This window comes from Canis lupus, chromosome 4 (genome assembly GCF_011100685.1).
Source record: "Canis lupus familiaris isolate Mischka breed German Shepherd chromosome 4, alternate assembly UU_Cfam_GSD_1.0, whole genome shotgun sequence".
Classification (NCBI taxonomy): domain Eukaryota; kingdom Metazoa; phylum Chordata; class Mammalia; order Carnivora; family Canidae; genus Canis; species Canis lupus.
Genome location: NC_049225.1, coordinates 58,543,334 through 58,763,573, shown reverse-complemented (window position 1 = coordinate 58,763,573; position 220,240 = coordinate 58,543,334). Strand labels below are relative to the sequence as shown.

Genomic DNA, 220,240 nt, shown 5'->3' with positions numbered 1-220,240 from the left:
TGCTTTGCCAGCCTCTGGAGGACTCTGAGCTTCCCACTTCACAACCATGTGTGATACCATTCCCTAAGGAAGTTCTTCCCACGCCTCTTCAAGAGGTTGCTTTTACTTCAGATCTTGGCTTAAACTTTACCTCTGGACAAGTTTTCCACAACCCCCTATTGCTCTTTTCCTAATTCATAATGATACTTTTTTTTCTTATTTATTTTCCATATCTACTGCTAGGTCATAAAACTCTATCAAGGTAGGGATCATGCTTGTGTTATTCAACTTGTCTCCTTAGCACCTAGCATTGGTGCCTGGTCCAGAGTAGGTACTGAGCTGACACTTGTTCAGTAAGTGAGTGAACAAATGAATGAGTGATTGAGACCCTGGTTTCTCGGTAAATGGACTCATCTTCTAGAAAGCAGACTTTGAGTCACTGCATGCTGCCTAGCATCCCCTGGTGTTCAGGGTCATGAACCATCTCAGACTCGCCTAGGGCTTCCTTAGTCTGACCACTTTCTGCTTACATTTACCTTCTAGTTTCTGGGTCCTGGATACCATAGCCACTGAAGCTGGAGGGTCTCCACCACCCATGTCCTACACCCTGGTCCCAGCTTGCCTTGCAACTATGCTTTTTCTGTTTATCCAAGTCCATGATTAACAGAACCAATAGCGTTGAATAAAGATGTTCACAGAGTACCCCAAATCACAATCACATCAAAGTGTGATATCAAAATGTGTTTCTTATAAATGATTGCCAGGGGCAGCCCTGGTGGCTCAGCGGTTTAGCACCACCTTCAGCCCAGAGCCTGATCCTGGAGACCCGGGATTGAGTCCCATGTTGGGCTCCCTGCATGGAGCCTGCTTCTCCCTCTGCTTGTGACTCTGCCTCTCTCTCTCTCTCTCTCTCTCTCTCTCTCTCTATATATATATATATATATATATATATATATATATATTTAATAAATTTTTTAAAATCTTTAAAAAATAAATAAATGATTGCCAGTAAAGATTTTACCACAGCATGACATCCATGAATTGAGAGTGATTTATTTCACACTGTGAAAGCAGTATTCAGTAGCTTCATCATTTAATCTTTTGAATTCCAATGACTACAGAATAGTGGGCGGTGGGGTGAGGGGAGGAAGAAGAGCTGGCAAAAACAATATAGCTCTGCTATCCCCTGACTGCCAGGAGAAATGACTCCAAACTCTAACCACCAAGAATCAGTTAATCTACACTCAGAGTAACTAGCAGTTATTCTTTTTCCTGGGGGAACTAGAAACTGACTGCATTTATATAACATGTTTGCCCAGAGTCTTCAGCCTGTTATGAATCACTGTGTACCTTTGGGCAAGTTGTTCCCTGTATTGAAAGTTCATTTTCTCGATTTGTACTTTTAGAGGGCTGGGTTCTAGAAGCTCCTGGCTCTGACCCTGTAAAAATCCATCTGGACTCATGTGCAAGTCTTGAGTTTTGGTTATTTTTCCATTGCTGTCTTCCTTTTAGGATTAAAGAAAATTCTCCAGTTAAGCACAGGAAATGTCCATTTTTTTATATATTAATTTGCTCCTAGAAGCTTCTTTGATAGTCAACATTGCACAGTCATTTCTTTAGGGCAGTGTTTCTCAAACTTTCATGTGCATCAGAACTATCTGGAGGTCTTGTTAAAAATAGATTGCTGGGTCCTATCCCCAGAGTTTCTGATTCAGTAGGTCTGGGGTGGGACCAAAAAATTTGCATTTCTAACAAGTTCCCAAGTGACACTGATGCAGCAGCTGGATTGGGGACCAACATTGAGAACTGCTTTAGGACGTCCAAAATTGTTGATATTAATTAGATGTGTTTCCAGAGAGACAGATATCAACATTGGGCCAGAAGCTCTCTGAAACCTTACTGGAATTCACCATCCTACCCCATTCCAGGCAAGAAAAGAACAAGGTACCTCCCCTAGAGGGCATGGTCCCAGAGCCAGGTACAGGGGCTGGCTGCTAGTGCTGCATCAACATATCCAGATAGTTCATAAAGGGCTCATTAAGTCTAAGGGAGAGAGTGCAGGAAATGGGTCTCTGCTGGGTTCAGAAGTATATAATAGGAAGAAAGCAAGGCAGGCCTTTCTTTAGCACAAGGCTGAATGGAAAGATAAATGGTAGATGTATGGCAGAAATGATGGGCACCAACACCCACTCATGCTCACTCTGCCCTCTCATTTTCCCTGAAGGGTTCCAAAAATCATTTACAACTCACTAAACATTTAATGAGTGGCTACCTGAGTGTTTGCAGCTGTGCAAGGCAGTAGGGTACATGTTACTGAATAAGAGACACAAGGCCCATCCTCCTGGAGCTGTTGGCCAAGTGAATTAATGGTCACATGTACTCACTGAACGCATGGGGACATTCAGGCCCAGAGGGGGCAGGGCACTTGTCCAAAGTCACACAGCGAGCTGGGACAACATCAAGACCTGACTTCAGGTGTCCTGGCTCTCACCACAGTGATTTTCCTTTTATACCTGCTTCCTTGAGAGCACACAAATTGCTGGTCTTTGTGCTAGTGGTGAATATCATCATGCATGCTACCTCTAGGTACAACGATTTTTGCCAGGAGTACAGAGGCTCATACTCCTGTGGGCTCATCAGAATTTCAAGGAAATATAACAAGGAATGTGACTTCTTTTCCATTTAATTAAAAAATACAGCAGTGATGAGTGCCAATTATAAAAAGGTTAAATGGCACTGAAGTATATAAAGAAAAAAGGAACATACCTATTCATAGCCTTCCCTGCCTCATCCCAATTTAATTTTCCTCCTTACTCCTTTCCTCAAAAATAGCTACTTTTAAAAGCGTGTGGTGTTCTCAAATCCATACCTTTTCTATGTATTTGTAAATATTATATATAATAATTTATAAATATATGTATAAATAGGTATTTTAAAGTGAGTTTAAAAAAGCATACTTAATATTATTTTTTAAATTGTGAGTGGAAAGTGAAAAATGGAACTACTTTTGTGATGGAAACTGCAGAGAGGAAAAACTGAGTAAGTTCTTGGCTAGTGGGGCATGATTGAGTGGCCTTGTTCTGGGATGCATATAAAGAAAGGTGGCAGGACACTGAGCAAAACATGGCAGTGGAACTAAAGCAAAAGAAGTCTTGTTCATGAGGAGGTTTGAAGGCTCTCACCTGTGACAGAAGTGGTGGGCCCAGTTACCAGGACACCCATGCAGTGCATGGCCACAAGGCCTATCACTAGCTGACTGAGAGGACCTAGCTGGAAATGAGGATGTGGACAGAAGGAAGAAAGTTGAGTAGGTATGATAGGATGAAAACACAGGACAAAAATGGATATTTATTTATTTATTTATTTATTTATTTAGTATGAGTGAGTGGGGAGAAGCAGAGGGAGAAGGAAAGAAACAATCCCTAAGCAGGGCTTGGAGCCTGATGTGGGGCTTGATCTCATGATCCTGAGATCATAACCTGAGTCAAAGTCAAGAGTTGAACCCTTGACTGAGCCAAAAATGGCTTTGTCAACAGAATGGGAATACAAGCCATTTGGAGAAAATATTTGCAAAAGACATAACAGGAAAAGGACTGTTGCCTTCATTAAAACTCAACAATAGGGATGCCTGGGTGGCTCAGCAGTTGAGCATCTACCTTCAGCTCAGGGAGTGATCCTGCAGTTCCGGCATTGGGTCCTGCATCAGGCTCCCTGCATGAGGCCTGCTTCTCCCTCTGCCTATGTCTCTGCCTCTCTCTGTGTCTCTCATGAATAAATAAATAAAATCTTTAAAAAAACCCACCTCAACAATGAAAAAAAGAACAACCCAACTAAAAAGTGGGCAAAAGACCAGAATAGACATCTCAACAAGGAAGATATACAGCGGCCAAATAAGCATATGAAAGATGCTCCACATCCTATATCATTAGGGAACTGCAAATTAAAACAACATGGAGATACCACTACACACCTGTTAGAATGGTCAAAAGCCAGAACACTGACATCAAGTGTCAGCAAGGATGTGGAGCAATAGGAACTCTCACTCATTGGTGGTGGGAGTGCAGCTACCTTGGAATACAATTTGGCAGTTCCTCACAAAACTAACCATATTCTTAATATATGATTCAGAAAAAAAAATATGATTCAACAATTGTTTCTTGGTATTTATTCAAATGAGTTGCATGTAAACTTATGTCGACACAAAGATCTAAACATGCATCCTTATAGCAGCTTTATTCATAATTGCCAAAATTTGGAAGCAATGATGATGTCCTCTAGTAGGTGAATAGATAAACTGTGGTACAGCCAGACAGTGGAACATTATTCTGCACTGTTAAGAAATAAGCTATCCGGGCACCTGGATGGCTTAGTTGGTTGAACATCTTGCTAGTTTCGGCTTAGGTCATGATCTCAGGATCCTGGAATCAATTGAGACTGAGTCGGGCTCCCCACTTTGTGGGGAGTCTGCTTGGAATTCTCTCCCTCTGCCCCTCCCCCTGCTCATGCACTCTTCCTCTAAAAAATTAAAAAATAAATATTTAAAAGCAATGAGCTATTAAACCATAAAAGACATGTGAGAAACTTAAATGCATATTACTAATTGAAATAAGCCAACATGAGAAGGTTACTTAATGTATGAGTCCAACTATATGACATTCTGGAAAAGGCAAAACTATGGAAACAATAAAAATATCAGTGTTTGCCAGAGGTGAGGGGAGGGAGGGTCAAGTAGAGCACTGAGGATTTCTAAGACAGTGATATTATTCTGTAGGATAACACAATAGTGGACGCCTGTCATACATCTGTTCAAACCCATAGAATATACAACACCAAGAGTGAACCCTAATGTAAACTATGGATTTGGGGTGGAAATGATGTATCAGTGTGGATTCGTCAATTGTAACACATGGTAACTCTGGTGGGGGACGCTGATAGTGGAGAAACTGAGAATGTGGTATGGCAGGGGGTATATGGGAACTCTGTACTTTCTGCTCAACACTACTATGAACTTAAAACCACTCTAAAAAAATAAAGCCAATAAAACAAAATAAAACAAAGCAAAAATCCTGAATATTTAAGAAATGTATACAGAGGGATTATGAATTCTGAAGTTTGATTATTATTGATACAAGTATATAAGTAGTCAGTCTCATGTGGACAGACAGTAAGACACTACAGAGAGTAGACCAGAGCTGGAGCAGTTAAATGGTCATGAGGAAAGGACGAATAGGATAAAAAAAGGGACCCTAACTCCTTCTGTCATGGGCTCCATCAGAACACTGGAGACTCATAGGATACTAAATAGCTATATATATATTTGTGCTTCTGATAACTTCAAATAGAATTATGCTAACCATTATTTTTTTAAAAAAGCAGGGAGGTGTGACTGGGATTTGTAACCCACCCCATCCTGTGTAGCTTGTGGGCCAATGGAATAGGCCCCCTGTTGGGAACTCAGTGCCTGGTCTCCAACTTTGCACTGCTTCTGGTTTCCTAAGGCAGATGAGGAGACGCTGGTGGGAGCATGAGGTGACCTAGCTCCTACATCACTCTTCAGGTATAAGCAGAAGTGAATTTGATGTGCAGTGAGTCTCCTGGATCCATTGTTCATTCTTGTTTCCTTGGCACAGATGCTAACTCTGGATCTAATTGTATTCAGGGTTCCAGGACAGGAGACCTGACCTTAACTTGGGGTGTTCTGGGGACAAGTGATAAAGAACATTTCCTCTGCCTTCCTCATGATCTCATAAAATGGGTCAAGTTGTGACAGAAAACCCATGGGATGACAGCATCAGACTCAGACCTGCCCTACACAGGATCTGAGGGAGAAATCCCAGGTGTAAGGGCTACTTACATGATGCTTAATATCCAGTACCTCATGTAACCTGCTCAACACCTCTAAAAGAAATAGGATTTATTCTCACCATTGCACCTATGAGTCAGAGATGGGAGAGCTTGCCCAAGGTCACACAGCTATCATGGGAATGGCAGAGCCAGGATGGGAATGAGTGAGTGCATTTTTCTGTGGTCTTACCACAGGTAACCTCGGAGGTCATCTAGCTCAGCGATCTCCTTCCTCACATAAAATTATTGAATTGTTCCTACTATGGACAGTGCTCAATATACTTCTAGAAACAAACCTCAGGCAGACCAGTGCCTTAAAGGACAGATGATGTTTATCTTCTTAAAAAACCTTTGGCACTAACACAACCTTCTTTAAAGCTCTTTTTAAGATTCAACCACATTTATTCCCCTAAAAATCTTCCCTCACTTCCAATTTAAGAGATTGATAAAGAGGATGGCTCTGTGTGCCCAGTAATAGGCTTGGGAGGATTCAGAGGTAAATGAGGCCTGGTCATGGTCCTCAGGGTGTTTACGGTCTGGGCAGCTAGTCAGACTCATGCTAGAATCAGCTAACATTTTCAGCAATTACTACCTGTCAGGCATTGTGTTAAGTGCTTTGCATGGCTCAACTTAATTGGTTCTTTACAATAATCATCTGAAGTAGAAACTATTATTACCCCCATTTAACAGATCAGAAAATTGAGGCTAAGATAGGTTTAGAAACTTGTACCAGGTTACACAGCTAGTAAGTGGCAGAGCTGGGATTTGGAGTCTGTTCCCACTAACTCCAAAACCAGTGCTTATTTCCACAATGCTCTAATGACCCAGGTCGATGTCAAACCTAGGATTCTTTGATTCTGTTGGCAAAGTCTGGTCTGTCTTCTTCAGTGTCCTCACTGGCAATACCATTTCTCCAAGAAATAGTTTAGATGCTACCTCTAATACAAGCCTTCTCTGCTTTCACTATCTGGAAAGAATACACTTCTCTTCTGAACCCTTATAGAACACTGACTTCATTCATGTCATTCTCTCTAGGATTTCAGCTATGTGTGTGCATATCTTCCTCCATGAACTCTGAGAGCCTTGGAGGCAGGGATATAATGGTGTCTTGTGTTCATTGTTGTAACCCCATGATGCCTGGGTCCTCAATAATGTTGAATGAAAGGATCCCTAGAAAGTTATGCTTATAATTAGAGTATTATCTTCAAGGCACATTATCTTTGCTCCAATATAACTTCCCTACATCTCTCTTTGCCTGTCAGAAATGGAGAAGAGCCCAGATTTTGCTCTTTGAGATACTGAAAAGAAGGAAAGAATTCCCACAAAAGTCTTAAGGTACAATATCCTAGACCCAGGAGCTCCCATTGGGGAGGAAAGGACACTTACAAGATCCCATTGGCTTCCTCCAGATAACAAGAGCCCTGATGGGAGAGTTGCTGAGCCTTGCCTGGGAGCCCCTGGAGTATTCCTTGGACTGCACCACTCAGGGACTGGCTGCTAGTGGAAGTGCTTTAGGGAGATGAATACTTCACTCTTCAGCTCCAAACACTGAGTGGGTGTGGGGTTAGGAGCCTCCATGACTTTGGCAGAAGCAAAATAGCTTTTCCTTGTAGGAGCCACAATGCCCTGCTCTTGGTTGCTTGAGCCTTAGCACTTCAGGAACTTAAATACAACTCCATCTCCCTGGCCTGGAATGATACAGGTTTTGCTCCTTAGGAAGAACAAAAGATCAAAAGCATGAACGGGTGGATAAATGCACTTCTCCTCCACTCATGCAGAGACTCCTCATAATTGCTCTGTGAGTCTGTTCTTTTTCTTCTTCCTTCCTGCCACCAATACTGGTTGATTACTCATGTGCCAGGCACTTTGCTGGATGCTGAGAACCCCTGGTTCCAGGCAGTGTGGTGCCTGCTTTCCATGAGCTTAATTGGACATCATGAATATTTATCAGTGTTTCTCATAAATAAGCAAAAAATTTCAACTGTAGTCAGTGCTCTGAAGACTTAAGTGTAATAAAAGCAGATATTCTTGAAAGGGGTCAACAAAGGTTTTCCTAAGCAAGAGGGAAGTCCCTGCGCGGCAATGTTCTTTTCACCTCTTTGTTCTAACCAAAATACGGCTCTACTGAGTTACCACTTCCTCTGCAGGGCACTGCTTCCAAATAGTTTGCCTTCCATCCTGTCGTAGACACCCACGCCCCTATCGTTCCCTAGACTTTGTCATCACCAAAGATTGCACCACCTTCAAAATCTCTACTGCAAGTGTCCTGTTCTCTGGATGGCTTACAAATTCCTCTCGGTCCATCTTATATCCACTAGTTTGCAGACTGTACCAGATCTTTAACATCGGTCTCCAGTCTACCGGTGCTACTCTGCTACCTATCTGCACTCGTCCCCTCATATCCTCACTCCCATTTTTACCCAGTGATTGGACAGTCATTGCTGTTACTCCTGCTACACACTCACATCCATCTTGTCCCCTCTCCTTGTATTGCATCTAACTTTCAAAAACACAATACATCTAACACCGGTTAGAAGCACCTTTGCCTCTACTTTGAGACTACACTCAAGCAGTTGAATGTGGTGAGAGAAAAATACACAGATTTGCCAGCTGGTCACATCTTAACTTTATGAACACAAACCTCAGGTGGGTCGTAGCACTGCTGGGCAGATCTCTAACTTGTCTTATTCATGTTGCTGTCCCATTCTTCAGGGGGACTCTTTCCTATCTTTTCTCTTGATTCAAACCACCGTCACTCTCAGCTGTTGACATTGTTCTTTGTTCAATCAAAAGAGAACTTCTTTATCCTCTGGCCATTAAATCTATCCATTGATCTGTGCCTGAATCCATATACCAGGGTTTTCTTCCATGAAACCAGGAGAGCCGTCCTCATCTGTCTTAAGTTACTTTACCTCAAACACTGATCTCATCCCTTGTCCTTTACTTACTCAAGAGGTTTTCTCTTGCCATGATCCTTCCTTCTCTCTTGGAACATTGAAATCCCCCTTCCTATTGCATTATTTCAATGAACATATACATATAATAAAGTATCTTTTCTCTCATCTCTCTGTTCTCTTTCATAGCAAAACTCCTTGAAAAAGTTATCTCTGCTCTCTTCAATTCTCCTTTTCCATTCTCCTGAATCTACTGTGGCAGACTTTGATCCTTATTACTTCACTGAAATCATTCTTGTCAAGGGTAACAATGCCTCCTGTGCCAAAATCCAATGACTTGACCTTATTTCTCTTCTTGTCTTTATAAGAGTAGAAATTTCAACCCTCTTTACCATTGATTTAAGTAGAAATTTCACTCAAGTTGGAATTTCAGTCCTCTTTACACTTATCTGTCTGGTGGATAAATGCTAAGGTATCACCCCTCTTGATATGCTATTTTGGGCTCTTGTATATCCCCTCCTCTTGATTGTGGGTGAGACCTGTGCTTACTTCTGACAACAGAATGTGGCCAAGGTGATTGGAATGTCACTTTCATGATTACATTATGTCATATCCAATTTTCTCTTAGAGGACTCTCTCTAGAGGCCTAAAGTCTAGCTGCATTTGGGGAAGTGGCAATTCTAGAAGGCCCACATGGCTGGTTGCCGAGGGCCAATAAGAAGCTGATGGCCAGTGAGAGGCTGGGGCATTCAGTCTTATAATAGCAAGTAAATTAAATGTGCCAACAACCTGAGTGAGCTTGGAGGAAGACTCTTTTCCACTTCTGCCTCCAGATGAGAATGCAGCCCAGCTAACACCTGCCTGCAGCCTTATGATCCTTGTAACCGGAGGACCCAGTTAAGCCTCCTGCATGAACACCTGACTCACAGAAACCCTGAGATACAATAAATGTGTGTTATTTTAAGCCACTAAGCTTGTGGTAATTTATTACACAGCAATAGAAAACTACTATAACCACTCATTTTTTATATATGGTTGTTGCAATATTGTTTTCCATAATGGCATTTTATATTGGATTTTTCAAAAACTCATACAATTTGTTTGCATATTAAACAGGTACCACTCTGTGCCTTCATATGGCAAATGATAACCATGGAACCCCAGGGTCTAAGTGAGGGATCATTGGAGAACCTAGAAGTTCTCACACTTGCTACCAAGTGTAACCTTGAAGAAATACCTTTGTCTCTCTGGGGCTGTTTTCCCATGTATAAAATGAATGCGTTGCAGCAGACTATCTCAAAGAAACTCTGAGATGTGATATATGATGATTCTGTGCCTGACCTAGCACCTACCCAGTTATCTTTGGAAGGAGGAAGACAGCTGAAACAGGGTAAAGGATTCACAGAGCTGGAAGAGTTAGGAGATGAACTTCCTTCCCCTATTCACTTCAGAACGAATTCAGAAGCTGAAGCCCAGACTGAGAGAGACTTGCTAGTCAATGGCAGAGCTGGCCTCAGCTTTTTCCTTTGGGTTCCTACGTCAGTGCTTTTTCAATGGCAACAGGAGGCCCTTCTCTCTTCTAAGCTCTCCCAGGCCCTTTGTTAGCATTGTGAGGTAAACCCAAGGTCTGCCAGCCCTACACATGGGGCTTTAGGGTTTGCTCCAGATCTGTTAAAGCTCCTGGGTCCAATCCTGGGAATATTCCTCGTCCAACAGTGCTTTCTCCTGCCTTGTTTCAGGAAGGCCTACCAGTTGGCTCTGTCTTGTGCCAAGGAAGCTGTTGGCTGAATAAAAGGTTAGGGGAGGGCCTGTGGGTGAGGTGGGACCTAAGCAGGTTTCAGGTAAGGGTGGGGGTTACAGCTTTGGAGAACCTGAGCCCAATAATCTCTTGAAGGCTTCCTCCAATATAATCCTACTTTAAAAATTAATACTAAAAGTAAACTATACATGCCCAGGGTTAAACTATTAATTTTTTAACCAAAGGATATATAATAAAAGAAACCTAGAGTCTCTTTATCTAACCCTCTCCATGCAGAGTCCCTCTTTCTGGGGCTAAACTTTTTAAAATCAGGTTTATTCCAGTTCTTTAGTTTTCCATCTCTCTATATAGTATACTTCAAAGATATTTTTCAACTTATCAGTATGATATTAGATAAAAATTTATACTCGTTTCAGTTTTTCTTACCTGTGTAACTTAAAGTTATATAAGCACAAAGGTAAATTTGTTATAAATTATAGATATTTGTATTGGTTTCCTTTTGCTGTTGGAACAAATTACCACAAACACGGTGGATTAAAACAACACAAATTTGTTCTCATACAGTTCTGGAGGTCAGAAGTCCTAAAATCAAGATCTCAGCAAGGCTGTATTCTTTCTGGAGGCTCTAGGAAGAATCTGCTTCCACGTTTTCCCAGTTTCTGGAGGCCTTCCACATTCCTTTGACATGTAGCTCCTTCCTCCATCTCCAAAGCCAATGAAATAGCTCTCTCTTCTCTGACCTTCCTGTAAGAATCATTGTGATTACATTAGATCCACCCTGACAACCCAAGACAATCTCCTTACCTCAAGATCCTTAATTTAATCACATCTGCAAAATCCTTCTTGCTATCTAAGGTAATGTATTCTCAGGTTGTGGAGATTAGGAGCATGGACCTGTCTGGGGGCCATTACTCTGCCTACTATACCATACATCCCAATTTTCCTGGAATAGTCCCACTATATGCCTATTGTCCTGATGCAAAAGTTAATACAGCCCCTTTCATTCTCAAAAATGTCTCCATTTCAAATGACATCAATACCCTACTTATCCAGTGTTTCCCAATCTTTCATTTTATATCATAACATATGTATAAAATGATAGCATTTTATAGATCTTCAGGATAAAGGAACAAGCCTGCTATGGCACCTTGGGACTTGCCTGGCTGCTTCAGAAGGCAGGAGTATCAATACCTCAGCACCCCTTTAACTCATTTATGGTACCCCATTGGCCATAACACACTATTGGAAAAGTCTTCCTTACGTTAAAACAACATGTTTAAAGTCTGTTCTTGTGATGCCTTCCTGTGTGAGCAGCATTTGGTTCCAATGAGTATAGCTGTGTCTCACACACGTGATTGATGCTCCTGTCAGTGTAATCCTGCTGGTTAATTCAGGTTGTCAGACTGATGTACCCCTTGCCGTCTTTTCACATATGCCTCCCAGTTCTGTGTCTGCAGAATTTGCTGTCTATCACACGCTCTCCTAGACATCAGAGTGTTGGCATTGGTCGTGGCACAGCAGTTCTACTGGATTCACAAGAGGGGCTCTAAAGAGCTTGTGCAATTTTTCTCTGGGACTCCAGAGTGCAAAATCTTTCAGCCTTATGATATTTTTCTTCTTTAAACATACTTTGCTTACCACAGAAATATTAGTGGTAAACATCTTATTATCATTACTGCCTTTCAGATCATTAAAAAAAAAAAAAAAAAAAAACAGTAACTGGGCCAAGAGGCACATTACAGTGTGTTGATCTGGCACCAGCACTTTTCCTATGTACTTGAGCTGGTATTTGTTCCTTAGCAGGGTCTTGCTTTAATTGCTGCTTTTCATTTCCACTCTGTTCCTAATTTACTTTACAGGATGCACTCTCCTTAGTCATCAGCATGTCACGCCATGATGGTGTCTGGCCTTTGTTATAGGAATTTTATCTCTTCTAATATCCATACCCAAATTAAGGATGTTAAAATAGATTTTCAGCATTTGTGCCACTTAACGAATCCTTGAATTATAGTTTTATAGCTTATAGAAGATTTTAAATTACACTGATGATGAATGCTTGTACTACAGCTAATAGTTACTCATACCACCCACAGAAATTCTATGTCACCAGTGGTGTTTCTCACTGGATTCTCACAGAAGTGGCTGGATACTTTGTGAAAGGTCAAACTTGGGTGGGATTCTAATGTCTTAAATTCTGCATATGAAGTGGAACTTTACTAATATTTTTATATCACACTATCTTAAATTCATGTAATTCAGATATGTATACAGACTGTGTTGCGTGTATATGCACCCTGTTTTTTTTCTTAACAAAATGTGATCATCCTCTATAATTTTTTACCCTTGTGTGAGGTAGGGGCCAAGGGCTTGGAAGCTGAAGCGAAGAGACACATGATGTGTGTGTGTGTGTGTGTGTGTGTGTGTGTGTGACTCTAGGTACATCTCTCCTTTCTGGACCTTATTTTCTCCACCAAAGGAAGAGAGATTGGACTCACTGATCCTTAGAGGCCTGCTCTTGTCATTGTCTTCCTGGTCTAGTAAAAGGCAGCTCTACCCTCCTGGGGCTCAAGCCAAAGTATTTGTCTCCCCTCTCTCATACTCCATTTCCTATCCATCGAAATTTGACATTTCCAATCTACCATAAAGATATTTTCAGAAATTGACCACTTCTCACCACCTTCACTGTGGTCATTCTTATTCTTGTCAAATGATCATAATCTTATTCTGGATTATAGCAACTGTCTCCTGACTTGTCTCCCCTTCCTGCCTTTGCCTATATCAACCCAACAGACATGGCGTGCTTTTATTATTTTATTTTATTATTTTATCTTTTTAAAATTGGAGTTCAATTTGCCAACATATAGCATATCACCCAGTGCTCATCTCAGATAAAGGGCTAGTATCCAAGATCTATAAAGAACTTATTAAACTCAACAGCAAAGAAACAAACAATCCAATCATGAAATGGGCAAAAGACACGAACAGAAATTTCACAGAGGAAGACACAGAAATGGCCAACAAGCACATGAGAAAATGCTCTGCATCACTTGCCATCAGGGAAATACAAATCAAAACCACAATGAGATACTACCTCACACCAGTGAGAATGGTGGAAACTAACAAGACAGGAAACAACAAATGTTGGAGAGGATATGGAGAAAGGGGAACCCTCCTGCACTGTTGGTGGGAATGTGAACTGGTGCAGCCACTCTGGAAAACTGTGTGGAGGTTCCTCAAAGACTTAAAAATAGATCTGCCCTATGACCCAGCAATTGCACTGCTGGGGTTTACTCCCAAAGATATAGCATCCTTTTAAACCCAAGTCAGATCACAGCATTCCTCTGCTCAAACTCCTCCAGTTTCTTCCTAGCCCCCTCAGAGTAAAAGCCAAAGTCCTTAATATAGCTCACAGAGATCTACATAGTTTTCACCCATTTTTTCTTGCTCTGACCTAATTTACTTCTTTTCCTATAGCTCACTCTGCTACACCCACACTGACCTCCCTATATTTAATTCCAGTATTGTTAATGTACATTGGTATATTAGTCTCAGGTGTACAGTATAGTGATTCAACACTTTCATACATGACTCAGTGCTCATCATGATAAGTGTACTCTTAATCCCCTTCACCTATTTCACACATCCCCTCACCTACCTCCCTCTGGTAACTATCAGTTTTCTGTAATTAAGAGTCTGTTTCTTGTTTGTCTCTTTTTCTCTTTGTTCACTTGTTTTATTTCTTAAATTGCACATATGAGGGGAATCATACGGTATCTGTCTTTTTCTGACTTATTTCACTTAGCATTATATCCTCTAGATCCATCCATATTGCTGCAGTTGGAAGTATTTCATTATTTCTCATGGCTGAGTAATATCCATCATATATGTGTGTGCACGCATGTGTGTGTGTGTGTGTATATATATATATCACATCTTTTTAATCCATTCATCTATCAATGGACATTTAGCTTACTTCTACAGTTTCACTATTGGATTATGTTGCATATATCTTTTCAAATTAGTGTTTTTGTATTCTTTGGGTAAATACCCAGTAGTGCAATTAGGGGGGCATATGGTAATTATTTTGTTTTATTTTATTTTATTTTATTTTATTTATTTTATTTTTATTTTATTATTTTTATTGGAGTTTGATTTGCCAACATACAGTAAAATACCCAGTGCACATCCCATCAAGCGCCCCCCTCAGTGCCCATCACCATCACCCCCACCCCCCGCCCACCTCTCTTTCTACCACTCCTTGTTTGTTTCCCAGAGATAGGAGTCTCTCATGTTCTATCTCCTTTTCTGATATTTCCCACTCATTTTTTTCTCCTTTCCTCTTTCTTCCCTTTCACTATTTTTTATATTCCCCAAATTAATGAGACCATATAATGTTTGTCCTTCTCCGATTGACTTGGCATATGGTAACTCTATTTTTAATTTTTGAGGAGCCTTTCCACAGTGGATGCACCAGTTTGCATGCCCACCAACAGCGCATGAAGGTTCCCCTTTCTCCACATCTTTGCCAACAGTTGTTGTTTCTTGTTTTTTATTTTAGCCATTCTGACAGGTGGTAGGTGGTAGGTGATATCTCATTGTGGTTTTGATCTGCATTTCCCTGATGATGAGTGATGCTGAGCATCTTTTCATGTGTCTGTTAGCCATCTGTATGTCTTGTTTGGAGATATGTCTGTTCATGTTTTCTGCCCATTTTTTAAAATTTATTTTTTATTATTGGTGTTCAATTTACTAACATACAGAATAACCCTCAGTGCCCGTCACCCATTCACTCCCACCCCCCGCCCTCCTCCCCTTCTACCACCCCTAGTTCGTTTCCCAGAGTTAGCAGTCTTTACGTTCTGTCTCTCTTTCTGATATTTCTGCCCATTTTTTAATTGGATTTTTTAAATGGTGTTAAGTTGGTAAGTTCTTTATGTATTTCAGATACTAACCCCTTATCGAACATATCATTTGCAAATATCTTCTCCCATTTAGTAGGTCTTTTAGTTTTGTTGATTGTTTCCTTTGCTTTTTTAAAAAAATTTTTTGGTTTCTTTTTTTGTTGTTGTTTCCTTTGTTTTAAAGAAGATATTTTATTTTGATGTAGTCCCAACAGGAGATTATTGCTTCTATCTCTCTTGCCTCAGGAGACATAACTAGAAAAATATTGCTACAGTTGATCTCAGAGAAATTACTGCCTGTGCTCTCTTCTAGGATTTTTATGCTTTCAAGTCTCACATTTAGGTCTTTAATCCAGTTTGTGTATGGTGTAAGAAAGTGGGTCCATTTTCATTCTTTTGCTTGTAGCTATCCAGTTTTCCCAACACCATTTGTTGAAGAGACTCTTTTTCGCACTGGATATTCTTGCCTCCTTTGTCATAGATTAGTTGACCATAAAATTGTGGGTTTATTTCTGGGCTCTTTATTCTGTTCCATTGACCATAAAATTGTGGGATTATTTCTGGGCTCTTTATTCTGTGTCTATTTTTGTGCCAGTACCAACAGTCTTGATTAATACAGATTTGTAGTTTATCTTGAAAACTGGGATTGTCATACCTCCAGTTTTGCTCTTCCTTTTTAAGATTATTTTAGCTATTTGGGGTCTTTTGTTATTCCATACAAATTTTAGGATTATTTGCTCTCGTTCTGTGAAAAATGCTGTTGGTATTTTGATAGGAACAAATAACGATATTTGTTTTCCCAATCCATGAGCATGGAATGCTTTTCCATTTCTTTGTGTCATCTTCAATTTCTTTCACCAATGTTTTATAGTAGAGGCCTTTCATCTCCTTGGTTAAGTTTATTCCTAGGTATTTTATTCATTTTGGTGCAATCATAAATGGGATTATTTTCTTAATTTCTCTTTTTGCTTCTTCATTATTACTGTATAAAAATGCAACAGATTTCTGTATATTGATTTTGTGTCCTGTGACTTTACTGAATTCATTTATTAGCTCTAGTAGTTTTTTGGTGGAGTCTTTAAGGTTGGCTATATATAGTATTATACACACTGGCCTCCTTTTAATTTTTCAAATAGGCTAGGCACATTCCCTCCTGGGCCCTAGCACATGCTATTCCCTTGGCCCAGAATGCTCTTCTCAAAGAAATCCAAGGACTTGTTTCCTCACCTACATTAAGACTTTGTTTAGATACCACCTCTCAGTGGTATCTTCCCTATTTAAAGAGACTGCAATCCCTCCTCTCAGTCCCTAGACTCTGTTTCTTACTCTCCTGATTTTTCTCCCTAACAGTACACCTGCTGACATGATATGTATATTACTTATTTATTTGTGTTGTCTATCTCCCCGCACTAAAATGCAAGCTTCATAAGGGCAGGGATTTCTGTTTATTTTGTTCACTGTTCTATTCACAGTGCCTGGCACATAGGTAATAAATATTTAATAACGAAAAAGAACAAATTTCCTTATCCTTATCTTCTTACTCTTCCATTTGATTCTTAATTTCCGTCATTATATTTTTAACTTCCAAGAGTTGTTTTTTCCCTCAGAATTTTTTTTAAAAGCAATATTTTTTGCTGTGGTTCTTATGTCATGATTGTAACATCTTATCTCTCTGAGGGTATTTGTTTGTGTGCTTGTTTTTTGCATAGTCTCCTCCAAAGTACTTCATGGGTTTGTGCATTTGATATTTCTTTTATCTTAGAGACTTTCTCCAGATGTCTGGTAGTCTCATTAACATTTTGAAATTAATCTTTAGGGATACAATTTATTTATAATCAAGTTAATATATTTTCATTGTCCAGGTAATGGCTTTTGACAAATGTTTAAATCCACATAACGAGCATCCCAATCAATATATAGAATATTAGCATCATTCCAAAAAGCTCTCTGTGTCCCTTTACAGCCAATCCTCACCCCACACATCCCAAACAGCCATTGTTCAGCTTTCTGTCACAAGAATCAATTTTGCTCATTCTATAAATTTATACAAATCAAATCATATAGTATGCAGTTTTCTGTGTCTGGCTTCTTCCATTTAGCGTAATGAGATTCATCCACATTTTTGCATATATCAATAATTCCTTCCTGCTCTATATGCCACAGTTTATCAATTCACCTATTGATAAATGTGTGGGTTGTTAATTATTTACCTTTATTGAGCTCTCTGCTGTGAAAATCTGAATACAAGTTGGTGTGGACAACAGCCTGGAGGAAGGTGAGGAAAGCCAAGAAGCCTAGGTCACAAAGTTTAAGGAGGCACTCACCCTTGTGTTCATGTAAGTGCCAACTCTGCACCTGTACAACCCTGAAAGTGAGTGCCTCTTTAAATTTCCCACTTGCTGCACTTTTCTTGCCTTATCCTAGTCCAGGCCCTGGTGTGGATAAACATTTTGATTTTTCCTGGGTAAATATCTAGGAGTGGAGTTGCTGGATCACAGGAGAGCTATGTGTTTAGCTTCATAAAAAAAACTGTCATACAGTTTTCCAAAGTGGTTGCATCATTGTACACTTTCCCAGCAGTTGATGAGACTTCAGTTGCTCTGCATTCTCACCAACAAGTATATGTCCAGTCTTTTCTGTTCTATTGCCACAGACCAATTGTTTCTTCTAAATATGGCTCATCTCTGTGATTCTTGTTGTTATCCTCATCTTCTTGGCTTCCCTAATCCAAACCAGATTCAGGAGGGCTTTTGTTGAGTCTTGCTGAACTGTTTCCAAGTCCATTGTTGCAAATAAAAGAAATCTAGCCATGCAGCTCTAAGGGAGCTCTTCATCTTCAAGAAGAGTGTTTTCACCAATGCATTTCCGAGATTCTGAGATCTGTCCCCACTTGGGTCCCTTTACTTCTCTTGGAGTTTATTTTCCATTCTCCTTTATAGCTTCTGTCTGATTGCAGCTGCTTTTTGTTAGCCTTCACACGTATTTTGGTACCTGTGGATTCTATCTTCTACCGTTGTTGAAGATAGAGTTTTCAAAGTTTTTCCTTTTTGCTTTTGCATAGTTTTCTAGGAGTAAAGAATCAAAATGTTTATTTATACATCCATACTGAACAGGAAATTTTTTTTATTTATAAATTTATTTTTATTGGTGTTTAATTTGCCAACATATAGAATAACACCCAGTGTTCATTCCATCAAGTGCCCCCCTCAGTGCCCGTCACCCAGTCACCCCCACCCCCCCACCCACCTCCCCTTCCACCACCCCTGGTTCGTTTCCCAGAGTTAGGAGTCTCTCATGTTCTGTCTCCCTTTCTGATATTTCCCACTCATTTTTCTCCTTTCCCCTTTATTCCCTTTCACTATTTTTTATATTCCCCAAATGAATGAGACCATATAATGTTGGTCCTTCTCCTGGGATCCCTGGGTGGCAGAGCGGTTTGGCGCCTGCCTTTGGCCCAGGGCACGATCCTGGAGACCCAGGATCGAATCCCACATCGGGGTCCCGGTGCATAGAGCCTGCTTCTCCCTCTGCCTATGTCTCTGCCTCTCTCTCTCTCTCTCTCTGACTATCATAAAAAAAAAAGTTTGTCCTTCTCCTATTGACTTATTTCACTCAGCATAACACCTCCAGTTCCATCCACATCGAAGCAAATGGTGGGTATTTGTCGTTTCTAATGGCTGAGTAATATTCCATTGTATACATAGACCACATCTTTTTTATCCATTCATCTTTCGATGGACACGGAGGCTCCTTCCACAGTTTGGCTATTGTGGACATTGCTGCTAGAAACATCGAGGTGCAGATGTCCCAGTGTTTCATTGCATCTGTATCTTTGGGGTAAATCCCCAGCAGTGCAATTGCTGGTCGTAGGGCAGGTGTATTTTTAACTCTTTGAGGAACCTCCACACAGTTTTCCAGAGTGGCTGCACCAGTTCACATTCCCACCAACAGTGTAAGAGGGTTCCCCTTTCTCCACATCCTCTCCAACATTTGTGGTTTCCTGCCTTGTTAATTTTCCCCATTCTCACTGGTGTGAGGTGGTATCTCATTGTGGTTTTGATTTGTATTTCCCTGATGGCAAGTGATGCGGAGCATTTTCTCATGTGCTTGTTGACCATGTCTAGGTCTTCCTCTGTGAGATTTCTGTTCATGTCTTTTGCCCGTTTCATGATTGGGTTGTTTGTTTCTTTGCTGTTGAGTTTCAAAAATTCTTTATAGATCTTGGAAACTAGCCCTTTATCTGATACGTCATTTGCAAATATCTTCTCCCATTCTGTAGGTTGTCTTTGAGTTTTGTTGACTGTATCCTTTGCTGTGCAAAAGCTTCTTATCTTGATAAAGTCCCAATAGTTCATTTTTGCTTTTGTTTCTCTTGCCTTCATGGATGTATCTTGCAAGAAGTTACTGTGGCCAAGTTCAAAAAAGGTGTTGCCTGTGTTCTTCTCTAGGATTTTGATGGAATCTTGTCTCACAGATCTTTCATCCATTTTGAGTTTATCTTTGTGTATGGTGCAAGAGAGTGGTCTATTTCATTCTTCTGCATGTGGATGTCCAATTTTCCCAGCACCATTTATTGAAGAGACTGTCTTTTTTTCCAGTGGATAGTCTTTCCTCCTTTGTTGAATATTAGTTGACCATAAAGTTGAGGGTCCACTTGTGGATTCTCTATTCTGTTCCACTGATCTATGTGTCTGTTTTTGTGCCAGTACCACACTGTCTTGATGACCACAGCTTTGTAGTACAACCTGAAATCTGGCATTGTGATGCCCCCAGCTATGGTTTTCTTTTTTAAAATTCCCCTGGCTATTCGGGGTCTTTTCTGATTCCACACAAATCTTAAAATAATTTGTTTCAACTCTCTGAAGAAAGTCCGTTGTATTTTGATAGGGATTGCATTAAACGTGCAAATTGCCCTGGGTAACATTGACATTTTCACTATATTAATTCTTCCAATCCATGAGCATGGAATATTTTTCCATCTCTTTGTCTCTTCCTCAATTTCTTTCAGAAGTGTTCTGTAGTTTTTAGGGTATAGATGCTTTACCTCTTTGGTTAGGTTTATTCCTAGGTATCTTATGCTTTTGGGTGCAATTGTAAATGGGATTGACTCCTTAATTTCTCTTTCTTCAGTCTCATTGTTAGTGTATAGAAATGCCACTGATTTCTGGGCATTGATTTTGTATCCTGTCACACTGCCAAATTGCTGTATGAAGAACAGGAAATCTTAATTTGTATTCCTGAGTAAACTGTGGAAGCAGAGGTGGAGATTTGTATAGTTGGAAGGATATGTAATTGTGTTAATTCTAATTAGGACTTCATAATGATAAGGTTGATGGAATCCTAACAATATCTGAAAATGATGCGACCTTTTTTCAAGGTTGTCTCTAGTAAGAGTATGGTGGCCAGGTATAAAAAAGAATTCTTATTATAATCAATGTATCTCAGCAGCAGACTGGTGAAGGCAAATTCTCACTTCATCAGTAATTCCAACAGGGAGCTCTGTGATTCTCATAAGATCTGGCTTTCTTGAGTAAGACTTTAGAAATTGCCATAGAATCAATGAAATTCAAGGCCTGGGGGTGACATGGGCTCAGAAGCATTCCAAGCATAGTTCTGGCACTGAGCATTCAATGAACTGGTGCGTTCTTCCAGGGATGAGATGAACCTACTGCCCTTCCTATTCTAAACTAGCATGAACCTGCATTCTTTTCTCTTTCCCTGGTGAAATGAACCAACTGGGGTATATTTTTAAAGAGAACATGCATGTTTTATCTTTACAGAACATATAAAGATTTTATTTTTTTTAAAGACTGCATTTTCTTATTTATTTTTTATTTATTTATTTATTTATTTATTTATTTATTTATTTATTTATTTATGATAGTCACACACAGAGAGAGAGAGAGAAGCAGAGACATAGGCAGAGGGAGAAGCAGGCTCCATGCAGGACTCGATCCGGTGACCCCAGGATCACACCCTGGGCCAAAGGCAGGTGCTAAACCGCTGCACCACCCAGGGATCCCATATAAAGATTTCAAATATAAAGTAGTGTGTGTTTAGGAAATAATTTAGACAGTATAGACAGTGAAGAGTAAAAAGTCTTAAGCAAAACACTAAGTACTGTTATTCATAATTCTAGATTTTATTTTTTTAAAAATTTTAAAAGATTTATTTACTTATTTATGAGAGAGAGAGAGAGAGGCAGAGACACAGGAGGAGGGAGAAGCAGGCTCCATGCTGGGATCCTGAGATGAGACGCGATCCCAGGACTCAGGATCACGCCCTGGGCCGAAGGCAGGCGCTAAGCCCCTGAGCCACCCAGGGATCCTCATAATTCTAGATTTTAACACCACAAATCTATGTATGTCTCTCTGTATAAATATTTCTATAAATACATAATATAGGGTATGGAGAACGATACTCAGATGCTAGTAGCTATAATTCTTTGAAGAAAAGAGTGAATTTGGGAGAAGGGAAATTTTCACTGCTTATATACTTATATATTGTCTAACATTTCTAGTAATAAAAATACATTCATGTATCATATAATTTTTACCATTTTAACAGGTTTATGGAAGTATACTTGATATACAGTAAGCTATGCATATTTTTTAAAATTTATTTTTAAACTGCACGTATTGAACGTGTATAATTTGATAATGTAAAATCTATGTTTACTCGTGAAACTATTTGTCACCTGGAAAGTTTCCTTAGGCCCCTCTATAATCTCTCCCCTTCTGACCTCCCCACCCACTCCCAGGCAACCGCTGATATGCTTCCCGTCACTGAAGATGACCTAGCACCTTCTAGAATATGAAATAAATGGACAATTTTTTCTGATGTCTTTTACTCAGCACAATTATCTTAAGATTTATCCGTTTTGTAGCTATATTAATAGTTTATTCTTTTTGCATGTGTGAGTAGTTACGTAATTTTTATTTATTTTTTAGTTACATAATTTTTAAAGGAAAAATTCAAGGAGAAGGAAGCAAGAGAAGATAACACACCTCAAACATACTGAAATGTCGCCACCCATTTTAAAATGTCACTTAAATTTTTAAATATATATATATTTAAATATTTTATTTATTTATTCATGAGAGACCCAGAGAGAAAGAGAGAGAGAGAGAGGCAGAGACACAGGCAGAGGGAGCAGCAGGCTCCATGCAGGACTCGATCCGGTGACCCCAGGATCACACCCTGGGCCAAAGGCAGGTGCTAAACTGCTGAGCCACCCAGGGATCCCCCAATTTTTAAATATATTGAAAAGATAATGTTGCCCGCCTTACATCACACTCTCCCATTTCCAGGAGCAACCACAAATGAATTTGTGTAAGTTTCGAAAAAAATCTGACTAGGTGATTTTTTTTTTTTAAAGATGTATTTTTTAAAATGATACAAGCAGCATGTGCTCCTGGACTCGTGTTAGGGAAAACACCGCGTGTGCCGCGGCAGCCCACGACCCAGGGGGCGGAGCTCCAGGGACCGGCGGCCGGGCTCCGGGACCCACGCCCCGCCCAGTGGCCCCCGCGCCCCCGGGCCCCCCTCGGCCCTGCCTGCAGTGGCGGCAACCGGTCGCCGGGTGGTGCTGCGGCGCCGGGCTCCGGAGCGTCGTGCCGCCCCGGGAGCTGCCCCGCGCGGGGACACGTGACTCGGGTCTCCGGCTGGGGCGCCCGCGTCACGTGACGCGGCCCGGAAGCGGCGGGCCCCGGCGGCCGAGGGGGATGGCTGGGGCTCCGCGCTGAGGCGAGGACGGGGGCTGCGCCGAGGCGGGAGCCGGAGCCCGAGCCGCCGCGGAGCCCGCGCCGCAGCGCAGCCCGAGCGGTGAGTCCGCGCGGCGGCGGGCGGGGGCTGCGGCGGGGCTGCTCCTGCGGGACCCGGCTCGCCTTCCTTTGGGGGCGCCGCGGGCGCTCGGGGCTCAGGCACCCGCCGGCCCGGGTGCGGGTGCGGGTGCGGGTGCGGGTGCGGGTCCCGGTGGGCTCGGCGTCCCGCGGCAGCCGCCGCAAGGTGCCGGCGCCCCTCCCCGAGGAGGCGCTGGAGGCGCGGTGCCCCGTGAGCGCCCGTCGCCGCCCACAGGGGGGGACCCCGAGGCACCCGCCGGGAGAGGGGCGCAGTCGCCTCGGGCAGGTCGCCGGCCCGCGCGGGAGCCCTGCGGGGACTTGCTGTGGTGGGTCTGGGGGCCACAGACCCCCGGGCCGGGGCCCTGGGACGTCGCCTGGTGCATCCCCCGCTGGGGACCTCGAGGCGCGGCGGGCGGCGGGCGGCGGGCGGGGGGGGCTGCCCAGGGCGCCCTGCCACCCCAGCGCACGCCTCCCCAAGCTCCAGCAGCCGCTTGCTTTTCAGCACCCTCCTGCCTCCTGCCGAGAACGGGACACGTGAAAAGACACCCCTTTCCGTCCCCGTCTCTTCGGGCGCTCCCGTTCTTAGCCCTGCATTCTCCATCTCCCGGTTGGCTTGGCCCTGGGTGTGGTTCCCCGTTTCAGTGTGCACGATTTTTTTTTTTTCCTGCAGCCTCATCGTTTTGCTTCTGACTGTCCTGCAATTTTGTGTAAATCACACCGAAATAGGAAATAAGAATTGGAGTCTGCTCCTGGGAGGCTAGGTGGCTCCCAGCTGGGTTTTGTGGAGAGCCCTGGCATTAACTTGAAGAATGCAAAGCCCTGGGCTGGCGGGCTGGCTGGCTTCATTCATTCATTCATTCATTCATTCATTCATTCATTCATTCATTCTGTAGCTGGTCTCCTTTGGGAGAATGATGGGTATTTGGATGCAGTCGTCTGAAGCTTGTTGAAATGAGATAGCGGCATGGCGTAATGGAAAGAACCGAGATTGGGGAATGAGGAGATTTTTTGTTCTGGCTCTGACACTTGGCTTTGCAACCTTAGGTGATTCCCATCCTGCAGTGGGTTCAGGTTTCCCAGCCTGCAGAACCACGGACTTGAATCCCCAAGGACCTCGTCCACGCTGACCTTCTGTGCACCTCGCTCTGTTTGTCTTCTAATCTGAGTGGGTTTTCCCCTGTGTGCATTGCTGTCGCCTTGCAACAAGGGTTAGTCCAGTTGTCCAGAAGCAGTCTCCCTGCTTCACTTATTGCTAGGTTGCTACGAAATCCTCCTCTGTCTTCTTATCTCTGTGGAAGCCCAAGCTAAACAAGGACGGCTGAAAATGATTTTGACGGTCTCTAATTTCTTTAAGCATGCTCAAGGCCCTCTGTGACTCCAGTCCAGAGCGTAGTCCACAGGAATTAACTTGCGCATGTAGAGTATGTTTTCTTTAGAGACGCTTTTGTAGTCAAGAAGTAAAGGGGACACAAAAGACTTGGTCTTTTGCTCTGGTCTGAGACCTCGAGGTGGAGGCTGTATGAAGAAGAGGCTGTTATGATGACAGTATTAAGTCTCTCATCCTTTGTTTTCTGAATGTGCCATTTATAGCGTCCTGCTGTTAGATCCTTATTTTCCCTTTAGACCATGTAGTTATTCGTTCAGCCTCATCTCTTTGGCAGCTTGAGGTGCTCAGAGCTATCTTTGTCTCTTTTAGAGGCAGATTCCATTTCTTCTGCAGTATTGCAGAGACTACAACTAGGACCAATGGATGCAAGTGCCCAGAGGGAAGTGGTTTTTGGGTGACCATGAGAACTCTCAAAGAACAAGAGCTCTTTCATGTTGCAGCACAGAGCGTGGATGTCCCTGTCACTGGAGATCATGGTCACTGGGCAGTTACTTTTGGGAATGTTATAGATGATTATATTATTTGTTGGGTAGAGCTTTGGACTACATAAGCTTGACTACATAAGTTTGAAATTTTCTTCCAACTCAAGGAGTTCTGTGGAATCCTAGGACTGGACTTGTTAGCATGTAGACTGTGAAGTACGGTGGGTGGAATAGATGAGATGTCCACTTTTTGTGAATGCTTTATTCTCCCCCTTGTCCCATACTACCTTCTCTTGTGTGAAGTACTCATTTGTTTGCTTGTTTTTTAATTCCTCCTTGCCTCCCCAGGGAGTGTCTTAATTCTTCAAATGCTTGCTGTCTCTTCCAAGGTCAGATGCTAAAGAGTCATTGCACTGTTAATGATACATTTCTTCTTTACACTCTGACCTGAAAGCAAGATCCTAGAAATGGGCTGAGTAAATGGACTTTGGTTTATACTTGGCTGGCAGCTCTGATGGTCCCTTCTAGATGTGTGTGGCTGACCGACCACTAACACCTGGGCTAGCTTTTCTCTTTGTCCCGTAGAGGAAACTCACACTGAGTCTTTTTACCTCAACCCAGGCCTTGGAGGAGTCCTGAGCCTCCCTCCTTAAGCCAAACCTTACTGGGTCTAGGTACACAAAGCTAGCTCTGTTTTGTAGGTATGGGGTCTCGTGGATGGGACATTGTAAATGTGACAAAATAGAAACCACATGATGTTGCATTTGGTGCTGTCCCTTTTATCCCCCAGACATTTCTCTTGGAAGCCTTGACACCCAGGGCCAGGTCTCAATGACCCTCTCTAGTAGGAAATACTCCTCTGTGCTTCCCTATTCCGTGAAGCTGGGAATCTGTGTGTCCGAGGTACTGCGATGCTTAAGGCACATAGCCACCATTTCCAAGGTAGGGACCTGGTGCAACTCTCCAGAGTGATAGAGAACTGCAGAACTGCAAGTTTGCATTGTCAACTTTCTGACTTCCTGCTCTGAATTTCTCTGTGGTGAACTCATGTACTCTCTGTTATGCACAGTTCCCCCTGCACATCTAATCCTGCTCCAGTTTTGTTCCAAGCAGACTGCAGGGAGGATAATTTATGGTATGATAGAAACATGGACTGAGAATCTGGTATGTTGTATTCTAATCCCATGTCTTAACCAGCTGGGGCCTTGGTTTTCTCACCTTTGAATAAGAGGCTGCGGCTTTATCTTCTGGAAGTCTTGCCTGGTCCTAACATTTAGTGGTTTTTATGATTATGGATAAAAAGTAAGTGTATTTGTCTCATCAGCTCCTGCTATGCAGAGCCTGCTGAGGTCAGCAACTGCTTTGCGGCTGCCCTCTCACCAGATTCTTTTAGGCAGGAGTCAAATTATGGAATGTACTTATGTGGTAGTTTAAATGGAGTTTTATCTGATGCCCTTTACAAACAAATCATGTAGGGTACGCCTGAGTGGCTCAGTGGTTGAGCGTCTGCCTTCGGCTCAGGGTGTGATCCTGGAGTCCTGGGATCGAGTGCCTCATTGGGCTCCCTGCATGGAGCCTGCTTCTCCCTCTGCCTGTGTCTCTGCCTCTCTCTCTCTCTCTCTGTGTCTCTCATGAATAAATAAATAAAATCTTAACAGAAAAAAATCATGTGGAAGTTAGAAATGCTCATTTCCCTCCTTGTAGACCACATATAGCTACACAGTCTGTGTCCTTGTTCATGACTTTGGAATTTCAGCAACAGAAAAGAGAAAATGCATTTAGAGAATTCACTGTTTCTCTGGGTTCCAAAGTCTAACCCAATATAATTGTTTCAGAATAATGGGCGGCACTTATAGTCTGCAAATATCACCAATCCACGAACTCTAGTAGGAGATGAGGCCTGGGGTGTACCTATCATAAGGTCATGTATTTTTTTTTCTAGTGCTTTATATAAATCCACCTGTAATCAAGATCATTTAGGAAGCTGGTTAAAAATAAAGTGCTCAGGTTGAATCAGACTGGGCTGAGAAATCTGTTTGGTTTTTTAAAGCGGTTTTATTGAGATATAATTCACATGGCATGACACACAGTTCAACTCTTTAAAGTATACAGTTCATTGGCTTTTAGTATATTCACAGACCTGTGCAACTATCACCACAATCAATTTTAGAACATTTTCATCACCCTAAAAGAAACTGTTCCTTCGGTGTCACTTGCTGATTCCTCTTAACTCCCTACCCCAGACCCTCGGCAATTTCTAATCTGTTTTTTGTTCTACTCTTTCATTTGAACAAAATGGTATACTATATGGTGCTCTGGGACTGACTTTTTTTCAATTAGAATAATGTCTTCAGTGTTCACCCCGCATTGTCACATGTATCAGTATTTAATTGCTTTTTATTGCTAAATAATATTGTATCGATATACCACATATCATTTATGTATTCATCAGGTTTATTTCCACATTTTGACTATTAATGATGTTGTTGTGAACATCTGTGTACAAGTTTTCCTGTGGATATACATTTTCATTTCAGGATATACCTCAGAATAGAATTGTTGGGTTATTTGGTAACTGTATTTTGAGAAATTGCAAGACTGTTGTCCAAAGTGACTGCACCATTTTACATTCTTACCAACTGTGTTAGAGGGTTCTAATTTCTCCATAGCTTCATCAGTATTTATTAATTATCTGTCTTAGATTTTAGCCATCTTGGTGAGTATGAAGTGGTTTTTGATTTGCGTTTACCTAATGGCTAATGATATTGAGTATCTTTCCATGTGATTATTGGCCATTTTTACATCTTTGGCAAAATAGCTGTTCAAATGCTTTCCCTATTTCTTTTTTTTTAAATAATAAATTTATTTTTTATTGGTGTTCAATTTGCCAACATACAGAATAACACCCAGTGCTCATCCCATCAAGTGCCCCCCTCAGTGCCCGTCACCCATTCACCCCCACCCCCCGCCCTCCTCGCCTTCTACCACCCCTAGTTCGTTTCCCAGAGTTACGAGTCTTCACTTTCTGTCTCCCTTTCCCTATTTCTTAACTGGATTTTCTTTTTATTATTGAGTTGTAATAGTTCCTTTTTTTTTTTTTTTGTAATAGTTCTTTATATTTTCTGGATATAAATCATCAGATAAATGATTTGAAGAAATGTTCTCTCATTGTGTGGGCTGCTTTTCACTTTCTTGATGGTGTCCTTTGGACCTCAAATGTCCTTTGAGGACATTTTTTATTTTATTTATTTTATTTTTTATTTTATTTTTTTTTAAGATTTTATTTATTTATTCATGAGAGAGAGAGAGAGAGAGAGAGAGGCAGAGACATAGGCAGAGGGAGAAGCAGGCTCCGTGCAAGGAGCCCAATGTGGGACTCAGTCCTGGGACTCCGGGATCACACCCTGGGCCAAAGGCAGACGCTCAGCCACTGAGCCACTGAGCCACCTGGGCGTCCCGACATTTTTAATTTCAATAATGTCTAATTTACCTGTTTTCTCTTTTTTTGCTTGTGCTTTTTCTGTCATATGTAATAATCCATTACCTAGTATGAGGTCATGAAAATTTATGCTTATGTTTTCTTCTAAGGATTTTATAGTTTAATTCCTGTGTTTAGGTCTTTGATCCATATTGAGTTAATTTTTGCCTATGGTGTGAGGTAGAGTTCAGCTTCGTTCTTTGTGAGTATCCGGTAGTCCCAGCATAATTTATTGAAAAGATGATTCTTTCCCCATTGAATTATCTTGGCACCCTTTTGAAAATTCAGTTGACCATAGATGTGAGGATTTATTTCTGGACTCTCAGTTCTATTTCATTAATCTATATGTCTTTCCTTAAGCCAGTACCATATTGTCTTGATTACTGTACCTTTGTACTAAATTTTGAAATTGGGAAGTCCTCCAACTTTGTTCTTTTCCAAAATTGTTTTGGCCAATCTGAGCCTCTGAATTTCCACAGGAATTTTACAATCAGCTTGTCAATTTTTGCAAAAAGGCAACTGGGGTTTTGATAGACATTCCACTGAATGTGTAGATTAGTTTGGGGGAATTTTGCCATCTTAAAAACACTGAATCTTCTAATCCATGAACATTGGAATGTTTTTTCAATTTTTTAGGCCTTTAATTTCTTTCAACAATATTTTGTGTTTTCATGTACATTACACATGCTTGGTTTAAATTTATTCCTAAGAAATATTCTTTTTGATGCTATTGCAAATGGAACTGTTTTCTCAATTTTCAGATTATTCAACTGTTTTTTTTTTTTTTTTTTTGTATACTGATGTTGTATCTTACAACTCTGCTGAATTTACTAATTCTCCTAGTTTTTAGGGCATAATATTTTTTATGTGTTTACAAATCACACTTAAAAGTATTGTTTAGTTTTTGGTGAGAAAGCAAAATAAGACTTTAGTACTGCCTCTCTCTCCCTTCATTCCTTTTTCCTCCCCTAACCTTCTCATATACCCCAAAAGATATATATATCGATGGATATATAAATAAATGGATTCTCCTTCTCTTGTTGGAATTGGCCTTGATAATTGTACTGAATTTGGAATAGAAACCGATCAGTAAACTCTTAGATGGTTATTTTGAGAACATATGTATTTTCAAAAGTAAATATGAAGCTGATAGATTAAAGATGCTGTTTTTATTTTGCTGGAAATTAAAGAAACGTAAAATAAAACAAGTACAAAGAGCCACCTCTGTTTAAAAGAACAAAAATTAAAATGATAAAAGCCAACATTGGCACAGTTATGAAGAGACAGTTACATCCATATATTGCTAGTGACACTGTAGGTTAGTTCAACCATTTGTATATCAGGAACCATAAAAATGAGCTTATTCACCAAAAATATGTCTCAAAAATTAAAAACTATTTGTATAAATTCTTTTTAGCTGGGATATAAGAGATTTTTTAAAAGGCATAATCCTCATATCCAACTATTGGGAGCTAGAGAAGCAGATTATTATGTCATTATAATATAATGGCATATATATAATATAATTATTATATATATAATATAATAATTGATATAATGGTCCATCCAAACAATGGACCATTATATTGCAACTAATCATTATTATGTGTACTCTACAGATCAAAAGAAGAGTAGATATGAAATAAGTGGGAAAAACCTTAAAATAACGAGAATATTGGTAACTAAAAAATAACTTATGTAAGAAAAAAAGTTGTTAAGGTTATATAAATAGCTGATATTTTAGTGCAATTGTGGTTGAATCCATACTTGAAGAAAAAAGTATTTTCCCACCAAACATGTAGACATTTCTTACTGTGTAGTAGTTAACCCTTTTGGGTCTAAATATTTAACGAAAATTTTGAGTTTGTGTTGATGGGCCACACATAATGTATAAACTCTCTTCTTTGTCTCCAAGAACCTGAAGGACAAGCTTGTCCTGAATTTTCACATATCATACCCCTCATGTTAACAGTTAGCAGGTGCTATTAAAATCTCCCACGGGGGAGGAACCACAATTGCACAAGAGATTTGGAAACCAGGTTTTATCAAAGGGAGCCCAGGGGCAGGGTGGCCTTGGAGGCCAGTACTCAATGGGGGCAGCTAGGGAACAAGAGGAGAGAGACTTAGTGGTCACAGAGCCATAGCAGGAGCTCCAGGAGGGACTGCACCCACTATAGTACTTAGATTCCTACTTCACAGCTCTGAGAAGGACCTCTGCTCGGACTTTCCCAGGGACTGAACACGTTCCCTCCCAGAGCAGTCTGTTCCATTGGACAACTCCTTTTGTTAAAGGTCCTTCCTTATGTCTAGCCAAACACCTGCCTCCCTCTACTTCCCCCCCGCACCCCCCCACACTGATCCTTTTTCTGACTCATCTTCGCCATTCCCCAGGACAAGGGGAATATCCATAGGATATTTATTTATTTTAAGATTTTATTTATTTATGAGAGACACAGAGAGGCAGAGACATAGGCAGAGGAAGAAGGCTCCCTGCAGGGAGCCTGATGTGGGACTCAATCCCAGGACCCCAGAATCCTGACCTGAGCCGAAGGCAGACATCCAGCCTGAACCCAGGCACCCCTAGGACAGCTTTTAAAAGTTTTAAAAGCAGTTTGTACACCTGCCAAGTTGCCAGTTTTCTCCAGGTTGAGCCTTCTCAGTGCTTCTAGTCATCCCTTCTCAGGCTGGTGCTGAGCCCTGGCTCTACCACTGTTTATTGTTCCCTTAACAGTATACCGCCTGGAACAGAATACAGGGCATGGCAAAAACAAATGGTGCTGTCATCTACCTGTGGTTCTCTCATCCTCATGCAACCTAGAATTAGCTTATTTGGCATCTATTATTAAATCATTGACTTCTGTTCAGCTTATCATCAGCTAAAGCCTATAAGTAGTGTTATTTTTTTTTTCAACATGCATGCAGTTGCCAAGCCACATCTGCCACATCCTGCAGTTGTTTCTCAGACATTAGAGCTATAGATTTTAGCTTCTATTTGAGCAGTTTCTTAGTAATATTCTGCTGGAGGGGTAGCTTCAGTTTTCATATACAACATAAAGAAGTCTCTCTACAGTATTTGAAATAAATTGAGCATCTGGGCCAGGTAAGCGATTGAGTGATTTCTTGGTTGTTGAGGAGGGATAGAGGAGTTTGCTGGTCCCTGTATCCTGTCCCTTCTCCCTCAGAAATATGCACGATTCACCTGGAAGACTCTATTCCTCAGACACTTTGGTATGTTGGAAAAGACTAGAAATTAGTTGTTTGCATAGATAATTACATTAGTTGATCCTGGAATATTTGAGCTAGAGAGATGTTGAGAGGTCTTTCAGTCATTGTCCCTTACCCCTTTCTGCACTTTTTCGATAAAGAGAATTGTTCCAAGTTACTAAGGAAACTGGTGGTAGAAGCAGTCTCAGAACCCAGGGCTTCTGACATACGTAGACACTGACCTTTTAGCTCAGTGTGGATAGCAGCTTTCAACTGCTCATAGTAAGATAATTTATAGATTTTTCCCGTGGCCCTCTTATGAGTTTAATTACCGCAGAGCTAGATGACTGCTTTGAATCCCTCTAGCATGTGAGTAAATGATGTCCTCTTTGATATTTAACAAAATCCCTATGGTGGTGAATCTGGGCAGGATCCTCTCTGGGACTTTACTAGCTTTCTGGAAGCACTTTCCCTGTGGGATTATGTAGGTCCTCTCTTCATTACAGTCAGTGAGGGAAAATGAGATCCCTTGGATCACATTTAGGGGCAGAGTAGGGCCAGTTTCCAAAGAGTCCTCTGGGACTTGACCTGTGGGAAAAGTCCCACAGAGCGATCCTCTGGCAGCTAGTGGGGGGTTGGGCAGGATGATGTGTTGTGATGAGCGATGGAGATCTTGTCTCTCACCAGGTATCTGAGACAGTGCATCGGACTCACTGCAGGCTTCAGCTGCATGCTGGGGGAGAGCCTGCTTATAGCAGGCAGGTATGCCAGTCTGTCAAGTGCCAGGAGGATTTTTATTTGTAATTTTTAAGGTACATGTACTTTTCTTCCCTCACGTGGTTGCCAGTTCTTGGAGGGCAGGACGTTGACTCTCTTCCATTATAATATTCCCTCATTGCAAGTGGCGGTACCTTCAGGTAGAGGTTTCCAGGTCTGGCAGGGCAGCAGGATATATGTTTACTGCTTTGCTGCTACCTGCCTGTAGCAGAGCAGGTTCCTTCATCGTTTTGGGGGTTGATTCTTCATCTGTAAAATGATCAGTTTGGAGTGACCTCTGAGGACTCTTTTAGCAATAGTGTCTAGGGTTCTGGGGGCTTACAGAATTCCCAAAATGTATGCTTATTGTGTGGCTGAGAAGTTGTTGTTCTTCTCTTTTCTGTAGTAACATTATTGAAAAAGTCCACCCTAGAGAAAATACCCTCACCATCCTTCCCCAGCACGCGACAGAAAAGGTTTCCTCTTTCATTATCTTTACGGAATTGGCAAATCCGTAAAAATAAAAAAGAAGGGTTGTAGAGGGGAGGTATTGAAATGAGGGCCAGTGGTGAGCCCTCTCATGCTCCTGCTCTTCCTCTGAGCTGCTTACAATTCTGACTTATTGCAAGGTAAGAGTCCTGGGGTCAGGGGCTGAGAGTCCCTGGTGACCTCCAAACAGTACAGGATGGAGGCAGAGGTCATGGTGGAGAGAGAGAGGAATTCATCTGTGGCTCTGGAACCTGGTGGGGGAATCTGCACAGAATTGGATGATTTGGAGGGGATTTTTTGAATGCAACAAGGTCTTTTTTCTCTTGCATGCAGAAGAAATATAAGATTCTGTGAGGACTATTCAGGTTCCCATCCTCTGAGACCTTACTCCTGGGGAAGATGATATAGATACAATATAACTGTTGTTCAAGGTTCAAAGAAATTAGCTCAGAGACAGAGTGGTTACTCCCAACTTAAGGAGCAGGAAAGGCTTCCGGGAAGCACCTGTCTGCATCTTCCCCCAATCGTCCCACGCAGTGCCTCACCTTTGCTCTGTCCAGGTGTGCCGTGACAAATTTAGAAATTTATGAGTGGGGCACTGAGAAGGTTGGGAGACAGAAGCCAAGTGAGCCCAGCCCGCCCATGTGTACTTTGCACTTTTCCCATTTCCCTTGGTATCAGGCACTGTCACTGTACTTAATTCATAGTGCAGCTGTCCCTGAGCTGCTGTAACAATGGCTGCTTCTGCCCCAGAGCCCACTACAGGCTTGGAGCTAAAGGCCCCAGCCACTGGGAGTCTTAGCACTGACCCTGTCCCCCCAGCTACCATGTCTACGCAGAGACTTCGGAATGAGGACTACCATGACTACAGCTCCACAGACGTGAGCCCTGAGGAGAGCCCATCTGAAGGCCTAAACAACTTCTCTTCCCCCGGCTCCTACCAGCGGTTTGGGGAAAGCAACAGCACAACGTAAGTAGCTATTTCTTCTTCTCTCCTGGGTGGGATTCATGTACTTAAGCTCTGTATTAGTAACATAGTCTCCCTTAGAGGTATTTTTGCTCCCCTGTTTTATCAATTCCCCATTTTACAGATGGAAGGAAGACTGGGTGAATAACAGCTCTGAGATTTGAGCTCCTTGCTGTCTGCTCTCCCTCCCATTTGTTTTATATTCTTTGCTCCTTTCAGCTGTGTTGGTCCCAGGAAGGCTGGTGCTGAACATAAGAGAAACTCCTAGAGAGAACATTCTCTTAACTCAGAACCATGGGTCATCTGTGCTAGAACCTCAAATACCTCTAGGCTCAATTGGAAGCTTCATTTGCTGAGTCTCACTTAGACTTCTGTCCCCATCAGTTAATAGCCAGTTCATTTGGCAGAAGAAGTGGTAAGATGGAGGAAGGAATAATTTCTCTTGCACTTAAAAAATTCAAGAGGTTAAGGGGCACCTGGGGGCTCAATCTGTAAAGCATCTGGCTCTTGATTTCAGCTTCAGGTCATGATCTCTGGCTGTGAGATCAAGCCTCATGTTGGGCTCCTTACTGGGTGTGCTTAAGATTCTCTCTTTACCTCTCCCTCCCCACTCTCTCTCCCCTCTTCTTCTCAAAAAAATAAAAATAAAATAAAATTCAAGAGGCTGAGTGGAGGGATTCTGCCTTACAACTCCTAGGCAAGGTTAAGTCTTCTCTCTGGAAACTGAATCCCAGGACTCATCTGGGTGGTTTGGCCCTCTCCGGGCCTTAGTTTCCCCAAATGTAAGAGAAAATTGAGGAGTCCTCTGTGAAAACTGTGTTCACTCACTTGAATTAGAAGATTCAGAGGAGAGTTTTCTACCCTACTGAGTTTTCTGACTCAGTCCTGAATATCAGCAGACTTCTATATTTTCTCTAGATCCCAGCATTCCATCTATTTTTTTTTTTTTTTGGCCCTTCTGTTTATTCCCCAAGCTTAGCTATTATCCTTTCTATGTTTCCTTGTGGGTTGGGTGTGACTTAACGAGGGATCCTTCCTGTGCTAGATTTACGCTGTCCTGTGTGACTGCCCAAGCTAACTACTGAAGATTCTCTTGGAGGTCATTCCTGGTAAAGCTCCCCCTGGCTGCATCTCTCCTGGGGCAGGGCATAGAACTAGGATAGAACCAGAGGATATGGTCTGTCCACATTACCACTAGCTGACTTCTGCTCCTCAAGATTCGGTCTCTTTAGCTTATTTCTCATGTGGCATGCTTTTGTAGATTTCTCCATTTGCTTGGCTGAGGGGAAAGATTGCACAGAGAACAACTGGCAGCAGTGAGGACCATTTCTCCCCTGTTTTCCTTAACCTGTCTACCCAGTTGACTTCCCCCCAGGCAGAAGGAACTCCAGATGCAGCCAATGGCACCTGATAGCTTTCCTTTCAGAAGTCATACTCATTGTGAAATACTTCTTCCGAGCCTCTCTCTGTATAGTTTCCCTTCCAGTTTTTGCTCCTACTTGTTCTCAGGCATCAGCTTGTCTGTGCAATCCTTGTAACATGGGGTCTAGATTTTCATTTTTAAAGGGACTTTTCTGAAGTTCAAAACCAACCACTAGCAACTTCACACAAGTTTTGTGTATATTAAAAGTAATGTGTGCCTGCTAGCTATTCTAATTATCTCTTTTTTCCACATTGGGTTATAACTAGTAGTCAACTCAAAATGATTTCTCCTTGCTTGTTAGAAATTGAGAAAATTGGGAGATACCTTCATTGGGCTTGTATTGGGATATTTTCCAGGGTGTACTTTGTTGTGAGGGCCCATCCTGCTCTGATATTGTGATATATGGGACCAGGAAAGCCCATCTGTAAATGATGTCAATTACCACAAGTGACCTAGAGAAAAATACTTCGTTGGACCTGGAGAATTGGTTTAGTACTTTACTGGAGCCTGGATCCACATAAGCATTTATGTATAGAAAATATGCAGATGTGATTAAGGTGTAAACTGATTCAGGTGACTTTGTTAGCTCACATGAATCTCTAATATATCAGAGTGTTAGAGACAAGTTTTTGAGCTGGATTCCTTGTCTACTGTGCCTTGCCCTACCCTGTTATCTAGTTTACCAAGGACCAAAGAACGCTGAACAAAGTATAAGGAACAAAATGCAAGGAATAAAGTACATACATGCATGTAACTGGCTCTTCTAATGGTTAAGGGTCAGTAAAAATCCCTAGTTGGGTGTGCAAATTGAAACCCTAGACATTTCCATAATGCTGTTTTAGTGAAGTTATTTCCTAACATTTGATATTGTCAAGCTATTGACTGCTTTGACAACAGCCTTGTTTTATTCTATTGAGCAAGTTTGTCTTCTTGTTGCCCTGTTGAGTCACATTGTACCAGCTGTTGATTGAGCTTTGGTACTTTTTCCCAGGCTGTCAGGCTAAGAAACCAGTTCACTGAAAGTGGCTTTCTCTACGTTATCTAGGGCAGCCGTTTGCAAAATGTGGTTTTCAGACCCTTAGGGGTTCCCAGGACCATTTCAGGAAGTCTGTGAAATTGAAACTATTTTCATAATAATACTAAGATGTTATTTGTCTTTTCATGGTGTTGACGTTTACACTGATGGTTCAGCAGCATGGTGGGTAAAATTGCTGGTACATTAGCATAAATAAAGGCAGTGCCACCAACGTATGCTAATCATCGTATTTTTTGCTGCCGCACATGTACAAAGAATAAGTCAGTTTCACTTAAGTAGGCCCTTGATGAAGCAAATTATTCATTTTATTACTTAACCTTTCAGTACAGGTTTTAAAATAACCTGCATGACAAAATGGGACGTACACATGAAATAGTTCTACTGCATACCTAAGTATATGATGCTTGTCTTAAGGACAAGACCTTGAGTGATTATTGAAATTGTGAGCCCAACTGCTTTTATTTTTCGTAGAATACTCTTTTTGCTAGGAAGAACTAACAAATTGTAGGTAATTCAGACCTGAGTATTTGGCGGTACCAAGTACTTAATTTCTTGAAAATGAGAGGAATGAGACCATCACCTCAAGAAAAACAATTAATAGTATTTGTTGCCCATAATAAAATTTGAGCTTTCAAGCAAAACTAGAAAAAAACTAGTATCTAACACTGTGAGCTTGACAGCTTCCCTCTACTTAAAGACTTCTGATAAGGTCAGTGATATTAATAAATATGATTTTTTTCAGACATTGTATAATGAAATGTGCCAGCATTTCAAAGATCTGCATAACTCAGGGAATAAGTATCTTCCAAATGGCCAGTGTGATATTAGAAAAGTGTGCATGAGTAAAAGATCCATTTGAAGAGCAAGATTACCAGTAGATTTTAATGTTATAGGATATTGAAAAGTTCAGATTCCACATTACAACTTCTAAGAAACAACCACATGTCAAATTCGGTATAGTATCGAAGGAAAATTACCACAATTATCTAGAGAGACTATTTAAACACATTCCAACTGCATGTCTGTATGAGGACAGATTTCCTTTATGTACTTCAACCAAAACAACATATCACAACAGATTGAATGCGAAGTAGATAATCCATCTATCAAGACATTAAAGAGGTTTGCATAAAAAGTAAATTAATGCCAGTTTTTATTTTGGAATATAGAATTACTTTTCATTAAAAATCCATTATTTTAAAAAATAATAACAATTTAAGGGGCACCTGGATGGCTCAGTTGGCTTGGGTTGTGATCCTAGGGTCCTGGGATCAAGCCCGCTATCTGGCTCCCTGCTCAGCGGGGTGCCTACTTCTCCCTCTCCTTCTGATTACCCCCCACCCCCATTTGTGCTTTATTGAGTGTTCTTTCTCGCTCTCTCTCTCAAAGAAATGGATAAAACCTTCAAAAAATAACAATTTTTTAAAAAATATTTATTTATTTATTTATTTATTTATTTATTTATTTATTTATTTATTTATTTATGATAGAGAGAGAGAGAGAGAGAGAGAGAGAGAGGCAGAGACACAGGAGGAGGGAAAAGCAGGCTCCATGCCAGGAGCCCGACGTGGGACTCGATCCCAGGACTCCAGGATCATGCCCTGGGCCAAAGGCAGGCGCCAAACCGCTGCGCCACCCAGGGATCTGTTATTTTAGGGATCCCTGGGTGGCGCAGCGGTTTGGCGCCTGCCTTTGGCCCTGGGCGCGATCCTGGAGACCCGGGATCGAATCCCACGTCGGGCTCCCGGTGCATGGAGCCTGCTTCTCCCTCTGCCTGTGTCTCTGCCTCTCTCTCTCTCTCTGTGTGTGTGTGACTATCATAAAAAAAAAAATGTTATTTTACATGTAATTTTACTGTTTTAGTTAATAAAATGTTTTTAATTTCTCAATTTGAATTTGTAATATATATCACCAGACATAATCCATATAAACAAAAACTATTTAGTATCCTCAATAATTTTTAAGTGTATAAAGGACTCTCAAGACCAGAAAGTGTAAGAACTACTGATTGAGAACATAATCAGAGCTACAGAGATTTGCAAGATTCCCTTCCTATACCCCTCCTAAGACTCTGCAGTCCATGGAGTTGAGTCTGTGATACTCTATGGTTCTGGGTGATCCAAGCTTGGAGCCATTGATTAGAAAGAATAATGTTGGCCAGTTGCCTAGAATCCTGAAGTCACGTTGGAAGGTATGCTGTCCTGTCCAGTCCCCTCCCTCTACAGCTGAGACAAAGGTCCAGACAAGGGAAGGGAATTGTCCTATGGAGTTACTAGTAAAGCAAGGGCTAAAAGGGACCTGATCTACAAAACCCAGCCCAGAGGCATTTGGGGGAAGCCTTTGGTGGGCAGGTGGGTTTGCTACAATGCTTACCTTTGCCTTGAGTGGATTAAACATTTGCTAAGATAGACATTTGATTGGCCTGTCATCCTGCCCGTTAATCTCTTGGTCACTGGCCATTGATAATGAAGGAGTCACCTCTGTACCCTTGTGGTCCTTAGGCTGTTTCCTCCTTAGGGTAGTGCAGGAGAGCACTCAGCCTCTTCTCATCTAGATTCAAAGATATTTTCTGGATCTTTACTGAAAAGCTTTGGGACAGGGACTACTGGGTGGTTCAGCAGTTGAGCATCTGCCTTCGGCAGCTCAGGGCATGATCCTGGAGTGTGGGGATCAAGTCCCATGTTGGGCTCCCTGTGAGGAGCCTGCTTTCCCTCTGAACTATGTATCTGCTTCTCTCTCTCTGTCTCTCATGAATAAATAAATCTTAAAAAAAAAAAAAAAAAAGGAAAGAAAAGAAAAGCTTCAGGACAGCAGAAGGGTCAAGAGGTTTTCTTCCTGGAGGTAGAAGGAGAAAGGTCACCAGAGGTAAAATTTCATTACAGAGAGTATAGATAGGTCCCAGTTATTGTGGTCCTTACAAGTTAACACGTAGTATTTGCTTTCAGTTTCTACTGAATTGCAGATTCGGAGAAATACATGGAAGCATCATTTAGGAGGGATTTAGGGTATTTGTGCAGGAGAATTTCCAGACAGTGCCAGGGGCCAAATCTTGAGTGAGTCTGTGGCTGGAGGCAGAATGATGCTATATTTGACCTGTTTTGTATCCTGGAGGTAAGAGGATAGAAAATGCAGCAGATGAGGGCACTTCTCTGTGGTCTGTCCTTTGAGGAGTTCTCATTGTCTACAGGATGCTCACCTTCATCCCCACCCACATGGCCACCAAACTGACATACTCCTCTCTGTTGGCGCCCCAGGTCTCTCTCTCTGGGCTTGTGTACACAGGACTTTCTTCCCCCTGGGCACACCTGCAAGCTCTGCCTGTCCTGGTGGGTTTGGCTCAGGTCTCCCCTCTGCAAACCCCCACTTTGCCTTCCCCTGCCTGAGCACTCTTCCCAGGCACTTAATAAGGCATCTTTCTACCTGGGTGGCATTAATGTATCTGCTTTATTTTCAGTGAGTCATTAATTTCTAGAAACCAAAGTCCATATCTGATTCATACTTATTTCTACCACTGTATTAACACAGTGTTTTACACATAACATAGTATTTGCTGAGTGAAAAAATGAATGAGGATGCCCAAGAGGCTTTATAATTACAGCTTGAAGTGGGTAGTCTGTATAACAGGTGAGGGGAAAATCTATCCTCAAGGCAACAGATTAAACTAGGTGACAGACATTTGAAGAGGGCTTCTCTAATCCTAGGACTCTGGCATTTGACCTTTTTTCTAGCCCAAAGTATCCCAGTGACTGACCAATTGTGAGACCATATTCCTTTTACTCTTTTACTTTGCATAAAATTTTCTGTTAGAGTTCTGGGCTTTTTTATTTCGCTCATCTTTCTCTCCTATCAGTGTCTGTCCTTCCTGCTTGTCATCCTCTGTTGCAATTTTGGATCTGGGTCTTTACAGTGGACAGCTCTGGTGAAACCCAGGCCAGAGCTACTAGGAGAGGACAGAGTGCCACAGGGAGTGGAGCTTATAGCACAGAGGCCAGGAGAGGACTCAAGGGTCAGTCTGCCTGGATTTGAATCCTGGCTGAACTCTTTCTTAGGTGTGTGACCTTGAGCAAGTATCTTCCTCCTCCATGAAATAAAGTTAATACATATCTCCTGGGGGCTATTGTGGAAGTTGAGTGAGGTAACATATGAAAGCACCTAGCACAGTGCTACATGATTAATAAATGTTAGCTGCCATTATTGTTAACATGCTCTTGTCTACTTTCTTCCCACTTCAGATGGTTCCAGACTTTGATTCACCTGTTAAAAGGCAACCTTGGCACAGGACTCCTGGGGCTGCCTCTGGCAGTCAAAAATGCAGGCATCTTGGTAAGGGTCTGCATTGGTGAAGAGAAGTATCATGACAAATTTTAGGAGATGGTGTGTGTGTGTGTGTGTTTTAATTTACTTCATTTACAACATTTAAAAATGGAAAGCTTTTTAATTCAGCCGAGAAAGAGTAAAATTCAAGTGTTCATGCACTTAAACATATTTATTGAGGGCCTTCTGTGTGCTGGATGTTATTCTAGGCTCTGAATATTAACAGTGAATAAAAAAGAGAAAGATTCTTCGTGGAGCTTACTCTGTGGTGAGGAGGATATATTTAAAATGTTTCAGGGATTTTCTATCAATATTAACTAATGAATTCATAACAGAAGCCTGTTCGTTTTCTACATAGTCCTTCCATGCCTCACCCATAGGAGGCCAACTCTGAGAATTTTACTTTCTCTTTTTATGATTCATCCCCTATAGACTATAATCTAAAGCCATTTGGTTTCTCTTTGAGTTGGAGATAGCTCATAGATATGGATTGCTCTTACCTGAGGGCTATTTATCCTGAACTGGTATTACCCTGATGAGAACTTTCCCCTTCCCTCTACCTCTTGACCTCTCTCTTCTTCCCAGACCACAGGAGCCTTCTGTTCTGCTGATTTATAACTGTCTTGGAATAGCCTTGTGTCATTCTTCTTCATGAGGTTAACTCTTTTGAAGGCATGCTAAGGTTCAGATGGTGCTTTCTCACCGAACTAATCTCTACTGGGATCACATTTTTCTCTGTAATGCTGTGCCAGAAGTTCTGTCACTGGAAGGTGCCTTAGTAGAGTTTTGATCATTTGCAAATCCAATCTCTGTTGGGCTCACTCCTAATTCAATCTACTTCTCTCTCTCTCTTATCTGCAACACCTGTCTCCAGATGGGTCCCCTCAGCCTGCTGGTGATAGGCATCGTAGCTGTGCACTGTATGAGTATCCTGGTGAGATGTGCGCACCACTTCTGCCGCAGGTGAGAGCCCTCTGAGCTGCCAAATTGTCCTTTTGGGTTCTTTTACCAGCAGTGAAAGAGAAGACTTAAGCAGACCACTCTAAATTCTTTGTGCTAACTGAAGATGACTGCTAATTATTGCAGTACTCCTTTTCCCTGGTTAGTTTTGTTCTTTTTTAGTTTGTTGCCATCTGTCATATTTCCTTATGTGCAGTGGCCAAAGACCACATTCTACTTTTGTGTGCTTTGTAGTATTTACCCCCACTGAAATGATTCTACTAAATGGTTGTTGCTTATAAGAAAGTAACTGGCCTGTCGACTTAACATTTCTGATCCTTGAAAGCATTAGATACAGGACTCAGTGGTTTCACCAGGGTGACAAGTAGAGAATTGGCCCAGGTATCGGTGAACTATGTTTGTTCTGTCACTTTTTGTTGAATTCATACACTCTTCCCTTCCTCTTTCTCTCCCGTCTTAGACTGAACAAGCCCTTTGTGGACTATGGGGACACAGTGATGTATGGACTGGAATCCAGCCCCAGCTCCTGGCTCCGGAACCACGCACACTGGGGAAGGTAACCAGTTTCTTTCTTTCTTTCTTTCTTTCTTTCTTTCTTTCTTTCTTTCTTTCTTTCTTTCTTTCTTTCTTTTCTTTTCTTTTCTTTTCTTTTCTTTTCTTTTCTTTTCTTTTCTTTTCTTTTCTTTTCTTTTCTTTTCTTTTCTTTTCTTTTCTTTTCTTTCTTTTCTTTTCTTTTCTTTTCTTTTTTTTGTAACCAGTTTCTTCTGTTGTTGCTGCTGTGAACTCCCAGAGTGGAGGCCTTCAGACAGAGTGGGGAAATGTGACATGTAGTGTGAGCAGTGGAAAGAGCACTGAGTCTGTGGATTTGGCTTCTACCTCAGCTCTGCCAGCAGTCATTTTGGCTGTGTGACCCCTTTCTTTCTGGTCCTTGGTTTCCTCATTGCTTTGGCAGTCCATGACCAGTGATTATTTTTTATTTCACTCATTTGTTTAGTAAAGATATTTAAGCACTTTCTTATACGTGGTACAGAACAATTCTAGGTATTGGGAAGGGGGATCCCCCTGGGGTAAATTATGTGGTCCTGACCCTCTAGGGACTTATAGTCTCTGTAAGGAAAAGGGTGTGTGGGAAGCTCGAGATCAAGAGGACAAGAGATCAGGAATAGTCTATCCCAGTAGAGAGCATCGAAGTGCATCTTAGGAGCTCAGACAGGGAGGAGATTTAAGGACTGTTGCCTGTGCCAGATGAGAAGTCCACATGATAGGTGCTTTAAGGGCGGGGCACTGGGTAGGAGAAGGAAGGCCTCAAGGAAGGGGTGAGCTGAGCTAGAACAAATGGTTTAATGGGGAAAGAAAGAGGTGAGGGTGTTTGGAAATTTGTCCTTATGGTAACTTTTCAAATGCCTACAGGGAAATACTCTAATTTTTGTTTCCTGTTTGAGGACATGATATGTTTAAAGATAAAGAATTGATATCAGAGACCGAATCCTTTTCTATTCTTTTTTTTTTTTTTTTAAAGATTTATTTATTTGAGAGAAAGAGAGTGAGCTGGTGCACATGGGGTGGGGGTGGGGCAGAGGGAGAAAGAGAGAGAGAGAAAGGATCCCAGGCAGGCTCCCCATTGATCACAGAGTCCGACCAGGGGGCTCTATCTATCTCATGACCCTGAGATCATGGCCCAAGCTGAAATCAAGAGTTGGATACTAACCAACTGAGCCACCCAGGCTCCTCTCTATTCTTTTTAAATTGAACTACATTAAAACTCTGTTCTCCAGGAAAACCCCTTCTCGTAGTCATCGGAGTTTTTTATAATTCCACACAAAGTCAGCTTCCTCCTGTGATGCAGGTTTATTTTGTGATTTTTTTCAGCAGGATCATTTTCTGTGACTGGGAGAAGCCATAGTGCCAAGTGGCCAACATTGATTAGCAGGTTGATTGGTTGGCTGGTTGGTTGTTGATTGATCCTTTCTTCCCTTCTTCCCTCCTTTCCATCTTTTCTCCTCTCCTGTCTTTCCCTGTTTTTCTCTTTCTCTTTCTCCCCAATCCCTCTTCTCTCTCTCTATCCCTCCTCCCTTATTCCCTTACTTTCTATCTTTAATGAGGTTATTGTGTGTTTATGGTAAAAAAGAATTTTTTTTTTAGCAAGATAGGCATTTATAAAGTGAAAATTAAAAGTACATACTGGTCATAGTTGCATGGGTATACTTCTGGAATATTCTGTGTGTATACAAATGTACACATGTTCTTAACCTTTTTTAATATAAATTGACCATACTGTGCATACTGTTTGGAAATTTGTTTTTTTGTATTAGAGATCCTAGACATATCTCTATCAGTACATGTAGGTTTAACATATTCTTCCCTGCTGTATACTACTCCATTTAAGAATGGTCTGTCATTTCATTTTCCTTTTGATGACCTTTTAGGTTGTCACCAGTGGTTGTTGTAACTGCTTCCACCAGCAGTCTATTCTGGTACATCTATTCCTGTGTATTTATGTGAGAGTAGGTTGATTCTCAGATCCAGGTTGATTCTCATATCCAGAGACTATGAAGAAGTCCACTTCCTTGGCTTTATGCTGAGGGCTCCCTGTAGCTTTAGAACATACAGTATGAGATGGCATAGGCAGGCCATGGGGAGAGGGAGGCCAAGGGGCTGGTCTGTGGTCCTGGTGTGTGTGCTTCGTTCTGGCCATTCTGATCTCAGGATTGCCTGACCCCATGCAGCATTCTTGACATAGGAAGGGAACCTCAGTCACCACACAGATATGACCTTCTTCACCTTCCTCCAAAGCTCCAGACTGGTGGCACCTAGTACAGTTTCTCCTTTCATCAAGGCACATTAATTCTTGTCACCTGCTAGGAAGGGTCTGTGATGACCTGGGAAAAAGAAGTACCGTTCAAACACCTATCTGTCTGGGAATCTTGCTTTTTATCCTTCTGATCATTGTACTCTCTCTTCCCTTCCCCATCTGCAGGCACATTGTGGACTTCTTCCTGATTGTCACTCAGCTGGGATTCTGCTGTGTCTATTTTGTCTTTTTGGCTGACAACTTTAAACAGGTAGGGCCCCAGTTAAGAGAGAGAGAGAGAGAGAGAGAATGGCAAGAAATGAGTGGACTTTGAGTTTAGGATTCCTTCTAAGCCTGTTTTGGTCAACAAAAGAATTAAGATTTTAACATTTTACATAGAAAAGTGTGTTTTATTTAATTTCATCTAAAGACCTAGGGCATTACGAAACTTCAAGATATCTTGTCCATTCTCCTGTCTTAAGGTAAGATATGATCAAACCCAGCTGAGACAGTTGGGTTGCTGATAATTATGAAGATCTTGGAAAGTGGTTCCTACTACAGCTTCTATATGGCCTTGTTCACATACTGAGTCTTCAGTTAGGAAACCCTTTTGGTGGGAGGTCCACTGGCCTTTGTTATTTGAGAGGCCTTTCCTGTTGCATTTCTTCTCTTCCTTTTAGGTGATAGAAGCGGCCAATGGGACCACCAACAACTGCCATAACAATGAGACGGTGATTCTGACGCCCACCATGGACTCGAGACTCTACATGCTCTCCTTCCTGCCCTTCCTGGTGCTGCTTGTTTTTGTCCGGAACCTCCGAGCCCTGTCCATCTTCTCTCTGCTGGCCAACATCACCATGCTAGTTAGCCTGGTTATGCTCTACCAGTTCATTGTCCAGGTAAGAAGAGCCAAGGCTCTCCCTCTGCCTATTATATAATCAAAGCAGCAAACAAGTAAGTGGAACATAAATAGGGATATGTTATTTACGTGTGGTATATTTAGATTAGGGGTTCTCAGCTTTGGCACTAGTGACATTTTGGGTCAGGTCACTTTTTGTCATGGGGGGCTGTCCTGTGCATCATGGGACGTTTAGCAGCATCCCTGATCTTTACACACCAAGTGCCAGTAGCAGCCATTCCCCAAGTTATGACAACCGAAAATGTCCCCAGACATTGAAGAATATGCTGGGAATGGGGTTGGTATGCGTGTGTGTGCAAAATCACCCCCATTGAGATCACTAAATCTAAAACATCTAAACTGGTTTAGATTTCATGTTAATACATGAATCATTGTATAATGGGAAAATAGAAAAATATTAAGATAAAAATAAAAATCAAGTTCTCTAACTTAATATTTAGATAAAATAATTATTTACCAGTCCAGTTATATATTTATTTGTCAAAATTATAAACTCAGTTATTGTACCTCCCCTTGCATAGCCCATGTGGCCAGGCGTGTAGAATAGTACAAGAGAGGACATCTATTTGTCGTTGGGTAGAAGACCAGGCTGAGAAAAGTGTGCCCTCAAACACTGTAGCTCTTTATGGATAAGACAGTGCATTTTGCCAAGACTTGAGAAAAGGAAAAGTGAAAGCCAGTGAATAGAAGCATAACTTTAAAAAAAAAGGTATTTAAATTTAATTCCCCCAAGAACTCATCAGTACATACTCATTAAAATGCAGGCAACACAAGTGTTGAAAACCACATGTCTACCTTGAGTCTTTTTTTCTCAGGGATTCACTCTATGTGATTGATTTTGTCTAGGTCCTATGAATATATCTACACACTATATTAGTATGTAGAGAAATACATAAAACAAAAGTATGTTTTGTCTTGTGTTTAACATAATTTTTAAAATTATTAAATGTAGTATTCATCTACCTTGCTTTTTTTCCCTCAACAGAGCCTCAGGGAGCTTTCCCTATTTATACACACGGTTTTACCTCCTTTTTCATTGCTACATAGCATTTCAGAGAATAGATGTGCCATAGTTCATTGGACCAGTCCCCAGTTAGTGGACCATCACGTTGCTTATAGTTTTTAGTGTTATTTTAGTATTATGACAGTGAATATTCTCAGGCCTTCCTTTCTGTAGACATGTATAAATACTCCTCCAAGGTATTTATTTATTAGACATGTAGTTGCTAAAGAGTTTGCACTTTTGAATTTTTATATTACCATGTTGCTTTTTCCTGAAGCCATTTACCAATTTCATATAGACTCCCATAGTGCATATGTAGCCAACACTAGATGTATCAATCTTTTTAATTTTGGTCAGCCTGACAGATGAACATTGACTCATTTTCACACAGTCTGCTGAACAGTGACCCGGTCAATCACTGATATGGTTTCTAGGAAAACAGTGCGTTGTAAAATAACATTTCCTGAACTGAGGATATGACATAATGAATTTAGATTAACACTGTACTCAGTGAGCATTTACTGATTTTTCCCTGTCTTAAGAAGTCAAATGAGTGGCAGATATTGACTCTTCTTCTACAGAACTAGTATTTACAAACAGAATAAATTGCTATCCCTGTCCTGTTCTTTTTTATGGGAATGGAAGGCGGGCCTTTGAACGCATGATTGACCATTTCTAGAGAGTTTCCTTCTCTACCTCTGGCAAATTAAGTTAAACTAAGGAGGGCAAATAAATGCATGATTTAACTTTGTAATTAGAGATCTCAATCAGTGCTTAGGACACACTGCAGTGGACATTAAAATGAGCTAGGTCACCTCACACAGATGTGTACACATGCTACATTTAGTTTTAAAGCACTGTGGATCATTGGACAATAGTGGCTGCCATGAACTGAAGCCTGGGATGGGAATGTGGGTTCCAACAGTGTCTCAGACCCAGGTGAAGGCAGTGCTCATTCAGGGCATTGTCTGTGGATCATGCAACCTGCACTTGCAGATGAGGCACCCTGCTGATTTCTTGAGAGTGAGTATGAGCCTGCCTCTGGACTCAGTCAGGAGCTGCCTGTGTGATCACACAGTGCTCTCTGCTCTGGGGGCAGCTTGGGAGAACAGTGGTTTGGCTGTGCGTTGAGCAGCTTCATTTTGAAGTGATACATAGGTGAAGATGCTCCCTTCGGGTCACTTTTGTTGCTGATGCTATTTTAACTACTATCTCATTTTGGCATCTTCTCCCACTGTCCGGTGTTTCTGAATTTTTTTTCCCAGTCCTGAGCATGTGTGTAACTGGTGCTCTTGCTCGTCATGCATGTGCCATCCCGGGAAGCTGACTCAGGTCTTCCACCTGTTCAGGTTTCCCCATATCTTCATCACCTGGACTGACAGATGGCATAGTTCTGAGCAGAGTGCTTCACCCAGAGGGGGCTCCCAATAATTGTATTTATCACTGCATTTCCTTAATTCTGAGATGCAATTTTTTCACAGTTACAGTGTTTCCAAAATTGGAGTATATCTTGCAATTTTTATGTACATTTAACAGCATTTTCTCAAAAAGTTGTTATCACTAAAATTAATAGTATCATAGAATTGAGGAGACAATATTGTTGATAATGAGCTGATGGGATCCCTGGGTGGCTTAGCAGTTTAGTGCCTGCCTTTGGCCCAGAGCATGATCCTGGAGTCCCGGAATAAAGTCCCGCATCAGGCTCCCTGCATGGAGCCTGCTTCTCCCTCTGCCTATGTCTCTGCTTCTCTCTATGTCTCTCGTGAATAAATAAATAAAATCTTTTAAAAAAAGATAATAAGCTGATTTTAATATGTATGTTTCTTTGCACATTAAACTTTTTTCATTTAATGGGTTGGGCTCTAAGTTAGTAGGAATCATTAAGTATGTAGAATTACAGATTCCTTTTGTTTTTCTCATTCACCTTAGTATTCCCAGACATGTATTCTGAAATTCTCTCTCTGATAACTCAGCCAGATCTGATGTATGAACCTGAGCAATAGTCATCCACTAACCAACAGATCGCTCCTGTTTCCAGAACTTAGGTTGCACTGTGACTCAAGAATAATTACAGGCCAATTTCACTCTTTGTCTCATTGCAGAGCAAAAATATTTATTAGTCTGTCTTCATTCCAAATACTGAAATACTTCTTATAAAGAGATCTTTATTAGCAGGGGTTCAGGGGAAAAAAGTATTTTAAAAATTATTTCTATTTTAGGGAGACTATGGTATAACAAAGCAATTGCTTTGAAAACTTTCAAAGAGAAGCCTGTTACAGAGGTTAATATTAGATCTCTTTTCGTTCACTGATATGATTCTGTTATACTGTTAGAGCATGCCCCATATTTATCTAAATGCCTCTACAGTTAAATTAGTTTTAAAACATTGTAAAGGCAGTTTTAAAATCAATTCTTATTTTAATGTAAGCAATGCATGAGCGTGGTTGAAAAAACCACTTCTGAATGGACAGAAGCTTCAGTCCCACACTGAGTCCTGTCCCTTCCATGCTATCCATTATGGGGGCTATTGTTCAGTGGTGAGCCATGGAGGATTCTGTGTCTGCACCTCCTTGCTTGTTTGTACATCTTTACATTGTATCCGCAGTTAACAATTGCCATGATTTTTGTTTGCCTCTATTTTTAAATGCTTTTTTTTGCTGTTCTGTTCCTAAATGTTCCAGGACTTCTGTTAATGTGTTTATAAATAAAACGTTTCAAGTGTCCAAACTCATTTCACAAGAAAAGAAAGAAAGAAAGAAGAAAGAAAGAAAGAAAGAAAGAAAAAAAAGAACTCTCTTAAAAATCTTCCAACTTTTCTTCCAGCTTTATCTGTGTGGAGTATTTATGTAGTTGTGTTATAGTGAATATGTAAATTTAAAAAGTTGATGTTTTCACTATTATTTCATAAGTAATTTTTCATGTGCTGCTTAGCTATCTCAATTTTTACTTTTAAAATAGTGCATAATATTCTGTGGTATGGCTGATGTGCAGTAAGCTAAACCTGTTTCACTTGTTTGGGAATATTTAGGTTGTTTTTAGTTACTATTAAATAACTTTGTTCTATTTCTTTTTATATCTTTTTTTTTTTTTTTTTTTTTATTTATGACAGATACAGAGAGAGAGAGAGGCAGAGACACAGCAGAGGGAGAAGCAGGCTCCATGCACCGGGAGCCCGATGTGGGATTCGATCCCGGGACTCCAGGATCACGCCCTGGGCCAAAGGCAGGCGCCAAACCGCTGCGCCACCCAGGGATCCCTCTTTTTATATCTTGATTTTTTTTCCTACTTAGGTTAAATTTCTGGGGATGAGCTTACCTAATGAAAGAATGTGACTTTTTTATGCAAAATGCAGTATTTGAGTTTTTTGTAGTACAAAAAGGGCTATATAGTCTTTCCCTGAAGCAGGTAGGGTTTTCTCAGCCTGAAGGGGAAAAAAATAGAAAAGCTAAATGTCCTCAAATCATCTGTCAGGTATCAGACTCTCTTCCTTCAGAAGATCTTGGATTTAGGAAAAGATACGACCTCTCCAATGTTGGAGTTTAAATCTCGAATCTCTGTATAACATTTACTTTGTTTTCTCTTTCAGAATATCCCAGACCCCAGCCACCTTCCCTTGGTGGCATCCTGGAAGACCTATCCTCTGTTCTTTGGCACAGCCATTTTTGCATTTGAAGGCATTGGGATGGTAAGAGTTTCACTGTGATCATCTGTTGTCCTTGGTGTCCTTGAGGTCTGCTTTATGGAAGGCTGAGGAAATGCTATTAGAAAATATCTTCTGAAACTTATTGGCCAGCTAATGGACAGCATTTCAGGGATCTCACGGGAGTTTCCCAGCTCTAGCTTGTGAAAATAAATTGAATGTGATTTGGGAATGTTTACATTCAACCCCCTCTGTTACACATTCATTGTTTGCTTCTGAGAGGTAAACTTAATGATTAGTAGTTGCTAGGATTAAATATGTGTGAATTGCTTCACCTAGTCCCTGACACATAGTGTGCATTAAATAATTTTTTATTTTTAGTAATAATAGTATTGACTTATTATTAAATCAATAAACACACAAATCATCTCTCTGCCTTGGAACACTGGAGTGTTGTATTTTTGTATGTGTAGATAACCTTCACCTTCACTCCTGGCTTAGCTTCCCCCATCATTACTGTGATTTCACCCAATTCTTCCCTTTAAGGAGAGGAATCTGCCACTCAGTTGTACCTAATTTGATTTTTACTTATATTTTTCATAATAAAAGTCTGGAGTTATTCTTTGAAAAAAATTATTAGTACTGCTGGCCAAGAGCGTAGGGAAAGGGAAGACACTTCCTTTCATGGATTATCTTTTTATCCCCTTTTGCTTTGTCTATCACTTTATACACTTCTGAGAATACCTAGAAGCTGGACAGATTTTTTTTGTGAAAATACTTAGAAATTGGCCCAGTGGTATTGAGGAATGGGTTAGGGCTCTAACCTCACAGGGGAGGCTCTCTAAGGGATCAGTGTGTAAGCTGTTGACCTGAGGTTCTGCACCTTTCCCTTTGCTCTTTCTTGGGGCTGCTCAGTGCGCGGGAAGAGTGTCTCTCCTTGACTCACAAACAAAAATGTTTCCCTGCTGTTGGGGCCGCAGCATGAAATGGCTCATATTGCAGCAGCGAGAAAGGCTGCAAGTATGTGGGGCTGGAAAGAAAAGATTGAGTTAAATGTGGGAAGCTGCCTGGAGACCCTGGGTTCTTGAGTAACATTGTACTGAATTTATCACTTTTCCTCAACAGTGCAATGCAGGAGATGCTCTTTGCTTCATTTCAATAGCCCAGGTTTGGCTGTGGACTCATTCTCTAATCATTATCTGTTACTTCAAGATTTCTCTGTGCTTTCTATTTTTACAAGGGAGGGAACACTGCTGTTCTAACACTTAGTGTGGACTTGAGGGCTGTTGAGTGCATCCAGGCGAAGGGCCCCTGCTCATTGTCATTGTACTTCCTCTGTGTTTGTGCCACTGGCCCAGGCCTGGCAGACATGGAGGAGATGGGCTGCTTGCCCCCTGGCTCTCTAGACTCTCCATAAAAGGTAATGGAAGGAAAGCATAGAAGCTGTTTCTAGTTGGATGCGGATCAACAAGCTTGAGCCCCCTGAGCTGGTGGGGGAGGGGGTGCGGTGCTTAGGCCCTGGCAGGAAATAGGGAGCCATGGCATCCCTCACAGCTCTGGACCTGTAGCAGGCCCGTGGCATCTGCCAGGGTATGTCTGGCACAGACCCACTCTGCCTCATGGCTGCAGGTATTCAAGGAAAAGGAGTGTCATGACAAGATCAGAGATGGTTTGCTCATTATGGGATGGCTAGACATTGCTCTGCATTGCTTTTCCTTGTCAGCCGTGCCAAATGTAGTTGATAACAGATTGTGCAGCTTATCAACAATACCTTCCATTTTCCCTGTTCCTTAAATGAACCAGTCTTCAAAAGGGCCTTTGCTTTGCTTTGGAATGTCCCCTCCTGTGAGGGAGAGGGTGGCAAGATCAGTGGTTTGGAATAGGAATCTGGAAAGTGGGTTTTATTGTACTTTTGCCAACTTGAATCTCCCTATGGTCTACCTCGTGACGCCCCTAGCACTTCTATTTCTCTAACTCAGAGATTTAACATGTCATTGCTGGCACCTGCTCTTTTGGAGGTAATGAAACAGTTTCTGGAAACTAGAGTGGCAGTTTTCCCTGACCTACATTTTGTATTCTTTGAGCCGGTTAGCAGAGCTGTGATCTCAGACAAGGTCTGTTCCCCTTTGATGCAGCTGCCATGTGGCTGTGCCTGGAGCAGAGAGCACCCCCAGCCCATGGGGATCCTGGAGCAGGAGGCAGAGCTCTGGCCTGCCTTCTCCTTTCAGGATTTCTCTGCTTCCACGGCAGGCTCTTGTGTCTTCTTCAGCTCTAAGGAAATAACCTGCCTTTGTTTATTTGTCTAGTAAAAGATAGATGTGCTTTTGGGGAAATCCTGGGGATAAAGCAGTTACTTTTTCTGAAAATATTACAATTTATTTTGGCCATTAATGATGCTTTTTCCTGTGTTTTCTCTTTTCTCTTGCTATTCTCCTAGGTTCTGCCCCTTGAAAACAAAATGAAGGATCCCCAGAAATTTCCGCTCATCCTATACATGGGAATGACCATCATCACTGCCCTCTACATCAGTCTGGGGTGTCTGGGGTACCTGCAATTTGGAGCTAATATCCAAGGGAGCATAACCCTCAACCTGCCCAATTGCTGGTATGTGGGGGAGGATGGAAGCCAGGGAGCGCTGGATGTTTGGGGGTTTTTTTTACATTAATGGGTGAGAATGTGGATTTTCCTCCTTCTTATCCCTTAAATCAGCTCACTTCACTTTAGCCTACTGCTGCAAGCCTGACCCCTGCCCTAGGCCAGCACCATCCTTCCTTGGCCACCTACTGAGCCTTTTGACTCATACACCTACCTCAGTCTTACTTCTCCAGACCTGTTCTCCCATGACTTGTACGAGCCATCTCAGACTCAAGTCAGTCGTCCATTCCCTTGTTGAGAGTCCTGAGGGGCTTCCCTTTGCTCCTCTGATAAAGGCAAAACCTCTAAGGTGCCTGTTAGTCCCACTTCGGCTCTAGCCCTTCCTGTACCTCATTCCTACTCGGCTAGGAAAACTTAGTCTAGGAGTCACTCTTTTTGAGAAACTTTCTCTGCTGTCTCACCCACAACTTCCCTTCTAGGTTAGATGCCCCTTCCCTCTGCTCTTGTGGGACCCCATTCGGACCCTAGCCTAATTCTTATTTCATAGTGCTGTAATTGTCCATTTACCCAAAGTGTGATCTCTCTATATGGTGTGCTCTGGGAGGGCAGGGCTCCATTGCACCCCAGCACCCGGCACCATGTCTGGCACATGTTCATCACCCAGGGGATGACTTTTGAATGAAAAGGAGGACTAAATGCAGGAACTGTGAGCATCTTAGGAATGAGGTGTTCTCAGGGAGCACCTGATACATAGAGGATAGAGGCGGTCTGCCATCTCCAGCCCTGGCCTTGGGCATGTCACAGTTGCTCACTGCCTCAGCTCCCACTTCTGGGAACCAGGAGTAGTCATTTCTTCCTGCCAGGATTGTCAGGAAAACCAAATGCTATGCATGAGAAAGCACTTTGTAATACTATCCTGGTGTGATCAGAAGGAGGACCCTGCCCTGAGCTTTCTTCTTTGTTTGGAGGAGGAAGTCCTGTGGAGGTGTATACCAAATGGATTGATTGATCAGGTGGCTGAAATGCCATTCTACCCTGGAAATCTGAGCCTTGAAGGGCCAAGTATCCCATCGGTTCCCCTTAAACATTCCAAAAAGACAGGGAGAGAGGAGGGCGAATCAGCGAAGTTCCCAGCTTCTTCTGTGCCTCTCCCGTAGCAGTCATTGGCCTGATGTGCAAGCCCCTGGCTGAAGGCTTGTGGAGAGCCCTTCTGTATCTCACCTTGCTTAGATCGTGGTTACTGTATTGCAGGGCAACACTGAGATACACTGAAATGCTAACTAAAAAGGTACCTGTCAGGGGCGCCTGGGTAGCTCAGTTGGTTAAATATTTGCCTTTGTCTCATGTCATGATCTCAGGATCCTGGGATTAAGCCCTGCATCAGGCTCCCTGCTCAACGGGAACTCTGCTTCTCCCTCTTCCTCTGCTTCTCCCTCTTCCTCTGCCCCTCCCCTCCACTTGTGTGTGTCCTCTCTCTCTGTCTCTGTCTCTGTCTCTCTCTCTCTCTGTGTCCTCTCTCTCTGTCTCTGTGTGTGTCTCTCTCTCTCACACACACACACAAACACCCACACATTCTCTTTCTAAATAAATAAATAAATAAATAAATAAATAAATAAATAAATAAATAAGACCTTTAAAAAAAAATAAAAGGTAGCTGTCACAGGGTGTGTCTGAAAGCAACTGTTCTGTTTTGAAGATTAGAATTTCATTGTGGAGGGCAGCTGAGCAGACACTGAGAAGCTTGTTGAGTGCCCTGGGGATCAGTAGGACCTTTTGGGCTGGCCTAGTTGACCTGTCTGTGCATGTTTTCAGAGCTCCAATCAGTGAGGCATTGTGCAAGGACAGGTGGAGAAAATGGAGAAAAGCACTGATTCAGCAGTGCCGTCAAGTGTTTAGCACAAGACCCCCTAACCAGCACAAGGTCTGGGGGGGTCTGGGCACAAGGTCTGTGGGGTGGCCAGCCAAGTGGTAGCCTTGCAATGGGCTATTGTTTTCAGAAAGTCTTTCTCTTTCTCCCTGATGCCTGCTTTTAAATTTCTGAATGTTCTTATCCTTTCAAGAGCCAGGTGGTACCTTGGCATAACTAAAGATAAATATATCAGCAGGAACAGAAGCAGCCCATGTAATCCAAAGCCATAGATAAGCACCTGTCTTCTTTCCTCTGACACTCCAATCCCAGCTACTCTAATCTTTCCATCTCCATTTGGGTGCAATTTATTTAGCCATCCCTGCAGGTGACTATACTGCTTCCAGACTGCCCAGCACTCCAGAAGGCTTTGGTGTTTTACTGAGTTTAATTATAGAGCCACCAGCTGATTTTTCCAAAGCGGTTTTATTATCTGTTCTTGGAGCAAGTAAGACCTTTTGTCAAACTCAGTCTCTCCCAGGGTGTTCTCCTGTTTATAGCATAAGAGCATCTTCTAGGTATTAAGTTCAACCACAAAGAAATTCAGTGCACATCATATACAATATAATTACCACTTTTAAATAGATTTCCAACAAGATGGGAGAGGTCCATGTATCTTGCCGTAATGCATGAGGGTCTTGTTTGAATTAGAACATCGGTAAGAGACAGGGTAGCCTTCCCTTTAATGATTGTGTCAGTTCCGTGAGTACTTAGGGATGAGACTTGTTTTATACTCTGCACAGTCCCAGGCATGAGATAAGATAGAGTTAGTGGATGGTGACTTAATGGTCTCCCTGAGAAGCCACATATGAAACACTGGTAGAGAGATGGCCACAGTGGGGTGGAAAGAGGGGTTTTGCTCCTGCTTCTTGCCTGTGTGGTCACTATCTGATTCTAAGGAACACTGAATTGGAGGGGAAGAATATAAGAAGGCCTGTTACATCTTAGTTGTTTTAATTTTCAAAAGAATATATGTCCTGGGCAAAGATTCCAGATGTTCAAGGTGTATATAGAATATGTTTGTTTCCATTTCCCTCTCCCAAGTCTCCAACGTTACAGTTTCCCATTTCAGAGGCAATCACATTTCTTGTATTTCCCTTTTGGAAATGTTTAGATGTAAGAATGCCATCTTGTACGTGTGTGTGAAGGGGAGTGTTTTTTCCTTTTTTCTTTTTTGGGACAATTTGTAGCACACTGTAGGCACTATTCCACTTCATGGGCTTCTCACTTAATAGTGTATCCCAGAGCTAGTTCCCTATCAGCACCTGTAGTTCTCCCTCATACTTTTGAACAGCTGTGTGGGACACCATTGATTTATTTAACTAGTTCCTCACTGATTAACATTTAAACTATTTTCAGTCTTTCATACTTAAAATATGCTGCGGTGACATTTTGAATGTAAATTTTTTGTGCACACCTGCAAGTATATCTGCAGGATAAATCCCTAGACATGAAGCTGCTCGGTCCAAGGGACACATGTGTTTGTGACTTGGAGAGATATGGCCACATCACAGTGAGACCCTTAGCCCTCTCACTGCTCATGCACGTGGAAGCAGAGCAGGCTTTTGACCCTGTCTTGTCTCTCTCTTCAGGCTGTACCAGTCAGTCAAGCTGCTGTACTCCATCGGCATCTTCTTCACGTACGCCCTCCAGTTCTATGTCCCAGCTGAGATTATCATCCCCTTCTTCGTGTCCCGTGTGCCCGAGCACTGGGAGCTGGTGGTAGACCTGTTCGTGCGCACCGTGCTGGTCTGCCTGACGTGTGAGTAGAAGACAAGATGATTGCTTTGTTTGTTTCTTTTCCCAAAGGGCACCCAGTCCCCAGGGCTTTCTTGAGAGCCTGTTGGAGTGAAACAGTTGTCATGTGTGAGCAGAAAACTTGGCCTGCAGTCTCAGATGCAGAGTTGAAGCCTGGCCAGGTGGTGAAGTGAATTGATTATATATGTGCTCTCAGGAACATGGAAATGAGAAAAGTAGTTTATTTGTAGAGATGGCATAAAATGTTACGGTGATGGGCATAATTCATAGTAAAGATGTAAAATTTCTATCCCATGTCCTTGGGATAATATAAGGTAAGAGTCTAAAGAGAGCCATTTAACTCCTATGCATATGAGTGCGAGTTACTTTGATAGCGGGTGCATGCTTATTTGTGTTTTCACAGTGTGAAATTTTCCAGTGTGACAATCTATTCCTTAGATTTCATTTTGAGCCTACATGATACTATACTAGACCTTTACTAAATGCATTTCTTAGAAAATCTGTATGGATTAATCTAGATGTTTGATTTTTTACTTTGTCTTTTATTCCTCCTCCCTGACCACATCCCCAGGAGTGTGAGTTAGGAGACAAGATGTAGTAATATTTGCTGTTGGTTGAAACAAGTATAAATTTTAAAATAAAAATAAATTTTTCTTTTCATCTTTTCTTTGGTAGCTTCTGTGAGTTGATAGAGAACCCCTAAATAAATTGGTCTATAATATCTAATTTAAATTTCTAGAAGATTTGCAACTTCTTTCCAGATCGAACTCCTTGAATCTAGCTTCACTTTCTAGCTATGTTTGAATTTTTATTTAATTTTTTTAATTGTACTGTTTTGGGAAAAGAAATGTCCTGGTTTTATTATATTGAGACTTCCCTGGTAGCTTCTTAAATTATCCAGTCCAAGCCTCTGTCTTTGGAGTAAAGATAGGTCTATATAATTTTTAAATTGAACCAGAATGGAGTCTTTTAGAGATGAATGATGTGAAAGTTGTCTAGCATTTGGTCATAGTCTGGAAAATCAGAAATGACTTGTGAGTTGACTGATAGGAAGAGAAGGGAAGTAGAGGTTAGACATGGGGAATCAACTAGTGCCTATTCCAGGATGGACCTCCTCAGGGAGTAACCTAGTGCCTATCCCAGAGTAAACCTCTTCAACGGGACAGACTAGTACCTATCTCAAAATAGTCTTCTCAGTAGAAGTGAAATCACTTACCTCAGAATGGACTTCCTCAAGGGAACAGACTAATGGTCCTTTTCCAAAAATAGCCTAGTGCTTTTCCCAGAATAGACCTCCTCAGGGAACTGCTTAGTGCCTATCTCAGAATGGACCTCTTCAAGGGGATAGACTGGTGGCTATACTAGATAGGACCCTCTTAAGGGAACTGAATAGTGCCTACCCCAGAATACATCTCTTCAAAGAACAAACTGGTGCCCATCCCAGAATGAACTTCCTTGAGAGAATACCTGTCCTAGAAGAGATTTCTTCAAGCTACCTGCAGTTCTCTTTCTCATTGTTCTTCAAAGTTGTGGGTTAAAGCTCAGTGTCATGGATCTTTGTGTAGAAGGGACATCCTAGAGCTAAGGAACCGAATGCCGTCTCAGGACCTTTGGATTTAATGTTGGGCAGCATTCTATCTGTTTATTATAGGATAGGCTTGGATAGGACCCAGGCAGAGGGTGGACTGCTTGAATTTGCTGACTCCAACAAATTGATGGCAACCAAGAATCTCACTTCTTACATGTAGCCTTTAGACCTTCTGGCCCTATCTAGTCCAGCCTATAGAAGAAGCCCACTTAGCTGCTAATCCAGTGCCTGGAGCTATCTATAGGCCACTGCTACCCCAGAGCAACTGAGAAGGAAAGAATATAATGTATCTTACTTTTCCAGTAATTTGCCTTAATATGTGCTGAGGTACTCTGGATTTTGCTCCTATCTTCTGCCTCCAACTCTCGATGCTTTGACTCAGATGTATATGTTTCTTTGTGGATGGATCATCTCTAAGTGTGGAAGAAACAGCTTTCATGTGTATAGTGTTTATGATAGCTTTCATTGCTCTCATTCTGGAATCCAAAGGGCACTGAAAGAAAGGGTGGGGATAGTTCAGATAATTGGCTTTTTTCACAGTGGTTCCTCTAGAAAAGGTAGGTCTGTCTAGGTAACATATGCTCTAACTGCTTAGATACCAATTTCTTCCTGCCTGAAGAGCTGGGACAGCGATGCTGGGCCTGATTTCTCTCCTGGCCCCATTTTCTTCTCAAGCCTGGCTTAGCCTCCGGTAGCATATGTCTTGCTTCCTGCCAAGTTTCTTTCCACTGTGCCCCACAGGAGCCAGCAGTCTCTGATTCACAGACCTCATGCTATCCTTAGATGTCTCTTGATTTTTGTTTTGCTTCTCCTGACTCTGTCTGAGGGTTTCATCTCTCTTATAGAGCATGATGCTCAAAGGATATAAGCTGTTTTTGATCTTTAAACACACTCAGTTATTTTCCCCTTCTGTGATCTATTGTGACTTAGCATTGCATGGTCAGCCTGTTAAATGATGCAGCCTCTTCATCTCTGAGCACTCGGGCTTCTCTTACCTTCCCCGGAGACTTTGAAGTGATTGTGGGATTGAGTAGAGGCATTTCACTGTAGCACCAACTTAAATGTATTTATGTGAGTTCATTTTGTTTTTATTTTTTTCTGTACTTTCAGATCTTTTTTACCTAAGGTTAATTGGCATATGATTTTAGAACTTTGCTAGAACTGATTGTTTTCAATTATACCCATAAATTTTAACAGCAGTTTGTTTTATTGCTATTTATGGTGTATTCTTGTCCTTTTCCCCAACTTTTCCTCCCCTTCCTCACTCTCCACTCCCAACGGGGAGCAGAGGAATTTGGTCCAGACTCATTTTTTCTTTCCATTTGTAATTCACCTTTCTCACCACTCTCCCCCATTCCCCAAAGACTGCTGTCTACTTTTTGGTGCTTAATTTAGACTGTTGGAGAAGAGAGGTAGGGGGAATACATGTGTTAGGGAATGGTGCTCATTTTGTTGTGATTGCATATGGAATGGTATTTATTTCCAGGCCATATGTTTGCATTGCAGACTTAGCAGGTCACCTGTGTGCACAGTCTGTGTAGGAGGAGAGGCTAGAAGAGGCTGGCTCCAGAGGGAGCACAGAGGTATAGAAAAAGTAGTTTTTTGGAGGTTCACGAGGCATTCCACCTGTCCTTCAGTGGTTTGTACTAACTCTCTGTGGCATTTGCCACATGAAGCATCTTACTTTGCTGAAGTAAACATTTCTAAAATGTATTGTTGAAGATGGAAAACCATAAAACCGTATTAAAAAGGTCTGTTTGGACTGGAATACACAGCTGTAGAACATTCCAAGCAGCCAGACCCTATCGAACATAAAGCTTCCAGGTCCAAACAGAGTGGCTCCTCAGCACCTTTTGGCCTTTCACACTTCTCTATCCTGCAGCTACAGAGACATGCTGGGTATCTGATTGTTAAGGTTTCTCTCAAGTCTGTGATTCTGTGATTCTGCACATCTGCTTTGAGCCTGATTTTAAATTTCTACCAAAATATTGCTCAAAAAAAAAGTTAATGTAAAAACATTTTAAGAGTGTCTAGATCTGGGGTTACTTGAAGAAATTCTGAATATCCCACGGACTTAACAAAGTGACTTTTTTTTTGCATTTTATCTTTGGTGTTAATCATCATGGGTGCATTTTTAAAATAGTTGTCATCATAGTATGCATAGAACTTTGTCTTTTGCTTTATATTTTATATCATGAATATGCATATCCTTCATAAATATTTTCATGATAACATGATATTCCAGTATATTGGTATGTCATACCTACTAAACTCTCTTTTAGTGTTGGACATGTAGGTGGTTTTCCTTGGTTTTGTGCTTTTTAATTTATACTCCCATTACATATATTGTGTTCAAGACTGTTATTAATTTTAAAGGTAGATTTCTAGGCGTTTTAGAGTAACATAGGTAGGCTTCACCAGCATCAATCATGATGAAATAGCAAAAAGAGCTTCCGGACACAGGGCTATTGGTGTCCAACATATTTCTGGAAGTGTGTGTTTGTTCTCTTAAGTGCTTTTTCTTCTGGCGCATCAATCAGCTTTTCTGTTGCTGGTTTAAAGCCACAGGCTCTAGAATCCCAGTCAGTTCCTTCTCTGAACGTTGCCTTGTGTTGCTTCAGCAGTTTAAAGATCCTATTTTTAGTATCCCTTAACCCAAAGGGAAGATGTTTTGTAATACCATTGGAGCCCTCTTGACTAATCACGTGGGCTAGTAGGGTTGTCCTCAGCCCCCATTGCTGTGCATGCCACAGCCAGGCTGCTGCAGAAGGCAGTGGACTTGCCAGTGAGGAGCGTGCTGTCCTCCTCTTTCTATGGGCTGTTCTTGTTGGGAAGCAGGGAGAGAGTAAGGGCAGGATATTCCTGGTTGGCTGCTTCCTGAGGTCTCTTTCTTCTTGAGTTTCTTTTTCTAGAGGGCTCTAACTCAGAGTAAAGACACCATGCTAGAAGAGGGTTTGTTTGCTCCCACATTTTTCCTAAATATCTGATTCCCATCTTTGGAATTAGCTAAAACTAGTTTGCTACATTTTGTGTAGGGGCAAAACAGGTACCCCTGCTATTGAGCCCTTGGGCTATTTGGGCTAATTTGGTTGGGTCTTTTTGTCTTCCTCTTCCGGCAGCATATTAGTGGGAGGCTTACAATTCTTGCCTTCTCCCCTCACCCCTCATTATCTTTCTCCAGTGTCAAGCTTCATTTGAGGTTCAGTTGTGGTGTCTGGTCCTGCCAGAACAGGAAGAGGGCCTTCCCTTTGCAGCCCCATGATCCTGACTTTAAGAGAAATGTTTTGCCACTTTTAAAAATCTCTATTAAAGATATTTTTGTTAAGCAAGCTTATCTTGTATATTCTTTGTAGTAAAAATAAGAACAAATTTTTAGATTGCTTTTAAAATGTCATGATGAAGTGGAACATCTCTGTCCAATCTGAGAAAAGATTGCAATCACACAAGCTTCTGTTGCTGTTTCCTCTTAATTCTTATCAGAGAGTTGAGCACATCTGATCTCACTTAAGTCGTATCATTAAGTACCATATGTCCTTCAGGTTAATGTGAGGGAGGGAGGGGGGGATGGCAGACTCAATGCTGGGAGGGCCAGACAGGTCATCCGATGTCTCTCTCCTCGGGCTCATTGTCTCTGAGAAATGCCTCCCTTCTCTTGAGTGGGCTGGAGCATCCATGGAGACCAGGGGCTGGCACTGGAAGAAAAACTCATACTCCCTGTAATGGCACAAAACCAGGCAGGCTGGAGGCTGTGTTTTTGGCACGACCATGTGTTCTAGGAGAGGAACCCCATTGCTTTGCTGTGCCACCATTAAGCTGTACATGGTACTTCCCAGTTGACAGTGAGCTGAGGGACATCTCCCAGAACACATTGCTAAGTGACTTAACCTGCATTGTATAGTTCCTTAGTGTTTCAGAGCTGAGTGAGACTTCAGTGACCATGCAGTGTTAATATAGTTGCCTGACCTCATGGGTGACTGAGCTGAGGCTCTGCATGGTGAGCTTATTTGTGCTAGGACTGGTGATTGTATTAGCTTACATTTATGAAGCATTTATTGTGCACTCAGTGCTCTAAGTTCTTTATGTGAATGGTTTCATGTGACCGTCGCTATTCAGTGGCAGGTTAAGTAGCTGGTTGGCTAGTGATGGAGCTGGTATTAGAGCTCAGGTTCTGAGTCCATAACCTACACTCTTTACCATGTTCCTGTACCAGCTTCTCTCAGGGCTCAGTTCTGATTGCTGCCCCAGTGCTGTTGCCAGCTACTCACTTGTATTGGAACTAAGGGAGCCATCACTGAGGTTGACATTAGGCAGATGTAGACCCAGACCTCAGAGAGGGCAGGTGTCCTTTTCTGGGTCACACAGCAGATCAACTCTTATTGAGCATTTGGTTGTCCACGATGAGAATGCCATTGTGTCATCAGCCTACAATTTATTTTCAACTTTCCTCCAGATTCAACCCCGAAGATCTGAGGGGCATCACCAACTGTATTTAGAAACAGCTAAGGGCTGAAACAGACTATTTTTAACTTGGAGGGCAAATTAAAAGCCTACATTTTTTGTGGACTCTCTGAAGGCCTCAGAACAGTGAAGGTGTTAGTGGATAATTGTCATTATGGCCGGACACTAGAATGGGGAAAGAGGAAGGGATTGCCTGCCGCAGGGCTGTAAAACCATGGCAGAGGCAGATCTGAGACCCAATATCCTTGTATTCCCTTTTGTCATCAGGCTTCAAAACCCTTGTCTTACTTCTTTACAAAGCTGAGAGAGGTCAGGGCTGATTGTATACCAATTCTCTGCTAAACTATTGCAACGTTTTCCTACAAAAGTTAACCCAGGGGGGCACCTGGGTGGCTCAGTGCTTGAGTGTCTGCCTTTGGCTCGGGGTGTGATCCTGGGATCTGGGATCGAGTCCCACATTGGGCTCCCTGCATGGAGCCTGCTTCTCTCTCTGCCTGTCTCTGCTTCTCTCTGTGTGTGTCTCTCATGAATAAAAAATAAAATCTTAAAAAAAAAAAGTTAACCCAGCATCTGACTCTGCAGTTCTTGACAGACAGGATCTTTCTGCTGATGAGCCAGCTCCTCTGTTCTCCCTCCTACAGGTATCATTCTGCATTTTTAATTGTCCGCTCTGTGATGTGACTGTACCAGGGACTTGAGGTCCTGGAGTCTAGTCTCAACTCTGTCACTTTCTATAATTTAACCTCTTTGGGGACAATAGTAATAATGTTGCCAAGTTATATTCCCATAGACCCAAGGCAGATTCAGCCCATGATTGGCTGCCTCACAGTGCTGTCTACCAGACACTAAAGGTTCTGCCTTCATGGGAGTGTTCTGGATCTGTGCTGTGCAGGACGGTAGCCTTTAGGCACCGGTGACTGTTAAATCCTTGAAATGTGGCCAGTGTGAATGAGGAACTGAATTCATTTAAGTTGATACATTTTCAGGGTAAATGTGAGACAAGGAGGCATGACCCTTCTCTGCCCTGGTGAGTCTTGGTCCCATGTGCCTCTCCTCTTATTGCAACGGAGTGCTATTCCAGCTCAAAAGCAAGCGCTTCTCATAAAACCTGGCTTCTAAATGCAACCCAGCCCTTGTGCTCAGAGAAGCAGTGATCAATGCGGACAGTCCATCAGAGGAGGAGAATTGACCTGAGGATAAAACTGGCTGCCTTAGACTGAGATGTTCTGGCAATCTCACCACTGTGGTGCCTTCCTCAGAACGACTTGGCTAAATTGCTCTATGAAATGAGGTTGGAGCAAAGGAACTGAAGCCCCCATATAAGATGTAACTGGTGGGAATCAGCAAGGTCAGGATGTGCTAAGGATCTCCAGTTGGAGCCTGCGGGGGGGGAAGACAATTCATCAAAATACATTTGATTACTACTGAGTTATTAGTGCACTTTTCTTGGGCAACAGTATATATACTAGCAATGATTATATGAGCTATATTATGAGCCTGTTGTATGTCAGGCCTTTTGTTAAGTGCCTGGGTCAGCTCATTTCATCATCATGATATCTCTGTGACACAGGAGCCATTTGTATCCTCATCTTGCCAACAAGAAAACCGGTGAACAGAAAGCAGCTATATAACTTCCCCCAGTGTCACTCAGAGAGAGCCAGGATTTAAACACAAGAGCCTAATTCCAGAGCCCATAATCCTCCATAAACTTGTGAAACATTGGCCTTCACTCCTCACCCCCAGTGGAAGGCTGAGTCAGATGGGAACAGCGGAATCAGTGGCCACCAAAGTAAGGGCAGTTAGTGAAGCCTCCTTCTCTTAGTTGGACAGCGAGGCAGTCATGGCTATACTGTGGAAGCTAGGCTTCCTAATGCAGCCTACCATTCTTCTCCATCATTTCCACTTCCCTCATGTACACCTGCAGCTAAGTTTCAGGTGTGGGAGCCACTAGCTTGTCCTGGCGTAGGCATGCAGTCATTGTGTGGGGCCTGGCTTCTCAGGTCAGCCTATACACTGAATTGCTTCTCCCTGCCCTGTGGGGAAATGCTCTGTGAAATGGGGTTATAGTGATACCATTCAGAAGGACAGCTTCCCCCCCCTCCCATTTTGGTATTTGTCCATTAAGTAGAAATGTTAGTGTTGGAGGTACCCTCAGTGGTACAAAAATGACCACTCAAGTCCACCTCCCTTTCTGCTCTAGCCTATCTCCTCTGGTGGGGACCAGACTATCCTGGAATGTAATTTAGTTCCTTTGCTCCAGAAAGATAGAAGTCATGTTCTGTGGCAGGAAAAGCCAAAAGCCAGGTGATTTGGGTTCTAGTCTAGTTCTGCCAACCTTGCAGTGAGACCCAGGTTGTTCCATACCTATAGGCATTTGTTTTTTCATCTGTGGAATGAGAGATTGGACTGGATAATGTCTGGGTTTCTACAGAGCTCTCCATTCTAGAGGAAGAACATTTGCTAAATTTGCTCAGCAGTGAGGAGGTCTCTTCCAGCTCTGGGTAGTCTTGAACAGGTGTGTCCTCTTCTCCTACAGGCGTCTTGGCCATCCTCATCCCCCGCCTGGACCTGGTCATCTCTCTGGTGGGGTCTGTGAGCAGCAGCGCCCTGGCCCTCATCATCCCGCCCCTCCTGGAGATCACCACGTACTACTCGGAGGGCATGAGCCCCCTCACCATCGCCAAGGACGCCCTGATCAGCATCCTGGGCTTCGTGGGCTTTGTGGTGGGGACATATGAAGCCCTCTACGAGCTGATCCAGCCAAGCAATGCTCCCATCTTCATCAACTCCACCAGTGCCTTTGTATAGCAATCTGGGTGCATTCCCTGCAGCTACCCACCCCACCTCTGTGTGTTCCCCAGAACCTGGCCCCAGAGCCTCGGGTAGGGTTCAGGCTCTGGGGGAAGGCAGGGTTGCTGTCGGGGAACCCCTCTAGCTGACACCTAGGTACCCTGGGCCAGGTGGGGCTGAGGGCAGAGGAGAGGATGGGTAGCAGATATGCAGAAGTCCCTCTTAGTGGCAATGCCATCCCTGTGCATTTGTACTTATTTAACCCAGAACTTTTCAACTGTTTTCCTTTATGATGTCTCTTCCCTTACTCACCCCCCCCTTCTGACCCACCTCATTTGATTTATTCCTGTTGCACAGCTCACTTTATTTAAAAATCTTAGCATCCCCCACCTCATGTTTTCTCTTTTCCAGGCCCAGGCCTGGATTAAATGAGTGGGAACCACCCTCTCTTTATAAGGCTAGGCCTCTCTCTTTGTCATACCTCTCCCAAATATTTTACCTCAGTATCCTCCTAGCTATCCAAGTATTCAGGAGGTGCCTGGACCTACCTAGTAGTTTAAAACCAGCCCCCAAAGCTGGAGCTTTTAATCTTTTACTCTCTCTGGCTTGTGACCCTCAGCAACACCTTCTCTGAATTCCTTGTGTGGGTCACGATGTTATATTCTTAGTTGCTTTAGCTTCTGAAAGATATCAAGTGCTGCCTAAATTGAAAATATTTATATTTTATTTAAAATTAGCTTCTGTTTTTAGACTCTGTCTCTAGATCTGGGGTTATTATGAATTGTTCCTTCCTTAGTAAACTTTTACTAGGCTTCTCCTGCGGAAAAGAAACTTGCTCCAGGAAATGTGTGCTTTGGTACTCAGCACTCTTGGCTGAGTACCCCAAAGGTTTTAATCAGGATCATCTAAATGTGTACCTCTGTGGGGAGGCATGGACTTTGCCTCCCATCGACCAGCCTGATTTCATATTGAGAAGATATGAAGGACTCAGGATATGTTTGCCGGCGCACTAGGCCAAGGAAAAAATGGCCACGTGGGATGTGCTTCTGTCCACAGGAGGCTTACAAGATGGGTGCTTTGTGCACTTGGGCCTGTTTTTCAGCCTCAGCCCCTGACAGGCACATGGCACAGTAGCGTTCAGTCTCCAGTATGTTGGGGAGACACCCACACTTTGCCGTGCATGAGAAGATGAGGCCAGTGTGCACAGAGAGTGCGAAATTAAGTTCATAGAATTAAGAAGCAGCTGGTCTGATACTATGTGTGGTGCTTGGTCGTTTACAATCAACGAGGGACAGGGAGAAGCAGTGCCCTGCCCCAAGCTGCCTCCATGACCTAGACTTCTAAAGGGAACCACTCAGTAGGGACTTTGGTCCCTTGTGTTCTAAACACTAATTATGACCCCGTCCCTCCCCTGCATGCCTCCCTGAGTGTCAGAAATAGTCTCAGTGATGGCTCACCTCAAGGTCAGCCTTGAGATTTGGGAACAGACTGCAGAGAAAGCAGAGAAAGGTGAATTGCCTTGTTTGAGCTGTCTCTTCTTGCCTCTTAGTGTGAGAACTATTCAGAAGGGCATTCATGAACTCTCCATCCCCTGAGCTGTGTGCGTGTGTGTGTGGTGAGGTGTGTGTGTGTGTGTTCATGCATGTGGACAAGGTCATCCTCCATTGCTGTTACCAGCCTCTTGCTTACTTGGAGATGCAGTTCACCTCGAAAGTTGGAGAGCAGCATGCGTCATCAGGGCTCATGTTTTTTGTGTGTTTCACCAAAGCTCGTAAGGGCTGTGATCCCCTGACCCAGCCCTACTTTTCTCTTCTGCTCCAAAGCCAAATTGTCATTACAGTGACTCCCAACCTACTAATAATTTATTAACTAAGGGACATGTGATCAGTTGTGACTTGGACTCCCTGAGGAGAACGATACTTTTCACCACCCTTTCTGTAGTTGCCAATAGGGGCTTATAGGACCAAGACTCCAGCTGGAGGTGGCAACGGCGTGCCCCATGAAGTCTCAGGCCTAGAAGTTACCAGATTGGGTTCAAGGGTTGTTCTCTTCTGTTTGGAAGCCCCAGGATCTAGCCGTCTTTCCACGGCAGTCCTTAGAGTTGTTTTCAGTGAGAAGGCGTGTGCCAGAGGAAAGGGATCAGATGTGTGTCCTCCCCACATTTTCTGTGGTGGAAGTGTCTGTGACTCAGGAAGCTGCGAGAGGCCGTCCTGTCCAGGTGAATAGTAAGACTGGACCTGAGGACTGGGTGGTGCATAACTATGGTCCTCTGGCCCCAGGTCTTTAGCAAAATGTAGCCTCATTGCTTCAGGGTCCCTAGCCTGGGAAATGAGGTGAGAGGAGAGATGGCGCTAGCTTCGGGGTTTTTGGAAGCTAATTTGACACAGCCTTCTCCCTGTTTGGTCTTTTCCCTGTGCTCTTGCTGCTTCAGAAGACCCAGGCCGAGGGGGTGAGGGCATCCTGTGAGTGGGCCTTTCTCAGTGTGCAGTTGCTAGCACTTAGGTGTCAAGTAAAGGGTCAGCCAGAAGACGGAAGTGAGAGGAAGCCCTTTCTCTTCTCCTGGAAGCAGCCCTCTGGGCCAGCTCAGGGAAGCTTACTCTTCTGCCCACGAGGCTTCTTCAGTTGGAGAGCCTTCCCTGGTTTCTTCCCATTGCCCCTCAGGAACCAGCTGCCCAGCTTCTCCCTGTGTCCTGCTCTGGTCCCTGGCAAAAAAGGCCCAGCATAAGCAGAAGTCTGATCAAGGAGCAACAGAGCAAGGCTCTCTGGAGTGTGAGGCTGCATCTGCAGGGCCAAAGGCAAACTGTGGGATTTTCTGGCCCCATAACTGTTAGGCGCTGTGTCTGTTCCCCAGCCTCCCCAGTGCAGCCTCAGATTTCCATTAGCCTAGAGGTAGCTTCTCAGAGCCCCTCGTTCCTTCCTGCATATGCTGCTGTCAAGAGGTTTCCCACTCTGTTGGGAAGAGTCGGAATGCAGGTATTCGTTGGGAAGAATGTGATCTGGTGTCTTCTATTTAATTTTTCTAGCCATTGTCAACATTTACAAGTGTCATTATTTATATTGTGCTGCTGTCCACCTGGCTAGGAGCCCTTCACCTGCACAAACGCAGGCCAGCCGTATGTGAATGTGTGTCGTGTCTTAGCTCAGAACCTGCAGCTCATGCCATCCCTCTCTTCCCCTCACCTCTCCAGCCAAATTCATTGGCTGGTGCTCACTACTTACTCTACCCCCATGAAAGGTACAATTTGCAGTTTTTTCAGTTGTCTTAAAGTGATGATCCCAGAAAGGGATCTTAGGGAAATCTGTCCCCCTGCCCTGTTCTCTGGCTTCCTTTTTTCTTCTCAAATGTCTCCCTTCCTGAATTATAGAATATCATCTCTGTTTGACACTACATATTCACCTCATGTTTTCTGGAAGTGCAAAATCTCACTTTATCTCTGTTTACAGCTCTCTCTACTCACTACTCACAGCAGAGGAGTCCACATCAGTGGGTTTTATTTCATAGCCAGTCAGATGTTAAGGCAGACCCCGGCATTGGCCCTGGTCGGAACACAAAGCCACTTCCTTCCAGCAGAGACACAAAGTCCAAGTGGCACAACGTGATTAGGGAGTCGGCTCCAAAGTCTGCCTTAGAATTAAATTTTCCAAAGTACATTACAAATCTCCAAGACCATTAGGGGAAAAGGAGAGGGTGTAGTTTGTGCTTGCAATCATGATCAATACTTTTAGATAATTTAATTAGTCCCGCTGTTCGCAAGGCTGTTTGCTCTGACAGCATCAGCTTGTGATATTTCTTCCCTGTTCTTTGTACCACTGGGCCATTTTCAGGCCAGGGGATGTAAGTGGTGCTGATATGTGGTTACTGGAAGGAGGAGTGGGGGATGAGGGTGGAGGGTGCCTGTTTTAAGCCATGTTCTTTTGTTTCAATCAAGGTGATGCTGGGGAAGTTGTTTTGTTTTAGTGAACAATAAAATTATGTGACTCTCTTGTAAACCACGTCAATGAATGTGTGAATAAAATGAATATGAGAAACTACCATCCCCAGGTCTTGGTAACCAGACAGTGCCGTGTATATTATACTGTGTATGTGCCTACATGGATGTCTATTTCTCGCATGGTATGTGTAGAGATGTAGATCATGCAGGAGCTCATAGAAGAATTTTTGTGTTCTGCACATGTATCATGTGTTAAACTTTTCCTTTATCAATAAACGAGTTTTATTTTTTATTTTTGAGAGGTTGCAGTCTGCATCTTTGTTTTTGCCTTTTTAAAAAAATATCACTCAGATGTCTTTACTAGATCTGACTAGGTCAAAATGTTTGTAGTTTATGTCACAGAGATGATCCGGGGGAGTAGTCCAAATAAAAGAACCACTTATGGAATTGAGAGTTCCCAAGAAAGGGGCCAGGTAGTTGTTTTTCTGTTAGACAATTCAGCCCTTCCTTAGCTTACTCCTGCTTTTCCTAAAAACTTGATTAGGAACTCTCAACCCTGTCTGTGTATGTCAGATGATTGTACTTGACAGGTATGATGGTTAGTTTCCTGTATTAACATGGCTGGGCTGTAATATCGAATAATCCAGCTATTCAATCAAACACTATTCTAAGTGTTGCTCTGAAGGTATTTTGTGGATGTGGTTGATGTCTATAATCAGTTGCCTTAGTCCTCAAAATGTGGGTGGGCCTCATCCAATCATTTGAAGGGCCTTAAGAGGAAAACTGACATTTCAATGAGAAAGAAGAAATTCTGCCTCAAGACTGCAGCATCAGCTCCTGTACAAGAGTTGCCAGCCTACCCTGTAAGTCTTGGATTTGCCAACCCTGACTATCATATAGGCCAATTCCTTGAAGTCCTACCCCTTCCACGCATGTATATATGTTTGAAGCAGGGAAATTGACTTTAGAGCAGTGGAAGAGATAACTCTCATCCTCTGTTGTCACATTAAGAGGGAAAACAAGACTATGTTAGCTGCCTCTAAGATGATCTGAAAACCAGTCTTGGGTGGCTACTGAATTATACCCACTCAACAGCAGAGCCCTCGAGGCACACTTCTGAAGTATAGCACTTTACAGAGAGGAAGACAGGGAATGCTTTATGACTGCTTTTGATTATCAATATTTATTTCTGGAATTGTGGGGTCAGAGGGATTCAGTGACTGTTCCAAGTCATCAACCAGTAAGTGGCAGAATTAGGATGCACAGGCAAGCCTTGTTATTCCAGGACACAAGCACTTCCCAAAGGCACTGGCTGCCGCCTCCTCTCTGTTACAGCCTCAGGAGGGAGGTCCTCCTTTAGGAATTATTGTGAGGGTTAGAGAGAATGTTCTAAACCGCCGGGGCATGAGAGCTTATAAAGCACTTTCTGAATTATTAGCCGAATTGAAGAAAACCAAGACTCCAAAGCAGTTTTACCTGCTGTGTGGTTTTGCATTTATTCACTATAATCATGTTTTGCTCACTTCCTTTGTGGAGAGCATTCGAAACTTTTTAGATTGTTTGCCTCTTCACATTTTTGTTCCGCTCATGTTCACACTTAATGGCTATAATCTCCCCTTCCGGGTAACAAGGGCCCTCAATGTAAACCCACTGAACTGCTGGAGGCATAAATTGAGTGACAGTGAACTGAATTGGGACCCTAAACTTGGGGCTCTTTGCTAAGTAGGTTCGCTTCCTTAGACTCTGCCTATAGCAGACATACGCAAGAAACTGCGTATCTTTAACTGGTGCACTCTACTAGATCCTTGGTCATTGGTCTCCCCCACCCCATTTGGGGGTAAAAATTTGAGTATAATCTACAGGTAATAAAATTCACCTGTTTCAAAGTATACAGTTTGATGAATTTTGACAAATGCATTTGACTACCATTTCAATCAAGATATGGAATGTTTGTTTTACCCTAAAAAGTTCCTCTGTGCTCCTTTGCAGTCAATCCCATCCCCATTACACTTGGCCCTTGACAACAACTGATCTGATTTTTCTGTCTCTAGTTTTGCCTTTTCTAGAATGTCACATAAATGCAGCCATTAATTATATAGGCCTTTATATCTGGCTTCTTTCCGTTTAGCATAATCCTTTCTATATTCATCTGTATCGTGCCTTGTTATCAGTAGTTTCTTTCCTTTTATTGCTGAATAATATTCCATTGTATGGATGAACCATGATTTGTTTATTCATTTGTAAATTGTGGATATTTGGGTTGCTTCTGGGTTTTGGCTAGGATGAATAAAGCTGCTATAAATATTCATGTACAGACCTTTATGTAGACATATGTTTTCATTTCTCTTGGTAAATACCTAGAAGTGAAATTGTGGGTTTGTATGGTAAGTGTATATTAACTTGATAAGAAATTGGAAAATTGTTTTCCCAGAGTGACTCCGCTATTTTCTGTTCTGACCAACAATTTATAAAAGCTCCAGTTGCTCCATCCATATCCTCACCAATACTTGATATTATGGTCTTTTAAATTTTAGCCAGCTTAATGGGTATAGGGTAATACCTCTTTGTGGTTTTAATTTGCATTTGCCTAATGCTTAGTGTTGTCCTGCACCTTTTCCTGGCTTACTTGCCATTGGACAGTCTTCTTTAGTGCTATATTTTAAAAGTTAGTCTTAGAAATTTTAAAACTTTCTGCTTTGAAGTAATTATGGATTCAGGTGCAAGGAAATGTATGGGGAGGTCCAGTGCACCCTTCTTCCAGGCTCCCCCAATGTTAACATCTTATATAACTATAGTACATGACCAAAACCAGGAAACTGATGTTGGCACAATATATATAGAACTCTTTTGGATTTCTTCAGTCACATATGCACTCATTTGTATGTGCACATGTGTATGTGTGTGTATGTGTGTGTGTGGCTGTAAACAATTTTATCATATTTATAGCTTCCACTAACACAGTCAAGATGCTTATCTGTGCCATCACCACAAGACTCCTTCATGCTGTCTGTATAGGGACATACCTCCTGCGCTCTTACTACATCCTCAACCCTGGGCAACCACTAATCTGTTCTTCATCTCTATCATTATGTTACTTCACAAACGTCATATAAATTGAATTACACAATATGTACCCTTTTGAAGTTGGCTGCTTTCCACTCAGTATAATTTCGTTGGTGATCATTCAAATTGTTGCCTGTTTTAATAGTTTGTCTTTTTTTATTGCAAAGTCATATTCCATGGTGTGGATGTACCACAGTTGATTTAACCATTGTTAAACTGCATCGTTTCCAGGTCTGGCTATTACAGATAAAGCTGCTATGAATATTCATTTACATACAAGTTCCCGCATGAAAATAAGTTTTTATTTCTGTGGAATATATATCCAAGAGTGAAATCGCTGACTTGTATGTAAGCCCATTTTTAGTTTTAAAAGGAATTTGCAAAGCATTTTCCAGAGTGGCTGTACCATTTTACATTTTACCAGCAATGTGTGAGTGACCCAGTTTCTATCAGCATTTGGTGTTTTCATTATTTTTTATTTTAGCTATTTATCAGATCTTGTAAATGTTTTTTTGGATGTACACCTAAAATATTTAATTTTCTTTGGAGCAATTTTAAATGGTAATGTGTTTTTAATTTCAATTTCCATGTGTTCATTGGTAGTCTATAGAAATGCAATTGATTTTTGCATGTTAATCTTGTGTTCTGCAACCTATCTATACTCAGTAGTTCTGTGAGTTTTTGTCAAGGTTACTTGGAATGTTCTGTGTATATAGTCATGTTGTTTGCATATATAAATAGTTGTATTTCCTTTTTTTCCCAGTCTATGTACTTTTTTTTTTCTTATTGCAATGGCTAGAACTTCTAGCACTGTGTTAAAAAAAAAAAGAGTTGGTGAGAGTGAACATTCTAGCCTTGTCTCTCATCTTATAGAGAGAACATTCAGTCTTTCACTACTAAGTATGATATAAGCTTTAAGATTTTTATGGAAGTTCCCCTCTATTTCCGTGCTGAGAGATTTTTTTAAAAAAATATTTTATTTATTCATGAGAGAGAGAGGCAGAGACATAGGCAGAGGGAGAAGCAGGCTCCCCATGGGGAGCCTGATGCAAGACTCAATCCCAGGGCCCCAGGATCATGCCCTGAACCGAAGGCAGACACTCTACCACTGAGCCATCCATCCTTGAGAGATTTTTTTTTAAATCACAAATAAGTGAATTTTGTCAAATTTTTTCTCCATCAATTGATATGATCTATGGCTTTTCTTTTTTCACTTATTGATATGGCGGATTAAGTTGACTTTTCAATATTGAACTGGTCTTGCTTATCTGGATTAAATCCTACTTAGTCATGGCATATTATTATTTTTATACATTGTTGGATTATCTACTGTTTTGTATTCACCCTGGTACTTAATCTGATAAATGTAGACTCCAGAATGGTGCCTCTTTGTAAATAAGCAAAACCACATGCCATAACTGCTATTATTGGCATAAGTATACTTCTCCCTGGGAATGTGACCTGGTGCAGCCACTCTGGAAAACTGTGTGGAGGTTCCTCAAAGAGTTAAAAATAGATCTGCCCTACGACCCAGCAATTGCACTGCTGGGGATTTACCCCAAAGATACAGATGCAATGAAATGCCGGGACACCTGCACCCCGATGTTTCTAGCAGCAATGTCCACAATAGCCAAACTGTGGAAGGAGCCTCGGTGTCCATCGAAAGATGAATGGATAAAGAAGATGTGGTCTAGGTATACAATGGAATATTCCTCAGCCATTAGAAATGACAAATACCCACCATTTGCTTCAACGTGGATGGAACTGGAGGGTATTATGCTGAGTGAAATAAGTCAATCGGAGAAGGACAAACATTATATGGTCTCATGCATTTGTGGAATATAAAAAATAGTGAAAGGGAATAAAGGGGAAAGGAGAAAAAATGAGTGGGAAATATCAGAAAGGGAGACAGAACATGAGAGACTCCTAACTCTGGGAAACGAACTAGGGGTGGTGGAAGAGGAGGTGGGTGGGGAGTGGGGGTGACTGGGTGATGGGCACTGAGGGGGACACTTGATGGGATGAGCGCTGGGTGTTATTCTATATGTTGGCAAATTGAACACCAATAAAAAAATTAAAAAAGAATCTGGGTTAGAGTCCAGACTTCTCTGTTCAGAAGACAAAAAAAAAAAAAAAAGTATACTTCTCCCTTAGCCCAGGTTCCCAGCTGCTATAGTACTGCATAAAGCCCACATATGTTTCCTTAGAACAGTTTCTCAACTTCGGTATTATGTACTTTTGGGGGTGAATAATTCTTTGCTGTGGAGAATGCCCTGTGCACTGTAGGATGTTTAGCAACATCCCTGGCCTCTAGCCACTAAATGCCAGTTGTAGCAATCAAAAGTGTCTCCAGACATTGCCAGAGGTACCCTTGTGTGGGGGGCTAGGTGGGGGGAATCACCCTCTCTCCTATTGAGAACTACAGCCATAATACATTTAGCTCCTCCTTATCCCTAGCTGGAGTGATGGGTTTTTTTTTTTTATCTTGGCCATTGAACAAGGAAGGGTAAGTGTATGGTTATGGATACTACAAAACGATCTGCCTTTTTAATAGTAGTGATAAAATATATAACAACTTTTGAGCCTTTACTATGCCACTATGCTAAACATGTTACCTATATTATCTCTTCTAGTACTCAATGTTCAGTGAGGGAAGATGCTGGTAATATCCCCACTTTGCAGACTGAGGCGTAAACGGCTCAATAACTTAACCAAGATCATACATTTCCTAAGTGGTGGAGCAGGTCTGTCTGACTCCAAACTTCATACTGCCCCTGAGATCTGCCTCTCTGCCACTAACTCCATCACTCACACCCCTCAGTGGACATAGAACATTTCCAGGCCCTAGTCTGAATGCCTAAGGCACCCCCCCCATTCCAACCCCAACATATTGGGACTACCCACCACTGCCCAAATACTTTAAACCCCTAGGCCTTGACTCTGAGCTTTTCCCTTAGCCTGCCTGGCCCTTCCCTCTGTGCTAAACTGAAAGCTCAATTTTAACATCCAGCTCAGATGGCTGCTCGTTAGAACCTTCCCTGGCTATGTCAGTCATAATTTAATGGCTCCTTTCTCAAGAGCAATAACATCTCTTCTCCAGTTAGCCTCATCTTCTGCTTATGCTAGAGATCTGTGACTACTTGGCCACTCCCTAGATCATGAGCTATTGGAGGCATTGTTCGGATCAGACTTGATCTCCCAGTACCTGGCTGTGGGACTAATATTGTATCTGGAATTAGCTGATTACTAAATTCAGCGTGATTTCCTTTAGTAGAGCATGATGTCTATCCTCTAAGGAGTTGACTCACTGCATTTACTTTTTGTTTTCTATCAGTCTAACCAAGCACTTTCCTTGGTTTCACCCTATAGATTTGTTGAGGGATCTTGAGAAAATTCTAAAGGCTTGTCCTTTCCCAGCGGGGTCCTTGAGAAAGTTTTTGCTCTTTACTTGGTGAGACCTTCTGTGCCTCTCCTCAAGACAGAGCTATCAGAAGACCTTTAGAGGTCTTCTAAAGTATGTCTTTAGACACTGAAGTATGGGTTGTTGTCCAGCATCTGGGCCCAGATGCCCTCATAGGCTGGCATTTACCCATTCACCATGGGATTTCAGGATGGACCACCTGTTCTATACAAAACTAGCCACTGGCCTTGGGCAAATCACTCCATATCTCAAAACTTTATATACTTCATTTTTCTCAACTCTTATCTTTCAGAATCTCCATAATCTTCAGTCCAAAAGAGAATGTTCTTCCTCCCCAAGGCCTTGGGCTCTGCTTTTCTTCACCTGGGATGCTCATTTTGAGGTTCTAGCCATGGCCTAAGTCTTCCCCCCAAGACCTCACATGTCCCCTCCAGAGCATTGCTCCAGTTTTTGGAAGATACATTGGCCTTCTCTGTTAGGCCCTGATAAACCCCATGTGATGGTGCAGCTGTGCTGGCCCGGCCTCCCTCCATGGCCCTCCAAGTGAGCAGGCTTACAGCTCCTTTACCATTGTCTGGTGAATTCCAGTTGCCCTTCCATGCTGGAAATAGTTGTGAGCCCTCAATCCCACCCCTCCCGGTGCCCTCTAGCAATGCTCAAGGTTGCCGTGGTGCTCTTCAGGTCCAGCCTCAGAACTAGGCACAGGATCACAGGACTGGTTTGGGATTGAGAGCCCCAGGATTGCGCTGACTCCACCTCCCAGGATCCGGACCCTCTGGCTGTTAATACAACTTAGAATTATGGTGACACTCTTGGCCCATGAACTCATTAGACTAAGCCCTGTCAGTCCTCCTTGCTGCTGACCCTCCATCCCCTGATGTCTTGTGTCTGCAGTTTGTCTCATGAACCCAAATGTAAGGCAAAACTGGGAGTCAGACTGCCTTGGGATTAAATCCCGGCCCTGCCACCTGTGAACTGGGTGACCTCACTTTAAATCACTAATTTAAGTTACAAGCCACTTAATTTATGTATGTCTCTGTCCCTCTGTCCCTCTGTCCCGGTACTTACCTTGCTGGGTTTTGTGAGGATTAAATGAGGCAAAATCTGTCCAGTGCTTGCCCCGCACCTGTCATACGGCAAGTGCCCCAGTGAGTGGTGGTAGCAAAGATGATTTTGGTCAGCTGTAAAGACACCCAGCCGGGAAGTCAAGAAACATGCGTCTCTGCCTTTCTTGGCCACTGTTACGCTGTGTAAGACTCAGGACGTTTGGAACCAGAGCCCCAGGGACTTGAGACTGAAGAATTTCCCTGAAAACCTTGGGATCGCCTACCGCTCAGTAGGCTGAGTCTTGATCCCAGAGCGCCCTCTGGTGGTTGGTACATGAAGGTGCAGGCTCGGGAAGACAAAGGAAAGGAGGGGCCTGTTGTGGGGGGTGGGGGAAGGTGGGCTGGGTGGAGACAGGCAACCCCATCCAGGAAAAGGAGAGCAAGTTGTGTTGTAGGGAGATAACCAAGCTGGGTGCAGGCCTGAATGTGGGTCTCATCTTCTCCCCTGTGGGCCTTGGGATGAGGAACAGCAGGAATGAAGATGCACTACATCAGCATCTTCCACAGTTGATTTAGCAGACCCTGGACAGTCATTTTAAAAATCTGAATGTTGGGATGCCCGGTGGCTCAGCGGTTGATTGTCTGCCTTTGGCTCAGGGTGTGATACTGGAGTCCCGGGATTGAGTCCCGCATTGGGCTCCCCGCAGGGAGCCTGCTTCTCTCTCTGTGTCTCTCATGAATAAATTTTTTTTTTAAAAAAATCTGAATGTTTATATGTTTTCATGTGTTCTAGGAAAAAACAGTAACTTTCAAATCCTTTAGTTTGTGGATATGTCATTTTAAGGTGAATAAAAATATTTTTTAAAAAAATTGGAATGCACTAAAAATTGTAAAGTGAATAATGATACAGGTGGTATTAGGCAAAAATCATAAAAGTGGCAAGCAAAAAAACAGAAATCTGGGCAACACTGGACTATCCTGCACAGTTCTGATAAGCTAACCTTATCTACATACTATCTGGTATTTTTTTTTTAATTTTTTTTCTTAATTTATGATAGTCACAGAGAGAGAGAGAGAGAGAGGCAGAGACATAGGCAGAGGGAGAAGCAGGCTCCATGCACCGGGAGCCCGATGTGGGATTCGATCTGTGGTCTCCAGGATTGCGCCCTGGGCCAAAGGCAGGCGCTAAACCGCTGCGCCACCAGGGGATCCCCTATCTGGTATTATTCTCTAGTACAATGGTCACCATTTGTTGTTTATTGTTCTAAAAAAAAAAAAAACAGAAAGCCAATTCATACCTGCCTGAGGCCACATTGGTGTGTGGCGGAGGGGGTTTGGAACCCAGCCTGTCAGGCTCCGGTGCCACGATGTACTCTGGTGCCCCCCATGGATGTGCCTTCTCTGCCCACCTCTACTGGGAACTCAGCAGCAGGGCCTGGGCTTGCCAGTCTTGGTGTCACCTGCAAGCTCGTGTCACAGTTGCCCAGTGACATGCATATCCAGCTGGGCTGTGAAGTGAGCCCGTGGAGCCTCAGGCGTAGGCTGGCTCCGGACCCCAGGAGGGCTGGCTTCCTAAGACCTGTGCTATAAAGCTCACTCTCCCCTACCAGTGTCATGTGGTGCAGGGGGTGCTGGTGCAAGTCCTGAAGTCTTGCCCCAGGCCATTTATTTACTCACTTGCTGATTAGTGGACTTGCCCCTGATTGTGGGCAGTTGTGTTGAATTAGAGATGTTTTTCCCTGAAAGTCCTGGGCCTCGCCCCCAGAGATTCTGATTTTGTATATCTGACGTTGGGGCTATATTTTAGCCATTTTGCTAGGTTTGGGAATCACAGTGCTTGATGACCTCAAGGGGGGATCCCTTCTAGTCCTCATATTCCATGAACCTCAGCTTGGAGGGGCCCAGAGACCCTCAGGCCCTTCCCCTGACCCAAACTTAAACAGGATCAAGGACACTCCTGCGCCCAGGCGTGCCGCGCCCCCCCCCCCCCCCCCCCACTAGCTGAGCAGATCAGCAGCCCCACCACCGGAGCATCCAGGCCCCTGCAGACTGAGAGCTCTGTAGTTACTGCGGGAGCTGAATCCAGGGGCTCCAGAGCTGGCTGCTGCCACTGTGGTTGTTCCTCCTGGGGCCTCACGGGGTAAACAACCCCCACTGAGCCTCATGGTGGCCTCACCGGATAAACAGGATAAACATCACTCACTGAGCCCTGAATGGGGGGGGGGGGTTGAGCAGCTGCCCCAAGTGCTAACACCTGAAAATCAGTACACAGGCCCCTCCCCCAGAAGACTAGACTAGCTAGACTGACAGGGGAAAAAACAAATTATTGACCAACGTCAAACAGGTAAGTGACAGATAAAATAACCGTAAAAAAGACACTTTATTATTAAAAAAACAACAACCAGTGATCAATGAAACCATGCATCCTGCCACTCACACACAGTCACACACACAGCTGTGAGCCACTCGCACGAATACGCCCTCACCCACACAGCTCCCTCTCGCCATAAGCAGCAACCCTGTGGGTGAGAGTCTCTATTGCTCTTCCTTTTGACTTTTGTCTCCAGAAGCAACACGAATGAAAAGTCAATGGACCAGAGAAAGGGATTGGTAGAGGAAGGGAGTGGCAAGGCCCACCAGAATCCTCTGGTCCCTGCCACTGTTGGCTACATATACTCTACACGTGTACACACATACTATACATGAGGTGCCCACATGTGCAGACACGTGCCCACATTGACCCTCCATGCATAGGGTTGAGTCACTGCAGGTAACACTTAGATTGGCAGGCATCTGAGATGGAGGGGCAGGAAAAGGCAGAGTGTCCAGCCTGGACACTTATGTCCAGCTCCACGCCTCTACCCTGCCCTGATGCCCTGAATGGGGAGTTCTTAGTTCCTTATGTCTAGGGAAGAAAAATCCCTTTGGGGCAACTCATCCAGGCAGCAAGATTGAAAAGTGCCTAAGAATTTTAAAAACAAAGAATTACGTCCTGCCTGCCTTTGGACCAAAGTGCTTGAGAAACTTGGGGTGAAGAACCCAGAGTTCCATGAGGTCTGCATTCTTTAACAAAGAAGGTTCAGGGCTGCATGAATCTTGGCAGGCCCTGGCTCGTGGAAAGTCATATGACTTAAAGAGGTGGAGCCAGTTCCTTGGACTCTGGATTCGTGGAGTGAGGCCTCAGGAGACTGAGGTCAAGTGGTGCTCCTCAGAAGCCCTTGTCGCCTTCATTCACATCGTGCCCCATGCCTAGCACAGTGCCTCACACAGAGCAGATGCTGCATTTACGTATGAATGAGGCAGGATGCACAGGTGCATTGCTCACCTCTCAGCCCCAAGAGGATACCTGTGGCCCTCCAGGGTCAGGTGACCCTGGACCTTGTCTCTGTAGCTGATGTAGTGATTGCCTGTCAGGGGTAGACCTGCCTCTGCCTCTGCCTCTGCCTCTGGAATGGATCTGTGGGCGGGTGTAAGAATGCTCCCTGACAGCTGCCTCCCTGGGGACAGAGAGAGGATAATCAGTGAGACAGACTGCCTCTTGCTGGTCCCAGGAATCAGTTTGTCCTGGTTTTCCACGGTTAACTGCTCTGTACATCCCCATTCTGCTGGAGGCCCTAGTGCTGTTTTTGGAGCTCTACCCTCAACTTCCCTCCATCCTCAGGGACTACCTGGGGGTCTGTAAGAGCACGTTTCAAGATATGGCAGCCTGGACTGGGTATGAGGGCTTCCTTCCCACTTTTCCAGCCATGCTCAACTCACTCCTGGAAGACAGGAGGAAGGTGCCAAGTCCTTGCCCTCCTACCTGCCTTCCTCTGAGGACAGCTAGAACATAACCTCCTCACAGCTCCCATAATCACTCTCCACCATGTCAGAGCCCTCATAGTTGGGGGGAGCCTGGGGCTGGCCCCGCCCTGTGGGATGCCCAGCCCCAACCTCACAGTCAGCGTAAGAGGGTCCAGCTCGGCTGAGGCGCATACTCACCCCTTTGTAGCCCCCCTCTGCCAGGCAGGGCCCTCCCCCTCCCTGCTGGAACTGTGAGTGGTAGTAGCTGATGGCTGTGTACTCATTGAGACAGGGGGCCAGCAGGTGTTCCCGGGGACTGGGGGGCCGTGGGGGCATCAGATCTTCCAGGTTCTGGTTGCTATAACGGGGTGGGAGGGGTGCCCGCTTGTTTTCCAGCTCCAGTGGAAAGGGAAAGCCCCCATAGAGGCCACTTGGGTCCGGCATCACAGGTTGGATCTGGTGCTGGTGAGGCGATGGCGGCAGAGGGCCAGGGGTCATTTCAGTGTGGGGGTATTCCCAGCATTCCTTCCTGGAGTAAGTTGGGGGCCAGATCGTAGCTCCACCGGGGCACACTGAAAATGACAAGATAGAGACAAATGAGCTCCGAGTTTCCCTGGTGAAGGTTTCAGCAGGCCTTATCACTGCTATACATAATTCTGCATGTGGTACAAATGGGCAAAAGACTGGGTGGGTATGTGGCCATCTGTATGAGTTGTCTGTGGCAGCTTAGATTGATATCTAGAATTCAACAGGGCCAACGTCAAGGCCAGGGGTTTAACCCAAAGCCAGCTCAAATAGCACATCTGTACCAATGATCCAAGAGTCAGTGAATAAGGAAGAGTATGGATGACTCCATGCAACCCACTCGCCACTGCTAGAGACAGCAACTCCATCCCAACTCCTACCAATGACTTATGTCTCCTCAATTGAAGGAAACAGACACACATTTTGGACTGGGGGGGTGAGGGGTGATGGCATCTGTCACAGAGGGTGACTGCATGAGATGTGGCTTGGAAGATCAGAGACCAGGCATCCTTGGTCTTCGCCCTGTCCCTGCTACTGAATAGTTGCGTGAGTTAGAACAAGTTACTGTGTCTTTATGGGCCCTGATTACCCTATCAGCAAAAAGTTTATGAAAATACCTTTAAACTATTGGTGGATAAGCCAGAAAATATAAAGTGCTTTACAAATTCACCTCCTTTTTAGCCAAAGATGAGAGTGAGGTGAAGATCCCCCCTCTAGGTCAGTCAGGTCTAGCCCAGGGGGTGCCACACCTCCAGATTGGGTGATCAGAAGCTTAGACTACTACTCTTGCCTTTCCCAGAAAACCACAAAGGAACAGAAGCCCCACTTTCACCCCAGGTATCCCATTTACACCTAGCCAGGGTCTACAGGTTTCTGCCATTGATGTCAATCCTATGGAGTGAGTTGGAATTTAGAGGAGGAGTTCATGGTGCAGTGGTGCAATGAGCCACAGATTCTGAGTCCAGAGACGTGGCATCTGGTCCAGCCTACTAGTGCCCTGTGACCTTGAGCACATCCCTTCATATTCCATCCCAAGGGACTGGGCTGGATGGCGGCCTCACATAATGGAGTGTTTAGGTCTATCACCCTATTCTGTCAATTCCAGAGGCTGAGGGCCTCTGGCTATACTGACCCATCTCTTCACCCGACCATGTCCTCTTAATGATGGACTCATTGTCGGAGTGAGAAGGGGCCGCAGCTGGCGGGAGTCTGGGAGGCACACTGCAGACCACTGGCCGTTGCTTAGAGCTGGGTCCGAAAGTGACAAGTTCATTTGGAACCGAGGTCTTGCTGGGCTCCAGTTGGTTCAGGTTGGTGCAGGAGCTGGTGGTCAGCGGGTTGAGCTCGATGGCAGGCATAGTTTGGGTGTCCACACCAACACTCCTGGCCAGGAGGTCTGGGTCCTCCATGGCCACGGGCTTGTGGGACTTGCAACGGCGGCAGTAGAAGAGAAGCCCAGTGGTGCTTAAAATGATAAACAGTAGGGCCACTATGATGATCAGAATCTCCTGCTGCCCCCAGTCCCCCCTTGTGATCTCAGGGGTGACTAGACAGTGTCCTTCTGAGCAGCCCCTTGCTTCCATTTCACACCTGCAGAGACAGAGAAGGAGTCAGGGGGTTGAGTCGCTGTACTTCCCTTTCCATGTCCCCTCTCACAAAAATTTATGGACCCCTGCACTCAAGCCTACCTTCTCAGTTTTCAACCAAAAAAAAAGAACAAAAAGGCAGCAGATGATAACAATCACACATATCAACATCAGAGCCTTCCATCTTCCACCAGTAAGGTGTGGGAGTCAGTTACAACTTCATTCATGACCATTTGGAATCTAGGCTCTGGGCACATCTGTTATTTTTGATTCATAAGATTCAGGCATTGGCTATCCACTCCACCAGTGAGGTGAGGTTTCCAACCCCATGTATCAGCCCATTTGAGCCAGCTGTCCTCAGCAGTAATGCCAGAGTCCCTGCTGCAAGTCAGCAGCACCCAGCCATGGCAGCTGGACACCACCAGTGTTACCCACTGTTCTTCAGGAGGTCACAGAACCCAATGTGGTCCTGCACAGACCTTCCATTGGACAACCGTTCAGAGAGAGCACTTGGAATTGTCACCGTCAGCTTGGCATTCCATGGTGTAAGGCTCCTAGGAGGCTTCCGTGGCCAGTTTCATCTACTTTTGAGGGCTATTGGGAAAGGCTCCCCGCAGCCTGTTTGAGTCTCAGTGTCTACAATTTCACCACCAACACTTTGTCCTTTTGGGTTAGACATTGTCATTCCCAAGTTCCTCTTTTAAAATGCAAACACTACCACTTTCAGCCAGGACGTGTCCTGCCAGCACACCTACTGCAGAGTGAGGTGTGCGGTGGGGCCGGAATGCCAGGTGCTGAGGGAACGGACTTGGGTCATAAACACATGAGGGGATTTGGACAAGCCATTTCCTTCTCTAAGGGCTTCGTTTCCCCATCTGTAAGGTGAGTGAGTGGACTGTATCATTGGCTGTCTTATGCACAAGCTGACAGGAAGGGGAATCCCTTGGGAGCTTGTTATAGATAGAATCCCAGGTCTCATTCTTTGGAGATTCTGATATCGCTGGTCCAGAAATCTATTTTTCACAAGTATCCCTGATGATTTTTTAAAAGCTCCCAAACTGGAGGGTTATGAAAGCAGATAATCACCAAGCCTCTAGACCTCTGGGATTCTAGGGATCTAAGGATGCTTGCAGTCCCCCAGGCCAGCACACTATGGAGCACAGGTAGCTTGCAGCGGGGTTTGAGACCTACAGCAGTGTTTGTACCTGAAGGAGTCATTGTTCCCTGGCCACTTTCTGGGAAGTCACAGTCCAGAACCAGAGAATAAGAACTTCAGCCATTTTCAGACTTCAGCAAAAATCAGAAGTGCCTGAGGAGCTGATGAGAAGTGCAGATTCCCGGGCCCCAGCCTAATGAGTCTGACTCAGTAGGTTTAGAACAAGGCTTGGGAAATGTTCATAAGAACCCTCCTTCCCTGAGTGTTCTGGCGTAGGTGGCTGGAGGGAGAAGCCTCGGCACATGGGAAAAGCCAGATAGCCAGGTCGCTGGAGCACTCAGCTCCTGGTCTCCCATTGGCTTCTCTGGAGAGCAGAGTGCAGAGGTCATTTCCGAACAGTGCCCACCCAGGGTGAGGAGCCAATGGCAGGTGGCCCCTCTGCACTTACCTGTCTCCCATATAAGGGTGAGGGCAGTTACAGGAGGCACCTTCAGGAGATGAGATGCAAGTGCCACCTTCCAGGCAGGGCATGGACGTGCAGTTCTCTCTTCTTTGTTCACAGTGCCTTCCCGAAAACTGGGGGGGACACTTGCAGACATAGCCTGGGAGGGAGGGAAGAGCTTCAGGCAGCTGCAGGCTGAGAGGCCCTCTGGGACAGAGGGGAGGCCTCAGCATGTCTGCAGATCCGAGCGTCCATGTCTAGTTATTGAGAACCTCCTTCTGTCACAAGCACCCTGCAGAGCACTGCTGCCGGGCTGGATGGGAAGACGTGATCCCTGCCCTCAAATATATAGTCTACAGAGAACAGGCATCTACAGAATAGTAATGGAGCTCTACTTCATCATCCTACACGACACTTGTTTAGTGCTAGTCACCGTGCCAAGAATCTGCATGTATCGGCCCATTTGAGCCTCATGACCACTCTGCAATTGATTAATGTCATCCTCATTAGGGGACACATAGAAGTTGATGGCAGGTGAGGAGATGAGGCACAGAGAATGCATGACATTTGCTCAAGATTACCCAGCAAGGAAATGGCAAATATAGGATTCAAACCTATTGAACCACTTGTATATAGTATCAGTATATTACTAATTATCATAAAACAACAGAGCTTAGCAAGCCAAGGGAGAGTGGGGGTTGCAGGGCCAGGGAGGTGGGAGGGGCCGAAGCATCACTCTGAGCCAAATGCAGGAATTAGGAAACAGGACTCTATCTTAACAGCAAGGGGAAGCCACTTCAAGGTTTCCAAGCAGGAAAGTGACACTCTGAGATCTGCTTTGTATAAAGGTCACTCTGGTGCCCTGCTGGCAGGCGCAGGTGAAGGGAGAGAAAAGAGAACAGGGAGGCGGCCGGCCCGAGGGTGAGAGACGATAGCCACTTGGTAGTGCAGACAGACAGACGTGACGGGCCCCTTAGATATTTTGGAAATGACAATACTATTATCCAAGCCAAAATGAGAAAATGGGATCATGCCAAGTGTTGACAGAGATCTAGGATCCTCCCTCACTGCTGGTGGAAGTGCAGGCTGCTGTGGCCATGCTGAAGAGCAACATGGCCCTGAATGTAAATTTAAAATAATTATTTACATTCTCTGGGTATGTGAATTCCATCCCCGGCATGGTGTGTATGTGTGTGTGTGTGCGTGTGTGTGTATGTGTATGTGTGTGTGTGTAGGAAGTTCTCTTACAGTTCACAAGATACATATGAGGATATTCACACAGCATTGTTGATGGAGGTGGGATGTTAAAAAGATTGGGAGGTGGGATCGTTGAAAGATTTCCAGGGTGTTTGGTGCCAACTGAGTAGAGAGGGAAGACGGGACTGCACACCCATCGGTGTACCGAGCCACAATAAAAGCAACGACTATGAATCGTGGCTATGTGGACGGAAAAGTGTAAAAACTTATATGGCACCTATGTAATTAGAAATTCAAGCCTGTGTAAAGTCAGTAGTATACATTTTGCAAGAACTCATTTAAAAACTTTAAGTGTTTGCCTATGGGTTTGGGGAAGAGGGACGGCAGCTGAGTATAGATTAAAGGGGAATAAAAGAGAAGAACTTGGCACAGCCCAGGGATAACACTGAGGTGTGTGATGACCTCAGCCTGCAGCACCAGAGGTCCCTGATCATGCCTGTCCTCCATCCAAACAAGTAGAAAGTCAGTCCTGGTTGAGCGAGAGCAAAGCCTGCTGGCTTCCCTTAGTGTAAACCTAGTCCATCCCAATCCGTTACTCACGAGACAGTAGGGGGAAGAGAGAGACACTTGGATTTGGGGGGGGCTTTCCCTTGAGATCTGCACCCCAAATGCACCTTAACACTTAACAGCCATGTGCCCTTGGGCAAGTTCCTTCCCCGATCTGGGTTTCCTTACACAGCCCAGCAGTTGCCTGTGCTGTAAAATGGAGCCATCCATGGCTTTCTTCAACCCCTCTCTCCCTCATGGGGCTGTGCTGGAGGAATATACTTTGTAAACTCTTCAGTGATATGTGATCGCTAGTTCAACGGGCTGGGGTCATCTGAGGCGCCTCCTGGGATAAGCCGTGGAGCCATTTCCAGCACCTTACCTGCCCCTCGGGTCTGCGAGCACTTGCCGCCGTTGAGGCATGGGTTTTGGCTGCAGTCCTCACTGTGCCAGCAGCACTGGGTCAGGGCCTGCCTCTCTAGCAAGCCTGATGCCCTCTTGCCGTGGACCAGCAGCTGCAGCGCCTCTCCGTTGATCATGACCGCATCCAGGCAGCCTTCAAAACCCTGGGACACAACCGGGGAAGAATGCAGGAGAACAAGGCCACCCAGAAAGAGGTCTCCTTCAGGCCTGAGACCCTGGCAGTTCTCTGGGAGCGCAAGGGAGGTATTGCCTGAGCCGTCAACCAACAGGCGAATGGAAGTGCCTGTCTCCGCCACCACAATGGAGTGCCACTCTTGGTCATTCACGTGGAGCCAGGAGGATAGATTTCCATGGAAACCACCTGGGCAATGGTATTCCAGCTGTAGGACTCCGTTGACCAGCTGCAAAGAAAACCCAGATGGCCATGAGCAAAGCCAAGAAGTCCTTGTAAAAAGCACTGCTAACAGGCTGAGGGTGCAAAGAATGTTGGTTATATTTTTATGGATGAGAGAGGCAGTATTTGGTGATTTTCAAGGCTGTTTTAAACATTGTCTTTGTAGAGTATGAAAGCCCTCAATGCCTATCTATGGTCTCATTTGGTCCTTACCACACTCCATGGAATGGTCTGGAGGGATGCCATCTGCGTTTCACAGATGAGGAAACCGAGACCCAGAGAAGCCTTGCTGACCGAGACTATGTCTTTTGGATTCTTCTACAAAGCCTCTCCTATGTTCTGCACTCCTCAAAGTTGGCCCTCAAGAACCAAACAGAAAACCTCCCTCACTCCTGTTCTCTTATTCAACAGTTCTGCGGTTCTCAAAGTGGGTCTTCAAGACTTTTCCAGAGGACCCACAAGGGGACACCATTTTTACACAATAATCCTAAAAAATTATTTGCCTTTTCTACTCTCATTCTGTCACAAATATACAGTGATTTCCAGACATGTGCTATCAAAACAGATGAATGCAGATGTAAAAATGAAAATCCAGCTATCTACTATAAAGCTATACATAAGAGGGATTTGCAAAAATGTAAAACGGTGCCACTCTTCTTTTTTCCTAATTTTGGACAATGTAATTATTGTTCACAATCATATGATATTTATGTTAACATATAATAGGTTTCTTGCTATTTTTAAATAAATTAATAAAGATTTTAACATTTCTCAGTTTTAATTTCTTTTTTTTTTTAAGATTTTATGTATTTATTCATGAGAGACAGAGAGAGAGAGGGGGGCAGAGACATAGGCAGAGGGAGAAGCAGGCTCCTTGCAGGGAGCCTGATGTGGGACTCCATCCCCAGACCCCGGATCACGCCCTGAGCCAAAGGTAGATGCTCATCCGCTGAACCACCCAGGCATCCCATCTCAGTTTTAATTTCTAATACTGGAAAAATTCATAGCTCTAACCCACAAAAACAAAACTTCCCTAGATTTTCAATTATTTTTAAGAGTCCTGAAATCTTAAAAAGTCCTGAAAACCAAGAAGTCTGAGAACCGCTGGCTTATATCTTTTTAGTTTCCCTCACCCTAAGTGGTGCCTGATTATGGCGCCATCTTCCTTGGTTTACTCTCCCAGATGACTATTTTCACAACTTTTCTCTCTTCAGACCCTTGATGCTCCCCTCCCCATCCTTGCTCTCAGCAATCAAATGGGAACTTGCAGGCACTCTGACCATCACATCTATCGACCTTGGTGGAAGCCAGTCTCTCCATTCAGGTACTAGGTCCCACCCTGGTGCCTCAAGGATGAATTTCCATTGACTCTCCTTTTTCTTCCCTATATCTTTGTTCATTCTCTACTGTACATTCCAGTCATCACACAAATATGCTTTTATTGCTCTAATCTTTAAAAAAATTGTCTTGAACCCACTTCTCCCCCTAGATAAGACCTTCTTCCTTTGCTGTCTCTTTGCAGCAAAATTATACACACACACACACACACACACACACACACACCATGATACTGAAACCACTGGTGTCAGAGTATTCAGTAACCTCTGTGTTGCCAAATCCATGAGTAATATCACTACCCATCTCACTTGACCTCTCAGCAGTATGTTATCAGCTGGTCACTCCTTCCTTCATGATGCATGTTCTTCATTCAGTTTCCTGGATACAATACTCTCGGTTTTCCTCCAACATCACTGGTTGCACATTTTCAGTCTCCTTTGTTGGATCCTTCTCTTTCCCCAGACATCTCAATTTGGAGTGTCATAAGGATGAATCCTTGGTCTACTCTTTTTTCAATCTACATCCTTTGGTGATCTCATCCAGTTTCACAGCTTTCAATACTAAGTATTTGCTGAAGGCTCCCAGATCTTCATCTCTATCCCAGACCTTTCCTACAGACACTAGACTTGTTTATCCAGCTCCACTTGGAAGTCTAATAGGCATCTCATACTTACATCTCCAAAACTGAAATTCTGATCATCCCTCAAATTCAGATCATCCCTCTGCTCTACCCATATCCTTCCCCGGCTCTGTTGGCAACAACTCCATTCCAATTATTCAGGCCCACATATTACTCCTTGCTTTCTCTCCCAGCCCTCATTCATTAGGAAATCCTGTTGGTTTTACTTTCAAAAGTCTCTCCAAAATCTGAACTCTTCTTCCCAGTTCACTGTCATTACCCTGATCTGGACCACTACTCTCACTTGAATTATTGCAATAGCCTCTTGGCTGGATCTCTCTGCTTTTATCCTTGTTTCTCTAAAGTTGTTTATCAACACAGGAGCCATATGACCTTTTTGAATATGTCACATCATGTCAATTCTCTGCTCAGACCTTCTCATGCCTTCCATTTTGCTCAGAATAAAAGCCAAAGTCCTTCAATGGCCTATGAGAACTTGAGGCCTATGATCTCAACTCCTACTACTATTCTCTCCCTTACTTTTTTTACTCAAGCCATATACACATCTGAACTGTTCCTTGAACATGCTAAGCATTCTTCTACCAAAATGTTTTTGCATTGTTATTCCCTCTCCCTAGAATGCTGTTCCTCCAGATGTCTACCTAGCTAATTCCCTTATCCCCTTCATATTATGGTGCAATTACCAACTCAGTGAAGACTTCCCTGGTTATCTTACTTAAAATTGCAAGTCCCTACAGTGCTGATACCCCTTAACTTTTTAAAGTTAAGATTCATTCATTCATTCATTCATTCATTCATTCATTCATTCATGAGAGACACGGAGAGAGAGAGGCAAAGACATAGGCAGAGGGAGAACCAGGCTCTCCTTGGGAAGCCTGCTGTGGGACTCGATCCCAGGACCCCAGGATTACACCCTGAACCAAAGGCAGATGCTCAACCACTGAGCCACCCAGGTGCCCTGCCCCTTAACCTTTTTTTAAGCCAAAGCATACCACATTTGGACAAACTATAATTTTCTGAGTTATTATGTTTATGTTTATTGTCAGTCTTCCCCTTGTAGGGGTGAAAGCTCTAAGAGACCATTAGAAAGGAAATTCATTTTTATTCCATGTGATCCCATATAACTTAATGCTGGGGTTTGTATTCTTGAGCACCCCAGTGGTAGCCAGCCTCCCACTCATCTTGGAAAATGCTGGTCTGTTACTCAGCAAAAGTGATAAAACAACAACAGCACACCATGGCTAAGTGGCCTCCCATTTCTCCATCTTCAGAAGCTCTCTCTCCTCCCACAGAGCAGTCCAACCTCTGGTTGTTTTTTGGATATATATTTCCATTTGAGGGGGGCTTTGGACATCACAACTGGAAAGTCTTGTGTCTTAACCCAATAGTCACACCAGCATCCCTGAAAACTATGCAGGGTTTTCTTTGCCAGAAACTGGACTTCTTGGCTGTTCCTGAGGTTGTCCCTACCTCCCTAGCCTGGCACACCCACATGAAATCTCTCAGGCTGGCAGTGCCTTACCTTCAGGGAGACATACACTGTCTCATTGCTGAACAGGAGAATAGCCTGTGATTGGAGTGTTTTCAGGCGGAAATGGATGTGCCAGTTCTGTGCCTCTGGAAGATTGTACCGCCCAAAGCTTTGTCCACTGAATCTTGTGGCAGTACCTGTAGAAGCAACCGGAGATGTCAGCTCCACATGAAGAGGTCTCCACAGAATCTTCAAACCAACTTTGTCTCATTCGACCCTTGGGTCATATTGCTCACATTTTATAGATGAAGAAGTGAGGCTTCTTGGGGGTCAGGGGGAGGTACCTGGCCAGGGTCACTGCAGCTAGACAGAGGCCATGACCCTGCACACCTTCTTTTGGCCCCAGAGCCCCTTGCCTTGGGTCCTAGCTTGAGTCTGGAACTACAAGCTCAAACCATTAAGAAAGCAAGAATCAAGCCAGAAATGTACCCAATTAAACATGTAAAAATCAAAATTTCTATCCTCCATAGTTTCTGTGTTATTTCTGATATCACTGGGGGAAGAAGGAGGAAGAATGGAGAGGATTCTGTATATATGTGTGATTTCAGGACTACCATAAAGGTCATTTGCCTCAAGATCTCCCTTTCATTATTAGGAGTGTAACTGTTTGAGAAGATGTAACCAGATAAAATACTGCTGAGAGGTTGAGAGTCACTGTAACCAAAGAAGGGGGGTAAACTTCTATGAAGTCCTGTATGTGCACCACCCTGTAGCAATTGCTAGCGCATAGTTGCAGAGACAGGAGTCTCCTCTTAAACTTGACTTTCTCCAGTTTATTTGACCATGGGACCCTCTTATGTGGACCACCTCTTCAAAGTTCTCAGAAATGGCATTCTGTAGACCCACTTTGAGAAATGCTGTGTTATATATATCAAACAGTACCCTCCCCAGAAGTGAGTCCAGTTGTTAAATCCCTAAAACTTCAGTGTGAATAAGCTCATCAGTGGACAGGCAAGGAGAAGAGTTGTATAGGCCTCAGATGTCCCAGATTGTTGAAGAGAGGGAGCAAAAGCCATGAGGAAAAGAAAGAACCATGAAGCCTGAGGCACATGGGATTTCAAGATCCTGAGTCTGTCATCCCTTAGGTCTAAAACTCTCTGCTGCTAGCAATTCTATTGTAGTAGGTCATTAATAGATGGGATATTGAAGATGATCTAGATTATCTAGGAATTCCCAGACTTGGCTAAATATCAGGATCAGCTAGAGAGTTTTATTTATTTTTTTAATAATAAATTTATTTTTTTATTGGTGTTCAATTTGCCAACATACAGAATAACACCCAGTGCTCATCTAATACAGAATGCCAGACTCTACCCTCAGAGATTATGACTCAGTAGTTCTGGAAGCACACATGGATCTGTATTTTTAAAATCTCCCCACAATGGGTGTGGTGACTGGAAGAGAGACCAAAGGGGGCTTCTGAGAAGCTAGTCATGTTGTGATCCTTGTATCAGTGCCAGTTACATGGGTGTATTTGGCTTGTGAAAAATAGTTGAGCTGTACACTATGGGACATGGACCCTTCTGTATGCTGTATTTCACCAAAATGTTAATTGCCTGAGACGCTGGTTAAAAATGACAATTCCAAGGAGAGAGAGAGAGAGAGAGAGAGAAACCAAGAAACAGACTCTTAACTATAGGGAATAAACTAATGGTTTACCAGAGGGGAGTGGATGGGGTTGGGTGAACCAGGTGAAGAGATTAAGAGTACACTTATGACAAACACTGAATAATGTACAGAATTGTTAATCACCATATTGTACACCTAAAACTAATACAACACTGTATGTTAACTATACTGGAATTAAAATAAAAACTTAATAAAAGATGCCAATTCTAGGCCTCACACAAGACTTTCTAAATAATACACTCTGGAAATGACACCCAGGAGCACATCTCTTTAAAACCACATTCCCCAGTGGAATATCATTCAGCCATCAGAAGAGAAAAATACCAACATGGATGGAACTGGGGGGTATTATGTTGAGTAAAATAAGTCAAACAGAGAAGGACAATCATCATATGGTTTCACTCATACATGGAATATAAGAAATAGTGAGAGGGATATTAAGGGAAAGGAGGGGAACTGAGTGGGAAAATTAGAGAGGGAGACAAACCATGAGAGACTCCTAGCTCTGGGAAACAAAGGGTTGTGGAAGGAGAAGTGGGTAGAGAGATGGGGTGACTGGGTGGTGGACACTGAGGGGGGCACTTAATGAGGTGAGCACTGACTGTTACACTATATGTTGGAAAATTGAATTTAAATTTAGAAAATGTAAAAAAACAAAACAAAAAACAAACCACACTCCCCAGATGATTATACATAAGCATGAATTTTAGAACCTCTGGTGTCTGGTGCCAGGTGACCAAGAGAGAACCTTTGGCTATCACAGTTCCCCTTGCAGGTAACTCTGGAGCAAGAGACACAGAAGGGAAGCACACTTGACCTCCCAGTCCCCCACCTCCCCACCTCCACCCCATACACACACACACACACACACCCCAAGAGTAGCATACCCAGCTTCAATACAGTGGGACCTGGAGAAAGTCCACAAATCTTTAGAGTAAGAATTTCCCCAATGCAAACAGGGGGAACCCATAAAGGGCAGGCCAGACCAGGCAGGGGGTGATGGTGACCTGGAAGCAACATCATTTTCCTTTTGCCAATACTCCTGAGCTGGTCCAGAGCATGGATTCTTGATGCCAGGGGTGCTGGGGTGAGTCTTATCTGAAAACTGACTTTCTGTAGAGCGCGGTGAAGAGCTCAGGCTTTGAGTGGGACACATGGGTATTTAAATAACCAGCCCTTCAGTGGAGGCTGTGTGGTTTCAAGTAAACCAATACAGTCCCCATCCCTCAGTTTCAACTGTAGTTTGAACTAATGACCCTGCTATGTAGGGTGTTGGTGACAGTCAGTTTAGGTAACATCTACACAGTGCCTGGCACATAGCAGAGTCCTTCTAGCAACAACTGCTACCACATGAATAACAACCATCATCGACAGGGTGCTTATGGGCCAGAAAAAGGCTAAGTGCTTTTATATCCATTAAGTAATTTACTTTCCAAACCCACTCCAGAAGGCAGGTGATAATATTTTCATTATTTTCTAGATGAGAAACAACAGCTCAGAAAACTTATTAGCCCACCCAAGATTACACAGCTAGTAAGAGATGGAGCTGGAGTTAAAACCTGAGCTGCCTAATTTAAGTCTTGAGGTTAATAGCCACCAGGCTGTAGTAATAATGGTAATATTATTAGTGACTCATCTTAGTGACCACTTTCTCTGTATCAGGCACTTTTCTAAGCAAGCCCTTGATGTTTAATACTCATTTAATCTCTATAATAGCACAAAGGCAGGGAGAAGCTAAATAATTTTCCTAAGGTCAGTCGGCTAGCGAGCGGCAGAGCTGGGATTTAAACCCAGGCAGTCTATGGGACGCCTGGGTGGCTCAGCAGTTGAGAGTCTGCCTTTGGCTCAGGGTATGATCCTGGAGTCCCGGGATTGAGTCTCACATTGGGCTCCCTGCATGGAGCCTGCTTCCTCCCCTGCCTGTGTCTCTGCCTCTTTCTCTCTGTGTGTCTCTCATTCATGAGTAAATAAATAAAATCTTTAAAAATAAAAAAATTTAAAAACCCAGGCAGTCTGATGCCTGTGCTTTCAGCCATCATGGTAACTGCCTCTTGTATCCTCTTTTTTTTTTTTTTTTTTTTTTTGAGAGAGAGAGAGAGAATGAGAACACAAGCAAGGGGGGAGGGGTTGAAGGAGAAGCAGACTCCCTGCTGAGCAGGGAGCCCAGTGCGGGACTTGATCCCAGGACCCTGAGATCATGACCAGAGCTGAAGGCAGACGTTTAACCAACTGAGCTAGCCAGGTGCCCTGTCTCTTGTGGCCTTACTGTTATTTTCAAAACACTGCAAAAGGGTCAAGAATAGGATGTCATCCCATGACTAGATTTTGGGAGGACACTACCTATTCCATGGTGGCCTGTGGCCTTTTGCCTCGCTAAAACCCCCCTCTAACTGCCCCACAGGGCTTCCCTGGGATCTCTATTTCTAGAGTCAGTCTGGCTGAGCCCTACAGTACTGATTGTCCTGGGGAAGCCTGTTCCTCACCATTGCAGGAGCAGCTCCTCTCCAGGCGGTGCCGCGGGGTCAGGATACTGAGCCTGGCTGTGCTGTATGTGGGCCCCACCCTGGGGTCCAGGTGCACCGTCGCTTGGCACATTTGATTCTGGCAGCTGGGGCCCTGGCAGGGCACCACCGGCATGGCTGACCTCATCTGAATTCCCACCGAGTGCTCCATCTCCTTGGCTGAGTGAGAGATGATGGATGCCAATTCCTGGAGCTTGTAGAAGGTTCCAGAATGTCCCTCAAAGACCAGGAGCACATCCACCCCAGCTGTGGCCTCTGCAGGCTGAAGGCTGGCCAGGTGGATATTAGCTCTTTTAATGTCCAGTTTGTTGCTGAGGAACCTCTGCAGGTTCCTCCAGTGGTCACTCACCAGCTCCTCTGGGGTAAGCTGGTGGAAGCCCATCCACATGGCCTGTTGCAAAGCCTCCTGCCCCACATGCCACACATGGACGTGGACCCCAGCAGTGGCGGCAAAGGTCCCATCACTGACTGTGACGTTGAATGCATAGCGGCCACGAGGCAGGCCCTGGGCTGCAATAATCTTGCCATCAGGTGCACCCACTGAGAAGTGCCTGGTCAGGGTCTCCTCTCCTGCCAGGCTGTAGGTCAGTGTGTCCTGTGGGTCTCGGTCTGTGGCATGGATTTTGCCCACCATGCCACCCTGGAACTCCTCCTCCCCAATAGTGATGAAGATCTCCAGTGGGAGGGTGGAGGGTGGATAGTGGCTCTGCTCTGTCACATGGACTCTGACAGACGTTGAAGACGAGAGGGGAGGGATGCCGCTGTCTGACACCTGTGGGCAAAACAAGCACTGCCATTACTATAGGACTGTAGCTCTCTGTCGCTCAGACAAGGCTGGGCCTCCTTGGGCAGCCATGTCTCTGTGTTTGAGGGCAGACTCAACATAATTATCACAATAAAAAAAGAGAACAATAACTGCAAAACACAGAAGGTTTTGTGGAGGGAGTTATATCCCATACCACACAGTAAGACTTAACTCCATTTGCTCATCTGACAGCTCTCTGAGCCTCTTCCTAAATCTCTCCAGCCACTCACACTTATGCCTTCTTCTTCTCCAGTGTCCCTCATTCTATCTCTTTCCTTAGGTGAGTCATCAAATGTCTCTTCAAAATTCCTGTACACATCCTTCATGACTCCTGCCAGCCTAAGAAGGTTCTCTTTGGAATCTCCCCTTACTATGTGATTGGGGTCAGGGTGGGCATTTCTTCCTCAGACCAGTCAACAAATACTGAGTACTTTCAATAGGCCAAGCCCTCTGCTGTGATCAGGAGAAAAGAGACCATAAATATGTTATTAACTAAACAAGAGAATGTCAGACATAGATAAAGTTCTGTGAAGGAGATAAATGGAGCATGGGACAGAAGTCTGAAGAGTGAAAGGGACCTAACTCAGATCAGGTGGGAGGGGAGTTGTCTCGAGGAGTTGACATTTGAATTGAGTCCTAAGGGATGAGAAGAGGTAAGGAGAGGAGGTGCTAAAGGGAACAGCAAGTGTCAAGCCTTGGAGTGGAAAGAATGTGGTGAGCTCTATCAAGCAAGAAAGGGCCATAGCTGCTGGAGCCAGTGGGCTGGGCCAAGGGCCAGAGGAGGGTGCGAAGGAGGCCGCCTGGTCACTGATAGGCTGAGGAGCACAAGGTCGGGTTTTATGTCAGAGCCATGAAAAGACATTGAAGGTTTTAACAAGGCTGTGCTATGACCTCAGTGAAGCAAAAAGAATGTAAATAAAAAATGCCTTTTCCTTTGATATTTCGCCAAGCATCCCTGCAACTTTCTGTCCAGATTAGCAAGGACAAAGTTTCCTTTAGTGACGTTATCACTTTCACAGCTGTCACCAGGGGTCTGCACAACTTTCCCGACAGTAGAGTTGTTCATATGCATTCCAGGGGTTTGGGTAGGTGAGCAAGTCATGAAACTACACCTAGTGCTGGGATTTGTGCATAGCACAGATGACATATTACTAATAGCAGCAACAGTAATTAGTACTTCTGCTAAGTTTAATATACAGCTGCCATCAACTGAGCACAGACTATTTGCCAGTCACTTGTACCACTTCTGATGCATGATATCAGATATCGCAGCAACCCTAACCTTAACATTTCTCATGAGATAGATACGACGAAGTCTCCCATCTTAAAAAAGCCATCACTGAGGCTCGAAGAGGTCAAGTAACTAACCAAAGGTCAGAGCAGAATCTCAACTCCTACTTGTGTCCATAGCCTGTTCCTTTGCTGGCCTCTAGTGCAAGGGCAAGAGATGGCGATGCCGGTAGTTACTGAGAGATTGTCTGGGTCAGGATACAGAGTTCATCACTTCCTAGGCAATCATGTCCATGACTTTGGCTTTGAGAAAGAACCCTCTACGTTAGCCTACACCTGTCCTCTGAGCTGTCCTCTGAGCTACAGACTCCCATTCCCTGCTACCCACTGGACACCTCCACTTAAACATCTCACCTAAGGCAACTAAAAGGTGACATGTGCAAAACAGAGTGCTCATTTTACCCCGTAAACCTGTCCTTCACCCACCTCACCGTCCTTCCAGCCTCAGCAATGGGCACATCTCCCAGTCTTCACTAGAGTCTGGAACCTGTGAGTCACCCCTGATTCTTCTCTCTCTCCCCATATCCAATCTATCACCAAAACCGGTTTATTTCTAGAAGAGCTTGTCCCTAGTCTGTCCACTTCTCGCATCTTCGTTATCAGCCCAAGGTTTCTGCACTGCTAGCTCCAGCTGGGATTGGAATGAATACTAAATGTATTACCAAGACTTATAATTAGGATGGCTGTATTTGTTGGTTTGCCCAGATCAGTCTTAATTTTCACAAATTGATCCTGTTGTGTCTCAGTGATCACCAATTAACTATTTTTAGTGCTTCTCTCCCTCTCAGGAGCATCACAGTTTGGACCTCAAGTAGAATGGTCACCTGAGCTATGAGGCCTCCATGATCCATTCCACCCATCTCTTCAGCTTTATTCCCATTAGGATCATAATGCTGACCACGTTGGCCCCATCTCAGGCCACTTTAAGCTCTTTCCCCACTCGAGGTGTTGGCTTATCTTGTTCCTGCCTGTGGCACTCTCCTGCCCATTCTCATGTGGCTGGCTCCCCAGGTCCCAGCTCAAATGTCCTTCCTTATGAGGGCAGCTACCCTCTGAATATGTCTCCCCTGTGCCTTATGAGCCTTTCATCTCTTTATTTCTTCATCTGTTAATTGTTTATCTCCATGACTCAAATCAAAAGCCCATGGGGATAGGGATCACCCTTTCTTTCCCCCCTGCTATATATTACCAGCAGCAAGCATAGGCCCTGGCACAGGATGGGTGCTCAATATTTGTTGAAAGACTTAGCAAATCACTGACTAGCTAGATGGATGAATGGATGTATAGCATCCTGAGCCCAGAGAAGTTTGCAGAATAACAGGGTCCACTAGGACTTGAGATTTAGGAAAGGGATCTTGAGGGAATGAAATGAAGAAGAAACGTTTCACTACCACCTTGACCACTTTCTTTTGGCTATTCTCACACTATCCTTTGCAATACCACCATAACCCCCTAAATATGTATGTATCTTCTCAAATTTGGACCCCACAACAGTTTCTGTGAGGTTCAGAGAGCTGTCCTAGCCAAACTCAAGGAGTTAGAGCCAAGGTGAGTGAGGGTATTGCTCTGCTTGGGAGCAGTGTGGGAATTCAGAGCTAAAGCTCTAGGCTCAGAGTATTTGGTCTGAAAACAACCCACCTCTGCCACTTATTGGTAGTAGTATTTTAAGACAGTCCCTCAACCTCTTTGTGCCTCAATTACTACATCTATAAAGTGGGGGTGGTAACTGTACCCACCCTAAAACCTGTTGTGGGGGGGTTAATGCAATAAGGCATGTGAAGTACAGCCCAGGGCCCAGCACCTAGTAAGAGCTCCATACATTTTCCTCTAATTATAGAAGCACTAGTAGTGCTTTTGGCAGCACATTAATGTCCCCATGGTCACCACCAGTGGCCCAACACAGCTCTCACCTTGATCTGAAGCTGATACCATTCTTGGACTCTCCTGCTCAGGCCCATAGTGGTTACTAACCATCCATCAGGGGTCACTCGGAAGGCAGAGCCATCATTCCCTTCGGTGATTAGGAATGAGTAGGGGGGACCATTCTCTGGTGAGTCCGGGTCACTCAGGATCAGCTGCAGGACTTTGCTGCCAATGGGTGAGTTCTCCTGAGGCAGAGAGTGCCAGGAAATCAAAGAGCAAAATGAGTTCCAGTCCTTTCTTTAGTATCTTTCTGGATCCTCTCATCTGGGATGAATCCTCAGCACTCCGACTGCTCTCTCAGGCCATGTCTGGACTTTGAGCTATCATTCATTCATTCATTCATTCATTCATTCATTCTGCCAGCCTGTAAATTGGTTATTGGCTTTGCTAATCTAGACCAGGAGCTTTCTGAGGGCAGTCTCAGTCTTAGAAACAGAGAACAAAAAGGCAGGAAGTGTATTTAGAGTCCCTTTATCCTATAAAAGGTGACTTGCCCAAGGTCACATAGCTGATGATCCGTGTATATAAATTAGTTAATGCCTGGGATCCAAGCGGAAATTTGTGATTCATAGGGTCAAATGAACACCTATAAATGGTTTCCTGTGTAGAAGACCAATGGAATATCCAGCTCAATGAGAAAATTTAAAAATGAGTAGGAATTCAACTAAGAAAAATGGATTCCCTGGGTATTGTTCCAGTCTCTGTTCTATAACATGGGAATTCAGTATCTATAACACAGTGGTTGTTAACAGTCTTTTTGCAACAAAATCCTATCTACAAACAGAATCTTATGAAGAGAAACTAATGGTTGCCTATCCAACAGACATTCCTTCCTCCCTTTCTTACAAAAGCTGACTTTTGTTCAAGTGTGGGTGCCAATATCCTCAGAAAAGATATGCCCTTATTAAGAAGAGATGAACTGGGGCACCTGGGTAGCTCAGGTCAGTTAAGTGTCTGACTCTTTTTTTTTAAGATTTTATTTATTTATTCATGAGAGACACATAGAGAGAGAGGCAGAGACACAGGCAGAGGGAGAAGCAGGCTCCATATAGGGAGTCCAATGTGGGACTCAATCCCGGGACTCCAGGATCACTCCCTGGGCCGAAGGCAGGAGCTAAACCGCTGAGCCACTCAGGGATCCCCAAATGTCTGACTCTTGATTTCAGCTCAGGTCATGATCTCAGGGTCATGAGATTGAGTCCCATATCAGACTCTGTGTACTGGGTATGTAGCCTGCTTAGGATTCTCTCTCTTCCTCTGCCCGTCCCCACTCGTGCTCCCTCTCTCTAAGAGAGAGAGAGAGAGAGAGAGAGAGAGAGACTATGTATGCTTGGTCTAAATCAGTTATAAAATCTGATTTCCTGTGCCAGTTTTTGGTTTAATGGTGATCATGCAATCTGATTCTGATCACTGGAGAAGTCAACCAGGTGAGGGTTCTGAGTTTTCTTCTTTGATGAAAACAGATCCTGGGATGGGGTGGGGTGGGGTGGAGTCTTTGTTTGTTTGCCTTTGAAGATGGTTAGATAATGATATGATGCTGGAGCTGCAGCAGCCGTTTTGTAACCATGAGAAAGATGAGGGAATTTCAAAGAAGCTAGCCCAAAGCTGTGGTGCTGTTTTTCTGCTAAAATAACCAATTCTGTAATAGAACTTCCCACCATCATACCTTTTTATAGGAAATAATAACACCTTATTATTTAATGACATTTAATCAGGTAATCTGTTATTGGCAATCAAAGCATCCTAACTAATGGTCATACAAACAAGTAAAAGTGGAGTGACTCTAGCTGATACATAGCAGGACCCAGATTCCACCTTCCTGTCCTCTTCCTCACCTCCCTCACCTCTTATTGTCACAGTTCCCATTGAATCCCTAGGCCTCTTCAAATCCCATTTGTAAACCATTGGTACGGTGGAAATAGCTTGGGGATCTGGAAAACTATCTAGGTTTAAATCCCAAGTCTGCCACATTCTAGCTATGGTACATTTTTGCACTTCCATTTTAAAAAATCTGTAAATAGGGCAGAGTAGGCCCTTTATCCATAGGGATATGTTCTAAGACCCCCAGTGGATGCCTGAAACCATGGATAGTATCACACCATATATACTGTTTTTTCTTTTTTTAAGATCTTTTTTTTTTTTTTAGCATTCCAGCTGTTGTCTCTTTTTTTTTTTAAATTATTTTTTATTGGTGTTCAATTTGCCAACATATAGAATAACACTCAGTGCTCATCCCGTCAAGTGCCCACCTCAGTGCCATTTTTAAGATCTTATTTATTTATTCATGAGAGACACACAGAGAGAGGCAGAGTCATAGGCAGAGGGAGAAGCAGGCTCCCTGCAGGGAGCCTGATACAGGACTCAATCCCAGGACCCTAGGATCATGACCTGAGCCAAAGGCAGACACTCAGCCGCTGAGCCACCCAGGTGCCCCTGATTATTTTTAATTCCATAGTTCATAGTCCCCTTTAGCAGGCTGTGTTGCTGTTAGGGATATCAGTGGCAAGGTCATGGCCACTGTTTGGGTGGACTGATACCAATGGTGAGCACCCTCTACCAGGAGGGAAACAAAAGGAGAAAGGCTTCAGGATGTCTTTGGAAGCTCAAGCGTACCTGGACAGAGGTGCTGTAGTTGAGTTGGAAGAATCTTGGTGGGTTATCATTGACATCAACCACTTGGATAGCGATGACTGTGTCTTCATGCAGTGGGGGCCGCCCACTGTCTGTGGCTCGGAGCCTCAGGGAATAGCTAGAAGTCTGTAGCAAGATGCCAGTGGAGAGTTAGCAACAAGACCCCTCAGTTCTGTGACTCATTGCTAATGTTTTCAAAAAAATAAGGTTGGAGACACTCCCCTATTACCCACTTATACTATTTTAGGGTCCAGGTTTTGGAGTCAGAAAGAAATAGATTTGATTCCCAGTTCTACCATTTATTAGCTATGAGAACTTGGGAAGGTGACTAAACATCTGTGAGGCTATCAGGACCCACCCCCTAGGATTATTTTAAGGACCAAATGGCATAATATATATAAAGAATTTATCAAAGTTCCTGGCACAGAGCAGATAATTAATGATAACTTGTTATAATGATCTTGCCTTTGAAGATGGTTAGATAAGGATATGATTCCTGGTCAATAGTAAGAACCTAGCCTGAGCTCCTGTAGTGAAGGTTAAGGGTCAATTTAGTCCCTCTCCTGCCTCTGGCCTCACAAGCCATAGAGACCACACAGAAAAAACAAGGGTGGAACACTGAGGACAAGCCTGGAGAAGTCAGCATGGGGTGTGGACCTCAGTTTATCCCCTGGACCTGCATTAAGGCCATATCTATAGCTCTGATAAACTCAGATTGGGCCCCTCCCACATGACTCACCTGTTCCCAATCCAGGGCCTTGGCCACCTGTAGCTCCCCCTTCTTGGGGTGGACGGTGAAATGCCCAAGCTGATTCCCTCCTACCAGGCTATAGGTGATGGCACTATTTGCAGGTCCATCTTCGTCAGTCGCTGACACCTGCAGCAATGAGAGAGTAGTTGTGAATGGAGGGCAAGAGGAACCAGAAAGGAACTTTTGCCCCTGGGAGAGTAAGGGAACAGATATGTCCTCACTCCAATGACAGCCATTGGCTGGCAGTCCCTGGACCACAGTCATCCCTATAAAGGAATCTCTTCATTTTATAGCCTACTATAGATTTCAGCATGCCATGTTTCATTCATTTACTCATTCACTCATACTGACCGGCTGCTGGGTCCTGAGCTAGGAAGTGAGGGGTGTGCCAAAATGAATATGCCCACAGGAAGTTTAATGTTTAACTTTATGGGTAATTCTAATTTGGGGGAAAGTATGATCATCTTTATGAGAGGACAGAGAACACAGTGATAAATTCTACCTGGGGAGATTAGCAAAGCATTCCTGGGTTCCAGAAGGATAAGGAGGGCTCCTGGGAGTAGAGCCAGCATTCCAGGCACGAGCCCAGAATGTGTGAAAATGCAGAGGCTGTTTAGGGAAAGACACATCTTCCTGTGTGGTTGGAGCATAGGATGCATATCAGAGAGTGGGAGGAGATAAGACCAGAAGGCAGAATAAAGAGGGGTCATAGAGGACCTTGACTTTGGTTTCATTCTATGTAGTAGGGAGCAATTACATGTTTAGATGCAAAGAGGTGCTATTTGGTGCCTCTCTCCCTACACACACACCAATACTCCTTGTCATACACAGTGACCAGGCCTTTCCCAGGCCTTGGAGCCTCTGGCAGTCCTCTCGGATCTCTCCTGTGCCCCATTCTAACAATACCCAATCTAGACCTTATCAAACATGGCTCTGAGACCCTCTGTCGTGAGTAACAGTTTGGCCAAGTAGCTGCAAGTCAGAGTTAAGTCCCTAGTGTATAAATTGATAAACTAACCCATGGTCATAGACATCTGGGAGAGGGGGAGATAAAAGCCCACCCAAGTCCATGCCCCCTAAAAGGCAAAGTTGCAGATCCTTACTGTGAGCACGACGTCACCCACGATGGCGTTCTCTAAGACCCTTGTGCTGTACAGATCCTGGGGGAATCTGGGTCGGTGTTCATTGATATCAGTGATGTTGACCACAATTGTGGTCATGTCACTGAGAGAAGAAGAGCCTTTCCTGCTGCATTCTATCGATAGGAAGAACTTGGGGCTTGTCTCAAAGTCCAGGCTCTTGTTGACATACAGGATCCCTGAAGAAACAAGAGATGATGGAAGCAATGAAGCATTTGGGATTGCAAAGGTATAGAGCTGAAGAGTCTTGAGCCAAACCCCAGAAGAGGCAGCTCAATAGGGTTGAGAAAGACAGATCTTCTCCATCATCTCCTCTGTCTTGTCCATGATCTCTTCCATTTTATCCTCCGCTATCTCCATCATCTCCAACATGTCCTCCATCTCCTCCTTCATCTCCTTCTTCATCTCTTCCATCATCACCTCCTTCCTCTCTTCTATCATCTGCTCCATCACCTCCTCCTTCATTCCATCATCTCTTCCTTCCTCTCCTCCATCATCTCCTATCATCTCATCCTTCATTTCTTACATCACCTTCTCTGTTTTCTATTTCTCCATTACCTTCCTCTCCCCTCCTCCTCCATCTCTCATTTTCCTTATTGTCATTCTCAACAGCAGTGTTTCCTTCATTTACTTCTATAATATTTCATTGAAATCTCATTTAAATCTGTAATATCAAATCTTTCTCATATAAATCTATAATAATTCTGTAGAGTAGGAATAACTGTGGTTCCTATTTTCTAAGTGAGTCAACTGATGCTCTCATCAGTAAATGACCTGCTTAAGTTCACCCAGCTAGTAAGTGACAGAACTTAGATTATAAGGAGTTTTATACTACCCAAAATTGTTCAATGAACTGCTAAGGCACAGATTTATTTTTCTGAAAATTGGAAAAGAATAAGGACTTATTGTGTTGTTCCTGCATAGTTATATGGTGGAAAGCTCTTCTTTATAAAAGAATTCCAATTAGTAAATTAATAAGGAATGATAAAATTAGGAGATCGTCATTATGCTGTGCCTAATGAAATAATGTATCTAAGAAATAATCATCTAAGGTTGCTAAAACCATTAGAAGAACAGCTGATGAAGAACTCTATGGGGATTTGGCTCTAGGTTGGGTCAGGCTGACAACACACAAGCCCATTGTCCATCTTAACCTCAGAAAAAAATCCGATCAGTTATATATACCTCCTGACAAAGTGCAAAGTACAGCCCAACATCATCTATGAAGCACTGTTGCTATGAGATTAAGCTTGAACCTGATCATGGTCTTTAATCTAAATGTCATTTATGAGAAATATAGGGGCTAGAGAGATATATGACATCAAAAAAATACAGTCAGTAATCAATCCAAAATAGAAAAAATTCTGCCCAACATATGACTCAAGTTTCCTTAGTTAGATGGTAGATGAAATAAAGAGGGAGAGGAAAATGTTAGAGATTAAAAGAGACTTAAAACACTGCCTGTCGACCAAATGCAGTATGTGTGCATGGGGGTGGTGGTGAAGGGCAAATGTCAAATCAGACCAGGACACTGACAATTACTGAAGCTGGGTGATGGGAACGTGGGGTTCATTACACTGTTCTCTCTACATTTTTATATGTTTAAAGTCTCCACAGTACAACCATTAAAAAATACTGCTCAGTGATAAGACAGCTGCATTAGAAGGTAGAAAATACTATTGCAAGGGTGCTATGGGGAGGAATCTGACCTGAGCAGGCTCTGAGGCCCTTTCATGAGATTCTGTGAGTCTGACTCAGGCTCTTCTGAAGGAAAGAAGAGACCGTTTCCTACTTCTCTTCATGAGACTGAGGGGAGAGGCAGGGGTACCAGGATATTTGGGGAGGGTTGTGGGAGGGAAGCAGGTAGCCATACCCTGGGAAGCTTATGCCCCAGATTCCAGCAAGTGCCTTGTCAGCCGAGGGCAGAGAGTGGTCTCATCCTCCAGAGGCTGGGCCTGAGCTGGGACCATGAAGCTACAAACTGTGGGAGGAGAGCGGGTTGCCAAGCATCCTGGGTGGGGGCGTGAAGGAATAAAGGGTGTCCCCACATAAGCTGGCCCCGGGGCAGAAGAGGGGCTTGGGACCTGGAAAGATGAAGAGTAAAGAAAGAACCAAAAGAGTTTTGCCCTATATGTGAAGAAGTCAGTGGTCCCCAAGACCCTGGGTGTGCAGGTGCATGTTGAGGGGGGGTAGCCTCAGGTGCTGGCTCACCTGTGCGGGCATCCAAACGGAATCTCCCCTGCTCGTTCCCACTGACCACACGGTAGCCAGTCTTCTCGGCCCCGGGACGAGTGAGGGTGGCTAGCCGCAGCACCTCTGTGCCAAGCTGGGCGTCCTCGGGCACCTGTACACTGTGCTCAGTGTTCAGGAACACGGGCAGATAGTCATCGAGGCCTACCACTGAGATGGTGACTGTGCCCAGAGTGGACAGTGGTATCGGAGTTCCCAGGTCAGAGGCACGGACAGTGAGCTCCAGTGCTTCCTGTGGCCTGATCTGTAGTGGCTTCTCTAGCCGAATCACACCTGTGGTGGCCTCAATGGAAAAATGACCTTCAGCAGAGTCCGTCAGCGAGTAAACCACCTGGGCATTGGCACCTGTTGGAGAGACCAAGAGCATGATTCATACTGAAAGACCCTTCTCTGGCCCCACCGGCAGTGAATTTTCTAACCACAGGAGAGACTAGGGTGGAGGGTCCCCATAGAAGCTAACATACTCAGGTTAAAAGTGAGAATCTTTCAGTGGGAGATTCTTCACTGGGGGTTCAAGGCCTCATAGAAAGGTTCCTGGGGGTGGAGTATCTGCAGATCTATACAATTATCTGAAATTGCTTATGTGGGAATTAGAGTCCAATGCCAGCTTACAAAGTGAAAAATCTATAGTGAGTCCCTTGGTTGTGATAGAACAATTCTATATTTTGATTGTGGTGGTGGTTACATGAAATTCTATATGGGATAATATTGAATGGAACTAGACACATAAAGACATGCTCACACGCACACATTCAAATGTGCATATTACAACTGGTGAAAAAAAAAAACTGGTGAAGTTTGAATAAGGTTAATAGTCCAGTTACCAGTAATGTCCCAGTACCAATTTCCTGCTATAGCTAAAATGCCACCAATGGGAAAAGTTGGGTGAAGGGTGCAGGGGCCTCTCAGTATGATTTTTGCAACTTCCTATGAATCTACAATTATGTCAAAATAAAAAGTTAAGGAAACACACATACCCATGGAAAGTCCTTAGCAAATCAAAACGTGGTGTTTCCTCAGGTTTGGCTCAAATTCTATGATTTTGGTTGTGTACTAGATAAAGCCGTAGGGGCCATTGTGTATGGTTGTGTACTAAATAAAGCAGTAGGGGCCATTGTGTATGAAGAACACCAATACTGAATGCTCAGCCCTAAGATCCTTACCCAGTGGGAGGAGTACACACCCTGAGCCTGAGGTTCTCACATCTCACACACACCCTTTTGGTGGAATAGTGGCAGAAACTGCCTATTAGAATAGTTGAACTTACATAAGTTAAGGACACATACCATGCAATTTCCCCATATATACATTTTTCTGGAAAGACCATATTCTTTCTAAAGAGAGGAAGCTTCTGGTCAGGTCACATTTGGAATATCTGATGGAGTATTTAGATTAGAATAATAACAGTTTTAAAGGGCTAATGGTAAACTGGGTACAAAGCTACAGGATGTGTCCTAGAAAGAAGGCGTGATCAGAAGCATGTAATTGAAGAAACTAGGTCTCCTCCACCCAGAAAGGAAAGCTTAGGGCTGGAGCAGATAATCATCACCTCCCAGTCTTGGAAGGGTGTCGTGGGTGGAAGTGGGTGGAAGTCTAGGAGACCTGTTGTGACTACAGAGGACAAGGCCAGGACTGATGGGTGCCAGCTCAAAATAGGTAGCACTTGATAATTATCTAAGGTACCACAGAAGGTCAGTAGGGTAGCTGCTAGGAAGTAGGGAGGTACCATGAGAAAGTAGGTGATTGGTTGCCTAGGAAGTAGGGAGCTTCCTGTCCCTGGAAGTGTGCAAGTACTAGCTAGTGAGCACAGCAGGACCTTGTAGCCATTAGATGCCTTTGCTCTATTTGCCCTCTCTTAAACCCTTACATTTCTCCAAAATCTCCCATCTCCTTCAATGCCAAGCTAAAACTCAAGAAAATTGGACATATGTACTGTATATATATATAAAGCACACAATGCTTCATGATGGCAGAAGTTATAATTGGTACAATATGGAACAAATATCATGCACAAATCTAATTTGCCCTGTAAATTCTAAAGAGAATTAACTCCAGTGCAAATAATGTCATTAAAATAAAAATGTAAAATACTGAAAATGATTCCGCCTTATTGTATAGAAAATTGAGCACAAAATGTAATAGCTTGGTAGAATTCGTGCCAAAAACTCCTTTCTTTTGGCAAATTTATTGGACTTGAATAGTTCCAATTAGCGTACTTCAGATTAGATGGTTGTATTTAAAATGTCCTTGAGCGTAAATGGCAGAATTGAAAGGGCTCCAGGTCTGAGAGCCTGTGAGAAACAAGGAGGCTGAAAGGCCCTGTACCGGCCTCAAAACATTACCCAAATCTTTTGTCATCTAGCACTTAGGTATGCGGTTTGTGGGCAAACACTTTCCTCTTGTAAGTGTTTGTAGACTCAGCAAGGAGGCAGAGTCCTTGCTGCATCTCAGAGCAACACACGAAGAGCCAAACCCTCAGCCCCAGTGACCCTGTGAGCAAGTCGCCCATCCTTCTCCTCCTCACCTTGGTCAGGATCCCGGGCCAATACCACAGCCACGGGGGTCTTAACCGTGGTGTTGTCGAAGACAGCCACAGCACAGTGGCTGGGGAAGAAATGGGGGGCGTTGTCATTCACATCCTCCACATGGAGGGTCACATCTGCCTGGCACGATTGGCCACCTCCATCCGTCGCTTTGGCAACAAGGCTGTATGTATCCTTCTTCTCTCGGTCTAGAGCTGTTAGGGTGGTCAGCTCCCCTGGCCAGAGAAATGACAGCAGGTGAGATTTCCCTAGGGGACATTACTCCAGAACTTGCCTTCTAGATATCCATGCGAGACAACCACAGGCACACAGGGTTTTGTCACTCTGTGACAGAAAGGGGTCAGAGAAAACAGGTCAGTCCTGCCTATATACAGTTAGGAAAGAAGGTGAATCCCACACCTACCTCCTCCCTAATCCTCCCAAATGCACTCCACAGCCATGTCACCAGTTTAAGATCCTCACCACAAGCTACAAAGAGGCACAATGTTTTTAAAGGGCAAGGACGCAATTTCTAACAACACATAAAATGTGTTTATCTTCTGGTCCAACATTACACATCTGGGAATATAGCCTATGGAATAATCAGACCAAGTGTAAAAATGCATAAATAAAGATATTTTCTGCAGTATTGTTCATAATAGCAGCATACTGAAAATACCCTGTATGTCTTTCAAAAAGGGGCTGTTTGAATATATCATGATTTAACCATACGGTAAAATTTCTGCACAACCCAAAAGGAATTATGATGGAGTTTTATGTAATGCCTTGTTATTACCTCCAAGGTGTTGCTATGTGGAAAAAAAAAAAAAGCAAGTCACAAAATAGTACTCTAGAGTACTTATCTTTGGGGAGGGGCTGGTTATTATATAGACTTTCCAATTTCTGCATAATACATGCCTACAGTGTTTGAATTTTTTAACAATAAGCATGTATTATTTCCATACTTAGAAAAACCACCCAGTTCTTTTTTTTTTTTTTTTAAGACCCCACCAATCATCCTGCAGCTGAACAAACAGCAACAGAGAGAGATTAGGTAACCTACCGGGGGTGACTCAGCATGCCCATGCTAGAATGAGAAAGGACAATGTTGTCTCCTATCTATCCAGACAGCTTCCTGGGACATCACTCTCACCTGCCACCTCCCTGCTCAGGAATCTCCAAGCCATCCTTTGAGCTACTGGTTCCAAGCCAAGTGTCAGCAGCTGGCCCTCTGAGGCCTAGGCCTTCTGTGCTGCCTGTCCCCACGCCCAGCAGCAGGACAGGGATCTCACTATGGGGCTGTTCTTCCAAAGGAAGCAGACCTCATCCTGTCTTCTCCACCAGACTCTCGCAGCCCAACCTCTCCCAGGCATTGGGTGGTCTACCCTGCAGGGCTGTCTGCTTCCACCTCTGTGCTTTGTCCTCTAATAATAATGACAATGGCAACCACATCTACTGAACTCTTATTATGTGCCAGACCTGAGCTAGACTTCTATATACTTCATCTCTTAGGATTTTTACAATGATACATTGAGGTCTGCAGTATACGCATCTTGAAATCATGCCCTTGACCATGAAGCTTATCTGCCTGAATCCTCTAGTGGCTCTAAAGGAGAGATTTGTACCCCCCACCCTCACTCTTTGTCCTCTCTCCTCCCCTTTGTACACCAGTTTCTGGCCTTCCATCAGGACCTCAGATGTATGTGCTCTTTCCTAAAACAAAACCGTTGTATAAATTCTTCTGCCTTGAATGTCCATCCCTATTACTCCCTTTACTCCCATGCCGCCCTCCCTGCTCCTGTCAAACCTCCTCTTAGCATCCTGCATTTTTTTTTCTTAACTCAGCACATTTCAAACCACTGATTCAATGATTGCCTTTCCCACAAGACCAGATCTTATCTGTCTCTTGATTATGTCCCCACCACCTAGTGCAGTGCTTGGCACATGGTGCCAATATATTTGCTGAGTGGATGTATGTATGTATGTATGTATGGATGGATGGATAGATAAATAAATTCCTGTTTCTTCTCCAAGGAATCTAACATGGTACTGGGCACTGGTATTCATTAAATAAGTTCTTGGCTTGATCCTGTAGCTCAGGAAACCCACCTGTATGAGGATCCAGCTTAAATTCATCTGCCCCAGGTCCATGCAGAGAATATGTGATCTGAGCATTGGTATCAGAGTCCAAGTCTGTTGCAGACACTTTCAAAATAAAGTGTCCTGGAGATGTATCTTCACTGACTTTGCCAGTATAGAGAAGCTGTAAATGGAAGACAAAGAAGAGAGAGACTGTGGGAGATACACCTAGATTGAGAGAAAGGTAGAGTGACAGAGAGGGAGAGAAAAACAGAGAGAGATAGAGAGCAAGATGGGGAGAGGAAAAGAGAGAAGCAGGGCAGGGGTGGAACAGAGAGAATAAGTTGAAACATGCAAGGAAATGGAGATTAAAAGCAAGGAGTAGGATGACAAGAGGACAAATCAGAAAAGAGAATGAATGAGAGAGAAGCTCCACATTGAAAACCCACACTCATAGCTAGAAGGACCTGCTGCCCCCTACTCCACAGGGGCCCTTTCAGGCTTCTGGATGAGGTTGATGAGATGGGTGTGATATGAGGTATTCTGGAAGGTGTCAGGTCAAGCTACTCACTCCAGGCCAGGCATCCTGGTCTCTGTGGTGAGGTCATGCTGTCAGGCTCACTCCCTGCCCACACCCCAAGACAGACTCTTGGGTATGAGTCAGGTCTGGACCCAATGACCCCCTGGGTCTGCCCCATCCTCCCTCCATTGCGGGCACCTTCATAGCAGGGGTTGTGGCAGAGGGGAGAGGCTGGAGCATCCTGGAAGCCCAATGTTCCTATAGCTGCTATCCCTGAGCATAGTCTTCAAGCAAACTAGTACCCCCCACTGCAGGGTGTGGGTGAGCATGAACCTCTGTATGTGCTCTGGATGGAGGCTTTGAGCCTGGGTGGGCTGTAGAGTTGGGTCCCCAGACCTCTTCTCCCTGGTTCTAGTAATGGTGTTGATCACCCCTGGGAAGGCCAGGTTGGGGGGGGGGGGTTGATCCTGGTCTCTTCCAGCATGGGGAGGATGCAGGCTGGTTGTTAGGATGGCTAAGGGGAATACGAAAGAGGAAGAAAGTATGGCCACCATCCCCCCAAAAAAGGCTGCCCTTCTGAGACCACCAAAAAGGTGATAGTCTTGGATCCTGCAAAGACATTTTCCATGCATCCTGATAATGTAGGTTCTCTTTTTCTACTATGATTTTATGTGGTTGGAATGTAGAAGACAAAGGAAGAAAAGGGGATGGGAAAATGCATTGTTTTATGTTACAGGGTATGTGATGCATATATGTGTGCAAACAAAGTGTATATATGCAAATGCACATGTAAGTATGTTTGTGTGAGTTTTATATGTATATTTTCTTGTATGGATGGGCATACAGATGGATGAATGTTGTGGGTATTAGGTATATGCTTATGAATCTCTGTGTGTGTGTGTATATATATGTGTGTGTGTGTGTGTGTGTGTGTGTATTTGCATGTATATATAGAGTTGATTATCCTTTGTGTATGTGTATGTGAATAAGTATGTGGGAGTTTGCATTTATGCATGTATACTGAATGGCTGGATTTTATGTAAATTTAAATTATTTTAATTAAAAATGTTATAAAGGTAAAATGTTAACATTTTAACTTTATCTGAAAACTTTAAGGTAATGCAAATCCCAAAAGTTAAAAATTATTTACTGTATTTAAAAAAATATGTTTAAATGCAAAGCTACAGGACAATGATTGTTCATTTATGTCCTCTAAGAACACAGTTCCATCCCCAACACACACACATACACACACACACACACCACCACCACCACCACCACCACCACCACCACCACTTCAACATTTGTTTTCACAGGAAATTTAAGGTTGAGTTAAATGAAGTCCTCAGCAAAAATGTAACACAGGGAAGTCCGCATGTTTGTGTATACATATAACCTCGGGAGAGCATCTGTGGTGCTCTGTATTACCCATGTAGATGTGGAGTTATGTATATATATGGGCATGGTAGCAGTGCAGGGTGTCTCTAGGGGCTATTCTCTTTGGACATATTTGATAATGAGCCATGCTAACAAACCGAGTGGTGGAGGGGTTTTCCCACTGGGCACAGCAGACTGGAGAATGAAGTTACTTTACTTCTGGATATATTTTTCAGAGAAGTAGACTTTTAAAGGCAGTGTAAGGAGAGAAGTATGGACCAACGGTTTTAAAGAGCTTGGTGATATCCCTATGCCAGGGGTAGAAGGGAGGAATTACCTAGCATGTACCCTGCCTAAGGCACTAGTCTGAGGCTAGCTGGGGAGAAGCAAGGGTTGGTCAGTGATGCCCAGCTTCAGAGATAGTTCCCCCAAGCTCTTCTCCTTCCTCTTGGCCTTCACTCAAGCTTCTTTGCCTCCAATGCCACCTCACCCTCACAAGGCTCTCACCTGTGAGCACTGTGGGCTGTTATCATTGATGTCCAAGACGAAGATCTCCACAAGGACCGAAGCCTGGAACTTGCCATCAGAAGCTGTGATTCTGAGCAAGTACTTGGCCATGTGCTCACGGTCCAGGGTCTTCCTTGAGAAAATCCTCCACTCATCTCCCACTTGGCTGATGCCAAACTGGCCCAAAGGGTCTCCCTCTAAAGAGATGAAACAGAGCTTCCAGAAGCCAAGGAATAGGAATGAACCAGGCTTTGTACCATAGGTGGCTTCCCACATGACATTTTTTTTAGGACTGCTGGGAAAGACAAAAATTTCCTCCCTTAACTAAGGACCCACAGTTGTATATTGAGTTATTTGGTGTTATGAAGATTCTTCTGACTTCAACCTATTAAATGGAATTATCACTGTGAGAAGCACCACTCTAGAATATGTAGCTGAGGAGCAGGTTTCTTTTTCTTTTTTTCCTTCTTTTTTTTTTTTTTTTTTTTTTTTTGTGTGTGTGTGTGCTTTGAAAGGCACTGGGGGAAGTTAAGGAAGCACATTTCAATTTTAAACAAGACCTTCTGGTATCTGGTTTATCTGTTCAACAGTAGAGAGGTGGGAAGTGACCGAAAACACTAAGCTCCCTGAGGTTTTTTGTTTTTTGGGTTGTTTTTTTTCTAATTTTTATTTATTTATGATAGTCACACACACAAAGAGAGAGAGAGAGAGAGAGAGAGAGAGAGAGGCAGAGACACAGGCAGAGGGAGAAGTAGGCTCCATGCACCGGGAGCCTGACATGGGATTCGATCCCGGGTCTCCAGGATCGCGCCCTGGGCCAAAGGCAGACGCCAAACTGCTGCGCCACCCAGGGATCCTTTTGGGGTTTTTTGTTGTTGTTGTTTTGTTTTTTAAATAAATGACAACACAGACTACATGGAGGTTTCCATAGATCACTAGGTTTGCTTCTGAGTCATTTTTTCCTTGACACCAAGTACTGATAGAGGAGATGGATTTATGAGATTCCAAGATTCCAGAGTTCCAAGACTCAACTATTCTAGGAGTTGATGATCTATTGACATTTATTCTATCATTCGGAGATATTAAGTCTTTAGTGTTTTTCAGTCTGATATTATAGGATGATAAGATTCTATTTCCCTACATCTCCATATTTCAAACAGCTCTGATACAGGATCTGTCTCTATAGGAATTTATGAATTTTGGTTGTAACTTCAGGTTCATTAACTTTCTCCCAGACAGCTGTGAGAGCAGAAGGAACCATGTCTATGGGGATGAGATGACATGGCATCCAGGAGAGAGGAAAAGGGACATTGAGAAGAAAAGAAGCTCTTTTTTTTTGGCCCCTGGCTAGCTGGTTCAGCCACTGGACAGAGATTGGGGTAATTTAGGTTTTCAATAGGTATCCACTGAGGAAAGCAGCTCGTAGGGTGGGGTTTTAATCCCAGACCTGACTCAAACTTGGAGTGTAACCTTGGTTGAGTTTCTGCCCCTATCTGGGCTTTGGTTTTCCTGTGTGTGAATGAGGGGGTTGAACTGGAATCAGAGCTATGGAAGTGTTTTCACTCTAACACGTATGTTCTGTGATTGACTTAGGAGTGTTTCTAGTATCTTGCTCTGGGCAGAATAGACTCTACAGGGGCAGTCATCTGACAGAGTTTCCAGGGATTATACCATTATTGATGTCTTCCCCATCCTCTAGAAGCTAACTGAGAGCAGTTACAGTATCTCTCTTTTATTCTATTCCACCTAAAATAATAAGAAATTCTCTCTACAAAACACCTGCCAATTTATAGGAAACTCTCAAGAGCTTTTTCAAGTTAGATATTACTGGCATCCTTGTAAGGTGAATGAGAACAGGCATGCCACATTCATAGATGAAACAACTGAGATCCTGGAAGGTTAATTGATTTACCCAAGGTCACATTGCTAATAAGTGGCAGAGCCAGGACTGAAACCCATGTCTTAGGGTACCTCTTAATAGACTTTTTTTATAGTACCCCAGTTCCTCCATACCAAGACACATATCCTTACCTGTGATATAGCAGGTGACCTGTCTGTTCTGCTCAGTGATATCAGCATCCAAGGTTTTAAGAGTGGCCACAACTTCACCAGGTTCACTGTTCTCAACCACAGATCCTCTGTAGTCTTCAGAAGCAAATTGGGGAGCATTGTCATTCTCATCTGTAATGGAGACTTCAACCATAACCTGAGAAGATAGCTGGATAGTCCTTCCATGGTCATAGGCCACCACATAAAAGCGGTAGGTCTGGTGGGTCTCACAGTCAAGTTCCTGAAGTGTGGTGATCCAGCCAGTCTCACTGTCAATGGCAAAGAGCTCGTGGATATTGCTACCAGGGTCCACTGGCAGCCTGTAGCTCACCTGGCCATCATTCCCAGTGTCCTGGTCATTGGCAGTCACTTGAATGACTGAGGTCCCCACTGGCATGTTCTCAGTGAGAACAGCCTTATAGGGATCAGCCTCAAATATAGGCCTATTGTCATTGACATCCTTCACTTGGATATTGACAGAGACCAAGGAAACCAAGTGAGTATCATTATGGGGACAATGTGCCATTAAATCAATCTGGTACCATTTGGTGGACTCATAGTCCATGGCCTTTCTCACCTTTAGAACTCCTGTGTTTCGGTCCAAGGAGAAGACACCATCTTTGTTGCTCTCTGGTGTGGTGCCCTGCACTAGGCTATAGATGACTGGATCTTGAGCAGCCACTGCTTTAACAGAACCAATTTCAGACCCTTCTGGAAGATCTTCAGATGCAGAGAAAGTATACAGAGGTTCAGAAAATTGGGGCAAGGATACTTCATTAGGAACGACCTGAAGTCGTAACAGCACCAGAGAGTTCCAGTGAGGAGGACCCCCATCTTGGGCTTTGATTTTTAAGTCAAAGGCCCGATTTTCCAATCCCACCAAGCTCTCCTTCACCTTGACAACACCAGTAATTGGGTTGACTTCAATGACCTCTTCATCCAAGTCCTCCATTGAGTCCACTGAGTAGGTGACATCTGCATTCTGCCCCTCATCTGCATCATAGGCCAACACCTGGATAACTGGGGAATCTTTACTGACATTGGATTGAATGGATACTGTGTATTCAGATGCTTTAAATTGTGGAGGGTTGTCATTTTCATCTGTCAGGATTATCTTCACAGTGCAGAAAGCCACTCTTCCTCCTCCATCCTGAGCCATGACTTTAATAGCAATAACTCTTTCTGTTGAATTTTCCCGATCCAGTTTCTGCAGAGTAGTGATCTGGCCATTGGGGTTTATGGAGAACTTCTCACCTGCCAGCTTATTGATGATGGTATAATCTACAGTGCCATAGGGACCACTATCTTTGTCGATGGCTAGCAACTCAATCACCTTCGTTCCCACCTTTGCATTCTCTGCTAATTCTGCCTCATAAATGTGCTGCTGGAATTCTGGGCTGTACTTGTTGGCATTTGTAGTGTTGATATACACTGGCACAGTTGCTCGGAAGACCCCATCAGAAGCACCTACCCTCAAATTGTAAGAAGAGTCCAGGTGCTTTTTGCAAAGGTTGAACATAGAAATTATTCCTGATGAACTGTTAATGGAGAAGTGCCTGTCCTGATTGCCAGAAAGAATCAGGTACTCCAGACGGGAGGTGTCCCTGCTGTCAGGGTCTAGAGCTTGGACTTTAAGAACCAGATGTCCACAGGTTGCCAGCTCACTGACATTGGCTTCATACTGAGGTTGCCTGAACTCTGGGGGATTATCATTTATGTCAGAGACATTAACAACCACAAGGGTTTCACCAGTGAGTGGGGGGTCTCCTCTATCCATGGCCCTGACCTTCACATGAAAGTGTTGTTGAGTTTCATAATCCAGCTCTTGAACTGTGGACATCTCCCCTGTGCTCCCATTGATCTGGAAAAATTTGGAAATATCTGAGCCATCCTCTACGATCTCATAGGAGACATCACGGTTTTGCCCTGAATCCTGGTCAGAAGCCAACAGTTGGATCACAGGGGTCTGGGCAGGCAAGCCTTCTGAGACTGAAGTAGTGTAGACCAATTGAGAGAAAGTGGGAGGATTATCATTGATGTCTTCGACCAGGACTTCCACTGTGGCTTCAGAAAATGACCCCAGAGCTGTGTCTGTGGCTCTGACCGTGAATACATGTTTGGTCTTAGACTCATAGTCCAAAGGGCCTGTTACTGTTAGAACACCAGTCTTAAAGTCAGTGGTGAACAGCATCAAGGGCTCTTCCTCCACAATGTTGTAAATGAGTCGGAGTCCCTCTGGACTTCGAGCCTGGGTGTGGAGAATGGGGGTATAGAGTGTGATATTTTCAGGCACTCTCACTTTGTAGTAAGGACTCTGAAATAGTGGGTTGGATTTATTTCTTACAGTGACAAGTACCTCTTCCTCAGTCTGGAGGGATGGGGTTCCTCCATCCCGAGCAAAGACTTTGAGGTGATACTTATTTAAAGCTTGATAATCAAAGGGTTTCTTCAGTGATATGTCCCCAAGATAGGGGTCAATTCGAAAATATGTGTAATCTTCTGCAAATGCATATGTGATAGCACCATTTACTCCCAAGTCCTGGTCAGTGGCAGATACCTGAAAGAGGACATCCCCTGGCTCTGTGCCATCTTGGATAATTGTGTAATAGGGCAGATGCTTAAATTGAGGGTGGTTGTCATTGACATCCTCAACAGAGACTCTGACCAGAGCCTGAGCCACCCGCTGAGGGGTCCGATTGTCCCTCAGTTCCACTGCCACCTCATAAGTATCCTGTTTTTCTCTGTCAAACACCACACCTTTTGTCTGCAACACACCTGCTGACTTGACCATATGAAACATATCTGTGCCATTCAACAGGAAGTAGGAAAGAGTGTCGTTCAGATGATTGCCCTGGGCGCCAAGGATCACCAGTGCCTTTCTGTCTTGTAAATTCTCCTTCACTGTTGCTCTGTAGACAATCTTATCAAATTGTAAGCTTGTGTTAAGGGCTTGTGTCAAAGAAATTTTTACCAGTGCAGTATCGTGATACAGGCCATCAGAAGCCTTGATGGTGAGCTCCCGAGAGACTCCCAGGAAAGCAGGATTCAACACAGATATACGACCTGTGACGGGATGGATGGCCACAGCTTCATCAGCATTGCCAGTTTTGATGCTATAATTGACTTCTGAGTCCTCATCACTGGCCCGCACGATGAGGAGCTCCATACCCCAATGAATGGGCTTCGCTATTGCTACTTCATATACCTGGTCAGAGAATCTGGGAGGAGAATCATTTACATCTCTGACATTGATGATGACCTGGACTGGCCTGGATGCAAATAAGATAGGGTTTCCTTGGTCATGGACATAGACACTGAATTGGAAAGAGGGCATGTTCTCATAATCCATTTCTGATATGATGATTAGGGTTCCCATACTGGGATCAATTTTGAAAAACTTCAAAGCTTCTGATTCCAAAATTTCATAGACCAACAAGGAATTAGCTTCTTCGTCACTGTCAGAGGCACGAATCACAAGGGGGTTGTTGTTTTCATCCATTATCATGCTGTACAATGGAGCTGCTTCACTAACTTGACCCACAAAAATGGACTTTAAGAACATGGGGGCATTGTCATTTTCATCAATGATGTAAACAAGAGCCATGACATCAGTAAATGCACCTGCCATATTGCTGCCTCGGATTTTCAGTTGGTAAGATGAAATTTTCTCATGGTCCAGTTTCTTCTGGGTGGAAATGAGTCCAGAATATGAGTTCATGGAGAATACACCATCCTTGTTTCCCTCTCTTAACTCATAGGTAACTTCTGAGGAGCTTGTAGCTGACACAAGGAGGATTGGGGAACCAACAGGGATTGATTCAGGGATTTCTACAAAGTACTCAGCTTTGGAAAAGATGGGGGCACTGCTATCTGAGGGGTAGACATTAATGATCACTGTAGCCAGGTCATGCCTCTGTGGGGAGCCTTGATCTTCTGCCTTGACTGTCAGACTATACCGGGCGTGATTTGCCTGGTCAAGTTTCTGGGCCAGAGTGATGATGCCTAGCAAGGTATCGATGTTGAAGAAACCCTCGCTGTTCCCTGAAACAAAAGACAAGACAAACTGAAGTTTGCCGCACGGCAAGAGAGACTAACTTGGCTTTATAGATCAGTAAAGGGGCTATTACACAAAACTTGGACAGGACAAAATCTACATGTTATGCTACTCTGGATTTAGTTATGATATAGTATATAGGGAAGATACCTACTTTATAAAATACCTTATGTGATGCATATGGTAGCTACTCCATAAATGGCAGCTTCAATGATTACTCAGTTTTGGGGTCACAAACTAAGCTACAAATCAAAGCTATAGGGGCACCTGGGTGGCTCAGTGGTTGAGCATCTGCTTTTGGCTCAGGTTCTGATCCCAGGGTCCTGGGATCGAGTCTTGCATCATGTGCCCCACAAGGAACCTGCTTCTCCTTCCGCTTGTGTCTCTGCCTCTCTCTCTGTGTGTCTCATGAATAAATAAGTAAAATCTTTCAAAAAACCCCCCAAAAAACCAAAGGTATAGAAGGTCTTGAAAGAAAGGAAACATATACTTTTCAGGAAAAGCACACTCCACTCTATTTCAGTGGTGGCTTTTATAGGTGAGTTTAAAACACTGCATTATCTGCTCCCCCATATAGTCTATGGTGGGAAGGTCCTTGGGTCCTTGTCAGGCTTGGGGGTTGAGTGGCACAGAGTTAAGTGGGGAGGAACTGGATAGAACACACAGACCCAGAGGCTCCTGGTCAAATGCCCTTTCTACCACACTTGGATTTCCTAAACTTAAGACAGTCTCACATTGCCTTTGCAATTTTTTCAATATCCAGCCTCTACCTTTACTATTTTGTACCATTATTTAATGGCTATTTTCCTTTAAATTGGTTCATTTTCTTAAACTTAAAATATTTTAACAGGCAACTTTTGTATTGCTATTTTTTAAAAAAGAAAATCATAAAAAAAGAAAAAATCATTATTGCTTGTCATAAAATCAGAGGTTACCATAGAAACAAGTCAGTGGGAAAAAATATCTTATTAAATTCTGGATAAAATCTATTACTTGCTAAAGGATGTGAGCCTGAGACCTATCCTTCCTTTTCCTACAGTAAAAACAGAGTAGCAAGGATTAGAGAAGAATTATAGAGATTCTATAATTTCCTAGTACCTGGGAAAAGTTTTGTCCTTGACTAATCAGGAAGCCCAAATGAGAATCAAGGGAGAGTACTTTCTCCACATCTGATTGCCTATTTTTTTCTAGGCCTTTTAAAATTTAATATTTATTTTGATAAATGCACAATAATATTTCAAATTTAAGTTTTGAGGAAAGTTATGGTTATACAACATTATATGATTCACAAAATATAATGTTGAAAATTAGTTCTATTTCCCTAAAAATGTAGTTTCTCAAAGTTATCAGTTTTTAAAGTCTGACCTCATTTAAACAGCAACAGTTTCTTCCTTCCTTCCTTCTTCCCTTCCTTCTCTCTCTCTTTCTTTTTATAGGAAGAACAGATAACATGAGATCTACCTCTTAACAAATGTTTAAGGTTATAGCACAGTATTGTTAACTAAAAGCACAATGTCATACAGCAGATCTCTAGAATTTCATCTTGCATAACTGACATTTCCCCCCACCCAGTTTTATTGAGATATAATTGACATATAATGCTGTGTTAGTTTAAGGTGTACTACAAATGATTTGATGTACATACATACATATTGCAAAATGATTGCCAAAATAAGTTTAGCTAACATCATCTCACATAGGCACAATTTTTTTCTTATGATGAGATGACTACCTATTTAATGCTCTTAGTAACACCTGAGTAATTTTGCTCACCAGCAAGGGTACAGGTCTTCCACTCAGGAAAGTATTGCTCTTTACTATTCTTATTCTGCTTATCATTCAGGTGCATATTTTATTATTTCAATGCAAACAAATAGCTAGGCTTCATCACAGAACATTCCATCTGATTCCCTCCATTTATGGAAGCTATTGTCCAGTTGACTAGTGAGATGAATTCCTAATTTGCCCTTGTGATACAAACCCTAAGTTCCATCAAAGAATACAGTTTCAGTAGGTAGACTGTAATTTAAAAGGAGTTCTAGGGGATCCCTGGGTGGCGCAGCGGTTTGGCGCCTGCCTTTGGCCCAGGGCGTGATCCTGGAGACCCGGGATCGAATCCCACATCAGGCTCCCGGTGCATGGAGCCTGCTTCTCCCTCTGCCTGTGTCTCTGCCTCTCTCTCTCTCTCTGTGACTATCATAAATAAAAAAAAATAAAAAATAAAAAATAAAAAATAAAAAAATAAAAGGAGTTCTATTAAAAGTAGCCAAGTAAACTACCTACGGGTAATTATAATTTAGATTATACTGCTGAGAAAAAAATTAGGGCACAAAATTGTATATTCATTTCAATCTCACTAAGGCAAAAATGCACCAAAACGATAGGAAGGAAATATACACAATTATTTTGTCTGTACTGAAAACTATGGCTGAGTGCTATTTTCTTCCTTATGTATTCCTGCTTCTCCCATATTTTAGAAAATGAGCGTGTGGTACTTCTATAATCAGAAGAATATTTTAAAACGAATCTTAACTTATCTGTAAGATAAAATTAGTACCTCCATCAGTGGGGTTGTCAATGAGATGAAATGATATAAAAGATGTGACTATGCTCCATAAATCACAAAAATAAGCAATTAATGGGTTAGAATTTGTATTATTTTTCTTTAGTGATGCATAGATTTCTGCCACATGGCAAGGTATAACAACTTCTGTTTCTTAAAAAAATGTAAAAGCTCTGATTTCTGGAAAGTTTATAAGCAATAAATGAACATTCTGCTCTATGAGAGCAAAGTCATCTTCACTTTGTCCCTCCACAACATCTAGCACTATGGAGTATTAATTTTATTAAAGATAATAATAATTATTAAATATCATTAATTATGGATTAGCAAACATTAAAATTATTAATAATTAGCTAGATACTAGGTATTATAATTTTTGTTTCTTTAATTATGTGTAATTAACACTTATCAATGATAGCAATAAACCCCTAGCATTCATATAATATTTTACAGTTTACAAGATATACTAACATACATTTTCTCTTTTAATTTTTATAAAAGGCTTTCTGGCACAAAGAATGTTGTTCCCATTTATGAGAGGAGGAAAACCATATAATAGATATAAAGTCACAATACAACTTTAACAGAAAATGTTACTCCTAAATGTAATTCCTAAAACTGTCCCATACATCTTATAAAGTATTTATAGGTGGGATCCCTGGGTGGCACAGCGGTTTGGCACCTGCCTTTGGCCCAGGGCGTGATCCTGGAGACCCGGGATCAAATCCCACATCAGGCTCCCGGTGCATGGAGCCTGCTTCTCCCTCTGCCTATGTCTCTGCCTCTCTCTCTCTCTCTCTCTCTGTGACTATCATAAAATAAAATAAAATAAAGTATTTATAGGTCCCTTCTATTGTAAAGGCAAAGGGAATTGCCTTTTAAAATGTTATGTGGACTTCATAAACATCCTTCACATATACGATTGTTGGTGAATTTATATAGTATGTACATAAATTCTCCCATTACTAAATAGGCCCTTAGTTATTATTCTTACCATCTTTGGAAGTGTGTTAAGCAATTATAAGCTCAAAGAATACTCTACAAATGATATTTGCCAAAATTTAGAAAGCCTGGCATTTGACTTGCAGTGGTTTTTCTTATTGCCATAAACTCTTTCCTCATAGTTTGGACTCATTGTCAGGCCTCTCACCTTTGAGGAGGGAGTAGTGGATCTCAGCATTGGCTCCCCGGTCAGCATCCATGGCTCGGACCTGGAGCAGCTCTGTGCCAGAGGCTGTGGTGTCAGGAACACTTGCCTCATAGTGGAGCTGGGTGAAGCGAGGTGAGTGGAGGTTTCCATCCTCCACGTGAATGGACACCCACACGAAGTTCCTCTTGATGGGCATCTCCTGGTCTCGGACCTATGGGCCCAAAGGGATAATGCCATGAACAGAGAAAGGACTGCAAGAAGGCAGGGTCAAATTAAGGTCAATGAGATAGAATGCCAGTGAAAAATATACCTATTTGTAACTCTCTGTATTCCTTTAAATTTTGCTCTCATTTATACTCTTTTTTAAAATAAATTTATAAATTAGTGATTATTAGGCTTGACCATTTTCATGGAAAATCCCGCTTTAGGAGGAAGGCAGAGATAAGCACAGAAACAGTATTTTCCAAGTTAGGTCTCAGAAAATATTAGTTCTTCAAGATTTTAACATGTTAGACAGGAAAAAAAATTCTCTGGTCAACTAAATTTAAGAGGCATGAGTTAAATGAAGTTAAAGTTTTCTTTGCTGTAGGATTTTACAGAGCCTTTAATGTATATTAATGTGCCCAAAGGATGATGAACTGACACATAAAATGCTGCACCTTGGGTCAGGAAGGCTAGCTTTGATTCTGGTTCCTTCATAAAGAACTGCATGATAGTGAGCCTCTGTGGGCCTCAGGTATGAGAGTAGTGAGTCAGGTCAGGGTTGGGACTGAGTGAGACACATTAGGCATGCAGGGCATAGACTGAAGGAGGCTCACTCTCAGGGTCATAAAAGTGCGGGAACCAAACCCTGAAAGTGAATCCTTCTTCAATTCTGTGCCCTGCACACCTCATTCCCTCACCATGGTGCTAGCTCCAGGGCGAATAGTCTCTGGTTCTTCCCAGCTCTGACACTGTGTCAGTCCATGTTGTGGCCATGCAGTCATGGAGCAGGGAGAGAACTGTTGAGGGGTATTAGAGTGAGCTCAGAGAAAGCCAGGGTGGCAGGAGCTTCTTTGGCAGCTATCCCCTATTCTTTATTCTCAAGCACCCCTTAAGCCTGCCTCTGTCAGGCTGTGAAATGTCACATCTCGTGTCATGGATCATCATGAGCATCAGCACACCTGGCTCATCAGGGGAAAGAGAACCTTCAGCATTGCTCCATATGTGTCCACCCCCACACATCCACATGCAAGTGCATCCTTCCCTGATTTCTCAGTTTACTCACCATGACTGTCAGTGTGTGCTGGGAGGGGCCTAAACCCAGGTCCAACTTCCCCACAGTTACCAGGACCCCACTGCTTGGGTCCAGCTGGAAGAGGCTGGCACTTCCCGGGTCTTGGCTGCCATGTATGGTGTAGATGAGGCCCTTGCCCTTGTCTGGATCCGTGGCCTGGACTTGGAGGAGCTCAACGCCTGGCAGTGTATCCTGAGGAACTCTGACTTCATAATGAGCCTCCAGAAACTGGGGGCGATGGTGGTTAACATTGGCAATCATGATGATGTAGACCTAGGGAGGAGAATGAGAGAGAAGGTAGACTGTAAGCTCCAGGGGGTCAGTGACCTTGTCTGTCTGGTTCTTCACCATATCATTTGTGCCTAGCACAGTGCCTGGCACACAGCTATCACTCAGTAAATATTTGTTGAATGAAAGACAGGATTTCAAAATCCCTAGGCTTTGAAATCACATGCAGTGTAGTGGTTTTCAAAAACAAAATTCTGGTTAAAAGGGCCTTTTCTTCAAGTGAAATTTTTTGTGAAATTCCAACATATGAAACAGATAAAACTCTGGCTGAAACTAGGGTAGAAATCTAGGGCCCCACTTACCATCATTCCTCATAGCCATGGTAGCCCCTATGGAACTCTGTCTTTAAATGAAAACTGCTCATCTAGACAAAGTCCTTCATTACCAGAGATCCACAATGGGAACAAGAATTGCCCCAAGACCATAGAAGGCATATCAGGTAAGACTGGAAGACAAAATTTTGGTTCCAAATTCAGTGCCCTCTGAGATACACCACATCCACTGAAAACCTTCTGTAGCTTTATCCCAACCAAGGAGGCCTCCCATCCCATCTTGGCTCAGGAGTCCCTGGGGAGACCTCTAACCTGAGTGGCAATGGTGTGTGACCCATCGGTCACCTCCACAGTCAAGTTATAGCTCGACCTCCTCCTTGTGTCAAGAGGCTTGGCGATAACAATGCTGCCTGTGGTCTTCTCAATATCGAAGTCCATGTCCTTGTCGCCACCTGGAGTGGGAACAGGGGGGAAAGCACACATGGCCTCAATGATGAAGGCAGCAGTAGTGCAACGGGATTTGGCTAGCAGATTTAGAGGAGGTGATAGTAGATCCTGTCAAGTTATTGTCAAATTTTTAAAGATCTAAATGATAGTACAGAGAAAGGTAATGTTTAAGGACTGAAGAGTGCCAGAGGAAGTCCAGTGTCTGCCATAGAACGTGTTCTGCTACCAGGACTGAAACATGCATGAATAATGGAGCTCTATATTGTGGCTTTTCAGATAGTTTACATAGTCTAAAGGAGCCTATATGTAGGGAAAAAATGAAAATAACTCCGTTCACCAGGAGGGAATTGATTTCATAAACTATACAAATCTAAATATGGAATTAATATGCAGCTATTTAAATGCCTACTAAATAGAAATCTGTTTAGTGGCATAGAAATATGTTCACATTATATTTTAAAAGGTTATAAAACAATACTTTAATATAACCCTAAGTGTGTGTGTGTGTGTGTGTGTTAAGAAAAACAACTAAATGAAAATACATCAACATTTTAGCAGTGGATTATCTTCTGACTGGTGGAAGTTCGGGTGATTTTAATTTTCTTCTCTGCATTTCTTAGTGTTTCCTAAATGATCTACAGAATACATGTGTTAATTTTGTACAAAAGAAAAAAAATCCAAACAAAAAGAATGGTGAATCAGAATTGAAAGTAGATCCAGGAGTCAAAAAGCTTGGGACAGGTGTACATCCAATCTCTGAACCAGGGTGGGAATCTCTATAATAGGACTCTATGGTTCATGTGGTACTTAAACTCTCAGAGGTTCTTGGAATTCCTGGCTGGGTTTCAGAGGATCTACAAATCCTTATATTTGTGTGCAAACGTTGGTGTGTCCACATGCACATCTTTCGGGGAAGAGGGCCTGAGTGTTCATTAGAGTCCCAAACGGTTCATCAGATTACCAAAAGGGTCTGAGATTCCCTCTTCCCAGATATTTTAATAAAATCTTCATTTAGAGACAGTAAGGAATTTCAGAGAAGACCAAAAGAGCTTGGTCTCTATATAGAGACCTATAAAGAGAATGGACACTTTCCCCGATTGTGAGGATGGAACCTGGGATTAGAATATCAAGCATGGCCCCAGAGTACAGTGGTCTTCAAGCTCATGGTGAATGATGGCAGCTTGACATGGATCTCACACTGAGGCAGTAGAGGAAACACAAAATTTGTACTGTCTCCTGAGTCTTCCAAGCACTTGGAGTAACTGTGGCTCTGCCCATCTCTGCCTGGGAGCTACCAGTGAGACCATGGAGGTTCTCCCTGAGATCATAGCTGGTGTGGAAGGCCAGTTTGGCAGAAGTGGTGGTTCTACTCACCCACTGCCCCAGAGAATAAGGGGAGAGACAGTCACTAATCATAGACAAAAGAGGGGCTGCCAGGGAGCATGACCTGAATGAGAATGCTCAGAGGACTGTGCTATGTGGACCAGGGCTGGTTTATAAGGATGGAGGGGCTGGCCCTCCTAGAGCTCTCACCAGAGATGTTGAACCAGAAGAGCCCGGGTCGGCCCTCAACACTGATGACGCCCACCATGTGGTTCACAGGGTCTGTCTCCATGACTGTAAAGCTGTAGTGGGGCTCGTCAAAGGCCAGTGGTATGGATGAGGACCGGGGCTGGGGGATCCACTCGATGTGTAGCCGGACACTGGCTGAGAGTGGTGGCTGACCACTGTCTGTTGCTTTGATCTGAAAAGAAGCCAAACCTGAAATGGAGGCTGTGTCTGTAGGATTGGGGCCAAGAAATAAGAAGACCCAGGTGGTCAGTGAAGAGACAGAGTACCCTGTGACTAGTGGAGCTGGACTTTTATCTACTTATCCCTTCATTCAACACACAGTTGAAGGCTCACTGTAAACAGGCACCGTGCTAGTTGCTGCTGGCACAGTGGTGAGCAAAACAACCTGTGCTCAAGAACTTCAAGCGTAGCAAAAAAATTATCAGAGCCTTAAGGTGTGGTTCTTGAGATGGACTGTACATAATGGGCCATAAACATAAACTAAATAGAATTTATGGAGCTTTCACTAGTATCCCACCCTGCTCTAAGAGCAATATATGCAATATCTAATTTAATTCTCATGACAGCCCTGAGAGAGGTACCATTGTATCTCCCTTCTGCAGGAGGAAATGCATTCAGCATGCTGAATTCAGCTCCCTGGGATCATCTGCCTGGCCAGCAAGTAGCCGGGATTGGATTCGGGCTGTCAGACATGAGAGTCCACATCTTAGCCACATGTTATATAGGCTTCCTACAAGGAAAATGTTCTTATTTTCATTTTACAGATGGTAAAACAAAGGCTCAAAGAGGTTCAGTGACTTGTCCAAAGCCACGCAGGTATAAAATGGCAGAGCTAGGGTTGGAATGCAGGCTTACCTCCAAAGTCTATGCTACTCTCACCAAAATCCTTACCTCTAAGACTAGAGCAGATTTCCCAGGTGAGGACCTTATTGCCTTCAAAGAGAAAGGCCAAGAATTCTGATGCTTTCGCTGATGTCAGGGCTCCCATTTCTCTCAGAAAAAGCCAGAGAAGGGAGTACCACCTCCACCATGCCTGATGGCTGTTTCCCTTCTCCTGTATCCTCAAAGAAAATCACTAACCAGTTATGACTCTCCCCCCTCTGTGGCCTCCATCCCCTCCTCACCGTGAGGATATTGTACTCCCCGGCCATGAAGATGCTGCTGGATGACACCATGCCCGTGACTGGGTCAATACTGAAGCTCTCCTCATCACTCTCCTCGATACTGTAGGTGACTCTGCCATTGAGACCCTCATCAGGGTCTGAAGCCACCAGCCTGTACACGGGCCCAGGGGTTGCCGGGCTCAGCCTCTCCGGAAGGCGGACATTGAAGAGCTTGTGGGAGAACACAGGGGGGTTGTCATTGACATCTACGATGTGTATCACCACCCTGGACGTAGACTTTAGGGAGGGCTCTCCGTTGTCCAGGACAGTCACCTGGGGACAGAAGAGAGTATGAATGGCCAAGTGTGAAGCAGTTAATATGCATCACCACCCACTGCAACCCTAACACGTGACCCCTGCCTTCAACGGCCTGGAAATAGGAGTCAGTCTGTTCTTTGGTATATGCTTATGAGTTTTATTATCCTAACTTCACCTACTTGGAACCCAGCTTTCTGGTAACCTCGCCCACAGGAAAGCCAGCAAGAACAGAAAAAAGAAACTAGTAAGAATTAGAAGAAAAAAAAAAAAAAGCCACAGAGGCTCTAGAGAAAAGTGGTGCTCTTTACTCAGGAGGCCCATGGGCCATTTCTCAGAGACCATTTACTTTTTATTTGCTTGTAATTCTCACAAGCTTTGTTCTCTGGTTTCCGTAAGCTACTGAGGGTTAGAAAAAACAAATGAGAAGATGTATATAAAGGAGTGGGTGGTACCTTTTGAGTCAGGCGTGTGGACCGATGCATGAAATGAAATCCAGAGTGAGAGAAAAGGCACTAAAACAATTTCAGAATCAGGGGCTATTTCATGTTGGGGCAAATCGGCCCATGCATCAATAGCCCCAAGGGCATCATGCAAGATAGGACATTTGCACTCTAAATGGTACTGAATTTTTAAAATATTTTAAATATTTTGGTGTTTAAAGATAAATACCTCTACTGAACTAGGGAGGATGCCTCAGTCCCTAGAAGGCCATTTGCAGCAGCTGCTTACTAATAATACCTATTTCTGACAAAGGGAATGTGCCAGAGCTAGGAGCAGAGAAGGCCAATTTATTTCAGTTCTGCTGAAGAATGTGTGCCCCTCCCACCTGATGTCTTTAGGCCTGGAAGAAATGCCTGTTCATGAGCTATGAATAGCTCTAGAGGGGGCATAACTAGATTCCTTCTGATTTACTCCCCTGTGGATCAAGACTGACTCCCCCTGTTGGAATGGGCACCAGGGATGTTTATATGATTTTAGAGATATCCTAGAACCCACAGATCTAGAGAACAAAGGTCTGGGTTTTCATCCAGGCTCAGCTCCTGACCTAGTGCTTGACCTTGGGTGGCTCTCCCTCTGACTGTAGGGATGGGCTGGAAACCATAGCACGCGTGTACTGTGTGTACCGCTCCCTTTTCCTGCACTTGCTGCAGGCTTTACTAATCAATCAGTGCTTCCTGCCCAGCCCAGACAAAGTTTCAGATTCCTTCCCTTCCCAGTGCTGGAGAGCCAGGGAAGACTCTGATAATCTTCATCACCAACCACAGCAAGACTCAGCTTAAGAAACTCCTCCGCCCTGAGCCCAGTGCCCTCCTCAGCCACGGTGGTTGGAGACGTGCTAGTGGCCCCAAGGCCTGGCTAGGCTTCTGCTCGGACTCCTTCAGGAGGTTTTAGAATCCAGTGAATGGGGATCCCTGGGTGACGCAGCGGTTTGGCGCCTGCCTTTGGCCCAGGGCGCGATCCTGGAGACCCGGGATCGAATCCCACATCGGGCTCCCGGTGCATGGAGCCTGCTTCTCCCTCTGCCTGTGTCTCTGCCTCTCTCTCTCTCTCTGTGACTATCATAAATAAATAAAAATTAAAAAAAAAAAAAGAATCCAGTGAATGAGTTCAGTACCATTACTTACCTCCAAGATATGTTCATCCTTGTTCTCTCTGTCCAGCTGCCGGGCTGTGGATAGGAGACCTGGGGGAGAGGTGGAAGGAGGGAGACCTGAGCAGAGGGCTCCCAGGGCCACTTACTCAGGAGCAAGTTCACAGATACATCCAAATCCTGGGCTAGAACTTTTCTGGTCTTTGGAGGACAAGGACATTAAAGGGGGGATGGGACTCTGGAGAAGGAGAAGGGAAAGTGAGGAGGTGGGAGAGTACAGCAGAGATAATGGGATCAGCGGAGGCTCCCACCTGCATCCCGGCTTCTACCTTTAGGAGGGATGCTGTGCACAGGTTCTATGGTGGCAGGGGAGGGGGGAGGCAGCTGGTGTCCTCTGGGTCCCGCTCAGCTTGCCTGGACATTGAAGAAGGTGGATTTGGTTATCTGCAAGTCTAGTTTTAATTTTCTGAGGCACTACAAACTATAAATTGAGGCCATCTGAAGCCACAGAGGAGAGAAGGTGCCAGTTTTCTGCAGGCATCAGGGAAGTCAAGAAGCAGATTATGTGAGAGGGGCATCCAAGCCCACAGACAGAGAGGTCAGGGCTGAGAAGGGAAGTTCTCTTCAATGAAAGCAGAACAAATGAGGTCAATGGATCATCTGAAACTTTCAGTAAGGTGTTTTTGTTTTTAAATCTTATTTAAGGGGATCTCTGGGTGGCTCAGCGGTTCAGTGCCTGCCTTTGGCCCAGGGCATGATCCTGGAGACCTAGGATCAAGTCCCACATCAGGTTCCCTGCATGGAGCCTGCTTCTCCCTCTGCTTGTGTCTCTGCCTCTCTCTCTCTCTCTCTCTCTCTCTCTCTCTGTCTATCATGAATGAATGAATAAATAAATAAATATCTTTTAAAAAATAAATCTTATTTAGGCAATAAAAGGATGGAGTAATGAAATGAAGTATGGAGATGGGGGCTTGGTGAGGGGACAAAGGAGTGGGGATTCAGTGTTGGGGTGGAGCCTCCCATGCTGGAGCACGTGTGAGGAGTGGCCTCTGTTAGCTAAGTGTTCTTCCCTTGCACACTAGAACCAAGTCACCAGGAGAACCAAACTGCCTCAGGCATGGTGGGGAGCAGAAAGGTTTCCTGGAAAACCCCACAGCCAGAGACCCTTCCAGTTAAGGAAGAAAGGCACATTCCTCTGAGACAGTGTGAATATTGTCCCAGATCCTCCCACCCAGCTCATCCCCAAGGTAAGGGGCCTGAAGGGCAAAGACCCAGGATCCAGGGGGCCGCCAGGAGGAGTGCAGGGAAGAGAGGGCCTCAGCGGGTAAACCTTTCCTCTGGTTCAGTGCTGACTTTTCTCCCTGCACCTTCTCTCTCTCCACCCCCTCTTGCCCCTTTCCCTCCTGTCTGTCTCTGTTTCTCCCTCATCCAACCTCCTCCCTTCATTACCCCTCTCTTCCACTCTGTCTTCCCCCTGTTTACCTCTGAATCTTGCACATTCTTTCTCTGGTTTTTCTTCTCTCTCTCCTTTCTCTCCCCAACACATCCTCTGACCTTCTAAGAGCCAGCGTCCTGTGGAATTGCTGCCCATGGCATTGCCTTCGTTGTCAGCCTTATCCGCCTCTCTGAGCTCAGTGTCCAGATTCCCAGGAAGTGCCACGCCCAATGGGGACATAGCAGAGTTGCCCCACAGGGCTGTGTGAGGGCCCACTGAGCACCCTTCCTGGCATGAGGTGGGCCCCTATCCTTTCTCCTCTCCAAACAAATGTTTCCTATCACCCACCTCAAGCCCATCTATGACTTTTCCTCATCCAGTGGTTTTCCAACTGCTGTTGATTCCACTTCTAATGGATTCCAGATCCTTCTACGCCATTCACCCTGACCCACCACAGTCTAGGTCTTAACCCCAACCACCTGCCCACCTCCCTCTCCCCCAGGATCCCAACAGTCAGCACTCATGGAGCTCCTGTGTGTCTAGATGTTCTTCCAAGCTCTTTATATCTCTCTCTCAATTAACTCATCTAATCTTCACAACCACACAGGAGAGGGCCATTATCATTTGCACTTCACTGGTGGGAAAATCAGGCTTTGAATAGCTGAGTAAGTGTCCTGAGATCCTAGAGTAGATAAGTGGGGGGAATAGGATCTACCTTCAGACAACTGACCTACTTGCTGGCTCATCCTCCCTGCTGGCTAGGGCTCCAATGACTCTCCCTGTCCCCGTGCCCCTACAGACTGCTGCCTGTCAGTCCTCCATACCCTTTGGCTGGGCATCCCCACCCCCACTCCATGCAGCCATTGTTACTCTACTACATGGAGCAGCTCCCTCTCTCCTCTGAACAGTAGTGGCATTGAATGCCTCAAGGCCTGAAACTGTGTTTCATTATCTTCATATCTCAACATGGCACATAGTTTCAATGCTTCATAAGGGCAGACACCTTTAAACATTTGCTGAACAAATGAATGAAGCTCAGGCTTCCCTAGAGATTGTAGATGCTGGCAGAGATTCATTCATTCATTTCCTTCTTATTTATTGAGGTCCTACTGTGTGCCAGTTACTGAAGATATTATAGAGGGCAAAAATAGTCAAAGTTCCTTTTCTAGAAAGCTTTTGAAGTTTAGTGGAAGACAAGGATAATTATGTGATAAGTGTTTAAAAAAGAAAGGAGTAGATGGTGCTAGGAGATGGATCATAGCATCAGGAAAAACTCTCAAGGAAGAACAGCTAGGCTAGGATCTGAAAGAAGAGCAAGAGTTGGCCAGACAAAAGAAGAGGAGAAGAAACTTATGGAAGAAAGAACAGTGTGTGCAAAGGCCGTGTGCCAGGACAGGGCATAGACTGAAATAGGCCGCATGGCTGAAACCAGAGAATGACAGAGTGAGAAAGGCAGGATGAAGCCCGAAAGGTCAGCGTGGGCCATGTCGGACACAAGTGTATGAGACATGACAGGTTCTGACTTTATCTTAAGGATGTGGGGAAACCATCCAAGGCATCCAAGCAAGGAAGTGGGATGATGTAATAGGAGTGATAAGAAAGGTGGGCTAGGGGCTCCACTGCTGACTTATTATTTAATTTTTAAAGTTCATGCTGGGGCAGCCCGGGTGGCTCAGTGGTTTAGCGCTGCCTTCATTCAGCCCAGGGTGTGATCCTGGAGTCCCAGGATCGAGTCCCATGTCAGGCTCCCTGCATGGAGCCTGCTTCTCCCTCTGCCTGTGTCTCTGCCTCTCTCTCTCTCTCTCTCTCTCTGTCTCTCATGAATAAATAAACAAAATCTTAAAAAAAATGTTCATGCTGGTTCAGATTTCTTCTCAACTGCAGAAAGACTAAGAACATCTCTGTTCTCTGGGGCATTTTGCCAGACCCTCTGTCAGGGAACTGTTGACAGTAAACAGAATAGGGATTTGGAAGATGCTGAGAAGCCAGTGCCTTAGGTGAGAGACCTCTTCCTTCTTCTGAAAGGCTTAGGACAGGATGGGCCCAGGTAAAGAGGCAGCTTAGGCCTATATTCCAGGGCTAAAGGGTCCTTCTAAAAGGACTAATCCATTCCCTGATGTCAAAAGTTAACAGGAAAGGCTCCAAACAGATGTCCCTGTGCAAATAGACACTAGTGTCCTCTACCCACTGTCTGTCCCAGGACCTCAGGCTCATGTTCCTCTTTGTACCCTTTTGTCTTAAAGATGGGTGATGAGTTTTCTCCCTTCCCACCTTCTCCAATCTCACCAGGGTTCTGTCCTTCCAAGAGTCAATTGTGGGAGGGGCACCAGGGTGGCTCAGTCGGTTGAGTGTCTGACTCTCGGTTTCAGCTCAGGTCATGATCTCAGGGTCTTGGGATTGAGCTCTGAGTTGGGCTCTGTGCTCAGCAGGGAGTCTGCTTGAGATTCTCTCTCTCCCCCTCAGCCTCTCCCCACTCTCTCTCTCTCTAAAATAAATAAATAAATCTTTTTAAAAGTGAATTATTAGAACCAGAAAATAGGATCTTGGGTTCAAAGAAGAAAGCGTCAGCCTCCTCTGCAATAGGATTGTTGTTCATTCTCTAGGAGGAAGATGTGGCCTTAGAGATGTACCCAGAGTGCTGAGAGCTAGCTCTCAAATTCCAACACCAACAGGAGCCAGGCAGGCAGCATAGATTTGGGAAGCAGGCTGGGAATGGTACAACTGGGAGTGAGGGAACCATGAGTACCAGAGGACATGCACCTGCTCTGCACAGAGGGCTGCTGTTGGCTCCAGGCAGTTACAGCCCTGTGCAAATGTGGGGTTAGTATGGCCAGATCTCCTAGTTGTTTATGAACAATGAGAAATTTGGAGTGTTTTATGGAATTTTTAAATGTTGGCAACAATTTGAAAAATGATTGATTAAAACTTGTGCAAGCCAAACCGAACACCTCTGAGGACTATGTCTGGCTCACTGCTGCAAGCTCATGACCTCTGGATTCCTCCAAACCATCCACCATCCTTGCCCTAGATGGCCTTGGGCCAAGGATAGATATTTGTGAGATGGTTGGCTACACCAAAGTGGCTCTCCATTGCCACCACTCTGTGGGCAGGCTTTAGATCAGTTCAGAATGAGGGTGAAGAGATTCAGTGTGGCTATGCCTCAGGGGAAGGGTCAATTTAGGAGCACTCAGGTCTAAAGTAGTCCCAGCTTGACCACCAGGCAACCTGCTTAGTTGCCCTAGGCCTGGAGGAAAGAAAGAAAGTCAACATAAGTAAGAATTTTCCCAGAGACATGGACTTTGTAGAGCAGTGGTTCTCCAACTGTGCACACATAAGAATCCCCTGTAAATAAAATATGGATTTCTGGCCCCAACCTGTGTTCTGATTCAGTAGGTATAAAGTGAGGCCTCAGAATTTGAATTTCTGGGGCATCTGAGTGGCTCAGTGGTTGAGCGTCTGCCTTTGGCTCAGGTCGTGATCCTGGGGTCCTGGGATCGAGTCCTGCATTGGGCTCCCAGCAGGGAGCCTGCTTCTCTATCTTCCTACATCTCTGCCTCTCTCTTTGTGTCTCTCATGAATAAATTAGTAAAAATTTTTAAAAAAGAATTTGAATTTCTAACAAGTTCATAGGTGATGCTGATAATGCTGGTCGAGGACCAAACTTTGAAAAGCACTGTTGTAGAGCTCCCCCCATTCACCCAGATTTCTGAGGTCCTTACCTGTAACAGGGTGAATAACAAAGAATCCCATGTTATTCCCACTGGTGATGTTGAAGGTCAGCTTCCCTTTGGAGCTGGAGTCCGGGTCCCGGGCATCCAGCTGAAGCACAGAGGTGTGCAAAGGTGCATCCTCCCGGACGGAGGGGTAAAACACGGGTCTGGACATCTGGGGCGGGTTGTCGTTGACATCCGTAACCTCGATGTAGACTTCAGTTACAGAAGAGAGAGGTGTGGAACCCCTGTCCACTGCCAGTACCGTCAGCCAGTAGCAGGACACAAATTCTCGATCCAGGGGTGCCAGAGTCTGAATCATACCTAAGGACAGTTGATCACCAAACCCAAAATACTTTAGAGCCTAAAATAGCTTTAGAAATAATCTTCCCTAATAGTCCCCAAGCAGTACTGTGGACATAGGAATTCCACAAGAAAAGGGGATGCAGCCAAGATGGTGTGGGAGCTGCTGAGTCAAATTTAGGGGAATTCATATCCTTTTGTAGAGCCTCTTGGAAACTTTCTCTGCTAAAATAGGCCTACAGCAATTGTCCTTAACCTAGTTCCTTCAAGTTTCCGATATTATAGGTACCAATTTAAGGGTTCGGGGTTTGATAAATAAATTGCTGTCCCCCTCTCCAGCATCTTCATGATTTCAGTCTTTTTTTTTTTTTTATGATTTCAGAGTCTTATGGTGATTCATTAGTTCACTCACACCACCATTGCTTACTACGGGCCAACACTGTTCTAGAAGTCAAAGGTACAAGAGTGAGGTACAAGAGTGCACCGTAGGTTCTCATGGGTCACACCGAGCTGCAAGAACTTGTATGAGAGGACAGGACCCAGGCTCACAGCCACAGAGTGTCAGAGCTGAAGGAACCTCACTCCTTTTCAGGTGGGGAGATGGAGGCCCATAGAGAGAATGTGATTTGATCAAGATCATGTAGCAAGTGGGCAGAAGAGCCGGGTCTATCATTGGTTCTCAGTCTAATGCTCTTTCTACCACATCACCCCTGCCCTTCACGCTGGAAATAAATTGCAAACTCCTCGAGGACAGTGCCCCACCTCTATTCACCTGAGATCTCCCCCAAGGTGCCCGTCTCCAAAACTACACAAGCAGAGGGTACTTGCAAGTGTTTGTGGAATTGTGCTTATTTTCTATGAAGCTCAAAAGGAATAAATAAGTTGGTGCCACCTCTTTGGAGGGCAATTTGGAATTATCTATTAACATTGAAAATATGCATTGTCCTTCGACCCAGCCACTGCATTTTTAAGGATTTTTCCTGTAGAGACTTATGCATTTGAGCAAAGGTATATGATCAAGGATATTACATCTATATGATAGAATAAAATGCAGCCATTAAAAAAGAAGGGAAATTATTCATATACACTGATATATAAGATATCCTGGTGGTGTGTTATGGGGAAAAAGTGTTGCAAGCTTAGTGTCTTTTGTATTATTTTCTCACACAATAGAATAAACAGTCATAATATATAAGATTGAAAGAAGAAAAGTTTACAAAATTATAGACCAAATTGCTAATAAAGATTAGATCTGGGGAGGTGGGACACAAAAAAGTACATTCATTTTCCAATTATATTAAAAATTATAATGATGATGCATTACTTCTATAAGCATATACATGTAATATGTTATATATATAATAGTAATATATAATATGTAATAAATGTGTGTACATAAATATATACACAGATGCCAATGAGATGGGTGATTTGACTTAAATGGGACACATACACACAGACACACACATCTTCAATATGATAAAGATAAATTTAAAGTAAAATAAAAGGGACAAGATAGAGAGTCCCTATCTATTGCCTTTCTTTTTAGCCTGAAACCTGCCTTCTTTCAGGATGACCCTTCATCTGCTGAGACCCATCCTCTCCCAGCACCTAGCATTCCCATCCATCCCACTTCCCGTACCTGTGTCCTGGTTGATGCTAAAGGCTGCAAGACTGGTGCCAGCCCTTAGGAAGTATTGGAGCTCTCCATCCAAGCCACTGTCATCATCGTGGGCAGCCACCACCATCACCTGGGTGCCTGAGGGACTGTTTTCCTGCACTTGGCCCTGGTGCACAAAGGAAGCAAAGCGGGGAGGGTGGAGATTCTCATTCACATCCAGGACTATCACTTCCACGTGGCAGAGGGTCCTGCGGGCCAGAGGCCTCCCACTGTCACTGGCCCACAGGCTCAGATTGTATCCAGCCCGCCTCTCAAAATCCAGTTCTCTCTCTAGACTGAGTGCACCAGTCATCAAGTCCACGTGGAAGGTCCCATGGGCATCATCCAATAGGACAAAACGCACTTCTCCCGCAGGCCCAATGTCAGGATCAGAGGCATCCAGAAATGTTAGAATAGTTCCTGGGGGCAGATCCTCTGGGACTTTCAGGCTGCTAAGTTCTGTGATGCATTGAGGAGAGTTGTCATTGGCATCTTCCAATGTGATTATAAGGTCAGTGACAGAGAAGAGCTGGTGGCCCTTCCTGGGCTGATCCCTGGCTTCCACCTTGAGTATATATTGTGGTTCTGATTCCCGGTCCAGGTGTCCTGTGACAACCAGTTCCCCAGTGAGGGGATGGAGGGAGAACTTCTCTGTGGGGCTTAACAGAGTGTAGCGGACCCTCCCATTGTCATCTGAGTCAGCATCTTTTGCTTTCAACTCTGCAATTGTGGTTCCAACTTCTGTGTCCTCTGAGATGGTTATCTGGTACCCCCCAGGAGGAAATCTTGGTGCATTATCATTCCAGTCTTTCACATTCACCGTCAGCAGCTTCCAGGAGGACTTCTGGGGAGTTCCCAGGTCATACACTGTTACATTGAGGATGTAGAAACTGGTCACTTCATAGTCCAAAGGGGCAGCCACAGTAAGCATCCCTGTCTCCAGCTCAATGTCAAAGCAGCCCTCGTCATTGCCATCTGCAATTACATAGACAAGTTTGCCATTAAAGCCAGTATCAGGGTCAGTGGCTGCCAGGCGGGCCAGGGAGGTATTGACAGGAACACGCTCAAGGATATCGATGGACTGTGGGAAGTGGTCTTCAAACTGGGGAGTATGATGATTGATTTGATATGCACTTAAGGAAATGAAGTCCTCATCATTGGTGTCCTGGTTCTGAAACCCAACAGAATGGAGAATGGTCTTTGTGAAATGTGTCAATACTCCTGTTTTATCACATGTTATAGGAACCTCAAAACGAGGGTCTTTTACTACAGTAATATTCAAAGTTGTGGGTGAGGCATAGTATTTCCCATCTGAGGCTGTAATTTTCAGGGAATAGGTGATGGGTTGACCAGCAGTATGATTCATAAAAGAGCGTTTGAGGGATATCACTCCAGAGAAATGATTTAAATCAAAATACTCTAGTTCATTGCCTGACACAAACTCATATTTTAGGTTCTGAAGCTCATCCACATCTATAGCTGACACCGTCATTACAGATTTTCCTACTGGCCAGTCTTCACGGATAGACCCAGTGCAGTTGACTTGCTCAAACATAGGCTTGTTGTCATTCAAGTTCTTGAGCCTAAGAGATATAGACACTTCTTTTTCCTGGCGAAATGGGGATCCCCAATCTGACGCCCGTACCCGGAAGGTATAAATTCTTCTCATGAGCTCATAGTCCATGGGTTTGGAGGTGGAGATGATCCCCAGGTAAGGGTCAATTGAAAAGGGCACAGCTTTTGGACGAGTGATGGAATAAGTGACATATCCATTCTCTCCATGATCCTGGTCTGTGGCAGTAACTGTCAAAATGCTGGTGCCTGGAGGGATGTTCTCATCAAAGGTACCGTCATAGGAGGACCTGTTAAAGATGGGGGCATGGTTGTTACAGTCCACAATATCAATAACCACGGTGGTGGAGGCCAGGCCCGGTGAGGTTCTGATGTGTAGCTGGTAGTGGGCTCGGTCATGGAAGTCCATGAGCTTCGTGGTGGTCATAAGCCCAGTGCGAGCGTTAAGTCTAAACCCCGCACTCTCTGAGGATGGCTTTAGAACATACTGCAGGTTGGGGAAGGCTCGGTTTACTCTCACCATCACCACACGGCTCCCAGGAGGGGAAAACTCACTAAGCTGAACTCTGTAAACAGCTTTCTCAAATTTGAGGGAAGCCAGTTTGGCAGCAGGTAGGTGAAAGCCCCTGATCTGGGAATAAGAAGAAGGCCTACTCCCACGCCTGGCCTGCAGGCTGAGGTTGAACCCATGAAGGTGCTCCAGCCAGTTGATGTCTTTGACGGACACCAAACTGAACTCACTGCTGCGGGCATAAGACTTGATGGCTTTGAAGTACTTTCTAGGGTCTCCACCAACAACTTCCAGTGAGTCTACTTCAGCCCCTGAGCTGTTTGCATCCACCATCACGGTGGCATATGTGGTGCCCTCACTGCTGTCTGGTGAAGCCACCACCACCGAGGTGATGGCTGGTGGCTTCCTGAGGGCAGGCTCTACATGGATGACAAGTGCAGCCAGATTACCAAAGCCGTTGCCCTCTGAGATTTTCCTCATGCGGTCCACAGCCAGCACCTGGAGCTCATACCTCCCTCGCCAGGTGACATTGAGCTTCCCAGCCAAGGTGACCACACCACTGGTGGGATGGATGGCAAACATCTCCGACCTCATGTTAAAGGCATAATAGAACTTGGCATTTGGGCCCAGATCAGCATCTGTGGCAGTCACCTTGCAGATAGGGCTCTTGAGAGGCATGTCCTCAGAGATGGTGACTCGGTATGAAGGTGGGGAGAAGAGGGGTTTCAGGTCATTCTGGTCCAGGATGTGGACCACCACACGGGTCAAAGTTTCTAACTCCAAGGTCTTCTCCGTGGCTTGGATGATGAGGGTGTAGCTGTCTCGTACCTCCCTGTTCAGAAGGGCCGTGTTGCTGCTCTTTGTCCTTATTCTCAGAAAGCAGAAGTTACCCACCACATATTCCTCTGTTTTAAACACATTGGCCACGTCCCCAGAGATAATCCGGTATCTCACTGCCCACTGCGGCTCAGCCAAGTAAATGCCCATTTTCACGGAGCTCTCCACGTAAGTCTTGGGAGCAGAGTTTTCATAGATGGTTGCATTATAGAGAGAGTGTGTGAAGCGCCAGGCGGAGGAGGAGACAATCCCTTCAATCCCTTCTTGGGGCTTCTCACAGGTTGTACAATGGAGCAAGAAAATGACAAAGCCCAGGAAGGCAATAACCATGATGGATAAGCTCCCGAAGCCCTAGGCAAAAAAAAAAAAAAAAGGAAGGGTGTAAGTTAGGAAAGAAATAGCTCCTATTGTGGTTCTTAGCTGGGGTGATTTTGCCCCTCTGGGGACCCTTGCCAAAGTCTGAAGATATTTTCAGCTATCCTGGTTTGGGGGGGAGGGGTACTACTGGCATCTAGTGACTGGAGAGAGGCCGGGGTACTGCTAAACATCCTGCATCGCACAAGACAGCCCCCCAACAACAAAAAATGACCCAGCCCCAAATGTCAATAGTGTTGAGGCTGAGAAACCCTGTATTTGAAGACGAGACAGACTAGTTTAAATGCTTTCTCAGGGGTACCTGGCACATACAACACAACCCTGACCACTTGACTCCTTTTCCTAAAAAATCATCACGGCTCCCCCATGGTGTTGAAGTAGTTTCACCCAGGTCCCAAGCTTAACAACCTGGCTCTAAGTACTTCCTCTAAGACTGCTCCATGAAGGCTGAGGGCCAGCCAAGTGGAGCTGTGTTTGCACATGCAGGGACTACAGAAAAGCCAAGCGACCAAGACCATAAGCCTGGCATCAGACTACTTGGCCATCAGCTGTAGCTCCAGCACCTGCTAGTTGGGTGATTTTCTGGGCAGGTTATTTAACCTGTGTAAGCCTCAACTTCCTCTTCTATGGAATGGGGATAAGGATATTATCTACTTCCTTGGATGGTTGTGAAAATGAAGTGAAATAACAAAGGTAAATAATGCAGCAGGGTGCCTGGGACATAGAAGTTTTAACTCAACCCTAACCCTAAGAACACCAATAAAAAATAAATTTATTATTTTAAAAAAAGAAGTTTTAACTCGATCTTGGCTATTATTACTAATAGGAAACTCAGTTTCGTAAAGGGAAGGGACCCATCGAGGGCCTTACAGCTAGATAGCATCAAAGCAAGAATTAGACCTGGGGCTCCTTGCATCATAGGCCAGGGCTAGCTTCCCCTATCCCAGGCTTATCTGCACTCATCCCACTGCAAGCCCCTTTGGATAGGGCCTAATTCTGACTCATCCTGTAACTTCGAATCTCCTGGAATGTCAGAGCTACAATGGATCTTTGAGACATGGAGTTCTGACCCCACTCCTCAAGCATAGATGGAGAAATAGAGCCCCAGAGGGGTGATGAGTCTTGCCCCATTCCACATAGTGGGTGGCCAGGAAATAACTAGTCTCTGGGAATTGTTGAACTAACTACAAATGAGTGCTTCACCCCCTAAGACCTGCTGCGGCTCCCATTCCTTCCTGGGTCATTTCCCACATGGCTCATCCCTGAACTCCAACCTGGGTTAAAAGTCCAGCCAGACTCATCAGGGAGAAGGTAGAAGGGGAGTAAGGGAGGGCAGAGTTTGGTTGCCAAACTAAGCCTTCCAGAAGCAGAATGTGAGGCTGCATACACCAGGCTAGTGCCTGGCCTGCCCGTGAGAGTCTTGACTCCAAGGAGCTTCATGGCTGCCAGCCAGATGTGCGGAGCATTCCTGGATGAAACAGGCAAGACTTGTTTTTCCAGTTGCCTTGCTCTTCAAAGGCAAAAAAGAGTTAAACTCCTGGGGCAAGAGGGAAAAAGAGAGGCTTGCTTTCCAGAGTCCTGAGGGAGCTAAATGCAGCTTCTTTAAGACCTGGTAGGGAGCATCCCAACATGGGAGGCAGGATGGAGGCAGGAATGGAAAAGTCTGCCTATCTTGGGATCTGCAAGCCTGTGACAGAAAAGAATTTGAATATGCCCCATCCTTCCAGCCTCCCCACTATCCTTCTCTTGAAATCCTATTGGTGGCACCCCAGGCCCAGCACCTTAGAGAAGAGGGAGCAGGGATAGAGGCAGATTTTATACTTGGGGTATCTTCTCCCCATCCTTCCTACTCCTCTACTCTTACTCCTTGCTTACCGCTGCGGCCCACAGTGAAGCAGGCCTCAGGCAGAAGCCATGTTCACCCCCATTCCACTCAACCATCCCTGACACAGTCTCCTGTAAGAGGGAGTGGACCCCTGAGTCATGTGGACCCTAACCCTACAGGATGGCATTGCTTTGGAAGTTGAAGCCCCAAGGAAAAACGAGTTCTTACCCCAGTCCCAAATCTTCTCACTAGGCAGCCCAGGGAGCCTAGCATTCATGCAGCCTCCCTGCTCAGCCTGCCCTGCTTTGCGGAAAGCTTTCTGTTCACCAGGTCAGCACCCGTGTAGGGCAGGCCCCAACAAGACACAGCACTCAGCAGCTGCACAGGCATCTTGTAGAGATGAGCTTAGGGAAGGGACCAGGGGCAGGATCTCCCTAGAAGGGGATAAGATGCAAAGAGGATGCACCCTTGAATGAGGGTTTGGTGACCAGAGTTGTTTTCAAGCTGTAGGACCCACAGACCAGCCTGTGTCTGGACATTTGTTTCCTGGCACTATGCCTGGGCAAGTGAATAGGTTTGCAAGGTGCAGAGGCATGGTGGGCTCCCTGGGCTGTCCTCCCAGCCCACAGCACCTAGGACCACTATTTTGAAACATCTTGTGAAATCATAAACCAATTCAAATTACTGCTTAAAATTTTCCAGTGGCTTTCATAGCATTCAGATTAAAATCTAAACCCCTTACCAAGGCCTACAAGACCCCATTCTATGTGGGCCCTGCCTGCTTCTCCAATGTTACCTCCCAGCACTCTCCCCATTGTTCACTAAGCTGCAGCCACACGGGCCTCCTTTCTCTTCCACAAACATGCCAAACTAGAGTCTGCCTCAGGGCCTTTGCACTTGCTGTTTCCCTTTACTTAAGATTTTCACAACGCACAAAAAAAAAAAAAAAAAAAAAAGATTTTCACAATGCTAACTCCTTGTTATCCCTCTTTCTGGCCCAGCTCAAATGTCATATCCTAACCCCCAATTTGATGTAGCCTCCTTCCTAGCACCCTTCTTTATCATACCGCACCGTTTTTGTCATGACTCTTAGCCCCACTCAGTTATGTTCTTTCTAATTTGTTTAGTAACTGTCTTCTATGCTAGACACTGGGCTCCATGAAGATAGGAGCTTTGTGTATCTTATTCATGCATAAATTCCCAGTGCTTGGCACATAACCTATTCAACAGTTGAAAAATGGAAGGATCTGGACTTAGGAAAAGCAATGAGAGAATGAAAACTGAAAGAACCTTTGGTGATTATCCCTTCCTTTCTGAAGCTGGAAAATGAAGTCCCCCCAAAAGAAAGGGACTTGCCCAAAATCTCAGGGTAAGAACCAGAGCCAGGTTCTTTCCTCCTGACCCTACTGCCAGAAGGAGAAGCCACAATTACTTGTAAATCCGACCACTTGGGTTTAAGTCCAAAGTCGCCGCTTGCTAACTATATCGCCTTGGGTAAGCTAACCTCCTCAGACCTCTGTTTTCTCATCTGTAAGATGGGGCTATGAAGAGTCCTGTTTTCCTGGGATTTTATACAGACTAAAGATCATGCCCATTCATGTAGTTAGCACAGCTCTTGGCCAATAGAAAAGCACTCAATAAATATTAGTTATGATTAGTTTTTAAAGCCAAAACAGAATCAAAGCCTGAGGTCAGGGTGAGGGTGGGGTCCACTGACTCCTCTGGAGAAGGTCCAGGCTGTGCCCCAGCAGAGCAGGAAGCCGCTGGTCTCTGGTCGAGTCTAAGCTTGCTGGCCCAGCCACAGGCTGTTCTGGTAAGCTGCGAGCAGGCGCTTGTCTGGGGTGGGGCCTCCCGTTCTTGGCTCCCCAGACTTAGAAGAAAATCTGCATGTGGGTGAATGTGCACATTTGCAGGAGAGCACGCATACATACTTAGGTGTCTATTTTTGAAAAGTTGTATGGGTACTTTAATTGTGTGTGCCTGCTGGACAGAATGAGTATGATATGAGCACATAAGTTTGTAGCTATGGGGCTTGTGTGTGCACAAGCGTAAGCAAGTGCAGGGTGAGGGTTCATGAATAGACGCTTCTAGGCTATAAGTCTGAATTAAATCTGCCTCCTTGGAACTCCCAGACCCTCTCATTGATGGGGAAAACAGCCGAAAGTGGTTCACAACACTCAGTGTCTGGCTATGTGACCTTGGGCAAGTGGCTTACCTTCTCTGATTTTCATTTCTCTACTTCATAGTACCATTTTGAGAACAAAATCAGTTAATATACATAAATGCTTAATATAGTATGTGACACAGTTTTCAACAAATATTATCAACTACTATTACTTTTAGCAGCCAGCTCACACTCTTGACTGCTGAGTTTGTAGGTAATGAAAACTCTCAGATGTATTATCACATCACCCCCAATCTGTTCTTCACAGGCTGATTTTCTCCAACTAAATGCTCTAGGGCTTTAATGAGACCATGATACACTTTAGCCAGTGTTTCAGCTCACCACTATGGCTTCTCAGAATCTCGATTCTAACATTCAGAAACTTGGTGGTTGTGGCACCCATGTCTTTATCCAAGTCACTGATAAAAAGTCTAAGCACAAATGGGAGGAGCAGTGCTATGAGATCTTTCCTCATTCTTGTGGTTAGTGACCTCAAGTGCAATTCTGGAATGAGTCACCTCAGAATACAGAGCTCCCCATCTCTGGGGAGTCTAAGCAGAGGCTGGGTGGCAACCTGAGAAGGATATGGTACTCTAGAGGGATATTTGCCCTTGGGGGAGACGAATAAAGCTCTAAAGTCCCTTCCAACTCACACAGGTATTCTTTGGCCTCTGCAGGCCTATGATCTCTACTAGACCCTGAAAGAGTCCTCAAAAGCAGCGAATGGATTTCCTCTGGCTGTGGATCAGGCTTGCATGCTCATTGATGCTTGCTCAGGGTTCCTTGTAGCAAGCTAATCTGGCCCTTGGGAGACCTGGATCTAAAGTCATTTGTTCCCTGTGTGGCCTTGGTCAAATCAGCCACAAAACCCTTGTGAACCTCTTTCTTCCTCTGTAAATGACGTGCGATATGTTGGGTGAAGGGACTGGAATGGGTTCATGATTTCAAACCCCTCTATTGCTTTCAAGGGCAGGATCTCTCTCTTTTTTTTTTTTTTCCTAATGAAATTATAAATAGAGAAAAGCAGAGCTGCACTATTAGGAGCAGGGGTGCAAGGCAAGGGCCCTGCCCACAGGCTTGTCCCTCACCCCACTGGGAAGCACAGATTTTAAAAACTGGGTAGATGGCCTCTAGGAACCCCTGCAGATCTGACAGGCTGGGGCTCTGCTCTTCTAATGTCCTGTGCCCTGTTATAAAAAAGTCCTAAGACACACAATTGGATGCGCTATGATTCTAATGTACTATGATCTATATCTGTAATGGTCCACATGCAATGACTTTAGTTCTAACTAATGCTGTCCCTTCAATGGGGAACCAGATGTACTCAGATTAATTCAAAGCCAAATCAAACTCCCACCAAAGAAGCTTTTACCAGATTTCTTCAAACTGTCAAGCTTTGTTTCTGACAATGAAATTCCTGCCTGTCACTCCCAGAAGTACCCAGGTACAGACCAGTGATGACATTCTCCCCCATGGCACAACACCTTCCCTTTCTGTAGGCATGTCCAGATATTATGTAGTAGCCTACATAATACTCCAAGGAAGCACATCTGCCCTTTTACTCCCACCTCTCAGATAAGAGACGTGAGATTTGCACAGCATACCCAAGGCCACCCAGAAAGATGGTGGCTGAACTGAAAACACACAGCCAGACTTCCCAAACCCAAATGTTCTGGATTTCCTAGGCTGTAGGAAAATGCAATGAGATAAGATATTGTTTAAAGTTTGGAGATACTTTCATGAAAGAAAAAGTCCCTGGATTCATTTTTCTGGATAGGAGAATGTCCAATCCACTTAACCATGGATTTGAGTGCCCTTGGTAAGTATTTTCTGATCCCACTCCCCTCCCCTCCATGGTGTCTGCCTCTGGCATCAGTGTTGGGGCTGGCTCTCATGCCTCTCAAGAAAAAAATCCTAAGTATATTCTCTTTGTGACAATAGCTTAAAGGTGAGAAGGAGCAGGAGGGATTGTGCCTTTGAACCAGAATTAAAATCATCAGTGAAAGAATATTGACATTCCAGGTGCCTGCTAGTCCCAAAGTCTTTAGCTACGAAGTTGTTTTTTCTCCTAGTAGTAGGGAGCCCCTGAAGATTTTTGAGAAGTTGCAGGACTGGAAAAGAAGTACATGCTGAGAAGAGTAATCTGATATCAAATTAAAAGGGAGATCTTTCCATTCAAGACTCCCACTCTGGTGTGGACTAGGCTTGAAGAGCAGCTCTACTGGATTAAGCCAACTGGAATTCCCTGTGGGGAGAGAGGCTTGATTTACTTTTCAGAAACTTGGATGAACCCTGAGTCATTTGTTAGTATGTAGACAGCCCCTGCCAGGTTCTGCTGTAACAAAACAAGTCCAAGAACTGGACACAAGCAGGAAAGGAGCCAGTGGCTTGAGCCCTTGATGGGTCGTGTGACGTTGGGAAGGCCACAGAACCTCTTCCGAGCCTCACTTTATCTGTAAACTGCAGATAATAATAGCTACTCCTACCTACTTCCCAGGGCTGCAGGGGAGACAGATAATATGGTAGGTGAATGTGCAGGGAGGAAAAGACACAGAGGAACACCTTATTACATGGCTTGGTAAAAGGCAGCCCGAACTGCCAGCCTACTGAGAGGCTCTCAGGGGAGCTGTCAAAGGCCAGGTCTGCCCACACCTGAAATTAGAAGGCAGAGATGACTAACAAAGGAAGTCCTCACCTAGGACATGGGTGAAAAGGAGCTGGGCCTGGGGGGCCCCTTCTTTATTACTGATGACAAAAAGTATAGTGTCATATCTGTATATAATCTGTAAGTTAAAAAATCTGCATGCATTATCTCACCTGGTTTTGAGGGAGAAGTGCAGCACTGAGTAGAATTAATAATAGTCAGGAAAGTGGGCTCTGGAGTCAGATAGACCTAGTTTCAAGTCCCAGCTCTACCATTCACCAGCCGTGTGCCCTTGGGCCGTTATGTCACCTCTCTAGTCCCAGTAAAAGGGATATGGTATAAGTACCATCTCACAGATTGTTGAGAAGACTGAATGAGTCAATGCATGACAAATAGCCAAGCACTAGAATGCATTCAGTCCAAGTTAATTATTGTATCAACATCACCATTATTATGACACTTATTATGATCCTCATTTTGTAAATGAGAAACTGAGGCTTGGATAATTTGAAGGCTCTGCCCAGATTCATCCATCTAATAGGTGGTGGATTCAAGTGCCAGCCAAGAATTGGAATCCATATTCCAAGAAGAGAGGGCTGGTGTAGCTGGAGCCAGTTATTTAGAACAACATTTTCCAAAAGAACTTTCTACCATAATGGGGATGTCCTGTATGGGAGCCACTAGCCACGTGTGGCTGTCAAGCACTCAAAATGTGGCTGGTACAACAGAGGAACTGAGTTTGTACTTTTATTTAATTTAAATTTAAATAGCCTCATGTGATTACTAGCTACTGAATTGGCCAGCTCAGCTCTAGAGAGCATGGCATGGGAACCAAGAACCAAGGATGCTTAGGATTCAAAGGAGGATGCAAGATCCACCTATCTGGTAGACATGGTGGGCACATCTGAAGGCCCATCGTACTTCCAGAGACCCATGAAAATATTTTAATTTCTATTAAATTCAGAAGAAAGAAAACAGTCTTTTAGGTTGAAGAAAATGTTTTCATATATAAAAATATATCTTGGGCAGCCCCGGTGGCGCAGCGGTTTAGCACCGCCTGCAGCCCAGGGCATGATCCTGGAGACCCTGAATTGAGTCCCATGTCGGACTCCCTGCATGGAGCCTGCTTCTCCCCCTGCCTGTGTCTCTGCCTCTCTCTCTCTGTATCTCTATGAATAAATAAATAAAATCTTTAAAATATATATATATATGTATCTTTATATTGACATCGCCATAAAATATAACTTCTAATATTTCTTCATGGATAAAGGGCCAATAATGCCTAGGAACCTTGAAAGTATTAATATGACCCTGGTGAGATGAATATTTGAAGGAAACAGAGGGCTTCCAGGCACCTGAATTTTGGGGACAAAAAGGGACAAAGTGGGGAAGGATGAGAAAATGTTTTGTTATTGGGCCTCCTCTGCCAAAGTCATTCATTCATTTATTCATTCAGCACTTATTTACTGAGCACTGAGGGCATTCTAGAACAGGAAACAAGACAGATGAGGTTCTTACTCTTGTGGTAAGTCTATTCTAATTAGCAGAAAAAAAGATGGTAAATCAGCGTGGTCAGGGGAGCCTTACATGACAGGGTGACATTTGAGCAGGGAGAGGGCCACAAAGACTTCTTGAGAAAGTTCCAGGCAGAAAAAAACAGGCAGTGCAGAGGCTCCACAACAGGAACAAGGAGGTCATGCAGATAGACCAGAGGGAGCAAGCACTCTCCAAAGTCTTGAGAGCGCTTCCCAGACACTGAGGCTCTTTCAGCTACTGTTTATCACCAAGGTCAATTTTCGAATGGAAGAGACACCCATTCACACCCACATCTCTATCTACACTGTGAGGACAGTTTGGCTGTGGGCATTCTAGGTTTGCAGACCTTGACACTTAGTGAGGCCCAGAGGGAGCAAGAGGTCTCTTCCTCTTGGGATTGCCTACGTGGATCCATGCACTTTGTGGTTGGAGCTGAAAACTCCCTAAACCAGAGGCACCCCAAGATCTGCAGGCTTGGAGGAAGAGACAGGAGGGAAGGGGTCCCGCCCCATTTCCTGTGGGGTTCCTGGGCCAGAGTGGTTTGTAAGATGAAAACCAGCTCCAGCTCAACAGGACAGAGAACAATATTTATCAATTAGAAGCTTGAGAGACAAGCAGGGCAACAGAGCATCTCCTCCAGGTTCTACATTTGTGCCCTGGGACAGATTGGGACACAAGTGTGAACTCAACCTTGTAGGAAGGCCCATGGGAAATCTCAATTTTCTCCTCCTGACTGGAAAGGCGACAGGAGGTCCCTGTACAGGAGGAGGGATAAGGAGAGGGGAGAAGAGCTTTCCTGAAGGTCTGGGTTTGGGGTGGCTCTCTGGGAGGGAGGAAGTTTGTATTCTGAAGTCATGGGGGATAGACTCCCCCAGAGGAATGAAAAGCTTCTTTTTTTAAATTTAAATTCAGTTTGCCAACATATAGTATATACTAAGTTTCAGATGTAGTGTTCAATAATTTATCACTTGTATATAACAGCCAGCGCACATCACATTATATGCCCTCCTTAAAACCTATCACCAAATTACCCCACCCCACCCCCACCTCCCTTCCAGCACCCTCCGTTTGTTTCCTAGAGCATCTTTCAGTGAGTAGCACAAATTGCAGAGGCCGGAATGTCCCTGCTACATAGCCTTGTCTAGTGGGGTGCTTCCTGTCTGTGCCTGTTGTCACTCTGAATCCAGTGGAATCCTTTGCAAAAGGGTGAGTTTTCAGACATGTAGACACCAAGTTCCACACTGCGTGACCTTGAATAACTAACATGAGTTCTGTGCCTCTGTTTTTCCTCATCTTTAAGAGGGATATAGTAAGTAAACTCACCTCAGGCAGTTGTTCAGAAAGTTTGATTTGATGGTTCATATTAAATACTTAACATGGTGCACAGCACTCAGCCATCACGAAATAAATGCTAACTGGTGTGATTTTTACTGTTGTGATTTTTAAACTATAATCATTATCATAGGTGAATTAAACAGAGCTGGCGCTGTGGTAGATGCAAGTTGGGGGTACAGAGCCTTAACTCCCATTTGTTGCCACCTCCACCTTCTGAGGCATCTCTGTGACATTCCCAGGCTCCATGAGGGCACAGTTGGAAGACTACTAGAAGTCTAATCTGTTTAGAAAGATGGGAAGACTATGCCCAGACAAGGGAAGGCATCGTATTAAGTCATGTACGACAGTGGTGGCGCAACTAGAACCAGAACCCAGTCTCCCTGTCCTGGGCTCTTTGCACTGACCAAGCAGCTGCCCCCAGCCTGGCCTTTCTCCCCACCTGGAGGCTCCTTGGAACCCACAAGGCCATCCTTAAGGTCACCAGCCAGGAGGAGACTGCAGGGGGTAGGAGCTAGGCCTCAAGGTCAGACCTGGCCTTCATCCTGCCTCTGCTTGTATCTCGGGACATGGCTTTGTCTCTCCCCGGCTCAGTTTCTCCATTTGTGACATGGAGATATCAGTTCTTACCTCATGGTAAGTCCCATGGAGTTCTTACCTCATGGAGGATTTAATGAGCTTCTGCATGGAAAATATTTAGCACAGTGCCAGGTACACAGGAAATAGCTAATGTTATTACTATTATTAGTCATTACTATTGTAAAAATACAGTAATGTTACTACAATTATACTAGGTGTTAAAAAGAAAGTACATGGGGAAAAAAGGGAACCATGTATGTGTACTGATCCCTGCCTATGTCCCAGGAGCTCCTTCCCAAAGCACCCTTCTATATATACACACACACGTGTGTGCGCACACGCACCATGGGTCTTCGTGACATCCCTTCTTTCCTTGCAATGATCTGTAGCAAAGCTCAAGCAGGCAGGTTGAATGACATCAAAATAATAAGAATAATATGTATTCCAGGGTGCCACTGGCTCAGTCGGTTAAGCATCCAACTTGTTGGTTTCGACTCAGGTCATGATCTCAGGATCATGAGATCAAGCCTTACTTCAGGCACTGGGCTGGGTATGGAGCCTGCTTAAGATTCTCTCTCTCTCTCTCTCTCTCTCTCTCTCTGCCTCTGCACCTCCCCCCACTCATGCACATACACACACACACACACATACACACTCTCTCTCTCTCTCCCTCTCTCTCAAAAAAAAGAAGAATTTCTATTCCATATTTTCTTTTCCTGTCACCCTTTCCCCTGTAGTGGGTGCAGAGAGCTAATCAATGTAACGTCATTCAGAGGCTGAGGGAGGGAGTCGGGTGGATGTGAGGTGCCAGTGAAAACAGAAGGTAGAGAATGTCGTGGGTGCACCCCAACAACATGAATTTCCTGATCTTTTTCATTCCGACGCTGGCATGCCGGGGTGGCCTCTCCACGCCCCATCCTCTGTGATCTGTATAATGAGTCCATTCGGCATAGCTCCCGTCTCTATCCAGGACATGACAAGCTGCCTTCCCAGGAGCTAGCGGGCCCCGGAGCCACCAGTAAAGTGGACCCCGTTCCTCCTAGCTGGCTCTGAGACGCTGCTGGGACGGAAGCTTCTCATTGTTCCTCGTGCATGCCACCATCAGCCACCCAAGGCCACTCCCAGTCAGGTCTCCTCTAACTCAAGCACCCTGGGAGGTGGGGAGGCCACTGTTAGGGCCACAGAACATGATGGCCACCCGCTCAGGCTTGGGCCTAAGGCAGCTGTTTGGAGTGCCGCCTACGTTTATGACCATTGCTGGCCGTATGATGTAGTGTAAACTACTGAACCTGACTGAGTTTCAGTCTCTTCATACATATATCAGAGAAGATAATCATCAGGCTCAGTTAAAACGAAGTGCCTAAAACCATCCTCACATTGCCCCACACAGGAGCCCTCACTTGCAGACACGGTGTTGAAGGTGGGCCCCACTCCTTTGGTGTCAAGGGTCCTCGGTAACCCATCAGAGGGCCAAGCAGGGGGCCCAGTGGGGGCTGAGCAGAACCCCCTCATTTTATGGGACCTCCCGTGTCCATCTGGGAACGGGGCCTGGTCCCTGTCTCCTGCCTTCATGGAGCTGGCCCTCCACTGAGCTGTTGTCCAATGATACCCCCAGGATGGTGACATTTAGGGAATGTGAAATGTGTACGGAGATACAGACATTGTCGCCGCTGACATTTATTGAACATTTACTATGTGGTGAGGCCCTGTAGTAAGCACTTGGCACGCATTGTAGCTTTAAACTCGCTCACAGCAACTCTGTAATTATCCTCATTTTGTAGACCAGGTAAATGAGACTCAGAGAGGTTACCCAACTAACAATGCACACAGCCAGCATGTGGCCACGGCAGGATTAAAATTCGGATCACCGGTGTGTGATGGGATCCCCTGCCTCCCCCTTCCCTGGGGAAGGGTTGGAAATAGCACTCAAGAGGAGAGGGATCGTAGAACCACGGGCCCTCCCAGCCCAGCAAACGCAGATTGTCAGCAAAGGCTCTGTGTCCAGCTTTCCCTCTCAGCCCATTCCCCCTGGCCTGGCCTGGCCTGGCCTGGCCTCGCCATGCTGCCCGTCCGGCCGAGGCCAGACCCCTCTGCGCACAACTGCGACAAAGCAGGTGGCAGGCAGGCCTGGGCAGGCAGGGAGCGGCACTCCAGCAGTGGGATGCCACAGGCAGATCCTCTCTGAAGCCCCTGTCAGTGCCGCGAAGCTGGCTGAACCTGTGGTGGGCTGGTGGCACGAAAGAGTTAGGGGTGATTGTGAGCCTCAAGGTGCATACTAATGAGATGCCAAGCAGCCTCTGCTGGTTGGCTCCAGGCCAAGCCCTGGAGTTCCATACACTCAAGCCCCCTGAGCTCAGTCCATACTGATTTCCTGTTTCCCACAGTAGCTCTGAGCTCCACTCCACCGTGGCACACACAGAGTGGAGCCACTGGGCCCACTGCGTTATCACCAGACAGGGCTGGCCCTTGAATTGAACCAGTGGTTCCCACCATTGGGAATCCCCTAAGAGGGTGCGGGTGGGGGTTAAAACCACTCATTGCAAGCCCCACCCCAGATCTCTGCTAAACAAAATCATTAGGGGTGGGGCTCAGGAATAGATGTTTAACAAGTTCCCAGGGTGATTTTGGTGGGACCGGTGTTTGGGATCTGCTAAGCAAGGGCATCTCTTCCTTTAGGATCCTCTCATGCCTCCTTTCAAAATGGATATCCCATCCGTGACCCTCTCCTAGGCTCCGGTGTAGAGGGGTGGGGAAGGGAGGAGAAGACCGCAGGCTCATAGAAGTGCTTCCCCAAAGTCAGTGCGTTAAAAATCACAGCCTCATCGCAAGCAGTCTGATTTAGTAGGGCTGCAGTGCGCTGAAGCGCACAGTGTCCCCTACAGGTGGTCTGCTGGCCCCTGTGGGGAGAGGGGGGTGGGGTGTAGACACAGCCCCTCAGGTAGGGCAGACCCACAGTTATCTCTGGAGTCATTTAGAAGAGCAGACAGGAAAGGGAAAGTGACAGGTCTGATTCCCGTGTCTGACTTGCACCTGAGAGTCTCTGAATCTGCAGATCGCTCTATGCATCAGCATCTCAGACCCCGGAGGCAATTGTTTATCTTGCTGTGGTCAGGTCTGTCTATCTCCCAGATAGATGCTTAGCCCCGTGAACCATATTCTACTTGCAGTGAATGGAGCTGAACCGGAAAATAAAAAGGGTTCCATGCACGTATGTACATCTCATGACACAGCAGTCCTGCTCTTAGGGGACACAGCAAAAATGTGCACGTGGACTCACCAAAGACTAACAGAGAATGTTCAAAGAGGCACTATTGTAGTAGCCCCACAGTGGAAACACCTAAAATGTCCATCAAGAGCAGAATGAGGATATTCATCCAAGGGAATACTATACAGCAAGGGAAATGAAGTATTGTTCTAGGCAACAGTACAGATGAATCCCACTCACATAGCGTGGAGCAAAAGCAGCCATATGCAAAAGAGTGCATACTGTACTCTTCCGACTATATAAAGTTTAAAAATAGGCAAACTTATCTGTGGATTAGAGTAAGACAAAGTTGTCCTTGCGGGGGGTTAGTAACTGGCAGGGGCACAAAGGAGGTTTCTGTAATGGTGGAAATATTCTGTTTCTTCATCTGGGAGCTGGTTAGTTTCTGGAATGTTCATTGAGCTTATGATTTGTGCATTTCTCCGTGCATATTATACTTCATTAAAAAGTTTTCTGAAAATGCTAATAAAGGACTTCAAAGAACCTTTAATAAAAGGGAAGACACTGAAATAATAAAAGCATTCTGACTACAGCACATTGCATAGGACTTCATTGCTTCTGGGATCTTGGACTCTTCCTGCCCCAGGACCAGGAAGGAGATAGTTCTCAGAAACCAAGAAGCATGGGAGCTGTGCCAGAGCATACCAGGACTGTGGAACACTGAACACTCAGCAGCTCCCTCTCCCCACCCTCACAGAACCGCAAGGGCAAGGCAAGCCCGCTCTCCACTGGGTTCCCAGGCTCAGCTGAGTCCCCATTCACTGGGGTTTACTTCATGCAGCATTTTTTTCTATCCTCAGAGCAGTTTTCTTGTCCACTTTCTAGTTTGATCCCCTCAAAGGCAACCAAAGAGTATTTCCATTTTATAGATAGGGAAGTTGAGACGCAGAGAGGGGAGGGCCGGAAGATTTGGCCAAGTTCATACTGCCAGCAAATGGCCCAATCAGAACTCAAACACAGGTCTTCAGCTACCAAGTCCAACATTCCTTTGGCTATATCACAGATAGGCTCTTCTCAGTAATAGTCATGCTGATTGTAGCTTCATCACTTGCCTGTGGCTGTCAGAGTCTTTCAACAACCCAAGGATGTAGGTACTATCATTTTATCCCCATTTTACAAATGAAAAAAACTGAGAGTCAGGAAGCCCAAGTGCCTGTCCCAGGTCAGTGGCCAATAAGATGGTATGTGGATTGGAAAAATGGCCTCTCCAGAATTGGAGCTCGGAAACATTCGTTTAGTGGTTTCCAAACCCAGCTGGTCCTCACCTGGAGTTCCAATGGAGCTTGTAAAAATACAGATTCCCGGGCCCCACACCCAGATCCCACATTCTAGGGCTGTAGATCAAGATGGGGCTGAGGAATCTGGATTTTTAAAAACAGCCCTAGGCATTTGAGAAGTTCAGCCCTAAGCTAGACTGCCACTGAAATAGGACAGTGAAAACAAAACAACTTAAAGGTAAAGTTTCATTTACAACTTCCAAATTAACACACTGAGCCTCTCTAATAATTAGAGTTCCCCTAACGATGGTACACAACCCATCAAGAAAGTATTTGACAACACCCCAGCTGCCTGGGTAATCACTATGTTTGTGTGTGTGTGAAGGGGCAGGAGGGTGACTGGCCAGGAGCATCAGGAGGGCTCTTGGGGAGCTGGGGGTATCTGCTTTTGCTCCGGTCACAGGTTGGACACTGGTGTGTTCATTTGATTATAACTTATAACTTGATGTTCTTGAATGTTTGCAAGATGGAAAAAAGCACAGTCAGGGACACTGTATAAGGAATCTTTACAGGGTAGAGACATACTAGGGATCTAATAGGGTTCTTCTAATTATATATTTCCAAGAGTTGGAGATTTCTTGGACTTGAATTTTCCAAGATGCTATGATTCTCTCGATTCAATTCCCAAGACTTCAGGAGCCCCCAAATCTGTCATAGTAGCTAATGTTTAGTGAGCTTTTAATATGTGCTGGCTACTATGCTAACAACTTTATATGCATCCACACACAGTTCTGCGAGGTAGATAGCATTACACACCCTGCACCCTCAGAGAGGTGAAGTGATGTGTCCAAGGCCATGGACATAGCTGGAGCACCCTGGCTCCAGAGCTCATGTGCCCAAACCCTGACGCAATGCTCCCCCGCTTCCCAAGGCTAAGCCCCTGGGCATCCAAAATGATGCATTTTGTGCCGTGCGGTCTTGCATTTGCTGAGAGGATCCAGAGGAAAGGGGATGCTGCAGGTACAGACAACAGCTCTGACCTGGGGCGCGTGAGCACACGCACACTAACATTACCCCACAGCTGGCATGTACAGTCCTGCTCAGCTTGCACGGAGGCCAACCGCTTGAGCACTGGAGCCAAACAGGACCTAGAAAATGGAGAATTCTCCACTATGGGCTCCCTGCCCCCAGCAAGGGAATGGACAGGTGCCTCGCAGGGGCCACTCCAGTCTCAGGAATGGGAAAAGACTCAGGACTGAGAGAAGGCAAGGGGGGGGGGGTGCGATTTCTCTCTTCCACAAGCTCCACACTGGGAAATGTTTAAGGCAATTGCCTCTTTCAGGAGGAGATGAATTTTAGGAGAGAGTTTGCTAATCAGTGGAAATATCAGGCATGCACTTGCCCAAGGGGAGACAACAAAATAACCTTGTACTCCAATTCCCTTCCTTAAATTTCTGCTCCTCCCCACAGCCACACACAGTAGCCAAGTCCCCCTTCAACTTAACCTCCCTCAAAACAGTCCTCCAATATTTACAAAATAAAGGCCATGCTCCTACTATGATTTTCTGAAGTCCTATGTTTTATATACAGACATATGAAGATATTTTCAGATGCAAGTATATATCTGGGATTTGCTTCAAAATAATCTGATGAGGGAAGAATTAGTGGAGGAAACACAATTGTTGAAGCTGAGTGATTTTTTATACTCTTCTGCTAACTTTTGTTTATTTCTATAATTTCCCATGAATTAAAAAAATCATATATAAATTACATTGAAAAAAAAAAAAGCCATACGCCTTAGCATGTCACATAAGCCCTTCAATGACCCGGCCCCACCCTACCTTTGAGTGCACATCTCTAACCATTCTCCACCCAGGTGATGGTTTCCTGCACACACCTGCCTTGCCTTGACACATGCTACTTTCTTTTTCTGAAGTGCCTTTCCTGCTATCCATTCCTTATTTAAGCCTTATTCAGAGTTCAAAACTGAAGTTTTGTGACAGCTCCTCCAAGAAAGCTTCCTTCACTGACTCTATGACTAGGCTGAGTATCTCTCCTCTGGGCCCCCATGACAGTCTCAGTGTGCCTCTATTTTATTGCCTACCTCAAGGTATTCATTCATCCATCCATCTATATAGGTCTGCCTCCCCCAACCGTGAATCTCTGGGGACCTGACACATGGAACACACTCATTAGGTGTAGTGAACTGAGTGCCGAGAGGACAGAAGCTGTGGGATGGAGAGGAAGTGGCTTAGCCTTTCTGAGTGTCTCTTATCTTCACATGGAGAACGGCACCAGCAGCAGCCAAGAGGCACTACTGGGCTGGCCTGCAGGGCAGTTATGCAGAGTAGAAGGTCCTTGTGAAATGGTCTAACCTGGTGACAGCCCAGTCAATGAGCACTCCCCTTTACATGTTTAAATCTCATGCTCAGCAATGGCTCCCTGTTGGCTGTACAACGACCCAGGACACCATTACAAACTGGTGACTTGAGGCAAGTAATTCAAAATCTATGGTTCTGGAACACCTGGGTGGTTCAGCGGTTTGGTGCCTGCCTTTGGCCCAGCGCATGATCCTGGAGACCCAGGAGCAAGTCTCGAGTTCCCCATGGGGAGCCTGCTTCTCTCTCTGCCTATGTCTCTGCCTCTCTCTGTGTATCTCATGAATAAATAAATAAAATCTTTTAAAAAATTCTATGTTTCCATCCATTGAATGGGACCAATGATTCTTGGAGACTTCAGGGAACTCCTGAGTTGGCAGTTACAGATACCTGCCAACTCACTGGCAGTGGTGTATAACCCCACGTGTGCATGTGCATGTGGGGGGGGGGTGTTTGTGGGAGTTGGGGGAGAGGTCCAATTTATGAGGTTTATGTCCCCTGTCCCCTGAAGGGCCACTCAGAGTCTAGCCACCAGCCTGGTTGTGTTGTGGGGATGATTGGCCGGCCTCCTAAGTGAATGACCAACCCGACCAGGAAGCAATACTCTTCCCTGAGCCAGGCTCGGCAGAGAGAGGTGGAGGTAAGTGAAAAGGCCTTCCCCACTCACATGCTGAGTGACCTCAGCCAAGTGCTCAGCATTCTCTGTCCAGGCTGCAGCGTCTCCATCTGTCTGATTCGATTATCTCTAAGGATCCTTCGCTCCCCACTCTTATTGATCTGTGACTGGCTAATGCTTAGTCCCTGTAAGTGACAGTGCTCATCTATGAATTAGAAATGAAGATTCATTTGTTCTCTCAGCAGATATGCAATGAGCATCTTTGATTGGCCAGGCGCTGTGCTAGACACAGGACCAGAGCAGTGAGCAACACTTAGTAGGAGAGATAGTACAGAAAAAGACCCTCGAATAATTAGTAACTACAACTGCAATTTTTCTTATGAAGGAAGACTTCAGGGTGCTGTGGGTGGTCTCCACCCAGGGAAAGCAGAAGGAGCCGGTTAGTTGATGACCATCAGTGTACTGAATACGACCCTGTGCGCTACATTTAAATGTCACATCGATCTCTGAGAAAAAGACAATCGTTAGCCCTATTTCTCAAATGAGAAGACGGAGGTTTAGGGAAGTTGAGGCCCAGGTCACACAACTAAAATAATATCCAGGATTTGGAGTTACACTTTTCTTTGTAAGTCTATCTAGAAACCCCCATTATCAATGTAAGCATTAAGACCATCAGCCATATAAATAGTAGCATTGAGATTCTGAGCCAACTCAGCTTGTGTGGGGGACCCAGGAAGTATGGGAAATGCCCAGAGGCTCCGCCCTGTCCAATTCCGAAGGAGCCCAAAAGGCAAGGCGCACCCAGGGAATACAGAAGGTCCCTGATTATACCAACATCATTGCCTGGCTCTCTTTAAGACTTGGCCCTTGCCCCACATTCTGTCCCACCTGGCCTCACCTGGCCAGTAGCAGTGCCAGCACCATCGTCTGTTACGGGGCTGCTGGAAGGAGAACTTCTAGGCCAAGGTGAGTTCATTTGTCCCCAAGGAAGAAAGTGCAGGGAGCAGACCACGGTGGCCCAACTCACAGGGGACCAGCTGGCAGCCCCTCCCTGTGGAAAGGACAGCCACCGCTGACACACAGGGGCTGGAGAATGTCAGAGCCCTTCTTGGTCTGTCTCCTGAGTCCTTAAGGAGACCACTAAGAATCATGGAATCAGAAGGAGTTTCCAGGGAGATCTTGGCTCCCTCTAGCTCCTCTTCCATTTTACAGATGAGAAAACTGAGACCTGGGGAGCTTCTGGCAGAGGAGGGTGTCACTGTTGCACTCTCTCGGGCTAGCCAGTGTCATGGACTCAGCACCTCCCTGCCACGGTGTAAGCTGGGGTCTGTGGAGAACACCAGGGGAAACTTTGCCCCGGGATTCCTCACCTGCAAAATTGACAACCATTCCCTCTTTGCCTTTATCCCACAGGCTTACTGGGGTGAATCAGCTAAGAGTGGATCATAGCCACCTTCATTTTATATGTAGGAAAATAGGCCCAGAGAGGTATGGAACCATCTTAGGCTACACAGCCTGAGAGTTACAGAGACGTGAATCATGAAATTCTCTTTCCATCCCCCCTGCTTCAAAAACTCTCAATTTTCAAATGACCAGGCGTATCAGCCCAGTCCCTGAACTGGGAAGCATCCAGTAAGTATCAACAGTAATAATAACTATTATACTAGTCGTGTTCTGCGTGGAGGGCTCTGTTAATCTGCCCAGGCTCAGCTCCCCATCTGTCAAAGGAGCCCTGAGCCTGCTTCTCTGCCTCCCTCCTCTCTCCTGAGCCGAGGCCGCCAGCCCTAGAGTGTGGCAGGGGCCAGAGACAGCCTTTCTGAGCCCTCCGCAAACCGGGGCATGCTCTGCTGCTCCCCACATTGGGGCATACGACACACCCTCTCTCCAGTGGAAGGCTGAACTCTGGCCTGGTGGCTCTGTTCAGCGTTCCACTCCAGCTCACCTGCCTCCAAAGATATGCATCGGATTCCTGTTTCCCCCAAGACAGGGGAACAGACCTGCTCCCACTCACCCCACCTCAGGGGTGCCTCTCAGACTCACAGCCTTTTACAGCCCTTAGAGATGGTGAGCACCCTCACTTTACAACCAGGAAAGCTGAGGTTCTAATCAGGGTGCCTCAAGAGCCATACAGGAGCCAGGGCTGGCCAGCTTATCAGACTGTCCCGCAAGCCCTCCTTCTCTCCTCCACGCCAGGTGGCTTTTCTGTAATAGGACTCCTTTGCCCCCTGGACATACACCAAGAAGCCAGCACCTCTTGGTTCCCTGGTCCCAGAACCTCCCCCTAAAAGTACGTAGGAAAATGTCCCCACATCCCTCTGAAGGCTCATCCCCAGAAAGCCCATGCGGAGACTCTCATTCTTGCAAGGACACGACTCCAACTTCCCACACGTGCAAATATGACCTTGCTCCTCCATGAGATCAGACTCCTGGCCTTGTCCATTCCTGGGCCCCAATCTCCAGCCCCCAGGCTTGGGCTGGCTACATCTCTGGCTGCAATCAGTGTACCTAGGTGCCCTGGGCCCAGGTGTCCCTGCCCTACCCCCACCATGCCTGCCCCAGTCCAATCCTGATCCCGTCACCCACCCTCCAAGAACCTGGACCGCCCCCACCTGCTCTGGGACAAGGCACAAGAATGGATCCGCTGTGCACCCCCTCCCCCAACCTCCCATCCTCCAGCAGTCCTTACCTATGCCCTTCAGGTAGGGGAGGGTGCCCCAGGCTGGGCTGCTGGGCCGCTGGGCTGGAGCCCTCTCCGCGAGCTCCGGGCTGACAGGCTCCGGAGGGAGGCGCAGAGACTCCGCGCAGGAAAGCCCGCGTGCACTCGCGCTCCGAGGAGGCTGCTGAGAAAGTTGGAGTAGGTGTGTCCCAGCCCAGGAGGAGGAGGAGGAGAATTGAGGCGGATCATCCCCTCCTGCCAGCTCTCGGTCTCACGGAGAGGGAGGGAGGGAGGGGAGCCAACTGGTTTGTGGCCCAGAACTCACAGTGGGGAATCGAGTCATGGAAAATGATGGCTGGAAAGTTGCTGAGAAACCAGGCCCATCTCCACCTCCCTCCTGGGCTTTCCAGAGGGATAAACTGAGGCCCCAGGCAGGTAGTCCTTGGTGGAGGACACACAGAGACCATGAGCCATCTAAAGAAGGACCTGGGTGGCTAAGCTCTGGGCTGGTGCTCCCTGAACATTCCTCCCTGACGCTGCAGATCTAGGACACCCCCCACCGCCACCCCCACCCCCACCCACCCAGGTCTGTTCCAAAACCCTGGCGCTGCTGCCTCCCAGCTCAGTAACCCTGGGTGAGATACTAGTCTGAGCCTCAATTTCCTTTTTTCTTTTTTTTTTTTTACAGATGAGGATAATAATAACTCTTATCTTATGAGGATTAAATGAAATAAAGGTTAAAAGGAAGTCACTTAGCAGAGAAAGTCTCCCGTGAAAGGTCATTCTTCTCATTGTGACTCGCTGTGACTTTCTCTACAAGTGGCTTAACCTCTCCAAGCTCTGGCTGCCCCATCTGTGAAATGGGAATAGGAATCTTGGCTTCATAAGATTGTGCAGATCCACGGGACAGATACTGTGTGTAAAGTGCCAAGCACAGCACCTGCCTCTCACTGGGAAGCAAGATATCTGAGTTTTGGTACAATTTATGGGGTACCTCTCTGCTCTGGCTCCCCAAATGACTCTAATATGCTCCCTGCGTCGAGAACCAGTGTTTTAAGGGAAGGGAAAAAAAGTCAGACAGGGATTAGCTTTTCAGTTATAGAATGCATTCCTTTGCTTGTTTTGTGTGAGGCCCAGTACCTACACTTTTCCAGGGACTGTACCTGGTGCTGGGGAAAGAAGGGTAAATGAAGCCGTTCCTGCCCCACCCTCCCAGCGGAAAATGGTTCTGCAACCATCCTATCCAATCCCCTCCCTGCTACCCAGGACTCGCAGCCCCTCTGCAGCTTCCCTGACCAGTGAGTCTTCGCTTGCATACCTCTAATTATCGGGAACTCATTACCTCTCCCACCAATCAGTTCTGACTGTTGGCATCTTTATCTGATGTTCAGCTGAGCCCCAACCCTTGAACCTGGTTAATAAACAAAAATTTTGCATTTCTTTATTATTACCATTATTATAAGCTACGTGACCCAAGGCAGATGACTCAAATTTGCTAAGTCTCTGTTTCCTCAATTGTTAAATGAGCTGATGACTCCTGGGGCTGCTCAGAACAGATGTCTTTTCTCTGCCATGTGACAAAAGCTGAGGCCTGGTTCTATGGCTAGGACACGGTTCTCTAAGAGTCCAGGCTGGACCCTAAGGGCAACTGGAGGCATTAAGGTTCTGGTCTTGATGCTTATAAAGGAGTAATGAGGCTCTTGGCTATTTCCCAGCTCTTGGCAACTATTCATTCATGGACCTGCTGCAGCCACTGTGGGCGGCACGCTTGGGAATCTGTCACCAGCGTAGGGGATGACCAGGTGCCAGGCAGGCTGCTGTGGTATGTTGCCCAAGACACCCAGAGGAGCTCCCCAGCTGGGGGGAGAATCTCCCAGGCCTCTCTCCTACAAGCTGCCTCAGCCCTGATTGAGAGGCCTAGGGCTGGATATGCAGCATGAGGGGAGCGCCAGTGGGAAGGCTGACCTGGACAATTATCCACTTGACTGGTTACCACCCAAGTCTCCGAGTCCGGGCTGATTAGGCATTAACCCAAGGGAAGGTGGCTGAGTGGCCCCCAAGAGGTCTTTGACTAGTCATGTGCAGAGTGGCAGGCAGCTGTCTCCCCTCTGGTCCCTACCTGGGCCAAGGCTGGCCTCCAGCCTGTCCAGTGCAGGGATAGCCTACAGCCTAGGGAGGGAAGGAAGGGATGACTTCCCCAGTCACTACTGACCCAGACCCTCGTCCTTCTTCCTTTTTGGCCCCAGGACCTGTCTGGGGCACCTGCTGGCCTCCAGTGCCCCATGCACCAGGGAAATTGGACTCCACAGTGTCCCCCAAGCATACTTGGACACTTCTCATTCCTGAGCTCCACTCACAGCTTCCTGGACATCTAAGATCATCCCTATCCATCTTGGTACAGCCCGCATAGGCCACCTCCCCTCTGTGAGCTCCCCCGACCACACTCCTGACCTGAGTGAGAAGTAATAATATAACAATAATAGCTAATCTTAATGTCAGGCACTCAACTCAGCACTCTGTGGGGATTATCTCGTTTCTCTGAACACCACCACAGTGGATTAGGTGGTTATCATGCTCTATTTTTCAGATGAAGAAACTGAAGCTCAGAAAAGCTTTAATTACTTGCCCAAGGTCACAGGTCTAGACTAAGCTAACTTTCAACCTCCCATCTGTCTGAAGTCCTTAACCACTGGGCTGCACTGTCCTGGGTCTGTCCCTCCTCCTGCAGCCCTCTGACTAAACCACCTGTGTGACCCTCTGCTTTGTGTTCTGCTTCCATATACCCCTGTCTTCACTGCAACCCTGGCCCGCTCCATAGTAAGCTCTCAGGGGATGGATCTCTATCTAACTCAGTGGTTCTCAACGAAGACTGCGCATTGACATCACCTGAGGAGTTTCACAAATCCTGATGCCCAGGCCCACCCCCAGACCAATCACATCCTACTTTCTGGGGGTGGGCCCCGGGGCATCGGTGTTTCCTACACAGTGCCAGGCACGTTATGGACGTTAAAAGGAATTACATCTGATCTGAATTCTCTCTAGGGACCTCAGTTTCCCTATCTCAACAAAGCAGATGTTGAATTCAGATCTTTAATTCCTAGCACTGATATTCTAAAATTCTTTTTTTTTTAAAGATTTTATTTATTCATGAGAGAGAGAGAGAGAGAGGCAGAGACATAAGCAGAGAGAGAAGCAGGCTCCATGCACCGGGAGCCTGACGTGGGATTCGATCCTGGGTCTCCAGGATCACGCCCTGGTCCAAAGGTAGGCGCCAAACCGCTGCGCCACCCAGGGATCCCTGATGTTCTAAAATTCTAATATTCTTTACAAGGATGTTATAGGCTTCTAAAGACAAACCTAGCAAATAGTCTCTGTCCACTCCTGTTACCGGCCTGAGGAAAGCCATATTACCCCTGTGGACTGGGTGAGCTTTCCCTCCTCCCTTCTGGGTTATCCTTTCCAGAGCAATCTGTGCACCTTTACCATGGGACAGACAGTATAAACGGGGGGCCTGAGCAGTGATGAAAACTCTGACTAGGTGGCTAACTTCAGGGCGCTCATAAAGTCTGAAAACACAGATCATGTTATTTTCATTTTTAGCAGACTGGATCCTTTTGATTCTTTTGGGGGCAGGCTAAAGGCTCAGATTTCTTCCGTGAAAAGCAGATACAAATCTTCAGAGACAGACAGCATTATCCCAGATGCGAGTGCAGGGTCAGCTGACCAACATCTAGGTTGGCCCGGGGCTGAGGGGTTCCCAGGGATCAGGAGCAGGACGGTCCCAGAGAAACAGGAATGGCGGTCACCCAACCGGAGGGAACTGCAGCATTATTGCGTCACCCATATGTGTCACATACCCAGTGTGGGTGCCGAGTGAGTGGGGTCCACTTGGGAAGACCATTCTTAAGAGAAGATTCAGCTCGGGGACAGTTGGCTGATGGACTGGCTATTTTGAAACAACATGTCAATGAACTTGCAATGCAGCTGTCATTTCCAGGGCTGGGGGCCCCTGCCATCACGCAGCCTTCTCCCTGGAGAGGGCCACACTGCAGGAGGGGAGTGGGCTGGGAGAGAGGTACAGAGCAGAGACCCCGGAGCCTGGGCTGTGGACCTGTGGACAGGAAAGGCTCCAGAGGCCCGGCTGTCAAAGGGACATGATGCCTTTAAGGAGAATGAAGTCATCGAGGGGCTGGGGCCACCTGGCTCTGCGAAGGCTGCAGCCTGCAGCCGAGGGGGAGAAGCAGAAGGTGGGAGGCAGGTGGGCCGTGGGGGCCGAGCCCGGGATGTCAGCTCTGGCGCGGACAGACGGGCCCCAGCAGGAGTTGGAACAGCCAGCCCTGGCGTTGCCTGGGGTGCTCGGGAATGTAATCAAACACTCAGCAGACCTGCTGGCCATGGGCATCTGGGCACCACCGGGCCCTCCAGCTCATCCTGACCCCCAGCTGGCAGTTCTGACAGGCTCCTGCCAGGAGAAGCGTCCGGCCTTGTTGGCCAGGCCGGTGAGCATGAGCTCATCTGCTGTCAATCCAGCCCTCAGTCAGCCCGCCCCAGGCTGGTGCTGGCAGGTGGGACTCCGATGCTGAGAGCTCCTGGAGCCAGGCTGGCTGGTCCAGTGGCCTTGGTTAGGTCACCCCAATAGGAAGCTGAGATAGGGGAGTCACTCTGAGGTCTGGAAACAGAACCTCTACTGTTATCCCCAAGTATAGCTGCCCCCAGACTTGGGGCTCTGATGTGGCCCTGGCATGGGAGCCAGTACCCCTCCCACATCCTCTTTCCCACAACCATGTACTGCGTCTCCAGCCTCATCTCCCCGTCTCCCTCTTGCATAGTAACAACAGCAATAATAGTACTTGTGGTAATAATAACTGATATTTGTTATAATTTATGAAGTGCTAGCTAAGCTTATCATATCCTATTATCTTCAAATAAACCTTCCTCATGAAATATTATTATTTTCATTCTCATTTTGCAGAAGAAGAAACTGGGATTCAGGGAGTTTAAAGTGACTCATCCAAGGTCATCATACCCTTAAATGGGAGAGTGAGGATTTGAACTCAGTTTAGCTAGCTCTAAAACCCATACTTCTACCATGGAAATATTTAACCGAGTGAGAAAGCAAACACTGAGGCCACTCCATCTATCACGAAAGTGGGGTGCATCTCCACTTCAGGCAAGAGTCTGTTGATGGATCTTTTTGCTGCCACCGCTACTGATGACAGTGGCTGGTTTTTTCTTCTTCTTCTTCTTGTTAGTTGTTTTCATTTTTAAGCTGTTTCTAGGAAATAATTGTTGGGTGATGGCTTTATTTAATTCTGGAAGGAAAGGGGCATAACTGAGGACTCTTCCCAAGGAATATTTTAAGATCTCTATGTTAACATTTATGGAATGACTTATGTACTCTTCTGCTAAAGGCTCTTCAAGTAAAACAATATTATTTATTTAAAAAAAAAAGAAAGAAAAAACATGCTTCTAGCCTCCCCACTCCCACTCTGCCTTGTGTGTTGCTCCAATCAAATCCAAGGACTTAACCACCCGAATTTAGAAAGGCCTCACAATGCTCTGCTGTCTGTGTCTCGGAATCTCCATAATTTGGCATCAGGTTCCTCTCATTGTCATTTTGCACTGGGCCCAGCAGGTGATGCAGCCAGTTGGGCACATCAGCCAGCCTGCGGCTCCCCAGCCTCGACCCGGCACCCTCCCTTTGCTCATGCCAGGCCTCTGTCCAGGCTGCCATCCCTCCTGCATCTACCTGGTTGCACACCCACCTGGTCTGTCACAAGGCTCCCTGCTCATGAGCATCTCTTCATTGCCCCCACCGCGCCTCCCCCCTGAACCACTAAGGTTTCTGGGCCCGTGTGGAGCAGACTGCCCTGTTCTGGTATCACAGTGAGGTCAGGGCAGGATATCACTGTGTGGTCCTCATCCTCCCTTTGCTGTAGTTGTCAGGGGAGTGGAGCACAGGGTGAAGTTTGGACTTGAAATTGGATAGATGGATTCAACCCCAGCTCTGCCAGCTGTGTGTGCAGCTGTGTGGCCTTGGACAAGCTACTTAGCCTCTCTGGGTAGCAATGTCTTCATCTGCCATATAGTGATAGTAACATATCTTGCAGGAATTATTAAAATTAAATAATGGATGAATTGGTAAAACACTAAGCAGTATGCCTGGGGCAAAAAGTAGTAGTTTCCTGGATCAGTCTGGTGTCTAAATCATCTATGAATTTCCCATAGTTCTCCACATGGTGCTAAGGAAATGTGCAAGGTGCGGAGGAGGATAGATGTGAAATGGCTTTGGAAGTGCAGCAATGCCACGGATGTAGAGAAGTAGGATGTAACTTTACAGATGAAGAAATTGAGGCCTAGTGAGCTTTGTTGGCCTGTTCAGGGCCTCGTAGCCCCCCCACCCCCTCTCCTGCTCTTGATGCTTGGGTCCTGCTGGGTCACTTGAAGGCCAGCAGGGCAGAGGCCCTCAGGGGCAGGAGTCTACTCCCTGCTGCCTGAATTCCAGAGGCAGCTCTGGCAGCCCCAACAGCCCTGTCTCCTTCAACAGCCACATTCCAGACATTCTGCCAGGTTAGGAAGAGGGCAGCCCTAAGGCTAGGAACCCCGGAACCGAGGCCTAGACAGTCAGTGGGGAGAGGAGCTTGGGTCTCTGGGAGCAGGGAGCACTGGCCACTCTGGCTTCCTCAGCAGCCCCCAGGCCCTCTCCACAGGCCAGGCCTCAGGACTGCTGCTCCTTCTGCAAATAGGAAGTACTCAGACGGAAACTGCACAAAGACAGGGGATTGCAGAAGGGTGAAGTGAAGGGCTTAAACAGGGCAGCTCAAAGATAAGTTAGAAAGATGGGCAATATTTTTCCCTCCCGCTCCACCATTGTCCTTGTGTCCGCTCTCCCTCCAGAGGTTGCCAACTGGCCTCACTCAGGGGTGCACAGATCCCCAGCGCCTCCCACTTTGGTCTGGAAGTACATCTACACAACTCACCCTGCATGTCTACTCTCCTGATGGCTTTCCTTCTGGCGTTACCTTGTATTAGAGGGAGCACCGCCTTGGATTAAAACATCCTGGGTGCAGGCCCCAACTCAGTCACTGCCATACTGTGTGGTTGTAAGCAAGTTTCTTACCCTTACTCCCAAGTAACTCATCTGTACAATGGTGGGCTAGACTAGCTTTTGTCAAAGTGCACTTCATGGATCAACTCCACAGAAACCCCCAGAAAGTTGGCTAAAATGAAGATTCTCACGCTTCCAACCAGATAAAATGGGCAAAAAATTTTGGAGAAATCTTATTTAGATTTTGCGTTTACACAAGTAACATGTGATACATTTTCCTTGTGAAATAATAAAATATTACATTGAAGGTTAAAGCTCTCTTTGCCACCGCCACAAATAGCTTTTCCAAAGGCAACCAAGATAATTATTTAGGTGTGCAAACTTTGTAGATATTTATATTCATACATAAATGTACCAGAAGGAAATATATAGCATTTGGAGTTTTTGGTTTGTTTGGGGAAGGAGGATGGTTATTGAAATAGTATCTTGTGTGTCATCCTGCAACTTATTCACTCAGCAATTTGTCTTGGGGTCTTTTCGTGGAGTACACATAGATCCATCCACACTGGGAGCTCTCCAGGTCATTCTGGGGCTCATTCAAGTTTGAGAACCTCTGAGCTAGATAAACACTGACGTCACAATCCCTGAGTCTGATTTCAACATAGAGAAGGGGCAGACTTAGCAGGATATTCCCCAGGAATGAGGGGAAGTCTGGCCTAATTGGTACTTCCTTAGAACTGCACTCCACTGTTCAAATAGGCTCCCCCACTTCCCTTCCCTTCTCTTCCTCTTCCCTTCTCTCAGGGCCACACCCTCTTTGCCTTGACAGCCCCTAGTCACCCTGATGTCATCTGTGCAGGCTAGGACTGACTCAGGCTCTCCCTGCCACCCAGAAGGCAGCTCCCTATGGCTCTTGATGAGGCCTGACTGGTTTGACTTGGTAGGGAGTTGGTGGTTTCTCAATACCTCCTCTCCGGGGACTTCCAAGCACACATCATCTGCCTCTGTGGGGAACTTAAGAGCTGTCTGGGTCTAGAGTAGTGAAAATCTCTTCACTGTCCTCAAGGCTCTGCCATCACTGTGGGAACTTGAGCAAGCCCCTGTCCTCAGAGCTTCTCTCTCTGCAACTATAAAATAAGGCTATAATCAGTAATCTCTATTCCTGACAAATATATCTAGCAAGCAAATCTATGCAAGTTTGTTGAATGAATAAATATTGAAAAGTCCTTTCCAGCTCCCAAGGACTATGAATTTAAGGCAACCATTACGATTAAAATACTTACCATGTGCATAGCCCTAGAGTGAGAACTGAGGGGTACCAAAACCTGGAAAACAAATGATGCAAACAGCCAAGTTGGGGGATCCAGTCATCCAGTCAATCAGTATTTCCCTGGAGTTTAGCATGTGGCAGGAATGGAGGAGCCAGGTCAAGGCAGTCAAGAAAGGACCAGGGGTCTACTCCCAAGCCTTTGGGGAAGAGTGAGGGTCAGAAGAAAGGCCAATACATATCATGGTCACAAAGACTATGGGTCCCATAGAAGGTCGGAGGAGAAAGCATTCACAGAAAAAATGAGGTATATAGAGAATGGAAGCAGAAGATATAAATAGGGAGCGTGTGTGACACATGACAGGCTCTGAATAAATGATAAATTGATAGATTGTTATAGAGACCAACTCATGATAAATGGATACATAGAAATAGATGAGTACCTTAAATAGATAAGAAATAAGCAGATGAAAGTAAGTTAGCAATGCATGAGTGGATGGACACATGGAGGGATGGATGAGTGGGTGGGTGGATGGATAGGATGGGCAAACAAAGAGATAGATAATCTTGGTCCAGGATTATTGGACTTTGGATCAGGTATCTAAATTTAGATTTGGGCCTCTCTGCTTATTGACTATTACTGGCCATGTAACCAATGAGGGTTTTGTGTTACAAATAGAAATGATCAGTCCAGCCTGCCACCTATCCCAGGAAATTATCAGAATTCCCTGAAATACTAGATGAAAGCTCTGCATAAAGCTACTTGCAATTGTCAGAGGATAGTGGTTATAAGCAAATCTAAAGGACTTCTCAGGGACATCTGGGTGGCTCAGTGGTTGAGCATCTGCCTTTGGCCCAGGGCGTGATCCTGGAGTCCCAGGATCGAGCCCCGTGTCCGGGCTCCCTGCATGGAGCCTGCTTCTCCCTCTGCCTGTGTCTCTGCCTCTCTCTCTGTGTCTCTCATGAAAAGATAAATAAAATCTTTAAAAAAAATAATAAAGGACTTCTTAGATCTAGTTATACCTAAATTTGGACAGAGTGAGAGATTCATAAGGAATATAGTTAATGATATTGTAACAATATTGTACAGTGGCGGATGGCAGCTACCCTGGTGGTGAGCATAGCATAATGTATAGAGAAGTTGAATCACTGTGTTGTACCCCTGAAACTCATGTGACATTGTGTGTCAACTATACTCAAAATTTAAAAATTAAAAAAGGGTGACTGAAAGGAGAATAGATTTAGGAGCTGGAATTTATATTACACACAGTAGGTCCTACTCCATCAAGTAACAGTTGAGCAAACCAAGGGCCTGGTGTCTTGGGACTGCTTGAGTTCAGTGTCTTCCACAATTCTGTCTCACCATCCAAAGCACATCATCCTCCCCAGTGCAGCCCCACTGCTGTGATGCCCAGATGTGCCTCTATCTACCCTGATAAGTCAGCCTCAGGGGCAGTATCCAGAGCCCAGTAATATCAGAATCACCAGGGTGCCACGGACAAGAGGAGATTGTGGGGTCCTTGCCCTGTCCTCTAAATCAGAGCACTTTGATGTGTCCAGGTTGAGGATAATAAGTTGCTGTGGCTTGCATTGGTTGGTGTCCAGCAGGATTGAGACTTGAACCCAGCTGTCCTGCTGCCTCCTGCTGCCTTTTCCAGGGCTCCCACTACTGCCTCTTACCCAGGGACTAGGAAATGGCCCGAATGACCTCTTGATGGCCCTACACTCTGAGATTTCAGACCCCTCAGCAACTACCAGACATAGGCTGCTCCAATTGCCTAAGGATTTTGAGCTAAGCCTGCAGCTTTCTCGGGGCTGCTGGTGGGATCCTTGAAAACCTAGGGATAAGGGAGATAAATGGTTCTTGTTCCTCCTCCCATCTGGCTGCTGCCCAGATGAAGGCCACTCTAATGCCTATAGTAAAGTCCCAGGCATGGAGCCATGGAGCCTTGTAGGAGAAGTACTCACAGAAACCCCAGGCTTGTTTCCCACAGTTGTCTCTGCCCTAGCTGCTCATTACAATAACCACAAGGGAGAGGTGCGGTGGCGGGGGGGGCACTTTACAAACTATTGCTGCCTGGGCCCACCCCCAGAGATCTGAACGCATCAGGATGAGGTGCAAGCCTGGGCACCAGACTGTGAAGACTCCCTGTGTGGTGCCAGTGTGGAGCTAGAGTTAAGAAGCAGAGCTCAGAGGCATCCCCTCCCCAGGGACTTGCTGTGTCTCCAGCTGAAGTGCTAAGCATTGAATCCTCATTTCCCAGATGGAGAAAATGAGACTCAGAAATGCTGGGTAACATGTCCCAGAGCACATAACGTGCTCTTTAAAAGGTGCAGAAATAGAGGCACCTGGGTGGTTCAGTTAGTTAAGCTTTTGACTCTTGATTTTGGCTCAGGTCATGATCTCAGAGTTGTGAAATCCATGCTGGGTATCGAGTCTGCTTAAGATTCTCTCTCTCCTCCCCACCCCCATCACCATTCGAACTTTTTCTCTCTCTAAAAAAAAAAAAAAAAAAGTAAAAAGAAAGGACAAAAACCAACAAAACCTGCCTGCCTTCCTAGTGCAGAATGGGAATTTAATGCATGGGTATGAATGACACAGAGAATGAATGTGAGTGCAGGAGTTAAAATTAGACCCCCTCAAAAAGGAATAACCAGGAAGGAGTGCACAATCCACTCAGGCTGTCACCCCCAGAAGGACAGATGTCCCTCCTCTCAAGATCCAGAATGCTTAAGAGGAGTGGAGCTGGCTGTGCTTGGGTCCCTTGCAGGGCTGGGATGAAGGAAGGCTGACCCTGTGCTCATCTGACCCTGAGTGTTTGTGCATCCTTAAATTTTGTACCCTATATGGCTGAGATACCTGGTGCCCCTCACCCTGGCGCTGAGCTGGGTCTCAGGCCTGAACCTTGGAGTGCCCTTGAAGTGACAGCCCACTGAGACTGCATCAGATAGCCACTGGATGCCTCTCCAAAGGACATTTGGATGCTGTTAGTGCAAGGAGAGAAATAGATACTGGGCAGATGAAAATGTAAGTGCTCATACCCAGGCTCTAGAGTAGAGCAGTTAGAAACATGGCTCTGGATTTAAATGCAGTGTCTCCCCTTAATATTTATTTGACTTCAGACAAATCAACTTGTTCTCTGTTTCAAAATGATGCTATTAATGTTACCATCTATTGATTTCTGTCTTCTGGTTCTTCATTCCATGTCCTTACCCCTATATCCCAGTGTTCTCAAATTTTCCAGTGAGGTCATCTAACTGTAAGGGAGAGTGGACTTAGGTACCTGCAGGTCTGGGAATAGAGTTTGAAACCACCCACAGGGGCAGCCTGGTTGGCTCAGCGGTTTAGGGACACCTTCGGCTCAGAGCATGATCCTGGAGACCCAGGATCGAGTCCCACATTGGGCTTCCTGAGTGGAGCCTGCTTCTCCCTCTGCCTGTGTCTCTGCCTCTCTCTGTGTCTCTCATGAATAAATAAATAAAATCTTTAAAAAAAACACCCACAGGAAGTACTGCCTCCTTTGAGACACACATCAGCCACACCACCACCACCAGCAAGTCCACATGAGGCATATACCCCAGGAAGCCAGTGCATATGTCCACAAATCATCATAGCAATGTCACTCATAAAATCCAAAAACTGGACACAAGCCAAACATCCATTGATAGTAAAATAGGTAAATGAAGCAATACTGCATGACCAGGAAAAATAACAAACCACCGCCACAGGTAATGACATGGGTGGGTCTCAGACAACATGTGTAGAGAAGGAAGCCAGACCCCAAACAGCGCATGCCCTATAATACGTGGAGTTCAAGAATAGGCAAAACTAACACTATGAGCTGTGCTGTAAAGATCAGTGAACTTTATTCTGTGTAATGTTAATTAAAATGGTTTTTAATTTTTAAAAAAGGAAAAATATGTAGTTTTTGCAATCTATCCAAATATGCTTGTGCTTCCTTTAACAACGATCTCCTCTGAAACATCTCCGTAAAATGGACTCTCCCAGAATATAGGTCTTGTTTGTTGGCACCCCCTTCCGGGTGCCTAATTGCCCTTGTAAGGCACACTCCCTAGTTAAGGATCTCCCTGCCCTCACTCCAATATGCATGATTTCCATAAACCTGGCAAGCTACAAGTTGTAAACCACTGGTCCGTGAGCCACAATCACCCCTCTTCAGGTTCTATTTGACCCACTCTTCGTTTCCTTAATTTCAAAAAAGCTTTAACTCATCACCAATTTCTAAAAATTGGGAATATTTAAAGAAAAGTCCAGGCTTCTCTTGAAAGTCTGGATGGTCTAAAAAAAAGGGGAGCGTGTTGGCAGCAAAGCACTGCAGCTCAGATACTGCACATTTTCTATGGGACCAGACGCAAGTACTTGAGTCACCCCAGTCCCATCCAGCCTGCCTCACTCATTTTCTTGGCTTCCCAGGCTCTTGCTAGCATTTGAGTGTGCGTCCTTGCTCTCACCTCCAACTCAAACCTCCGCGACTCCTCCATCCAAGTCCTGCCCTGGCTTCCACGTCTCTCCGTCAGAAAGCCTCCCAGAAAGGCCACTCAACATTGTCCTCTCCCTCCTAGTTCAGGGGCCCATAAACTACAGACTGTGGGCCAAACCACCCTCCCCTGTTTTCATACTGCCTGGAAGCTAAGAATGGTGTTACATTTTTAAATGATTGAAAAAAATCGAATCAAGTGTAATATTTTGTAATGTATGGAGTCGAAACCTCTGCATCTATAGATAGTTTTATCGGAACACAGTCACGATTGTTCATTGTGTATTGTCTGTAACTGCCGTCATGGTACAACGGCAGAGGTGAGTAGTTGCAACAGAGACAGTATGGTCCACAAAGCATAAAATACTTACAATCTGGCTTTTTACAGAAAACATGTGCCAAACTCTGCTCTGGCTCTAGCCTTCCACAGGATTGTTGCTGTATCGCCTTTACATACTTTGCTGTTTGGATAATGTGATAATTTGCCCTGTCTTATACTCTTTAATGACATTGTGTCATATTTCTCCTTTGTACCACTCCCTCCTTGGTCTTCACTCTGGTGGAGCAAATTGTTCTCTGCCTTAGGGGGTGGGAAAGCAGGAAGAGCCTGAACCCCTGGAAGTGGATTCAGAAGGACTCTGAGGAAGATATCCAAGCTAAAATGCCAACGGAGGTACATGCCCGAATGCCTACTTCTTCTTTTAATTCTCCCTGCTTATGGGAACCCTTGACCCTAGGTCGTCCACCCTGGAAGGAATTTCAGAGCACTTTTCTTTCTCTCTTTTTTTTTAAAAAAGTATTTATTTGTTTGAAAGAGGAAGAGAGCACACAGTGGGAGGGGCAGAGGGAGAAGCAGACTCCATGCTGCCATGTGGGGCTCCATCCCACCATCCTGAGATCATGACCTGAGCTGAAGCCAAGAGCCAGACACAAGAGCCAGACGCTTACCTGACTGAACCACCCAGGTGCCCCTTCAGAGCACCTTTCATCCATCCATCTCTTCACTCACTCATTCTACACTATTAGTTGCCTCCGTATGTCCAGAACTGCTTGGGTAAGATGGCCAGGGAAGGCCACTCTGACCAGAGGACCCTTGAGGGGACCCGGAGTGATATGGAGCCAGCTGCACAGATCAGAGAGGTGATATTCCAGGTAGAAAGGGGAGCAGCAACCAGGCCTTGTTTTGTGCTACTTCCAAGATGCAACCCCTTAGTCCACTCTGAGCAAGAGAACCAAAAACTGGAAGATATCTTGAGATTATTTATCTTTTTGGGTTTTGCTCCAGTTTTTGCTTGTTGGGTGTCCGACTGCTGTACTAGGTAGAAGCCCCACCAAAGGAGGTGCTATGCGGGTCTTGTTAGCCACTTCACCCCCATGGCGCAACTGGGGGTGTTTATGGGAACAGAAATGGAGAGTGATGGGGAGGAAATGCTGGTGAAGACGTGGCAAGTCAGAGGGTTTATGTCTAAGTACTCCACTGATGGTAAATGAGACTCTGCAAGATGCCAGTTGGTTACCAAAAAAAGTAACAAAGCCTCCTTCTCCCCTCCCATAATTGCCCCACTTAATTCATTAAAGGATTATCCTTGAGACTGGGGGAGGGGACAGAGCCCAACCTGGGAGTTCTGGCAGCAGCCCAACTGCTGTGAGGCAGCAGGAAGGCCTGGGGACCCCCACCTGGGGCAGCAAGAACCAGGTTGGGATGGAGGAGCCAGGGGTCTAATCCTAGCTCTGCCCCTGAGTGACTGTGTGACCCTGGGTGGGTATCCTCCCCTTTCTGGGCTTCAGTGCTCTCATCTACACAATGAATGAGGGTGGGGTAAGAAGAGTGGCTTCACACTATGCTTCGAGGAGCCCTAGGGTCCCAAAGAGGGGCTCTTAAGGGTCTGCCTTGCAGGGAGGGCAGCAGAAGATAGGACAGATAGAAGTGGGGGCCCCCACTCCCCTTCTCAACCAGAACAGCCCTGCTTTAATCTGTTTCTCACTTTGGGTTTCCTTACAAGGAGGTGATATTTGGAGTGATAATGAAAGCAAACATTGAGCCGTCACACCTTGTTGGGTGGATTCCATGCAATAATGCATGCCAAGTGCTTCGCACAGTAACACCGCACAGTATTTGTATCATGAGAACATACATCTTACAGGAAACCGAGGCTGTTAGATAACTCATCCAGGATCTGAGTGAGGATGCAGACACTTGAGTCAGGCCCCTTGACCAAGAGCATGGATGTTTTGTATTAAGCGGACAGGCTCTTGAAGCTCCCCTACTGGCTAACCCTGTGGCCAAGAGTACCTCGAAGCTTGCTGAAGGAGATGATACGTGTGAGACGCTTGCCATCATACTTGGCTCATGATACAGGCTCAAGAATCATTAGATATCATTATGATTATTTGGATCTTAATTTCATGTGAAGACTGATTCCATTCCTAAAATGTGTTTGGAAAGGCCTGGAGTAAATGATCCCTAAAGCTCTTCCAGCCCTGGCAGTCTCCTGGTCAGAAGGAGGGATGATGCTGTGGGTGGGTAGCACTCAGTGGCCCCCTGGTGGGGAGGGGTGGCTGGTGCTGGCCTGTAAAGAAGCTTTCACTAGTTTTTACAAAATGAGACAAAGAAGACAAGCCTGAGATTTTCATGAAGCTCGCTTTGTTTCGTTTAAAGGACTATCCTTGAATCAGAGATGAAGGCCTATCTAACAACAAATATGTTTGGTGATTTTTGAGCGATCACTATGTCCCTGACCTGTGTCACCTTACATAGATGTTCTTGATTAATCCTTAACACAACCCTTATATAACTGAGGAAACTGAGGCTTAGCATGGTCACTAATTTGCCCGCTGAAAAGCAGCAGAGCTGGGATTCACATTGAAGATCTCAGGACACCAGAGCTCTGCACTCTTACCTAATATGCTGTCTGTCCATCCTAGGACCTGCTTTTATGTTTAACCACTGTATTGAAATATAATTTATACGCCATCAAATTCACCTGTTTAAAGAGTGCAAGTCAGTGGCTTTCAGTTTATTTATAGAGGGACACAACAATCACCATAATCAAATTTTCGAATATTTTCATCACCCCAAAAAGAAATCCCTTTTTAAAAAAAAAATTATTTATTTATTCAGGAGAGACACAGAGAAAAGCAGAGACACAGGCAGAAGGAGAAACAGGCTTCCTGCAGGGAACCCGATGCGGGACTTGATCCCAGGACCCTGGGATCATGCCCTGAGCCTAAGGCAGACACTCAACCACTGAGCCACCCAGGCGTCCCACCAAAAAGAAATCCATACCCATTAGCAGCTCCCTGATCCCTATCCTTCATCTCCAGTCCTGCCAACTGCTAATCTACGTTCTGTCTCTGTAGATTCGCCTATCCGGACGTTGCAGATAAATGGAATCATACTATATGTGTTATTTTGTTACTGGCTATTTCACTGAGTATGTTTTTGAGGTTCATCCATGTAGTACCATGTATCACCACTTCATTCCTTTCTATGGCGAAATAAAACTCCATTGTATGGGTGTGTCCTATTTTGTTTATCCACTCATCAGTTGATGGACATTTAGACTTTTTCTACTTTTTAGCTTTAAGAACAATGCTGCTAGAACATTTGTGTATGAGGCTTTTGGGTTTGGGGATTTTTATTTCTTAAGTAGGCTACACATCCAGCATGGAGCCCAATGCAGGGCTTGAACTCATGACCCTGAGATCAAGACCTCAGCTGAGATCAAGAGTCAGACGCTTAACCAACTAAGCCACTCAGGTACTCCTTTTTGGTTGTTTTTTTGTGGGTTATTTTCCGGACATATGTTTTCATTTCTCTTGGGTAGATATATAAGAATAGAACGGCTGCGTCATATGGTAATTCTATTCTTAACATTTTGAAGAACTGCCAAACTGTTTCTCAAAGCAGCCATTTTCATTCCCATGAGCAAAATAGAAGGATCTAATTCCTCTACAACCTTGTCAACACCTGTTGATAGCAGTCTTCTTGATCATTGCCATCCCAGTAGACGTGGAATAGTATCTCACGGCGGGTTTGATTTGCATATCCCCAGTGACTGAAGATGCTGGGCATCTTTTCATGTACTTATTGACCATTTGTATATCTTCTTTGGAGAAATGTCCCTTCAAATCCCTTGCCCATTTTTTGGTTAGGTTATTTGTCTTTTTGTTGTTGAGTTGTAAGTGTTCTTTGTATACTCCAGATACAAGTCCCTCATCAGATACACGATTTGCAAATATTTTTCCCATTCTGTGGCTTGTCCTTTCATTTCTCAATCATATCATTTACAATGCAAAAGTTTTCACCTTCACACTATCCAATTTATCAATTTTTTCTTTAATTGCTTATGCTTTACGGGTCATATCTAGGAATCCATTGCCTAATTCACAGTTGCAAAGATTTATCCCTATATTTTCTAAGAGCTTATAGCTCTTTATTTTTTTATTTTTTATTTTTTTTTAATTTTTATTTATTTATGATATTTTTTTATAGCTCTTTAATTTAGGTCAATGGTTCATATTGAGCCAAGGTTTCTGTATATGAGATATAGGAGTGCAAATTCATTCTTTTATATTTGTGTATCCGATTGTCTCGGCATCATTTGTTGAAAAGGCTATTCTTTCCACATGGAATTGTCTTATTACCCTTATCAGAATCAACTGACCATAAATGTAAGAGTTTATTTCTGGACTTTTGATTTTCTTCCATTGGCCCAGATGCCTATTCTTAGCCAGTTCCACACTGTCTTGATTACTGTAGTTTTGTAGTAAGTTTTAAAATTGGGAAGTATGAGTTCTTCACCCTTTGCTCTTCTATTTGAAGATTGTTTTGGCTTTTCTGGGTCCATTACATTTCTATATGAATTTTAGAATTAGCTTGTCAAACACTGCAAAAAAACAGCTCTCACTTTTAAAAGTGTTCTCTTATGAAATACAGTGATAAAAGACAGTAATTTAAAAAAAATTTTTAATGACCTTGTTTGAGAAAAAAAAGCAATTCTATATAAGGCCCCCCAAATTGTGGGGCATTTTACCAATCTGTGAAATTCAAAAGTAACTTAGAAAGTCCTGGAGCATGGGCCAGATTTTGAGGTAGGGCAAAGTGCACACTGCTGGGGAGAAGGAAAACAGATGACATGAAATGGAGTCTTGAGGGGCCCCTGGGCCCCTGTTGTAACATAATCTAGGAGTGTCCTAAGGACAAGAGGTGGGGCACAGAGGGTCCTATTTGCATAAAATTTGCATAAAAGACCCACAAAGCTCCTGGGGAAAAAGTCACCTTTAGTAAAGGGAATCGGATTTGGTGCTTTGGCACTGTCACCACTTGTCAAGGTGAAGGAAAGAAGGGATCTGGGGTACGGCTCGACATCTAAGGTCAGATGTACAACACTGAATACTTCCCCTGAACGAAGCCCTTCCTATGCAGCATGTCATTTTACTGCTCCCTGCAATCCTGTGAGTTCATAGTATAGTTGCCTGCTTAAGTACGGAACACAGCACTGTCCAACAGAAAGATTTTGTGAACCACACGTGTGATTTTAAATTTTCATGAGCCACCTTTAGAAAGTAAAAATAGCAGATGAAATTAGTTTTGTTAATATATTTTTATTTAATTCTATGTATCCAAAATGTTATTTCCAACACATGATCGATATCTAAACATTTATTTTAGAGTATTTTTCATTCCTATTTTCTTACTAACGCTTTAAAATTCAATGTGCTTTTATACATGTCCAGGACATCTTGACTTAAATGCTAAATATTTGATCAGCATTTGGATTTCACAAAATCTACAGCTGAAACGTAGCTTCACATTCCTATTACTGACAGCATACTTAAAAGCAAACCAAGTATCTGTTTTAAAATTTAAATTTGAATGAATAAAAATTAAATGAAATGCAAAAATTTCCTCGGTCACCCCAGCCAGATTTCATACGTTTGTGGCTCTCCCATTGGGCACACAGGCCAGCATCCCTGTCACACTGTATCATGAGGGTAGTGACAAAGTCAGCTTGTTGAACACCATAGCCCTTGCTTTGCGTGGGCACATAGTAGGTAGTCTTAAACACTTAATAAATAATGTGTAAATAGATGAACCAACAAGCAAACCAAGCTAATGAGCAAATGAAATAATGAGTGAAAAAGAAGTAAACTAGGTCAAATGCCTACAAGCCAGTGGCAAGGAAAGAATTCAAAGCCAGGTCTGACTCATTCCAAAAGCTATTGGCTGCAAAGAACATATGTGGACATAGGAAAGGAAAGCGGAAGCCTAGGCCATCGAGCCAAGGATCATCAGGGTGTCCTCCAGGCCCTGCCAGCCCTCCATAGGCCCCCTTTTGTCCACCTACCCTCCCTAGCCTGCTGTGCCACCTTTCCCCCGGCCAAGCTCTGGGGATGCTCCAGGAGCCCAGAGGATGAAAGGCTGCTAGGGCAGGTGACATCGTGAACGTGGTGACAGCCGACTGCCCCGAGCACCAGGGCAGAGCTCTGGGCACAGGAAATGGGCACCAGCTGCACAGACAGAGCCCTCGTTTGTCTTGAAGTCGGCATGACCGACCTCATCTCTGGTCACAAGTTCTGGTGCTGATCCAAAACCAGAAAGAGAAGCCAAGGGAGACTTCAGTTTCAGTCACAGGACTTCAGAGCTGGAAAGAGTTGGGGCATCATCTCATCCAGAACATTTATTTTGTAGATTAGGAAACTGAGGCCCAGGAAAGGCAATAGTCGCACACACGGTTCCTTTCTTTAAGAGGAAAGGCCACATCGTACATTTGCCATTGCTGATGGTACCACTATTTCCTTTCTCTAAAATGATACCAGTTCTGGGGCCTCTTCTAGCCCCTGGCAGTTCTGTTCCCCCCACCCCATGGTGCTGGCCCCCAGTGTTCTGAAGAGTAGCCACACTGCCAGAAATCTCAACTGGTTCTGCCTGGAGCTTTTGCTGATTGTTTTCTCTGCCTGAAATGCCCTTCCTCGCTTGCTCTTTACTACTCCACCCCTCACAGTCTCAGGCCGGCTAGATAAACACCTCCAAGGCTGGGCTCAAATGTCACTGTTTTGGTGAAGCCTCCTCTGTCCCACTGAACTAGCACATCTCCTCCTGCCCTCATCCCATAAGGCTCCACATGACGACTATTGGACAATGGAGAAAACCAGGTGGGCTTTACCTCCTTGGTCCAGGAAGGCATTAGTGGCTGAGACCCCATTAGTGGGAGGAAGTTGTGGAAATTCAGACTGGAGAGCAAGAGTGGGGCCAGATGGGAAAATGGGGCAGGTTGTGAACAGTGAGAAGGGAGAACCTGGAGGCCCCCCTATGTCTGCCTGTAGTGGGAGTGTGATCTGGTCCTTGGGGGCTTCACTTGATCCCATTTTCACAAGAGATGGAAAACAGCATCATTGAAGACCTGCTCCCTGCCTCCCGAGCTTCAGCTGTAGTAGAGGAGACTCACTTATTCATGTTTAACGAGTGCTGAGAGCTTACCTTGTGCTGGCCACTGTCATAGGCAATGGGAATAAAACTAGGTTTGTGTGTGTGTGTGTGTGTGTGTGTGTGTGTGTGTGTGTGTGCACATGCTCGCATGTCCGCAGAGGTGAAAGGATAAACATAGCTAGCAATCCTTTCAATGTGCTAAGCCCTGTTCTACACACTAGAGACACAACGGTGGATGAAGCAAGTATGTTCCTGCCTCGGGAAGTTCCTGTTCTGGTGAGAGAAGACAGATATTGAATAAGTCATGACAAGTTTGACAAGTTCAGTGCATTTTATGAAAGGAGCATAAGGAGCACCATGGGAACGCGCAGCCGGGGAACCTATCTTGATTCAGGACCTCCACGATGAGACATTTCATCTACACCCCAGAGATGAAATACAAAGATTTCACAGATGAAATGTGAAATGTAAAGTGCCGGGTGCTTTGGGAGTCCATCAGGAGGGCACAGGACTCTGACCTGGTTGAAAGGAAGGCCCCTTGGAGGAAGTGGCATCCAGTGATTGCCCACATAGATATCACTATAGATGGAAGGTGGATACGAGGAACAAGGAAGACCAGTCACAGCAGATCTGGGCTTTCCCGCAGAAGTGATATTTAAGATCTGAAACACACATCAGTTAACTGGTGAGTACTGAAAAACAGTGCAGGTGTTCCCAGCAATGGGACGGGCACATGCAAAAGCCCTGAGGTGGAAGGAGATGGCTCTCTGCAAACCATTTTTGTCTCCAGGCCCTTTGAAAAGGATCTGCAGGTCCAAGCCACCAGTGAGAGCAGAGGGCTGCTCTCTATACCCAGAGAGCACTCGCTGTGTTTGCTGTGCTCCATCCGTGGGGCTTTCCAGGCACCGAGAGGCATCTCCCTCGGGCCTAATCCTGGACTGAGTATCCAAAAAAACTTCAAACATCATTGAACTTAGCATCATGCCTCCCTTTCCTGAAAGGGAGTTGAGACTCAGAGAAAAAGCAAGGGATTTACCAAGGTCAGAGATAATCACACTGATTAATCACTTACTATGTCCCAGCTACTGTGCTAAGCTCTTTACTGTTCAACACTAGGTAGGGACAATTACTGGTCTCATGTGATCAATGAGAAAACTGAGGCTCACAGAGGGCATCTTGTCTGGGGTCACATAGCTAAACAGTCCCCAGAAATTTGAAACCCAGGTAGCTGACTGCAGAGCCTACGCTCCTCTTCAGTGGGACTCTTTGGCAGAAGTTGGCCAGAGCTCAGGTTCTCTGACATCCAGCCTTGTGCTTCTGCCACCGGGAGTCCTCAACATCCCTGTGCCCAACAGTCTGACTTCAGGTGGAGCACTAAGCAAGAGTGCTAACGGAGGGCCCCAGGGCTTCATTCAGCCCACCTACCTTCCCTCTCTCCTGCTTGCTCTCCCACTAGCTTTCCCAGCCCAAGCTCCACCCACATCACCCTAAATCCTGCCCCGCAAACAGCACCAATTTGGCACCCCCTCACACCCTTTAGGGGCGCCCAGCCTGCCCTTAGAGGAAGATGCCTAGCAGGGGCTTACTGTACAGGCCTAGGGAACTATCTGGGGTTCTTTAAACAAGAAGTCCAGATCCTGGGTGCCCAGAATGTGATCAGGAAGTGGGGGATCATAGGCTTGGGGTGAACCATACCAATAGCTCCACAGACCTCTTAATTCCATGGGGAGAACACAGCTGCCGGAGGGGCAGGCGGGGCCCAGAGCTCCAGGTGGAGTGGAATCCAAACCGCAGACAATCCTGGGGTTACCGCTAGGTTCGCCCTTTGTCCCCATAAAGCAACTTTCCAGCAGGACCAATTGGTGCACATTCCTCATGTCCCTACAGGACATGCAGCTCATGCCCATACTTCCTCCAGGGCCCTTACCTAACAGTGACCCCCACCCCACACCAAAATCACCCCTTCCCACCTCGGTTCATGCCCCAGCTTGTGCAAACCACAGGCCTCATACTGCACTAAGGCAGGATGAGTCAGGGGGAGAGCTGAAGGTGCTAAGCCTGGGAAGCTGCTCTGAGCCGGGAAGAGGAAGCTCTGTGGCCCCGGAGAGGAATGAATCAGGCAGGAGTGGTTCAGATCCTGGTTTCCAGCCTCTATTCAGCAAATACCTGTAGCAGCAACAGATATGGGGGAGGGACCCAGGCATGTCTGGTTTGGGGTCAGGCATTGTTGAGGAAGTGTTTTACCAGGAAAGTAGGTAGATGGCATCTCCAGTGTCGTTAAGACTGCAATTTGCTCATGGGGGGCAGGGGGGCGATGCAAGAGGGCTCTGTGTGTGTGCACACATATGTGCCTTTGGGTGTGTACATACATGCATGTGTCTGTGTATATGTATATGGGATGTGTGTGTGTGTGTGTCTCTGATGGGGGCACATGTCTAGACACACATCTGTGTGTGCATCAGTGGGTGTACAGTGTCTGTGTGTGTGTGAAGGCGTAGGCTTCTCTGCCTATGTCTGTATGGCTGTCATATAGGTCTATGTGTCTTTGTCTCTGTAAGTTAGGTTGTGTCTAAGTGCAGCAAGCAAGAGCACCCCAAACTTGGTGCCTGGCAAATGATGCCAGAACCTATCATCTCAACCACTACATTTGACTGTTAGCCCCTTGAGGACAGGCACCACTCATGATTTTTCTCACTATCGTGAGAACATATTAAATACTAAATACGCAGGTGTTGAATTACTATCTCAGAGAGGCAGGCCCTCACCTGGTTCAGCTGCCCGGGAAGCGCAGAACATCCCAAAGAGGAGGCCCACGGTGGTAGAGGAACATCAGCCAGGCTGATCCCATTCTGAGAACAAGTCTCAGAGGACCTTTCCAACCCTTTGGTGTTTCCCTCTGCCCCGGTCAGAAGTCAGGAAACAGGACTCTGAGCTCTGTGATAACCTTGCTGTGTGAACTTGAGAAGTCCCTTCCCCTCTCTGGACCTCAGGTTCCTTATCTGTTCACAGAGCAGGTTGGATTACAAACCTCAAAGGCCACATCCGGCCTCAGCATGATGTGGTTTTTACCTTCAGTAGCTCCCGCCCAGCGGGTCCATGGAATGCCTCTCAGAGCCTACTCCAACGTCCAGGGGTCCTAACAAGTGCCACTCTCCAAGGCTTCACATTGCCCCTGGGCTCTCCAGGGTGAACACTCATGGGTAACCCGCAGGCTTAATTAAGAGCACCTTTTCTAGAAACACACGGGTTGACATTTATAAGCTTGAGAAGGGGGATCCCTGTGTGGCGCAGCGGTTTGGCGCCTGCCTTTGGCCCAGGGCGCGATCCTGGAGACCCGGGATCGATTCCCACGTCGGGCTCCCGGTGCATGGAGCCTGCTTCTCCCTCTGCCTGTGTCTCTGCCTCTCTCTCTCTCACTGTGTGCCTATCATAAATAAATAAAAATTAAAAAAAAAAAAAAAAAAAAAAAAATTTAAAAAAAAAAAAAAAAAAAAAAAAATATAAGCTTGAGAAGGGAACACTGTGGGACAGTGGCGATGAAAAATGCAGTCCCCTAGCAACCTTAGCCTCTGGGCCTCAAGGGGGGGAAGCATTCTGTAAGTTGTGTTTTCCAGAAAGTTGCGCTGGAGAGAGGGGAGGGGATGAAAATGCTACAATTTTCTTTTGTTTTAAGTGTTTCAGATAGGAAGCTTCCCTGGATGTATTACATGCTTCCCTGCCTTCTCAAACGAGAGGTGAAGCATCATTTCATCTTTCTTTGATGACTCCAGGCCATTATAAAACATTAATGATTGAATTGAGGTTGTTTTTCTTTTTAAGATTTTACTTATTTATTCATGATAGACACAGAGAGAGAGAGAGGCAGAGACACAGGCAGAGGGAGAGGGAGAGAAGCAGGCTCCATGCAGGGAGCCTGACGTGGGACTCGATCCCAAGTCTCTAGGATCACACCCTGGGCCAAAGGCGGCACCAAACCACTGGGCCACTGGAGCTGCCCTTGAATTGAGTTTTAATACAGTGGTGTCCTCAGGGCTGTGTAGGTCTATTAGGCTATTTTCACTACCCTGGAAAATCCAGGGTTTCCTTTTTTTGTAATCGATTATTGCTCACTGATAGAATGTCAGCTGCAACTTATTTCAAGGGCCCTTCTCTCTCCATTCTTTTTTTTTTAATATTTTATTTGTTTATTCATGAGAGACACAGAGAGAGGCAGAGACACAGGCAGAGGGAGAAGCAGGCTCCTCACAGGAAGCCCGATGTGGGACTCGATCCCAGGACCCCAGGATCACGCCCTGGGCCGAAGGCAGATGCTCAACCACTGAGCCACCCAGGCGTCCTCTCCATTCTTTACAACAGTAAATCTGTTAGATAACTACATGCTACACCGTGTAGAAAATGAGTCTATCAACTCTGGGCAAGGTGTTCTTTTATGAATGAAATACATAGTAGGAGCCTTTTTGTCACCGGCATTTCTTAGCCAAGTAACCCTAAAAAATATCTTTCTGTGGCTCAGTTTTCTGATCTATAAAACAGGACTAATAATAGTATCCACCCATAAAGCTATTGCCACTGAACCTAAGATTATATGCAATTAAAGCTCTTAACACACTGCCAATAGTAGCTATTCAATAAATGTTATTTGTTTTACTCTTTTTTTTTTTTCCATGTTTTTTCCTGGGAAGCAAAAAGGAGCTGAGTTGTTTTATTCTTACCAGTATTCTTGTCTGAGTTTTGGATCAGTGACATTGTTGGATAGCTACTTGAGTTCTGTATGAGTGAAATGACTCATTCCTAAAGAATGCTTTGAGCTGCAAATAACAGAAAATCCAACTAACACTGGCTTAAACAAATAGATGTTTGTTTTTATTCTATTACAAGAACCATACAGGCAGACAGTTATTGGCATTAGTTTAATGGTGCAATGATGTGAGGACAAGTACCTCTGTAATTCTTTTGGCCTCTACCTCATGGTCACATTGTGGCTGCTGCAATTCCAGTCATTGCATCCTTCTTTATGGCTGGAAGAAGAAGAGAGGGCGATGCCAGCTGGCTGTCTACTTTCCCAGGTACCCACTTTCCAGCAGATTTCTCCTTGTTTTATCATCCAGAACTGAATCACATGGTCATTGTTAATGCAAGGATTCTGAAAAACAAGAAATAGGGTTGTCATGATTAGCTTTGACCAAACATCACATCTCTCTTAGGACTAAACCATACCATCTCCCTGCTCCCATCCTCCATCCAGGGTTCTATTAGTAAGGAAGAAGGGGAAATGGAAATTAAGTCAATCGCTAACATTGTTTATTCCAGTGACTATCATATTTCTTTCACTGTCTTAATTAGGAAATTTTGATTCCAAGTGATAGCCAAATCAGACAGACTTAAGCAAAAATAATTGGATAGAGAGAGGAATTAATAGGAACCGGAAAGAAATAAGGAAAGGAAATATATATAATATATAATATATATACATATATAGTGTATAAATAAATAGACTCCTATTCCTGAGAAGTCCAGGAATAGTTTGGTTTTAGGTAAGTATAGGACTGAATGTACAAACAATATTGGCAATAGGTTGCCCTTCTCTGCCTTTTGTCTGTTTTGTTTTGCATTTGGTCAGGTAGATTCTCCTGACACCTGACGGTGCCTGGGAGCTCCAAATTCTCATTCTCCCAGGCTTTTGTCAAGTTGAAAAAAGAGTGAGTCATTTCTCCCTGTTGCCATAAGCCAAAGTTCCAGGGTAAATGTTAGTTGGCTGTGATTGGATCACAGGCCCATTCCTGAACCAATCACAGGGACCATCGGGAATTCAGAGCACTGACTGGCAAGGCTGATCTCAGACCTAACACTGGAGCAGAGGTTGGGTCAGTGGCCCCAAACCACTGGTCAGAATTGGAGGTCAGAATGGGCCGGATGTCTCATGGAAATTAGGTGTGGAACCAGAAAAAGGGGGAAGGGACACGGAGCAGACAGAGAGTTTTGCAGTTTCCAACTTAGACCTATGAATTGGGAAAAACAGGGATTCTGGCCCCATCTAGCAGTGGTCAAAACTATCTTAGAAAGGCAAAATGACATGCCAAGAGCCATTTGGCTCATGGATGGTTAGTGTGAATCCAATGGTTAGGAAGCATCTGAGCTCCCAATGTTTCTCCTACACCACATCCTGAGCTGACGGACAACTGGTCAACCCAGGGAGATAGCTCAGGAGCCACAGGGCCATGGGACAAACTAGTCAGAGGGACCACCAAGAGAGACCACTGGTTCTACATAGTCCTTTATGAAGCTCCATTATTTATTTTTTTAAGATTTTAAGATTTATTTATTTATTCACGCGGGACACAGAGAGAGAGAGAGACAGGCAGAGACATAAGCAGAGGGAGAAGCAGGCTCCCCACAGGGAGCCCAATATGGGACTTCATCCCGGATCCTGAGATCTCGCCCTGAGACAAAGGCAGATGCTCAACCGCTGAGCCACACTAGGTTCGGCGTCCCTATGAAGCTCCTTTAACTCCATCGTCTTATTAAAGCTTCATACTACCCTGTGAGGAGGGCAGGCCCAGAGAAAGTTCCATTCTACTGAAAGAGAAGACAAGAGGGCACCAGGGGGGCTCAGTGGTTGAGTGTCTGCCTGACTTTAGCTCAGGTCGTGATCCAGGGGTCCTCGGATAGAGTCCCGCATCAGGCTCCTGGAGGGAGCCTGCTTCTCCTTCTGCCTGTGTCTCTGCCTCTCTCTGTGTGCTCTCATGAATAAATAACATTTAAGAAAAGAAAGAAAGATGGGATGCTTGGGTGGGTCAGCGGTTGAGTGTCTGCCTTCGGCTCAGGACGTGATCCTGGAGTTCCAGGATCGAGTCCCACATTGGGGTCCTGCATGGAGCCTGCTTCTCCTCCCTCTGCCTGTGTCTCTGCCTCTCTCTCTGTGTCTCTCATGAATAAATAAATAAAATCTTAAAAAATAAAAATAAAAAGAAAGAGAAAGAAAAAGAAAGAAGGAAAGAAAGAAAGAAAGAAAGAAAGAAAGAAAGAAAGAGAAAGGAAAGAAAGAAGAAAGAAAGAAAGAAAGAAAAGAAAGAAAGAAAGAAAGAAAGAAAGAAGAAAGAAAGAAAAGAAAGAAAGAAAAAAAGGAAGAAAGAAAGAAAGAAGAAAGAGAGAAAGAAAGAAAGAGAAAGAAAGAAAGAAAGAAAGAAAGAAAGAAAGAAAGAAAGAAAGAAAGAAAGAAAGAAAAGACAAGAAAGATGTGGAGAGAGCACTCAAGGCAGAGGAGTGCTAGTAACCCCTGCCATTTCTCCAGCACTTACTTTGCACCTGACCCTGCATTATCTCATTCATCTCTCCATAATGCTGTGAAGAAGGTACTATTAGTACTACCATTTGACAGACAGGTAGCTCCGATTCAGAAAAGTGAAACAACTTGCCCAAGATCACCCAGCTAATAAGAAGAGAAGCTGGGGCTTGAAGCAGGTCTGTTTAAAAAACCGGGCCCTGGGGATCCCTGGGTGGCTCAGCGGTTTAGCGCTGCCTTTGGCCCAGAGCGGGATCCTGGAGACCCGGAATCGAATCCCACGTCGGGCTCCTGGTGCATGGAGCCTGCTTCTCCCTCTGCCTATGTCTCTGCCTCTCTCTCTCTCTCTCTCTCTCTGTGTGTGACTATCATAAATAAATAAAAAAATTAAAAACAAAAAAACCGGGCCCTAAGTAAATGAAGGAGGCTCCACCCAAGCTGGGTTCTTAGTGAAAGCAAAGCAGCCTACTGTGATCTGAGGATCCAATGGGTAGATATTTAGGATGCCTGGACAGCCTGGCAGAGGCAGGATGAGTATCAGGAAGGCAGCCCCAAAAAAGCTTCAACAAAGAGTCAGTCCCTTTTGCCTGCTTCATAACACCTGGGATTATGCCCCCTCTGCTTTCCTTCTGTCCCCTTCCTCCAACATTATCTATTCATGCCAGCTTTAGACCAAAAGACTGTCCCTAAAGTCCAGGGATCAGCCCAGGACAAAGAATTTGGCCTGGGAATCTTGGAACCTGCATTGGCTTCTATCCCTAATTCACAGGGCAAACCTAAGAAAAGCCCCCTCTCTGGGCCTCAGTTTCCCCACCTGCAAAAGTAGCTAGTTGGACTCCATAATCTGCCAAGGCACTTCTGGCTCCAGCCAGAATCATTGTCTCAGGTTCCAAGATTTCTCTACCCCGCCTCCCCCATGGTGGCTTCAGATTTCTTGCCTGGGGGAAGAGCCTGGGCAAGTTGCTACAGTTCAGCTCGCTCCCAGCAGAGAGGCAGAGAGGCATGGCTCCCAGCCCAGCAAGGAGTTTTACCTAACCTCAGCAAGCTGAGCAAATCCCTGAGAACAAAAAGGGGAGAGGACCGAAAGAGGGAGGGGATCCAGCGAGTCTATTATTGCCTTGCTGAGCCAACACTTTAACCCTTTCCACCCTCCGCCAGCAGCAGGAAGGCGAGCAGGGACTCAGGGCAGGGCATGCGTAGGCTTCTAGGAACTGCTCCGCACTCCAAGCCAACTTTCCCTAAGGGAGGCCTCCCAGGGAGCGGCTGCAGCTGGAGAAGCCATTTGTCCTTCAGAGATCCAGACGCGGGATGTCACAGTTGGAAAGAGCTGGGAAGAGCCCCACTCCATCATTTGCAAGTCAGGAGGCTGAGGCCCAAAGATGGGGAATAAGTCGGTCACGATCACATAGCTTTAGACTCACAGGGAGGAGGCTGGATCAGCGCAATGCCAAACACATAGATTAATAGAATTTGTTGAATGACAGAAACCTAGCCCCCTCGACTATACCATAGTGCCTTTTAGGATTCTTAAATCAAAGTTTCCATCCCTAAATTAGAAGCAGATTGTTGAGGCCTGTCTATAAATTCCTCACTTGAACCTGCAGTGACTAATTCACCCAGGAGTACGGGATCAAACCCACCATGGCTATTAAAAATTTAATACAAAGCCCCAGTGCCTTGGGGCTGTGCTTTTTTATTAGCCCTGGAACAGGGTGAAGCCTGCATAATCAGTCAGGCTGAGCCAAGAATGCTCAAGAGTCCCATCCCTGAGAAGCTCTGAGGGAGCACTTTTCCCCTCTGGAGGCATTCTGGGGAAGACCTTCCGAAAAAAAGAATATCTTTCCTGTATCAGCCTTAATTACAGACAAAGGGGGGCTCTCCTTAGCCAAGAGAAGTATGAATTAATACAGATCACACCACTACACCCGTACAAATGACCTTTCACCCTTAGTATGAGGCCGACTCTCAGGTCTCCCAAAAGCCTCTGTGAACATGTGTATGGCCCGCAAGGGAAGAAGGGGATGGGGGTCCATACTATTGATGAATTTTAAGCAGACGGCATATATTTGAGCTGGGAAAGCAGCATCAAAATTGGGATCTTGGCTCCTGCAGCCAATGAGGGGGCACGGGCCAGAAGAGGGCTCTGGGTGACCTGAGGATGGCAGTGGGGGTGCAGCATAGCTGCCTTACCTACTCTGGTTGATTGTGGGACTGATAGGACTGTGAGAGAGCAGGGGTGCCTTCTTGGCCTCGTCTCCCTGGGTCCTTGGGAGGGATACAAGCTCTAGGGACTATTCGTGACCATATGAGCATCACTCTGTGCCCGGCACTGTGCTAGGCACCAGTAGTAAAGGAACAAAACCCACGTGGTTCCTGCCCTCAAAGACAATGACAAGTAGGAAACACAAAGTTCGCCCTACTGTCATTTCAGATGTGCCCAAATCCCAGTGCTGAGCTCTTTGGCAAACTAGCAGCCCACGGGGATCACCAAGTCATGTTTATTAATCACTTATTAATTGCATTCTACATACGTGTCCCTCTCTCATAAGCACATCCAATCCATCAGTGAGCCCTCTCAGCTCTACCTCCAAAATATACACCCTGAACTCTGTCAGCCCCTCTGCCTTTGATCCAGATGCCATTTTTTTCTCCCATGGATGGCTGTCCTTCCTGCCCTTCCCTTATCTCCCTCTAGCCTGTTCTCCAAGAAGCAGCCAGAATGAGTTGTTCTCCTCCTAAAACCCTCCCTGGCCCTTAGCATGAAGTACACACTCTCTGCCATGGCCCCCAGACCAGACCTTCCTCCCCTGTCTCCTGCCCACCACACACTCTCTCCTTCTGCACAGGCCTTCTTTCTGCTCCTTGAAGATAACACACTAGCTTCTTTCTCTGGGCTCCCGCACTTGCTGCTTCTCCTTGGAGGGTTTGTCTCAGCTCACTGTCATTCAGGCCTTGACTCAATAGTCACCTCCTCAAAGAGCCCCCCCTTGACTAGTCTAATTGAAGCCCCTGCCATGGCTCATGCTCCATCACATTCCCTTATTTTTATTGTTACAGTACTTAGCAGTAACTGAAATCATCTTATTACTATGTTAATAGTCTGTCAGTCTCCACCTACTAGAATTCTAGTACGCCCCTTCAGGGCAGGATTTCTATCTTATTTTTTCACTACTATTTACATAGCCCCTAGAACCCAGTGCCTAGTGGGGTCTTCAAAAACTTGTGTGGCCTCAGGACCCCTGTGTGGCTCAGTCAGTTAAGCATCCCACTCTTGATCTTGGCCCAGATCTTGATCTTGGGGTCATGAGATCAAGCCCCATGTTGGGCTCCATGCTCAGTGTGGAGCCTACTTAAAAAAAAATTTTTTTTTAAATGGCCTCATTAAATGACTTGTCTAATGCTTAGATGCACATTTTGGAAAGGAACATAGAACTTAAACCCATCTACCTATTTATCAAATGGGGAAATTAAAATACAGAGAGAGACCAGGATTTGCCCAGTCATATGATCCCTTCAGTCATTCATGTAACTACTACATGGAGAAGAAGCAGCAGCTGTGAGGGTATGAGAGGAATAGCTAGTGCCGATGGCCTGAGGCAGGACCTGTATAGGGAAGCAGGTAAGAGATGAGTGAGGAGGGGAGACATGTGAGGTGAGGTGAGGTGAGGTGGCCAAGCAGGCAAAAGTCAGGCCAGGCAGATGCAGCTTGGATTTTATTCCCCCTGAAGCAAAAAGGGGAATTATTTCACTCCCTTGGGTAGGATGCAGAGAGAGCCTGGGATTTGGGAGACCAACCAGGCACCCACTAGAAGCCCAGAGTAAAGATCCCAAGGTTGAGTGAGTCCCCCTGGCATGTTTGCCAGGGCATCAAAGGTGCCGTAGGCAGTCAGCGCCTGTCTGAGCTCCACTTGGGCAGAGGGTTGCATCCAGAGCCCAGTAAGTGGGAAGGCAGCAGTCTCTGCACAAACCCACTGCTGCCGGTGTGCCGCATGCCAAATTGCTGCACGCTTAGTTACTCATGCCACAGGCTTTGGACCAATTAAGTGAGCAAAGAGGGTGGTTAACAAGGAGTAAACAATCTAAATGCCCATAATTACACTGAGGCTTTGCTATAATACATCTAAGCCAAGAGATGGGAGTGGGAGCAGGAGGAAACATGGGGTCTCCTCGTCTTTGTTCTCTATGGTCTGCCCCGCTGAAATTTCTTCCACCCAGCTCACCCTGTCTCGTGCTCTGATATGGCAGTCTGCAATTTTTTTAAGATTTTATTTATTTATTAATGACACACACACACACACTCACACACTCACACACATACACAGACAGAGACACAGGCAGAAGGAGAAGCAGGCTCCATGCAGGGAGCCCGACATGGGACTCCATCCTGGGTCTCCAAGATCAGGCCCTGGGCTGAAGGCGGCACTAAACCGCTGAGCCACCCAGGCTGCCCGGCAGTCTGCAATTTTCTTGTCTTTTTATTTTCTTTTTTTTTTTCCTGGCGGAGGAGGGTGTGCATGCTAGGTTCTCAGCATTAGGATTACAGCAGAACAAAGCAAAGTGCCCGCTCTTATGGAACTGACTCTGTAGTCAGATAATCAACAGGTAAACAAATAGCTATAAAATGCCTACGTGCCACAAAGAACACGGATGTGGAGCAAGGGGAATAGGAGAGGTTCTGGGGGTTGGACACATACAGTGTGTCCAGAGAAGGCCTTTCTGATAAGGTGACATTTGAACAGAGATGGGAAGGAGATCAGGGCTCAACCATGCAGTTATCTAAAGGAAAAACACTCCATGCAAAAGGTGTTACAAGTCTGAAGGCCCTGAAACAGACTTGCAGACACAGCCCAGCAGGACTGAGCAGAGCAAGCCACCTTGTAGGACCATTTGGGCTTACACAGCTACTGGGGCAGAGCGGGTTCCAGGTAGACAGAACGGCATGCGGGAATTCCTCAGGAGAGACACAAGCACTTTCTGTTTTTCTAAGTATCTTATTTGATCCCTAGAACAGAACTGTAAGAGTAAGAAGTGTAGGTTTCTTTTTCCATTTCACAGCTGAAGACCTGAAGCTCTAGAGTATCTGCCAGTTGAGCCAGCATCACTACCTTTTAGGTCAGATCTGAAGCTCGTTCCTTTTTGACACTGCACCATTGTGAGCTTCCAAAAGAAAAGCAGCTCTCAGGCAAGCCTCTGATTGAGTTACAAAGTTCAAAGCAGAGCTGAGTCCCCGAGCACGATACAGAACGCTCTGTGATGTGTCTATATAGAGTATTAACACATCCCGTAAGACTGTAGTAATTTTTAATAAATAAATAAATAAATAAATAAATAAATAAATAAATAAATAAATAAAAAGACTGTAGTAATTTAACCAACGTGGCCGAAAAACACAGCTTTTGAAGAAACCTTTATGGAAACACTGAAACTTAGAATCATGTTCATGTCAGGTCCTAACTTAATATTTCTGGAATGAAATTCTTCTTAAATGTATTTGTCCTTTGGAATTTCTCTAAGAAGTTTCCTGCAAAGTACTGGATAAAAGGTAATATGAACGATTAAATTAAGATCACCATCCAGAAGATCAGATTCCCCTGAAAGAGACATGTATGCAGATTTTGGGAACATTTCCAGAAAGTTTTCTCTAGCTCTGCCATCATTGGACATTTGTTTCTGTGCCATCCATGTTTACTGAATTTCTGATATTGTTAGTGTCATTTTCATTATTCAGTTTCCATTTGTCACTATACCGAGTGAAAACAACAAAATGGGTGTTCATGAAATTTGGCAGAAATGTTTGTGAGCATCTTGTGTAAAACATAGGCTGTGTAGGAAACAGAATTTTTTTTGCAGGGATCAGGTGGGGAGCATCTCAAAAAGCAAGAGAGTCATCTTAGACACTGGCAGGGTTGCTGGTCAAGAGAGACAAGCCACAGCCCTCAGGAAGCTATGGAAGGAGAAATGCAAGGAGGGATTTACAATTTAACTCCCATATTGCAAGTCACAAGGACAGACGCTCTGAATCACAGACATTGATCTGTGATAGAGCTGGTTCTCCCATGGGCCACTCCATGTAGCATGATCCAGGGATCTATTTCTTAATAATGCTAATGACACTGGCAAGCAGCCCCGGGACACACCCCTAGTAGGCCTCCCTGGGAGCCTTATACCCATGTTATAGTGATTGGGGAGCAGTTCTGTGAGTATAGTGGTTCTCATGCTTTTTGGTCTCTGGACCCCTCTACACTCTTACCTTATTAAAACCGAGAGAAACATGTTAAGTATTTATGTGGATGTATTTAAAAAGTAACAATAAAAAAAATAAAAAGTAACAATAAACTCATCACATGTTCATACAAGTATTCCTATGAAAATATTTTCAAAATCAAAAAATAAGGAGAAGAGTGTCATTGTACATTTTTTCAAATGTCTGCAAGAAACACCTGATTCTCCTCCCTGCTTGCTGTGATATCACAAGTCCTGTAGCTTCTGGAAAACTCCACTATGCACTCATGAGAAAATAAGAGTAAAAAAGGCAAGGAAGTTCTTAGCAATAATGAAATTTATGTTGACCTTGTGGACCACGTCCAAGGGTCTCTGGGACCCAGAGGTCCCCAGACCACTCCATGAGGACCTCTGATACAGCAGTTGAAGCCAAAGTCTGGGACTTTGGGTGAGGCATTTAACAACCTCTCCATGTCTCAAATTTCCTGTCTACAAAATATGGATGATTGTAATACCTATCATCATTAAGACTCTTATGACAATAAAGTGACTTACTATGGGTAAAGGGCCTAAAACATAGTACCAGCTGAGTAAGCACTGGCTGTTCCTATTAGCCTCTCAAGAGCTGAGTGCATGCCCCAATGTTTACAGCAGCAATGTCCACAATAGCCAAACTGTGGAAGGAGCCTCGGTGTCCATCGAAAGATGAATGGATAAAGAAGCTGTGGTCTATGTATACAATGGAATATTCCTCAGCCATTGGAAACGACAAATATCCACCATTTGCTTTGACGTGGATGGAACTGGAGGGTATTATGCTGAGTGAATAAGTCAATCGGAGAAGGACAAACATTATATGGTCTCATTCATTTGGGGAATATAGAAATTAGTGAAAGGGAAAAAGGGAAAGGAGCGAAAATATCAGCGAGGGTGACAAAACATGAGAGACACCTAACTCTGGGAAATGAACAAGGGGTAGTGGAAGGGGAAGTGGGTGGGGGTTTGGAGTCACTGGGTGATGGGCAATGAGGGGGGCACTTGGCGGGTTGAGCACTGGGTGTTATGCTATATATTGACAAATTGAACTCCAATAAAAAAATTTTTTTTTAAAAAACAGCTGAGTGCATGGATTCATCGTTCCTCCAGTACAGAGCACAGAATAGGCACTCGAGGACTCTGTCATGAGTAAAGATGCACACACACTATTCCTTCTCATGAGAGGACTCTGCGGCCCTTCCTGGGACCGAGGAAAGTTGGTTTTTTTGCCCTGATTAAAAAAAACTAAACAGCTTGGAGAGGCCAAGTGACTTAGTCACTTATAGTCACTCAGCAAATCCCACCATACCTGCTGTCATAGCTGACTGCAGTCCTCCTCCACCCACCCTTGCCACCTCTAAAGGCCCCTGCACACCCTCGGAATGGAGATCCCTGTAGTATCTGATTTTGTCCTGCTGTGAGATGTGCCCCCTCTGCAGACTACTGGGCCAAAGCATGCCTGCAGAAGCCCTCGGTTTAAGATCCTCAGGCTCTCTCTCCTTCTGCTGCACCATCCAGAGAGCACTTCTTGGTTATAAATACTTATTAACTTATTTGAGGGGACAGTCTCTTTGGTTTTGATGGTTGCCATGCCTGGGATGTGGGAGGGGCCTCTTGTAAAAAATGTGGATGTTTGTTGAAAGAAAAGAGTAATAAAACTGTGTCTTTTTCTTGACAAAAATGAAACCACTTGGATAGTTTTTCTGGATACATAGATGTTAGGGATGGTGGAGAGATAATGAGAGAATGGTAAAATGTTAAAACAGAAAATCAAGCAGACACATAGGGTCTCAAGAGTTAAGGTGTTGTGTATGCAGAGCCCTGGCTCTGTTTAGCTTTTAAAGCAATAATGGTAATAATTGCAAGAAATGGCTCACGGGTATTAGGAGCTTGCTGCGCGCCCGGCACCATGCTGAGCACTCTGCATGGCTTGTCTCACTGAATGCTAGCAAAACCCTAGTCAGCAGATAATAGTCTTATTTCCACTTTACACATAGGGAACCTGAGTGCTTGAGTGACTCGCCTGACGTCCTACAGCCAGCGAGGGGCACAGCATCGCTGTGGTGTGTCTTGCAAGGCTCAAGGAATAGAATGCAGACCAGAGTGGGTGGAAGGAGGCTGGGATGAGAGAGCGGCAGGTTGGGGTACCAGGCAGCAGAGGAGGCCCAAATGTAGGTGCCAGAAGTTCAATGTCTCTGGGGCTACGCATAGGTGAGCCAAAGGAAAATGCTGCTGACTTATATATATATTTTTAATTTAAATTCAATTAGCCAACATACAGTACATCATTAGTTTCAGATGTAGACTTAATCCTGCGACTCGACACTGACTCAGGGTGACAGGTGCAGAGCCTGACTGAGCACATCTCATTTTATAAAAGAGGACACTGAGGCTCAGAGAGGGGAAAGGCCTTACCCAAGGTCACCCAGCAAGCCAGAACCCAGCCCAGTCACTTCTTCTACCCCAGTGATTTTTGGCGCTCTGCCAAGTGCCCCTCTTCTGAGACACACACTTCCACCAGCCACCAGCTCTCCTGAGTCCCTGCCTCTCTGCAGAGAGGGTGGCGTGGGAAGGAGCAAAGCATGACCTTCACTCTAGGCTTCCCTCTCCTCCCAGGGCCGGACGAAGAGAGCAGTGGGGGCATGACCAGGCCTGCAGTGGCTGCCTGGATCTCTCCACCACTGCTCCCCCCACCCCCCAGAACAAAGCACTGTTAATGAGAGCAAATTACAAGGGCTCTGAGAATGGAAGGGGGCCCTTTGATGGTTGGGGTGGGAGCTGGGATGGGATGAGCCCCTCCTCTGGCCTCTCCCCGGGCAGCAAGCAGGCTGGCACAGGATGGTGTCCACAGAAGCATCCATCAGTCCAGTCAGTGTGGGGGCTCCAGGTTGGGCTTCTCCAACCAGTTCTCCACTCCCAGCAACCATAGAAATGACAGTTTCTGGTGGCCAGGCAGCTTGGCAGAGTTCCCCAGCCATTCCAGACTTAGGTCTTAAAGCAGATTTGGGGGAGAAGCTCCAGCATCCCCCTAAATCCCTGGAGAATGGACCAGGGCTCTGAGGATTGCTCTGCATCATCTCTGAGTCTGGTTAACTTTTCTGTCTGTGGTGAGGGGGCTCATAGAGTAATAATCACTAAGATATATTAAGTTCTTAGTCTGGTACTAGCACAGTGCTAAGGGGCTACATAGCTTAATCCCACATAAACCTATGAGCACAGTGGTTATCAAGGTACAGTCCCCACGCCAGTATCACAGGGAAACTTGTTAGAAATGCAAATTCCCAGGCCCCACTGCCTTATAGAGAGTGAGCACTGGGTTCAAAGCAGCAGGGCAGCAGGTAGTAGATCCTGGGGTCGGACACTGTTCCTGCTGCTCTGGGCCTCACAAGTCTAACCTCCAGGCTGTACTGCCTGTGTCCTGCCATCCCCATGTCCCTTTTGCGTGGGACATCACAGCTGAGAGGCTGAAAGGAATTTCAAAAGGACAGCATATTCCCTGGGCACTGTTTCTAACTGGGAAAGATTGCCAGCAGCCTAAATGACCACCAGCACCCGGCTGGTTAAATCAGCTATGGGGCGTCCACATGATGGAATATCCTATAAAACTGGTATTTTATAGAAATTGAATGGAAAAGTTTTTTTTATATGCTATGGAATGATCTCGATATTACAGTATTACATAGTAAAAAGCTAAATGCAGAATTATATATGGGGTGGGAGGGAGAAGCTACTATTTGGGTAAAGAAGGAGAGAATTTGTAAGCCAATCTGTTCATACACACACACAAGTCTCTGAAAGAGGGAAAAGATTGGGCGACATAGAGATCCCCTGGAGGTGACAGGGAATAAGGTTATAGGAGGAGATTTTTCACATGCTTTCATATGGATCGCCTACTCATATGATAACCAGAATACAATTACAATGGAAAAGAAGAAGGAGGCACGGCGGAGACTGTGAGAAGACAGAGCAGGTAAGGACCAGGAAGCTGAGGGCCTGTAAAATGCCAGGCACTGAGCTAGCCTCTTTACCTGCATTACCTCCTCTAATCTACTCAACAAACCTGTGATGTCATTGGTGTTATCCCCATTTTATTGACACAAACACAGAGTCACAGAGCTGGTTAGTAGCAGAGCTGGGATATGAATGTACATTTGTGTGACTCCAGAGCCCAAGCTTTATTTTTTTTTAATTTTTATTTATTTATGATAGTCACAGAGAGAGAGAGAAAGAGAGAGAGAGGCAGAGACATAGGCAGAGGGAGAAGCAGGCTCCATGCACCGGGAGCCCGACGTGGGATTCGATCCCGGGTCTCCAGGATCGCGCCCTCGGCCAAAGGCAGGCGCTAAACCGTTGCGCCACCCAGGGATCCCCAGAGCCCAAGCTTTAAATCACTCTATCCCATTAACATATACATTTTATTTATTTTAATGTAAATATCACATATGTATATTTACTTTTTATATATGTTCACTTAAAACTCCCAACGCCCTTTCAAAGATGTTATGATTTTTTCCCCTTTATAAATGAGGAAATAGGGGCCCAGACAGGTTAAGTTACTTGCCCAAGGTCACACAGCCATAGCATGAGTAACAGAAAGAGAATCCCTAGAAAAGATGAACAAACCTTGGGGCCTTGTACTCCAAGTTTCCAGTGGAGAAGACTCCTTCTCAATAAATTAGAGGTGAAAGGCTGTGACTTCTACGTTTATAAAGGAGTGTCCACCATGCTGGCTGTTTCCCCAGTGCCAGGCACAGTGCCTGGTACATGCAGAGCACCTGAAAAATTGGGAGGAAGAGAGGAAATGAAGGATAGCAACACTGACTGGGGATCACCTCAGAAGAGGTTTGGGATCAGCTAAACCAGGTGGGCAAATCCACGTCTAGAGGGGGGCACTTGCTTAAACTGGTTCATAAGGAATTCTAAGGACATGGACATGAGGGTAGACATTTCTTCATGATCCACTTACTCTGGGAACTGTCACGATCTTCTGCCCTCTTCCCTTGCCCCAGTGAGGATGGAAGGGGACAGAAACTGGCCATTTTGATTGGGGCAGAAGAAAATAAGCCATAGTAAGGTCTGAGCCTATGGGGAGAAGGGTCCCTCAGCAACTGTGGGGAGGGGGGGCGGCAGTGAAAGTAGGCAGTGAGTATAAGCAAGAAGCTCAAAAGAAGGAAGCTGAGATACAGCAAAGGCCAGTGGATTAGCAATCAAGGGACCTGACTCTAGTCTCAACTCTGCCTTTTACTAACTGTGTGGTGTGGGGAGGTCACTTCACCTCTGACCCTCAGTGTCTTCATCTATAAAAAGCAGGATTATTGGGGGACCCATTACTAGTGGTCAGGGGTTGATGGGACACAAAGAGGGCTGTGGTCCGAGATGCAGCTGGAAAAGCAGAGCCAGCCTATGGCAGATCCTGCAAGTTGGGCAGAAGCGTCTGGATACCTCCACCTTGCAGGCAGTGGGGCGGGGCACCACAGAAGGTGTTTCTAAGGGACAAATGACCTGGTGGACCTGCACTTCCTTCCCTGGCTGCATGTGAAAGGACAGGCTCCAGGCCAGGGCAGACTCCAGGAGTAGGCCTCATCACTCACCGCTGTTGGCCAGGCCTTCCTGGAGAGCTGCCCAGAACCAGGGTGAGAAGGGCTCCTGACTGCTCATGGACACCTGGCCTCCCTGTGCCACGGGGCTAGATGTAAGAGGCTGTGGATCCTCCCGCAGGGAAGGCCTCCCCCTAAGGAATGGCTGAAACGACACCAAGTCACCTAGGTGCCCCTGGGCATCTCCCCATCTCAAGTCTGACCGTCCCCATTCTCCCAAAGCACACCAATAGGGCTGTATGGGCTCTGGGGTCAAGTTCTACTCGGAGTGGCTGTGTGACTTGGGCTAGTCCCTGTCTCTCTCTCACAGGCCCTGCATTTCACAGCTCCAAGATGTAACTGTCGCATGGAATACAGTGAAAGGATACTCCCCTAGAGTTGTACAAGCCAGCAGCCCTGCCTCTGCCGTGTTTCCCAGCTGTATAAGTGAGGACGAAGCTTGGCCCGGACCATGTCTGAGGGCACTCCCCATCTCACTGTGCATCAGCCTGAGCACGGCTTTGGGACAGGAGGAGGGAGGGAGCCATGGCCTTCGCGCTCTGCCAGAGGTCGTGAGAGACAGGAAGGTCTAGAAGCTGGTGGATAGCCAATCCCCGAAAGCAACAGTGACCTCCACCTCCCAGAGCCAGACCTGGATTTGCACCCCTGACCCCATCCCCCCTCCTCTTTCAAACTACATATAATCTCTCTAGCCAGGTTTCCTGTAGGAATAAGCCAGGGAGGGCAGCCTGGGTGGATCAGCAGTTTAGCACCGCCTTCAGCCCAGGGCATGATCCTGGAGACCTGTGATGGAGCCACCTCGGGCTCTCTGCATGGAGCCTGCTTCTCCCTCTGCCTGTGTCTCTGCCTCTCTCTCTCTCTCTCTCTCTCTCTCCTGCCTCTCATGAATAAATAAATAAAATCTTAAAAAAAAAAAAAAAAAAGGAATAAGCCAGGGAGAAGAAAATACACCTCATGTGGTCGTTGAGCATTAATATAAGTATATAAGTAATGCCAGTCAAGCACCTCGCAGAGTGCCTAGCCCAGAATAACAGCTCAATAAGCATTATGTTCATCATTTTTTTTGTTTTATTTTGTAAAACAGCTTAAATGTATCCACTCTCAGGCATTCTCACTTTGACCAACTTAAGATTCACAATAAGGTCCTTCAGGCATGGGCCCAGAGCAGAACTCAGATGTGCACTTGAGAAAAGCACAAAAGGGGTCCTAGGGAGTGAGAAAAAGAAAATCAGGATACCTCCCCTCCCCGCAAACAGAACAACCCCAATGTCCTGATAAACTCATAGAGGTAGACCTGCGGAATTTGGACGAAATTTAAGTTAAAGGAATGAAGTACTGACTGTGTAATTCCACGTAGGACAATGTGCAGAGGTTTTATCATGCTGGCTCCCCAAAGTCAGGTTCTGGGAGTGGTACCCAGACCTTGGGCTAGCCCCAACTCAACCTTCCATGGGTTGGGGGTAGGAGAAGGAATCAGCAGGGAAGACTCAGGGCCTTGGTGCTTTGCTGACTGTTATAGGACATCCCGACGAGGAGCAGAGTCAAACCCAGCCCTACCCTGCCCTGCCCCAGCAGCTGGATGGAAGGAAGGGCCAGGTGTGGGGTCCAAAGGCAGAAAGGAGAGCTCCATCTGGGCTCTGGAGATTCTTAGAGTAGGAAAACTAGCAGGCAAATGCACTAGATATGACTCCTCAGACTTCTCTGTATTTTTAGATCTTACTCATTTTTTATGTAATTAGAAAAAAATAACACATATTAAAAAACAATATCAGACTGGTCTGAAATTCACAACACATAGTCTCTAATCTGACCCTGCCATCAGGGGGCATCTTTGTAGTTGAACAAATCATCCTCCCAACCCCCTACTTCACCCCCATTTCAGCTTTGAGCCTTGGTTTTCCCCTGTATTATGGTAAGCGGGGATTCCCTCCTATTCTAACAGCCTGTACCTGTCAAACCTGGTGTCAACATTAGGGTCATGAGATTATAGATGCCTTTACCTTTTGATTGTCATTTCCCCATTTTCCACACTTAAAATTTTCCTATTACTACTTTAAATCTGGAAGAAAGGCAACCACTGATAAGTCATCGCCTCCCTTCGCCTCCTCCTCAGTAGGAAGCAAACCCCTTGCCCCAGGCTATTTGATAAAAAAAAAAAAAAAAAAGGGCAGGTTAAGACAGAGAGGCCCCGTATTTTGTCAGCCTCTCAATGGGTCACCTGCTTGATCCTGTGATTCCATAAACCCAGAGCCTCAGGTTTCCAGAAAGCCAGAGCTGTTCTGTCTCACAAAGACCATCTGGTATCCAGTTTCCTAATCTACACAGTGGAGCCTTAGGACCAAAGAGAAATAGGAAGTGGCTCCAAACCACAGTGTTCATCAGTGTCAGAGTGAACACATCCAAAACCCAGGCAGGGCTTAGACACCATTATGTTCTATCGCTTTGTACCTTGTTATAATTTCAAACTTAGGGATCCCTGGGTGGCGCAGCGGTTTAGCGCCTGACTTTGGCCCAGGGCGCGATCCTGGAGACCCGGGATCGAGTCCTACGTCGGGCTCCAGGTACATGGAGCCTGCTTCTCCCTCTGCCTATGTCTCTGCCTCTCTCTCTCTCTGTGTGACTATCATAAATAAATAAAAATTTAAAAAAAAAATAAATGATTTCAAACTTAACCCCAAAAGTTGAAAAAATAGTGCAAGACATTTAAATAAACCCTTTACCCAGATTCATCATTTGTTGACAGCCCCATTTTCTCTACCATTCTCTCCTCTGCACATGCAAGCACACTCATGTCTATTTTTACCTGAACCATTGACAAGTAAGTCAAACACAGCATCCCCCAGTGTTTCAGTGTGTATTTCCCAAGTAAGAATGTTCCCTGACATAACCACAGTATAGTGATCAAAATCAGCAAATCTAATGTTATGGTCCATATTTCAATTTCTTTACCTGTTCCCCCACCTCAAACCCATCCTCAAACCTCGGAACCGGTTATTATTTTTACTCAGTACCCCTGTGCTCAGGCGCCCCTCCTTTTCACCCTAGGCAACATGAATAAGGCCTTTCATCCTTTCTCTCCCACCCCCTACCTCCCATTTAATGCCCCTTTCCACTGCCCTCTCCACTAGGGCATGCCCAGACCAGATGCAATGGGAGGTGCTGCCGTGAGCCCTTAAGCTGTCCTCCTCTGACCTGGGAGCACAGACACTTAAGCCTCTGCCTCCAGCATGCCCAACTGGAAGAGGTGGGTAGAAGGTCCCATGGAGCACATTGCAGTCCTCAGTAACGCTCACTGGCTTGTTTGTCCCAAGGCACAAGATAGGCACAGCACGTTGGCAGTGCTGAGGAGCTCAAATTCTATCTAGTTCTAGAAACAAAACCCACTCCTATGAAAAATCCACACCCTCCAAAATATATTTCAGCTAAGAGGGGTCTGTGACTGGGGAAAGAGCAAGAAGGAACTTTCTGGGTACCGGAAATGTTCTGTATGTGAGTGGTGGTTATAGGGATGCATACATCATCAAGCTGTGATCATGAGATGGTGACCCCTTACTCTGTGGATATCTCAATAAACAGTCGTATCTATATAAATCCTGTGTGTGTGCAATCAAGAATCTCCAAGGTGGGAGCAACTGGGTGGCTCAGTCGGTTAAGCATCTGACTCTTGGTTTCAGCTCAGATCATGATCTCAGGGTTGTGAGATCGAGCCCTGCATGGGGCTCCCTGCTCAGCACGGAGTCTGCTTGGGAGTCTCTCTCCCTCTCTCTGACCCTTGCAGTCGTGCTCTCTTTGTCTCTAAAATAAGCAAATAAATTTTTTAATAAAATCTACAAGGTGGAACACAGCACAGCAGAGAAATGGAGCAGAGCTCAGAGCTCCAAGAGGAAGGGATAGCTTCTACTTGTGTCCAGCTGGCCTGGAGTAGTTCGCATCTGTCATTTTTTAGACACCAAATAAACTGTTGAAGAAACAAATGAATTAATTTGATACTATATAAAAAATTAATTTGATACTATAACCATATTTCTTAACATGGGAAGATGTTCACGATACTTTGTTAAATGGAGTAAACAGGTTATGGAATAGTGTGTGAGAATGATCTCATTTGGGGGGATGCTTACGTTTGCATATATTTTTAATGTCTAGTCTGGAAGAATGTATCAATCTTCTATTAAGGATTCTCTCTGGGTGAAAAGATAAGGACAATTTCTTTTTTATTCTTTATTTTTTGGCACTTCGTACTTAAATTTTTTTCACAGCAGATAAGAACTAAGTGAAAAAGCAAACACTTCTTAAAAATTATCCATAAGGGCAGCCCCAGTGGCACAGCGGTTTAGTGCCGCCTGCAGCCCAGGGCGTGATCCTGGAGACCCGGGATCGAGTCCCACGTCTGGCTCCCTGCATGGAACCTGCTTCTCCCTCTGCCTGTGTCTCTGCCTCTCTCTCTCTGTGTCTCTCATGAATAAATAAATAAATAATCTTTTTATTTATTTTTTTAAGATTTTATTTATTTATTCATGATACTCACACAGAGAGAGAGGCAGAGACACAGGCAGAGGGAGAAGCAAGCTTCATGCTGGGAGCCCGACGTGGGATTCGATCCCGGGTCTCCAGGATCGCGCCCCGGGGCCAAAGGCAGGCGCCAAACCGCTGCGCCACCCAGGGATCCCAATAAATAATCTTTTTAAAACAGTATCCATAAAAAGTGCCAGGAAGCAGTGTAGGTCCTGAGCATGCTGGAATTGAATGTGAATCCATCTCTACAGGGGGGTTATAGTAGATAACTGTGTCCCAAACTTATCTGACCAAAGACTTTGGGGGAAATGCTGCCCTAAAAAGAAAAAAATAGAAGGATTCTGGATCCCTGATAATGGCACGGCGCCATCACATCAATATGAAACCCCTTGTGTCAAACCTCCTTATAAAGAAGAAAAACCTTCTATGTGTACGCTATGGTTACTTGGCTTTTTTGCTACACAGTTGAGCTGAATTCCGGTTGATAGGAGCTCGCATAGTGCCAGGCACATAGGAAGTGGCCGAAGACCCAACTGCTCATGTTTTCAGCTCTCCAGTGGGACACTGGCATCTTACCCCCGAACAGAAGCTACTTTCCCAAGCCTTCCACACAGGGTTCCTGGGCAGTTACTGAGCACAGATGAATCCTTCCTCTCTCTGAGCTCCAGCTGAACAAGTTAGGGATGGAGTCAAGCTCTGGCTGCAAGGGAAAAGCCTGGAAGAAATCCCAGTCCGGGCAAGTCAGAACCAAATGCATGTGGACTTGATGGAGCCTGGTGAGTTTCTGAAACCTTAATGCCCAGCTCGCCTGGGGATGGCCCCCACTGACGGCTGACAGTCCCTGGCTTCCCCAGCAAGAGGGAAACTTAAAAGGCAACCACTCCAACCTCCGAGTGCTTATGCCCTCTATAGCATCCCCTCCAAGCAGCCCCCAGTCTCCATCTGAGTACTCGGTGATGGGTACCTCTCCAGACTACTTCCCCAGACAGCTCGGCCCTCCGTCAGAGGATCCAGAGAAAGTTCTTTCTTAGGTTGAGCTGTGGCTTCCACCCTTTGGGCCCATGCAGTCCAGGACTGCACGAAGCGAGCTGTCACTTCAAAATCACTCAGGCATCGTAGGTGTTTCTCCTTAATTAAAATAATAGTAGCAATAGCTACCATGAGTGTGGTATTTGCTGCGTACTAGACACCATGCCAAGCACTTGAGGTGTCTGATCTCCATTACCCCTCACAATGGTCCCACGAGCAAGGGGTTACTATTGTCCCCATTTTACAGATGAGGAGTCTGAGTCTCAGGAGAGGTGAAGAGGTTGCTCAGCTAGTAAGTTTGCAGAGCTGGGCTAGGAACTCAGACTTTTCAGAGCTTAACCACTGTGCTCTGTCTGCTAACCTATGCACATGCGTGCACACACACACACACACACACACACACACACACACACATGCTGAATCCTTCTCCAGCTATATCCACACTGACAACTCTGCAATGTAGCCACAAAAATTCTCACATGGCTCAGGAGAGCCCAGAACCTTTCGAGAAATTCTGTCTGCCTCTCCTCCAGTCCACCCACCCCTCCCCACACTCAGCACCTCCTAATCCAGCCTTGGGTTTCTCCTCACACCACTCTAGGGGAGGTGTACTGTCTTTATCCAGGCCTTCCTCTCTCCATTGCAAGTGATTCTAAGGGGCCCATCCGTCACAGCGTGCCTGCCGAAACCACCACCACAGGCACATAACTCAGGTTGAGCTAGCTTTCTTACTTGCCTGTTTTGCACCAGTGATTGGTACAATGGTCCCATGACCTGACTGCGACTAAGGAGAATCTTTGGCAGTCTCATGGGGACTCTGGGAGAAAGAAACTTTTTCCACTCCCCATGGACTACTTGGATTAGTACATAAGAAGATACAAATCTGGAGACACAAGCCAAGCCCATTGTATTAATTTCCTATTGCTGTGGTAACAAATTACCACCAACTTGGTGGCTTAAAAGAACATATATTTATTTTCTTATAGTTCTGGAGGTCAGAAGTCCTAAAATCAAAGTATCAGCTGGGTCACATTCCTTCTGGACACCTTAGAGGAAGATTCATTTTCTTGACTTTTCCAGCTCTTAGAGGCTATTTCCATTCCTGGGTTTATGGCTTGCTTATTCCTCCATTTTCAAGGCCAGTAGAGTGGCATCTTCAAGACACACACACACTCTCTTTCTCTGACTTCTGCTTCTGTCATCACATTTCCTTCTTCTACTGTGATCCTCCTGTCCCCCTCTTATAAGGACTCACATGATTACACTGGGCTCACCTGGGTCATCTCCTCATCTCAACATCCTTAACTTAATGATATATGTAAAATCACTTTTACCATGTAAGGTAACATTTGCAAGTTGAAGATTAGGACATAGACATCTTTAGGAAGCCACCATTCAGCCACCACACCCAACCATGCAGAGGAAGCTTAGCAGCAGCAGAAGAGAAAGACCAACACCAATAGAATAAAAAAAAAAAAAAAAAAAAAAAAAAAACTAAAGAATAAAGAGAAGAGAGCCCTTGATCCAGCCATGCCTGAAATCCCAACCTACTGGTTACATGAGCCAACGATTTCCCTTTTTGCTTAAGTTCATTTAATCTGCATTCTGGTGGGAGAGATCCCAGGACGACACTGTTGCTCTGGTCTTCCCCACATCATCCATATGGATGATTATGTGGTTGAACATTACAGCTGCAACACATGCTAACCTTCTATATTCTCTGGTACATGACCCTGTTTACAGAGACTTAGTGCTGACAATACCCTTGTTGCTCTGTGTTTCTATCACACACAGAGACATCACACCACAAGTGAATGAGAAGCCTGGGCCTTTGTGGTACATAGCCAGGGGCAATCACTCTATCTCTTTCCCATCTCCTTCTCATCCAGCTTTTGGCAGCAAAACAATGACTTTGAGAGAAAGCCAAGGAGAGGAAAGGAAAAGAAGTAGCTGTTAAAAAAAAAAAAAAAAAAAAAACACATATGCACACATGTAAAGCCCATCTACCATGCAGCCCCCTGTACCCCCTGACTAGTTCACAATCCAGGCAAGGGAATGTTCTATGCTTGCCTAGTATGTTTCTCTATTTTTAGAAAAAAAAAATTTTGCAATAACAACTCACTAATTTAGGGAATTTTAAGAATAAAGTTTTGTAGGGTCTTTTTCTTTTATTCACTCTTTCCTTCCTTCCTTTCTTCTTTCCTTCCTGTCTTTCTTTCTCTCCCTCTCTTTCTTCCTTCCTTTCTCTCTCTTTTCTTTCTTCTTTTTTTTTAGTGTGTGTTTTTTAAGATATTTATTTATTTATTTATTTATTTATTTATTTGAGAGAGAGAGAAAGAGAGAGAGCATGAGCAGGGGATGAAGGGAACAAGCAAGTTCCCCTGAGCAGGGAGCCCAGTGTAGGCTTGATCCCAGAACCCTGAGATCATAACCCGAGGCAAAGACAGTCACTTAACTGACTGAGCCACCCAGACACCCCTCTTTTTTCTTTTTTTTAAGCAAACCATAAGATGATCAGATCTTTAAGGGCTCTTCTGGTACAATCTTGTTAAGCTTCTTGGGAGTCTGTTATTAAGGGGAAAGGCCAGAAGAGAACCCTGGGAATGGCCCGAGTGTAGCAACAGTCCCACAAAGAGGAGGTCAGCCTATGCCCTGACTTCAGCACCATCCAGGCAGAGGGGAACTAGGGGCCAGGAATGTTCTGCTCCGTGGGTGCTTGTGGTGGCCGGATGGAGGGCTGTGTTCTGTGCAGGAGATGCTGCACTTCCAGGTCTACAAGGTAGCAGGAGAGTATTACACTTTGTCATCCTAGGACATTTTCCCTGTTGGGCCTTAGTTTTCTCTTCTGCAAAATGAAAACATTAAGCCAGAAATCAATAAATCTTTCCAAGAGACACAAAAGGGCTTCCGGAGAACTGGTAATGTTCTTTTTCCAGAAGTGGGTACTGATCACATGAATGTGTCCAATTTGTGAAAATCCATTAAGTTGTACATGTATGATTTGTCCACTTTTCTGTACATATACTTTTCTTAAATAAAGTTTACACAAACAATAGAAAAGGGGGAAGTGGATGTGAGTAGATATGAAGCAAATGGGAGTGAATTGTATAAGAATGCAGAACAAAGGATGAAGGCAAGTCACAGCTTCCCACTTTGAATCGAGCATGTTACGGAAGAGAAGGAATATGGCCAAAACATTAATTGTAACAGAAATGAGAAGCATTATACTCTTCGGACATAGTTATTTGTTTTGTTTTGTCCAGTTTCAGATACGGTTTGATATCTTCATGTCTGATAGGGCAAATTAACAAAGACTGTTTTGAGACATTTTATTTAAGTTCTCCATAAGAATGCTCATGAGGTCAGGTGCTGGATAGGTTCTGGGTTATCACAGCCCACACACAGTTGGCTCCCTTGCTCTGGCGCCAGCTGCACCAATTGAGCTGGTGGCATGAAGTAGGGGAAAGGGCAAGTCCCATAGGACCCTCTAGAGTTTGGCTTGACCTTCAAGCAGTGGTTGCAATGTCATCATCGCACTTAAAGGGTTCATGAATAGGGGTGCCTGGCTGGCTCAATCAGTAGTACATGTGACTCTTGATCTTGGGGTTGTGGGTTGGCTCCACATTGGGGGTAGAGTTTACTTAAAAAACAAAAATAGGGCAGCCTTGGGATCCCTGGGTGGCGCAGCGGTTTGGCGCCTGCCTTTGGCCCGGGGCGCGATCCTGGAGACCCGGGATCGAGTCCCACGTCGGGCTCCCAGTGCATGGAGCCTACTTCTCCCTCTGTCTGTGTCTCTGCCTCTCTCTCTCTCTCTCTCTCTGTATGTGTGTGTATGTGTGTGTGTCTCATGAATAAATAAATAAAATCTTATAAAAATAAAGGGGTTGTGAACAAATCATCGGTGCAAAGTGACTGAGGTTCATCCACTCCCTAAACATGTACTGAGCACATGCTCCCTGCCAGGCACCCTTCTAGGGGCAAGGGACGCAGCAGTGCATAAAACAGACAAAAATTCCTGTCCTGGGGAAGCATCCACGATTCATTAAGTCACTTACTAGTTTCAAAGACTTATCTAATTTTTTTAGTTTGTGATAAAATATATATAATTTAAATTTTATCATTTCAACTATTTTTGAATGTACAGTTCAATAGCAGTTAAGTATATTTACATTGTTAATGCAGCCAGTCTCCATAACTTTTTCATCTTGCAGAACTGAAGCTGTTAGACAACAGCTCCCCTTTGCCCCCTTCTCCCAGCCTCTGGCAATTCCCATGCATCTATAACATGAGGGGAATAGACAGTCATGGTGACTTGGGCCTGGTGACCCGGCTCCAGGCATTTATCAGGGGCATCCTACTGTGTGCTCAGCACTGTGCCTTCAAAGAACTTGAGGATGGTTTGGGGGATCTAATAAGCAGTTGTGATATGAGACTGTCTGCGCAAAGTGCCAAGGGGGGAAAACAGCCACTGGAGCTCAAAGGAAAGAGGCTGCCGTGGACTGGCAAGGACTTTAGCTGAGCCTTTTGGGACAGATAGGCTTTGAATAGAGAGAGAAGGAAAAACTCTATGCACTTTGGAAGCCTATTCAGCCAACCTCAAACTAAGTTCTGGAGGCAGTTCCTGGCTTCGTTTCCCTCCCTGGAGCAGCAGAGGTGGAATGGAACAAACCTTGCTGACAGAGACAAGGGATGCTCAGGCCCAGTTCCACTGGCGACATTATTTTGTGCCATTGTGTTTCCTGCAGGTGTTTCTAGTTGTTGACTGCAGGGAGTAGGGTGTGGACAGTTCAGAGCTTTTTAGCTAGAATATCAGAGTCTTGCTGAACTTGCTTGTTTTCTGCCTTCTGCAGCTGTCCAAGCAGTAGATAGACCCCCCCTTCCCGGTCTCTCTCACCTTACCCTCTGGGAGGGCAGGATAAACGAACGAACAGGGGCTCAGATTGCATGGTACAGCCCCCAGCAGGTGCCTCCAATGCAGACTGTTCCCAAGGCGCAGGGGTGCTGGCTAGGGTGGCACGGGGGAGTAGGGGATGGCCCGCTCTCTCCTCAGCTTTCTAAATGCCCTCTGTTCCAACCCCTGAGCCTTGCTTTCCGCTACACCCAAACCGCCCGTAGGACTGGTTCTCCTCAGCACAAACAGCTCTTTGTTTGCTGCTTGCATTCATTTGTTGGCATCCGAACAGTTCTCTGTGGTTCACAGTTGAGGCCGGCCTGAGGCAAAATGAGGCTTGGGGGAGGTTGGCATGGGTGCCACACCTCGCTTCCACTCTCCTGCCCCCAAACCTAGACCCTCCAAACCTTACCCTTTAACACAATGCCAATGCCACCACCTACGGAATATCCTTCCCATTTGGGGTCCAATCCTTCCCTTTTCCCCATCTGCTCATCTAAGAAACAAATCTTCTCTAAGGGGTGAGATTTTGATAAAGCATTTCCGTTTTCATATAAGTCTTCTACAGACACACTACCCTGAAAGAAAAATGAAAAATGAAATGATAAAGAAAAATGGTGAGGAGTCTCGGGCATTGTGATGGTTTTCTCAGGGCACATCAGGCTGTCCACACAGTACATGATCCACTCGGTTCCTTGTCTATACAGTGGACACCGGGTACACTGCCCCAGTGGCTCTTAATCTCCGCTCAACTATTAATGTCTGTGTCCTCCTCCCCTTTGGGAAGGTCTCTATTTTCTCATCATTACAGTAAAGGAGCTGGATTGGATCTTTACTGCCAGCCCTACCATTGATAAGCCTGTGCAGGCAAGGAGGGATACAATGATGCCCTGACCCCAAAGAAAAGTTCTCTATTTTTTAAGAATTATGAAACTTGGGGACACTGAGTTTCCTCTGACCCTCTTTCCTCTCTGCAACTTGGGATGGCTTTCATCCAAGTACCACACTTTACAGGCTCAAAAGTGTCATCACTGTCCTGACCCAAGCCAACATTTGTTCAGTAAATAACTGTGAACATCTATAAGGTGTCATGCATTTTGCTGACTCTATGGAAATAAGCTTGATCTGCCAGCTGCTGGAAAAAAAGAAGAGCATATTCAAAAGGAGCATAGCTCCTGTGGATGGGACTTCGATGTAAGACAAGAGTGAATAGAAAAAGCCCGCAGCTGAAAATAAGATGAGGGGGATCCCTGAGAGGCTCAGTAGTTTAGCGCTGCCTTTGGCCCAGGGCATGATCCTGGAGGCCCTGGGATTGAGTCCCACGTCGGGCTCCCTGCATGAAGCCTGCTTGTCCTTCTGCCTGTGTCTCTGCCTCTCTCTCTCTTTCTGTGTCTCTCAGGAATAAATAAATAAAATCTTAAAAAAGAAAGAAAGAAGGAAAGAAGAAAGAAAGAAAGAAAGAAAGAAAGAAAGAAAGAAAGAAAGAAAGAAAGAAAAGAAAGAAAGAAAGAAAGAAAGAAAGAAAGAAAGAAAGAAAGAAAAGAAAGAAAGAAGGAAAGAAAAAGAAAATAAGATGAACATTCAATAACAAGCAGCAGCCAACCCTGGGGAGGTCTAGAGGCAGCCTGTGCAAGGGCCCTGAGGCAGGAACTAAGGCCACTAGACCTGTCAGGGCATCAGAAAGGTCAATGTGCTTGCAACCTAGCAAGCTGGCGTGATGGTAGGACAGAGAGAGGAAAGTGACACTGGATAGTGCAGAGAGATTTATGGGTTTTATTTTGGGCATAGCAAGAAATCATTAGTTTTTTGTTTGGAGGTTTTATTACATTTTAAAAAGATCATAGTGGCTATTGTAGTATGGTCAACAGCCCCACGCTGTACCTCTCCTGGGCACCGTTCATGGCACAGGCAATGTAAATGGAGCCCCCTGGAGTTGTGCAAGATACAGCAGCCTGGACTGTCCTTCCCAATCCCCACAAAAGTTCAGGTGCTAACAATCCCACCCCCCACCCGGGATGGCAAGAGTCCGAGTCTTCCTCAGGGGCTTTGAGGATGTCAATCCTCTGTCATCTTTGCAAAGCGGAGGGGAGCTCTGGCCCCTCCACTGTGTCTGGTCTGATCCCTGCAAACACTCGCTTCTCCCAAACGCTTTCGTCTGCAGGGTCGAGCCAAGTGGCAGCAGACGCTCCCTCACTCTCCCCTCGTCAAGCTGACACCCTCTAAGCCTTTAAGCGGCGTGTAACTCCCTGGTCTCAGCGCCCCTTGGAAGGGAGCAGCCGCAGATTAAGCGCTTCTGGGATCCAGGCGCTGAGGAATTCGGGGCCTCTCAGGTTTCTTGGCAGGAGTTACAAGTACATGCAGAGACTCTTCTTCAGAACAAGTGAAAATAATTCCTTCCAGGGGCAGAAAAAGGCGTGCTTTTGGCAAAAGGCCTTCATAAGATGTTATCTCAAGAGACCCGCAGAGGAGCGCTTGGGAAGGAAGACAGAACCTGCTGAACCTGGTGGGGAAGGCCCTACGAGGTTCCCACAGGGACCCGGGAACTGCACCGGGGCGGCCTCCAGGGGCTTCCACACTCCTGGGGCAGGAGGGCGCCGGCAGGGAAGGGACATTGCACAGTGGGACATCCGTACCACGGAGTGGTGTGCAGGCATTGGAAGGAAGGAAGGAAGGAAGGAAGGAAGGAAGGAAGGAAGGAAGGAAGCAAATACACATCACTGCTGCGGAGAGATTACTAGTGACACTTTGAGTTACAAACAAAGCACATCATGAAATGTATAGTACAATCCAATCCGTGTAACAACAAACATACATATGGGGGTGCCTGGCTGGCTCAGTCAGGAGAGCATGGGACTCTTGATCTCGGGGTCATGGGTTCAAACCCCACAATGGGCATAGAGATTACTTAAATAAATAAAACTTTTTTTAAAAGTATGTATACAGGGATCCCTGGGTGGCGCAGTGGTTTGGCGCCTGCCTTTGGCCCAGGGCGCGATCCTGGAGACCCAGGATCGAATCCCACGTCGGTCTCCCGGTGCATGGAGCCTGCTTCTCCCTCTGCCTGTGTCTCTGCCTCTCTCTCTCTCTGTGTGACTATCATAAATAAATAAAAAAAAAAAAAATTTAAAAAAAATAAAAATAAAAATAAATAAAAATAAAAATAAAAGTATGTATACATATATATGAACACATAAATACCTTTACATATTACATTACAATATTTCTCCAGAAAGATAAGGAAAATTAAGAGTTTAGGAAATGAAATGGAAGCTGAGGAGAAGGCATTGTAGCTACATTTTATACCCTTCTGTACAGTTTGGAGTTGTATGTTTGGAAGGAATTTACCATGGATATCACATTTTCATTGCAAACAGAAAGTTGGGGGCTCAGAGATGGGAATCATGTAGTCCTGCAGTTATTGCCAGGGCTGGGACCGGGACCGGTCCACGGGCTTCTCTCTTTTGTCCCTAGCACAGTCTTCCTTGCCAAGCCCAGGAGCCAGCCTTGGGCACAGGAGGGCTCGGACGCCTGGCTGTGTGTCCCACAGCTGGGAACCAGGGATGTGAAGATTATGTTTCTCAGAGCACAGGGATGTTGGCATCCTAGGGCTTTGGGCTTCCATTCTTGAGTTCCTTCACAAATCGTGCCACTAAGGTAGTTGTGGAGCAAATCTCCAATCCCTCTTCCACTCTGAGACTCAGTTTCCTTCACCTGTAAAATGGTGTGCCTTGGGGTGTGTGGTGGAGCAGGAGATCCTGCTCAGGGTCCTGAAAAAGGACGGGCCAGGTGGCTCCCAGCAGACTGGAGTCCAGCCCAAGGCCTAGGACTTCTCATTTCTTGAGTCAGGCTTCCCCCTGCTGGTGTCAGGTGGTACTCAGCAAGCTTCCAAGAAGCAGATTCTCCTTGGTGGTGTATACCCCCCAGGGCTGGGGACAGGGCCCTTTTGGAGTTGTGGGGCCAGCCACAGTTTCAGGGGCACAACTGACATTTAGCAGGCAGGGGTGGAGACCTAGGCGTCCCACAGTGCATGTGACAGTCCTGTACCATCAAGAATTGTCTCATGTCCTGTGTGTCTTTTCAATGAACAAATCAAGAAATCCTGTTTCTAATGAACCGAGCCCAGAATCTTGCTCTCCTTTGCAAACATTAACAAAGTTGTTTGGGTTTTTGTTTGTTTCTTGTTGTTTTGTTTTGCTCTGCTTAAAGGTAGACTGAAGGGCAACGACTCTGTGAGTTGATGGATGCTTGTGCTTTGCTTTTGCCTGGCGCTTCACCAAGATTTGTTCACCGCCTCCTAAAATGGCATCACAGTGGCACTTGTGCTGTTATCATTCTGACCTACTTGTACTGCCTGCTTTTGTAGCCATATCCGTTGGCAAATTCACAATCAAAGACATCTGAGACTTCTTTTAACAGATGGAGAACTAAACATTACTGAATTCTCAGAGATATAGGAAATGCAGCGATTCTATTTTGTTTTCTTTTTTCCAGCTTTACTGAAATAGTATAGACCATGTGTAAGTTTATGGTGTACAATGTGGTGATTTAATACACATAAACGTTGCAAAATGCTTACCATGATAAGGCTACTTAACAACAACAAAAAAAGGCTACTTAACGTTTCCATGCTCTCACAAATTTACCTCTGTTTTGTGTGCGGTGGTGACATTTAGGATCTCTCTTAATAACTTCCAAGTATATCACACAGTATTGTTGACTATAGTCACCGTGCCATGATTAGATCCCCAGATCTCACTCATCATACAGCTTGGCATTTAGACTCTTTGACCAACATCTCCCCATTTCCCCCATTCCTCTGCCCCTGGCAACCACCATTCTACTCTCAATTTCTTTGAGTTTGGCCTTTTTAGACCTGACATAAGCGATCCCCTACAATGTTTCTTTTTCTTTGTCAGATTTATTTCACTTAGTGTAATGCCCTCTGGGTCCATCCATGTTGTCACCAAGAGCAGGATTTCCTTCCTTTTGTGGCTGAATAATATTCTATTGTATATATAAATTACATCTTCTTTATCCATTGACCCATTGATGATCACTTAGGTTTTCTCCGTGTTTTGGCTACTGTGAATAATGCTGCAGTGAATATGGGGATGCAGATACCTCTTCAGGGTAGTGTTTTCACTTCCTTCAAATATAAACCCAGAAGTAGAATACCTGGATCACATGATAGTTCTCTCCCTAATTTTTCAAGGAATCCCCATACTGTTTTCCAGAGTGGTTGCACCAATTTACATTCGCACTAATAGTGCACAAGGGTTTCCTCTTCTTCACATTCTCACCAATGCTCGTTATCTTTTGGCCTTTTGATGACAGCCATTCTAACAGGCATGAGGTGATATCACTGTAGTTTTGATTTTCATTTCCCTGATGACGAGTGATGTTGAGCACCTTTTCAAGAACCTGTTGGCCATTTGAGTATTTTCTTTGGAAAAATGTCTTTTCAAGTACCTTGCCCATTTAAAATCAGATTGTTTGCTTTTTTGCTAGAGAGTTGTAGGAGTTCCTGATATATTTTGGATATTAATGCTTTATCAGAGAAATGGTTTGCAAATATTTTCTCCCATTCTATAGGTTGCCTTTTATTTTGCTAACTCTTTCCTTTGCCGTGCAGAACCTTTTTAGTTTGATAATGTACCACTTGTTTACTTTTGGTTGTTACTTGTACTTTCAGCATCGAATTTAAAAAATCTTTGCCAAAACCAATGTCAAGGAGCTTTTTCCCTGTATTTTCTCAGACCCCAATGTCTACCTACCCTTTTCCTCATTCCAAGGGCTTTCCCTACTCGGGCCTTGCCCCATATCTCATTCATTCATTAAACAAATATCGACAGGGAGAACTTAATATGTTCTGAGAAATGTGCTCAGGGCTAGGGGCACAGCAGTGAACAACAGATCCGGTGATTGTGTTCATGGATCTTACATTTTGCATTGGTGCCAGGCAACAAATTGAATAAACTAGATAATAATTACAAGTTGTGAGTGGTGTTTTTTTTTAAGATTTTATTTATTTATTCGTGAGAGACACAGGGAGAGAGGCAGAGATATAGGCAGAAGGATAAGCAGGCTCTATCCAGAGAGCCCGATGTGGGACTCGATCCCAGGACCCCGGGATCACGTCCTAAGCCAAAGGCAGATGCTCAACCACTGAGCCACCCAGGCACCCACAAGTTGTGATTGTTGATATGGAGGGGAGAAAATGGGAGTAAGAAGGGTAGAGAGCAAAGTTGTCTCTGAGAACGTAACATTTGAACTGAGATCTGAGAGTGATAAAGAAGCAGGCACTAAGGAAAAGTTGGGGAAAGACTGTAGTTCCAACAGAGGGCACAGCAAGTGCAAAGGCCTTGAGGCAGGGCAGAACTTGTCATGTTCCAGAAACACAATGAAGGCCACTGTGGCTAAAACATAGTGACTGGGAGAGTAGTGATAGAAGACAGGGCTAGAGAGGTCATTTATTAGACACCAGCTATGAGCAAGATCCACCCTAGTCTCCCATTTGCTCAGACTATTTGCTCCCTGACTGTGATACTTAACTCTGCTTCTCCTAGCCTTTCCCATCCTTCAAGACCAGGGCCTGCCCAGCTCACCCCAGAAATTTCCCTGACTCTCTCAACTCTTAGACATGGAGGGCAACCAATATGTATTTGGAAGTGGGCAGCTCTGTCCACTTTCTTGCCTCCTAAGGCAGTGTTTCTCAAACTGTGGTCTTCAGACCACCTTGGTCAAGGGTGATGGTAAAGAAGCCCTGAACCATGTCTGGGCTGCAGTCTAAGCTTAGACGTCAATGCAGTGGATGGACTTGGAGGTCAAGTTGCCTGATTTAGCAAAAGAAAAGACAACCTACCTGGTTAAACTTGAAGTTCAGGGACCTGACAAGTAATTATTTACTAGAAGTTAAGTTCTAAGTGTTGCATGGGGCATACTTATACTAAAAAAAATTTATTGTTTATCTGGAAAAAATTTAGCTGGGAATCGTGCATTTTATCTGGCAAATCTATCCTATGGAGAGTCTTTCACTCCTGTGAGTCTCAGTTTTCCCATTTGGAAAATGAAGGGCTTGGGCTAGATGACTTTTATGGGTCTTTAGGGCTTAGATGCTCCTGTGGTCAGTTCAGACCCATTCCACAGCTCTGAGAGCCTTTCTCCTCCATCCCGCTAGAGGGCGCCCTTACCCTCCTCAAAGGCCTGGCAGGCCTGTGGCTCCGCAAGGAGGTTTAGGTCCCGCTGGCTCTGGGGGAGCCATCTGGAAACCAGGTTGTGAGGCCTCCATGGCCCAGGGGCCTCACTTATCCGTAGGGCAGCCAGATCACAAAGACACAAATGGAGACCTCATAGACTCTCTGAAGATAAAGACCATCTCATCCAGCATCCCTCTACCATTGTTTAAGAGCCTGGACCCCTAGAGGGGAAGGCACTTGTCCAGGCCTGCACCAGGGGTCTGAGAACTAGACTCCCATCTCCCTGACCAAGACCCCTTTACCTCCTAAGGGTGCCTTGTTTCTCTGTTTCCTGCTGCACACGTTTAACCCTTGCAGTCCTGTAGCCAAAGCCATTACAGACACCGGGCAGCCCAGCTCAGCCTAATAAGAGAGATAACCTCGGAGCCCCTTCACAAAGGGGATGTGGCCTTGAGGCAGGAGCCCTTACAACTGAGAGAGGACTGGGGACAAAGGATCTGTCTAGGTGGTGGGGAGTGGGGACGAGCCCCTTACATTTAAGTATTAATCTTTTTATTATTATTGGCCTCCTCTGTGTCAGACACCTAAGAGGACCACTGTCATCAGACAAGAAACAAGATCCAGGTTAGGTCACTGGACTAGAAGGGCTCAATCCAGTTCTACAGCAGACATTCAGAAGGAAGGAGCCTTCTGTTACCAGGGACTCAGATGGTCTCCAGCTGAGACTCACACTCCTTTCACTGCAGATAGGAGTTGCCCAAAGCGAGGTAGACCTCCCCCCAACTATGACCTAGGAGATGATTTCAGGAGAGTTACAGGTTTGGCATTCGTTAACATTGAATTAATTATAATTCAGTTCTCTTTGGGGCCATCTGATTATCAAAGAGATAATCTCTTAGATTTCTTTCTTTTAATAAAAAACAGACCACCCCTCAAGCATGGGACACAATAATTGCATAACATTGTTTTTTCACTGTATTTATATTTTTATTGTATTTATCCGTAAGGTTTATCTCTAGTTATGGTAAAGGATACTGATTTTCGATCTAAGGTAATGAAATCATTTCCTTTAAGTGTTAAGTTGTCTTGTTTCGTTTTTAAGTGATTTGATTTAACAGTAAGGAAAGCACAGATAGAATATAGAAACACTCACTGCCTTGAAGGATTCTAGGTCCTGAGGGCCCCTGTTAACTGAGCTGATCAGTGGTTCTGCAGCTAGCAGGGGTGCAGCCCTGTCCTCCCAGGGCCCTGGGATTCATGCTTCGTGCCCCTCTGGTGCTGCCTTGCCCTTGAAAAGCTCCCAGAGGGAGACATTCCAGTATGGAGGAGAAAGCTCTGGGTCCCAGTTTCCTCCTCTTTGCCTTGTCTCATCATATGACACAGTCCCTCGACTTCCCAGAACCTGTTTGCTTCTCTGTAAGTGGTGGCAGAGCTGTTATACTCATGGGTGCCACGCATCTCACAGATAATCTGCCCTGGGGTTAATCAAGGCCTAAGGACTATATCCCACAGTCCTGAGGTCAGATGTCACATCTCCCTCTTTACCCAAATACCCTGTAAAGCCAGGCTCCATCATAGCTCCCTGCTTTATTTCCTTCATGGCATGTGTTTCCACCTGAAATGGTATTGTTCCTTAACTTGGGCATTGTCTGCCTAGCTGGAAGGAAATCTCCAAATGAATGTGACTAAGGAATGGAAGTTTTAATTTAAATTAATTTAAACTTAAATCTAAATAAGCCACACCTGGGTAGTGGCTACCATGTGGAAAGTGAAGCTCTAGAGTAATTTGTGTCCTCCTATTGCACATACTCTGGCTTCCCTTACTCTTCCTTTAATGCACTTCTTACTTCTTATAATTTGTATTTAGTTGAGCAATTTTTTAAAATTTTATTTTTAAGTAATCTCCACATCTAACATGGGGCTCAAACTCATGATCTCGAGATCAAGAGTTATATGTTCCACCAAGTCAACCAGGCACCCCTAGTTGTGCAATTGTTTTATCTATTCCCTGCTGGGATCAACACCTGCCCTACTCCTGAACATGTAGGACGTGCCTAGCACCCTGTGGGCACCTGATCAATACCAGAGAATGAATGAATGAATGAATGAATGGGCCTGTACCAGAACTGACTTTACTCCATCTCTGCTTGGATCCCTAGAGACTGAGACTACTAGTGCTATGCTTGCATTTCTCAAATGCCCAAGACCAAACTCTTGAAAAAAGAGAACACTAGAATATAATTCGATTTTTTTAAGTTTGCATTATTTTTGTGGTTTGAAAATAATTTCAAATAAAAGGAGGAAGAAAACCAACTTGGCACCTGAAGATTCAGCTCTGTTGCAGTGGCACACACCTTCTTGAGCTTATTTTTCCATCTCTAACAGGAGTTTTAAATTTACTAGCCTGAGCTATCGCACTGGCATGAAGAACATGCACGGATTTTGAAAACTGCTCTATGGATTTTCAATGTTATTATCTCTTTCTAGAATCAGTGTGCTTATTAAAGCAAATCTAATTCTGTTTGTCTCTCTGGTTTAAAACACTCCAATGAATTCCCATTGCACAAAAAATAAAATCCAAGCTCCTTAGCATAGCTTATGAGACTGCAGAGTCTGGCCCCTGCCCACCTCTTCAGCCTCATCTGATATGACCTACACCTCACTTTGTACACCAGTCATATCAGCTTCAATTCATCTTGCTCCCCATCTACCTCAAGGCCTTTGCACATGCTGTTCCCTTTGCCTAGAATGCTTTTCCCTGCCCTTTCTCTGTTCTCTCCCTACTCCACACACCTAATCCTTCCTTTCCCTTGTGACTCAGCTCAAATTTTCTCAAGGAAGCCATGAAACAGCTGTGTCCAATAGAACTTTCTTTTGTTGTTGTTGTTTTTAAGATTTTATTTATTTATTCATGAGAGACACAGAGAGAGGCAGAGACATAGGTAAAGACATAGACAGAGAGAAGCAGGCTCTTCGCAGGGAGCCCAGTGTGGGACTTGATCCCTGGACCCCCAGGTCATGCCCTGAGCCAAAGGCAGGGGCTCAACTGCTAAGCCACCCAGGTGTCCCCCAATAGAACTTTCCAAGATGATGAAAATGCTTAGATCTACCCTGTTCAATAGGTAACCACTATTCACATGTGGCTCATGAGCCCTTGAAAGTGTCCACTGTGACTAAGGATTGGAAGTTTTAATTTTAATTAATTTAAACTTAAATCTAAATAGCCACACCTGGGTAGTGGCTACCATGTGGAGAGTGAAGCTCTAGAGTAATGCTGTGTCCTCCTATTGCACATACTCTGGCTTCCCTTATTCTTCCTTCACTGTACTTCTTACTTCTTATAATTTGTATTTAGTTGTGCAATTTTTTTAAATTCTATTTTTAAGTAATCTCCACATCTAACATGGGGCTGAAACTCACCATCTAAAGATCAAGAGTTACATGCTCCACCAAGCCAACCAGGCACCCCTAGTTGTGCAATTGTTTAATCTATTCCCTGCTAGATTAGAAGTTCTAGAATGAATGCTTCATCTACTTTGCCACAACTGAGTCTCTATCACCTGGTATGGGACCTGGTGCATAGTTGGTGTATCATAAACATTTGTTGACTGAATGGGTGGATGGATAGATGGATGGATGAACAAACCATAAGAGACTCTTAAAGACAGAGTAGAAACAGAGGATTGATGGAGGGAGTTGGGGGATGGGGATTAAGGAGGGCACTATGGTGAGCACTGTGTGTTTATGTAAGTGATGAATCACTGAATTCTACTCCTGAAACCAATATTGCACTGTATGTTAGCTAAGTAGAATTTAAATAAAAATTAGAAATAAATAAATATGAGGCAGTGAAAAAAG

The 220,240-nt window shown here is 45.0% G+C and overlaps 2 protein-coding genes across 4 annotated transcripts; one reads left to right on the top strand and one right to left on the bottom strand.

Moving 5' to 3' along the window:
- The first annotated feature begins 10,353 nt into the window (after positions 1 to 10,353).
- On the top strand, positions 10,354 to 69,333 carry SLC36A1 (solute carrier family 36 member 1). Of its 3 annotated transcripts, XM_038534977.1 has the most exons (12): positions 10,354 to 10,512; positions 11,041 to 11,331; positions 33,777 to 33,924; positions 40,613 to 40,703; positions 41,569 to 41,657; positions 42,115 to 42,210; positions 44,632 to 44,716; positions 45,126 to 45,344; positions 49,954 to 50,052; positions 52,445 to 52,611; positions 56,101 to 56,270; positions 64,849 to 69,333. In XM_038534977.1, the coding sequence occupies exons 3-12, from the start codon at positions 33,782 to 33,784 to the stop codon at positions 65,118 to 65,120; spliced, it is 1,431 nt and encodes a 476-aa protein (XP_038390905.1). In that variant the 5' UTR covers positions 10,354 to 10,512; positions 11,041 to 11,331; positions 33,777 to 33,781; the 3' UTR covers positions 65,121 to 69,333. The 3 variants fall into 3 exon arrangements, with proteins under 3 accessions (XP_038390905.1, XP_038390903.1, XP_038390904.1); XM_038534975.1 differs by lacking the exon at positions 11,041 to 11,331; XM_038534976.1 differs by lacking the exons at positions 10,354 to 10,512; positions 11,041 to 11,331 and adding an exon at positions 23,073 to 23,201.
- A 9,580-nt stretch (positions 69,334 to 78,913) lies between these two features.
- On the bottom strand, positions 78,914 to 159,559 carry FAT2 (FAT atypical cadherin 2). Its single transcript, XM_038534974.1, has 24 exons — positions 159,399 to 159,559; positions 135,844 to 139,132; positions 133,908 to 134,222; positions 128,788 to 128,846; positions 126,866 to 127,177; positions 125,703 to 125,913; positions 124,035 to 124,174; positions 123,154 to 123,435; positions 121,887 to 122,097; positions 114,102 to 118,160; positions 112,071 to 112,267; positions 109,697 to 109,850; positions 107,590 to 107,823; positions 105,027 to 105,410; positions 102,780 to 102,994; positions 101,665 to 101,802; positions 100,908 to 101,051; positions 98,282 to 98,479; positions 94,238 to 95,048; positions 90,117 to 90,262; positions 86,182 to 86,623; positions 84,063 to 84,216; positions 82,005 to 82,462; positions 78,914 to 80,919 (listed from the first exon to the last, which is right to left on the bottom strand). Exons 2-24 carry the CDS (start codon positions 139,109 to 139,111, stop codon positions 80,387 to 80,389), a joined length of 13,065 nt encoding a protein of 4,354 aa, XP_038390902.1. The 5' UTR covers positions 139,112 to 139,132; positions 159,399 to 159,559; the 3' UTR covers positions 78,914 to 80,386.
- Positions 159,560 to 220,240: the final 60,681 nt, after the last annotated feature.

Excerpts from the sequence above, each read along its gene's own strand:
- SLC36A1 (XM_038534975.1), top strand. The coding sequence starts at position 33,782 with ATGTCTACGCAGAGACTTCGGAATGAGGACTACCATGACTACAGCTCC. Across the intron at positions 42,211-44,631 it reads AACCACGCACACTGGGGAAG|GCACATTGTGGACTTCTTCC; the intron begins GTAACCAGTTTC and ends CCCCATCTGCAG. Across the intron at positions 50,053-52,444 it reads CATTTGAAGGCATTGGGATG|GTTCTGCCCCTTGAAAACAA; the intron begins GTAAGAGTTTCA and ends CTATTCTCCTAG.
- FAT2 (XM_038534974.1), bottom strand. The coding sequence starts at position 139,111 with ATGGTTATTGCCTTCCTGGGCTTTGTCATTTTCTTGCTCCATTGTACA. Across the intron at positions 124,175-125,702 it reads CTTCTGGTTCAACATCTCTG|GTGGCGACAAGGACATGGAC; the intron begins GTGAGAGCTCTA and ends TTCCCACTCCAG. Across the intron at positions 86,624-90,116 it reads CAGTGTATGTCTCCCTGAAG|CTGGTCAACGGAGTCCTACA; the intron begins GTAAGGCACTGC and ends TTTTCTTTGCAG.